The sequence below is a fragment of the Triturus cristatus genome, chromosome 5_1 (assembly GCF_964204655.1).
Source record: "Triturus cristatus chromosome 5_1, aTriCri1.1, whole genome shotgun sequence".
Classification (NCBI taxonomy): Eukaryota; Metazoa; Chordata; class Amphibia; order Caudata; family Salamandridae; genus Triturus; species Triturus cristatus.
The window spans coordinates 62,774,511-63,062,868 of record NC_140587.1 but is presented as its reverse complement, the minus strand read 5'-3'; positions in this window follow the sequence as shown (position 1 = coordinate 63,062,868).

Genomic DNA, 288,358 nt, shown 5'->3' with positions numbered 1-288,358 from the left:
AATATCTGTCTTTCCATGAAAAATCACTGTGGAACAGTGCGAAATGTAGTAGTTCCAAAAGGAAAATGCTTTTTTCTTTAGCAATTGATGAGTTAAGGAGTCTCCATTCTACAGCCTCGAGACCTTCTTCGTGGGCAATAGATGTATAAAGGGCCACAACATCGATGGTACATAGGAGATAGTTAGTGTCGAGATGTTCTTTAATCGATTCTAACTTAAGAAGACAATCGGTGGTGTCTTTGATGTATGTTTCCCAAGATTGAACCAAAGGTTGCAAATGGTAGTCCAAATATTGGCCTGTTGCCTCATGTATCGATCCGCAGCCTGCTACTATAGGTCTAAACGGAGGGTTCATTTTGTTTTTGTGTATCTTTGGCAGCATGTATATATGCGGAACCTTTGGTGTGGATTGGAAAAGAAATTTGCGTGTGTTTGCATCAATGATACCATCTTCCTCACCTTTCTGTAAGATGGTGTTAAGAATAGTCAAAAAATCCTTAGTGGGGTCTAGATCCATGGCAATGTATGTGTTGAGATCATTTACATGCTCATCAACTTTTTTTGCGTAGAACTCGGTGTCCATTACCACCAGGGCTCCACCTTTGTCGGCTGGTTGAAATGTAATAGACATATCTTGTCGTAGGGCATTTAGGATACGTGCTTCCTTTTGTGAAAGATTCGAGTGCTTTGGTTTGGTGTACTTTATACTCTCCAGGTCCTTTTTGACCAAAATCTCAAAGGTGTCAAGAGTTTTGTGTGTCAACGGGGACATGAATCTACTTTTTGGACGAAATGAATGCTTGGTGGTTGTCTCATCTTCGGTTCTAGGATTGATCGTGAAGAACCATTTCAGGCGTAGTTTACGCATGAACTTGAAGAATGCGATCTCTGTTTCCAAGCTATTTGATGTATAGGTTGGTACGAACGAAATCCCTCTGTTCAATACTTGAAGTTGATCAGTATTCAGTTGTTTGTTGGAGATGTTTACCACTAGGGATTTGTCTTCTTGGTACTCCGCTGGGGTCTGCCCGTTTCGGTGGTTTTTTTGGATTTTTACCCTGCGGGTGCGTTGTCTCCTGGTATGGTGGTTTTGTCCGGAGGAGATTTCGATGATTGGCCCTCGGCTAAAAAAGACGGCTTGGCAGTGGAGGTAGTTGCTTGTTCTTCCATTGGGTCAAACCATCAAAACCATCATTCATAAACGATGGGATATAATTTCGCAAGAAGCTGATTTCCAGGAGTTGTTTACGGACCCCCCCTTGTTTGCGCACACCAGATCGATGAACTTGAGGGATCTCCTCAAAAACAAGATCAAACCGCAAGCTGTGAAACACAGCGGGATGAAAAAATGTTACAACTGTGGCCAATGCGGCAACGTCATAGTAGGCAAAGTTTTCACTCATCCACATACAGGCAAAAACATTACATTACAACACACATCTGATTGCAACACTGAATGGGTTATTTATGCCATTAAATGCCCTTGTGGCTTGGTATATGTCGGGAGAACTAGTCGCAAAATTAAGACTAGAATCATCGAACACAAAAGTAGAATTCGTAACAGGAACATGACTTCCTCCCTTGTAACACACTGGATCAACACACCACACACCATTCCTCAACTTCGGTTTACTATTCTGGAACATCTCACCTTAATGTCAGACAGAGACATGAATACAGTTTTAGCACGTAGAGAAACACATTGGATCAAATTTTTAGGAACAGTGATCCCAGGTGGCCTCAATGACCACTACGAAATGTTATGTTTTATCTGAAATCGCCAGATTATGCACTTTATTGTAAAGGATTTTGCACTCGCACTCCGCCCCTATTTTTTGATACACTCTTTTCTTTTTCTTTTTCGGCAAACACACACGCGGTGATCTGGTTTTTATTTTCTTAATCCAGGGCATTGTGGTTATATGAGTTCTCTTCATGACCAGACAATCCTCTTTTCCTTTTGATTACTCGCATGGGATGTTGGTCCTTCGTTTATGTCTTTTACTTACTCCAGTTCCCGTTATAACTAACACGGCTTTCACACACACGCATGCGCTTGCAGGAGGCTTGCTGTTTGTTAAAACTTCGCGGAAAGACAGGAACTCTTCTCGAGTACGGTAAGCCTCGCTCACGGTCACGGCACTCAAAGACTGTTTTACAACCACTTGGTTGTTTTGTTAACCCCAGCCCTCGCTTATTTCAGATATTCTTCGACCGGCTGACACCCTGTTTCTGATTCGAACACCCCTGGCGTTCTAGCTGGGTGAGTCGTGGTTAGACAGTTCCTTCGTTACAATACTGGTGGCGGTTTAGCTCCAATACGCACGCCTTTCACGTTTTTTAAACGCATGACTTCACTTGGTTGGTTGCGAATCCCGCGGCTACAGTATAGTTTATTTTACACACGTCTTGAAGAGACTTCACGTTCTTTGCTGCTCTCGTTTCTTTGAATACAGTCACTTTTTAATTTTTGGTCTCGGTACTTTATCCTTTGATCTATTGTCGAGTGCAAATCCTATTGTAGCAATGTACATGCGATTTCCTTAATTGGATTTATGTGGCTTTTGTTGCAGCTCCGGTGCGAGACTGAAAAGAAGTTTAAAAGAATTACAACATTTACTATGATGGTTTTGTGAATGTATACATCCCTGACGAAGGGTTAGAGTTTAACCCGAAATGCATTGGGACCTCATCTTTGTAATTGTTGAATGAAATCATCTATTGTGAATTGAAATACGTATTTTTTACTGAATGTATTGTGATGATAACAATACCCATTGAACTTGTTTTTCAATACAAAAAAACGGCAAAATAGAACTTGTTTGCTGTCCTTTATATTTTACCATTTGCATCTAGCTTTACTGTAAATTCTTTGCACAGTTTGTATATGTTTTGGGTTTACTTTTTTTGAGACCTGAGGGTCCGAGCTGTGATTCACGTAGGTCCTGGTCAATCCAGAACCTCCCCCACTCATTGTTACTGATAGGGACGTTGACTCACATCCCTTCACGTGAAAGCACGCTTAAAACACAGGAAAGCATTTTTTACATTAATATACTTAAGTACACTTAATAGGTGTGCAGGCCCACTCAACCACATATTAACCGATTCTAAGGAAGGCATAGTTGTCATGTTTATGTGGTTGTCAGAAACTAATTTGTTCTTGTTTATTCGAGAAGTTTCTAGTGACCTCTGAGTTAGCTGGCACACACAGGTAATTAAGTTTAATGTACTCGATAGGAGCATACTGACCTCAGTCCTATGCTAAAACTATAGTGTACATTATTCCAATGCGCAGAGCCTATCAGGAATATAGGAACTACCCTACATGGCGCCCAACGGTTTGGTAAGGCACTAATTTAATGCTAGATACTGAAGTAACTCAGTCGTGCTTTTCTCAGAGACCTCTACTCATAATACTCCATAAGACGTCTGGAGTGGGTAGGGATAATATACGCCATGGCTGAGTAGGACAAAAATCCTATGTATTAGCTGTTTGGTTTGTTCAACGTTGAAGGATACAGTGTTCCAAAATATAATGCACCTTATCTTTGTTTTCCTTGAAACTAGTTATGCATTTTCAAACAATGTCCGACTACAAAGTCGTAGACAATGGTACAGCCATGGCTGACCTTACAGGTTTAAATGATACCGATGAGGGTGTTATACACATCCCACTAAATTTAAGAAGAGACATCACTCTAAAACTTATAAAACATGGCTTAACACCAAGAGGTGGTAGAGCAGTTTTTGTGATAGAGGCACATGAATCTCACCAGACAGAGGTATTCTATTGAGGGATAGTATTCCCAGATTCAAATCCAGTAACTAAAACGTTTCACTTCTACAAAGAAGATGAACCACCAGAGGAATATATTCCTTTCGAGGATATTGAAATTCCGCTCACATACCAAGAGCATGATCTCTGGTTTAAAGGCACACAAAAACATCACAATCACATGACCAGGCTTGGTCCGCTAGGTAGACCTGGAGCAACATGGCCAATTTTAGCCGGCTACACACCTAATCCTGACATTGAAGTTATGTCAAACATAGATTTACTCACTCAACTCAAGGTGTTTATTAAAATTTAAAGACAATTGGTTCAATATGTCATGCAGACTTTCACAGTCCAACCACCATTAACCATTCAAACTCATACCCCTCACCAGGGGAAAGCATTAAAAATTAGTCCACAGACTTTACACGCTGTCATGGGTAAAATGACCACAAAACGTGAACAAATTCCATTCTGGAAAGCTCAAAAAATGACTCAAATCAAAGCGGTATTTCCTAATACCAGCCCTTATGAGAATCATAGGATTCTAACAATCTGTTTACCAATGGGGATAACACCACATCTGGAAGACTGCACCACCTGGGGCATAGTCTTTGCTGTTATCTACACTAAAACACATGGTGTTCCGTCTATGGCGGTAATACCTGATGTCCTGAAACAGATTCAAAATGAATACAGGGCAGAGACTGCTAAAAATGTAGGTATGAAGTTACTTAACAATAATATTATCTAATATTAAAGGAGAAGCAGCATCAGTGGCAATCCACCAGAAATTAAGGGAATTTGATGTAACAGATCAACCACAAGAACTAGCCAGAATAATTGAAAAATCCTAAGAAGAATTAGGCAGCCAGTTTGGGAGGGAAACCAGTTAAACCACAACTGTCTGAAAATGCCTTTACTAAAAACAATCATATTTCTTCTAAAAAGAAGTGGGAAAACAAAAAACAATTTTCGAAAGACAAAGATTCTCAATCCAGAGGTAGGTCTCCTCAAAAGGAGCCCTCTGAAAGGAGGTATAACCTCAGGAATAGGGATAATTTGAGAAAACCTAACAGATATCAAGATACTGATACACGTTCCTCTCGTACCTTTCAGATATCGTCACAGACATCCGAAAGAAGAGGACGGTCAGATCAAAGAGAAGAACGCGTGAAGTCCAAAGACGATCAACACGTTCCGAAAAACAAACCAAAACCTTAATTCTCCAAGAAGACGGTAGCAGGTCTGAAGATCAGACATGCCGAGGATTCTGAGAACACAACTCAAGAACGGAGAATGGGCTCAGACAATGCTGGCCAGTGCAGCAGAAGTAACAATAGCTCACCAGAACCTGAAGGGACTTCTGGAGACAGTGGGCTTGAATGTGGACAAGGCTGCAGACACCAGGGTTAGCTCTCCACATAGGTTATATGAAATAACACTCCAGATGGAGGGAGACATACCAAGAAAAGTGAAAGGACTCTTTTGGGAGCATCTTTCAAAGGGTTATGATATACTTCTAGCAGAACAGGACTGGCCACCAGAATTTGTCAGAGAGTGCCCACATGGCGAAGACATCATTATGCCAGCCTTCTCCAACCATGTTCCAGTACATTTAAAATACACTTATGCCAGGAAATGGGTAGTGGCCCAAGCCCCAGCATTATACAAAAATCATGTAGGATGGGATGAGGACTCACCTCACCATAAGATTCAGTTAAAAAATCAATCAACTGCACAAAGGCAGTATCCAATTAAGCAAGAAGCTAAAAACATGTCAGGGAGATCTTAGATCAACTTGAATACCAAGGTGTGATTGAAACATGCACCTCGTCAATGAACAATCCCTAGTTTCCTGTTTCCAAACCAGACAATACATATCGTCTAGTTTTGGATCACAGACACCTAAATACTTGTTGTAAAACATTTGCAGTGCAAAACGCACACAGCACAGCATTAATGAATAACATTGTGCGTAAAAAATACAACACCACATTAGATATTTCTAACGGTTTCTTTCGTCAAAATATAGCGCCTGAAAGTAGGTATTTGACAGCTTTCTCAATAATGGGGACCCAGAGTCAATTCTGTCGACTCCCACAAGGATTCAAGATTAGTCCGGGATTATTCTCAGCAAGAGTAACAGAGTTACTACAAATTTATGATGACGAGGCACTGAAATATGTTGATGATATCTATCTAACAGACAATTACCTGAATAGGCACTTGAACAGGGTGAACACCATTATACTGGGCTTCGCCTCTGAGGGCTACAAATTTAATTTAAAAAAATCAAGAATTGCCCATCTCAATGTCCTTTTCCTAGGACATGAACTTTCAAGTGAAGGCAAAAGCCTGTCAGTGAATTGTTTATAAAAATGTGCGCTGCTCCAACCTCCAAAAACGCAGAAAAATTAATTTACGATACTAGGTTTCCTGAATTTTGGAAGAACTTACATTCTAAATTACGCAGAAAGGGTTAAACCTCTCTACGAACTAATCAAACCTGATTTTAAAATCACACATTGGACACAGGAACACACAGATATCCTGCGTTCACTTCAAGCTGACATCTTAGCAACAAAACACTTACAAACACGTGTAAACGTACGCAACTTAGTGATCCGAATGATTCCGGGTCAATGCGGATTCACCTACTTAACTTTTAACGAGGGTGAAAAAGTACCAATTGCATACAAATCACATTTGTATACACAAGCAGAAATGAAATTTACATCGACAGAAAAAATTCTGACAGCAGTTCAAACCACTGTAGCAAAAGAAAGAGCCCTAGCACAGGGGAAACGCATTATGGTCGTAACTCCTGTACCAGCCTTAGAGGCAGTTACAAAAGCGAGTATTCCAAATGCAAAAGCTTTACATCTAAGATGGATACAATGGGTTAATTCTCTTGCTGCAACTGATGTTGAATATGTTTTTGATTCTTATTTGAAAACAAAAGCATCCTGCAATACGAACAAGAAATTCCTCTGCCTCCTGAAAGTCTCCCTCTTGACCAGTACGAATTTATAATTTATATTGACGAATCTGCACAACCCACTACGGAGGGTAAGCAAGCTTATAGTGCAGCATGTGCGATCGTTAAAGGTCGAATGCGCAATGGCAAATTCAGACCAATGGTCAAAAAACTCAATCTCTAGGGGATTGTACAGCTCAGCGAGCTGAACTACAAGCATTCAAAATGGGATTTGAAAATACAGATAGCGAATTCCCCACCCTCATAGCGTGCGATTCCTTTTATTGTGTTCAATCTTACAATGAATATTTACAGAATTGGCTTCATAACGGGTTCAAAGATGCAAAAGGTGGCACAATCAAGCATAAAACGCTTTGGGAAAAAGTAGTTTAGTTGCGAAACGGATTACAAAACACTCCCGTGATACACACGCTGAGTCATCAACGTGATGACATTCACGTTGAAGGGAATTCATTGGCTGATAAAGCCACGAAAGGGGCTGTGCAAACGGCTTCCGTAGCTGCAATCACTCGTTCAAAAACAAAAATAGACAGTGAAATAATACTGGCTGTCAATGCTTCATGCAAAGGCAGCAGTGCAGCATTACCTAAAAGGTTTCCACTCAAATACTCATATATAATTGATGCGAACAATGTTCCGTTTGCTTGAATCCCTGGAGTGGGGGATAGGGTAATACCAAACATGGGACATAGATTAGGACTAATCCGAGCAGCACATGAAGGGATTGCCTCTGCCCAAGCAGGAGTTTCCGCCACAGTATTATTATTAAAACAGAGATACTTTTGGCCAGGCATTAGGAAACAGACCAGGAATTATGTTTTGGACTGCAAAATATGCCAGAAGATGAAAGTCTCTACTGTGAAACGTCCCGCGCAGACGCCTCTGTTAATGTCAGATAAACCATTAGCATGTGTTTACCTGGACCACTGCGGTCCCTTACAAAGGGATGGGAACTAGAAATAAATCATGGTCGCAGTGGATTCGTGTTTAAGGTTCCTTTGGATGTGGCCTCAGCGCTCGGCTGACGCTCAAACTGTTATAAAAGATTTGCGAGTCTTTATCGGCACATACACAATTGGCATACTACATTCTGACCAGGGTCCTGTGTTTAGCTCTCGAGCTTACAAAGAAGCCATTGCCAGTTTGGGCGTAGCATTGCGGTATTCTTCTCCTTTCCATCCTGGGGGAAATTCTGTTGTGGAAAGAAAAAAACGGGACATAAAGCAGTCTATAACAGTTAAGGAATTAGGTTCGGGTGATGGGTGGGTCAAACATCTTTATGGGGTCCAACACTCATTAAACAATTTGCCAAGAAGTTCTCTAGGGCGTGTCACTCCCTATGCATTCCTATTTGGTACTAAAATGTTGATTCCGGACCTTGACATAAAAGGCACACTGGTGGAAAATAAAAAGTTTGATATCAATGATTGTTTGGCTTTTTTACAGGACTTAAATGAACTAAGATCGAAACAAAGCAACGTGTTCCTGAAGCCAACTGTAGGAAGGTGGATATCTGACTATGGTTACCCCCAAATTTTTGCCTAGTGTCTAGCTGGTTTTTCGACTTAGTTGGCCTGAGATCCTGCCATTCAGGATCTCAGCCTGGCTGTTCTCTCTTTTAAATGGGCTCCATGTACCCTAGGTACATACCCAATTGGTTGGATCACCCTGTGAGCCCCTGTACCAGTGTACACTAGGTACCCAGGGCATTGGTGTATCTAAGGCCTGCCAGGGGCTGAAGCATGTATTATGCCACCCCAGGCTTGGCCTAACAAATTTGACACAACTGGCTGATCACTCAGCTGGGGTAAGTTGGTGTAACCACCTCTTACTTAGGTGTAGTATACCTATGCCTAACCTTAAATGGGACACATGTTAACCTATAAGTCACTCCTATGGCAGGCCTTAACAAACCTGAAGGCAGAGTGCTTGGTTCCATGTGAGATGGTGCTCTGGCATGAGCTGAGCCTGTCTGCAGTGGTCGGAACAACTTCCTTCTACTGTTTCCAGATATCGTCATACCATATACTCTTAAGTGCATTATGAACCTCGCGGTTAAATGCTAACTTTGGTTTGGCTTTATCAAAACATGTCGAGTAAGGTGTCATACGAATTGGAATACTAACCCCTCGCCAATTCTGGCGACGGGGTTAGCATTCCACCCTTCTAGAGGGACACGACATGTACAGTACCTGAAACTCGGGTAAAATCAGACATAGCCTCAGCTCCACAAAATGGATGCTGCCACCACAGACACAAGTCTGCCCTCCTGCTGCTGGGAGTCCTTCCAGCTTGGGAGGTGTGGACAAAGGGTTTCCTGCCAGGGGAGGTGCGTGCACCACCCCAGACAGGATTTTGTGTATTGGTCAGGTAGGGCTTGAAAGAAACCAGACATGCCTGAGGCTCACAAGGAGCCTCGGTGCATATGCCAGTTCAATCCGGTCCTGGGGCACACCAGTCCCGGGCCTGGGGCGAGCTGGACAAAGGATTGGGGGTGTAACCACCCCCCTTCCTGGTCCCACCCTTAGGGAGGGACCTAGCAGGTAGTCCGGCCCCTAGAATCCGCTTAAAGGTAGGAGCTGTGTCCTAAGACTTCAGACATCCTGGAATCAACTTAACTACAAGAAGAAGACGGGAACTTCGACACTCTGCCGCACAGAGGACTGAAGCCAATCTCCCCTGTGGTCAGGGAGTGACCACCTTGCTAACGCAAGCACCATCCAGCGAATCAATGTCTGCTTTGCCGCCGCCTCCCGCTGGAGCCCGAGCCCAGAGACTGACAAGACCTGGACCTCCAGACCTCTCACCGCCCGATCCACAGTCCCTGAAAAGAAGGAACCCGTGGAGGCACCGAGACACGTGGAGCCAGCCATCTTGAAAAGACCACGACAAGCTGCAAGCACAACAACCGAGGCTCCCTCCAAGTTGTGCTTTGAAATCTGAGAAGCCCAACACCCGAGCAGCATCTGCACCAAAGGTGAGCCCTCCAGAATCTCCACGATCTGCGTGGGGCCCTTCTGCATTTTGCCACTCGACGCGCCTAACCGGTTGCTGGCCTGCTGGCTAGTGGCCATCTTGGCGACGAACTTCAAGAACTACACTGCTGGTCTGGTTGCTCCAGACTGGCCCTTGCTCCCCTCCAAAGGAGCAGTCCCTCTGACCTTGCTGGTCAGAACCATCAGCTTATTTTGTTTTCCACAACAATTGCTTTTGCCAAGGCTTGTTTGCTTCGATCAAGTCGCCGACACCGCCGACAGCGAGAACCTGCGTGGGACAGCTCGTGAACCGACTCCTGGACGTCGTCGACCTTCAGGGACCACGTGGCTGCAGAGACAAGCTACACCTTCCTTCCTGTTTGCACCCGACATCGCCTGGTACCCACCAGGTGCCACGCTGGTCACTGGCTAGTGACTGTGAACACTGTCCCCTCTGCTTACAGGTCTTCTACAACTCCGATCCACTCTTGGATCCACCGCATCTCTTCCGGACCGATCGCCTGCAGCATCTTTGTCTTCAGGCTCCATTGAACAGATAGAAGAAACCCGACGCACTTCGAGACCTATGCACCCGCTTCCTGTGGGTGAGGTAAAGCTGGCACTCCGGTGCCCAAGTGTAGAGTATCATCTCTAGTGTCTGTGTTTCCAATCTTGAGTTCATAGTCCATCCGGAAGATCCTTTTTGCAGTAACTTTGTAACTTTTACGCACCCATTGAAAACCTATGGGAGCTCGCGTGTGACTATTTGCTCTGCACACGCAACCCGTGGACCTCCTGGTCACTAACTAAAGTTAGCTCCTTGTAGGCCCAGCGATTCTAGAGGCCCTAGGCCTTTTCCCTTTTCTGTTCGTGGTACTTATACCACTATTTTAGTATATGGTTTGAGTGGCCACCAGGGCCTATCCATATAAAGTGCAACTTCTGTGTATTTTAACGTATTCTTGTTTAACGATTTGTGCTCCTGTGCTCATAAAGAGTCTAGGGGATACTTTGAGAAATAAATACATATATATTTTCAATATATATCTGTGTGGCGTCCTTTCATTGGTATAAAAGGGGGTTGCATTTGGTAAAACAGCCTGCTTAACACGCTTCACAAGTTTAGCCTCAAAGACTGCTTAGCCTACGCTACCACTAGGGCAGCTAGTCCGAAAAGGTTGACTTACAACCACACCATAAGGGTTGCTTGGCATGGTACAAGGTGGTCACTTTAACTAGTGAACATCATATACCAGGCCAACTTCTCACACCAACCACCACTGGGGAAAAACCAACCTTCTCAGCAAGGCCTGTCTGGATCCCAAAGCTTGGTGATCTAGTCAGAGGAAAGATCGCGGACAAGAAGGAATTTGACCCTTCTTACAGACAACCAGTACCTGTCCTAGCAATCCACGGATCAAGAACAGTACTACTGCCGCCCCTTGCTGGTAAAAAGGAGAAAAGACTTGTGTCCATCGACCTGATCAAACCACACTATGTGGCCGATACTAAGCAGTAGGCCAAGTGGACTCCAACAGTGTAGCAGACGTACTCCGCTAGCTACAATACAAGAGGTTCAAACTGAGAGACTCATCACCTTTGAAGATTCTGCAGTGAGAATTGAAGGACTAAGCAACAAAGCTATGAAACTCGTCCCTCTTGAGACCCAAGTAGCAGTTCTTCCTGATACACCTGTCTACAATGAAGTAACAAGTGATCAACTGGTTCCAGCGATTTCAACGAATCCTGATGCAATTCCGAACATTGACAGAACTGCCTCTGGCTATTTCATGAACTTTGATACCTTTTCTGAGGATCCCAGCGAACCTGAAACGTCGCCAGCACAAAGAACTGTCAAAGAAAAAGCAACATACTTTATTCATCTCCTGAAAAAGACTTATCTGGTTTCACCATGGATTGAACTATGGATTGTTTTGGGAATATTCTACTTTTTTACTTTGGTTAGCTCTGGTAATAACTCTGGGTATGCTGATAAATGGAAGATACATTCAAATGGACACAGCAAGTAAAAGAGTGAATTTACTTCTCCAGCCACACAAATCATCCCATCGTGAAGCAAGAGACTTGTCAGCAGTGAACGTCACAGCCGTTCCTATATCAGATGGTATAGTTTGGGACAGAACTGAATATGACATTTTTAGCCCGTCGGAACATTTGAAGATTCCACACCTTTTAAAATTTCATTAAGTGACTTTTTTGCCTCTAGTATTGGGACTTCAAGACTGTTGATAACATGATGTCTGATCTAGAAATGTCTGCAGTATTCACAAAACATGAATATTTAGAGGGTTCATCGGACTATGAACAAATGTATTGTTATGACCACTATGGTCATCATTTCTTGCATAATACTGCATCACCTAGAAATGTATTTATGTATAACCAACGGGAACATTGTCCTACACTTCCAAAGGGTAGCTCAAAAACTTTTGCAATGAAATTTCCATATTTCTCAGGGTTCAACTTATCATATTATATTCTGCAGCCTTTATTGCCCAACTTTCTAGACAGGGTTTCGACTTTTGGAAAGACAATATTGAGACAAAATCTGTCTGGGGTACAAAAGATTGGCAAGTGTAGGGGGTAGAAGCTTTGTTTAGAGCCTGTATCATCCCTGAGCAAATTATGATTTTGAATGACACTGTCCAACAAACGTCTTGCCTTGGGTTAGCCAAGCTCAAAGACATGAGCGCACAGACCATACCTATACCTGCAAGTAATAGCACTACACGGGGGGCGGTCAACATATATAACATTTTGCATCAGATCAGATCCAGAATGGAAAAAATTGTTGCTCTGGCCCACAGATGCAAACAACTGTCAAGATCGATTCCTGAACAAAACACAGGGTTTCACTATCAATAGGCCGGTCTCACGCTATTTTCAAAGACAGCATCCAGGGGTAGTAACAACATATAGTGTAGGGAAACTATGCCTTGATTGGCTACAAAAAGCTACACTGCAGGATGTAAAACAACACTTATCTTTACTTAAAGAAGGCGCAGACCTTAGGGATATCTTGCTAGGACCAAGAAAACCGCGTCAAAAATGTTTCATATATGCCGGTATCTATGCTGCTTATAATGAAATATGGAAGATTAGCCAAGCAGAGACTGCAGAACGAATACAAGAAATTGAGCTATTAATTTAGAGAAATCTCTCTCTGTAGTAGACAATGGGTTAACAACTCTATCGTCCAGGATATATTCATTGGACAGCATTGTGTCTTCTGCCATAGAAATCATGGAACAAGACTTGGTCATGTTGCAACATGGTCAGTCTCAATTACGTTCTATCATGCTATTAGGCTGGGCGCTACAAAACTTGTATTCAGGCTATGTGTCTTAGCGTGTAATCAACACTACGTCACTATTTTCAGAATTTAATCTCACTGATAAACAGATCAAACTGGCACAAAGGAGAGCAGACTATACGGTGCTGAGCATTGAAAAACTGGAAAAATTACCATTCACAGTGGCAGAAAAAACAGCTACAGATACATGGTAAAATTACTCTGCCTGTTACAACTTTCCATTTTCTGTATTGTCTAAAACGTATACCAGCAGGCAAATATGAAAGGTTTGGTAAAGAATACATCAAGACATCTTGGGATTTACCTTACACACATAGATGTTGGAGTGGGGGGTGTGAAGTGTTTCTTAGTGGTACAAACTGTGAAAACGCATTAATCGGTTCTCTCCTTTGTCAGAGTATTAATTTACACGGGGCCTGCGATGGTTCCACTACAAACTTATCCTGTCACCTGCAAGGCTCACCAGCTGCAGTGACGAATCCAATTTTTGGACTACTTTCGAATGGAAGTTACCTCATGTTGAATGATCAAAGCTTCTGTGGCATGTTGCCAGGTATCCCATATCTAGTAACGGTTACATCCAGGGTCACTTGCTGTATGCAGGTCTTGTTTCCACAAATACAGACAGTCAGGGAGTCGCTTCTATGGCCTTTACTGAACATCTCTTCTATACGAATTGATACTCTAAGCAGAATGAAAGCCATTCTTTTGCAAAAAACTGTGCCACTGACCTCGGCCAAAGAGACCTATGATCTACAAGTCGCAAAGACTTCTGCCGAGATACATGCCCTTTCGAATACAAACTGCCCTATACATTTCTCATAAATGTTAGACCGTTTCTTAAACATGTCTGATACGAGCGGTATTGTACATGTATTTAAGACCGTGTGTTCAGGACTGTCAGCACCTTTTCAAGCAGTCCTCAGAATAATTCCCAACTTCGTGCACTCTGTGTTTGGCGGACTGCCTCTACATTTTGGACTCGTTGCAGGGATCCTATTTCTGCTCCTACTGCTCCGATATGGCAAGCCACATCACCGATGTCACTTCAAGCACCATAGAGAGAGTTCTATTGGAGATGAGGTGTCGTGAGCGAATCGTCCAAATTTTGGGTTTACCTCATGTACGAGAATTAAATACCCCATGGTTTCTGTCATTCAGACCAATCTGGCAAGATTGCATCTTACCTGTTCTACGCTGCCTGCTTTGCGGTGAAGAATGCGTGCTAGACATCTGTCTAACACTCCCATCAGTCATGCCTACGGATATCGATACTCTGCTGGACCCGATAATGGCCCATGCTGTGTGTTGTCCCCATCGGCTACCAATTCTGATGACAGCATTCATTGAGATCTCACAGATGCAAATTGCTACTGCTGAGGTATTAGAGGAAACAACAGGCACGCAGGTAACATCCGATACGAACATTGCTGATGCCACCAATGCGGACAGCGATGCTTCTCATCTATGTGCGGTTAGTCTTCTAAACAAGGTAATCCAACTTTCACCCACAATGGTGGATGACTTTTTGTCTACAGGATTAGAAGATTTCATGTTTTCTCCATCCTCATACACTGACTTTTGATTCAGCACACGGTGTACTTGGAAGACTCTGAATTTGGCCTTCATTTTTCAAAACAATGACTAAACTTTTTCCTATGATTATTTTTTTTTTCCCCGAATTTGATTTTATTTCCTTCTTTTTATGGCACAGTAATCTTCTTTTAGTAGAACTATTCATAGAGAACAGAATTCTGTGATACAATATGTCAACAACCATTGATTTATGTAAATTGACGTGAATTGGTTTCGGCTTTTTTCTTCTGTATTTCCGAGCCATTTCATACTGTGTATATATGTAGGTTTATTTCTTTAGCATTCGATGTAAACATATGCTTGGAATGAAACATTGCTTTTATACGTACAACACCAATGCACTTTTATGCTTAGCAGCTTTTTGAAATGTGTTATTAGATATGTTCTTAGTCATCCATATGCAGCTATATTTTAGATATGTTTCGCATGTTTAGGATTCAGTAATGCCGTTCATACGAAAGTGGAGTGGGTGTTGTGTGTCGATTTAGATACCGTATGTAGGTTTCCCAATTTATGTCCTTATATAGGCACATTTCACATTGCCCATATTTAGGCATAGAAATCCTACCCTTATTTAGTCATTATTTATGCGAACCAAATACAGGCATGGCCACCTACATCCGTTCATTTACATCATAACGAGTTCTTGGAAAGCCAGACTCTTAAGCCTTTAGGACTTCCCCTTGCTTGGATATTGATTTCTCCAAGAATTCATTTTATTATGTATGAACATCTACTCCTTAGGGGTTCATTCTGGCCGACTTTTACGTCAATACTGGCATTCCTAAACACCTTCAAGGTATAAATATACCTTCACTTACCATGGCAAACCACAGTTCGGCTATCTACTTGCATCACGCGGCTCACCACGACAAGTTCGGAAGGAAGTCAAGTCCCTGCCTGACGCACTGACCAGACGCTGTCATCCTCCTTGCAGAGAATCCAGCTCCAGTGCTTCTGACTACCCTTGTGGGGTGTTAGAGATCGAGACTCGGAAACAGAATCTAACCTCACTCATTCTAAAGGTATGGAGCAGACTAGAACCTAGAGGGACTTTTGGCAAATCTTGGCAAATCTTGGCAACTATAGCTAACCTAGACTTTGGACAAACAGCACCCACTTCTTACCTCGTACTACACTTAGGTTAGGTACACTGGGGTAGAACTAGCTAGAAGCATCAGATGAGTATTAACATTTTAGCCTGTGTTATTCATGTATGTATTTTTATGAATAACTATCATAGCTATAAACCATGCTATTGCAGTATTATTTTATCTTACTGCTAACGCTGTACGTCTTATACTTCGCATTCTGTCTTACAATTGTAGCAGTTCATATCTCTTGCACAAGAAATAAGACTGTTCAATAAACCTTTTTATTGAAACGCCCGTCTATATATTTCTGTGTAACTCTGTAGGAACGAAGCATGCACGATTGAGTGAAACTGCAATCTACTGTTTCCACGATTCTGAGTATTGTTCCGATTCTAAGGGAAACAAAGTTGTCATGTTTATGAGGTTGTCAGAAACTAATTCCTTCTTGTTTATTCGAGAAGTTTCTAGTGACCTCTGAGTTAGCTGGCACACACAAGTAATTAAGTTTAATGTACTCGATTGGAGCATACAGACCTCAGTCTTATGCTAAAACTATAGTGTATATTATTCCAATGCGCAGAGCCTCTCAGTAATATAGGAACTACACTACAGCATAGTGTTTCATACATGAACTAAATCTGAACAAGGGAAAAGGCAGCGTTATTAATTCATGGATCAGCCAAACAGCAGAATTTGATTCTGCGACAGAATAAGGTAAAGGTTCTAATTTTTCAACATGCAAAAGTGAGAATGTTGCATCCTTCATGGACATAAACTGTTGTTTTACAGTCAAATTAAATGGTAAAAACAGAGATGACGTATTCATGTAGTCCCAAGGAACTTTCCCAGACTTCAATGTTTGTAAAGTCCAAGCAAACTGCATAATAGAACGTAATTGAATTTGACCATGGTACAAAAAAGATACTTCATCTTGCACAATATCCACAACAGAAGAAACAATATTGTCTAAGGTGTAAATCCTGGAAGAAAGAGTATTAATGCTATTATCAACAACTGCAAGCACTTTTTCTAAAGTTGCTTGATCAATAGCCCTTAATCTAGAAGCAGCTTCAATTTGAGACAATTTCCAAACCTCGTTGTAAATAGCATATACCCATCTTTTGGACCTGCCACCCACAGGGCCTTTAACAAAATCATTCAAATCAACATCGTCAGTTAATTGTGATAAGTGTTGCTTAACTGATTCTAAGGTGGAATGTTTAAGCCAATTGTGACACAATTTGCCTACAGAATAGGTAGTAACAGAATGAGAGTTGTCAAAACGGGTGTCCACCCTAACCTGCGTGTAGCCCGAGGCCAGACTCAGAAAACAATGTTGGCAGGAATCTGACATTTTTTGCCATAGCAACCATCCTTGGTAATCCAAGCCAGAAATGTTAAAGGAGGTATTAGTAACTAGTGACTGAAATTCATCAATGGACATGTCTTTGTGATAATCCCATGTAGGCTATGCACCCAGATCAGGAATAATAGGGGCCTTCATTTTTTTAGAAACAGCCAATCCAAAACAAGTGATTTTAAAGATAGTAAAATTAAAAAATAACACGTGGTTCGGTATGAGGCACGCGCGATGTAAAGCTTCCGTGCCTTGAACCTGCCAGGGTTTAGAACCCCAAACAGATTTAAGATCAATGGTATCCTTCCATAGCTCATAGCCGCCTATAGCTAATTGATCCATAAAGGACTTTGAGTACAATAATTTAGTGTGTGTGAGTCTAACTTTGGAATTGGACCCGTAGCCATTCTGAAATAAAAGGACTCAGGATTGGATTGACTAAAATCAGTAAAATATTTAAATTTTCTCAACAGTGTTTTCGAACTGCTTTCAATGGGAGCTGGGCAATGTTCCCATTGTGTATAATTTACCGCTTTCCTAAATGTATTTGCTTTATGGAGGAAGTGATTGACACAGTGCTGATAACAAAAAAAACTCTGCGTAATTGGCAGAGTCTAAGCAAACATCCTCAGCATCAAATGTTGCATAATATTTTAAATCAGAAAAAAGAACCTAAACGGCATGGACATCCCAATCGTCAGAGCGTATGTTCTGTTTCACAACGTCCCCCATAGAAACACGAAGTACATTGGGCACATTTATGACCTCAGTAAGTCCATGAACTTGAAATATTACAGCAACCCATACTATCCCATCTAAAACAGGCCAGGCAGTTATGTAAACAAAAGTCTGGTCTTTCTTCATGATGTGTGATGAGGAGTGGGGGACCAAAGTTCTATCAATTAACCTAATTGTAGATCTTTCAGAAAGGTAATGTCCATTAATTAAACGAAAATAGACAACCACAAATCCAATTGACCTGAACAGAAAAATAGAGATGAGCGTCAACCAGATGTAAGTCCAAGGAGGGATTAAAAAATTTCCTTTAAACCAAACAGCAAAAGTAGATATTTTTGATGGGGCGTTTGATGTTGTACAGTTAGTGTCAAATAAAAAACATGATTGATCGACTGTACTTGTTTGCACACCAGGCAATGACACATCAGTGGCATAGGTATACGCAGTATCTTCATTGGGATCAACAGCCGGTGGATTCAATAATGGATTAGTAACTGAATGCATCTCAATGGCAATGTCAGGCCTGTTCGTATTTGCGGAGGCCAAAACAGAATTTCTCAGCATTGCTGGACAAGAGACCACTGGAGTCATACTAAGAAGAATCAGCCACTCGTTGTAGTTTGACATTGTCAATGGAGATGTACCTGTTATCCTTGCGACCAGGAAGAGGTGGTAAAATGACTGTTCTTGTACCCTGCACGCCAAGCACTGGAACCGGTGCACGATAAGAGGGTCCGAATTCCATCTTGTTCTCCACCTTCTTCCGGACCAGGTCACCGACTCGTGGTAGCCAGCCAACTACCGGGATCTGCAGTGCAGCATCAGTTGTGGAGGGCAAATGTTCCCTTGCAAGACTGTCTCGTGTCTCTTGTAGATTCTGTAACACAGCAGAATGATTATCTACGTCAAAGGGTATGGCTGACGTCGCTATGTCTAGACCATCAAGGTCCGAGACAAACCTTTTTATGCCAAAGAGCATCTCGTATGGGGTCCGCCCACCCAGAGACCTTCTAGGGGGATTATTAAGTGCACGATGTACGCTATACAAATGGGCGAACCAGTTCCGGCCAGTGCCTAGAACCCTAGCTGTCAAGGATTGCTTTAAGTCATGGTTCATTCGCTCCACAACAGAATTGCTCTCAGGACGGTATGGAGACAACAATTTCAATTGGACCCCCAAAGACCTCATGGCTTCTTTGTACGCCTTAGAGGCGAAAGCAGGACCTTGGTCAGAATGGAAGGTGGAACATGCAAAAATTCCCACAAAGACACGCAAATCCCTGATGACAGTTCGAGCATCAGCACTGCGTTGTTGCCAAACCCATAGAAAGAGTGTGTACGAATCAACTGCAACTAAGATGAACTTATACTCAGTATCAGAGGAGAAAGGACCGCAGTGATCTAAACAAACACACCCAAGTGGTTTATTAGATATATACAACTATGTTTGTGGTGGACGCGCAGCAGTTGAAGGTTTAATCTGCTGGCATATGTCACAAGAGAGGACATGATCATGAGTTTGTCTGTACAATCCGCACCACCAGTAACGCTGCTGTAAGATAGTGACAGTCTCTGAAACTCCGGCATGCACCGAGGCCATGCCTTCGTGAGCGGCTGTTATTAAGGACAGCCTGCGGGTCGCGCTGGGAATCAATCTGTCACCAACGGCGTTAATTTTCACATAGGGAACTTTATCAGGATTTAAATGATAAGAGTATTTAGAAGGGAAATCGCTAGGGTAATTATCACCCTTGTCTGTAGCAGCGATAGCTGCCAAGTTGTCATCATCAATCCTACTTTTGGATCTTGTAACTGCTGCTAACATGTATGTCGCCACTGCTGTTTTCGCTGCTTCATCAGCAAAACTGTTAACAACAGCGTGTACTCCTACGCGCTGGTGACCAAGAGTATGAATTACATTCACAAGAGGCAGACGCTCTTTAAGTTCTTCAACACGAACCCAAAGCATTTTATGCTTGATTGTGCTACCTTTGGAATCACGATAGTCATTTTGAGTCCAAAAGAATAAATTGTCGTTGAAAAGACTGAGCATAGTAATAGGAGTCGCTTACAATTAGTGTTGTCACAGGAGATCAGAAAACTCTAGTGCAAGCACCAGAGCACGTAACTCTACCAACTCTGCGGTACTGTCCCCTAATGCCTGCATATGCACGACATTGGACTTGAATTCACCATTCACCATGGTACCACCCACTATTCCGCAGGCCGCTGAAAAAGAAGGCTTAGATTCCGTCACCGGTTGCGTCAAACCGTCACTATAAATGATACAATGGTAATCCTCAAGCGAGCGCATGGACAGAGGAGCAATCTGAACAAACTCATACTGTAAAAACTCCTGCGTTTGCAAAGAGGGGACAAAGATAAATGTGACATCCCAAGATGTCAGTGAAGTGGACCATTGTATCCAACGAGGATGTAAAGCTTTAGGGCCCGATTCACAGAACTAATTTAAGATAAAATCCTAAACTTACTACCATTTTGGTATTCACAGAATGCACTTACTGCTTTTGGTATTCACAGAATGCACTTACTACTTTTGGTATTCACAGAATGGATTTACGACTACTAACTTTACGTCCGCACTCGGGCCGGAAATTCCGGCCCGGAGGCGGAGCTTCCGGCCCAGAGGTGGGGCTTCTGGGCTGGAGGCGGAGCTTCCGGCCCAGAGGTGGAGATTTTGGCCATGGCTTTCCTTCAGAATCGCCATCTGCACAGCTGTCAAAACCTTTTCGACAGAAGAAAATCGCATTTCAGCCGAAGTGTACAAGTGTGAATTGTAAGCAATAGGAACTGTGTCTCCTTCATTAAACGTCAAGTATGTGAAACCCACCACGCCTGGCACAATTCTCATCACCAGGTTTGTGTGGTTATCAAGTGTCAGTAAGTATTTAGATTCAAGAAGATCAGACTGCAAAGACTGCAGTATAGCAGAATGTTCAGGAAGCCAGCATGATTTGGTAAAAGTAGGTTGTATCAAGGCATATAGCGGTTTGATATGCTGGGCATATTCGGGAATGTATGTAAGCCCAAAATTCAAAAAACCCAGTAAAGATTGTAATTTCTTTAGTGTTGTTGGAGCGCGCAAACGTGTGCATTTCTCCAGGAAGTGAGGTGCTAAACCTCGACCTTCATTGTTGAGCTCGTAACCCAGGAACAACACTGTGTACTCTGCAACGTGTGATTTGCAAAGTTAAATTTAGAACCGAAGTCCGCAAACATTACAATGATGCGGTCAACGCGACAGAGATGCGTCCATAATTCGTCGTCCTTGAGATAAATATCATCAACGTACGAGTACGCATCAGGGTCAATGCAATCTAACAAGGAGACGACATTTGCGGCAAAGACGTCAGGACTGTCTTTATATCCCATGGCTAATCTTTTGAACTGTATTTGTTTGCAGCCTGAAGTAAAAGCAGTCCATTGACTACTAAGAAGGGACAGATTCTGACTATAAAAGCCATTGGAAATGTCAAGTGTGGTTTTCAACCTTTTACGCACAAGACTATCCACCTGTGCAGAACTGTGGGTGTTCTGCACCTAACATGTGTGACAATGACAAGTCAAATGTTTATAATCCAAAACCAGATGGTACGATCCATCAGGTTTGGTAACAGTGAATAGAGGGTTATTAATGGGCGACACACGTGTCTCTATCACACCTTGATATTCCAATTGTTCAAGGAATTCCGCAACGGGGACTTTTGCTTCATCCCTCAATAGATATTGGGGCTGTGGCATAGACCGTAATGGAATTTCATGTCTGGGCGAAAGTTTATCCCAGCCCACCTGATTAAGGTACAACGCAGGTGCAAGCACCTGAGCCCACTGTTCTGCAAAATTCTGCGCCTGGTCTTTGGGCACAGTATGCGAAAAACTGGGGAGGATTACCTCCTCCCCTCTCAGAGCTGCCAAAACGAAAGGCGGGGGCCAGTTTGCCTCAGCTAACAAAATGTCATATGTAGAGGTCAGACTTTCCCAAAAATCCCTTTAATTACACATTGTATGTCACCTTCAATTAAAATCACTATATCATATAGTCTGTCAGGGGGAGCCACTCTAGTGCCAGCAGTTTCCATTGTAATAAAAGTGTCAGCTGCTGTCGCCTTCAGAAATGGACGCAGTGCTTGCCGCACTATTGTAACGTCCGATGCGCTGTCTAGCAGCGTTAGTGCCCATGTCAGGTTCCGAAGCTGTGTTCTCACTATCTGTGGCTTATCTCACTGTTAACGCAGCAACAATCTTTTTCTGAAACTGAGGGCGTTGACGTTGAAAGTCATCCTGCTTGCCTTTACCATCAGCTTGGTGGGGCTGCTCGCAGCCCTGTGGGGCACCCCGACCTTTGCCACGTTCTCCTCCACCGGTTTGTGTCCCCGATGTTTCCTGTGAAGAACGAGGAGAACGTTGATCAGGAATCTGAAATCTATCAGGAGACCCTAGTATAGGAGAAGCAGGACGCGACCCTTGTTTCTGTTGCTGCTTCCTCAGCTTTTTATTTTCCCAATTTTCTTTCAGGAAATTTGGACGGTCGTCTTTAGTAGACTTCACCGTCTGAGTTTGCGGTTGAGCTGCTGTTTTAGCAAAAGGCTTAACACCCAAACTATTGTGGCCAATGGTCTTATAAGCCTCCGCAATAATTTTCGGTAACGCTCGGGGTTTCTCGGCGTCGGCGACAAGGCGCAAAGCATTAGACACCTGAAAGTTTACCGCATCTCCCTTGACTTTTGCAAGGATGAGATCAGCAACTACTTTAAACACTCCGACAAGCCTCATTTCCAACTCGACAGCCGCCTCCGGACCGTGCTTGATCACGGAGGGCAGAACAGTCATAGACGGTGTGCCGAAGCCCTTTATATAGACTGCTGCAAACACTTTACCTCAATATTCACAATCCGTTACCTCTGGCACTAAGTCTTTCTGCAAACTAATTGTGAGGATCCTGTGTTTTTCCACAGGTGCTGTATTAGGAAATACTGCTTCCAGTTGGTCAAATTTCTCAGCAAGCCAATAAGGCATGTCGTCCTTATTTTGGGGAAGCTTGCCCATTACTGAATTTACCATGACGGGACTAATAGACATCCCGGCTGGTCCAACTGGTTGCGCTGCAACCCCACGTGCCCCCACCTGGAGGTTGCGCATAATGTATTGTACCAATTCCCTATACACCCCCACCAAGGAGGTATATAGCTGGTGTAACTCGTCAGCCGTTACCTGTAGATAACGGGGGTGTGGTGTGAACCCAGCCAAGACTGGCCAAGTGGCCCCAGGAATAGATAAAGGGCCTAACCGGACCGGAGTCACGGAGTGGGGGAGGGTGCCATTAAACCAAATATGATGTTGCCAAGCCAAAATCGGAATCTCTAGTGTCCTATATGGAGTGTAATTCGCAGGTATCGCAGTGTGAGTGTAGGAATGGAACGTAGCATCGTCCTCATACATGGCAGGAAACGTAACCCAAGTGTATTAAAGCTCAAAGGGGAATACCGCATCAGCACTCACCACAAAGATTCCTGACATACCATCGTCAGGCACCTGAAACTGCATCAGATGACACCAGGAGCACTGTGCGAATATGCGGTGCTATTGCAATATCACCCATATGGACACAGAGAAGAAACACAATTTATATGAATTGTAGCACAACAAGGGTTTGTAATTCAATAATAAAACCTTGTTAAATCTTAAGCTTGAAAGAACCTATAACAAATCTATATAGGTAGGCTAGTCCTTCACAACTGCTATCCGGAATCAGGAGTGAGGGTATTGTGGACTAGTATAAGCACTACTAAAGCTTCTCGAATATAAGACCAAACGTTTGGTGCGCCATGTTGCGGGGATTCTGCTCATGCACAGAACTATGCACAGGAAACCAGGAGCTCAGTGAATTGTGGTGTACCAAAAAACTCACCTTAGTACCTAGAACTCCTATCCGACTAGCATCAGTGTCACATTCGTTCTCCGTACTACAGCGGAGCTACCAATGATTAGACAACCCAGAACAAACGACTTAGAATACTCTCAGGAATGGTGGGAATCAAGAACTCTCTTTCGTTTTTATTCTCATACAAGTCCACAACGTGAGTAATCAGAGACACAGAAAAGTTTAAAATGTTTATTTTAACGACGTGCTTTAAGATGCAGTATTTTGGCTAACATAAGCAGGCCTATGATCAGAAATTAAACAGTCAGCATTGTTACAATTCCTTAAAACACAAAGGGAGAAATCATATTATAATGACAGTAGAAACAGGTCTTATAGTACCTTGTGAACCACCCTCCCCTTGCTAGGAGGTAGTTTTATAATAATAGAGGGTCTCTAGGCTTAAACGGGGAACCCCATACCTCCAAGATCAGCTGAAGTGTATCACATCAAAGGATCTGCAATGCTCTCTGTACATGGAAAGGTTTTCTCCAAGTGCCTGAAAACATGCATGCATTGCAATATTAAAGGCACCCGAATTTTAGCTATTTGCAGCTGTGTGCGTGTTGTGTCCAGAGCGTGGGCTGATCAACCTGAATCAACAGCATACATTGTTATTTGACCTTGAACAATTCTGCACAAAGTGTACAGACTGAGGACACGGCGTAAGTCATGGGATGTAGAAAACAGACCGTTCTCATGTGAATAAAGCAAGCAGTTTAACTTACAACAACAGATACATGTAGTGTTGTGTGCAAAAGCGGCAAAGTGGCAAAATGGCGTTTAAACTTCTAATAAGCTTATGCTAACATAGCAATGTGTGCAGGCAGAGCCCTGCCTTCACTACAAATGTATGTCCAGTCAAGGAGATGGAAGGGATGGAATTGAATTGCATATGTCCGGCCTGTAAGACCAGCCTTCTCACACTTATCTGGCAAGGTGTGAAGCAGCTAGTAGGACCTAAAGATGGGGTATTAAAGCATAGGAAAGGAACAAGGGATCTATGCTGCACTTTGTTTCATGCAAGATCACTAGTCAAACATAGTTTGCAATGCGCTGAGTTCATTGAGAGTCAAAGTTGTGATATAATATTCATCACCGAGACGTGGACCGATGCAGCGTCCGGACACATCCTGGTGAAGCCACACCGTTAGTTTATGGGATTTTTAGGCAGGACAGGAAAGAGAGAAGAGGGGGAGTTCTGGCTATTCTCTACCAAGAGTCGCTTTCTGTAACCTTCGCTTCTTCATCCCTGCTGGTCTGCGAAGCTTTGTGTTAGACTTGGGGGTCTCTAGTTGGCACAGGTATGCACTTGTGACAAATAGGGACCCTCGCCTCTAGTCAGGGTAAGGGGGTACACTCCTAAAATAACCCCTGTTCACCCCCTTGGTAGCTTGGCACGAGCAGACAGGCTTATCTCAGAGGCAGTGTGTAAAGCATTTGTGAACACATACAGTAATCAAGTGACACACTACAGATCGACACCACACAGGTTTTATATAAAAAATAAGTATTCTTTATATAGATTTACCACAAGACCATTAACCGACAAAAATACACAATACTGTTACTTTAGATGGTATAATTTTGCTTAGTTCTCTTTAGTTCTTAAATGCAACACTTTAAGTCAATGTACCTTTTGGATGCGACAAGCAGGGCAACAAAAGTGTTGCAACGATGTTGATGCGTTGAAGATTTTGGTGAAAAGAAATAAAGACATGAAGATCGTCCAGATGCGGCACGCTTCTCCGATGTTGCGAGAAGACTCGATTTGATGTTTCAGCTGCAGCGGCGACACACTTTACATGATGCGACGACTGTGGCCTTGGCAGTGGCACTCTTCTCCCACATCGCGAGATGCTTCCGCTCGATGCGATGCTGCAGCGGCGACACACTTTACACGATGCGACGACAACAGCTCCGATGGCGGCATGCTTCTCCGTGGATGAGAGGTGCTTTTCTTGATGCAGTGCAATGCGACAACTACGATGGCTGCGATGGCAACACGCTTCTTCCGTGAGACGATACTCTTCTCTTGATGCGGTGCAATGCGTCAGCTATGATGGCTGCGATGGCGACACGCTTCTTCGGCATTGCGAAACACTTACTGGATGATGGGAGATGCTTCCGCTCGATGCAACAGCTGCATTGGCGACAAACTTTAGGCGACGGCGGCACGCTTCTCCTTCTTGAGTCGCACGTCCAGCTCCTTGCGACACCCAGTCCCTCAGAAGGCCCAAAACAGCAGCAGGCACTTCCAAAGAACTCTGGGGAGCTGGGGGTTGAAGTCTGTTGTTCCTGAGACTTCAGCAGGAGTCAAGCTCTTTTCCAAGCCCTTGGAGATCCTTCACAAGTTGAGCAAAAGTTCACACAAAGTTCCTTTCTCCTCTCTTTGGCAGTAGACAACCCCTGCAGGCCAATCCCTCAGATTCAGGGATAGTCTCACCTCAGTTTCTACTTGGTTCCTCTCCTCAGCAGAGTTTCTTCTCGTTTCCCAAAGTGATCTAAATTCTTGGGATCAGGGTCCCAATACTTATTCCCCAAAATCCTTTGTCCTCTGAAGTCAGAGGGGCCTTTGCCTTGTTCAACCCGGTTCTGGTCAGTCCTGGAGCACTTTGTTTACCTGACTTCCTCTTTCCTTTCAGAGTGCAGGGCAGAGACATCAGACGCACCACAGGGGGTGGAGCCAGCATTCTGGAGGGAAAGCACAGCCCTATTCAGGTCCCAGGTGCAACTCCTCGCAGCCATCTACATGGAGATCTCTCTATTCAGCTCTATGCTGACTCATCCTGTCTCCGGGAATTCCCCAGCCCCTGGAATTCCCCAGCAGCTGTCACTCAAACTCCAGACAAGGAATACACAGCCTAGCAGAGGCAGGTTTGGATGGTTAGACAAGAAAATACCTACTTTCTAAAAGTGGTATTTTCAAACACAGAATGTTAAAACCAACTTCACTAAAAGATGTATTTTATCATTCTTAGTTCAGGCATACTAAACTCGGATTTCTACCATGTTCCCTGAGTCAGTTAGGATTATAAGGTGTAATAATCAAACTACCCATTCTGGCCTATGGAGGACAGGTAGCCTTGCAATAGTGAAAAATTAAAATGGCTGTAATTCACTATTAGAACATGCCACACTCACCAGGGCATATCCTACCTTATACTTACAATGCACCCTGCCCTTGGGCCTACCATAGGGTGTCTGATATGAAGAAAAGGGAAGGTTTAGGGACTGGCAAGTGGGTGCACTTGCCCAGTCAGCATGACAGTACCAGACTGCACGCAGGCTCTGCAATGGCAGGCCTTAGACACACTTTTACAGGCTGCTTCTTTGGGTGGCACAACCAGTGCTGCAAGCCCACCAGCAGCATTTGGATTTACAAGCCCTGGGCACTCCTGTTGCACTGTACTAGGGTCTGACAGGTAAACCAAACCAACCAATCATGGAATCACTAATTCATACATCAATTTACCATAGGGAGAGCATATGCACTTTAGCACTGATCAGCAGTGGCAAAGTGCCCAGAGTCATAAAACAGCCAACAACAGGTCAGACAAATATAGGAGGAAGGCAAAAAGTTCAGGGATGACCCTGCAAAAAGGGCCAAGTCCAACACTTTTGGCCATATGTAGGTAAATTACATTTACCGATTCTTAAATACCGAATTTTACCGATTCGGTATTTATGAATCGGTAAATGTAATGTAGGTAAATTATTACCGATTCGGTAAATATCGGTATTTAAGAATCGGTATTTACCGATTCGGTAATGGCAACTGGCTTCCCATTCATTCCTATGGGCCTGGAGGCCCATAGGAATGAATGGGAAGCCAGTTGCCATTACCGATTCGGTAAATACCGAGGGGCTCATTTATGAGCCCCTGCGTCACTTTTGCGCCGCCGGTGCGTCACTTTTTGTGACGCACCAGTGGCATAAAACATGCGCCATGTTGCGCCATATTTACAAAGTGACGCATCTAGGCAGATGCGTCACTTTGTAAACCCCTGCGCCACATTATACCTGCGCCAGGTATAATGTATGCAAGGGGGGCGTTTTGACGCAACAAAGGGTCGTAGAAGTGACGCAGTGAAATCTACGAGATTTCACTGCGCCACTTTTAGTGTGCAAATGCGTCAATTTCTTGCGCCTGCCTCACAGCAGGCGTAAGACTGACGCAGGCCCTTTCACATGGGGCTTGCCCCATGTGAAAGGACACATTGCTGGAGTTGCGTCACTTTTGTGACACACTCCAGCGATGCGTCACTTTTGCGCCTACAGATACGTCAGAAATACTGACGTATCTGTGACTCCTTGCGACATGATGCGTCATACTGTAAATATGACGCATCATTGGAGTCGCAGGGAGGGCGCAGTGAAAAGTGACGCATCACTGTTTTCACGCAGTGATGCGTCATTTTTCATAAATGAGGCCCCGAATCGGTAATAGGGGAGGCATTATCATGGGTGGCAGGGTGTCACATTGACACCCTGTTGCACCCCTGATTCGTGCATGTGTGCACATGTGGCGCACATACATGCCCTAAGGGCATGTATGTCTGCCACATTGCACACTTCAACTGGCACAATAATGCTTTTCTACAGGTATTTGTCATTTACCATCAACTTTTAGTTGGTGGTAAATAACGAATCCACACACCGACGACACACTCCCCCTTCATATCATTTCAGGATTCGGTATTTACCGAATCGGTAATTTTACCGATTCGGTAAATTACCGAATCCTGAAATATGCCCCCTACATAGCAAAAGCCTAAATACCGGTCGGTAACGGGATATTTACCGAAAATCGGCCGTTACCGACCGGTATTTGGCTTCCTACATATGGCCCTTTGTCTTTTTGTTTTCATTTAAATGCACAAAATAATTTAAAAGGCATTCTAGTTTACCAACCGCCATGTCCAAGGGGTCCACTTATTAACAATATCAACAGTGTCTTGGAAGATGGGTTAGCCGCATCCAATCCAACAGTATTGAGGGACTTTGACTTTCATTTGGAGGCTAATTTAGATGCCGAAACAGTTAGCCTTCTTCATCTAATGAAGAGCCTGGGCTGAACACAACAGGTGAAGGGTCCCACGTATTTGGCAGGCCATACGCTTGATGGGATTTTTTCAAATAATCCTCACCTCTCAGTAAAGGATATTCTGGCACTTAATTGGTCCGATCATTCGGTCATTTTGTTTAAGATCATACTCACTGGAAGCACCTCACAAACAGGTGGTGTTATCAGAAATATATCAGTGAGGACATGGGACAAAATTAATCAGCAGGAATTTAAATCATACCTATCTAGTTCCCACCAAGTAGATGCAGAGGATGTAGACCAAAACACTAGAAATTTTAACCACTGGTTAGAGGCAAATGTCTCACTTTTAGCTTCGGTGGCCCTATCACGTTCTCGGCACAGCTGTCCTACCCTGGTACTCAGATATTTTAAAAGAGTGCAAATTAGGACCTCTGGAGGTCAGCCTACGATCCCATAGAGAGGGTAAATATAAACCTAGTTTTAACAACTACAAAGAAATGATAGCTAGGGAAAAAACTAAATATTTCACCCAAAAAATTGAAAGCGACAAAAACTCTTTTAAGGAACTTTTTAATACAGTTTTGTTCCTTACCTTGCTACACACCTGTGAGGTTGTGCCAACTCAGTATTTGTGTGACAAGATTGTTTCGGATTTTGTGCATAAAGTTGAAAGTATCTTTGATGATGTGGGCAGACATAGGAACAAGGATGTTGAGCCTACTCTGCCCAATGGTCCTACCTCACATATGCTTCTAGGCTTCCACAGCTTTGAAAAGTTTGCTGACCTAGATAATGTGCAAGTTGAAGACCTTATCACTAAGACCAAATCAGGATCCTTGCCCAGTGGCAGTGGTAAAAATGGTGCAAGAGATTATAGATTATATTAAAAGGAAATTATTTGATTTTTCAAGCAGGGTGCCTTCCCAAGCTCTGGAAAACGGCATTGATTCTGCCTATTCTAAAGAACCCGAATTTAGATCCAGACTAAGCCTAGGTGGAAAACTACGCTATGCTCGCATAGTTTGCGCTGCTACGCGCTACGCGAATTGCACGTAGCACAGTGCAAAAAAGCATACCGTAGCGTAGTTGGCATTTTTTGATCACTCGCTGCACTCAACTTCAAGACTACTCGCGATGAGAAACTACCAGTCCGCGTTGAGAAAGCTGCCGCTCGAGTAAAAATCTACTTGAGCGGTAGAAAACGACAGCTTACACTGTGCAAGTTGCCATTTGCAATGATTGCACAGTGCGGACAAGCATCCGGCATTTGCAATCATTGTGAACAGGATTTCCCTACCGCACTACGCAGTTCACGTAGTGCTACGCATAGCGCGTAGCTCGCGTAGTGCGAAGTGCACTTCGCGTAGCTATGGGTAGCGCTACTATGCGAACTACGCCCAGGGTTAATCCAGACAACACTAATAATAAAAACTGTCCCATATCGTGGCTGAATTCTATTAAGACGGAGGTGGTGCTTTTCGGCAAAAATCCCTCATTCTGGTCCCCGAGCTGGTGGACAGCAGGTTTGTGCGCCAAAGCCGGTCGAAAAAGCAAAAAATTTAGGTGTCATTATTGATAGCAAGCTTTCTTTTGCCAAACAGATCAATGCTATGACATCCTCTACATTTTGTATCATAAAAAAAATCAAAAAGCATTTATCCCGGAAATCTCCCAGAAGATGGTCATATCAGCCTTGGTGTTGGCAAGATTAGATTATTGTTATTCTCTATACTCGAATCTTCGGCTACAACACTTAAAAAACTACAGGTACTACAAAACACAGCACCAAGTGTTCTCTCACGTACCCCCAAACATGTCTCGCTGAGCAAAATCATCAAGGAGCTGCATTGGTTGCCAGTAAAAGAAAGGATAACATTTAAGGCTCTGGGCTTTGCGAATAAAGGCTTGCACAATCAGGGACCACAATATCTCAGCCAGAAATGTAGATGGGACACGCACAATAGACCACTTAGATCCTCTAATTCCAGAACTTTGGTGGTACCAAAATTTAAGAGAATGAACTGGAGCAGAAGAAGTTTTTACCTAGGAACCGTAGCAATCTGGTCAAGCTTCCATTATCGATCCGTTCAGCTACCTCTCTGCAAAAATCTAGAGGGTTTGTAGAAAACATGGCTTTTCAGCAACTCAGATCTCTGATAAGACATCTGCCTTTTCAACTGGCCAGACTAAGCTAGTGCCAGGATACCTAAGGGTAACAGTCCACTTTATAAATCTATTACATTAACATTACTCTTTTTTTCTTCATGTCCCATTTTTCTGAGTGCTTCCTCCTGCTTTCCCTAGTTTTTCACTGCTTCTTCTTGTTTTTTCCTCATTTGCCGCTTCCGTCTGCCACCTGATTTCCCACCTCCTGCCTAGCCCCGCATGCCGCCTCCCAGCACCCCTACCTTCTCCCAGGCCTTAATGGAGACCACAGCGGGACCCAATTGAGCAGCCCTCAGGCCCAGCTCTCCCGTGCTGCTGCACCACTCTGCTCCCTCCCCATTTTTTGGAGTGCTTTCACTTGCTTTTCCCTCATTTGTTATTGCTTTCACCTTCCTTTCTCCTGTTTTTCTGATAGATTTCTCTCACATTTAACTCATTTTCTACTTCTTTCTCCTTCTTTTCCCCCTTTTTTTCTGAGTGCTTTCTCCCACTTTTGGCTTGTTTTTTTTTTACCACGATTTTTGCTGCTTTCTCCTCCCTTTCCCAAATTTTTCTTAGTGCATTCTCCATCCATTCCCACTATTTGTGTGAGTGCTTTTTCATGCTTTTGCCTAATTTTACACTGCTTTGTCCTTACTCTCCCACATTTTCCTAATTTCTTACTGCTGCTTTTGCCTCATTTTTCACTACTTTCTCCACAGATTGCAACTCCAGCACCTTAAGATCCTCATGGGGAATTTGCTTTGCTTTATAAATCCTGATTGATTGATTGACTAATTCACTCGTGTTCTACTCCTGACAGTACCCCTCATGCAAGGCTTCATAAAGTACAGACATTAGAAAATACAAACCGAGCAAGGAGCACGAACCTGAGAAACTGATTCCTATGAACATGCCACTGGTCCATAACCCTTTCAACAAATTAAATACTGTAATGCATCACAAACTTTACGAGAATCCAAAATAGCTCTGATTTCATACTGTGATTCCTAATAAAGGATAATCGGGCCTGGTGTGGGGCTCAGTCTAGTGCCTGTATATTCAACTTTCAATAAAGAAACATGAAAGACTGGGTGAATGGATTAATAAATGTGAGTACTTTAAATGGCCCAATAAATCTTGGCATATGGTTTCTTTTACCACATGGGTACAGATATTTAGTGGATCATCAGGGCCTTGATCCTTGAATAAAGACTTGTGATTCTCTTTTCTTGGAATCAGTAGAATGATGATAGCCATTTGCATGAGCTGTATGTACTTTTAACCTCTTTTCAATATTCTGTAAACACTGCATTCTGTCAATAGCAAAATGATTATTAATGGTTGTAGATACTGTACTGAGAGCCGTTCTTAGTTGTGACCCGGCATACTCTAAAAGGAAGATTGTCCAGTGGAATAGTTTCGAGTGTTAGTAATTCTTCTAACCAGACATGCTGCACCCACTGTCTTTCATCAGTCAAATAACAGCTTAAATATTTCTCTGATTCATCCTCATAGTCAAACCAGCAGACTGAGGGTGATGAGCGGAAGATCATTTTGTTTCAATACCCAAAGTGAAGTAAAATGAGGACTAACATTTGGAAGCAAACCGTGCCTCTCAATCTAAAACAATGGTATGAGAAAATCCATGAAGTAGTACTATGTTTTGTAAAAAAAAGTTGACTGGTGGTTCTTTCATTAGGAATCCCTTTAGTAGGCATAGAGTGTGTCATTGTTATGAATAGGTCCATGATTATTGTTATCATACCCCTAATCAACTGGCATATCTGTAATAATGTCCATGGAAATTGGGTGTCAAGGAGAAGGTTTAGTTGGAAGAGGCAATAGATGTTCTTATGTTATGACACTTTCAGTCTTTGCTCCAGCACATTTTGCCCATGTCTTTCAGTATTGAGCTACATCTTCAGTCATCTTTTCCCACCATTACAGAGTTTGCAACATATTCAAGGTTTTAGACTTTACATAAGGCCCAACTAGGCACTTATTATGAACTTTCTGTAAAGCTTTTTTGTGGGTAAATACACTTGTTTGTGAAAGTATTTTAATCTGTTCATACTGGATTCTTTCCTCTTGAAATCCATACTTGGACATCTTTCAATACCATGATTATTCTAATTGTTATTTAATATTTCAATGCTACAAACTCAGGGGAATATTTAGTAGGAAGTGGCGCGGCACAGCGTTTTTCAAACTCTTTACTGCTGCATTGTGTCGACCGCTCATTTCTACAAACTAAGTGTATGTGTTATATTTAAGGTAGAAAAATACATTGTTAAAAATGTGTTTGGGTAATTAAAAACAAATAAGCATATAAGAAGTGACTTACCTGCTTTCAAAAAGAGAAATCTCCTCTAGAGTTCTTGTTTTCCTAAATTCCTGAAATTAAAGAGAGACTCTGGGCCCGATTCACAGAACTAACTTAAGACAAAATCCTAAACTTACTAACATTTTGGTATTCACAGAAGGCACTTACTCATTTTGGTATTCACAGAAGGCACTTACTCATTTCGGTATTCACAGAAGTTAGGAGTCCTAACTTTAGGATTCCTACATGCCTTCTGTGAATACCGAAAGTCTTAAATTTAGGATTTTTCTCAGTTTAGTAGTAGTAGTAACGTTAGGACTCCTAACTTTAGGACTCCTAAATGCCTTCTGTGAATACCGAAAGTCTTAAAATTAGGATTTTTCTCAGTTTAGTAGTAGTATAGTTACGACTCCTAACTTTAGGACTCCTAAATGCCTTCTGTGAATACCGAAAGGCTTAAAATTAGGATTTTTCACTTTAGTAGTAGTAAAGTTAGGACTCTTAACTTTAGGACTCCTAAATGCCTTCTGTGAATACCGAAAGGCTTAAAATTAGGATTTTTCTCAGTTTAGTAGTAGGAAAGTTAGGAGTCCTAACTTTAGGACTCCTAAACTGAGAAAAATCCTAATTTTAAGACTTTTGGTATTCACAGAAGGCATTTAGGAGTCCTAAAGTTAGGACTCCTAACTTCTGTGAATACCGAAGTGAGTAAGTGTCTTCTGTGAATACCAAAATGAGTAAGTGCCTTCTGTGAATACGAAAATGGTAGTAAGTTTAGGATTTTGTCTTAAGTTAGTTCTGTGAATCGGGCCCAGAAAGAGAAGATGTTATCTACTAGCTGGCACAGATTTGAGAGAGACATATACTACCACAGAAGAGGGGTGCTATCCTGATCCACTCTTGGTACGTAAACTTGGGTTAAGTTAAATAAATAGTGAGAAAAATCTGAATATATGTGTGTTACGTTTTAGTCTACTTATCGCAACAACAAAAGAGTGCATAGAAACTACATAAGCCAGCCAGAAGAGTGGGAGTAAACAGCCTGAAGGGAGGAGACCAGAGAGCACCAGGCAGTCTGTTCTTATCCCCATCCCCTTTTCCCCCTTGGTACTCTCCAGCCAAAACAAGCAATCAATTTGGCGGAGCATATTGAGAGGTACATTAGGAACTGTTGTCATTCTGCTCCTGGGAAGGATTTTCAACTGACTCCTCTCTCTCAGCCAGTACCAGATCTGGTATAAGCTTAAAAATGTATCTTCCAATCAAACCCGAGGAATGGATTTTTTTTCTTTCTAGTGTGAAACAAGGCCCCCCTCTTGCACTAAGATACATTTGAAATGCATTAAACCATTGTTTCCAGGAAAAAGTATGTTTGCCTGGTGATTGATGGTATGAATATGTACACAACGCTAACTACCTCAAATAAAATATGTACAATACCTAAAATGGGTCATATCCTGGAAATAGACACCAGAAATAAAAACAGGATGTGTCTCCGATGGTCCCTATGAACAATATAATGAATAAACTATATAATATTCCAAACAAAGATGAGAGAGAGAGGAGGGAACAAAGGGGCTCGTTCTTCACCTAAACATTTATTGAATAAATACTATGAGCGAGCTAGTGATCGTCTAGAAATACCAATCCCTCACTGGTCATAGAAGTAGTCTCCCTTGCAGAAATCCCATTATGTTTTTGAAAGAACCCTCACCGGCAAACCTAGTTGGTGGCATGCTTCATCATTGTGTTCCCACATAGAGGGTTGAGTGCCTCCTAGGTGTGCTTCTACACCTGATTACAGCAGAGCAGGCTTTTCTTGGGGTTAGTAGGTGAGCGTAGTGAGTGTTAAACCTTAAAACTACCTCCAGGATACTAAATGGAGTGGTGCAAACCAATTTTATTAGGACGTTCCTGGGGCAGGGTTAAAATCAAAGAGGTAAGAGTGCTTCACTCTGGAGGTGAAGCAGCCATGATTCTCTTAGACTACTCATAACACACACTATCGCACAACCTGTCCATGAATGGCACTGGGTTTTTGGGTGTAGATTAATCCCACGATATATCCTACTAATTAACATTACCAAGTGCCTGATACAAGTTACAATCATGTATGTGTTTTTTATTATGTGTTTCCATTTCTTTTTCAGAAGTTTCCATTGTTGGTGGATATTGCAAGTTATGAAACCACTTTGCACTTATGCACGCCTTAGTGTGTGTTTGTACACAACACAAGCTCAGGGAACATTTGAACCTGAGCTTCACTGGTCATGAAGAAAGCCAAAAGAAATTCATTTTTGGCTGAAACATGGAGATCACTTCACTTCTTTGGGATGTGCAAGATCATTTCTTCTCTTTCACACTCAACTTTGATGAAGCATGCTTCCAACTAAGTTGGTGGGTACGGGTTCTTTTAAAAACCTAAGCGGTAACCTGCAAGGGAGACTGCTTCTATGACATGTTAGAAATTGGTCTTTCTAGACTACCATTAGCTGGTTGATAGTGTTTAAACTATACAGTAAACACAATGAATAATGAACATTGTGAAACTGGATCTTAAAATAAAAGAGAATTGGTCAAGGTAGCTGAAGAGAGTGTATTATCGATGAGATCCATTGCAAGTGACACACTCTTGTAAAAGGAAGCAAGCATACCTAACAAAAAAAATGTAAATATCAATGCTGAGCAAGTCACCAATACAAAGTCTTGAATTAAGGCTGGGTTGATGCAGAAAAGACAAATTTGATGAGCGCATTGTCTGATGAGGAAATGCCAACCGGTGTGTGTGTTACCGCAGAATTCTGAAATAATAGTGCACACCAGCTATACAAAGTTGTGGGGGAGGTATGCATGCCGCTGATATGCATTGTGTCCACTGTGAGAATGAGTTGAATTGGTGAGCATGCCACAGTTGAATGCAAGAAAACACACTGACAAACTTTGACACATTACTCAAAGTCGTTCGTTTGAAAACTTTATTTGATTCTTGTGAATCATAAAAGTACATAGTTACAGTAATAAAACATTGCTTAAAATCTTCCATATTACATTTTGCACATACTAAATATAACCAAAACAACATAGAAAATTTCATAGCAGGGTTTTCTATAAGCTACCATTTTCTTTATATCAATCCAAGGGTGTAAAAATAAATAAGTAATAAAAATTGCATAAGACCCTATTTTCCAATTTCCCTATGACAATTCATATCTTTTTCTGATTCGCAAGACAGTTCTAATAAAATTTAACACAGCACAACATGTGACGGCATTGTACAAAGAACGTAAATAATTTAAACCATCCTGATGTGAACAAGGGACAATTTCTCTCAGGATGGGCCCAGTAAAACGAGCCCTTATATCTTTATACATAGTGCAAAACAGCATAAGGTGCATTGTGCTCTGTTCGGCTAGGTCATCACAAGGACAGGGAGTCAGTCTCTCACACCAACTCACCTGATTCGGAAAAGCCACAAGAAAGTGCAATGTGCAGAGACGAAACCTTGTCAAAAGGAAGCGGGAATGTGTGTGAGTACTAAAAGATAGATAAAATTGATGAAGATTTGGCGACCCATGGGATGGTGTCTCATCGTCCAGGTTAGATGCAACTGGCTCATTATAATAAGCATTTTTAATCATTTTTTTTATGTTGGTTGGTATGCCATCAGGATTTTCAAAATAATTGCCTACACCAATCTTACTTAGGGCATTTTTGACATAACAGTGCCAGGGAATAGACAATGCATTTTCTAAACTTAGACAGTCCCTTATAATTGCTCTAGTAAATGATAGCTCTTTCGATGACCACACTTTCCCCCACAGAATCATGGGCGCAATTTTAATTCTATCTTCAACATAATCCAATCCCAGCTCAGAATGACAAAATTTGGTAGGAGAGCTAATGGGAACCATCAACAATCTTTTAATAAATTTGCTTTCCAAAATTTGCAATTGGCTGGTTTTTGACTTCCCCATATTCCCGCCCCATAAGTTGTGACTGACCGGCATTTTGATTTATATAAAATAAGTATTTCTGCCACTGGCTTATGTCCTAATTTGCACGCAAAACTAAACAGGCCCTCTATTGTTCTACTGGTCTGTTGGGCCCTAGTCACAATCGTGTTGTCCCATTTTAAATTATTATTAAAAACATTCCCTAAATATGTAATAGAAGAGACCTTTTCAATTGTTCTACCATTTACCACAAAAGTTCTTGTTTTTGTATTTTTAGGACTACAGACCATAATAAAAGACTTATTAAAATTAACCTTAAGATCCAAATCCGTCATAAAATCAGTAAAAGCCATCAAGGCTTTTTGAAGGCTATTAGCCGTTAAAGTCAGCAGTATGGTGTCATCCGCATATGATAAGAAGGGTACCGCATTACCTCCTACAGTCGGATAATCCAAGTGCTGCTCTATTAAGAATTCCTCCACCCCGTTTGTGTATAAAAGAAATAAAAAGGGGGCCCAAATGCATCCCTGTCGTACGCCCTCTGTGGATGCAATGGATCTAGATTTTTCTCCTCCCGATCCATAACGTATAGAAACGGAGGTAGAGGAATGCATCCTACGTAAAGGGTAATGAGTGACTCCTCAAAGCCCATCTTTTCCATAAGTAGCCACAGCTTCCCCCTATTAACTGTGTCAAATGCACTAGGTAAGTCCATGAAGGCCAGGTGAATCGATCCTTTCTTGGCCTTCATGTATTTACCCATAACTAAGGACAGATTGAGGCATTGTTCGTTCATACCCATACCCTTTCTAAAGCCGTATTGTGAGTTGGATATCAGGCCAGACTCATTAGTCCAGAGCTCAAGACGGGCAAGAGTCCCCCTCCCCATGACTTTGCATGTTGCGTCAATTAGGGAGATAGGCCTATAGCAGATTGGATCATTCCTATTGCCCTTCTTGTATATTGGGACCACCACAGCTTCTTTCCATGAATCAGGTATGCGGCCCACTATTACAGATTTAAAAACATTCACCAACAATGGTGCCCATATTGGGGGATTACTTTTAAACATGTCTAACGGGACACCATCGGGCCCTACTCACAGTCATTTACTTTACTTTACAAAGATGGCAGCCATGTGTGACTAGAACACCAACCTCCACTTGTAAGATGGTGGATCAAAATGGCATCCTTACAAAATGCTGGACTGCAAGAACAATGCAGTTGAGGATGCACCTGGTTGCTAGAGAACAAGTGTTGTGATTTGATTGGTGCGTGGCACCACTCACAGCATATCGTTGCCACAGAACAAGTCCAGTGCCTGACTATTGTGCGGCACAACTCGTGCAATGCTGGTATAGCTTAGCTCACGCAACTCCGCACATGGAACAGATTGAGAAACAGCACAAGCCATAACCTGGCTACCCTCAGAATCACCAAAATAACTACTAGCAGTCGGGTTACAGCAGACAAAAAAGCAAAAGATAGCCGACCTGAAGTAGCATAGAGGTGCCTGATGGTTTGTGTAAGCAATCCCAAATGGTTCACCATAATGCAGCAGATGAGGTATTGCAAATTATGTGTTGTTTCCCATCGTCATACAAGAGTGTCAGGCACCCTTGGTTCTGTATAGTGGCTCCTGCTCATCATCAAATTATGGTATATCGAAGGATACACCAAGCATGTAGGAGTGTGGCTTGACTAGTCTTTATTTCCTTAAAAGACAGATGTCGTCAAGGTGCCACTACTGTACTCTCATCTAGAAGCACTCCAACTGACAACTAGTGAAACACACCATTGACCATAATGGAACCCAGAAATAACATTCTAAATCAACACTCTAAATTCTTCCCAAACATATTCAGAGCATAACAAAAGTGTTGACTGCACCCTGGGTCAGCACTCCGGCTGGGACAGGAGTGCAAGCCCTGGGATCCGTTATCCAGCCTGAAGCATTGCAGTTTGCTCAGGACAGGGTCCCACAAATCCTGGATGGGCTCTGCTGCTTATTCGCTTTGAGAGGGTCTGACAGGACTTGGGTCAGAGCTCCAGCTTGGCTGGAAGTGCAAGCCCCAGGGCCAGGGCTCCATTTCTGGGCCTGCTATGTCACGAAGTGCCTAGGACAAAGTCCCCCAGGCCAGAGAGGCCTTCCCTGTTTCACCCCCATCAGAAGCTCTGTCCAAGGTAAATGTCGGAGCTCTGGCTGGTCAGGAGTACTAGATCCTGGCCCTGTCCTCCATTCTTTGGCCCACCATGCCACAAAGTGCCCAAAACAGTGCCCCGTAGGCACAGTAAGATTCCTCAGCTTTGCTGGGATATGTAGACTTGATGTGGCCTAATGTAAGTGCTTTGATTCGTCAAGGCTGAAAGCCCCTAGCTTTGGACACCATTCCTCAGCTTTCCATGTTGCAAAATGCCCAGCCCAGAGTCCAAGAAAACCTCCCCTGCTTACCTTTTTAAGGAGCCCTGACCAACCCTGGGTGAGAGCTCTGACATGGCCTGAGTGAGGGCCCCCAGGACCCGGGTCCATGCGTGCTGCTGCCGTGTTTCAGAGTGCTTGATTGATTGCAGATTTCTTAAAAACAATGCCAACCAAATAGTTTTACTACAACCAAATCTTTGAAATGTATGAGTCACTCCAGAATCAATTATTGCCATATCTCATACAGCTCACCCTTTTCACTTTTCAAGAATATAGTGGTGGATATATATGAAGTATTTGCTGTATTTATGTTTACAACCTTTGGAACATTCTGAGATATCAACTACATATCGCTCAATACTGGGATCCCATTTAACACTCAGTGGACGTTTCCTGGCCAAGATCTCAGTGACGTTTTTGGACAATGGTCACAAAATGATGATTTGACCACAATATAAGTATTCTCCTCTTTTCATTTTCCTTTTGTCAGATAAATGAGGGTGAATGCCGCAATATGCATAGGTTCTGGACATGGGGCCCTAGTCCTATGTTCTAACATTCCATAGGTCCTAAATACCATTCATGGTTCTGTAATTCATTCTATCCCCCTTTCTCCTTGTGACCCTATTATCCACTTCTAAGATAAGGTCAACAAAATTCTCATTGCTAGTCGATCTATTTGGAGTCTGTAACACTAAGTCCCGGATTCTCAAAGGTGTCGAGGGGCAAAGCCCAGCAGTCAAAAATGCTGTGCCGCGTTGCGTGACAGGGAGGGAGCAGGTGAGTGCTATATTATTCACAGAGAGATGGTTCTCTCCTACCATCTCCCTAGCTCCAGTGCTGACTTCAGCTGCTGTGCGCCAGGCACACACCTTAGTGCCATAGTGCTAGGGTGCGTACATGAGTCTACCATAGGTTTTGTACAGGAAGGGTACTGTTCCTGTACAGAATACTATAGCTAGACTGATTAAAAACCTTTTCCTACTTCATATGTGTGCTGCACAGTACAGCACACGTGCAATGTTGGAAAAGAAAGGAGAAATGAAAAAAATTCTCCTTTTAATGGCTGCTTTTCAGTGGCATTAATGTTTGATGCTAAACCGTGTCTACTAATGTTAGTAGACAGGATTTAGCATCAAAAAGCATGGGTAGTTGCATGTGAACACCCATGTACCACCCATGTAACTTCACCTTGAAACAAAGTAATGCAAAGCAGCGTTTTGCGCCGCTTGACTTTACTTTTAGGTACTTTCCAGTGCAAATCAAGTTTTTCACTGGAAAGTGAACCAGGAAAAAAGGCTTTGCTCTGGTTAACATCACTTTTGTGATGGTAACCCAGAGCAAAATGTTTGATAATCTCCCCTAGATCTTTTAAATTATCAGTTAATCTCCTATAAAAGAAGGCAAACCTTTTCTCTTCAGACCAATCTACTTCAATTAATAGCCTATTAAAGTGTATAAAATATCTAAATATGTCTCAAATAAATTCTTTGTCTTAATTTCAAATGTACACTATCCACTGATTGTATTAAAGTACTACGACCATAGATTCATCTCAGTTCTTTCTTGAACTTTTCAAATTCATACAGTAAAGGGCTGTTTTGTACTACCAAACCCTAGACCCCTAGACCAAGAGGTAGCATCCCCAGAAAGAAAAGACAACATTAAAGCTACCTTGGATATATTTCAAGGAAACACATTGAGCCTACATTAAAAATTAAGTGAGCACAGGGTTAAACAATGGATTACATTTTTGAGAGTTTCCATCCTATTATTTAGCAGTAGTTGAAGGAATAGCAAAGGCATTAATATAATATGACTCCCACTGGCTCCACTCCTAGGGTCACTAACCCTTGATGCCACATGTATAGCCCTTTCAGGTCCTAAACTACTCCTAAGTAGTGGTTTTTCTGAAGTATTCAATCTACTAAACTATCTTCAACTTGTTGCCTTAAGTGCTGGTTCTCATTTTTTCAGTTTCAGTAAAATCTTTCTGTATATTTTGTAGTATTCTGCCCACATCACCGAAAGTGAAATTCCCTACATCTATGGTAACCAAACAGCAAGTACATGAAGGCTTAGTGCCAATCTGTGTCACAGGACCACAATGGAGGAGGCAGATTATCAAACTCCTCCTCCCAAACCGCTACCCCAGTTCAGTCTGGGCATGGAGAGTGCTCCAGGTGAAGAGGGTAATGGGAAGAGAATGAGTGACAGAAAGCCCCAGAGAACTTCCGTAAGACTTCTTTCCCCAAAAAAGTACAAAAACATTATATACCATCTCTGCATTGATATATGAAATCAAAGCCACGCAGTGACACTGTTTTAGCACTTTGTAATATCCAGAGCTTATACTGCTGCCTCATCCTCAATTAACATGCTCATGTTATATTCTAGAAAAAAAATAGACACATAGATAATACTATTTTAATCCACACATAGAAGATACTCAAAGAATTGTGTTATACATAAATACTACACACAACATGAATGCAAATATATCTAGCCCTGAATATATTTGTACTCACTTAAATCCTTAATTTGCCACAGCATACAAAATTCAAATATCTCCCAGGAAATCAAACAAACAAAAACAAATATCTGAAGAAAGTCTTATGAAACATCACCAGTAGAGGACACCAATGTTCCCAATAAATCAGGACTGGACAGAGTTTGTATTTCCCCGGGCATATCCCCAGTGGGTTGGAGCCTTTGGATGCCAGTTTTTAAATCCCAGGGTCGCCTCTTGTGACTCCTTTACTTTCTCCAACTCCTCAAGGTCGAATGCAGCAGGTACGGTGAGGCTTCAAGAGAGAAAGAAAGAGAAGGAGGGAGGAGGAAGGTAGAAATTAAGCAATCAGAAAGTGACAAGAGAGAGGAGAGAAAGAATGAATGGATGGATGAAAAGAGAGAGATTGCACAAAAACATGAATTGAGCAGAGCTGGGTTGGGTGTTTTCCCCAGAGCTTCTTTTTGATCCCCAGTCTGTCCCCAAAAATAACATAACTCCAATCAAATTGTCACAATAAAATAAAACAAGTCACAGCTCCTTGACTTCCAATGCAGTCATCAAAGGACATGTTTCTTTTCTTGGTACTCTACCCTCTCAGCCAATAATTCACTAAGAGAGGACAATTAAAGCAAGGCAACATCCAAGAGCACTGTATACAGGAGCAATAGTAGTTCAAACTGCAACAAGGGCTGTAGGCGAGCCAGGTTGCCACACCTCCTATAAAACAGGAGCAAGAACACTGCCATAATATGCATACTTTTTTTCTCTTTCAATAATGCAGTTACACACCAGGAATTGTATCATCATGTTCTATTTGGTGGTACTGCGTAAACCCCAGTCATGCTAGAGCTGGGAGGATTTGTTAAGAACCATAGCTTGTTAATGGTGATATTTTGTTAACCACTATCAGTATATCATTTGTGCTCTCATTCATCACTTTCTGCTTTACCATTCTGAGGGTCACAGATTTACGTGGATTACGTGGAAAGGTTATCCAAATTATGTGTAAGGTTATGTACAAATCATGTGGCTAAATGCCATATTATTCAGGACATTCTTAATCCATTTGAGCTAGAAACCTGCAAATTATAAAAATGATGTGGCACATGTATTACAGTAAATGCCAAAGAATAACTCTTATCTTTTGTAGAAACTAGTGGTTCCTCAGCAGGCAGAATGTGTTTGTCTCTGTTAGTGATGACATCCAAATGAGCGGCCCCCATCCCCTAGGTACAGGCCACTTCATTGGGGACCATGGGGGGAGCCTGAAGGGTCCCGCTGTCCCAGTTGGCTCCCTGCCTCCTGCGGGAGCCAGCCTTGCTTTTACACACAGGGAGCTGCTGAAATCTAACTTAGTCAAAGCAGAGCATTGCCCCCACCATGCCATAGCAAACTGCAATGACCACCCTGGGACATTCCTGGAGTCGGCCTTGGGGGTGGTAGGCCTCAGAGCCCTCTAGGGCTCCAAGAGGGAGGCTACACGGCCTCCCTCCCTTCTTCAAATTTGCCCCAGGGAGGTTGTGGTTCCCAGTACCAGGGGTCCACAACGGACCCCCTTCATTGTTGTCTTCTTTTGTCCCAGGTAAGTGGCAGTCCCTGGGGCAGCAGGGGGGGACGCTCGGGCCCCCACATGCCTAATGTAATGTCCCCTGGGGAGGTGGCGGTCCACGAGGCAGCGAGGAAGGCCTCCCTGCATTGGTTCCCGGGGCAGTGGGGGAGCTGCAAGTTTCCCCACCTATATTTATATGAATGCCCCGGGGAGGTGGCAGTCCCCGGGGCTTTGAACAGCTCGAGGTAGGAGGCCCGTGTCCCCTTCCTATATTTTCATAATACCCCAGAACCCTGCCCACCCCGGGATCACAAATAAAACGAAGCGCAAAGCCTGCACTTTTTTAATTATCTGCAGTGGGAGTTGAAAATCCAACACAACACCAGGCAATTTTTTTTTTTCTTTTTAAATGCATTTTTGCTCACAGGAGGTGACCCCCTCCTCAAGGAGGCCTAGAGGGATCAAGGTGTTTCTACCCTGCCCCATTTCTTCTTTTTGTAATCTTTTTCCTTGTGACTCGGTTCAACCGAGTCACAAGATGGCTGCCGACACTTCCTGGTTTGAAGGGTTGGCAGTCAATTAGATACCAGCACGAGGCCACGAAGGGTCATAGGGTCATGGATCCACTGCATCCCTATAATTAAAACCTGGAATTTCTTCAAATTTTCAGCAACTGCTGAACTGATTTATACTGCCTGGGTGATTTATACCAGTTAACAAAACCAGTCCTTTCTGGAGCTACCTTTCTGCCAAATTTGGTGGGATTCCATTCAGCAGCTTGGGTTGTAGCCGTGCCTAAAGTTTCCTATGGAAATTAACAATGGAGAAAAAGAGTTTGGGACCCCCCCTTTTTCTTGTCCCCTCACTTGATTGATCGCCCCTACATTTTTAAGACAGCAGCTGAAGTGAGTGTCAAACTAGTTTTGAAACTTTTTCAAAAATGCATCAAAACTTATTGGCAAATAAAAAAAACGCTCTCCCAATGGAAACTACATCCTACCCGCAACCGTCAGTAGGTAATACATATATATATATATATATATTATCTGCTGGCGGTCGCCAGTAGATAGTTATAGTTACAACCTAGTTTCCATAGGAAATCTCAAAATTCTATTTTGAATAACTTTGGCGCAGGTTGACGAATCCTCGTGAAATTTTCAAAACAAATGGGGCACTCCGCCCAGCTCCTACCCTGAAAGTCTCGGGGTGATTGGTCAAGCGGGGGCTGAGAAAAAAGGGGGGTCCCAAAACGCGTTTTCCCCATGCATTTTCCCATAGGACCTTTAGTCGAAGGTACAGCCCGAACGGCTGAACAGAATTACTTAAAATTTGGCAAAGAGGTAGTCCTGAGGTCAGGCATGTGCCTTTTGCATATATGGTGTCAATCTGTTCTGTAGTTCCTGAAAAAATTGCAGTTAAAAGTACATAAATATCTATATGCGCGCACCGTGCGCACACGGTGCGTGCACCAAATGCCCGCGAGCGTAATTCTGATTGGTGGTTAGATGTCAGTCAACATTCCAATCGGTCAAAATCAGGAAGTGTCGGACGCCATTTTGTGTGTGACAGTGAAAAAGAAATGTCGAGAACGTGAAAAGGGGGCAGGGTAGAGAGTTCCTGACCCCCTAGCCTTTGTCAGGGGGTCCCTGAAGGACCCCGAAGAGTGAAAAAAACATTTGATTTCTTTTCAAAAAATCGCGGGGTGCGCGCACCGTGAAAAACCCTTAAAAAAAAAAAAAAAATTTAAACTGTTTATAAGTTTATAGAAGATATTAACTATGCTGTTCAACTTTATCCAAACTAAAAAAAAAAAGAGCTGAGCCATTCCATATTACAGGATACAGTCAATCTATAACTATATACATAGGTAGTTTATTGTAAAATAAATATATAAAAAATATAATAATACATACATAAATTAGCATTTAAAAAACCTTACAAATTCACTAAAAAAACCATAGTTTTCACACACGTTATAGTTAGAAATTAGCATTTAAAAAACCTTGCAAATTCACTTAAAAAACCATAGGTTTCAACACTTTATAGTTAGGAATTAGCATTTAAAAAGCCTTGCAAATTCACTGAAAAAACCATAGGTTTCACACATGTTATAGTCAGCTGGACATTTCGATCGTAAAAAACCATTGAAATTCCCCCGTTATAGTTAGCTCAGCTAACTATAACTCGTGCGACCACAATCCACTGCTGATGACGTCACATATTACATCACTCATGACATGGTCAGTGACATCACTCATGACATCACTGATGACATCTCAAATGACATCACTGATGACATCACTGATGACATCATCCAGCGTTTGGTGCACGGATCCTCTCGCGTTGGGTGCGCGGATCCAAGGAAATTTTTTTTGAAAAAAGACAAGAAATCATTGGTTGTATGACAACTCTCTACACTGAAAGGTAGGGTGTATATTTCTGTTTTTTAAACGCATGATTCTTATTGGTTAACAAAAACTGATTGTAAGGAACATTATATATGATAAGCTGATATGTTGAAAAGTCAAGCACACTTGCTGTCTTGTTTAGCAACATTGTGGTGCCGATTCTGATCCTGGAAAAATGTTCCCCGTACGACTCGTATCCGGTCTTTTTACCGTACGAATCGTACAAGTTGCGTACAAACTGCCAAGTACGATTCGTATGGGAAAAAGTCCATACGAATCGCATTCGGAAAATTTCCCCACACGTCCTCGGTTCGGAAAAAGTGTCCGACACATCCCCGGACGATTTTACGTACAAATGTGAAAAGTGAAGTCCGAGCGCGCAAGTACGATCCGTCCCGTGCGTCCGATGTTACAACCGTATGGAAAATGCACCGTACGGACCGAACTCCCATAGCAACCATGGAGACATGTGCCCGCATACGCGCTGACCCCCCCCCAGCCCCCGTGAGTACGAGCCGAACCCCCCCCGCCCCCGTGAGTACGTGCCAAACCCCCCCGTGTATGTACACCCGTGTACGTGCGGACCGTACCCCCACCCGTGTATGTACACCCATGTACGTACGAGTCGTACACCCACCTGAGTATGTACACCTGTGTACGTACGAGTCGTACCCCCACCTGAGTATGTACGGTGCGTACCCCCAGCGCGGTACGCACCGTACATACACGGGTGGGGGTACGACTCGTACGTACACAGGTGTACATACACGGGTGGGGGTACTGTCCGCACGTACACGGGTGTACATACTTGGGTGGGGGTACGACTCGTACGTACATGGGTCTACATACACGGGTGGGGGTACGGTCCGCACGTACACGGGTGTACATACTCAGGTGGGGGTAAGGTCCGCACGTACACGGGTGTACATGCACGGGGGGGGGTCGGCGCGTACTCCCGGGGGCTGGGGGGGGTTCGGCGCGTACTCACGGGGGCTGGGGGGGTTCGGCACGTACTCACGGGGGCTGGGGGGGGTTCGGCGCATACTCACAGGGGCTGTGGGGGGGTCCGGCGCGTACCGGGCCCCCTAATCTGGTCGTTTCGCGGCGTACTTCACTTTTCCGGCACTTTTTGGGTGCCGTAAAAATATTGCCGTCCGGACTGCTGTCGGTTCGAATCGTACTTCCTGGTTCGTGAAACGCTGCCTGAAAGCGTCCCGACGTCACGTCAGCGCTTTCCCCGGATCACATTTGTATGTATATTTTCGTCGGTCGGTGTTTTGTACGACTCGTACGGAAATGGTGTTTCCGTGCGAATCGTACTTCCATGTTTGTAATGTTTTTTTTCTGGGTACGAGTCGGACGGAGAAAACGCTCCGACCGACGGTTCGTACCCGGTTTTTCCAGGATCAGAATCGACACCTAAGTGTTGAACTTGTGACCTGTGTGCTCAGTACAGTGTTCCAAGACCTGTTTCTATGGTAACAGGCAGAAGGCAGATTGGGGGAAGGGTTGAAATGTATTTCATTTGGAAAGGGTTGACATTTTTAACTAATAGAAATGTGTGTTTGCTTTTGAATTTATGTGTGAAGGATTGTGATTTGATGTTTACATGTATATGTGTGGAAAATGAAAGGGAAACTTTGCCATTCTTTGTTTTTGCTGAGAGGTGCACAGTGCAGAGATTCTGTATAAGAAAATCTCGTGTGTGACTGATATCTGGTGTGTGACTGATATACTTCTTAATCTACAAAACAACTTGAAATGTGAGTTATTTAATTGTGAGGGGATGTATGTAGACTATTTTGATTTTAATCAGACTAATGTATTTCTCCTGCTAAAGTGTAGGGAGTACTTTTTTTCTCTACAATCTTATTGACAGTGTGTGTGCATGTAGAAACCATTCTGTGATAAGCATTTGTGTTTTTCATGTGTTTGCAGACAGATAACTGTGCTGTTTTTATATTGTGGTAGAATTAGAAACCAGTCATTGTTTATGAATTAGTGAAATGAGTTATGTTTCTATACTAAAATGTAGTACTCCTTCTAGATGAAGAAATGTGTTTTTTGTATAGTGCAAGGGGTAGTGTTGTTTGTCTAGAATCACACAGTGAGTATGTGTGCATTTGGGAACCACTGTGAGAGAAGCATTTGGTAACATTGTGTATTTGCTGACAGATAACTGCTTTAAAACCTGTCATGTTGTCAAGTTTTAGTAGCATTAGAAGCCAGTCTTTGCTTATGCATTGATCAAATAAGTCTTGCTTTGACACTAATGTGCTGTACTTTAATATGTAGATTGTGTGTAGTCTCCTTCCCCTTTTACAGTAGCGAATGAGTTTTTGTAAGCTGCTAGGGATAGTGTTGCTTGTCTAGAATCACACTGTGAGTCTGTGTGCATTTGGGAACCACTGTGAGAGAAGTATTTGGTAACATCGTGTATTTGCTGACAGATAACTGTTTTAAAACCTGTCTTGTTGTCAAGTTTTAGTAGCATTAGAAGGCAGTTTTTGCTTATGCTTTGATTAAATGAGTTAGGCTTTGACACAAAAGTGCAGTCCTGAAATATGTAGATTGTGTGCAGTTCCCTTACCACTTCCTCAGTAGTGAATGATTTTTGGTAAACTCCTAGGGATAGTGGTTGTTGTCTAGAATCACACTGTGAGTCTGTGTGCATTTGGGAACCACTATGAGAGAAGCATTTGGTAACATTGTGTATTTTCTGGCAGATAACTCTTTTAAAACCTGTCATGTTGTCAAGTTTATGTAGAATTAGAAGCCAGTCTTTGCTTATGCGTTGATTAAATGAGTCATGCTTTGACACTAATGTGCTGTACTTAAATATGTAGATTGTGTGCAGTACCCTTACCTCTTCTAGACTAGTGAATGAGTTTTGGTAAACTCATAGGATAGTGTTGCTTGTCTAAAATCACACTGTGAGTCTGTGTGCTTTTGGGTAAGGATTGTGATAGAAGCATTTGGTAACATTGTGCATTTGCTGACAGATAACTGTTTTAAAACCGGTCATGTTGTCAAGTTTTAGTGGCTTTAGAAGCTATTCTTTGCTTATGCATTGATAAAATGAGTCAGGGTTTTTCACTAAAGTGCAGTATCATGTACTATTCTATTCACTGTGCCACAACTGAAAATTTAAAAGTTTTACCCAGGCACTGTCCTAGCAGTAGTCTGATGATTTAGTCAGTTTCCAAGTACTCATGTTGTGAACCATACATTACCACATAGACTGCTTCAAATGTCTATGCAGTATGCATGCAGTCTTCTCACATACTATACACTTGTCTTTCACACCTTCAATTCCCTAGTCAGTATCCATACAGTCCAGCAAACATCCTGTCACTCCCTTTGCACTCCTCTAGTGACCCATTCAGTACCAAGTACTAATCCATTCACTGTGTTAAAAGCCAACCACTTATAAATTCACCCAGGCACTCTCCTTGCTGTACTCTAATCATTCCGTCAGTATCCAAGTAATCATGCAGTGAGCCAGGCCTTCGCACATAGACTGTTTCAAATGCCTATTCACTATGGATGCAGTACTCTAATCACCTACACAGTTGTCTTTCACACCTTCAATTCCCCAATCAGTATTCATACACTTCTAGCAAACACCCTGTCACTCACCCAGTGTGTCTCCTTATAGTACTGTAATCATTCAGTCAGTTAGCATGTAGTCTTTTAGTGAGGTAGGCTTTAGGGCATGAACTGCTTCAAAGTAGTATGCACTATGCATGTAGAGTTTTAACCATTGTCACACTTGTGGTTCAGGGCTATAGTTTCTTAGTCAGTTTTTATATAAAATGCGTTTGTACAGTAATGGAATAGTATACATTTGAAAGTTATTAATATACATTTATTTGTGATTCTTTTTTACAGATACTGTTTTCAAACGTAAAAATAGAGAAATCATGCCAGAAAAAAAAAGAAAAAGAAAAGAAACTCAGAAAGGCGCAGCAGCAGGAGTGTTTCTCATCCGTTTGCACTCTTCTCGTGCAAGATTGTTCGGATGAAGGGTCCTTAGGTGTTTCATCATACTTGCCATGCCGTACGAGTATTTCTTGTTAGGATCCCCTCGTGACAGAACTCTTTTGCAAATCTTGCACGTGACCAAGGTGGCATTGGTCTTTGTTTGCCCCTCGGGAAAAGTAAAAAATGTCCACACCACTGCACTGAAGAAAACCATTGTGGGCTTGGTGCCTTCTCCAAAAATGTATCCTCAGATTCGGTGAATATTTTAAAGCGGCAACATTTACAGTTTTTGTAAGTTAAACTTATAAAAATTTTGTTAGCCGTAAGCATTTTATATATCTGTGATTTGTATCTTGTGGTATTTTGCTGAGAATAGCATGTTGACTTTTTTTTAACAATCTTTCTGATTGTGTTTTTTTTTGCCCGCTGTTAAGTGATGAGTACTATTGAAATCACTATTTTTAGTGAAATTCAATATATTCTGAGAACAGCAAAAAAGGCAAACAAATTACTTTGTGGAAGTTATGCTGTGTTGTAAAAAATGTATTGTTACATGTTATACTTTTTTTTTCCTTTTCTTTCACAGATCCAAATTTTAAAATAAGCAAATAATATGAATTTAGATTGCAATGAAAATCTGAAAAAAATGTATACCATTTTTTATTCCTATTACTGTGAAGGTAAGTTTGACTAAGTCTCAATATGCAGAATAAGGAGGTCTGCAAGAAGCTACAAAGTTGAAACACGTTTCTAAAAACACTCTGTTTATACCTATGTAGTTTTGAAATCTGACCATAATCAGATATCATGTGACCTGCAAAAAAAGAGATTTGAGGGGTTCATAATATTTCCCATTGTACTTATTGAAGGACCACAATCATTTCAATCATTCTTCTTTGAACATCTTTGCAGACAAAACTCTGTGCTTACCTTCTATCATTCTCAAGGAATTTTAAAACTGGAAATATGTCACTTTTTGTAACATAGTTATTGTGCAAGACACTCTTTCATATTTACAAAGAGAGGAAAAGGCACTTTTTATACTCCATGTAAATACAACCTCATTATGCACAACACTTTGCGTTGAAAGGGTGTTCTATAAGTGTTGTTGTGCATGATTGCACTGAACAAGACACATGTCTAGATTTATCATAAATCATAAATCTCGATATGTGTGTGAATGCTGTACCATTCTAAAATTGGTGTAGGAAAGCACAACAAGGAGAATTGTTTTCATTTCTCCACATTTTTATATCTTCAATGCATGCTACAATGCTCAGCATACATTGAAGGAGACAAATGCCTTTACTGATTGTTTTTGTGCAGGAAGGTGTGTCTTCCTGCACAAAAACAAACAGCACATGACACAGATATCCTTGCACTATGGTGCAAGGGTGCCTGTGTCACCACATGGCTGCAGATTAAGCCGCCATGCAGAGAGAAGCATAGATTTGCAACATATTTATGTACATATGTTGCATCCCTGTGCTTTGGAAGTACTACAGCACACTGCAGTTAAAGAGGTTACTGTGTGATGCTGCAGCACTTCCTCATAGTTCTGCACTTATACATTCACCATACGCTACTAATGCATTCATTCAGTCAATTACATACTACACATACATTCATCTAAACTTTCACACACTAACAAAGAAATTTAGCTCTTTTTTTAAACCAGGAAAGTAAGGGGCATATCAACAACAACCGGCGATAATTATCTCTAAGCGCACTTAGCGCTCGGATAATTATCGCCGGCTAGCGTGAATTTTTATCGCGTGAATTTTTATCGCTGAGATAGCGTGCTATTAGCAACACTTATCTCAATAGCGATAAAAATCCTCACGCTAACAGGCTAACGTGAGATTATCACTGGAAACCCAGCGATAATCTCACGTTACCTTGTTGATAGGGACAGGCAAACTTAGCCATGATATCCTCCTTCCATAGGATATCATGGCTAAGTCTGAAAAATACCAGACGTAAAAAAGAAGCGTTAACCGCGGTTAGCGCTGCTTTTTTTGTCTCTAACAGGGTTAGCGACATTCTTGATAATAGGAGAAATGTCGCTTAGCGACATTTCTTCTATTAATTTACTCTGGAAGGCCCCCTTTGCATCTCATTAGAGATGCAAGGGGAAGCGTAGAGTAAAAGGGTGCTAACATGCAAATTTGCATGTTAGCACCCTGTTGTTGATACAATTGAAACAATGAACTTCAGGGAACAAAAAAAAACAACAAAAAAAAACAGCAAATGTGACTTTCTTGCCGGCGGCATATCAGATCGATCGACTGCTCACCGTAGCACAAAGTCGCATTGCACTTAGTGCAGAGCACTTTTAAATATTGAAATTGAGGACGGATGTCCAAGTTTTTGGCTGATGGATGCACTCTTGAAGTGCTCGGCTGCGATGAGGTGGAAGGCGCAGGAGCAGGAGTGTTTCTCATCCGTTTTCACTCTTCTCGTGCAAGATTGTTCGGATGAAGGCTCTTTAGGTGCTTCATCATAGTAGCCGTGCCGCATAAGTATTTCTTGTTAGGATCCCCTCGCGACAGCACTCTTTTGCAAATCTTGCATGTGACCAAGGTGGCATTGGTCTTATTCTGCCCCTCAGGAAAAGTAAAAAATTTCCACACCACTGAAGAAAAACGTGGTGTGGGTGGTGCCTCCTCCAAAAATTCATCCTCAGATGTATGAGGAGATGCAGGTGACGCCTGCTGCCCTGAAGCCATTGTTAGGACAAAAAAGTTAGAGCTAAGTGTTATCTTACTCCCAAAAATCTTCTTGTCTGCAAAGAGATGCTCCTCTAAAGAAGGTGAAAGAAGAATGATTGAATTGGGTGGGGTCTTTCAATAGTTAGAACAGGAAGTGTAATGAACCAATCAAATCTCTTTTTTTGCAGGGCACATGGGATCCGTGCACCCTCTGCTTACGCATCACGCACCCAGCACGCATCCGCGAAATTGAATTAAAAAGAAATATAGGATTAGATGTAAAAATATATTACTTTTAAGACTAATTTAGAGTTTGTCTTCAATTAATATTCACATGAAATACATATATATGTTTTTTTAAATGTTAAATATTTCGCGGGATCCGCGCACCAACCGCGTCATAGACGCAGATGACGCATCGCGGAAGCGCGTAAACGTCGCGTTACGTACATCGAACGTGTCACGTATAGGCTGGGAGTCACGTACTGGTCGCATTGCGATCGCGCACTAAACACGTACCCAACGCATACCATGCGCGGATGCTATCTCGTAGGAATCGAGAACGGTGCGCATAGGGTGCGCGGATCCAAAAACATGAAAAAACATATATAAAATAAAGTTTTGAACATATAGTTAAAAAAAATCTTTAAAATTATAAAAAAATATATTTGAAAAACTCAATAAAAACAAATAATATTTTTTAATTTTGAAAAGATTTAAATGAAAAAATAGGTAAAAAAATAGTGTTAAAAAAGAATTTCAAAAAAACATAATTAATGAAATTGACACACTGAATTTGAAAAATATAGAAAGCCAATGAAAATCATTAAACATGATATCTTTAGAGATAAGTTATAGTTAGGAATTGGCATTTAAAAAACCTTTGAAATTCACTGAAAAAACCAAAGGTTTCAGGGACGTTATAGTTAGGAATTGCCATTTAAAAAACCTTAGAAATTCACTGAAAAAACCATAGGTTTCAGGGGCGTTATAGTTAGCTGTATATTTCCCTCGTACAAAACCCTAGAAATTCCCCTGTTATAATTAGTTCAGCTAACTATAACTCGCGCCCCCGCAATGCACTGCTGATGACGTCACATATTACATCACTCATGACATGGTCAGTGACATCACTGATGACATCACTGATGACATCTCAAATGAAATCACTAATGACATCACTGATGACATCATCCAGTGAGTATGTGTTTCTGTAAATTTTAAATATGTTTAATATATATATAGGGAAAAACCTATGGAAGAATGAGTGGGTGTATAAGTGTGTGAATGGATGATTTAGTAGGTGTGTGACTGACTCTATAAGTGAGTCATTAAATGTATCTTACTGCAGACTAGTGACTAAACTGTGTGAATGTCTGTATCTGTCTGTTGGTGTATAAGTGGCTGCATGGTTTTGTGAATAGCTATATGAGTGTCTCTATGGGTTATTGATTGGTTGTCTGAGTATCTGTATGGGTGCCTGAGTGTTTGTGTGGGTAGGGTAGGTGTGACTCTGTGCATAGATGTGTGAGTGGGTGAGGCTATGGGCGCATGGTTTTAAGAGTGCAACTGTGATGGACTGTATGGTTGGGTGACTGTATGTAAGGGTGTGTTAGTGATTAATTGTATATCTCAGTTGTACATGTGTCAGTAATTACATATGTGAAACGCAGTGTAAATGTGTGTAAGAGTCTATAACTATCTATATGTGAGAGTGTGTGATTGCGGGAGTGGCTGTATGGATGAGTGTGTGCTTGTATCAGTAATTGTATAAGAGTGTCAGAATTTGTTAGTATTTTTAAGAGTAAGTGAACTTGAGTGTGTTTAACTGTATAGGTCAGTAAATTGGACTGTGATTAATTATTTGCATGACTGACTAGGTGTGTCAGTACCTCAATGGATGATTGGCGGTGGGTGAGTGTCTATATAGGTGTATAAATGCATATGATAGTCCTGTATGGAGTGACTGAAAGCATGAGTGACTGTACAGGTGAGTGAGTGGAGATATATGTAGACCTAAGAGTCAATGAGTGGGTGTATAGTTATTGGTATTGGAGTATCTATTGAAGAACCAGAACCTTTTGGGCCTGGCGGTGCAGGGTACGCCCAAAGTCTCCGGAGTTCTCCTGCTTCGCTACACAGAGACACGGGACACTCTGTCGGCGTTAGAAGATCAAATTTATTTAGCTGCAGCTAGTACAGTTATCCTAGAAGTACACAGAGTAGGTTCTCAGGAGACTGCCACTTCACTCTGTGGCGCACAGCGTTAAATACTATACAAGGTTCAGTCATATTGACCCAAAACCCTCCCAGAACATACAAGAAAGAACCAATCAGGAAAGTTAGAAAACAGGATGGAACCAATGGGAAAAGTTGGAAAACAAAAGTGTCAGATGACTCGAAGAGACCTCTCCTCCAACTATGTTTGTCACCCCTCCCTCAAGCTAATTCATTAACAGATTCATAACTAACTTGCTGGTGGCGAGATACGTTTGTGTGTGTTGAAGGACAGTTGTGAAACGAGAGAATGCTAGCAGGAGACAGTGAAGGCCAGTCGATAAGATAAGGTCAGGAAAGAATAGTGTGAATCAACAGATAGTTGAGACGGGGATTAGAAAAGCCAGACAGGGATTAGTGTACTCGGCTAGTTCTAACACCAGCTTTTCAAATAGAGGCAGAAGGCGTATTTTGACACCAGGCTACAGAAAAAGCAGAATAGACTTTGTTCGCCGTGCTGCCTGAGTGATGGCAACACAAAATGGCGGCGGGCCACAAAATGGCGGGTCGATTCGATCGCGATCGAAAATCGAAGTTCCTCAGACCCTCCTTTTGCCAGAACTCAGGCAAGATAGGCTCATGCTAATCTGAGTCCACGTCAATAGCCATGAGGTCATCGAGTTGTTGCTGTAACATCATTCTTATGTTTTCTGTTACTTGTGGTTTGGGTTTTGGGATGCACATAGTAGCACAAAGATCACAGATAGCGGGACCACAGTGCATACAAAGGCAACAGGAGAAAATAATGGTCAAGATTATACCAAGAAACGTCAATGCTTTCCAACCCCATTTAGACAGTAGTCCCCAAAACCATTCCGTTAAAGACCAATCTCCTTCGTCCTGATGAATAGACTCAGAGATTATGTGCAACTTGGAGATAGCTTGGTATACTGTCGGAGCGTCATTAGGTATGAAAATACAGCAACTTGACCCGATCAATTTGCATACTCCACCACGATTGGCAAGAACAAAGTCTAAGGCAACTCGATTTTGTAATGTCATAAGACGATCCACCTGTAGTTCTGCTGTGATGTTACTTAAGGCTCCTACAGTGATGTCTATTGTAGTCTCTACGACACGGACCAATTGCCTTATATTTCTGCTGTTAGCCATTGGACCTCAGAAGGGAAGAAATCCCTTAAGGAAATCTCCTCCCTCTTGTCCTGCTGTGTCCTTTGAATCAATAATCCCTCTGCCGTATCGGGTTCGGTGATGATTTGCGGAAGCGGTGTAAGTAGGGGGAAGAAGAAAGGCTATATAACAAGTACCAGAGAAACCCATTGGTAACCAAGTATAAGCTCTATTATAGCACATTAAATAGGTGCCTTGAGACGGCACTAGAGGAGGCGAGTTCTGAGAGGAATAAACGTACGTGTAGGAGCAGTTATTCCTTTGTGTAGTGTCAGAAGAGTGATCATTTATCTGTAAGCAGAAGTTACCCTGATGTGGTATAGTCCAAATCGGCGCGTACTTTCCTTTTCCAACTTTACTACTAAGACTAGACATATATTGGGTGACGTTCCAATTAGTGTACGCTTTTCTTTCATCAATGGAGATTTTACTATTTTCCATGATTTTAGCCATAGCTACCATACCCTTTATCAAAGAACTATGACTAAAATCTGGATAATTAATATGTGAACTAACAGATCGTCTGAATTTGCTTTGATAAGCATTGGAGAAAATGACAAAGTAAGCCCAAGCAGAACCCTATTAAGAAAAAGGGAGAACTAGATATGGCATTCCTTTCTCTGTGGTATGTGGCATAAGACCACACACCCAACAATCAGTTGTATTAACCACTAATTGGTGCTGATGTAATAGCTGGATAAAGGAATTGTTATAATATTCGGTTCTTCTGACAAGTTCATGTGAAGGAAGAGTATGAAAGAGGTGTGGAGAGATAGTAGAAGAAGGCAACGAGGAAGAAGGGGAGGCATCTTTTGACTGCAAAGCATAAATTATCCACCTAATAAACGCCAAAACAATACACAATGATATAATAACACATAAAGTTATGCTGAAACGACTGTACATTATTTTACAGGATGCTTTCTTCATTTAATCTTTTCCCTCTCTATTACTTAGTGTAGTTTCCATCTTTCTAATGGATGCTCACGGCAATCTTCCTCAATCGCTAAGTCACGATGGTCTACCGTCCTATGACACTGAAGATCCTCCAGGCCTATTGCCACTACTCAGGTCGTGACTTAGACTCCTACCGTGACCCTACAACCGGGACAGAATACTACACAAGGGAGAAGAGTCTTAAATGTTCTTTGGTCTAGGTCTTAAATTATATCGTTCCTTCCCCGGAACATTCTGGTCTTGGAACAATGTTCGTGGTTTAGTCGTATCCAAGCGACGATGTGATGGAATTGCTTCCTGTAAAATGTCGTCGTCCTCTTTCTCAGACAGTGTCCCATTCAGGTGTGCATCGCTGAAGGGTACGAATCATGGAACTCTTTCACTTTCACAGTCACCAACACCTCTGAGTACCCATTGATCGTATGGCAAAGGTAAAGGCACTTTCTTACAATGCACACCGTGAATCCAATTTTTCTTTCCTTCGACTTTAACTGCTGTCCTCATAGTGAGAAGGACCATTCGAGGCTCCCGCCATCTGGGTTCCAAATTGCTGGTCTTCTGGAAATTCTTCACACATACCCAGTCACCTGGTCGAATGGAGTGACCTGGGTCTGTGGAAGCCTTCGGCAGAGCATTCTGAACCTGTTGATGTAGAACACGCAATTTAGTCGTAAGGTCATGCAGATAGTCAATCAACATTGGATATGGCAAGTCTGAGTATTTCTTAGGGCGAGGGATTGCCCATACGTTAGCCGGACGGCCAAACACCACTTCGTATGGGCTAAGTCCCAAACGAGAGTGTACTGCAGTTCTGGTGGATAGCAGAGCTAACGGCAAAGCATCGGGCCAATTGAGTCCTGTACTTGCTTGAACCTTTGCTAACTTTAACTTCAAGGTTCCGTTATAACATTCTACTAAACCCGCTGACTGTGGATGATTTGCCGCGTGGAACTTTTGCTTGATACCAAGACCTGCACAAACTTTCTGCATGACTTGGCCATCAAATTCGCTCCCATTGTCACTCCAGACAATGCGCGGCAAACCAAACCTGGGGAATAATTCTTTTAGAAGGATTTTAGCTGTGGATAGGGCTGTATTATCCTTTAGAGGGTATGCTTCTATCCATCTTGAAAAGGCGCATACTACCACCAGAACATATTTGAGGTTGTTGCACCGCTCCATATGAATGTAATCGATTTGCAACACCTCAAATGGATGTGTTGGAGGAGCAAAGTGACCCGCTGGAGTTGGGGTTCCCTTTCCCGGGTTGTACATTAAACAAACAATACAGTGCTTCACTACATTGTCTGCACATTTTGGGATACTTTCATTCTGCCACACTGGAGCCAGAAGTTTACAAATACCTTTTGCACTTAAGTGGGATGGACCATGTGCCATAGTAACCACTGGGAGAACATAGGCATCTGGTAACAGCCGACGTTGATGTTCAGATAATTACACCCAACAACCCATCTAATCTAACATTCCCGTACTTTCTTTCCACTTGCTTATCTCCCTCTCTGAAGCCTCTTTCTGAATCGCTTTTACACTTTCCACTGTATTCTCATACATTCCTCTCTCTCTGACCCAATTCGCAGGACCTGCCACATACATTCGACTTGTTGAATCTCTCGCTGTCTTCTTTGCTATTTCGTCTGCAAACGCATTTCCCCGACCAACATCATCCGTAATCTTTTTGTGTGCACTACATTTTACTATCGCTATTTGGGTGGGTAAGGCAAGTGATTCGAGGAGATCAGTCACCAACTGACCATGTTGTATTTTGGTGCCATTTGAAGTGAGAAAACCCCTTTCCTTCCAGAGACGCCCAAAGTTGAACGCTACACCAAAAGCGTATTGGCTGTCAGTGTGTACGTTCACTCTTTTCCCTTTCGATAATACACAAGCTCTTGTTAATGCTACCAATTCTGCTGCTTGCGCTGAATTATGTCTAATGCGTGCAGTTTCCACAATCGTATGTAAAGTAGTTACAGCATAGGCTGAAACTGTATCTCCATTAGGCATTTTAAAGCAGGAACCGTCTACCCATAGAGTTCCATCCGGATTCTCTAGCGGTGTGTCTCTCAGGTCAATTCTTCCTTTTGTCTCTTCCTCAGTACGGAAGAAACAATCATGATGATCCTCAACATTTTCCTCATTTGGAAGGGGCAACAGAGTAGCTGGGTTTAGGGTATTACATCGTTTGATGTGTATGTGACTAGTCAATAGCGTCAGCTCGTATCCAGTTAGACGAGCACTTGTAAGATGTTGAGTTTTCGTTCTGTTTAGTAAGGTATCCACTGCATGTGGTACCATGACAATGAGAGTATTATCCAACACCACTCCAGCAGACTGTCGAATAGAAATTGCTGCTGCTGCTGTCGCTTGGAGACAACTGGGCAATACTTTAGATACGGGATCTAACGTAGCCGAAAAATAGGCACATGGGCGCTGTTTGTCTCCAAATTGCTGCGCTAAACCCTGACAATGCACAACCTTCTCTCTCATGAACATAAAGCGTAAAAGGCTTAGTGTAATCTGGAGTGCCTAGTACAGGAGCAGAATACAGAGCGGTACGTAAGTCAGTGAAACTCTTTTGGCACTCATCAGTCCATGGAAGGGGGTGAGGCGTATCTTTTAAAGTGAGTGGCAACAAAGGTTTGGCAATTAGAGAGAAGTTAGGGATCCACTGTCTACAATAAGAATTAATACCCAGAAAGGCACATACCTCCCTTTGTGTGGATGGTGCAGACATTCGCGTAATCGCCTGAATTCGTTCTGGTGTCAATCGTCGTCCCTCCTTTGATAGGAGATGACCCAAATAGGTAACCTCTCGACAAACATATTGTAGTTTGGAAGGTGAAACCTTGTGATTCAGTTTAAACAAGTGGCGTAACAATGCAACAGTGACATCTTTGCAGATATCTTCTGAATCAGCGGCGACTAATAAGTCATCCATATACTGGATAAGAGCAGCACCAGATGGCAAATGAAAAGTATCAAGATGACATTTTAAAGCTTGGCTGTAAATAGAGGGACTTTCATAATAGCCTTGGGGTGCGCGCTTAAACCGGAATCTTCGGCCTCCAAGAGAGAAACCAAAAATGTCCCTACTCTCTTCTGCAATGGGAATACTGAAGAAGGCATTCTTTAGATCGATAACAGAAAACCAAGTCACTGTGAAAGGTATCATTGTCAACAAACAGTGATATCTGGAACAACAGGAAATTGTGGGATCACAATTTTGTTTACTTCTCGCAGATCAATTACGAAATGGTACACAGGAGGCTGAGAAGGATCAGTGCGTGTAAGAACAGGAAGAATAGGACTATTGCATGTATTACCTCTTGTTTCTTCAACCACACCCTTCTGAATCAAGTCATGAATGATTTCCAAAAGCGCTTTCTCACCTTCAGCAGAAATTCTATATTGTGGGATAAGCGGTAATTCAACATTGGGCTTGAGAGTGACAACATAAGGTGGAATCTCAAGACAACCCACATCGTTCGGACCCGTGGCCCAAAGTGCTGTTGAAAGAGAAAGTAATTCAGGTGGAAACTGATCTTTGGACAAATACATTGGGGAGACCAATTTCTGTCCTAAAGTAAGATGTACGCCAGAAGGAGAACAATATATTGTAGCATGCATTCTTTTCAATAGGTCTAGACCCAACAGATTCTCACCGCAACCATTCGTTAACAGAAGTGGAGCTTCCAAATCATAAGGACCAACTGAAATAGGCAAAGGGCAAGAAACTGGATTACGAACAGGGGCGCCAGAAAATCTTACGGAAACATTCATTAAGCCAGACAAAGGTGCCCCAGGGAGTTTAGAATGAATGATAGAACTTCTCATTGCTCCAGTATCCAGAAGAAATGGCTCTGAAACACCCATTGTAGTGACGTTAATATAAGGTCCATTTTGATCTACTGGGATTGGCACAACTCCCTTACTTTGTCCATGGCTTTCCTAGTTATCATGAAGACTCTCATTCTCGCCTTCGACATAATGGTCTTCATTGTAATACTGTGCAGACCTGACATTTTGCTGATAAAAATAGTTCATGGAATTGGGAGAAGGTAGGGCACGCCGTTCTTGAGTCAACATATCCCGACCTCTACCTCTGTTTGCTGACTGGAGGCCAGCACGACCTCGTGGAGCAGGTAACGCTCCATTGCGCTGCAATAAAACCGGACAACTATTCTTAAAATGACCTTCCTCTCTACAATAGGCACATTGATTAGGACCTAACAAAGGTCGCGGATTGTATGGCTCAGGTTTTTGATACAACCTCTGAAACTGCGGGGGCTGCTGAATTTGAGGCTGAGCATAACGTGGCGGATAGGCTTGTTGCAAGAGAACCTTCGTTTTTAATTCTTTCGTCTTTTTCTCTTGCTTTTCTTTTACTTCCTTATCTCTATTCTCATAATATTGCGCAGTAGCCAATATCTGAGCAGAAGAAGAAACAGCCCATGAACTTTCTGAATCTTTTAATTTGTGTGACAGCTAGGGAAGCAAATTGAATACAAATTTGTCCACGAATAATCGCTGTCCACCCTCTGTAGCCATGTCTTGACCACTGTGGTCGATAAATGTCTCCTCGAAATGAGTAAAGAAGTCAGAGACACTTTCATCTTTCTTTTGTTTGCATGCGGCTAGTTTATCCCAATTAACTCTCAATGCAGGCATCATAGTTTTCATTAACGTAATGATTCTACCAGGAAGTTCCGAAATCAGAGCGTCAGGCTTTGCGCCACCCACTTGGTCTCTATCTGTATTAGTTATAACATCCCAAGTAGCACCTAGTTCCTGCGCGTGATCCTCTCTACGAATTTTAGCCCATATTGTCTGTGGGACTACATTTCCCATTAGCATGTCAATATCTGCTAGGTTCATAATGCAGGCGTCAACTGTCTGCGATAATTCTTTGTAGTAACCTGCAGGGTTCTTACGAGGATCCGGTAGAGTCTGCTTAAGGGCCAAAACTTCAGATCTCTTCCAAGGGACATGTACCCATATACGTTGGAAATGAGCAGGGATAAGAGGATTAGCACCTGCTGCTGGAACCTCTTCCTTCCATACTGGAGGAACCTCTCTCATAGGATAATTTTTCGACGTCAGTCTAACCGACTGATCGGAATCATGGAAAATCTGAGAAAACAATAAGTATCTATAAGAGATAAGCGTCCTTACAGCTTCCTCAACCTTAGAACCCACAGTAAGTCCTTTTTCAAAATCAGTCTGAATATTTAACAGATCCTGTGGGATCGGGCTCGAAGTCACATCTTCCCATTCTTTAATGAGAGTGTCGCACATTACATTGAAAACGTATCTTTGCGTAGGCGCATTCCATTGCAAAAAGGTAGGCATAATATCTAGCACACTGTATTGTGGACCCTTCTTGATCCATTTTCGTGCAAGAGAGTCTAACCTCTCTCGTTCCTCAATATCTGGGAACTGACTACGAGATTGTCTTCGAACAAAAGCCGGAGACACATTTAAAGCTTCAAAGAAAGGAGATAGAATACTAGTGACAGAGTCTGTGAGACGCTTACGCACAGACGGAGAATTAGACATAAGAATTGGAGACAGAGTATTAGGGGAACTGACAGGAGAAGAATGGATAACTGCAGGAGGAGCAGAAGGCAAAGGGTAAAGAAGTTGAGACTAACGGTAAAACCGGCAAGGGCGGTAATACTGGAGGAGGCAAATGCAGAAGAGCCGGAACAGGCGGAAGTACCACTGGTGGCTGAACAGGCTGTAACGGCTGAGGTACATTGGCACTTTGCGCATAGGGCGGAGCCAACCTTAATAAATGGGACATTAGGGGATCTTCTTCTATATCTTTCTTATTATCAGAAGGAGAAACAGGCAACACCGGATAGCATTTATCTATCGCCATACGATGTTGTCTTTCTGAAATTTCAGTCGCATTATCAATTTCATCGTCTTTGAACTGTTGGGCAGCCTGTATAATTGGCATACCCTGTGCTTTCCTATCTCGTTTTGCTTGTTTCATTTCTTTCTGTTTGGCTTCCTTACGCCAAAGGCGGAAAGAGTCAAACATTGCCGGCCGGGCTTTTCTTTTAAATAAAACTGCTTCCAAATTATCTAGCACATCAGGATCAAAACTACCATTTTCTGGCCATTTGAGAACACCATCTTTCTTCGTGTATCGGGTCCATGTCTCGTTAAAGGCAATGGGCCCGATACCATGTTTTGAATAGAGCTCATATGTGGGAGTTCCAACCGAAGGAATCGGACAAGAGTCCTCAAGTCGGGAATCCCTATTACAACCAAGACAACAAATCCTTCCAAACTTAGTCAGACCAGGCATCTTGCGATTTTCCTGTCTGTTCACAAACTTCAAGGGAGTAAAACTCAGTTTACGCAGCACAAATGCACTTACCCTCAGCTTTATCTATTGCAATTTGTGGGCGCGACCCACGAAAATACTAAACTAAGGATGTCTTCTTCCACCAACAGAGGCCCGTCTATCGTCTCGCCTTACCATACATCATCAAAGGAAGGGCCAAAGCAGGGCGGCAGTCAGGGCAGCGGTCGTCAGTAGCCGTCAGGAAGGAGTAACCGCGCTGCAAAAGACCTTCGGACGACTTTCGACATACAGGGGTCGCTTAGTGTGGCTCGCGAACCCTCCGGAATTTTCTTGCGGGGTTCCTCACGACCTTCGAGCAGAACCGGTACCACTGAAGCCACCCCACGTGGGTACCAGTTGAAGAACCAGAACCTTTTGGGCCTGGCGGCGCAGGGTACGCCCAAAGTCTCCGGAGTTCTCCTGCTTCGCTACACAGAGACACGGGACACTCTGTCGGCGTTAGAAGATCAGATTTATTTAGCTGCAGCTAGTACAGTTATCCTAGAAGTACACAGAGTAGGTTCTCAGGAGACTGACACTTCACTCTGTGGCGCACAGCGTTAAATACTATACAATGTTCAGTCATATTGACCCAAAACCCTCCCAGAACATACAAGAAAGAACCAATAAGGAAAGTTAGAAAACAGGATGGAACCAATGGGAAAAGTTGGAAAACAAAAGTGTCAGATGACTCGAAGAGACCTCTCCTCCAACTATATTTGTCACCCCTCCCTCAAGCTAATTCATTAACAGATTCATAACTAACTTGCAGGTGGCGAGACACGTTTGTGTGTGTTGGAGGACAGTTGTGAAACGAGAGAATGCTAGCAGGAGACAGTGAAGGCCAGTCGATAAGATAAGGTCAGGAAAGAATAGTGTGAATCAACAGATAGTTGAGACGGGGATTAGAAAAGCCAGACAGGGATTAGTGTACTCGGCTAGTTCTAACACCAGCTTTTCAAATAGAGGCAGAAGGCGTATTTTGACACCAGGCTACAGAAAAAGCAGAATAGACTTTTTACGCCGTGCTGCCTGAGTGATGGCAACACAAAATGGCGGCGGGCCACAAAATGGGGGGTCGATTCGATCGCGATCGAAAATCGAAGTTCCTAAATGGCCGTCTGAAATTTTGACTCGGTGTATCAAAGGTTATATTAGGGTGTGAGAAGATGTACTAATTTATCACATGGATGACGTCATCAGTGATGTCATGAGTGATGTCATTTGAGATGTCATGAGTGATGTCATCGACCATGTCATGAGTGATGTAATATGTGACGTCATCTGCAGTGCATTGCGGGGGCGCCAGTTATAGTTAGCTGAACTAACTACAACAGGGGAATTTCTAGGGTTTTGTACGAGAGAAATGTCCAGCTAAGTATAACGCCCATGAAACCTATGGTTTTTTCAGTGAATTTCTAAGGTTTTTTAAATGCCATTTCCTAACTATAACGCCCCTGAAACCTTTGGTTTTTTCAGTGAATATATATATATATATATATATATATTCAATGAAAAAAACACAGGTTTCAGGGACATTATAGTTAGTTGGACATTTCACTCATACAAAACATGAGAAATTCATCTGTTATAGTTAGTTGAGCTAACTATAACTTGCGTCCTCGCAATGCACTGCTGATGACATCACATATTGCATGACTCATGACATGGATCAGTGACGTCACTGATGACGTCACTGATGACATCTCAAATGACATCACTGAAGACATCACTAATTACATCATCCCGTGACTGAGGGTTTCTAAAAGGATTAAATATCATATATATATATATTCACAGAAAAAAAACATAGGTTTCAGGGGTGTTATAGTTAGCTGGCCATTTCACTCGCACAAAACCATAGAAATTCCTCTGTTATAGTTAGTTCTGCTAACTATAACTCCCGCACCTGCAACGCACTGCTGATGATATCACATATTGCATCATTCAAGACATGGTCAGTGACATCACTGATGACGTCACTGATGACATCTCAAATGACATCACTGATGACATCATCCAGTGTATGTGGTTTAGTTTGAAATTTAAATATGTATTATATATATACCAATCTGTATTGAAGATTGAGTGGATATATAACTGTCTGGATGAAGGATTTAGTAGCTGTCTGACTGTCTGTTTAAGTGAGTAATTAAAAGTGTCTCACTGAATACATGGATTAGTAACTAAACTATGTGAATGTGTGTATCACTGTCTCTGCTGTTGTATAACATGCTGAATCACTTGGTCACTAACTACATGAGTAGTTATTGATTAGTTGGGTGAGTATTTGTATGGGACACTGAGTTTGTGTGTGGTTGGATGGGGTGTGTGTAACTCTATGCATAAATGTGTGAATGGTTGATTGACTAGGTGTATAGGTTTAAGAGTGCATGTGGAAAGAGTTGTTTGGGTGACTGAGTGTATTTATTTGTGTGTTGTTGAACGAATGTATGTTTTAGTTGAAATCTTCAACAAAGTAAAACAATAAAAGGCATTGTACGTGAGAGTTAGTGTATATAAATGAGTATGTGCAAGGGTCAGTGATTGTGAGAATAACTATATGAATGAGTGTATAATTGTAATGGTGATTTTTTAACATATTAACTATGAGTTACTATGTAATTGAATGAATGAGGTGTTGTTGGATAATTGTGTAAGTGAGTAAATTTAAGTGTGATTAATTTTTTTCATGAGTGAGTAGGATTACTGCATAACCAACCAAGATGACTGCTGATGTGTCAATGTCTATATATGTGTATAAGTGCATTTGATAGTGTTCTATTAATTAGTGACTGCATGTATAAATGATTCTGTTGTTGAATGGGGAGTTATGTGTGTTGACGTAGGAATCAGTGAGTGGGTATGAAGTAACTGGTATTGGTGTCAATGGTTTAAAATATGGTACTCTGTATTTTACAGTGAGTGATGAAAGGTTATCCTAGTGTATGATGAGGTGTATCAGATTGTCACATGGATGATGTCATCAGTGATGTCATCAGTGATGTCATTTGAGATGCCATCAGTGATGTCATCAGTGATGTCACTGACCATGTCATGAATGATGCAATATGTGACATCATCAGCAGTGCATTGCGGGCGTGTGAGTTATAGTTAGCATAACTAACTATAACGGAGGAATTTCTATGGTTATGTGCGAGTGAAATGGCCAGCTAACTATAACACCCATGAAACCTATGTTTTTTTCTGTGAATTTTTAAGGTTTTTTAAATGCTAATTTCTAACAATAACGTCTCTGAAAACCTATGTTTTTTCAGTGAATTTGAAAGCTTTTCTAAATGCTAATTTCTAACTATAACTTCTCTGAAACCTATGGTTTTTTTCAGTGAATTCCAAAGGTTTTTTAAATGCACATTTTTAAGTGTGATAGTTGTTATACCTATATTTTGTACTGATTTTCTACAGTTTTTTAACTGTTTATTGATAAATATTTTATTCATTAAATAACATTATATATTTTTCTGAAAATTGCAAAAAAAATATTTTTTTTAATTCTAACAGAAATATTGATTATTTTTTTGTTTTCATTTAAAAAAAAATATATTTATATTATTATTATTATTTTTTTTTAATTCAATTTTTTTTCGGAGTCGTGCACTCAAAGCGTACACATCTCGATGGGTGCGCGGATTCTAGCCCCCATTTTAGAAAAGTCGTGAAGGATCCGCGTATGGTGTGCGACGGCTGCGTGTTTTTCAGTTACATCAAACGATATGTATGTGTCTACATGTGTCCACATATTAGGGCAAGAGATTATCTAAGATATTCATAAAAATAATATATTTGTACTTATAGTAAACTTATATTATTTTTAAATATATTTTCACGAAGTCGGGTGTGTGCATCGTGAGCGCAGAGAACCAGGTCAGCAGAGCTGCTGTAGAGCCAGAGAAACCCGGTCAGCAGAGCTGTTGTAGAGCCAGAGAACCAGGTCAGCAGAGCTGCTCTAGAGCCAGAGAAACCAGGTCAGCAGAGTTGCTTTAGAGGGAGAGAACCAGGTCAGCAGAACTGCTTTAGAGCCAGAGAACCAGGTCAGCAGAGCTGCTCTAGAGCCAGAGACCCAGGTCAGCAGAGCTGCTTTAGAGCCATAGAACCAGGTCAGCAGAGCTGCTCTAGAGGCAGAGAACCAGGTCAGCAGAACTGCTTTAGAGCCAGAGAACCAGGTCAGCAGAGCTCTTTAGAGGGAGAGAACCAGGTCAGCAGAGCTGCTTTAGAGCCAGAGTACCAGGTCAGCAGAGCTGCTCTAGAGCCAGAGAACCAGGTCAGCAGAGCTGCTTTAGAGCCATAGAACCAGGTCAGCAGAGCTGCTTTAGAGCCAGAGAACCAGGTCAGCAGAGCTGCTCTAGAGGCAGAGAACCAGGTCAGCAGGGCTGTTTTAGAGGGAGAGAACCAGGTCAGCAGAGCTGCTTTAGAGCCAGAGAACCATGTCAGCAGAGCTGCTCTAGAGCCATAGAAACCAGGTCAGCAGAGCTGCTTTAGAGCCAGAGTACCAGGTCAGCAGAGCTGCTCTAGAGCCAGAGAACCAGGTCAGCAGAGCTGCTTTAGAGCCAGAGAAACCAGGTCAGTAGAGCTGCTTTAGAGTGAGAGAACCAGGTCAGCAGAGCTGCTCTAGAGGCAGAGAACCAGGTCAGCAGAGCTGCTGTGGAGCCAGAGAAACCAGGTCAGCAGAGCTGCTTTAGAGCCAGAGAACCAGGTCAGCAGAGCTGCTCTAGAGCCTAAGAACCAGGTCAGCAGAGCTGCTCTAGAGCCAGAGAACCAGGTCAGCAGAGTTGCTGTAGAGCCAGAGAAACCAGGTCAGTAGAGCTGCTTTAGAGTGAGAGAACCAGGTCAGCAGAACTGCTTTAGAGGGAGAGAACCAAGTCAGCAGAGCTGCTTTAGAGCCAAGGGACCAGGTCAGCAGAGCTGCTCTAGAACCATAGACCCAGGTCAGCAGAACTGCTTTAGAGCCATAGAAACGGGTCAGCAGATCTGCTTTAGAGCCAGAGAACCAGGTCAGCAAGCAGAGCTGTTGTAGAGCCAGAGAACCAGGTGAGCTGAGCTGCTATAGAGCCTAAGAACTATGTCAGCAGAGCTGCTCTAGAGCCAGAGAACCAGTTCAGCAGAGCTGCTGTAGAGCCAGAGAAACCAGGTCAGCAGAGCTGCTTTAGAGGGAGAGAACCAAGTCAGCAGAGCTGCTTCAGAGCCAGAGAACCAGGCCAGCAGAGCTGCTTTAGAGCCAGAGAACCAGGTCAGCAGAACTGCTTTAGAGCCAGAGAACCAGCTCAGCAGAGCTGCTCAACAGCCAGAGAACCAAGTCATCAGAGCTGCTTTAGAGCCAGAGAACCAGGTCAGCAGAGCTGCTCTAGAGCCTAAGAACCAGGTCAGCAGAGCTGCTCTAGAGCCAGAGAAACCAGGTCAGTAGAGATGCTTTTTGAGGGAGACAACCAGGTCAGCAGAGCTGCTCTAGAGCCAGAGAACCATGTCAGCCAAACTGCTTTAGTGCCATAGAATCGGGTCAGCAGAGCTGCTTTAGAGCCAGAGAACAAGGTCAGCAGAGCTGTTATAGAGCCAGAGAACCAGATCAGCAGAGCTGCTCTGTAGCCTAAGAACTAGGTCAGCAGAGCTGCTCTAGAGCCAGAGAACCAGGTCAGCAGACCTGCTGTAGAGCCAGAGAAACCAGGTCAGCAGAACTGCTTTAGAGGCAGAGAACCAGGTCAGCAGAGCTGCTTTAGAGCCAGAGAACCAGGTCAGCAGAGCTGCTGTAGCTGACACTGACTGACTGACACTGACTGACTGACACTGACACTCACTGACACTGATTGACTGGCACTGACTGACTGACACTGATTGACTGACACTGACTGACTGACTGACACTGACTGACACTGACTGACTGACACTGACTGACACTGACTGACTGACACTGACTGACACTGACTGACTACTCTCTACTACTCTGCTACTCACTCTCTACTTCTCTTTACTACTCTCTCTCTACTTCTCACTCTCTACTACTCACTCTCTACTACTCTCTACTACTCACTCTCTACTATTCTACTACTCTCTACTACTCAATCTCTACTACTCACTCTCTACTTCTCTCTACTACTCACTCTCTACTACTCACTCTCTACTTCTCTCTCTCTACTACTCACTCTCTGCTACTCACTCGCTACTGCTCTCTACAACTCACTCTCTACTTCTCACTCTCTACTACTCTCTACTACTCTCTACTACTACTCTCTACTACTCACTCTCTACTACTCACTACTACTCTCTACCACTCACTCTCTACTACTCTACAACTCACTCTCTAATACTCTCTACTACTCTCTCTCTACTACTCACTCTCTACTACTCACTCTCTACTACTCACTCTACTACTCTCTACTACTCACTCTCTACTACTCTCTCTCTACTACCCACTCTCTACTATTAACTCTCTGATACTCACTCTCCACTACTCACTCTCTACTACTCACTCTCTACTACTCTCTACTACTCACTCTCTACTATTCTACTACTCTCTACTACTCAATCTCTACTACTCACTCTCTACTACTCTCTACTACTCACTCTCTACTAATCTCTACTTCTCTCTCTCTACTACTCACTCTCTGCTACTCACTCGCTACTGCTCTCTACTACTCACTCTCTACTTCTCACTCTGTACTACTCTCTACTACTCTCTACTACTCTCTACTACTACTCTCTACTACTCACTCTCTACTACTCACTACTACTCTCTACCGCTCAGTCTCTACTACTCTACAACTCAATCTCTACTACTCTGTACTACTCTCTCTCTAGTACTCACTCTCTACTACTCACTCTACTACTCTCTACTACTCACTCTCTACTACTCTCTCTCTACTACTCACTCTCTACTATTCACTCTCTGATACTCACTCTCTACTACTCACTCTCTACTACTCGCTCTCTACTACTCTCTACTACTCACTCTCCACTACTCACTCTCTACTACTCGCTCTCTACTACTCTCTGCTGCTCACTTTCTACTACTCACTCTCTACTACTCTATTACTGTCTACTACTCTCTCTACTTCTCACTCTCTACTACTCACTCTCTACTACTCACTCTCTACTACTTTACTACTCTCTACTACTCTCTCCACTACTCACTCTCTACTACTCTCTACTACTCACTCTACTACTCTCTACTTCTCTCTACCACTCACTCTCTACTACTCTACTACTCACTCTCTACTACTCTCTCTCTACTACTCAATCTCTACTACTCACTCTACTACTCTCTACTACTGACTCTCTACTACTGACTCTCTACTACTCGCACTCTACTACTCTCTAGAACTTACTCTCCACTACTCACTCTCTACTGCTCGCTCTCTACTACTCTCTACTACTCACTTTACTACTCACTGTTGGAGCCGGCCTCGTGGCGTGGTCCTGTTCCCCCTCGCCAAGCCGCACGAGGTCCCCTGCACCTCGGGGCTCCTCCATTTTGGATTGTACGTGACTCTGCGCACCAGCCTACGTGACCCCGCTCAACCCGGCCTCGGCCCCAGCAAGCCCCGACATCAAGGCGCCAACAACTGGCCAGGGGGTACCACGTGAACACTTCACCACTCCCGGAGGAGGAGAGTTTCGATGGGACCCCCACCGTCCCTCAACACCTAGGTGCGATCGTCCTCCGGCCTCCCCGGGCCTGGCGCCTCTCCCGCTGGGCGTCTGGCCTCTCCCAGCCCGGCCTCTCCGCCCCCCCAGGCGCAAGGGTCCGGACATCAAAGGGCTCCAGACCTATATCTGGGGCAACCCCGCAATAGGACAGTAGTTGTATCCCGGAGTCAAGAGCCCTGCTGATCGGATCGCGGCTGACCCTACAGAGAAAGACTCATCCTGGAACCACGCTCTGAGCCCTGCTGACTACGTCGCGGCTCCACCGTGCTTAAAGACCTTCACGAACCTTTGGGGCCCTGCTGACGCTGTCGCGGCCCGACCTTGTTGAACTTGCCATCAGAGCCCTGCTGACCTCGTCGCGGCTCGACCGAAGCGGACCTACCACCGGAGCCCTGCTGACTGTGTCGCGGCTCGACCCAAGCGGAACTACCACCCGAGCCCTGCAGACACCGTCGCGGCTCTCCACGTCCGAGCTGCTTTGAGACCAGCACCTGCCGCTCCGATCCCCGGAGCCACCTTCGGCCTAACGCAAGGTCTGGCGCAGAGCTTCCCCGTACCAGGCTGGTACTAAGACTGTCCCGCTACCCTGTCCCTACAAAGACATTGAGACTCTTTCTGGATCTCTCGATCCCCCTGTAAATATTTTGAATGTGCTACTATTGATAAAGTACCTAGATAAGCAACTGATACGGAGTCCTGTGTGGTGGTGTTACTGGGCCTAGTACGATCATAGGAGAAAGACCTCTCCTAGGAGGCTTCTCAGTGGCGCTCGGCTATAACTTTGTGGTAGGAAGGTGCCCCGGAGTGGTCCCCCTGACTCCCCGGAGGTCCTCCCTCCAACAGGACTGTTAGCGCTCTAGTTGTTCTTTAGAACACTCTGGGAAGCTGCAGTAGAACACAAAGGGATCAAATGACAATCTCTGCCCTTGTTGGATGTACATGTTTTAATGAGAATGTCAGACTTCATTCTCACATGACTGAGAAAGATAATGTGAATGTACAGAAAATATGCTCTCAGTTTAGCTTATAGATCACCTTCCAAACCTCTGTGGGAAAAGCATGAGAAAACAGTTTTCTCTCAAACATGATTCATGATATCCCAGCAGAAGGCTTTTTCAGATGGTAAAATCACCTTAGAACACACCACAATTCCTAAAATGAGTATGGTACCAACAACAAATGATTTATAACGTAACTAAAGTCTTCAAACCTTCTATTAACTGCAATGCTTGTTGAGGTGCTATCATATAGATTGTTCCCAAGATGGCTGCCAACACTTCTTGGATGAAGTGCTGACAACCAATCAGATCTCACGATGAGATGTGTGGTTAGGCTCTGCCCAGATATATATGTGTTTTTACTTTTGATTTTCTCAGGAACTACTGAATGGTTTTACACCATTTAACCAAAAGGCACGACTCTGAACCAAGGGCTACCTTTTTGCCAAATTTGGTTTAATTCCGTTCAGCAGTTTGGACTGTAGCTGTGACTAAAGGTTCCTATGGAAAATTGCATGGGGAAAACATGTTTTGGGACCCCCTTTTTTCTCGGCCCCACTTGACAAATCACCACGAGACTTTCAGGATAGGAGCGGACCAGAGTGGGCCACGAGTTTTGAAACTTTTGCGAAGATTCGTCAACCGGCGCCAAAGTTATTCCAAATAGAATATTGCAGATTTCCTATGGATAATAGGTCCTAACTATAACTACCTACTGGCGACCGCATTGATGTCACTGACCATGTCGTGAGTGATGTAATATATGATGTCATCAGCAGTGCATTGCAGGGGCACGGGTTATAGTTAGCTCATCTAACTATAACGTCCAGATTTCTCTGGTTTTGTACGAGTGACATGTCCAACTAACTATAACGTCCCTGACACATGTGGTTTTTACAGTGAATTTTAAGGTTTTTTAAATGCTAATTTCTAACTATAAAGTAGCTGAAAACTTTGTTTTTTCAGTGAATTTCAAAGGCTTTTTAAATTCTAATTTCTAACTATAACGTCCCTGAAACCTATGGGTTTTTTCAGTGAATTTCTAAGGTTTTTTAGATGCTAATTACTAACTATAACGACCCTGAAACCTATGGATTTTTCAGTGAATTTCAAAGGTTTTTTGAATGCTAATTTTTAACTATAATGTCCCAAAAATGCCTTTTCTAAATAATACAACTTTCATAAAAATAATGTGATGTTTTCTCCTTTCTAAAATATGCATTTACATTTTGATTTTTTTTAAAGTAGATTTGCGTACCGATCGTGCACCAGTCATGGTGGGTGTTTGAATATATTTTGTCCGATCCACGTGAGAGGACCTTTAGATGAAGATGAGTTGGAAGATCCTGTCAAGCAAAGGTATGAACGCATTTTATGAGTCTTTTTCTCTATTCCTGCTGGGGAGAAGAAAGTGAATGCATGTAAGGTCACGTGCACAATTTGCGAGAATGTCCTCTCACGTGGATCGGACAAAATATATTCGTGCAGTACCTCTTCGATGCTGAAACACCTTCAAACTATGCATCCAATGCATCTTGCGAGAGAACAACAGCTTCGAGGCCAAGAAAGACAGGCAACTAAGGATGAAGTTGCAGCGCCAAGCACATCATCTGGTTCTTCCACTCCTGCCAGACCTCATATTATTTCTGAATTTGCTGGAGTGGAGCAACGTTGTGTAAAGTGCTATAAAGTAGGTCTTTGCTGTGGTGAATAATCAGTGGATACCATCGTGGTTGCTATTAAAAACCACCAGTGTTATTTTTTTTTTATTTCTTATTTTTGCAATGACTTTCTAATTGCATAATGTTTCCAAAGTTAAACACCCAAAAACTACAAAAAAGATTTGAAAAATACAAAAAAATTATAAAAGAAAAAAATGTGGTTCTTATTAGAACTGCCTATTTTGTTAAAAATAGGCAAATTTGTATGTGTTGTATGAATTGCGGCAAGTGTAATATATGGAGAAGTGTATAGGTAGTACACGTGTGATTGAATGAGTGCATGTGTAGTGCCTGATTGATTGGAGAATTTCATGTTTACTACCTGAGTGATTGCATGAGTACATGGGTAATGCCTGGGTGATTGCAAGAGTGCATGGGTACTGGCTGGGTGAGTGCATGAGTGCAGGAGTAGTGCCTGCGTCATTAGAGGAGTGCATAGATAGTGCCTGGGTGATTTAAGGAGTGCATGGGTAATGCCTGAGTGATTGCAGGTGTGTATGGGTAGTGCCTGTGTGATTGGAGGAGTGTATGGGTAGTGTCTGGGTTATTCAATTAGTGCATTGGTACTGGCTGGGTGATTGGAGGAATACATGGATAGTGCATGGGTGATTGGAGGAGTGCAACGCTAGTGCCTGGGTGATTGCAGGTGTGCATGGATAGTGGTTGGGTGATTGGAGGAGTGCATGGATAGTGCCTGGGTGATTGGAGAAGTGCATGGATAGTGTCTGGGTGATTGGAGGAGTACATGAGTAATGCCTGGGTACATGGAGGAGTGCAGCAGTAGTGCCTGGTTGATTGCATGGGTGCATACGTAGTGCCTGGGTAATTTTATAAGTGCATGGGTACTGCCTGGGTGATAGGAGGACTGCATGGATAGTGATTGGGTGATTGGAGGGGTGCAAGGATAGTGCTTGGATTCTTGCATGAGTGGATAGGTATTACCTGGGTGATTGCATGAGTGCAGGGGTACTGCCTGGGTGATTGTATGAGTGCATAGGTACTGTCTGGGTGATTTTATAAGTATGTGGGTACTGGCTGGATGACTCGGGAATGCATAGGTAATACCTGGGTGATTGCATGAGTGGAGGGGTGGTTCCTGGGCAATTAGAGGAGTACCTAGTGCCTGGGTGATTTTATAATTACATGGGTACTGCCTGAATGATTGAAGGAGTGCATGGGTTATGCCTATGTGCATGGAGGAGTGCATCAGTAGTGCCTGGGTGATTGCATGAGTGCATAGGTAGTACCTGGGTGATTTTATAAGTACATGGGTACTGCCTGGGTGATTGGAGGACTGCATGGATACTGCCTGGGTGATTGAAGGAGTGCATAGCTAATGCATGGGTAATTGCATGAGTGCAAGGGTAATGTCTGGGGGATTGTAGGAGTGTATCCCTAATGCATGGGTGATTACATGACTGCAGGTGAAATGTCTGGGTGATTGGAGGAACACATGGGTAGTGCTTGGGTTATTGCATGATTGCATAGGTAGTGCCTGGGTGATTGAATGAGTACAAGCGTAGTGCCTGGGTGATTTGAGGAGTGCAAGGGTAGTGCCTGGTTGATTATATAAGTGCAGAGGTAGTGCCTGGGTGATTAGAGGCGTGCATAGGTAGTGCCTGGGTGATTGCATGAGTGCAGGGGTAATGTCTGGGTAATTGGAGGAGTGCATCAGTAATGTCTGGGTGATTGCATGAGTGCAGAAGTAATGTCTGGGTAGTTGCATTAGTGACGTGGTAGTGCCTGGGTGATTGGAGAAGTGCATAGGTAGTGCCTGGGTGATTTTATAAGTACATGGGTACTGGCTGAGTGATTGAGGAGTGCATAGATACTGTCTGAGCGATTGGAGGATTGCAAGGGTAGTGACTGGGTGATTGGAGCAGTGCATAGCTAATGCATTGGTGATTGCACGAGTGCAGGGGTAATGTCTAGCTGATTGCATGAGTATACGAGTATTTATTTATTTATTTATTTTGGCATTTATAGAGCGCGAACGAATACCCGTGGGCGTCTCGGCGCTAGACTAAACGACTGAAGCTCCTCATAATTGGAAGGACGAGTGGTTTATTACTGGTTAAACAACCATGTTTTCAGGCTCTTACGAAACTGAAGTAATGATTTGCTGGATCTGATGTGCTGAGGCAGCATATTCCAGATCTTGGGTGCTGCTACCGTAAAGCGGCGGTCACCCCAGGATACAGTTTTGGAGCGTGGGACAACTAGATGATTAAGAGTCATGGATCTGAGTTGTCTGGTTGGTCTGTAACATTTAAGTTGGTCCTTAAGAGGGCGTGGACCTTGGTTGTGTATGGTTTTGTAAATTATACAAAGAGATTTGAAAATGATCCTGTTCTTGATAGTTAACCAGTGGAGTGTCCTGATGGTGTCCGAGATGGGAGCAAACTTGGGTGTTCTTGTCAGGAGGCGTGCTGCCGCATTCTGTATAGTTTGTAGTTTTTTTGTAACTCTGGTTTTGACTATTAAGAAAAAGCGAGTTACAATAGTCCAAGGAAGGTAGGACCAAGGAGGTTACCAGGGTTTTGGCAGCGGCATCTGGAAGAACTGGCATGATTTTTCTTATCATCTTTAATTTGTGGTGGGCTGTAGCTGCTACTTTATTGGCGTGTGCCATAAAGTTGAGACGATCATCAAAGATAATTCCCAAGTTCCTAACCTTAGAGGTCGGATTGGGTGGAGTACCGAACTCGGGGGGCCACCAGAGAGTAGGCCAAGTCGGAGAGAGGGGTCCAAAGATGATCAGCTCCATTTTGTCGGAGTTAAGCTTTAGGCAGTTGCCAGCCATCCACTCTCCTATCAGGCCCATGGTGTTTTGAAAGCGTTCTGCAACTTCCGTCCCTTTGTCCTTAATGGCATGTACCAATTGTGTATCATCAGCGTAGGAAGTTAGGCTCATCCCAGATGCCTTAATTATACTTGCAAGGTCCGACACATAGATATTAAATAGCGTCGGACTCAGGGATGAGCCTTGGGGAACCCCGCATGGGAGCGACAACTTAGCTGACTGATGTGGTCCCATGGTGACCACCTGAGTTCTATCTGCTAGAAAAGATGAGAGCAACTCTCTAGCCAAGTGGTCAATTCCCTTCTTCCCGACACGGTCGACCAGGATCTTGTGGTCGACCGTGTCAAAGGCTGCCGAGAGATCTAGTAGTACAAGCAACGCTGTCATGCCCTGATCACGAGTGGTTCTAATATCATCGGCTGCTTTGAGGAGGGCAGTTTCTGTGCCGTGATATTTACGGAAACCATACTGTGTGTCATCCAGGAGCAAATTTGTCTATAGGTGTTCTGAGAGCTGCTGATTCATCGCCTTTTCTGCCACCTTAGCTAGGAAGGGAAGACTAGCTATGGGCCTATAGTTCTTGAGCTCTTTCATGTCAAGACTGGGTTTTTTCAATAGAGGTTTAATCAGCGTGTTTTTAAGACAATCGGGGTAGATCCCAGAGGTCAATATGGTATTACAGACATGGGTAATGACAGGGGCGGTAGTGTCCATCGCCATGGAAAATACTGCGGAAGGGCAGGGGTCCAGGGCCGAACCTGATTTAATAGACTTCATAATAGTAATTATCTGGTCAGTGGAAAGAGTCCTAAAGCTGGACAAGGAATTACAAGGGCTGGTAAAAGCAGAAGAAACTTTGCTGATATTTTTTGAGGAAAAGGCTTGGTATATGTTATTCACCTTGGAGTAGAAAAAATCTGATAACGCGTCACAAAGTGGTTGGGACGGGGGTGGATGTAAATCTGGCACATTACCAGTCAGGGTTTTTGTTATGGTGAACAATTGTCTACTAGAGTTTTTGGATGTTTCAATTTGCTCCGAGTAGTATGTTTTTTTGGTGGCCACAATCGTGGATTTATAAATAGCCAGTGATTCTTTGTAGATAATCTTACTTTTGGGGTCATAGCTTCTGCGCCAGTGCCTTTCCTTGTTCCTGCCTATTTGTTTTAAAGCTCTTAGTTCAGTAGGAGTACTTCTATTCATGGAATAACGTTTAGTGGGTACCAGATGGTTTGAAGCCTTGCTGAACCAATCATGAAATTGGTTCGTAGCGGTGGTAGGATCGTCAGATAGGATAGGGCGGGATTCATCTAGGAATGCCACGAGTTTATCCTGGTCTAAACTCTTCCAAACTTTAAAGGGGAGTATTATAGGAGATACAGCTTTGTTCTTCACTGCTTCCTTGATTTTTAAACCGCTGAAAATGGCATAATGATCCGTCCAAGGCATGGGCGAGATGTGTGATTTTATAAGTGTATGGGTACTGGCTGGGTAATTGCATAAGTACAGGGGTAGTGCCTGGGTGATTGGAGGAGTGCAAGGGTAGTTCCTGCGTGATTATATAAGTGTATGGGTAGTGGCTGGGTGATTTAAGGAGTGCATGGGTAATGCCTGGTGATTGGAGGTGTGCATTGTGAGAAGGTGGCCTGATATATGCTGTCCACCAGTTCTAGTGGGCACCTTGTATCAGTCCAAACAACCCCTTATGGTGAATTGGTTAAAAACAACCTTTACTGAAAGCTATCCTAGTAGTAGCTATGGAGAGCAGCCTTCAGGCTAAGTCTTGAAGGAATGTAAAGCAGCTTGTTTTACCAGTCCATAATCTCTTGAATGATCAAATGAAAGGACAACCACGCCAGGTATATATTAAAAATATATGTATTTAGGTTAAAACACACCCCTCGAGTCTCTTTATGAGACTTCAGTTCGAAGTACTTCATTTACAAGTTAGCAATCAACAGTAATAGCACAAATACACGTTTGGGCCCTAGGGGCGTACCAAACCATATATCAAAAAAGTGGTATAAGAACCATGACTGGAATAGACACAGGGCCTAGAGCCTGTAGAATCGCTGGGACCCCAAGGAACCACCCAAGTTAGTGACACAGGGGACCCATGGGGACTGTATGCAGTGTGTAAACACAACCGCGGGTTCCCGTTGGCTTCTATGGGCAATGTCGTGATTGGAAATGTAAAGATTAGGGACACTTAGAATCGAGTCAGGGCCAAACCCTTTTGAGTAGTTCTAGGGCTAGCACCCACAGGGGCAGCAGAGTACTCAAGTTACCTCACCCAGGTGCATAGGTGTCTTTTGGTGTCGGGTCGCGTCGTCGATTGCAATAGAAGCTGGCAAAGAACTGCTGCTGCCGTGAAGAGGAGAAGTGTCCGAAGAGATCCAAGCCTGGATGTAGGAAGGAAGGACCCTGAAAGCAGACGGGACAGAGTCTGGGTCACTAGCCAGTGACCAAGGGCGGGATGGACCAATGCCCACAGATGTCCGGTGCTTCAGGTGAGTTAATGGGTGTCTTGACTCTTCAGCCACGAGGTCCAGGAGGCGTTGATGAAGTCCATGAGCCGCATTCCAGCTGTCCCATGAAGTCTGTTGAGTGCTGCTGTGTCGGCGACCACAATTGACCCAACAACACTTGGCAACAGCAAGTCACTGGAATTCAGAGAAAGGACTGCGGTGCAGACCAGCAAGTTCTGAGGGATTCACCCAGCAAAGGTAAGTCAGGGCACGTCTGGAGCAACCAGGAAAGTCCAAGTAGAAGAGGAGTTGCCTTCGTGTGGACCTGCTAGCCAATGGGCTAGTGATCGCAAAGGAGCCTTGAGCGGTCACACTTGAAACTGGCCCATGGGTCACTCGTGGAGTGGAGGCCAGAAATCCTTGGTGCAGGAGGTGCTCAATTCTGGAGCTACTCAGAACCCAAAGCACAACTTCGAGGAGGATCAGGAAGATAGTGTTACTGCAAAAGTTCACGGTGTCCATGGGTCACGGTTCCACATCACCCACGATAGCCACGGGCATCAGCTTTGCTGTGGCTTCAGGGTAGCCTCGGGGAAGTCTGGAAATCCACCTCTGGTGATGCAAAGACTTCGGCGTCCGGCGGGAGCTTCAGCGATGCAGACCAGTCAGTTGCTTCTTTGGTGCCTGCCAAGCAGGGGAGTCACTCCTTGACCCCAAGGGAGATTTCTTCAGGCTTTTAGTCAGGATAGAACGTCGAAGGTCCAGGATATATGATGCAGAGTTTCGTCCAGGGTAATCCAAAGTCACAAGGACTGGGTTCCCATACTTATACTAAGTTTGGGGGTTGGACATACTGTAGGGACCCACCTTGGGGAGGGTTGGAAAGAGGGGTGGTTACACCCATTTCCTTCGTCCAGTTTCGTACCAGAGCAGGGGCCGGTAGCCCCTGCAACTGGTTTGAACTGGACTGTTCACAGGGACACCAAGTGTGCCCCCAGTACAGGACTTCAAAGCACCAGAGAGTGCTCCCGCCCAGCCCCAATACACATCTGCCTGTCATGAGAGGTGGTTACACCTCCCTGGGACAGGAAACCTATTGCCCAGGCCTCCCCTGCCGGAGTTTTGGTCAGCAGCAGGATGCCAGAACTGTGTCTTTGGAATCCATTTTGTGATGCCAGGGCTCAGGAAAGTCCTACCGGGTTAGACCAGTCTGAACATGTCTCTCCCTCGAGAAGGGTGGAATGCTACCCCTGCTGCCAGAACTGGCAGGAGGTAGTATTCCAAAGCGCTTGACACCAAACACAACATGTTTCCGTGCAGCCATCCAAAAGCTAGCATTTAGGGGAGGTTTAAATGCACTTAAGAGTATATGGTCAGGGTGCACCACAAACAGCATCAGAGGAGATACTCCAAACGCTGCAGAAGGGCTCTGCTCATACAGGGGCACCCTCTCACATAAACACCAAGCACTCTGCCTTTTTGTTAAGGCCTGCCATAGGAGTGACTTATAGGTTTTATATGTGTGTGCAATGATAGTGAAATAGAAAGCCTATACCACAGTAAGGGGTGCAAGCACACCCTTACCCAGGCTGCAGTAGCAGACCTGTGGTGCCATTTTGGAGTGCTTCCCAGGGGTGGCATAATACATGCTTCAGCCCCTGGTAGGCCTCTGAGGTACCTATGCCCTATGTACATACTATACCATATACTAAGGGCGTAGAAGGCATTCCAGAATCCAAATAGATTTGCACCCAATGTACATGCAAACCATTTTACAGAGAAAGCAGATAGACTGGGGCCCTGAATAGCAGGGTCCTAGTCCAACTAAGTCATAAACCAGCAAAACACCAGGAAAAAGTGGGAGCAACCATATAGTCAGAGTCCACCTTCCTACATAACCCCCCCCCGAACGAAAGGAGATAAGCCTAACCTTGGTCAGTTGAGTCTTTATTGACTAAATGGCCATATAAGGAAGCACCTGCCCTAGCATGGTTGCCCCCTGACTTATGGTCCACTAACCAATTCGTCCCCCTAAGGGCATTTGAGGATCTCCACCATGGGGAATTACTAGGGGCTGGGCAGGTTTGGAACCTTTGGGTCCCATGTTTGCCCTTGCCCAACAGAGTCCTACTGGGGGAGGTCCCTACACAATGGTAATAGGGATCCCTCAGTGTGTTGAGGAATTCTCACCTGGCTAGGGCTACTAGACTGGGTGCCCCTAATCTGCTGATGGGGGGTTCCTCTGGACAGGGGGCCCTGTGGGGTCCAGTGACCTTCCTGACCTCTGCAGCTCTGGGTTGACTGAGGCAAGGTAGAGAGGGGCAGGTTACCTGCTCCAGACTGGATACCACCTTGGAAGGTTCCACTGCCTTCAGGGGGGCTGCCAGGCCAGGCCTGACTACCTCTGGGGTAGTTCCTTCACAAGGGGTAGGATCAGTTCCCTGAGGAGGCTGACCCTTACCTACTGTCTGGGGGGAAGACGACTTATCTTCAACCCTTGTGCTCTCTTGTGGAGGACAATGGGCCAATATTTCAGGCTCCATCACTCCAAACATTTTCTGGGTTTGGGCTGTGGCCATCACAGCCCCACTAACTCTTTCAGGGATGCCCAGGATTCTTAGATGAGTTTGGTGTTCAACTTCAGCCCAGGCTGAAATTTCCAGATCATTGCCCATTAGGCAATCTGCAGGCACGTTTGGGGACATTGCCACTCTTTTTGGGCCTTTGACCCCTCCCCAGCTGAGATTAACTATGGCCATGGGGTGATCTGTTCTGACACCATCAATGTTGGTCACCTGGTATTTAAAATCAGGTAAAAGCTGATGAGGGGGGACTAGTTTCCCTGTCACCATGGTGACACTAGCCCCTGTGTCCCTGAAGGCTACAGCTTTCTGACCATTAATCAGAGGCTCCAATCTGTACCTGCCCAATACATTGGGACCTATGGTAAAAGTGGCAAATCCCATGCCCCCATCAGAGTCAGAGGAGTCAGGTGAGAGGGCGGATAAGAGTCCACCAGGTACTGGTGTAAAAGCTGGTTTTGACAATTACTAAGGATCTGCTCCCTCATAATCAAATTGTACAATCCTGAAAAGTCATACACTTTTCTGCCATGTATCCAACCTTCCAGAGCCTTAGTAGCACAATCAACAAAGTCTACCCAGTCTTGAGTCTGAGCTTTTTGGGTGTCTCTGAACTTCAACCTATACTGTTCAGTGGTTAGGCCAAATCCATCAATTAGAGCACTCTTCAAGACATTGTAATCATCAGCACCCTCTTCTCTTACAGTGAGGAGCTTATCTCTACCTTTGTCTGCGAGCAAAGGAGAGCCATAAGATGGTGCCCTCTGACCTTAAGGGACCTTCTGCACTTTACAGGCCCTCTCCAAGGTAGTTATCCATTTGTGGATGTCATCCCCACTCTGGTAGGGAGGGACAATCTTACTTAGGTTTCTGTGGTCATTAGACCTCTCCCTAGCTCTAGGGAAATTGCTGCCACCAAGGGACTCTAGTCCCTCCTTTTTACTAGCTCTGTAGAGCTCTAGAGATTCCCTATCTAAGGCCATCTGCTGCTTTCTGAGGTTGAACTTGTCTTGCTCATACTTCAGCAATCTCTCTCTCCTCTCCTGGGAGGTTTCCCTCCCTCTGTGAGAAGAGACAGAGGTCCCAATAGAGGAGTGTTAGAATGGGGAACCTCCGGTTGGCACAGGTGGTTACTTGTGACAAGCAGCGGTCCCTTCTTCCATTCAGGGCAAGAGAATTATCCCTTCAGCACAACCCCTGCTCACCCTATAGGTAGTGTGGCGCGAGCAGTCAGGGCTAAACTTCAGGGCGCTAAGTCAGTTAAGCATTTATGATGACACACAGTAAATCACAAGATCCCCCACAAATGGACGCCAGGCGTAAGTTGTATCAAAAATACGTATACTTTATCTAAAAGCTTCTTTGTTATGCAGGCTTAGTACAAGACCATAAATAACGTTTGCGGAATGGGGGCCACAAGATGATGATTGGGCACTGTTCTCTTCTTTAGTAGGTTTCTTCTGTTACTGGTGCTTCGTAGCGCTCTTTCGAGTTTGTCCAGTCACGGTGACGCGCAGCGCACCCGAGGTACAGTGATGCGGGGAAATCAGAGCGTTGGGGACCCCGAGTCCGAGAGAGAGTTCACTGTACCTGGGAGCGTGCGGTGTGTTGGACGAGTCTTCGGTGGGGGGTTCAGGTTCTGCACCTCGTGGGATTCCGGATCTAGAACCAGCGGGCGGCTTTCGGTAGACAGGCGCGGCCCAGGGCCTCTGACACGGACAGTGCGAGAGGTCACTTCAGGGGGCGGCGCGGTCTGAATCTTTCTTGGAGGCGAAGCGGGCGGCCGGATACGTTGCGACGTATGGGCGGCGGTCCGGGGCTTGAACTCGTGTTCCGAGTAGAAATCCGGCGGGAGGGCGAGGGGGCACCAGGCACGCTTCAGTAGCAGGCAGCCGACAGGGAAGCGGGGCGGCCAGACCCGATGGATCAAGAGCGACTCAGGTAGAGCGGGGCTCTCGGCGGGTGGAGGCGGCCAGGCTTCTGGGTGTCACGGCCATTGGAGGGGGTGAAGGTGCGCAGAGCACTCCGGCGGGAGAAAGCACACGGCTGGATTCTCAGACGAGCGGAGACACGGTGCACCCACTGGTCCTGGGGTCCAATTCAGGGGGCAAGCTCAACCAAGCCCTTGGAGATTGCTGTGAGCACAAGTCTTTGAGTAGATAAATAAAGCAGGTCTTTGTAAGTTTCTTCTCTCCCTTGGCAGCGAGGCAACCACTGCAGGCCAGTCCTTCATACTTAGGGACAGCTTCCCTCCTTCAGCTTCAGGTTCCTCCTCCTCAGGCAGAGCGTTCTTCTTGGTCACGAGCAGGATCTGATTTCTTAGGAGCAGGGCTCCTACATTTATACTCATTTTCTTTTGTCTTTACAGGCCAGGGGGGCCTTTGCATAATCCCAGTCCAGTTCTTTTCAGTGAGGAGTACTTTGTTGTTGAGACTCTGGCTTCTTCTTTCAGTAGGCAGGTCAGAGACATCAGACGCTCCCCAGGGGGTGGAGCCAGCATTGTGGAGGCAGAGCACTGTCCTATTCAGAGTCAAGGTGCACTCCTCCCACCCATCCTGGTGTAATCTTTCTATTCACCACCTGGCAGCCCCAGCCTGTCTGCTGGAACTTCCCAGCCCTGTCACTCAAGCTACACACAAAGAAGATAGCCCTCCCCTCCAGAGGCGGACTGAAATGGTTACGCACGCAAAGGCTAACTTTCTAAAAGTAGCATTTGCAAACCCAGGATATTTAACCTTTACTAAAAGATGTATTTTATTATTCTGAGTTCAGGCATACTAAACATGAATTTCTACCATGCTTCCTGAGCCTGCTAGGATTATAGAGTGTTATAATCTAGCAGCCCATTCTGGCCTATGGAGAGCAGGTAGCCTTACAATAGTGAAAAACGAAAATTGCTGTAATTCACTATTAGGACATGCCACACACTTCAGGGCATGTCCTACCTTATCCTTACAATGCACCCTGCCCTAGGGCCTACCATAGGGGTGACTAATATGAAGGTAAGGGAAGGATTAGGGACTGGCAAGTGGGGACACTTGCCCAGTCAGCATGACAGTACCAGACTGCATGCAGGTTCTGCAGTGGCAGACCTTAGACACATTTTACCAGGCTGCTTCTGTGGGTGGCACAACCAGTGCTGCAAGCCCACTAGCAGCATTTGGATATACAAGCCCTTGGCACCCCCGGTGCACTCTACTAGGGACTGATAGTAAACCAAATAAGCCAAACATGGAAGCCAATTCACATAATACACTTTACCATAGGGAGCACTTGCCCTGTGGCACTGGATGGCAGTGTCACAGGGCCCTGAGCAGCTAACACCAGCACAAAAATACATTGAGGCACAAACAAAAATGGAAGGGTGACCCACGCCAACGGTGCCAGGTCTAACAAGGAGTTAGACTGGACAGATCCCCTTGACAGAGATCTATCCCTTCTAGCCCTACTTTCAACTCTACCTGAAGGAATAAAGGAAGGAGCATTGTTGTCATCCTCCTCATCCTCATCCAGGAGAGCTGGATTCACCAGAGTATGGTCATTGTCACCAGTCTGGTCAGCATTAGAGGTAGGGTCAGGGGAGTTTCCATCCCTAGGCCTACCCTTAACTGCTGCCCCACCCACACTGCCCACCCCATCAGACCCACTAGGCCCTGAGATATCACCCAGCTTAAGTATTTTTATGAGATGCTTGGTGGTTGGGCTTGTGCCTGTCTTCAGCTTCCTAATGGAACATAAGGCCCTAAGCTGAGCAAAGGTGAGATCCTCATATTTATAGGGAAGGAGCTCACTGGCTCCTGGCAGGGACCCACTGGTTCCTGGCTGGTTAGACATTACTAATGTGGTGTGGTGTATTGCACTACCTACACTAGTGTGGCCTACTAAACTCTCTTGAGTTGTAGAAATGGTGTGCTATCCCTTAACACCTAAATCTAAGTTCAGTAGAACTTACTGTAGCTAAACTTGATATTATATGTACCTTAGGTACCTTTGGTGGTTTTCAGTTGATCAATTCAATTGAGATTATCTGGTAAAACAATAGCAAGCTGGAATCCCATACGCTGCACACCAATGTGAGAAGGTGGCGTGATATATGCTGTCCACTAGTTCTGGTGGGCACATTGCATCATTCCAAACAACCCCTTATGGTGAATTGGTTAAAGACAACATTTATTGAAAGCTATCCTAGTGGTAGCTATGGAGAGCAGCCTTGTTGTTATGTTATGTTATTTATTTTGTAAAGCGCTCAAATCACCCTGGGGCATCTCGGCGCTGCATAATAGACTAACAGTCCCAAAGAGCAGAGAACCGACGAGAAGGACTAAAAAGGATCAAAATAAGAAGGCTTTCAGTTTTTTTTTTAAATAGCTCGAAACTGGGAATGGATCGTAGCGCTGAGGGCAACTGATTCCAATATTTAGGAGCCAGATGTGAGAAGGATCTACCTCCTGTTCGTGAGAGGCGGAAACGGGGAACTGACAGTAGACCCTGAGAGCTCGATCTGAGATTCCTTGAAGGGAAATATTTAAACCATTTTTTTTGTAGGTAGAGGGGCCCCCTATTGTTATTAGCATTGTAGTAGGTGAAGCAACAGATCTTGAAAAAGCACCTCTTTTTCACCGTAAGCCAATGAAGTTCTCTAAGCAGCGGTAGAGATGGAGTTCCTGCAGGGCGATTTAAAATCATCCTTGCAGCGGTGTTCTGAACGACCTGCAGCTTGGCTAGGAGGGTCTCACCTACTTCTGCCATCAAGGCGTTACCATAGTCCAAACGGCTCGTAACCAAAGCCTGTACTAGGGTCCTACGATGGTTAGTAGGCATAAACGGGAGAATTTTCCTCAAAAGCCGTAAACTATAGTAACATGAGGCGGATGTGTTGATGATATGTTCTTTCATTGACAGAGCCCTGTCGATTCTTATTCCCAGGTCATTGACTGAGTTCTTAGGGGTGGGGGCAACACCCAGTTGGGTGGGCCACCAGTCACTGGTCCAGACCTCTGCTGCTCTGCTGAGTAGCATGATGTCAGATTTGTCTGGATTTAGTTGAAGATAGTTGGTCGTCATCCAGTCATAGATCACCTTTAGGCCACTGGCAAAACTGATTTTTTCCATCTCTAAATTATCTCCAATAGAGAACATGAGCAGCGTATCATCTGCATATGAGATGATATCAAAGACCAGCGGTTCAACTATCTTCGCCAAAGGAGACATATAGATATTAAAGAGGGTCGGGCTTAAACAGGAGCATTGCGGAACACCTCTCATCAAGGGCATTTTCGGCGAGGAGTAAGGCCCCACCGTAACTGTTTGAGATCTTTCAGACAGGAAGTGCTTTACCCACTTCAGGGCCATTCCCTTAATGTTCCCCGCGACTAATCTCTCCGCCAGCTTTTTATGCGAGATGGTATCGAAAGCCACGGAGATATCTAGGAGAATCAGTATTACTGAACCCCCTGCGTCAACTGTTTGTCTAAGTGAGTCAGTTACTGCTAGTACCGCTGTTTCTGTGCTGAAGCCTTTCCGAAGGCCCGATTGTGAAGGGTCTAAAATACCGTTCCTTTCAAGATAGGTGCAGAGTTGTTTATTTACAATACCTTCTAATTGTTTCCCCAGTAATGGTAATAGGGAGATGGGGCGGTAATTAGAAAGAACGGACGGGTCAGCTGAAGGTTTCTTTATGATAGGCCGGACAATTGCCTCTTTCCAAGCCGTAGGGATGATGCCCGTGGTTAAGGAGGAATTGAAAATATCTGTAACAGCTGGAGCACAGCTAGTGGCTAAGAGTGCCATAGTTTTTGGGGGGCACAAGTCATTGGGGGAGCCTGATTTGCTTTTGATAGGCCATTTGTAACCTCTTCAATAGTGGCCAATTCAAACTGCTCCAAGCAGGCCTCCTTAACTGTTGATACTTCACCCTTGGGTTCAGACAACAGATCTGGGACTGAAGAGATCTCTGGTGGAAAGTTGTTATAGATTGAGGATATCTTATCCCTAAAAAATAATGCTAGCGGGTCACAGAGATCTTGGGATTCAATAGGAGGTTGCGCGCATACTCTAGGAGATGTAAAGTCTTTGACTATAGCGAACAATACTTTCTAAGAGTTACTGGCTTGTTCTATTTGGTTTATAATTGAGGCACGTCTCGCTTCTTTCATATTTAAATGGTAGGTAGCCAGGGTTTGTCTAAATAAAAGTCTAGATTGACATTCCTTATTGCAGTTAGCTTTTTCCTTTTTAAGCTCCTCTGTGTACCAGGGACTGGAGGTTCGCCTTATACCTACGCTTTGTTTGGATGAGATAACTTTATCAAATGCACTATGGAGGGCAGTATTCAGATCTTCCAATTTTTTGGAGGGGTCACCAGAGTTAATTTCCCCAGGAGGCGAGAAGGCGTTGTTAAAAGCCTCTATAGATAGATTATATATTGTCCCGGGCGTACCCTTTTCTGAAAGTTCCCTTTTTTTCCCCAAATCTTATTGGAGGAAAAAGAGATCAGAGAGTGGACCGACCAGGTCAAGGAGAGGGGGGGGGGGGTACATTTCAGGTGGTCATCGTTAGAAAATACTAGATCCAAAAGGTGACCGGCTTGATGAGTAGGGCCCACCACCCGCTGAGTTAGACCAATTGAGTTCAATGCCGAGATCAGTTTATCAACTTCAGGATTAGAAAGATCTTCAGCGTATAAATTAAAATCTCCAAGAAGGAGGAAGGTATTAGAAGCCACTACATGCAGAGCTATGAGTTCAACCAAGAGATTTGCAAAGTTGGCTTTCGTACCAGGAGGTCGATACAGTAAGGCGCCCTGCCAAGTGCTGGTAGAGGATTCAATAACCTTAAAAATTCCTAATTCCAGCCATTCATTTTGAGTCGAAAACACCCAACTCACTTTGAGATGTTTCTGGAAGGCAATGGCAATGCCACCTCCTATTTTTCCCTCCCTATTAAGGTTCAGGCTAAGTCTTGAAGGAATGCAAAGCAGCTTCTTTTACCAGTCTATAATCTCTTGAATGATCGAATGAAAGGACAACCACACCAGGTATATATTCAAAATATATGTATTTAGGTTAAAACACACCCCTCTAGTCTCTTTATGAGACTGGAGTTCGAAGTACTTAATTTACAAGTTAGCAATCAACAGTAATAGCACAGATACACGTTTGGGCCCTAGGGGCGTACCAAACCATATACCAAAAAAGTGGTATAAGAACCACGACTGGAATAGACACAGGGTCTAGAGCCTGTAGAATCACTGGGACCCCAAGGAACCACCCAAGGTAGTGAAACAGGGGACCCACAGGAATGTATGCAGTGTGTAAACACAACCGCGGGTTCCCGTTAGCTTCTAGGGGCAATGTCGCGGTTGGAAATTTAAAGATTAGGAACACTTAGATTCGAATCAGGACCAAACCCTTTTGGACTTAAGAAATTCTAGAGCTAGCACCCACAGGGGCACTGGAGTACTCGAGTTACCTCACCCAGGGAAGCCGGGTGCATAGGTGTCTTTTGGTGTGGGGTCGCGTCGCCGATTGCATTGGAAGCTGGCAAGGAACTGCTGCTGCCGTGAAGAGGAGAAGTGTCCGAAGAGATCCAAGCCTAGATCTAGGAAGGAAGGACCCTGAAAGCAGAGATGACAGAGTCTGGGTCACTAGCCAGTGACCGAGGGCAGGCTGGACCAATGCCCACAGATGTTGGGTGCTTCAGGTGAGTTGATGGGTGTCTTGACTCTTCGGCCACGAAGTCCACAAGCTGGATTCAAGCTATTACATGAAGTCTGTCGAGTGCTGCGGTGTCGGTGACCAGAATGGACCCAACAAGCCTTGGCAAAGGCAAGTCGCTGGAATTAAGAGAAAGGACTGCGGTGCAGACCAACAAGGTCTGAGGGACTCACCCAGTGAGGGTAAGTCAGGGCACATCGGGCGCAACCAGGAAAGCCCAAGTAGAAGAGGAGTTGTCATTGTGGGGACCTGCTCGCCAACGAGCTAGTGATCGCAAAGGTGCCTCAAGCGGTCGCACTTGAAACTGGCCCACGGGTCACTCGTGGAGGCCAGCAATCTTCGGTGCAGGAGATGCTCAAGTCTGGGGCTACTCAGAGCCCAAAGCACAACTTCGAGGAGGACCAGGAAGATAGTGTTGCTGCAAAAGTTCACGGTGTCCAGGGGTCATGGTTCTACGTCAGCCACGGGCCTCAGCTTTGCTGTGGACTCAGGGTAGCCTCGGGGAAGTCTGGCAATCCACCTCTGGTGATGCAAAGACTTCGGCGTCCGGCGGGAGCTTCAGCGATGCAGACCGGTCAGTTGCTTCTTTGGTGCCTGCCAAGCAGGGAAGTCACTCCTTGACCCCAAGGGATATTTCTTCAGTCTTCTAGTCAAGATAGAACGTCAAAGGTCCAGGATATATGATGCAGACTTTCTTCCAGGGTAATCCAAAGTCACAAGGACTGGGTTCCCATAATTATACTAAGTTTGGGGGTTGGACATACTCTAGGGACCCACCTATGGGAGGGTTGGGAAAGAGGGGTGGTTACACCCATTTCCTTTGTCCAGTTTCGTACCAGAGCAGGGGCAGGTAGCCCCTGCAACCGGTTTGAACTGGACTATGCACAGGGACACCAAGTGTGCCCCCAGTGCAGGACTTCAAAGCACCAGAGAGTGCTCCCGCCAAGCCCCAATACACATCTACCTGTCTGGGGAGGTGGTTACACCTCCCTGGGACAGGAAACCTATTGTCCAGGCCTCCCCTGCCGGAGTTTTGGTCAGCAGCAGGAGGCCAGACCCGTGTCTGTGGCAGAGGCATCCATTTTGTGATGCCAGGGCTCAGGAAAGTCCTACCGGGTTAGACCAGTGTGAACATGTCTCTCCCTCTAGAAGGGTGGAATGCTACCCCCACCACCAGAATTGGTGGGGGGTAGTATTCCAAAGCGTTTGACACCAAACACAACATGTTTCCATGCAGCCATCCCAAAGCTGGCATTTACCACGAGTATATGGTCAGGCTGCACCACAAACAGCATCAGAGGAGATACTTCGAACACTGCAGAGGGGCTCTGCTCATGCAGGGGCACCCTCTCACATAAAAACCAAACACTCTGTCTTCAGGATTGTTAAGGCCTGCCATAGGAGTGATTATAGGTTTTATATGTGTGTGCAATGATAGTGATATAGGTAGCCTATACCACAGTAAGGGGTGCAAGCACACCCTTACCCAGGCTGCAGTAGCAGACATGTGGTGCCATTTTGGAGTGCTTCCCAGGGGTGGCATAATACATGCTTCAGCCCCTGGTAGGCCTCTGAGGTACCTATGACCTAGGTACATAGTATACCATATACTAGGGGCGTATAATGCACTCCAGAACCCAATTAGATATGTACCTAAAGTACATCCAAACCATTTTACAAGGAAAGCAGATAGACTGGGGCCCTGAATAGCAGGGTCCCAGTCCAACTAAGTCATAAACTAGCAAAACAACAGGAAAAAAGTGGGGGCAACCATATAGTCAGATTCCACCTTCCTACATGCATAGCTAATGCATTGGTGATTGCATGAGTGCAGGGATAATGTCTGGGGATTAGAGGAATGCATAGGTAATACCTGGGTGATTGCATGAGTGTAGGGGTAATGTCTACCTGATTGCATGAGTGTACGGGTAGTGCCTGGGTGATTTCATAAGTACATGGGTACTGGCTGGGTAATTGCATGAGTACAGCGGTAGTGCCTGAGTGATTAGAGGAGTGCAAGGGCAGTGCCTGGGTGATTATATAAGTGTACGGGTAGTGGCTAGGTGATTGAAGGAGTGCTTGGGTAATGTCTGGGTGATTGCATGAGTGTCAGGATAATGTGTGAGTGTTTGGAGGAGTGCAGGAATAATGTCTGGGTGATTGCATGAGTGCAAGGGTAATGTCTGGGGGATTAGAGGAGTGCATAGGTAATGTCTGGGTGATTGCATTAGTGCAAGGGTAATGTCTGGGTGATTGGAGGAGTACATGAGTATTATCTGTGTGATTGCTTGATTGCAGGGGTAATGTCTGGGTGGTTGCACGACTGTAGTGGTAGTGATTGGGTACAAGGTGAGTGATTAAAGGAGCATATAGATACTACCTGGGTGATTGGAAGAGTGCAAGGGTAGTGCCTGGGTGATTGGAGCAGTGCATAGCTAAATCATTAGGGATTGCACTAGTGCAGGGATAATGTCTGTGGGATTAAAGGAGTGAATTTGTAATGCATGTGTGATTGCATGAGTGTGGGGGTAATGTTTAGCTGATTGCATGAGTGTAGGGGTAGTGCCTGGGTGATTGGAGGAATCCATATATAACGCCAAGGTGATTGCATGAGTACACGAGAAATGGTTGGGTGATTGGAGGAGTGCAAGGGTAGTACCTGGGAGATTATATAAGAGAGTGGGTAGTGACTGGGTGATTTAAGGAGTGCTTGGGTAATGGCTAGGTGATTGCATGAGCCAGGGGTAATGTATGAGTGTATGGAGAAGTGCATGAGTAATGTCAGGGTGATTGCATGAGTGCAGGGGTAATGCCTGGTTGAGTGCATGAGTGCAGGGGTAGTGCCTGAGTGATTGGAGTAGTGCAAGGGTAGTGCATGGGTGATTCAATAAGTGCATGGGTAATGCTTGGGTGATTGCATGAGTGCAGGGGTAATGTCTGGGTGATTGGAGGAGTGCATGGATACTGCCTGGGTGATTGAAGGAGTGCAAGGTTAGTGCCTTGGTGATTGGAGGAGTGCATAGCTAATGCATGGGTGATTGCATTAGTGCAGGGGTAATATCTGGGTGATTGGAGGAGTGCATTGCTAATGCATTGGTGATTGTATGAGTGCAGGGGTAATGTCTGGTGGATTAGAGGAGTACATAGGTAATACCGGGGTGATTGCATGAGTGTAGGGATAATGTCTAGCTGATTACATGAGTGTACAGGTAGTGCCTGGGTGATTTTATAAGTGCATGGGTACTGGCTGGGTAATTGCATGAGTGCAGGGGCGGTGCCTGGGTGATTAGAGGAGTGCAAGGGTATTGCCTGGTGATTATATAAGTGTATGGGTAGTGGCTAGGTGATGGAAGGAGTGCTTGGGTAATGCCTGGTTGATTGCATGAGTGCATGAGTGCAGGGATAATGTGTGAGTGTTTGGAGGAGTGCATGAGTAATGCCTCCTCCAAACGCAAATGCAAGAGTAATGTCTGGGTGATTGCATGAGTGCAAGGTTAATGTCTGAGGGATTAAAGGGGTGATTAGGTAATGTCTGGGTGATTGCATGAGTGCAGGGGTAATGTCTGGTTAGTTGCATGAGTGTAATGGTAGTGCTTGGGTGATTGGGGGAGGGCATAAATAGTGCCTGCGAGATTTTATAAGTGCATGGGTACTGGCTGATGATTAGAGGAGCGTATAGATACAGCCTGGGTGATTGGAGGAGTGCAGAGCTAATGCATTGGTGATTGCATGAGTTCAGGGATAATGTCTGGGGGATTAGAGGAGTGAATATGTAATGCCTTTGTGATTGCATGAGTGTAGGGGGAATGGCTAGCTGATTGCATGAGTGTAGGGGTAGTGCATGGGTGATTGGAGGAATCCATAGGTAACACCTAGGTAATTGCATGAGTACAAGAGTAGTGCCTGGGTGATTGTAGGAGTGCAAGGGTAGTGCCTGGGTGATAAAATAAGTGAGTCGGTAGTGGCAGGGTGATTGAAGGAGTGATTTGGTAATGGCTGGGTGATTGCATGAGCCAGGGATAATGTATGAGTGTTTGGAGAAGTGCATGAGTAATGTCTGAATGATTGCTTCAGTGCAGGGGTAATGCCTGGGTGAGTACATGAGGGCAGGGGTAGTGCCTGGGTGATTGCATGAGTACAAGGGTAGTGCCTGAGTGATCGGAGGAGTGCAAGGGTAGGGCCTGGTTCGTTTTATGAGTACATGGGTAGTGGCTGGGTGATTAAAGAAGTGCATGGGTAATGCCTGGGTGATTGCATGAGTGCAGGGATAATGTGTGGGTGATTGGACAAGTGCATGAGTAGTGCTTGTGTTTGAAGGAGTGAACGAGTAATCCTTGTTGATTGCATGTGTTCCAGGGTTAATGTCTGGGTGATTGGAGGAGTGCATGGATACTGCCCCAATTATTAAAGGAGTGCAAGGATAGTGCCTTGGTGATTGGATGAGTGCATACTAATGCATTGGTGATTGTATTAGTGCAGTGGTAATGTCTGGGTGATTGGAGGAGTGCATACCTAATGCATGGTGATTACATGACTTCAGGTGTAATGTCTGGGTGATTGGAGGAACAAATGGATAGTGCTTGGGTTATTGCATGACTGCATAGGTAGTGCCTGGGTGATTGCATGAGTACAAGGGTAGTGCCTGGGTGATTAAAGGAGTGATTAGGTAATGCCTGGGTGATTGCATTAGTGCAGGGGTAATTTCTGGGTGATTGGAGGAGTGCATGAGTAATATCTGTGTGATTGCATGAGTGCAGGGGTAATGTCTGGTTAGTTGCATGAGTGTAATGGTAGTGCTTGGGTGATTGGGGGAGGGCATAAATAGTGCCTGCGTGATTTTATAAGTGCATGGGTCCTGGCTGATGATTAGAGGAACGTATAGATACAGCCTGGGTGATTGGAGGAGTGCATAGCTAATGCATTGGTGATTGCATGAGTGCAGGGAAAATGTCTGGGGGATTAGAGGAGTGAATATGTAATGCCTTTGGGATTGCATGAGTGTAGGGGGAATAGCTAGCTGATTGCATGAGTGTAGGGGTAGTGCCTGGGTGATTGGAGGAATCCATAGGTAACACCTAGGTGATTGCATGAGTACAAGAGTAGTGCCTGGGTGATTGGAGGAGTGCAAGGGTAGTGCCTGGGTGATAAAATAAGTGAGTCGGTAGTGGCAGGGTGATTGAAGGAGTGCTTTGGCAATGGCTATGGGATAATGTATGAGTGTTTGGAGAAGTGCATGAGTAATGTCTGAATGATTGCATCAGTGTAGGGGTAATGCCTGGGTGAGTGCATGAGGGCAGGGGTAGTGCCTGGGTGATTGCATGAGTACAAGGGTAGTGCCTGAGTGATCGGAGGAGTGCAAGGGTAGTGCCTGGTTCCTTATATGAGTACATGGGTAGTGGCTGGGTGATTAAAGAAGTGCATGGGTAATGCCTGGGTGATTGCATGAGTGCAGGGATAATGTGTGGGTGATTGGACAAGTGCATGAGTAGTGCTTGTGTTTGAAGGAGTGAACGAGTAATCCTTGTTGATTGCATGTGTTCCAGGGTTAATGTCTGGGTGATTGGAGGAGTGCATGGATACTGCCCCGATTATTAAAGGAGTGCAAGGATAGTGCCTTGGTGATTGGATGAGTGCATAACTAATGCATTGGTGATTGCATTAGTGCAATGGTAATGTCTGGGTGATTGGAGGAGTGCATACCTAATGCATGGGTGATTACATGACTTCAGGTGTGATTGGAGGAACAAATGGATAGTGCTTGGGTTATTGTATGACTGCATAGGTAGTGCCTGGGTGATTGCATTAGTACAAGGGTAGTGCCTGGGTGATTTGAGGAGTGCAAGGGTAGTGCCTGGTCAATTATATAAGTGCAGAATTAGTGCCTTAGTGATTAGAGGAGTGCATAGGTAGTGCCTGGGAGATTGCATGAGTGCAGGGGTAATGTCTGGGTAATTGGAGGAGTGAATAGGTAGTGCCTGGGTGATTGCATGAGTGCAGGGGTAATGTCTGGGTAATTGGAGGAGTGCATGAGTAATGTCTGGGTGATTGCATTAGTGAAGTGGTAGTGCCTGGGTAATTGGAGAAGTGCATAGGTTGTGCCTGGGGGACTTTATAAGTGCATGGATACTGGCTGAGTGATTGAGGAGTGCATAGATACAGCCTGAGTGATTGGAGGAGTCCAAGGGTAGTGCCTGGGTGATTGGAGCAGTGCATAGCTAATACATTGATGATTGCATGAGTGCAGGGGTAATGTCTAGCTGATTTCATGAGTATACGAGTAGTGCCTGGGTGATTTTATAAGTGCATGGGTACTGGCTGGATAATTGTATGAGAACAGGGGTAGTCCCTGGGTGATTGGAGGAGTGCAAGGGTAGTGCCTGGGTGAAATATTTAAGTATATGGGTAATGGCTGGGTGATTGAAGAAGTGCTTGGGTAATGTCAGGTTGATTGCATGAGTGCAGGAGTAATGTCTGGGTGATTGGAGAAGTGCATGAGTAATGTTCGGGTGATTGCATGCATGCAGGGGTAACGTCTAGGTGGTTACATGAGTTTAGTGGTAGTGCCTAGGTGATTGTAGGAGTGCATAGGTAGTGTCTGGGTGATTTTATAAGTGCAGGGGTAGTGCCTGGGTGACTAGAGGAGTGCATTGGTACTGCATCAGTGATTAAAGGAGTACATGAGTAATGTCTTGGTGATTGCATGAGTACATGAGTAATGTCTGGGTGGTTGCATTAGTATAGGGGTAGTGTCTGGGTGATTGGAGGAGTGCATAGGTAATGCCTGGGTGATTTTATAAGTGCATGGGTACTGGCTGATTGATTGGAAGGGTGCATGTACACTGCCTGGGTGAATGGAGGAGTGCAAGGGTAGTGCCTGATGTGATTGAAGAAGTGCAAGGGTAATGTCTGGGGGATTAGAGGAGTGCATAGGTAATGACTGGGTGATTGCATGAGTGTAGGGGTAATGTCCTGCTGATTGCATGAGTGTAGGGGTAATGTCTAGTGGATTGCATGAGTGTACAGGTAGTGCCTGGGAGATGTTATAAGTGCATGGGTACTGGCTGGGTAATTACATGATTACAGGGTTAATGCTTGGGTGATTGGAGAAGTGCAAAGGTTGTGCCTGGGTTAAATATATAAGTGTATGGGTAGTGGCTGTGTGATTGAAAGAGTACTTGGGTAATGCCTGGGTGATTGCATGAATGCAGGGATAATGTGTGAGTGTTTGGAGGTGTGCATGAGTTATATCTGGGGATCAGAGGAGTGCATAGGTAATGCCTGGGTGATTGCATGAGTGTAGGGATCATTTCTAGCTGATTGCATGAGTGTACAGGTAGTGCCTGGGTGATTAGAAGAGTGCATAGGTGGTGCCTGGTGATTTTATAGGTGCATGGGTGCTGCCTGTGTGATTGAAGGAGTGTTTGGGTAATGTCTGGTGAGTTCAAGATTGCAGTGGTAATGTCTGGGTGATTGGAGGAGTGCATAGATTCTGCCTGGGTGAATGGAGGAGTGCAAGGGTAGTGCCTGGGTGATTGGAGCAGTGCATAGCTAATGCATTTGTGATAGCATGAGTGCAGGGGTAATGTCTGGGGGATTAGAGGAGTGCATAGATAATGCCTGGGTGATTGCATGAGTGTAGGGGTAATGTTTAGCTGATTGTATGAGTGTATGGGTAGTGCATGGGAGATTTTAAAAGTGCATGGGTATTGGCAGGGTAATTGCATGAGTACAGGGTAATGCGTGGGTGATTGGAGGAGTGCAAAGGTAGTGCCTGGGTGAAATACATAAGTGTATGGGTAGTGGCTGGGTGATTGAAGGAGTGCTTGGGTAATGCCTTGGTGATTGCATGAGTGATTGTACAAGTGCAAGCGTAATGTCTGGGCGATTAGAGGAGTGCATAGTTAATGCCTGGGTGATTGCATGAGTGTAGGGATAAAGTTTAGCTGGTTGTCTGAGTGTAGGAGTAGTTTCTGGGTGATTGGAGGAATGCATAAGTAATGCCTGGATAATGCATGAGTGTAGGGGTAGTGCCTGGGGGATTAGAGGAGTGCATAGGTAGTGCCTGGATGATTTTATAGGTGCATGGGTACTGCCTGAGTGTTGGAGGGAGGACCACCGGGGAGTCGGGGGGACCACTCCGGGGCACCTTCCTACCGCAAAGTTATAGCCGAGCGCCACTGAGAGGCCTCCTAGGGGAGGTCCTTCTCCTGTGATCGTACTAGGCCCAGTAACACCACCACACCGGACTCCGTATCAGTTGCTTATCTCGGTACTTTATCAATGGTAGCACATTCAATATATTTACAGTGGGATCGAGTGATCCAGAAAGAGTCTCAATGTCTTTGTAGGGACAGGGTAGCGGGACAGTCTTAGTACCAGCCTGGTACGGGGAGGCTCTGCGCCAGACCTTGCGTGCCGGTCTCAAAGCAGCTCGGACGTGGAGAGCCGCGACGGTGTCTGCAGGGCTCGGGTGGTAGTTCCGCTTGGGTCGAGCCGCGACACAGTCAGCAGGGCTCCGGTGGTAGGTCTGCTTCGGTCGAGCCGCGACGAGGTCAGCTGGGCTCTGATGGTAAGTTCAACAAGGTCGGGCCGCGACAGCGTCAGCAGGGCCCCAAAGGTTCGTGAAGGTCTTTAAGCACGGTGGAGCCGCAACGTAGTCAGCAGGGCTCAGAGCGTGGTTCCAGGATGAGTCTTTCTCCATAGGGTCAGCCGCGATCCGATCAGCAGGGCTCTTGACTCCGGGATACAACTGCTGTCTTGTTGCCGGGTCGCCCCAGATATAGGTCTGGAGCCCTTTGATGTCCGGACCCTTGTGCCCGGGGGGTGGAGAGGCCGGTTTGGGAGCGGCCAGACACCCAGCAGGAGAGGCGCCAGGCCCCCGAGAGCTGTGGGGCGATCGCACCTAGGTGTGGTAGGGCGGTTGGGGGTCCCATCGATACTGCCCTCCGCCGGGAGTGGGGAAGTGTTCACGTGGTATCCCCCTGGCCAGGGGTTGGCGCCTCGATGTCGGGCCTCGCTGGGACCGAGGCCGGGTGGAGCAGGGTCACGTAGGCGGGTGCGTAGAGTCACGTACAATCCAAAATGGAGAAGCCCTGAGGTGCAGGGGACCTCGTGCGGCTTAGCGAGGGGGAACAGGACCACGCCACGAGGCCGGCTCCAACACTGAGTTATTGAATGAGTGCATGGGTAATTCGTAGGTGATTGCATGAGTGCAGGGTTAATGTCTGGGTGATTGGAGGAATGCATAGGTAACACCTGAGTTATTACATGAGTACAAGGGTAATGTCTGGGTGATTGGAGGTGTGCATGAGTAATGTCTTGGTGATTGGATGAGTGCAGGGGTAATGTATGGGCAGGTGCATGAGTGTAGTGGTAGTGCCTGGGTGATTGGAGGAGTGCATAAGTAGTGCCTGGTTGATTTTAGAAGTGCATGGGCTCTGGCTTGGTTATTGGAGGAGTACAGTGGTAGTGCCTTGGTGAACAGAGGAGTGCAAAGATAGTGCCTAGGTGATTTTATAAGTGCATGGATACTGCCCGAGAGATTGAAGGAGTGCATGGGTGATGCCTAGGTAATTGCATGTGTGCAGGATTAATGTCTGGGTGATTGGAGCAGTGCATGAGTAATGTCTGGTTGATTGCGTGAGTGCAAGGGTAATGTCTGGGTGGTTCTAGGAGTGTAGTTTATTTATTTATTTTATTTATGGGCTTGTAACGCGCCGGCATCACACCCGAAGGTGTATCTCCGCGCGGTGCTGTGAAGAAACAGGTAGGGCAGCGCTCCAACTAGAACAGGGTTGTCTTTAGGCGTTTCCTGAAAGCTAGATAGCTCGGGCAATCTCTGAGGGAAAGGGGAAGACTGTTCCACAGACGCGGGCCCATAATGGAAAGGGCGCGACCTCCCTGTCTGGTCTTGTTATGTCTAGGAACCTGGAGTAATAGCTGATTGCTGGACCTAAGAATGCGGGAAGGGCGGTGGTATACAAATTTCTCGGCCAGGTAGTGTGGACCGAGGTTGTGAAGACTCCTGTGCACCACACAGCAAATCTTGAATTCCACCCGTTTCCGGATGGGAAGCCAATGGAGGGCCTTGAGGAGGGGCAAGGATGGAGTTCTAGGGGGGCATTGGTCACCAGGCGGGCCGCAGTGTTCTGAACCACCTGAAGTTTATTAAGCACTCCTTCATTGGCTGCTAAGAATAGGCCATTGCAATAGTCCAGGCGGCTCAAAACGAGGGCCTGGACCAAGGTCTTTCTTGTATAGTCTGGTAGAAGGGGGAACACCTTCCGAAGGAGGCTAATGATGTGGAAGCAGGATCCCGCCGTGGTGCTGGCATGATGGGCAAGGGTGAGATCATGATCTAGACGGACCCCCAGGTTTTTCACCACCTGTTTAGGGGAAGGGGCCTGACCCAGACTGGAGGGCCACCAGTCAGGGGTCCACAGGATTTTTGCCTCTCCGAATAGCATGACCTCAGACTTTCCCACATTACACTGGAGAAAGTTCTGGGCCATCCAGCTGGCGATCGCAGTCATGCCGTTGGAGAAAGCTTGTCTTATCTCCGGGGTAAAGTTTTTAAAAGTGAACAGCAGCTGCGTATCGTCAGCGTAAGAGATGGGCATAAACCCGAAAGACCTCATAATGTTAGCCAAAGAGGAGACATATACGTTAAACAACGTAGGGCTGAGACAGGAGCCCTGCGGGACTCCTCTGGTGATGATGGCCGAGGGGGAGCTGAAGGAGCCCATATTCACCTTCTGGGTACGTTCGGAGAGAAAGCTGGTGAACCACGCCAAGGCGGATCTATCAATACCAATCTCCTTTAATCTGGTAAGGAGAATGGCGTGGGATATGGTGTCGAATGCTGCGGACAAGTCCAGCAGCACCAACACCACTGACATCCCTCTGTCCAGGGACAAGCGTATAGCATCCGTGACGGAAAGAAGAGCCGTCTCGGTGCTATACCTAGGCCTGAACCCCGACTGAGAGTGGTCCAGACTGCCGGTCTGCTCAATGAAGCTTGAAAGGTGGTGATTCACATGCTTCTCCATCAATTTGCTGATGAACGGCAAGAGGGAGATTGGCCTCAGATTAGTCATATCTGACCAGGGGATGGAGGTGTTTTTCCTGATAGGCTTGACCATGGCCTCTTTCCACTCCCGGGGGACCAGTCCCTCGGAGAGGGAGCGATTGATCACCGTCTGAATGGAGGGACTGAGGACACTCCCAATGAGGTGCATGACACGGGCAGGTACAGGGTCCACTGGGCTGCCTGATTTAATAGTCCCGATCAGGGAGTTGACTTGGTCCAAGCTAATCTCGGGGATAGAGGACAGCGCAGCGGAAACAGCGCTGACTATTCCGGGCTGGGGGCTAGAAGAGGGGACCATTTCCTCAATAGGTGGGCTTGCTTGGGAGATGTTTCGATAAATGGAATCAATTTTATTGGCAAAAAACCCAGCGGTATCCTCACACAGTTTTTGGGTCAGCATTTCTGGACTGTCACAGGCGACGGGCTTGGTAAATGTGCAGAGAACCTGGTACAGTAGTTTAGAGTCATTGCCAGCCTCAGACAGTTGGGAGACAATGTGGGATTTACGGGCAGCTCTGATGTTTTTATGATAGAGTCTCATGGCTGAGCCATAGCGGTCTTTATCGGTCATACTGCGTGAGATTCTCCAGGATTTCTCCAACTTCCTGCAGGCCTTTTTCTCCGCACGCAGTAGGTCCGAGTACCATGGTTCCTGCCTGCGGTCAGAACGCCGATTACAGCGTCTTAAAGGGGCAATTAGGTTGACCGCCGTGATCAAGGCATCATTGTATTTAGACAGAGCCGAACTGGTGGAGTCAGAGGGGAGAAAGTCGGGAGGTACGAAAGTAGTTTTGAAAGTGTCAGCGGACACCTTGTACCACTGCCTGCGCCATAACGGGAGGGGAGCAGGTTGGGAGCGTTCTTTGATGAGGGTGGGGAGGGAGAAGTTAATTACAAAGTGATCGGTCCATTCCACCTGCGTTGGAGGATAACAAGTCAGGGAGTGCGAGTTGGACAGGATTAAGTCGAGGGTGTGACCGGCCCGATGGGTCGGACCTTGGTTGCACTGTTTAAGACCTAGGGCAGATAGATCAGCCAGCAGGTTGCGCGCTTCTGCATTGTCAACCAGTTCACTGTGGACATTGAAGTCTCCAAGGAGTACAAAACTAGTCCCTATGCTGATATGAGGAGCTAGTGTCTCCAAAAGGAGGGTCGAAGCCTCGCCACAAGGGCCAGGGGGACGGTACACCAGTGCTCCCTTCCAGCAAGCTTGTGAAAAGGAACCAATTTTGAAAACAAGGATTTCAATGTCCCTAGTACAGCATTGGTCGAGAAAGGTGACAGTGAGAGTGTCTTTATAGATTACAGCGACCCCGCCGCCGGTTTTGACAGGGTGGTCGAGCCTAAGAATCTTATACCCCAAAGGGATCCCCAAGGTGATGGCAGGGACCAGATGGGGTTTGAGCCAGGTCTCCGTACAGAAGCAGAAATCAGGGCGGGTCGAGTGGATTAGGTCCCAAACCTCCGAGTGATGCTTCGGGAGGGATCTTATATTACATAGTATGCTGTTGCCCCTAAGGGACCTGGGGCTCGAGTCCTCAGGGGTCAATGTGCCTGAAAGGGGAGGGCATGAGTATGACTGGTAGCGGCAATGCCTACATGAGAACGGGCCCCCTGGACATAAGCCAGGGTCCTGAGCGCAACCTTTCGGCAGCGGGTGCCACAAATTACGTAGGTCATTGGAGGAGTACCTGAGTCTGTCAGAACCGCTAGCGGGAGGTGCCGCGGTAACAGGGGTCATGGCCCCTGGCCCCGTGCGGTCACGGACGGGCACAGACGGGCTCCTCTCTGGCTCGTCTCAGGCGCGACTAAGGCGCCCCCTGCGCGCAATCGCTGCGCGCTTGGGCGACGAGAGGGCTTAAATGCCCTGCCTGATGCAATCAGCTAGAGCGCTAGCAGCGCGATAGTCTGGGTGGGGTCACTGGCTCTTCCTGTCCCGCCCTCCGCTCAATCGGCACTGGTTGCCGTGTCGGACCGGGGCGGGGCAGGGGAAGAATCGAGCACAAGCCCTCTGAGAGTCAGGAAGTCAGCACATTCTCACAATATTAGCAGTAAGTATCACAAAAGGTATTTAAAATGTCGTAATCACAAATTAAAAGCTAAACTGTGCAGGAGCACACAAACAGGTACCGGCTAGTGGGGAGCGCCGAGCGCTGTTGCAATCACAGCAGATAGTAAAGCGGGTCGGGGAGACTCTGCCACCGTCCTCCCTTCCGCAAGCTCCCGCTGCTCCTCTCCGCCTTAAATGCCCTGCCTGATGCAATCAGCTAGAGCGCTAGCAGCGCGATAGTCTGGGTGGGGTCACTGGCTCTTCCTGTCCCGCCCTCCGCTCAATCGGCACTGGTTGCCGTGTCGGACCGGGGCGGGGCAGGGGAAGAATCGAGCACAAGCCCTCTGAGAGTCAGGAAGTCAGCACATTCTCACAATATTAGCAGTAAGTATCACAAAAGGTATTTAAAATGTCGTAATCACAAATTAAAAGCTAAACTGTGCAGGAGCATACAAACAGGTACCGGCTAGTGGGGAGCGCCGAGCGCTGTTGCAATCACAGCAGATAGTAAAGCGGGTCGGGGAGACTCTGCCACCGTCCTCCCTTCCGCAAGCTCCCGCTGCTCCTCGCCGCCTTAAATGCCCTGCCTGATGCAATCAGCTAGAGCGCTAGCAGCGCGATAGTCTGGGTGGGGTCACTGGCTCTTCCTGTCCCGCCCTCCGCTCAATCGGCACTGGTTGCCGTGTCGGACCGGGGCGGGGCAGGGGAAGAATCGAGCACAAGCCCTCTGAGAGTCAGGAAGTCAGCACATTCTCACAATATTAGCAGTAAGTATCACAAAAGGTATTTAAAATGTCGTAATCAAAAATTAAAAGCTAAACTGTGCAGGAGCACACAAACAGGTACCGGCTAGTGGGGAGCGCCGAGCGCTGTTGCAATCACAGCAGATAGTAAAGCGGGTCGGGGAGACTCTGCCACCGTCCTCCCTTCCGCCTGGGTGATTGGTGGAGTGCATACTTAGTGCCTGGGTGATATTATAAGTGTGTGGGTTTTGGCTGGGTGATTGGATGAGTATGGGGTAGTGCCTGGGTGATTAGAGAATGTATGGGTAATGCCTAGGCGATTGCATGAGTGCATGAGTAATGTCTGGGTGATTGCATGAGTGTAGGGGTAATGTCTGGGTGGTTGCATGAGTGTACTGGTAGTGCCTGGGTGATTGTAGGTGTACATATGTAGTTCCTGGGTGATTATATAAGTGCATGGGTTCTGGCTGGGTGATTGGAGGAGTACAGGGGTAGTGCCTGGGTGATTAGAGGAGTGCATAGGTTGTGCAAGGCGGATTTTATAAGTGCATGTGTACTGCCTGAGTGATTGAAGGAGTGCATGGGTAATGCCTAGGTGATTGCATGAGTGCAGGGGTAATGTCTGGGTGATTCCATGAGTGCATGGGTAATGTCTATGTGGTTACATGAGTTTAGTGGTAGTGCCTGGAAGATTGGAGGATTGCATAGGTAGTGCCAAGGTGATTTTATAAGTTCATGGGTACTGCCTCAGTGATTGAAGGAGTGCACGGGTAATGTCTTGGTGATTGCATGAGTGCATGAGTAATGTCTGGGTGGTTGCATTAGTGTAGGGGTAGTGCCTTGGTGATTGGAGGAGTGCATAGGTAGTGCCTGGGTGAATGGAGGAGGTCAAGGGTAGTGTAGGAGAGTAGGATCTGTGGGGACACTCGATTCATTCTTATCCAGAGCGACCGCCATCCTTGAACATGAGATTGCAATCACAGGGCGTCGCCTATCTCTCAAACCCCTACTGTCTAAACGATCGTCACGGGGTGGCCTGGCATCTGCTGAAACTCCCGACCACTGTCCTATTACTGATAGAGCGAGTGACCTTTTACAGACTTTAAATGGGACCTTGGAAGCACCAATCACACAGATATCTGGTGAGACCGAGCCAGAACCTGTTGTAACTTGCACAACTCAACGAATCTCCACAAGGTCTATGCCTCTAATAAAAACCACACGCCCTGAAACGATTCCAGACCCCCCTTTAAAGAGGAAGAGGGGAGGGGGCCCACAGAGACCAAAAAGTGCAAAATCAGCCAGGACAAACAAAAGTGGCGGAGGTGTTACAATAGATTTACCTACTACAGTAGATAGAGCCTTTCTTAATGCTGGAGCTCTGAATTTTGATCCAACAGGTGCTTCGTGCCCTGAAGTAGATGAGGCCATGTGGATGAGAATGGAAAACCTTCTCCTCACATCCCTAAATCCTATTACTTATAGACTGAGCCAGATCAAAGAATGACTAAATAACTTTGAACTACAGGTGAAGTCTAATTTTTGTGTTCTTGAGGGGCTAATAGTTCAAATTAAGTCGTCGCCAATGCCATCATTCATCAGAAAAACTCAGCCCTTGCTTGAGTCAAGCAATCTCGCCGCTGTTAAATCCATCAAAATACCTGCAAAGAAACCACTACCCTCAAGGAAGAATTCCATTACAGTTACCAATCCAGTTGTTACTATGGTTGAGAATATCGCCGAGACAGTGAGTATGTCGAGTAAATTCGCACAATCCAACGCGAGTTCATTGCGCGATGAACACTCCATCCCAGCGACAGTTGCAAATAATGCTCTAATGGCCAACTCTAACAGTAATTGTGCCCCAGCAAGACAGGACAGTTTGTTGCCAGGGATGCATGGCCCAGAACCCTTGACGAAGTCTGGAAGATTGGAACACAATACTTATATAGAAGGTTCTCAAACTCTTCATCTTCCGCCGGCAGCTGCTCCGCTGGTGGTGGTCCTGAGGAATGTCCCAATACTGCAGGAAAGTCAAACCGAAACAACAGAACAATTATTATTCAAAGTTATGCACTGGCTGAACCTACTTTTGAAGGGTGTAGGGATTTGGAACGGGGATATGCATAACCAAATGATCATGGCTAGACGATCTGCCTGGATAGGGCCCTCTAGGAAGGAAGCAGGGGGAGATTGTGTAGTTGTTAACTTTAATAATGTGTATGCTTGTTAGACCCGGCCCTCGTAACATAACCAGACCTGACCCCTGCACCTCACACCAGCCCCGAGCCCACGGCCTAGCCAATCCTTCCCACCAGAACACACACACCCGACCCGGACTTCCCCGTCCGTGGCCTTCCTCCTTTCGGCCACACCGGGCCCGCGTGCCCACTTCATGCACCAAGATGGCCGCCCGGCCCCAGCGCGACCCTGGCCTAGAGGCGCCACTCCGGCTGGAGGACATCGCGCTCCCCTTGGGATGAGAAAGGGAGGAGCAGTTTCCATCACACCTCTGCGCTTCCCTGGGAAGGTGGGTTTCGATCGACCCGCCGGCCACCCCGAGAGCTGGCTCCACACCTGCTGGGTGTCTGGGACTCCTCCCGACCCGGCCCTGGAAGGATCAAAAGACAATGGCAGGAAACTCCCAACAAGCGACCCCCAGGTGACAAGACCCCTGCCTGCACAGACTCCGGACATCAAAGAGGAGTCGCCCTATAACAAGGGGTGCTCTGGGACTGTCCGGGAGATTCGCCTTGGAAACATCTGAGCCCTGCTGAGTGACTCGCGGCTCTCTGAAGATCGTAAGACCTCCGAACTGGTGCTTGAGCCCTGCTGAGTGACTCGCGGCTCCCTGAAGATCGTAAGACCTCCGAACTTGTGCTTGAGCCCTGCTGAGTGACTCGCGGCTCCCCGAAGATCGTAAGACCTCTGAACTTGTACCTGAGCCCTGCTGAGTGACTCGCGGCTCCCACAGACTCTCTTGGTCCCGCCGGACCCCACGACGACCAGCGTATCCCCCAGCTCGAGGATTGTGAGCTGTGCACCGGGTACGGTCCTGCATCTGATCCATATCCCGAAGACTGTCCCGCTACCTCCTAACCCCCCTCCGAGACTTTGGGAGCCCACGCTCCACTTGTATATATTTGCCTTGCTGATCATAAAGATCCTACAACTCCGATCTGATAAAGATTGATTCTTAAGAACTCTCGGTGTGGTGTCTCTTTGTCGTGTGGTGCCGAGTGTACGATCCTAGATACGAGGTTCCTCCCCTGAGGAGTCTCCCGCCAGTGCCCGGCTACGATACTTTGAGGGTGGGTCTCAGGACAGTCAGGGCCCCCTCCGGGCCCCTCTGAGGTCGCCTTCTAACATTGGTGGCAAGCGACGGGATTCGGGCCCATAAATCTAGAGATCGTACCGTGAATGGCTGATGCACTACCGACAAAGATGGCAGAAGCAAACGCCGTGGTTCTCACAGAAAACGACACCAGTACCGTGTTCCAGGTGGAACAGCTGGAAGAGTACACACACAAAGAACTGAAGCAATTCTGTAAGGAACTCAAAATCGCTACCACTGGTCTCAACACCAAAGAAGATATGCAAAAGGCACTAAAAGCTTGGGTGGATTCTGGAGCCTCCCGCCCAGAAGGAGCGGCGGAGCCCCACGACGAAGCTGGACCTTCCCAAGGAGAACGCAGCAGCAACCAGGTGCGAGGCTTCGTACCAGACGGGGGCCTATCCCCGGAGGAACTCGCAGACAGAGAAAGAAGTCGCCATCACGAACTCGAATTAGCCAAACTCAAAATTGAGGGCGAGTTGAAATTAGCTGAGAAAAAGCTAGCGGTGGAACAGCTGCGAGTGCAGGGAGAACTAGAAGAGAAGAAACTCCAACGGGAACACGAAGGAAGGAGACTTCAACTGGAACATGAACGCAGCTTGAAGGAAATGGAGCTGAAAGCAAAAAGCGAAGAAGCGCGGCCCCCGGGGAACCGAGAGGCGGCTTCCCCGGCGGAGCAGAAGGTCCACATCCCCAAGGATGTGGTCAAAGAATATTACAAAAACGATGACATTCAACAGTGGTTCCGGGCCTACGAGGTCGCCATGACCTCCCATCGGGTCCCGCAGAAGGATTGGGGGGCTGGGTTGTGGGGACGATTCCTGAGCGAAGGGAGAGACACCCTGCTCGACCTACCAACCTCCATGCAGACCTCCTATGACCACATGAAAGCGGCCCTCCTCACAAGGTACGGCCTCACCCCGGAGATGTACCGCCAACGGTTCCGGGACTGCAGGAAGATTCCGGGTACCACCTGGGTGGAGTATGTGAATTTATTCAGCCACGCCTTCGATGGGTGGATCAAGGGCAGAAAGGTAACCACCCTGGAAGAACTAATAGACCTTATGTTGTGGGAACACCTGGCTGCGAACTGCTTTGTGGAACTGCGCCAGCATCTGCTCGACAGCAAGCTCACGGATCCGAGAAAGCTGGCCGTCGAGGCGGATCGCTGGACCAACACCCGGGTCTCCCGGGGCCCTGTAGGAGAGTACCCCCGAGCCAGTCAGGGACCACCCCGCCAGAGAGGGGGGGGAAACCAGGGAGGGCAGAGAGAGTCCCAGTCTAGTCCCCCGATGTCACAACCTCCGCCTTTCCCGGCACCCCCACCAGCTGTATCCGGCCCCCCCTGAGACGGGGGCACCGGGTGACCATCACTTGTTTCCGTTGTCAGAAGCCCGGGCATTACGCCAACGACCCTGAATGCCCCATGGCCCCACACACCACCCAGGCAGCACCCCCCGCTAGACAGATAGCCAATGTAGCACTGGGGGAGGAGGTGGAGGAGACCGAAGAGTGGGAACCCGCAGCCATGGCCCTAGTATCCTTAGGAGATAGAGAAATGGTCCCTGGAAGCCTCCTGCCCTCCAACACGAAGAAATATGGGCAGCTCGTAACGATCAATGGCCACCAAGTAGAAGCCCTCCGTGACACCGGGGCCAGCATCACCGGGGTCCTCAGTCATTTAGTCCACGAAGACCAGGTCCTCCCCAACGTCTTTTGCCCGGTCATTTCCGCCGACAACACGGAAAGCCTATGTAAGGTAGCCCTGGTGCCTTTTGAGTGGGGAGGGGTGGTCGGTAAACTGAAAGTCGCCGTGAGAACCTCCCAGCCAGTCGACTGTCTCCTGGGGAACGACCTGGAAAGTTCCCCCTGGAAACAAGTTGAGCGCAAGACCCACCTAGGGATGATGGGCCTCCCTGAGTGGGTGTGCGTCACCACCGGATCCATGGCGGCCCGACTGACCCCCCTGAGGGAAGTCGACGACGCCCCGACCACTGAAGATAGGATGGTCCCCGCCGAGGGTCCCCACATCCCCCCACAAGAAGGGTCGGTCGCCAGTGACGAACCCCCGCCTTCCGACTCCGCCCAGGTCACCGAGTTAGGCGATCTGCCCGAATTGGCCCAGTGGCGCCACAAGGGGGGCCCCTCCCGAGAGGAGTTCTGCCGAGAGCAGGCTACCTGTCCTTCCCTGGTCGGGCCCCGGCAACAGGCAGAGGCCCAGGCCGCAGGCGACCAGACTGGGACGCACCGGGTGTATTGGGAGAATGACCTTTTGTACAGCGAGCAGAAGTCGGTGGAGCTAGGGTCCGGCCGGGTGCTGGTGGTACCGCTACGCTTCCGAAACCTCCTCCTGGGCTTGGCCCACGACGTTCCCCTCGCAGGCCACTTGGGCCAGGACAAAACCTACAGTCGCCTCGTGACTCACTTCTACTGGCCCAGAATGAAAGCAGATGTAGAAGCCCACTGCAAGTCCTGTCCCACGTACCAGGCCAGTGGTAAGAGCGGAGGAAAGCGCAAGGCTCCCCTCCAACCCTTCCCTGTCGTCAGTACCCCTTTTGAGCGGGTCGGGATCGACATCGTGGGGCCTCTGGACCCCCCAACCTCCCAAGGGCACCATTTTATCCTCGTCCTGGTGGATCATGCCACCCGATACCCTGAAGCCATCCCCCTGCGCACCGTCACAGCCCCTGTGGTGGGCCGGGCGTTGATGGGAATCTTCTCCCGCATGGGTTTTCCCCGCGAGGTCGTGAGCGATCGCGGGACCAACTTCATCTCCCGATACATGAAGTCCTTATGGCAACAATGCGGGGTGTCCTATAAATTCACCACCCCGTACCACCCCCAAGGAAACGGCCTGGTAGAGCGGTTTAACCGGACTCTGAAGGGGATGATCGCGGGCTTGGAAGAGCCCCTCCGGCGTAAGTGGGACGTCCTGCTCCCCTGCCTCCTATTCGCCTACCGAGAAGTTCCCCAGAAATCCTTGGGGTTCAGCACCTTTGAGTTACTCTACGGACACCCCGTCAGGGGGCCCCTCAGCCTGGTCAAGGAAGGGTGGGAGGCGGCGCCCCGAGGCCCCCCCCGAGATGTGTTCCGTTACGTCCTGACCCTCCGAAACCAGACTAGGAGGTTCCGAGAGATGGCCGAGGCCAACCTGGAGGCGAGCCAGGAGGAGATGAAGCGCTGGTACGACCAGAACGCCACTCTGGTCGAGTTTCAGCCGGGCCAGCAGGTATGGGTCATGGCCCCCGTGAAACCCTGCGCCCTCCAGGATAAATGGACCGGGCCCTTCAAAGTGGTTGAGCGGAAGAGCCAGGTCACGTACTTGGTGGACGTCCAGTCACCCCGGGACCCCCTCCGGGTCCTCCACGTGAACCGCCTCAAGCCCCACTTTGTGCGGACGGAGCTGAGCCTCCTACTGGCCACTGATGACGGGTCCGAGGAGGAGTCGGATCCTCTCCCTGATCTCCTGTGCACCAAAGAGAAGGACGGCTCCGTAGAGGGAGTGAACCTCTCCCCATCCCTCACTCCCCAGCAACGTGAGGATTGCCGCCAGCTCCTAGGGCAGTTTTCCGACCTCTTCTCCCTGGTCCCCGAAATCACCGACTGGTGTGTCCATGACGTGGATACCGGGGACAGCCCACCGGTGAGACACCGAGCCTACCGAGTCCCTGATCGGGTCCGGTCCTGTATTCAAGCCGAGGTCTCGAAGATGTTGGCCCTAGGAGTGATCGAACCCTCAGACAGCCCCTGGGCCAGCCCCGTGGTCCTGGTCCCAAAAGCAGCTGCCCCCGGTGTCGCCACAGAACTCCGCTTCTGCGTGGACTACCGGGGACTCAATGAAGTCACCCGAGCCGATGCCCACCCCATTCCCCGAGCCGACGAGCTCATTGACCGGCTCGGGCTGCTCGGTTCCTCAGCACCTTCGATCTCACCTGCGGCTACTGGCAAATTGTGCTCACAGAAGGAGCCAAGGAGCGGTCCGCCTTCTCCACCCCGGATGGGCACTATCGCTTTCGCGTGATGCCCTTCGGGATGAAAAATGCCCCGGCCACCTTCCAGCGACTGGTAAATAGAGTCCTGGCCGGGCTGGAAAAATTCAGTGCTGCATATCTCGACGATATCGCAGTTTTTAGCTCTGAATGGAGTGAGCACCTCCAGCACCTCCGGAGGGTGCTGACCGCCCTGCACCAGGCAGGCCTCACCGTGAAAGCCAGCAAGTGCCAGATTGGGCAAGGTTCGGTAACCTACCTGGGGCACCAGGTCGAAGCGGGCAGGTCGCCCCTCTACAGCCCAAAATCGACGCCATCCTAGCCTGGGAACCCCCCACTACCCAAACGGCTGTCCGAGCCTTCCTGGGCCTCACGGGCTACTACCGGAGATTCATCCGGAATTACGGCAGCCTGGTCGGTCCCCTCACGGGACTCACGTCCAAGAAACAGCCCAAGAAAGTGCAGTGGTCTCCTGCCTGCCAAGAGGCGTTCGATGCCCTGAAAACGGCCATGTGCACTGCCCCCGTCCTCCAGGCTCCCGACTACTCCAAGGAGTTTGTGGTACAAACTGATGCCTCCGAGCATGGCATCAGGGCAGTCCTCTCCCAGGTGAATGACCAAGGCCTAGACCAGCCCGTAGCCTTCCTCAGCCGAAGGCTGTTGCCCAGGGAACAGAGATGGAGCACCATCGAGCGCGAGGCGTTCGCCGTAGTCTGGGTCCTCAAGAAGTTACGCCCTTACCTGTTCGGCACCCATTTCAAGGTCCAAACCGACCATCACCCCTTGCGATGGCTCATGCAGATGCGAGGAGAGAACCCCAAGCTTCTGCGGTGGTCAATCTCCCTCCAGGGGCTGGATTTCACCATGGAACATCGCCCTGGTACGGACCACGCCAACGCCGATGGCCTCTCCCGGTTCTTCCGCCTCAGCGAAGAGAACCCCCAAGAGGATGGGTAGTTCTCCCCGGCTTTCAGCTGGAGGGGACGCGTGTTAGACCCGGCCCTCGTAACATAACCAGACCTGACCCCTGCACCTCACACCAGCCCCGAGCCCACGGCCTAGCCGATCCTTCCCACCAGAACACACACACCCGACCCGGACTTCCCCGTCCGTGGCCTTCCTCCTTTCGGCCACACCGGGCCCGCGTGCCCACTTCATGCACCAAGATGGCCGCCCGGCCCCAGCGCGACCCTGGCCTAGAGGCGCCACTCCGGCTGGAGGACATTGCGCTCCCCTTGGGATGAGAAAGGGAGGAGCAGTTTCCATCACACCTCTGCGCTTCCCTGGGAAGGTGGGTTTCGATCGACCCGCCGGCCTCCCCGAGAGCTGGCTCCACGCCTGCTGGGTGTCTGGGACTCCTCCCGACCCGGCCCTGGAAGGATCAAAAGACAATGGCAGGAAACCCCCAACAAGCGACCCCCAGGTGACAAGACCCCTGCCTGCACAGACTCCAGACATCAAAGAGGAGTCGCCCTATAACAAGGGGTGCTCTGGGACTGTCCGGGAGATTCGCCTTGGAAACATCTGAGCCCTGCTGAGTGACTCGCGGCTCCCTGAAGATCGTAAGACCTCCGAACTGGTGCTTGAGCCCTGCTGAGTGACTCGCGGCTCCCTGAAGATCGTAAGATCTTCGAACTTTTGCTTGAGCCCTGCTGAGTGACTCGCGGCTCCCCGAAGATCGTAAAACCTCCGAACTTGTACCTGAGCCCTGCTGAGTGACTCGCGGCTCCCACAGACTCTCTTGGTCCCGCCGGACCCCACGACGACCAGCGTATCCCCCAGCTCGAGGATTGTGAGCTGTGCGCCGGGTACGGTCCTGCATCTGATCCATATCCCCAGAGACTGTCCCGCTACCTCCTAACCCCCCTCCGAGACTTTGGGAGCCTACGCTCCACTTGTATATATTTGCCTTGCCGATCATAAAGATCCTACAACTCCGATCTGATAAAGATTGATTCTTAAGAACTCTCGGTGTGGTGTCTCTTTGTCGTGTGGTGCCGAGTGTACGATCCTAGATACGAGGTTCCTCCCCTGAGGAGTCTCCCGCCAGTGCCCGGCTACGATACTTTGAGGGTGGGTCTCAGGACAGTCAGGGCCCCCTCCGGGCCCCTCTGAGGTTGCCTTCTAACAATGCTGTTAGACTCCTTTTGGATCTTCTGGGTAATAACTGAGAAAGTCATTCTGACAAAATCTCTGTCCTGCCACTGGGTTACTTTTATAGATCTCACTCTCATCCTACAGAAGGGAGGGGCCCAACTTGTGTAGTTAGACAGCCATGGGCATCCATAAGAAGCTTACCTAGATCCTTAGATTTAAGTCTTGCTAATAGATTTGCCCATATATCTGATTTAGATGCATGTGATTGACTATAACCAGTCACCTTAACTGTGGCAGAGAGTACTGATATTCAGCCCACTCTTTTTCTCGACTTAGATGCGGGACCGCAGATAGTTAGTTCTAATCATTCAGAGAGTACCGAGGTCCCGATACCTTCAACTTCAAGTGGTACCCCGGCACCTTCCTCACTAACTTTTATCTCTTGTAATATTGCCGGCCTACCATCTAAGATTACGTCATCTAATTGGTCACATTTCATAGAGGGGCACAATATCATTGCTTTTCAGGAGGCAAGGTCGGAGAACATGATTTTTCGTCCAGGTTATCTGGCTTTTGATAAATCAGCTATTGCCCGACACAAAGGGGGGCTCATTACCTGGGTCAAACAACACTCCGGCTATCAGGCTGAAGAGTCATTAATCAGTAGCCCCGACATCCTGGCCATAAAAGTTCGATCGAAATATGACCCAGACTTAATATTGATCAATGTGTATGCGAGAGGGATGGCGGGTGGGAAAGCTTCACCAACTGTCTCCCAACTAGATACCTTTATTGAAGCCATCACAGGGAAAAATCATTTGGTAATTGCTGGTGATTTCAACTGCACTTTTGAGCCCCTCCGCTATGACGACTGTGGGCTTAGTCGTGATGAGGACTCCAATTGGGTGGTCCCGCTCCTAATGCTGCCCCCAATTAATAAATGGACTGAGGCAGCGCTACAGCTAAAAAGTCTATGTCTGGAGAGGGGTATAAGGGCTGTAAATGGGAGGTCAATGACTGATAGTGAAGGCCACCATACCTTTAACAATGGGTGAAGAAGTAGCCGAATCGACTACTTATTTATCAATCTAGAACTATGGCCTTGACTTCTGCATATGAAGATCCCATGTAGAATGGAGAGTGATCATGACCCCCTATTGCTAACTCTAGAGTCTAAGGGTTTGGAACTACAAAGGGCACAAACTGAAATAGTGACAGCAGACGTAATTATGTCGCAGGACTGCCGCCAGCTAAAATGGGCAGTGGTATTAGAATATGGTAATATTCTAGATCAGATAATGACAACAGTCGAAAACACACTAACAACTATCTTCAACCTAGATACCCGCGATGAGTCTCTCTCTGCCCTTACGAAGGCACATGAGGATCTTTTTGCCAAGTTGAAAGTTTTTTTAAAGCGCAACGCACGGCAAAGAAGAGTGTCGATGAAAATAGATGTAACGATTTGTTGCTCGCAAGTAATGGGAAAAACTGGCGGAAATTTGGCAAACAGTTAAATGGGGTAGTGGAGATATAGGGCCTGTACCAGTCAATAATGTGGCACCAGAACAATGGGTCTCGCACTACAAGGCCCAATTTGCTGCCACAGTAGGCACCCCCATACAATATCCTGAAATAGTCTCTGACAATGTTTTAATATTTGGTATAGGGGAGATTGAAAGAGCTTGGGACGCCGTTCCTAGAGGCAGGGCCCCCAGCCCGGATTGTATCCCGGACAATATATATTTAAACATGACAGAAAGAATTGGCTTAAATATATCCAAACGTTATGCAATGCCCTGTCCAGAGGTGCCCCCATACCTGAATCCCGGCGTGGCGCAGAAATAATACCAATATATAAAAAAGGGGACCGTGCCAGCCCAAGTAATTACAGGCCAATAAGCCTAATTGACACAATACAAAAAATTGTGGCTAGGCTTGTGTTGAGTAGAGTTAACACATGGATAGATGATTATGAAATTCTATCCACTTTTCAAGTGGGTTTTCGCCCCCAAGTTAGCACTATCGACCAAGCCTTTAGGTTTATGACGATCAACTGGAGCGCTATGATTTTAGCTGGGGGGACTCTTTACGTTGCATTTATAGACCTAAAATCAGCTTTTGATCTGGTCCCCGGGCATAAGCTATGGGACACATTAGAGGAAGCAGGGATGCCCCTCGAGCTCCTACTCATTATTATTAAACTGCATGATTCCAACTATGCCCAGGAACGGTGGGGACAACAGGGCGAATTAACGGATCGCTTTCCAGTAAATAAGGGGGTATGACAAGGATGCGTTTTGGCCCCTACCCTCTTTTCCTAATTCATAAACAAGGTCATCACATACTATACTGCCTATCCAACTGATTCTCCTACTCTTGTCGGTTCGAAGGTACCACTATTAATGTTTGCAGACGATACCTTAATTCTGTCCAAAACTCAATCAGAACTGCAACGTGCCCTCGACAGATTTACCGTTTTTTGCAACGACCATGAGCTAGTAGTAAATGTCAATAAAACAAAGTTCATGGTGTTGCATAAACACAAAAAAGTGAAAGGCAGAGTAGTTATGAACAAGGTTTCTTTGGAGCAAACTGACACCTTCACATATCTGGGTGTAACAATGGGTAGGAGGATGAATTGGAAGCCCCAGATCGATTTACTAGTCCTCAGGCATAACCAGTCAGCAGGTGCCCTACTGATAGAGCATCGACTTTCCCACACTAAACCAGTAGGTCTTGCTCTAGCGATTTACAAAAGAAAAATCAGGGCATCGATAATCTACGTTGCAGACCTTTGGGGTTTTGAAAATCTAACTCCCCTAGTCCTTGCTCAAAATAAGTTTCTGAGATCCCTAACCGGTCTTCCTCAATCGACTCCCCTTAAACCTTTACTATTAGATTTGGCTTGTACCTCATTTGAGGAGGCTGCGGGTTTTAGACCCCTGGCCTACTGGAGACGATTATGGACAACTACGGAGTTATTACCATATGCAAATGCAGTGAGGCATATAAGAGAAGCAGACATGTCATCAAAAATTAAGTGATTGCAAAAGATCAAGGGCACATTATTTGATCTGGGGCTCAGCCATTTGTGGGAGGACCCAGTAGATAACTTGTTACTATCTAAAAAGGATTTTAAAGCATTATATAGGGACATGGTCAATCTCAAGTCCATGTCACTGGTGAGCAGTACTTCCCTAACAGGCATTTTTTTAGAACATAAGTATGCATTCAGGCCTGAAGCATATTAAGACCTTGCGACAGGAAACTATATCATCAATTTAGATTTGGTACCCTCCCTATAAAATCTTTTACCTCAAAATGGCATAATGCCTTAGACACCAAATGCCCTACGTGCTTAATGATGGAAGAGTCCATAGCCCACATACTGTTTGTGTGCCCAGCATACAAGGGCCCTCGACACAAATGGCTCAAAACGATCTGTTTAAATCTTGGCACAAGATCATGCCAAACAGCGCTGCGTATCCTGAAAACAGACACACGTGAAGACGTAGCTATAGCAATGGCTACGTTTCTGAGTTGGATTTGGGCCCTTAGAAGAATTAGCCTGGAGCCTACAGCAGCTACCACTCCGCAATAGTTAGTTGTTATACATATATAGTGTGGTGTCTCCTGTGTGTATTGTATCTCCATGAACAATTTGCTCTCTATACTGGTGCTTTTTTAAATATGATATAACAATCCTAGCGATTACTTGTTTACCATCACTTAATGATATTAACTTTTATATAGAACCTTACATTTTTAAATGGAAAATTCCTTTTTTAATGATATTTTTCTATAAAGGAATTCAATTTTTTAATTTTTAATGCTAATTTATGACATTGCATGTATTGTATTTGTGTCTTTTATGATTGAAAAATATCGAATAAAGACTAATTTGAATTTGAATTTGAATTTGAGTAGGATCTGCTTCCTATGCTTACCCCCACTTTTTGCTGATGTTTCACTGTTTTTCGAGTTTAGTCTGGTAGGGTTGTATGACTCTACACCTCATTCCGTTGTAACGCATACCTTTACCAGGCATGCGTTACAACGCGAATGCCATCACCCCGCATATCCTTTACCACAAAAATGCCTTTTACACACATACTTTTACAACGATTTTCGTTGTTAAAATATGCATGTCAATGGCATTTTCATGTTAAAGGATATCACCCTAAAAATGTAACCTTTAAATTTACCCCTGAGTGACACCACCCCCTCATTCCCCCATACCTCTCCTCTCCTTCATATTCTGAGGTGACGTTGCACGTCGTTAAGAGGAAGCGGAAGTGTCCTTCTGTTTCCTCTAATGACGCCGATTGCCTCCACATCTTTTTGTTCATAGGATGGAAACAGGTGCGTTTTTTTCAATTTAATTTTGGGGGGTGCCCCCCAAACCCCGTTTTTTTAATCACACGCTTTTTTGGGGGGTGGGGAGATCCCCCCTTTTTTTTCTTTTAACTTTAGCACACATGTCATTACTATGTATCTCGTAGTAAAGGTATGCGTTGTAAAGGCTATTCGTTGTAATTACGCATGAGTTGTAATGCATGCGTGGTTATTTTTATGCGTGGAAATGGCCGCGTTGTAGTGGCCGTTTCCCATCTGGTTGGGGTCCTGCTAATCAGACCCCAGCCTAGCTGCTTCCTCTCTAAATTGATTCCATGTACTTTAGGTACACCATAGATTGGATTCTGGAGTGCCCTTATAAGTCCTTATACTATGTACCCAGGACATAGGTACCCCAGAGGCCTACCAGGGGCTGAAGCATGTATTGTGCCACCCCTGGAAAGCCCTCCTAAATGACACCACAGGACTGCTACAGCAGCCTGAGTGAGGTGGTGCATAAACCCCTTACAGAGATATAGGTTCACTAATTCTCACCTATCACTGCACATAGAAACCTATCAGTCACCCCTATGGCAGGCCTTATCAATCCTGAAGGCAGGGTGCTTGGGTATATGTGAGAGGGTGCCCATGCATGTGCAGAGCACCCATGCAGCCTTTGGAATCTATCCTCTGGGGTTGTCAGTGGTGCAGCCTGACCATATACTCTTAAGTGCATTATAAACAAACGGTAAATGCAAACTTTGGACTGAATGCACGGAAACATGTCATGTTTGGTGTCAAACACCTTGGAATCATACCCCCACACCAGTAACTGGTGTGGGAGTATGATCCCACCCTTCTAGAGGGAGAGACATGACAGCACTGGTCTACCCGGTAGAAACCTAACAGAGCCCTGGCATCACAAAATGGATGCTGCAGCCACAGACACAAGTCTGGCCTCCTGCTGCTGACCGAAACTCCGGCAGCGGAAGCCTGGACAATAGGTGTCCTGTCTCAGGGAGGTGTAATCACCTCCCAGACAGGCATTAGTGTATTGGGGCTGGGTGGGAGCACTCCATGAGTGCTTTGAAGTCTGCACGGGGGGCACATTTGGTGTCCCTGTGCATAGTCCAGCTCAAACCGGTTGCAGGGGCTACCAGCTCCTGCTCTGGCACGAAACTGGACAAAGGAAATGGGTGTAGCCACCCCTCTTTCCAAACCCTCCAATAGGTGGGTCCCCTGAGTTAGTCCAACCCCTTCCTTAGGTATAAAAAAGGACCCCCTGTAACCAGACCTTTAGATTTTCCTGGACGGAACTCTGACACTAAATCCTGGACCTTCGATGATCTGTTCAACGCCAGATGACTGAAGAATCTCCCTTGGAGTACAGGAGTTACTCCCCTGCTTTGCAGGCATCAAAGAAGCATCTGTCTGGTCTGTATCTCTGAAGCTCCAGCAGGATGCCGAAGACTTTGCAACACCAGAGGTGGATTTCCAGACTTCCCCGAGGCTGAACCGAGTCCCCAGCAAAGCTGAGATCCGCAACCCTCGTGGGTATCGTGGAACAGGAAACCCTGGACACCGTGCACATTTGCAAGTGCATTAGCTTGTCGATGTCTCCTGAGGCTGTGCAAAGAGTTACTTGTAGCCTTAACCCCAAGCATCGAATCCACTGAAGATTGTTGGCCTGGTCACCCATTTTGTGATTTCGCCCGAGGTCCCTTCAAGATCCCTGGTCCGTCGAATGGTGGCTCCCTGTGAAGGTAACTCTGGCTTTCTTTGGGCTTCCCTAGTTGCTCCAGATGTGCCCTCACTCCTATATTCACCAAAGTTAGTAGCATAAAGTCTTCTTAATCAATTGTACTCTCTTACACAATTTACATCAGCACTAATCTTTTTCTCATCAAAATCAATCAACTACAAACTAGGTAATGTTCTTACTCGAGACAATGCAACATATGCCATGCACTCTTTAAACACTGTACTTCCAATATTTACCAAAGCACTCTCTGCATTTAAACCTTGAGATTTATGAATGGTTACTGCATATACTAAAGAAAGAGGAAACTGTTTTCTACGAACATACAAGTCTTTTACAAGCAAAAAACGAACAGTACAATGTCCAATCTGTTTTACCTCTTCAATCTGATCAAATTTAATCTTCAAAAATTCAATTCCATCTCTGTTCTGAAAATTTACAAAATCATCAGCTTTTCCCATTGCTCCATTTACTAAACCTTCTTCTACATTTAAAATACGCCACAAAATTACCCGACAGTTTACACATACATATAAAGTATTTTCCAAACCTGCAGTCTTAGACACTGACGGGCCTCATTTATGAGGCCCCCTGCGCCTCCGGAACGTCACTTTTTGTGACGTTCCGTGGTGCAGAAGCCTGCATGATATTTATCAGGCAGCACCAAGCCACTTTTTTGGGCTTAATTCTGCCTGATAAATATCAGTCCCCTTAATGCAGTGTTCTGCGTTAAAGGGACATGCAATGGGTGTTGCTGCGATCAATCCTAACAACATCCATGGCCTTTTGACACTGCCCCAGATTTATGGGAAATCGTAAATCTGAGGCAGCACAAAAAGCTTACGCCTCCCCCAGGGGAGGAGTAAGGGAGGCACAACGAGGAGAAATATCTTTATTTCTCCTCGTTTTTCTTTTTTCTATGTGTGCTGTATTCTGCAGCACCCATAGAAAGAGGAAAAGCTTCTTGTGATCATTTTTGTACAGAAATGTTTCCCTTCCTGTAGAAAAATAATCATCCCTGCAACGCAGGCACTCTTGCACCATCGTGCAAAGGTGCCTGCGTTGGCGCACGGCAGCCCATTGTGCGCCGGTGCTGGGGAAAAGGACAGGAATGATCTGTATCTTATAGATACGGCGCATTCCTGCGCTTTTCTTTTGCCGTAGGGAAGCGCAGCAGGTAGTCCTGCTGCACTACCCTACAGCAAAACTTTATAAATCAGGCCCTGACTTTTCCAAAAAATCCCATTTTTACTGTAATTTCTCTGAGAGAAGAATAGTAACTTCTTTTTATTACAGTTTATATATAGCGTCCATTTTCAGTGTTGGTTGTTATTCCAATTTACAAAGTTATTGATTGAATGTAGAACACTCTTGCAGTGTAGGCATTAGATAAACTATAGACATCTTTTCTCCAATTTCTTTGTATATTATTTCAGGTGGTATCTTTTCATTTGGAAATAACTTTGTTGAAAGCCGACTTTTGTAAAGCTTCTTTAACATGTTTTGTCAAAATAGCAATTCCTGTATCTTTAAAAATGTTTCAAAAATATTCAGCACTTGCTTGTCGCATATTCTTAATAAGTTCTTAATATTCAAAATGAGACCAAATGATGACATTTCCATTACTTCCCAAAGATTTCCTAGTGTCTTCATGGACATGTGTTTTATGAACAGGTTGTCCTTTTACAGGAGTAAGTTGTAGTAGATCGCCGAATAGAATTACATGTTTTCCTACAAATAGAACATCATAATCTCTTTTTAAAATCTGTTGCATTCCTAAATGTGCAAAGGCAACCATTAAGTTTGAGACCATGCTCACCTCATCAATTAATAAAAGTTTTATTTCTTCAGTAGTCTTGAAACTTCATAACAAGCTTCTCCAGGTAGCTTGTGATATTCCAACTTTTTTTCATGTTCAACTGGTAGCATGAGTAATCAATGTAACGTAATGCCTTTAATGCTGTGTGCTGCTAATCCAGTTGGAGATGTTACAACACAAGATAAATGTAATTCGTTAGTGTTGTGTAGATGACTGTTAAAACTTTGATTCATTTCCTGTTCCAGTTTGCCCATTGATGTGCATTTGAATAGGTTTAAATGATGTGCATTGGCATTCTTTTTTTTCATGCAGTAAACGACTTGCTGATATATTTGTTTTTGTTCAATATTTAGTTTTTCTTCCAAATTTCCCAACTCAATAATATCCTGTGTTTGTCCCAATACAGTTTCTACTTCATTCATGGATATTGCTGCTTCATTTAGTGGAGCAGAACTTTGACTATCTTGAGAACTGACTCTAGCTATTTCACTCGCAATTGTAGTTTCTTGTTCAATCTTTTCATTTAACATTTGTAGATAAGTTGGGAAAATTCTGCATTAAATGCTATCTTTCCCTGCATTAAAAAAATCTTGATAGCAGTCAAACTCGCCAAATAATTCCATTTCACTATGCCATGGCTTGAAGAGTTGCTGAAAATTCCCTTTTATCTGGAGTTTCCCAAATGAGTTTCCTGTGTTTAATATTCCCTTTGTCATGTTTTACCAAACATCTATCACATCCAATTACTGCATATTTTTCTTCATTTATATTTTATGTAACATTTCTCTTAAAGCTGTAATGTTGCAGTACTTCATAGAGACATGTTTTCCAGATGAGTAATCCTTTTGAGATAATAGGTATCCAACATATTAGTTTTACCAATATCTGTAGAGATTTCAATACTCAATTTCGTTTTGCAGCAAGACCTAGACTTACCCAAATGATTCTTCTTGACTTTGAAAATAAACTGGCAGAGCTCAACTGATCCAAACGTTCATAGGATACAATCTCTTGATGGGAAAGCATTTTCAAACCAAAAACTGTTCAATTTGTTAAGAGTCTTCTCTTGTAAAGGTGCCGATCACGATCCTGTAAAAACCGGGTACGAAGCGTCGGACGGAGCAAATTCTCCGTCCGACGCGTACCCGGTCGTCAAAATGTACAAACATTGAATTACGATTCACACGGAAACACCATTTCCGTACGAATCGTACAAAACCCCGACCGACGAAAATAAACATACAAATGCGATCCGGGAAAGCGCCGACGTGACGTCGGGACGCACGCAGCCTGCCATTCACGAACCAGGAATTACGATTCGCACCGACGTCATCCCGCACGGTGAATATTTTCCGGCTGCCAAAAACTGCCAGGAAATCAGGACGACGCGAACAAGGAGTACCTGTACGCGACGGACAGACATGGACCCGAACCTACGTGTCATCCCGGCCCTCATAGCAGTCGACCTCCTCTACAGGTTCCGACGCAGACGCCACAGAAGGTCAGAAAAACTAAGGGAGGGGGGGAAAGGGGGGGAAAGGGGGGGGCAGGACCAGGGGCAGGCCACAAAACCACCACCAATGTCACACAGCACACATGCCCTGGACATACCTGACCCCCATGCCCTGGTCACCACGAGGGGGTGGGGGCGTGTCCAGCAAAGCCAGCATCCGCCACAAAGGAAGTGCCTGACGACGCGAACCGGCAACACAACTATACAGGTACGTCCCGTACCCACGCCTTAAGAGCGTGGGTATGAGTCGTACCACGCCCACACCTACGTCACCCCAACAATGGCGGGACGGCTGTACCCACGTGACAAAGGCCTGGGTACGGGTCGCACAAGCATCACATAGCGTGGGGACGGATATGTACGGACCGTACCCCCACCACCGTATGCATGGAGCGTACCCCCAACCCCAACAGTGGAAGTACGACCCGTACCCCCACCCGCATACATATGGAGCGTACCTCCACCCCAACAGTGTAAGTACGACCCGTACCCTCACCCGCGTACGTATGGAGCGTACCCCCACCCCAGCAGTGTAAGTACGACCCCTACCCCCACCCGCGTACGTATGGAGCGTACCTCCACCCCAACAGTGTAAGTACGACCCGTACCCTCACCCGCGTACGTATGGAGTGTACCCCCACCCCAACAGTGTAAGTACGACCCGTACCCTCACCCGCGGACGTATGGAGCGTAACCCCCACCCCAACAGTGTAAGTATGACCCGTACCCCCACCCGCGTACGTATGGAGCGTACCCCCACCCCAACAGTGTAAGTACGACCCGTACCCTCACCCGCGGATGTGTGGAGCGTACCCCCCAGCCCAACAGTGCAAGTACGACCCGTACCCCCACCCGCGTACGTATAGAGCATACCCCCACCCCAACAGTGTAAGTACGACCCGTACCCTCACCCGCGGATGTATGTAGCGTACCCCCACCCCAACAGTGTAAGTACGACCCGTACCCCCACCCGCGTACGTATGGAGCGTACCTCCACCCCAACAGTGTAAGTACGACCCGTACCCTCACCCGCGAATGTATGGAGCGTACCCCCACCCAAACAGTGTAAGTACGACCCGTACCCCCACCCGCGTACGTATGGAGCGTACCTCCACCCCAACAGTGTAAGTATGACCCGTACCCTCACCCGCGGACGTATGGAGCGTATCCCCCACCCCAACAGTGTAAGTACGACCCGTACCCTCACCCGTGGACGTCTGGAGCATACCCCCCACCCCAACAGTGTAAGTACGACCCATAACCCCACCCGCATACGTATGGAGCGTACCTCCACCCCAACAGTGTAAGTACGACCCGTACCCTCACCCGCGTACGTATGGAGCGTACCCCCACCCCAACAGTGTAAGTACAACCCGTACCCCCATGGAGCGAACCCACACACGTGTATGGACTAAGCATACATATTGTTAAATAGGAGGGGTGTGTGCCAATCACTCCCAGCAGTGCCCAGAGGCAGGAGGGGTGTGTGCCTATCACTCCCAGCAGTGCCCAGAGGCTGGAGGGGTGTGTGCAGAGTCCTCCCAACAGTGCCCAGAGACAGGAGGGGTGGGTGCAGAGTCCTCCCAGCAGTGCCCAGAGGCAGGAGGGGTGTGTGCAGAGTCCTCCCAGCAGTGCCCAGAGTCAGGAGGGGTGTGTGCAGAGTCCTCCCAGCAGTGCCCAGAGACAGGAGGGGTGTGTGCAGAGGCCTCCCAGCAGTGCCCAGAGTCAGGAGGGGTGTGTGCAGAGTCCTCCCAGCAGTGCCCAGAGACAGGAGGGGTGTGTGCAGAGTCCTCCCACCAGTGCCCAGAGACAGGAGGGGTGTGTGCAGAGTCCTCCCAGCAGTGCCCAGAGACAGGAGGGGTGTGTGCAGAGTCCTCCCAGCAGTGCCCAGAGACAGGAGGGGTGGGTGCCTATCACTCCCAGCAGTGCCCAGAGACAGGAGGGGTGTGTGCAGAGTCCTCCCAGCAGTGCCCAGAGACAGGAGGGGTGTGTGCCTATCACTCCCAGCAGTGCCCAGAGGCAGGAGGGGTGTGTGCAGAGTCCTCCCAGCAGTGCCCAGAGTCAGGAGGGGTGTGTGCCTATCACTCCCAGCAGTGCCCATAGGCAGGAGGGGTGTGTGCAGAGTCCTCCCAGCAGTGCCCAGAGACAGGAGGGGTGTGTGCAGAGTCCTCCCAGCAGTGCCCAGAGACAGGAGGGGTGGGTGCCTATCACTCCCAGCAGTGCCCAGAGACAGGAGGGGTGTGTGCAGAGTCCTCCCAGCAGTGACCAGAGACAGGAGGGGTGGGTGCCTATCACTCCCAGCAGTGCCCAGAGACAGGAGGGGTGTGTGCAGAGTCCTCCCAGCAGTGCCCAGAGACCGGAGGGATGTGTGCAGAGGCCTCCCAGCAGTGCCCAGAGACAGGAGGGGTGGGTGCAGAGTCCTCCCAGCAGTGCCCAGAGGCAGGAGGGGTGTGTGCAGAGTCCTCCCAGCAGTGCCCAGAGTCAGGAGGGGTGTGTGCAGAGTCCTCCCAGCAGTGCCCAGAGACAGGAGGGGTGGGTGCCTATCACTCCCAGCAGTGCCCAGAGACAGGAGGGGGGTGTGCAGAGTCCTCCCAGCAGTGCCCAGAGACAGGAGGGGTGTGTGCAGAGGCCTCCCAGCAGTGCCCAGAGACAGGAGGGGTGGGTGCAGAGTCCTCCCAGCAGTGCCCAGAGTCAGGAGGGGTGTGTGCCTATCACTCCCAGCAGTGCCCAGAGGCAGGAGGGGTGTGTGCAGATTCCTCCCAGCAGTGCCCAGAGTCAGGAGGGGTGTGTGCCTATCACTCCCAGCAGTGCCCAGAGACAGGAGGGGTGTGTGCAGAGTCCTCCCAGTAGTGCCCAGAGATAGGAGGGGTGGGTGCAGAGTCCTCCCAGCAGTGCCCAGACACAGGAGGGGTGGGTGCAGAGTCCCCCCAGCAGTGCCCAGACACAGGAGGGGTGTGTGCAGAGTCCTCCCAGCAGTGCCCAGAGACAGGAGGGGTGTGTGCCTAACACTCACAGCAGTGCCCATGAATCGCAAAGGGTGGAGTAGCCACAGATACCATGCCCACAAATTTCAGTCAGGTGCACAAAGACCCTGCAGTACATGTACCACATGTGTGCGAGGGTGGGAGTATGCGCATGCATAGCGCAGAAAAGAAAACATGTACACATGAAGTCATGTCAATAGTCCACATACACAAGTACAATGACTACCAAGAATGCCACGAATGATGCAGGTGGAGACATCGCTCAGCATGCATGTGCAAAGTAGAAGGAGTCCGTCACACACCCAGCTAATGTACACACAGCTCTGCGCAAAATATTGGGAACACCCTGCAGGGAAGATGTCAGGGTACACAGAGGAAGGAATACACGTTTGGACAATTTCACCATGCAGCAACTGCTTACATGAACACAGAAACCTAGCTAACACCGTGTGATGGCACACAGATCCCAGGGTCCCCCCTATGACCAGCACACTACTACATTTCCCACACAACCAACACATGATCACCACCCAAAATCATGTAGCAGCCCCACCAACAGCAATATCAGAAAAGCAGTAGTGTTCAAAGGAAACAAAAATGGCTTTAATCAGCATGATCCAAAATTGTATGTTCGTAGAAAGTTCAATATTTACAAAGCCCATAGGGCAGTCCAGAAGTCACAGCTGGATGGGGGACACAGTGGGATGCGTGTCCCCTAGCTTGCCTGCACAGTTACATTCCGTCGCCTTCCACAGGGGTGAGGGCATCATGTGGGGGGGAAGAAACAGGCACCGCAGGGACAGGAGGGTGAAGGGTAGGCATCGTGGGTGCAGGGATGGAGGACTCCACCACAGGGGGTGGGGCAGGGCCAAAGGCGGAGGCCAGGATCTCGCTGCACACCTTAGCAAGGTCCTCCAGGGAATCCCCTGCACCCGAAGGAACCACAGGCCCCAAGGAGGGGGGGGGGGTCAGAGGGATCGGTCGCAGCGCCACTGGGGGAGGGTGTAGACAGGGGGGGAATCAACCACCCTGACCGAGGACTTCCTTGACCGCTTGCGTGGTGGCGTCACTATGGGGCTCAGGGACAGAGCGGCCATGAAGGAGTCTTTGGGGGAGATGTGGCCAGGAGAGCTGAGGGGAGGGGATTTGGAGGGAGTGGATTGGGTGGAATGCGGACTCCCACTCTGGCTGCGTGTCACACGTTTGCCCCCCGACCCAGTGGGTGTGCCTACTTCACCCTGTGTGTGCGTGTCAGGAGGTGTGCGGTGGACCTTCCCTGCTGGTGTGGTGCCTTTGTGTGTTGTGGTGGGCGCATGCTGACGTCTGGGTGTACGTGGGACAGGCATGGGAGTGGGAAGTGTGGATGGGGCAGGGGTAGGGGGTGGGACGTAGCGCTGCAGGAGATCCACTGCTGCAGTCAGTGTCGAGTCTATCGACCTCAGCAAGCTGCGTTGGTCAGCCTGCGATGAATGAATGCCCTCCAAGTATGCCTCCATGTTGTGCAGCACTTGGCTGTGGCCATGGAGGACATTAAGGATCGCAGCCTGACCAACCTGCAACTGCCGCTGGATGTCCACAGACTCGGCATTGGCGGCAGCAGTGGAGACAGGGGCAGGGGGTGCGGTGCCTGGCAGGAAGGAGACATGTGGTGACCGGGCACGTTGGGAAGGGACACGAGCAAGTGGGAGGCGGCTGATGGCAATGGAGGGGGCGGGGCGAGATGTAGTGCTGCTGTCAGCTGCTGGTGCAGCCGCCGCCCACTCGGAGAGATCATCCTCGGACCCGTCAGCTTCATATTCTGTTGTGCCAGTCGACAGGTCCCCGGCTTCACTCTCCTCCGCCTCAGTCCCACTTGATGTGCCAGCCCCGATGTCACCGCTGGCACTGGTGCTCGGTCCCTCTGCTCCGTCTGTGCCCATGTCTCCCTCCGTGTCCCCCGACGATGCTGTGGGCAGGGTGAAGAGACAGAAATTAATCATACACCTGTATACATATGTCACATGAGTCCAATCTACATAGGTCACAGTGCATAGCCTGAAACAAAAGAAGAGTTACATCTACAAAACAAGGTACATATGTCGGGCATGCAAGACACAGTTGTTTGACCCACCATGCCACCGAAAAACTATGGAGAGCATGACACAATAGCAAATGAGATGGAATGGAATTTTGACTGAGGAGCAAGGCCCTGGGGACAATCCAGCACTGCATCTGCACCACACAGTGTGGCAGGAAATAGGGATGAGCAGGGACCATATCCAGGAGGCACATGCAGCATAGGTTATACTGAAAACATGCCCACCATGACTGGCCCACTGCACCTTGAGTGCATGTCCAGACAAACATCACACACTGGCCAGTCCTAGCAAGGAGATATCAGGTTGTGACATGAAGGCCATGCCCGCACCACCCACCCCCTACATGAGACTATTATTTGGAGACACAGGAAGCACTTACATCCCTTAGTCTGGGTGAAATACACATGGGATGCAACAAATCAAGGTTGCACACAAAATACCCAAGGTGCGCCTGTCCAACTATTCATGTACAAATGGGCATCATCAGATGATTGTAACAAGACACACAGGCAATGTCCACCGTGAGTATGAACAAGGAAAATCAGGTCAGTCTGTACAGTGGACACTTGTACTACATTTCACGTCAAAATACATTTGGCCAGGGGACAATGGCACAGAGCACAACCTATGCTGTAGACACAGAGATTGTCAACATATTCGGATTACACACATGATACCTAGGAAAATATGCCCCTGGGGACAGTAGTGGCCACACAACTCCATGCTCCTGAATGGGAATGACTGCAACACACGCTATCATCCCCGCACTATGCGTCCCGCACACTCATGCACATCATGTCACAGGCCACCACATAGGACATGCGTGCTGTAAAGCCTCACACTTGAGAGACTAACTCCCATGTCTGGACTCAGCATTAGTGCCAACTGACATGGAACCCACAAGACCAGAACTGGACAGGGCGCAGGCAAGGTCCCCAAACCTGTTACACACCACCCACACACATGATGCTGCAGGCATTGTACACGTGGAGAACGTGCCAGGCTACATAACCTTGTGACGGAGTGACTCCACATAGACCAGGGAACACATTGCAAGGAGGGGAAGGGAGGCAGGAGAGCACTGCAATACTGTGGGTAACAGGATCTGCAGAGCACCATTAAACCCTGGCAGTGCATCCATGGAACAGTGCACTTACAAATGCTGGTGAAACACAACAAACACACATGTACCTACCCCCTTCCTGCTGCTGCATCTCCTGTAAGCGCCTGTCCAAGTCTGGAAAGACCACCGCCAGCACACGCTTGTGGATGTGGGAGAGACAGCGGCGCCCGCGGTTCTTATGGCTCTCAGGTGAGTCCCCCAGCAGGACCCGTGCGATCCTCCGCGTCCAGCACCGGATATCCTGCCAGCGTTTCCTCACCTGGGACAGGCGCCGCTTCCGACCATCCCCACTCCTCACGGCACTGACGGCGGTCAGCCAGATCTGCTCCTTGGCAGAGGCGCCTACCTGTGAGGATGAACAAGTGACACTACATCAATACACCTGCAACATGTCACAGAGACACATATGAGAACAAATTAGCTGGTTACAACAAGGCATGTCATGCAGCCAACGCATTGCACCTTTGCCATAGGGACATACTCCTCTGGGGAAGGGCAAAAGCAGTACGTGCCAGTGAAAGTACACAGGTGGAATGAGGGCAAAGACACAATCAATTATCAAGGCTCACACTGTGCATCACACCCACCCCTCCTGTCTCTGGGCACTGCTGGGAGTGATAGGCACCCACCCCTCCTGCCTCTGGGCACTGCTGGGAGTGATGGGCACACACCCCTCCTGCCTCTGGGCACTGCTGGGAGTGATAGGCACACACTCCTCCTGTCTCTGGGCACTGCTGGGAGTGATAGGCACACACCCCTCCTGACTCTGGGCACTGCTGGGAGGACTCTGCACACACCCCTCCTGCCTCTGGGCACTGCTGGGAGGACTCTGCACACACCCCTCCTGACTCTGGGCACTGCTGGGAGGCCTCTGCACACACCCCTCCTGTCTCTGGGCACTGCTGGGAGTGATAGGCACCCACCCCTCCTGCCTCTGGGCACTGCTGGGAGTGATAGGCACCCACCCCTCCTGCCTCTGGGCACTGCTGGGAGTGATAGGCACCCACCCCTCCTGTCTCTGGGCACTGCTGGGAGGACTCTGCACACACCCCTCCTGTGTCTGGGCACTGCTGGGAGACATCAGGCATTCCCCCCCGGGACCCCCCCTACAGTACATTGCATGTGTGTCACACCTGGACACAATGGCAGAAGTCACAGTCACAAAAAAAGGGACACAGTCTGTGCTAGTAGCTCTGCACTCACCTGATACCCTGGTCGCCCATACAGCAGGGGGTACTGTGGGAGGATCACATCCAGCAATGCCAGGTTCTCCTCCAGGGTGAATGGCTGTGACCTCTCCACAGACCTTGACATGGTTCCAGGGAATCAGGAGCAGCAGCAGAGTGGTAGAATCGAAATATGTGCAGGCAAGTGCTCCCTCATGGGACCTGGCTGCCTTATATCTGCCGTGCTGGCCTGTTTCATGCACAGGAGGACAGAGTGATTGGTCACTCACCTTTGCATCCTATGTTTCCTCCAATCCCTTCAAACCTAGCACAGTCAGCGGGTTCTTATTGTGTTTTTTTCTTCAGCATGATGTCAACCCCACAAACACATTGCAACAAAGTAGATTCCTTCCAACTGACTTCTGCTGTGCACCTTCCAGAACAAATTCAAACTTAAAGCTTGGTCTCCATGACAACCAGCATGCATGTAGGCCTTAATACTTGTCCCTCATGTGTCCCCTATGTAAAATTGAGCTTCACCCACAGGTACGGTGCGTTCCGGGCCCCTAGGGCACCAAAAAATGCATAGCAACGGCCCGTACACACGTGCGTACGTTCACTATCACTATGGGTGTCCTCGCATATGAGTACTCGTAGTGGTACGGCCCGTACACACGCCTGTACGTTCACTATCACTATGGGTGTCCTCGCGTATGCGTACTCGTAGTGATAGTGAACGTACAGGCGTGTGTACGGGCCGTACCACTACGAGTACGCATACGCGAGGACACCCATGGTGATAGTGAGCGTACAGGCGTGTGTACGGTCCGTACAACTATGAGTACGCATACGCGAGGACACCCATGGTGATAGTGAACGTACAGGCGTGTGTACGGGCCGTACCACTATGAGTACGCATACGCGAGGACACCCATGGTGATAGTGAACGTACAGGCGTGTGTACGGTCCCTACCACTATGGGTGTTCTCGCGTATGCGTACTCGTAGTGATAGTGAACGTACAGGCGTGTGTACAGTCCCTACCACTATGGGTGTTCTCGCGTATCCGTACTCGTAGTGATAGTGAACGTACAGGCGTGTGTACGGTCCCTACCACTATGGGTGTTCTCGCGTATGCGTACTCGTAGTGATAGTGAACGTACACACGCGTGTACGGGCCGTACCACTATGGGTGTTCTTGCGTATGCGTACTTACTGACCGTACACATGCCTGTACGCTCACCATCACTATGGGTACACATACGGCAGCACTCCCATAGTGATATGGGAACGTACACAGGCCATCTTAGCAGCAGTACGGTGGTTTTCACACATCACAGTGGTGACAGGCAGCACACAGGAAGGAATAGGGCTGACATACTTGTCCATGGATGGACATCAAGGCATTGTCTGGGCAGTACTACATGTGTGGGGCACAGGTGTGACAGGCTGTGATGTGGCACATTACTCCTGAGTCGAGAAGGCACCACATGTATGATGAGATGTGTAGAGATGTAATGTGTGACGGTGCAATGTGTGCCAGGCATGCCCTTGACTCCTTTGACATGTGTGCATGTCGTACTGCACACTTGGGATGAGCGACACTGGCATGGCACGGACACCAACACACGGAAGTGTCCCCTGATGCCCGGTACAGGGGTTACCACACCTGACTTGTCACTACCCACGGTGCACGATGTGACTATGTCATGTATGTGTGGGGGGTTCCCATTAGGTTGATGTTGGAGCACCCTCAAAATCTGCAGCTGTTGCAGCAACCAACATGTGTCTGTGTGTAGATTGACATTGCACACTGTTCCGCACACCATGCCACATGTGGTATCGGATGTGAAGTGCGTATGTATGCATGGGACACGGAGTAGCGTAACAAGGACATGTCTGCATCCTCTCTATGAATGTGTGGTGAGTCATGACATGTGCACCTTCATGGCAAGGTGTGTGGGCTGTCCTAGTGTAATGTCATGTGACCTGTGGCTCTAGTGTTCCGCTACCAGTCTCTGCAATCGACATCCTACTTCTGCTGATGTGTGGGTGTATGTCACTCCTGTCTTGAGTCTGGCTGTTCACTTGCACTGGGACACAGCTAATCCCATGCCATGGCATGTGGAGGTTTTCAATCTCCGTGTGTAGCTGGGTCTTGGTAGGAGTGTCACCTGCCAGCCATACGTGTCCAGGGCATGTGGCACATACCTGACTCCGTATGTAGCATAGACAGATTAACATGTGCTCAGTACTAATTAATTGTTGTTGTGGTGCACTCACTCTTCCTTGTCACTTCCAAATTACTGCAGAGCGCCGCCTCTTCCCCGACCAATTCCGGACTTGGCTGCCATGCGGGAGAATGACTGTATCCGGTGCTACCGCTTCCCCCAACGGTTGATTCTGGAGTTGACGGCGAGACTGGCACCACACCTGCAACCGCTGCACAGGTATCCTACGGCACTGACACACAAGCTGAAGGTAATGGCAGCCCTACATTTTTTAGCCACGGGTACCTTTCAAAATACCATAGCTCATGTTGGTGGCATGTCGCAGAGCATGTTCTGCCGTGTGCTGCATGATTTCTTAGAGGCCATGTTGATTCACCTGGATGACTTCATCCATTTTCCTACCCCTGAAATGTTGAATGGGGTCAAGCGTGGATTCTATGCCCTGGGAGGGATGCCCCATGTCATTGGGTCCATAGATGGAACACATGTTGCTTTGGTACCACCACAGGCACAGGAGGTAGCGTACCGGAATCGCAAGCACTACCACTCCATCAATGCCCTTGTGGTGTGTCTGTCCAACATGGTGATTTCACATGTCTGTGCTCGTTTTCCAGGATCAGCACACGATGCCTACATAATGAGGCGCAGCAGGGTGCCTGAAATGATGACGCAGCTGCGCAACGAACGAGCATGTGTTGTTGGTGGGTACACTCTGTCTGTCCTGTATTTTGCGTAGACTTCCAGCACGACCGCTTCTCCTGTTCTAACGATGTCCATGCGCTTTCCATGTAGGGGACGCTGGCTATCCCAACATGCCATGGCTGATCACACCTCTCCGCAACCCCATCACGCCGGCCCAGCTCCGCTACAACACCGCCAATGGCCGGACAAGGCGAGTGATAGAGAGGACGTTTGGCCTCCTGAAGGGCCGATTCAGGTGCCTACACAAGACCGGCGGCGCCCTCCCATATGCCCCGGCGAAGGTCTCCAAAATCTTCATGGTCTGCTGCATGCTGCACAACATGGCAGTTGAGAAAGCTGTGCCACTCATCCTGGATCAAGATGACGAGGACCATCCACCCATGGAGGACGAAGGGCTTGGCAATGGGGCTAGTGATGTGGAGGATGTGGAGCCGCAAGAGGACATCCGGACTCGGCTCATACGCGACTTCTTTGCTTAGTGGTGAGTACCAGTGTCTGAGTGTGCACGCATTGGTCCCCGTGTGGCATGTGTTGTGATGTGTGTCTCCACCTGCATGTATGGCACGTGAGTCTGAGGTGTGTGTGGGTGTGTCACTGGAGTGATGGTGCCAGTGATGGTTGTATTTCCCCAGTCATAATTGTGACCTAGCATGTTGTCATCCATACATGTGTCGAGTAAATGCACACGCAAGTGGCTGTGCTTTTTGTGGATGACTTCTTGAGTGTCTCTCTTCCCCAGGTACTTGCGCATGCCGTCTGCTGCTTGCATTGTTGTGGCACTGCTATTCCTCATGGACACGTCATCGTGTGCTGACTCAGCGTTACAGGCACGGACACGTTTGGAAGTCTCCTTAGGGTAAGGGATGCATCAGGGGTGTATTGGGTGTGGCAGTTGTTCACGATGTATGCACACTGCCCCTGTCGATGTTTGGTTCCTCTGCAGACATGTTGCATCACCATGGTACACATGACATGCAGCTGGGTACACCTGAATAGATGGTCAGACTTGTTGACAGTCATCAGTGATGGGATAGTGGATTGTGATGATGGCATCAATGTGTGTAACACTGCCCTCGGACACATACGGTTTGCATTGGCTTGACATGCTGTGGACTTCCACATCAGCGGATCAATGGTGTATGGCAGGCTCTCCGTGAGCAGCTGGGGGTGTTTAGCTGTTAGCCGACACTTGTGTGCCAGTTCCATGGCTATCACGCATTTGTGCTGCAGAAGGGGGGGTGCCAGTGTTGGACCCACATGTTACTCCACATGCACTGTTCATGTGTACTTCAAGTTGCCTCTGCAATCCCGAATACATGACTAATAAAGGTGTCCCTATGCCTCCAAGGTGCCTCTTCTCAGTCAATGCTGGTGTGTTGCCACGGTGCATCCAGCATGTCTGGCATGGTTTTCCCTGATAGTGGCTATGTGTCTATGTGTCGAGTAGCAAGATGCAAGCTGTGTGTGTGGGATGAGACTGTGTATTGTGCATGATGTCCATGACTGTGTGGGTATTGTGACATGTGCCATCCCCATGCATCCAACGTTGGCCAGGCCACCATTATCTGCATCCACCGGACTCAAGCTTGCAGGACATGGTTCTGCCACCTGTCTACACATACCTGGGTGCCCCCCAGGACACTGGACATGATCCCTGACCTCTGCGCATGACTGTTGCTGTACTCAATATGTCTGTCGGTACGGTTGTGCGGCCACCCCCTCAGCTGGTTGGGCCCATCACGGGTGTGTATGGTGCTCCATGTCTGTCTTGCCTAATACACTGTGACCCGTGTGTCCTGTGCCAGACTCAGGCCCCAGGGTGTGGATGGTTGAAGTCAAAAGAGAACTCAGGCATGTTTAGACTTTACAAGACACATGTAAGGTAATAATGCAACCAGCAGGCATCTTCTCTTCATGGTGTGACTTTTTATTTTAGTGGGGGGGGGGGTATGACATGAGGGGCTTTCCGGGTGTTTGGAATCCAAAGTTCAGTAGGGGAGTTGGTGTCCTTGCCATTTGAAATCCTCAGAGTCCATGCCACAGTCTTTGTCAACATTGGTCAGACAGTGACCAGCAAGGCCATGTGGCAGAGAATGTCTTTTGATGCTGTGCTGCTGTTGCTCCAGTGGGCCAGGTGCCAGGCCAGGTGTCCTGGGAGATGGTGCTGTAGCGCCGACCCTCACGGTCTTTTCCGTGGACGACCCGCCCTCCTGCGTGGACCCTCACAAGCAGGCCGTGACGATGTTTGGAATGCTCCATCGGATGTTTCCTCCTCCTCCTCCTGATCCCTCCCTGTGGGTGGTGATGTTCTACGCCTTCTGGCACAGGGAGGGTTGCCCATGTTGTCGGCCATCCGACGGAGTGTGTTGTGAATTCCCGTGTACACCGTCACGAGCTCAGCCTGTCTGTCCTCCATCCTCCGTTGGTGTTGCAGTAGACAGGCATGTATCTCCGCATGTTGCTGGGCCTGCTGGGTCCTGATCCCCTCGAGGACGGACACAACCTGGCTCATGCCCGTGGTGTCCTGCCGGTATGTGTCCAGAATGTTTCGGACATGGGAATATACCGGATCCCCAGCCAACTGGTCAGGCTGGCGCCTCCGCCGTCCTCCACTCCCACCACCCCTGCCCACTTGCACCTGGCCTGCCCTTGTGGGCACATCGGGTCTCCGGGACCCCTGAGGGGTGGCATTGGCGTTGTCGCCTGCCTCCTCCTGGGTGTCCGGGACACCGTGTCCCTCCTGGCCAGCCTGGCTGCTTTGTGGTGGTGGGGCAGGGATCCTGGGTGTCTCCTGGGATGTGGCAGGAGTGGGGGTGGTGGTTGGCCCCGTTGTACCTGACGCAGGTGCTGCAGGTCGTTGGACACCAGAGGGGCCAGGTTGGTCGGGGTCGTCCACAGAGTGGTGAGAGTCGTCGCTGCCGGTGGGATCGGCCTCCCGCAGAGCCGGGTCCTGTGAGTCTTCCCCCCCAGTGTTGGGGGGTGAACCACGAGGTTGACCTGTGTGTGAGAGAGACAATGTTAATTTTGGTCCATGCAACATCCATGTTTCATCAGTTTCAAAGTTGGAACATTTCCTCTGGGAATTTGGATCTGTCTTGCAATCCATTCACAGAGCACTTGTGCATGGGTGTGTCCCTTGGGCACAGCTTTGGCGCCTTTAACTATGTGTGACACAGTCTTACTTGCTGCGTCAAGTGTGACTGCAGTCAGCAGTGGAGTGGGCAGGTGTGGCGAGCCGTGCATTGGCGCCTTCCATGTTGCACTGTACGTGGGCACATGAAGTTGTTCCACACACTTATATGATGCAGGTAGCTGTCGTTGTGCTCGTGCACAGGTTGTGACATGGCCCTGTGTTTTGCCATGGAGGAGAGGGGGGGTGCTGGCACTGGCCACCCTTGTCTACATGCACGCAGTCCACCTGCTGATGAGCAGACATTCCCACACACCACATGGCTGATTTGCTCTCCCTGTGTCTCCCTCCCTCTCTGTCCCCCTCTCCCTCCCTCTGTGTGTCAGCCTCCTCCCTCTGTCCGTCTTCCTGTGTCTCCCTCCCTCTCTGTCCCCCTCTCCTTCCCTCTGTGTGTCAGCCTCCTCCCTCTGTCCGTCTTCCTGTGTCTCCCTCCCTCTCTGTCCCCCTCTCCCTCCCTCTCTGTCCCCCTCTCCCTCCCTCTGTGTGTCAGCCTCCTCCCTCTGTCCGTCTTCCTGTGTCTCCCTCCCTCTCTGTCCCCCTCTCCCTCCCTCTGTGTGTCAGCCTCCTCCCTCTGTCCATCTTCCTGTGTCTCCCTCCCTCTCTGTCCCACTCTCCCTCCCTCTCTGTCCCCCTCTCCCTCCCTCTGTGTGTCAGCCTCCTCCCTCTGTCCGTCTTCCTCTGTCTCCCTCCCTCTCTGTCCCCCTCTCCCACCCTCTCTGTCCCCCTCTCCCTCCCTCTGTGTGTCACCCTCTGTCACCTCAGCCCAGCTTCCTGGGCACACACTGTTAGCAGATATTTGAATGGCCCTTGGCTTGTTGATGTGAGTTTGTTTCTGATCTCCAGGCACCCATTGGGTGTAGTGTGTGTGTCTGCGATGCTGCTGTGGTGGTGTGTGCTGCCACTCTTTCACAGTGTTGGCTGTTCATTAGCTGCTGTCATGTGCAAAACAGTGCCTTCACCCCCATGTGTTAATGCAAGGCGTCCGCCATTTGCTGGCGAGTCTTTCCTGTGTGGGGACACACTGTTTGTCTGGCTGTGACCTAGGCCATATGGGCAGAGGGCATTGGTGTCTGCTTCTGAGTTGCACTATGTGATATTTTGGGCCCACCCTCCCGCCATCCGGGTTACCGTGTCATGTGTTGGTGTCTTCTGTGGCCTGTGACTTGACATTGTCCAGCTGGGTGCATGGGGCATGGTGGCGCCAGTGGCATGTGCGTGTTCATGGAGTGTGGTTGAGTCATGCGATAGCTTGGGGTGGTAGCGTGCCTGTTTGTGAGTTTGGTTGTGGATGACGTTCCCCCCATGTGAGGTGCGTTGTTTCTGTACTCACCCGGGTCTCGGAGTCCTCCTAATCCTTCGACTGCCTCCACCGGCAGTATGGCCATCACCCTCTCCTCCCAGGGATGGTAGTGTTCGGGTCTGCGGGACGGCCCTCCTCCAGTGACGTTGGCCTGGTTGTGTTCATCGGTCATCTTGGCTCGGACCCTCCTCCGCAGATCGTACCACCTGGCTTGGCATTCCTGCTTGTTCCTTCTGGTGTCCGCAACAGCATTCACAGCATCGACGATGGTCTGCCACATGGCTGTTTTTGCTGAAATGCTGGTCTGTCTGACCAATGTTCCAAAGAGGTGTGGCTCGACTCTGAGGATTTCATCGACAAGGACCTCCAACTCTCGGTTACTGAACTTTGGATTCTTGTTAGTGGGCATGGTGAGGGGTGTGAGTGTGGATGGGGGGGTGTGGATGGTTGTGGGTGTGTGGGTGTGGTTGTGCAGGTGTGTGTGTGAATGTGATGAGGGGGTGTTTGTGAAGGTGGTTGTGTGAAGGTGTGCAAGTGTAAGGTGTGGTAAAGCTTCTAGTTTGATGCTGTAGGTTGTCTGTGGGGTCTGGCAGCAGTGAGTCCGTTGCAAAGGCTCATGGTTTGTGTGTGTGGGCCCTTTTTATTGGTCCATTGGTGGGTGTGGCTGTGTTTGAAGTTTGGGTGGGTGTGTTATAAGGAGTGGTGGTGTTTTGGGCCTCTGTTTGTTTTTGGCAGTTGCAGGTCAGTGAATGTGTTGTTTTAGTGGTTGTTGGACATGTTTAGTGGCTTTGTGCCATTCGAATGGTGTATTCTTGTGTTGTTTTGGTTTGTCCTGGTTGTGTACATGCGTTTTTAGCGTGTGTACGGGGTGTACATGGGCCATTTTGTTGTACAGTGCTGTCCTTGTGTGTGGCTTGGTACGACTCGTACATGCGGTTGTGATGTTGGGGCCTGGGGTGCGCTCCGTACTTAGGAGGTTGTGGTGGGGGTACGACTCTGAAGTACATGGGTGTACATACACGGGTGGGGGTACGACTCGTACAGGGGTGTACATACACGGGGGTACGACACGTACACGGGTGCACATACACGGGGGGTACGACACGTTCAGGGGTGTACATACACGGAGGGGTACGACACGTACACAGGTGTACATACACGGGTGGGGGTACGACTCTAATGTACACGGGTGCACATACACGGGTGGGGGTACGACACGTACAGGGGTGAACATACACGGGGGGTTCGACACGTACGTACGGGGGCTGGGGGGGGTCGGCGCGTACGTAAGGGGGCTGGGGGGGGTCGGCGCGTACGTACGGGGGCTGGGGGGGTCGGCGCGTATGCGGGCACATGTCTCCATGGTTGCTATGGGTGTTCGGTGCGGACGGTGTTTTTTCCATACGGTTGTAACTTCTGACGCACGGGATGGATCGTGATTCCGCGGTCGGACTTCACTTTTCACATTTGTACGGTGATTCGTCCGAGGACGTGTCGGACACTTTTTCCGACCCGAGGACGTGTGGGGAATGATTCCCAATGCTATTCGTATGGTCTTTTTCCCATGCGAATCGTAATTGGCAGTTTGTATGGCACTTGTACGATTCGTACGGTAAAAAGACCGGATACGAGTCGTACGGGGAAATTTTTTACCGGATCGTAATTGGCACCAAAATGTCTTCCCACATTTCTTTCAACTCTGTTTTTTCAGAATTGGATATATATATGACGTAACATAGCGAGCAGCAGCAATTTAATTATATGCAACATACTGGAATTCCATGTTTGCATTCCACACTGTCAAAATTACTGGATTGTAGTCATTAATATACTTTAAATCTTCAGTTCTTTTTATGTTGCATGTATTCTTCGGAGATTTTTGAGTTCTAGTATGCCTTACTGCTGACATAAAACTATTGGCTCTTCCTTTTGAAATTATTTTACTTGGGAATCCAAAAATACATTTGTCTCAAATGTTCCCATGTGTGTATTTTCGTCGACAAAATTTTCCACATCATGACTGCAAAAGCGTAAAACTTGTTGTCTCGTGCTGCTTTCTCCTCCTTTTTTGGAATGGCACAGCTAACATAGTCTTCAATGAAAGACAAAACAGTTTAATCAGAATCGGTTCCAAATTTAAGTGCATTCTTAATCCATAATTACATGTGTATATGAGGAGCACCTCTGGCTTGGTACTCCTTTCTCCAAAAGAAATCAATAACTTCTCAAAGAGGTGGATTATTTTTAAAAGATATCATAGCTTGAAACCTATGATTACATTATCTGCACACATTCACAGGATCCAAGGCACACAGTTCTCCAGCTGTCTTTAATTCAATGTTTTTTACATTTGAATTTGCTTGTCGTAGAAATTCAAGTAAATCGTCCCATGCGTATTCAGCACAGCTAAGCATAACAAACCATAGGGGTGCCTAAGTTTCTCATTATACATTTAAATTCTACATTGCGACGATACCAATACTCATTAGTACCACGTTGACACACCATTAAGTTAATTAACTGAGATTCTAAATGATCGTCTCTTTGATAAACTTTGTCAAAGAATTCCTTTGCAGAAACATGTGTAAGATGAACTCCGGTTTTTAATATATGGTTCACTGCATATGAAAGTCCAGATAAATCACTTTCAAACAGAAGATGAAATGTATATGGAATACACTGTCGAAATCTGGGCTCTTCTGAGTACAATGTTGTCGAATGGTATTCAATCTGAAGCTGGAATCTGTAGTGATAGTTCATCATATCATCCACCTTTTCCAGTGGGGAAGAGCTGTGGAAACCAACGAGCTTCTACACTTTTTTCCCATACACTCATAGGAGTGCCCTACACTTTCTTCATGTGAAATTATTCAATAGTGTTTCCTATCACTTCTTTTGAACGTATAGGTTGTATACTGTAATGTTCATAAATTTCTTCACTCCTGGAATGTTGTCCACTTTTTATATTTCGCCAGTTAAAATTTCTATTTCATCTTCTAAACTTATTTCTTGTTCTTCTACATTTACCGTTTTGTAATAAAAATTTTGTTTGTACAAGATATAATGTAGCCTTTTGAAGTTTTGGGACATCTATTAACTCTTGCCATATTTTTCGACTCTTTGTTGGTACACCATTAACTAGAATACCTATAGGTTCACTTTCCTCTCTCTATATACAAACAGTTTCAATATTTTTCTTAAAATCTAAAGGTAAATACACAACTCTTCCTTTCAGACCTCTTAGTAAATCTGTTGGAGATAGCTTACCTGTTTTAGGCTCCATACGAACTATAGCCTGAAACAGGTGCACAGATTGAATAAGAATGGACTCATATGTATTTAAATCTACCAGTTCCGGAGGAATAGCTACCAACTCTAAGTTTTTATGTACAGCTATAGCTAGCATTTTGTTCTCTTCTAATTTGTTGTAACAATATTTACAAATAAGTTGATCAGTACCCAACTCAAAATGACCTTCTACCAACAAATAGGCATCAAATTGCTCCCACTTATCATTGTTTTCCTTATCACTTTTTAAATATAGATCCACATTCCTAAATGGACTTCTATAGTGAGTACGTCGACAACCAATAAAAACATAGGTGCCAATTACGATCCTGTAAAAACCGGGTACGAACCGTCGGACGAAGCATATTCTCCGTCCGACGCGTACCCGGTCGTACAAAAATACAAACATGGAATTACGATTCGCACGGGAACACCATTTCCGTACGAATCGTAAAAAACCCCGACCGAACAAAATAAACCTACAAATGCGATCCGGGAAAGCGCCGACCTGACGTCGGGATGCTCGCAGCCTGCCATTCACGAACCAGGAATTAAGATTCGCACCGACGTCATCCCGCACGGTGAATATTTTCCGGCTGCCAAAAACTGCCGGGAAATCAGGACGACGCGAACAAGGACCACCAGTACGCGACGGACAGACAGGACGACGCGAACAAGGAGGACCAGTACGCGACGGACACACAGGCGAACAAGGAGGACCAGTACGCGACGGACACACAGGACGACGCGAACAAGGAGGACCAGTACGCGACGGACACACAGGACGACGCGAACAAGGAGGACCCGTACGCGACGGACAGACATGGACCCAAACCTACGTGTCATCCCGGCCCTCATAGCAGTCGACCTCCTCTACAGGTTCCGACGCAGACGCCGCAGAAGGTCAGAACAACTAAGGGAGGGGGGAAATGGGGGTGGGGGGGTGGTGGCAGGACCAGGGCAGGCCACAAACCCCCCACCAAAGTCACACAGCACACATGCACTGGACATACCTGACTCCTAGGCCCTGGTCACTACGAGGGGGTGGGGGCGTGTCCAGCTAAGCCAGCGACCGCCACAACGGAAGTCCGTCACGACGTGAACCTGCAACACAACCAGACATGTACGTCCCGTACCCACGCCTGAAGAGCGTGGGTACGAGTCGTACCACGCCCACACCCACGTCACCCCAACAATGGCGGGACGGCTCGTACCCACGTGGCAAAGGCCTGGGTACGGGCCGCACAAGCATCACATAGCGTGGGGACGGACATGTACGGACCGTACCCCCACCCCGTATGCATGGAGCGTACCCCCACCCCAACAGTGTAAGTACGACACGTACCCTCTGCCGCGTACGTATGGAGCATACCCCCACCCCAACAGTGTAAGTACGACCCGTACCCTCACCTCGAATGCATGGAGCGTACCCCCACCCCAACATTGCAAGTACGACCCGTACCCACACCCGCGTACGTATGGAGCGTACCCCCACCCCAACAGTGTAAGTATGACCCATACCCACACCCACGTACGTATGGAGCGTACCCCCACCCCAACAGTGTAAGTACGACCCCTACCCTCACCTCGAATGCATGGAGCGTACCCCCACCCCAACAGTGTAAGTACCACCCATACCCTCACCTCGAATGCATGGAGCGTACCCCCACCCCAACAGTGCAAGTACGACCCGTACCCACACCCGCGTACGTATGGAGCTTACCCCCACCCCAACAGTGTAAGTACGACCCCTACCCTCACCTCGAATGCATGGAGCGTACCCCCACCCCAACAGTGTAAGTACCACCCGTACCCTCACCTCGAATGCATGGAGCGTACCCCCACCCCAACAGTGTAAGTACCACCCGTACCCACACCCATGTACGTATGGCGCGTACCCCCACCCCAACAGTGTAAGTACGACCCGTAGCCTCACCTCGAATGCATGGAGCGTACCCCCACCCCAACAGTGCAAGTACGACCCGTACCCACACCCGCGTACGTATGGAGCGTACCCCCACCCCAACAGTGTAAGTACGACCCGTACCCACACCCGCGTACGTATGGAGCGTACCCCCACCCCAACAGTGTAAGTACGACCCGTACCCACACCCGCGTACGTATGGAGCGTACCCCCACCCCAACAGTGTAAGTACGACCCGTACCCTCACCTCGAATGCATGGAGCGTACCCCCACCCCAACAGTGCAAGTACGACCCGTACCCACACCTGCGTACATATGGAGCGTACCCCCACCCCAACAGTGTAAGTACGACCCCTACCCTCACCTCGAATGCATGGAGCGTACCCCCCACCCCAACAGTGTAAGTACGACCCGTACCCACACCCGCGTACGTATGGAGCGTACCCCCACCCCAACAGTGTAAGTACCACATGTACCCTCAGCCGCGTACGTATGGGGCGTACCCCCACCCCAACAGTGTAAGTACGACCCGTACCCACACCCGCGTATGTATGGAGCGTACCCCCACCCCAACAGTGTAAGTACGACCCCTACCCTCACCTCGAATGCATGGAGCGTACCCCCACCCCAACAGTGTAAGTACGACCCGTACCCTCACCTCGAATGCATGGAGCGTACCCCCACCCCAACAGTGTAAGTACCACACGTACCCTCAGCCGCGTACGTATGGGGCATACCCCCACCCCAACAGTGTAAGTACGACCCGTACCCACACCCGCGTACGTATGGAGCTTACCCCCACCCCAACAGTGTAAGTACGACCCCTACCCTCACCTCGAATGCATGGAGCGTACCCCCACCCCAACAGTGTAAGTACCACCCGTACCCTCACCTCGAATGCATGGAGCGTACCCCCACCCCAACAGTGTAAGTACCACCCGTACCCACACCCATGTACGTATGGCGCGTACCCCCACCCCAACAGTGTAAGTACGACCCGTAGCCTCACCTCGAATGCATGGAGCGTACCCCCACCCCAACAGTGCAAGTACGACCCGTACCCACACCCGCGTACGTATGGAGCGTACCCCCACCCCAACAGTGTAAGTACGACCCGTACCCACACCCGCGTACGTATGGAGCGTACCCCCACCCCAACAGTGTAAGTACGACCCGTACCCACACCCGCGTACGTATGGAGCGTACCCCCACCCCAACAGTGTAAGTACGACCCGTACCCTCACCTCGAATGCATGGAGCGTACCCCCACCCCAACAGTGCAAGTACGACCCGTACCCACACCTGCGTACATATGGAGCGTACCCCCACCCCAACAGTGTAAGTACGACCCCTACCCTCACCTCGAATGCATGGAGCGTACCCCCCACCCCAACAGTGTAAGTACGACCCGTACCCACACCCGCGTACGTATGGAGCGTACCCCCACCCCAACAGTGTAAGTACCACATGTACCCTCAGCCGCGTACGTATGGGGCGTACCCCCACCCCAACAGTGTAAGTACGACCCGTACCCACACCCGCGTATGTATGGAGCGTACCCCCACCCCAACAGTGTAAGTACGACCCCTACCCTCACCTCGAATGCATGGAGCGTACCCCCACCCCAACAGTGTAAGTACGACCCGTACCCTCACCTCGAATGCATGGAGCGTACCCCCACCCCAACAGTGTAAGTACCACACGTACCCTCAGCCGCGTACGTATGGGGCATACCCCCACCCCAACAGTGTAAGTACGACCCGTACCCACACCCGCGTACGTATGGAGCGTACCCCCACCACAACAGTGTAAGTACGACCCCTACCCTCACCTCGAATGCATGGAGCGTACCCCCCACCCCAACAGTGTAAGTACCACCCGTACCCTCACCTCGAATGCATGGAGCGTACCCCCACCCCAACAGTGTAAGTACCACCCGTACACACACCCGCGTACGTATGGAGCGTACCCCACCCCAACAGTGTAAGTACGACCCGTAGCCTCACCTCGAATGCATGGAGCATACCCACATCCGTGCATGTCATGAGCGTACATATCGTGACATTGGAGAGGTGGGTGCAGAGTCCTCCCAGCAGTGCCCTGAGACAGGAGGGGTGGGGGCCTATCACTCCCAGCAGTGCCCTGAGACAGGAGGGGTGGGTGCAGAGTCCTCCCAGCAGTGCCCTGAGACAGGAGGGGTGGGTGCAGAGTCCTCCCAGCAGTGCCCTGAGACAGGAGGGGTGGGGGCCTATCACTCCCAGCAGTGCCCTGAGACAGGAGGGTTGGGTGCAGAGTCCTCCCAGCAGTGCCCTGAGACAGGAGGGGTGGGTGCAGAGTCCTCCCAGCAGTGCCCTGAGACAGGAGGGGTGGGGGCCTATCACTCCCAGCAGTGCCCTGAGACAGGAGGGGTGGGTGCAGAGTCCTCCCAGCAGTGCCCTGAGACAGGAGGGGTGGGTGCAGAGTCCTCCCAGCAGTGCCCTGAGACAGGAGGGGTGGGGGCCTATCACTCCCAGCAGTGCCCTGAGACAGGAGGGGTGGGTGCAGAGTCCTCCCAGCAGTGCCCTGAGACAGGAGGGGTGGGGGCCTATCACTCCCAGCAGTGCCCTGAGACAGGAGGGGTGGGTGCAGAGTCCTCCCAGCAGTGCCCTGAGACAGGAGGGGTGGGGGCCTATCACTCCCAGCAGTGCCCTGAGACAGGAGGGGTGGGTGCAGAGTCCTCCCAGCAGTGCCCTGAGACAGGAGGGGTGGGTGCAGAGTCCTCCCAGCAGTGCCCTGAGACAGGAGGGGTGTGTGCACAGTCCTCCCAGCAGTGCCCTGAGACAGGAGGGGTGGGGGCCTATCACTCCCAGCAGTGCCCTGAGACAGGAGGGGTGGGTGCAGGGTCCTCCCAGCAGTGCCCTGAGACAGGAGGGGTGGGGGCCTATCACTCCCAGCAGTGCCCTGAGACAGGAGGGGTGGGTGCAGAGTCCTCCCAGCAGTGCCCTGAGACAGGAGGGGTGGGTGCAGAGTCCTCCCAGCAGTGCCCTGAGACAGGAGGGGTGTGTGCACAGTCCTCCCAGCAGTGCCCTGAGACAGGAGGGGTGGGGGCCTATCACTCCCAGCAGTGCCCTGAGACAGGAGGGGTGGGTGCAGAGTCCTCCCAGCAGTGCCCTGAGACAGGAGGGGTGGGTGCAGAGTCCTCCCAGCAGTGCCCTGAGACAGGAGGGGTGGGGGCCTATCACTCCCAGCAGTGCCCTGAGACAGGAGGGGTGGGTGCAGAGTCCTCCCAGCAGTGCCCTGAGACAGGAGGGGTGGGTGCAGAGTCCTCCCAGCAGTGCCCTGACACAGGAGGGGTGGGTGGAGAGTCCTCCCAGCAGTTCCCAGACACAGGAGGGGTGTGTGCAGAGTCCTCCCAGCAGTGCCCATGGAACGCAAAGGGTGGAGTAGTCACATATACCATGCCCACAAATGTCAGTCAGGTGCACAAAGACCCTGCAGTACATGTACCACATGTGTGCGAGGATGGAAGTATACGCATGCATAGGGCCAAAAAGAAAACATGTACACATGAAGTCATGTCAATAGTCCACATACACAAGTACAATGACTACCAAGGATGCCACGAATGATGCAGCTGGAGAATGGCTCAGCATGCATGTGCCAAGGTGAAGGAGTCCGTCACACACCCAGTTAATGTACTCACAGCTCTGCACTAAATATTGGGAACACCCTGCAGGGAAGAAGTCAGGGTACACAGAGGAAGGAAAACACCTTGGGACAATTGCAACATGCAGCAACTGCTTACATGAATGGAGAAAGGTCGCTAACACCGTGTGAGGCACACTGATCCCAGGGTCCCCCCTATGAGCAGCACACCACTACATTTCCCACACACCCAACACATGACCAACACCCACAACCATGTAGCAGCCCCACCAACAGCAATGCCAGCAATGCAGGAGTGTTCCAAGGGCAAAAAATAAATTGCTTTATTCAGCATGAGCAAAAAACTAGTATGACGTAAGTCCCATCATAACAAAGGCCATAGGGCAGTCCAGGAGTCCGAGCTGGATGGGGGACACAGTGGGATGCGTGTCCCCTAGCTTGCCTGCACAGTTACGAGTCGTCGTCTTCCACAGGGGTGAGGGCATCATGTGGGGGGGAAGAAACAGGCACCGCAGGGACAGGAGGGTGAAGGGTAGGCATCGTGGGTGCAGGGATGGAGGACTCCACCACAGGGGGTGGGGCAGGGCCAAAGGCGGAGGCCAGGATCTCGCTGCACACCTTAGCAAGGTCCTCCAGGGAATCCCCTGCACCCGAAGGAACCACAGGCCCCAAGGAGGGGGGGGTCAGAGGGATCGGTCGCAGCGCCACTGGGGGAGGGTGTAGACAGGGGGGGAATCAACCACCCTGACCGAGGACTTCCTTGACCGCTTGCGTGGTGGCGTCACTGTGGGGCTCAGGGACAGAGCGGCCATGAAGGAGTCTTTGGGGGAGATGTGGCCAGGAGAGCTGAGGGGAGGGGATTTGGAGGGAGTGGATTGGGTGGAATGCGGACTCCCACTCTGGCTGCGTGTCACACGTTTGCCCCCCGACCCAGTGGGTGTGCCTACTGCACCCTGTGTGTGCGTGTCAGGAGGTGTGCGGCGGACCTTCCCTGCTGGTGTGGTGCCCGTGTCTGTTGTGGTGGGTGCATGCTTATGTCTGGGTGTATGTGGGACAGGCATGGGAGTGGGAATTGTGGAAGGAGCAGGGGTAGGGGGTGGGACGTAGCGCTGCAGGAGACCCACTGCTGCAGTCAGTGTGGAGTCTATGGACCTCAGCAAGTTGCGTTGGTCAGCCTGCGATGAATGAATGCCCTCCAAGTATGCCTCCATGTTGTTGAGGACCTGGCTGTGGCCATGGAGGACATTAAGGATCGCAGTCTGACCAATCTGCAACTGCCGCTGGATGTCCACAGACTCAGCATTGGCGGCAGCAGTGGAGACAGGGGCAGGGGGTGCGGTGCCTGGCAGGAAGGAGACATGTGGGGACCGGGCACGCTGGGAAGGGACACGAGCACGTGGGAGGCGGCTGATGGCAATGGAGGGGGCGGTGCCAGATGTAGGGCTGCTGTCAGATGGTGGTGCAGCCACCGCCCACTCGGAGTGATCCTCCTCGGACCCGTCGGCTTCATACTCTGTTGTGCCAGTCGACAGGTCCCCGGGTTCACTCTCCACCGCCTCAGTCCCACTCGAAGTGCCAGCCCCGATGTCACCACTGGCACTGGTGCTCCGTCCCTCCGCGCCGTCTGTGTCCATGTCTCCCTCCGTGTCCCCCGACGATGCTGTGGGCAGGGTGAAGAGACAGAAAGTAATCATACACCTGTATACATATGTCACATGAGTCAAATCTACGTAGGTTACAGTGCATAGCCTGATACAAAGGAAGAGTTACATCTACAAAACAAGGTACATATGTAGGGCATGCAAGACACAGTTCCTCTACCCACCATGCCATGGAATAACTATGGAGAGCATGACACACTAGCAAATGAGATGATATGGAATTTTGACTGAGGAGCAAGGCCCTGGGGACAATCCAGCACTGCATCAGCACCACACAGCGTGGCAGCAAATAGGGATGAGCAGGGACCATAGGCAGGAACAAGAGGCACATGCAGCATAGGTAATACTGATAACATGCCCACCCTGACTGGCACACTGCACCTTGAGTGTATGTCCAGGCAAACATCACACACTGGCCAGTCCTAGCAAGGAGATGACAGGTCTTGACATGTAGGCCATGCCCGCACCACCCACCCCCTACATGAGACAAATCTATGGAGACACATGAAGCACGTACATCTCTTAGTCTGGGTGAAATACACATGGGATGCAAGAAATCAAGGTTGCACACCAAATACCCAAGGTGAGCCTGTCCAAAGAATCATGTACAAATGGGCATCATCAGATGATTGCTACAAGACACACAGGCAATGGCCACCGTGAGTATGTACTTGGAAAATCAGGTCAGGCTGTACAGTGGACACTTGTAATACATCGCACGTCAATATACATGGTGCCAGGGGACAATGGCACAGAGCACAACCTATGCTGTAGACACAGAGATTGTCGACATATTCGGATTACACACATGATACCTAGGAAAAGATGCCCCTGGGGACAGTAGTGGCCACACAACTCCATGCTCCTGAATGGGAATGACTGCAACACACGCTAACATCCCTGCACTATGCGTAACGCACACTCATGCACATCATGTCACAGGCCACCACATAGGACATGCGTACTGTAAGGCCTCACACTTGAGAGACTAACTCCCATGTCTGGACTCAGCATTAGTGCCAACTGACATGGATCCCACAAGTCCAGAACTGTACAGGGCACAGGTAAGGTCCCAAATCCTGTTACACACCACCCCCACACATTATGCTGCAGGCATTGTACACTTGTAGAAGGTGTCAGGCTACATGACCTTGTGATGGAGCGACTACACACAGACCAGGGAACACATTGCAAGGAGGGGAAGGGAGGCAGGAGAGCACAGCAAGTCTGTGGGGGATAGGATCAGCACAGCACCATAAACCCTGGAAGTGTATCCATGGAACATTGCACTTACAAATGCTGGTGAAACACAACAAACACACACATGTACCTACCCCCTTCCGGCTGCTGCATGTCCTGTAGACGCCTGTCCAAGTCAGGAAAGACCACCGCCAGCACACGTTTCTGGATGTGGGAGAGACGGAGGCGTCCACGGTTCTTGTGGCTCTCAGGTGAGTCCCCCAGCAGGACCCGTGCGATCCTCTGCGTCCAGCACCGGATATCCTGCCAGCGTTTCCTCACCTGGGACATGCGCCGCCTCCGACCTTCCGCACTCCTCACGGCGCTGACGGCGTCCAGCCATATCTGCTCCTTGGCAGAGGCGTCTACCTGTGAGGATGGACAAGTGACACTACATCAATACACCTGGCACATGTCACAGGGACACAGATTAGAACACATTCGCTGTTTACAACAAGGCCTAGTATGCATCCAACGCATTGCACCTTTGTCATAGGCACATGATCCTCTGGGGAAGGGCAACAGCAGTACGTGCCATTGAAAGTACACAGGTGGAATGAGGGCAACGACACAATCAAAGATCCAGGCTCACACTGTGCATCACACCCACCCCTCCTGACTCTGGGCACTGCTGGGAGTGATAGGCCCCCACCCCTCCTGTCTCAGGGCACTGCTGGGAGTGATAGGCCCCCACCCCTCCTGTCTCAGGGCACTGCTGGGAGTGATAGGCCCCCACCCCTCCTGTCTCAGGGCACTGCTGGGAGTGATAGGCCCCCACCTGTCTCAGGGCACTGCTGGGAGTGATAGGCCCCCACCCCTCCTGTCTCAGGGCACTGCTGGGAGTGATAGGCTCCCACCCCACCTGTCTCAGGGCACTGCTGGGAGTGATAGGCCCCCACCCCTCCTGTCTCAGGGCACTGCTGGGAGTGATAGGCCCCCACCCCTCCTGTCTCAGGGCACTGCTGGGAGTGATAGGCCCCCACCCCTCCTGTCTCAGGGCACTGCTGGGAGTGATAGGCCCCCACCCCTCCTGTCTAAGGGCACTGCTGGGAGACATCAGGCATTCCCCCCCCTTGGGACCCCCCCTACAGTACATGGCATGTGTGTCACACCTGGACACAATGGCAGGAATCACAGTCACAAAAAAGGGACACAGTCTGTGGCAGTGGACACTGCACTCACCTGATAACCTGGTCGCCCATACAGCATGGGGTACCGTGGGAGGATCACATCCACCAAAGCCATGTTCTCCTCCAGGGTGAATGGCTGTGACCTCTCCACAGCCCTTGACATGGTTCCAGGGAATCAGTAGCAGCAGCTGGGTCGTGGAATACAGAGATGTGCAGGCAAGTGCTCCTTCATGGGACCTGGCTGCCTTATATCTGCCTTGCTGGCCCATCTCATGCACAGGAGTACAGAGTGATTGGTCACTCACATTTGCATCCTATGTTTCCTCCAATCCCTTCAAACCTAGCAGTCTGTGGGTTCTCTATCGGTTTCATTCTCCTGCATGATGTCAGCCCCACAAACACATTGCAACAAAGTAGAAGTATTCCAACTGACATCTGCTGTGCACCTTCAAGAACAATTTCGAAATTTGAACTTGGTCTCCATAACAACCAGCATGCATGTAGGCCTTAATATTTGTCCCCTATGTAATTTTCTGCGTCACACACAGGTACGGTGCGTTTCGGGGCCCTAGGGCACCCCAAATGCATTGCAACGGCCCCTACACGCGTGCCTACGTTCACTATCATTATGGGTGTCCTCGCGTATGCGTACTCGTAGTGGTACGGGCCGTACACACGCATCTACGCTCACTATCAGTATGGGTCTGCTCGCGTATGCATACTCGTAGTGATAGTGAGCGTAGATGCGAGTGTACGGCCCGTACCACTACGAGCACGCATACGCGTGTACACCCATAGTGATAGTGAGCGTACATGTGTGTGTACGGCCCGTACCACTACGAGTACGCATATGCGTGTACACCCATAGTGATAGTGAGCGTAGATGCATGTGTACGGCCCGTACCACAACGAGTATGCATACGCGAGGACACCCATAGTGATAGTGAGCGTACATGCGTGCGTACGGCCCTATCACTATGGGTGTCCTCGCGTATGCGTACTCGTAGTGGTACGGACCGTACAAATGCCTGTACGCTCGCCATCACGATGGGTACACATACGGCAGCACTCGCATAGTGATTTGGGAACGTACACAGGCCCTCTTAGCAGCAGTACGGCGGTTTTTACACATCACAGTGGTGATAGGCGGCACACAGGTAGGAATAGGGCGGACATACCTGTCCATGGATGGACATCAAGCCATCGTCTGTGCATTACTACATGTGTGGGGCACAGGTGTGACAGGCTGTGATGTGGAACATTACTCCTGAGTGCAGAATGCACCAGATGTATGATGAGATGTGTACAGGTGTACTGTGTGATGGTGCAATGTGTGCCAGGCATGCCCTTGACTCCTTTGACATGTGTGCATGTCGTACTGCACCCTTGGGGTGAGCGTCAATGGCATGGCACGGACACCAACACACGGAAGTGTCCCCTGATGCCCGGTACAGGGGTTACCACACCTGCCTTGTCACTACCCACGGTGCACAATGTGACTATGTCATGTATGTGTGGGGGCTTCCCATCAGGTTGATGTTGGAGCACCCTCAAAAGCAGCAGCTGTTGCAGCAACCAACATGTGTCTGTGTGTAGATTGACATTGCACACTGTTCCGCACACCATGCCACATGTGGTATCGGATGTGAGGTGCACATGTATGCATGGGACACGGAGTAGAGTGACAAGGACATGTCTGCATCCTCACAATGATTGTGTGGTGAGTCATGACATGTGCACCTTCATGGCAAGGTGTGTGGGCTGTCCTAGTGTAATGTCATGTGACCTGTGGCTCTAGTGTTCCGCTGCCAGTCTCTGCAATCGGCATCCTACTTCTGCTGATGTGTGGGCGTATGTCACTCCTGTCTTGCGTCTGGCTGTTCACTTGCACTGGGACACAGCTATTCCCATGGCATGGCATGGGGAGGTTCTCAATCTCCGTGTGTAGCTGGGTCTTGGTAGGAGTGTCACCTGGCAGCCATACGTGTCCTGGGCATGTAGCACATACCTGACTCCCTATGTAGCATATGTGTATTGACAGATTAACATGTGCTCAGTACAAATGATTTGTTGTTGTGGTGCACTCACTCTTCCTTGTCACTTCCAAATTACTGCAGAGCGCCGCCTCTTCCCCGAACAATGCCGGACTTGGCTGACATGCAGGAGAATGATCGGATCCGGTGCTACCGCTTCCCACGACGGTTGATTCTGGAGTTGACGGCGAGACTGGCACCACACCTGCAACCGCAGCACAGGTATCCTACGGCACTGACACCCCAGCTGAAGGTAATGGCAGCCCTACATTTTCTTGCCACGGGTACCTTTCAATATACCATAGCTCATGTTGGTGGCATGTCCCAGAGCATGTTCTGCCGTGTGCTGCATGATTTCTTAGAGGCCATGTTGATTCACCCGGATGACTTCATCAAGTTCCCAACCCCTGAACAGTTGACTGCGGTCAAGCGTGGATTCTATGCCCTGGGAGGGATGCCCCATGTCATTGGGTCCATAGATGGGACACATGTAGCTTTGGTACCACCACACACACGGGAGGTAGCGTACCGCAATCGGAAGCACTACCACTCCATCAATGCCCTTGTGGTGTGTCAGTCCAACATGTTGATTTCACATGTCTGTGCTCGTTTTCCAGGATCAGCACACAATGCCTACATCATGAGGTGTAGCAGGATGCCTGAAATGATGATGCAGCTGCGCAACGAAAGAGCATGTGTTGTTGGTGGGTACAGTCTGTCAGTCCTGTATTTTGCATAGCCTACCAGCACGACCGCTTCACCAGTTCTACCGATGTCCATGTGCTTCCCATGTAGGGGACGCTGGCTATCCCAACATGCCATGGCTGCTCACACCTCTCCGCAACCCCATCACGCCGGCCCAGCTCCGCTACAACACCGCCCATGGCCGGACAAGGCGAGTGATAGAGAGGACGTTTGGCATGCTAAAGAGCCGCTTTCGGTGCCTCCACAAGACCGGCGGCGCCCTCCCATATGCCCCTGCGAAGGTCTGCAAAATCTTCATGGTCTGCTGTATGCTGCACAACATGGCAGTTGAGAAAGCTGTGCCACTCATCCTAGATCAACATGACGAGGACCATCCACCCGTGGAGGACGAAGGCCTTGGCAATGGGGCTAGTGATGTGGAGGATGTGGAGCCGCAGGAGGATATCCGGACTCGGCTCATACGCAACTTCTTTGCTTAGTGGTGAGTACCTGTGTCTGTGTGTGCACGCATTTGTCCCCGTGTGGCATGTGTTGTGATGTGTGTGTCCACCTGCATGTATGGCACGTGAGTCAGAGGTGTGTGTGGGTGTGTCACTGGAGTGATGGTGCCAGTGATGGTTGTATTTCCCCAGTCATAATTGTGACCTAGCATGTTGTCATCCTAACATGTGTCGAGTACATGCACATGCAAGTGGCTGTGCTTTTTGTGGCTGACTTCTTGTGTGTCTCTCTTCCCCAGGTACTTGCGCATGCCGTCTGCTGGTTGCATTGTTGTGGCACTGCTATTCCTCATGGACACGTCATCGTGGGCTGACTCAGCGTTACAGGCACGGACACGTTTTGAAGTCTCCATAGGGTAAGGGATGAATCAGGGGTGTATTGGGTGTGGCAGTTGTTCACGATGTATGCACACTGCCCCTGTCGATGTTTGGTTCCTCTGCAGCCATGTAGCATCAGCATGGGACACGACATGCAGCTGGGTACACCTGAATAGATGGTCTGACTGATTGACAGTCATCAGTGATGGGATAGTGGATTGTGATGATGGCATCAATGTGTGTGACACTGCCCTCGGACACATACGGTTAGCATTGGCTTGACATGGTGTGGGACTTCCACATCAGCGGATCTATGGTGTATTGCAGGCTCTCCGTGAGCAGCTGTGGGTGTTTAGCTGTTAGCCGACGCTTGTGTGCCAGTTCCATGGCTAACACGCATTTGTGCTGCAGAAGGGGGGTGCCAGTGTTGGACCCACATGTTACTCCACAAGATGTGTTCATGTGTACTTCAAGTTGCCTCTGCACTCCCGAAAACATGACTAATAAAGGTGTCCCTATGCCTCCAAGGTGCCTCTTCTCAGTCAATGCTGGTGTGTTGCCACGGTGCATCCAGCATGTCTGGCATGGTATTCCCTGATTGTGGCTATGTGTCAATGTGTCGAGTAGCAAGATGCAAGCTGTGTGTGTGGGCTGAGACTGTGTAGTGGGCATGATGTCCATGACTGTGTGGGTATTGTGACATGTGCCATCCCCATGCATCCAACGTTGGCCAGGCCCCCATTCTCTGCATCCACCGGACTCAAGCTTGCAGGACATGGTTCTGCCACCTGTCTACACATACCTGGGTGCCCCCCAGGACACTCGACATGATCCCTGACCTCTGCGCATGTCTGTTGCTGTACTCAATGTGTCTGTCAGCACGGTTGTGCGGCCACCCCCTCAGCTGGATGGGCCCATCACGGGTGTGTATGGTGCTCCATGTCTGTCTTGCCTAATACACTGTGACCCATGTGTCCTGTGCCAGACTCAGGCCCCAGGCTGTGGATGGTTGAAGACAAAAGATGACTCAGGCATGTTTAGACTTTGCAAGACACATGTTAGGTAATAATGCAACCAGCAGGCATCTTCTCTTCATAGTGTGATTTATTATTGGGGGGGGGGGGGGGGGACAAAGTGAGGGGCTTTCCGGGAGTTTGGAATCCAAAGTTCAGTAGGGGAGTTGGTGTCCTTGCCATTGGAAATCCTCATAGTCCATGCCACAGTCTTTGTCAACATTGGTCAGACAGTGACCAGCAGGGCCATGTGGCAGAGAATGTCTCTTGATGCTGTGATGCTGTTGCTCCAGTGGGCCAGGTGCCAGGCCAGCTGTCCTGGGAGATGGTGATGTTGCGCCGACCCTCACGGTCTTTTCCGTGGACGACCCGCCCTCCTGCGGGGACCCTCAGAAGCAGGCCGTGACGACGTCTGGGATGCTCCATCGGATGTTTCCTCCTCCTCCTCCTGATCCCTCCCTGTGGGTGGTGATGTTCTCCGCCTTCTGGCACAGGGAGGGTCGGCCATGTTGTCGGCCATCCGACGGAGTGTATCGTGAATCCCCTGGAACGCCGTCACTTGCTCAGCCTGTCTGTCCTCCATCCTCCGTTGGTGTCGCAGTAGACAGGCATGTTGCTCCGCATGTTGCTGGGCCTGCTGGGTCTTTATCTCATCGAGGGTCCCCTTGATCTCATTGAGGGTGGACACAACCTGGGTCATGCCCGTGGTGTCCTGCCGGTATGTGTCCATGATGTTTCGGACATGGGCAAATACCGGTTCCCCAGCCAACTGGTCAGGCTCGCGCCTCCGCCGTCCTCCACTCCCACCACCCCTGCCCACTTGCACCTGGCCTGCCCTTGTGGGCACATCGGGTCTCCGGGACCCCTGAGGAATGGCATCGGCGTTGTCGCCTGCCTCCTCCTGGGTGCCCGGGACACCGTGTCCCTCCTGGCCAGCCTGGCTGCATTGTGGTGTTGGGGCAGGGATCCTGTGTGTCTCCTGGGATGTGGCAGGAGTGGGGGTGGTGGTTGGCACAGTTGTACCTGACGCAGGTGCTGCAGGTGGTTGAACACCAGAGGGGCCAGGTCGGTCGGGGTCGTCCACAGAGTGGTGAGAGTGGTCGCTGCCGGTGGGATCGGGCTCCTGCAGATAAGGGTCCTGTGAGTCTTCCCCCCCAGTGTTGGGGGGTGAACCACGACGTTGACCTGTGTGTGAGAGAGACAATGTTAATTTTGGTCCATGCAACATCCATGTTTCATCAGTTTCAAAGTTGGGACATTTCCTCTTGGAATTGGGATCTGTCTTGCATTCCACTCACAGTGCACTTGTGCATGGGTGTGTCCCTTGGGCACCACTTTGGCCCCTTTAACTATGTGTGGCACGGTCTTACTTGCTGCGTCGAGTGTGACTGCAGTCAGCAGTGGAGTGGGCAGGTGTGGCGAGCCATGCATTGGCGCCTTCCGTGTAGCACTGTACATGTGCACATGGAGTGGATCCACACACTTATATGATCCAGGTAGCTGTCGTTGTGCTCGTGAACAGGTTGTGACATGGCCCTGTGTTTTGCCATGGGGAAGAGGGGGGGTTCTGGGACTGGCCACCCTTGTCTACATGCACGCAGTCTACCTGCTGACGAGCAGACATTCGCACACGCCACACGGCTGATTTGCTCTCCCTTTGTCTCGCTCCCTCTCTGTCCCCCTCTCCCTCCCTCTCTGTCCCCCTCTCCCTCCCTCTCTGTCCCCCTCTCCCTCCCTCCGTGTGTCAGCCTCCTCCCTCTGTCCGTCTCCCTCCCTCTCTGTCCCCCTTTCCCTCCCTCCGTGTGTCAGCCTCCTCCCTCTGTCCGTGTCCCTGTGTCTCCCTCCCTCTCTGTCCCCCTCTCCCTCCCTCTGTGTGTCACCCTCTGTCACCTCAGCCCAGCTTCCTGGGCACACACTGTTAGCAGATCTTTGAATGGCCCTTAGCTTGTTGAAGTGAGTTTGTTCCTGATCTCCAGGCACCCATTGGGTGTAGTGTCTGTGTGTGCGCTGCTGCTGTGGTGGTGTGTGCTGCCACTCTTTCACAATGTTGGCTGTTCATCAGCTGCTGTCATGTGCAAAACAGTGCCTTCACCCCCATGTGTTGATGCAAGGCGTCCGCCATTTGCTGGCGAGTCTTTCCTGTGTGGGGACACAGTGTTTGTCTGGCTGTGACCTAGGCCATATGGGCAGAGGGCATTGTTGTCTGCTTCGGAGTTGCACTATGTGATTTTTGGGGCCCAGCCTCCCACCATCCGGGTTACCGTGTCATGTGTTGGTGTCTTCTGTGGCCTGTGACTTGACATTGTCCAGCTGGGTGCATGGGGCATGGTGGCAGCAGTGGCATGTGCGTGTTCATGGAGTGTGGTTGAGTCATGCGATGGCTTGGGGTGGTTGTGTGCCTGTTAGTGATTTTGGTTGTGGATGCCGTTCCCCCCATGTGAGGTGCGTTGTTTGTGTACTCACCCGGGTCTCGGAGTCCTTCTAATCCGTCCACTGCCTCCACCGGCAGTATGGCCATCACCCTCTCCTCCCAGGGCTGGTAGTGTACGGGTCTGCGGGAGGGCCCTCCTCCAGTGGCGTTGGCCTGGTTGTGTTCCTCCTGCATCTTGGCTCGGACCCTCCTCCGCAGATCGTACCACCTGGATTGGCATTCCTGCCTGGTCCTTCTGGTGTCCCCAACAGCATTCACAGCATCGATGATGGTCTGCCACATGGCTGTTTTTGCTGCCATGCTGGTGTTTCTGACCAATGTTCCAAAGAGCTGTGGCTCGACTCTGAGGATTTCATCGACAAGAACCTCCAACTCTCGGTTACTGAACTTTGGATTCTTGGTAGTGGGCATGGTGAGGGGTGTGGGTGTGGATGGTGGGGGGTGTGTGTGGATGGTGGGGGGGTGTGTGGATGGTTGTGGGTGTGTGGGTGTGGTTGTGCAGGTGTGTGTGTGTGTGAATGTGATGAGGGTGTGTTTGTGAAGGTGGTTGTGTGAAGGTGTGCAAGTGTAAGGTGTGGTGAAGCTTGTAGTAAGGTGCTGTAAGTTGTCTGTTGTGTCTGGCAGCAGTGAGTCTGTTGCAAAGGCTCATGGTTTGTGTGTGTGGGCCCTTTTTATTGGTCCATTGGTGGGTGTGGCTGTGTTTGAACTTTGGGTGGGTGTGTTATAAGGAGTGGTGGTGTTTAGGGCCTCTGTTTGTATTTGGCAGTTGCAGGTCAGTGTATGTGTTTTTTTAGTGTTTGTTGGCCATGTTTAGTGGCTTTGTGCTATTCGAATAGTGTATTCTTGTGTTGTTTTGTTTTGTCCTGGTTGTGTACGTGCGTTTTGAGCGTGTGTACGGTGTGTAGATGGGCCATTTGGTTGTACGGTGCTGTCCTTGTGTGTGGCTTGGTACGACTCGTACATGCGGTTGTGATGTTGGGGCATGGGGTGCGCTCCGTACTTAGGAGGTTGTGGTGGGGGTGCGACTGGAACGTACTGGGGTGTACATAGACGGTGGTACGACACGTACAGGGGTGGGGGTAGGACTCGAACGTACTGGGGTGTACTTAGACGGTGGTACGACACGTACAGGGGTGGGGGTACGACTCGAACGTACTGGGGTTTACATTGACGGTGGTACGACACGTACAGGGGTGGGGGTACGACTCGAACGTACTGGGGTGTACATAGACGGTGGTACGACACGTACAGGGGTGGGGGTACGACTCGAACGTACAGGGGTGTGGGTACACGGTGGTACGACACGTACAGGGGTGGGGGTACGACTCGAACGTACTGGGGTGTACATTGGCGGTGGTACGACACGTACAGGGGTGGGGGTACGACTCGAACATGCTGGGGTGTACATTGACGGTGGTACGACACGTACAGGGGTGGGGGTACGACTAGAACGTACTGGGGTGTACATAGACGGTGGTACGACACGTACAGGGGTGGGGGTAGGACTCGAACGTACTGGGGTGTAGGTACACGGGGGTATGACACGTACAGGGGTGGGGGTACGACTCGAACGTACAGGGGTGTGGGTACACGGTGGTACGACATGTACAGGGGTGGGGGTACGACTCGAACGTACAGGGGTGTGGGTACACGGTGGTACGACACGTACAGGGGTGGGGGTAGGACTCGAACGTACTGGGGTGTACATTGACGGTGGTACGACACTTACAGGGGTGGGGGTACGACTCGAACGTACTGGGGTGTACATAGACGGTGGTACGACACGTACAGGGGTGGGGGTAGGACTCGAACGGACTGGGGTGTACTTAGACGGTGGTACGACACGTACAGGGGTGGGGGTAGGACTCGAACGTACTGGGGTGTACATACACGGGTGGGGGTTCGACACGTACACGGGTGTACATACAGGGGGGGGTGTACATTAACGGGAGTACGACTCGAACGTATGGGTGCTGGGGGGAGTGTTTGGCGCGTATGCGGGCACATATCTCCATGGTTGCAATGGGAGTTCGGTGCGGACGGTGTTTTTACCATACGGTTGTGAGTTCGGACGCACGGGTGGGATCGTGATTCCTCGGTCGGACTTGACTTTTCACGTTTGTACGGTAAATCGTCCGAGGACGTGTCGGACACATTTTCCGACCCAAGGACGTGTGGGAAATCATTCCCGATGCGGTTCGTATGGACTTTTTACCATGCGAATCGTGATTGCCAGTTCGTACCCCCTCCTGACTCTGGGCACTGCTGGGAGGCCTCTGCACACACCCCTCCTGTGTCTGGGCACTGCTGGGAGGACTCTGCACACACCCCTCCTGACTCTGGGCACTGCTGGGAGGACTCTGCACACACCCCTCCTGTCTCTGGGCACTGCTGGGAGGACTCTGCACACACCCCTCCTGTCTCTGGGCACTGCTGGGAGTGATAGGCACCCACCCCTCCTGTGTCTGGGCACTGCTGGGAGGACTCTGCACACACCCCTCCTGCCTCTGGGCACTGCTGGGAGTGATAGGCACACACCCCTCCTGACTCTGAGCACTGCTGGGAGGACTCTGCACAAACCCCTCCTGCCTCTGGGCACTGCTGGGAGGACTCTGCACACACCCCTCCTGTCTCTAGGCACTGCTGGGAGTGATAGGCACCCACCCCTCCTGTGTCTGGGCACTGCTGGGAGGACTCTGCACACACCCCTCCTGCCTCTGGGCACTGCTGGGAAGACTCTGCACACACCCCTCCTGCCTCTGGGCACTGCTTGGAGTGATAGGCACACACCCATCCTGCCTCTGGGCACTGCTGGGAGTGATTGGCACACACCCCTCCTATTTCACAATATGTACGCTTAGTCCATACACGTGTGTGGGTTCGCTCCATGGGGGTACGGGTCGTACTTACACTGTTGGGGTGGGGGTACGCTCCATACGTATGCGGGTGAGGGTACGGGTCGTACTTACACTGTTGGGGTGGGGGTTACGCTCCATACGTCCGTGGGTGAGGGTACGGGTCGTACTTACACTGTTGGGGTGGGGGTACGCTCCATACATCCGCGGGTGAGGGTACGGGTCGTACTTACACTGTTGGGGTGGAGGTACGCTCCATACGTACGCGGGTGGGGGTACGGGTCGTACTTACACTGTTGGGGTGGGGTTACGCTCCATACGTACGCGGGTGGGGGTACAGGTCGTACTTACACTGTTGGGGTGGGGGTACGCTCCATACGTCCGCGGGTGAGGGTACGGGTCGTACTTACACTGTTGGGGTGGAGGTACGCTCCATAAGTACGCGGGTGGGGGTACGGGTCGTACTTACACTGTTGGGGTGGGGGTACGCTCCATACGTCCGCGGGTGAGGGTACGGGTCGTACTTACACTGTTGGGCTGGAGGTACGCTCCATACGTACGCGGGTGGGGGTACGGGTCGTACTTACACTGTTGGGGTGGGGATACGCTCCATACGTCCGCGGGTGAGGGTACGGGTCGTACTTACACTGTTGGGGTGGAGGTACGCTCCATACGTACGCGGGTGGGGGTACGGGTCATACTTACACTGTTGGGGTGGGGGTACGCTCCATACGTCTGCGGGTGAGGGTACGGGTCGTACTTACACTGTTGGGCTGGAGGTACGCTCCATACGTACGCGGGTGGGGGTACGGGTCGTACTTACACTGTTGGGGTGGGGGTACGCTCCATGCATACGGTGGTGGTGGTACGGTCCGTACATACCCGTCCCCACGCTATGTGATGCTTGTGCGACCCGTACCCAGGCCTTTGCCACGTGGGTACAGCCGTCCCGCCATTGTTGGGGTGATGTAGGTGTGGGCGTGGTACGACTCGTACCCACGCTCTTAAGGCGTGGGTACGGGACGTACCTGTATAGTTGTGTTGCCGGTTCGCGTCGTCAGGCACTTCCTTTGTGGCGGACGCTGGCTTTGCTGGACACGCCCCCACCCCCTCGTGGTGACCAGGGCATGGGGGTCAGGTATGTCCAGGGCATGTGTGCTGTGTGACATTGGTGGTGGTTTTGTGGCCTGCCCCTGGTCCTGCCCCCCCCCCTTTCCCCCCCTTTCCCCCCCTCCCTTAGTTGTTCTGACCTTCTGCGGCGTCTGCGTCGGAACCTGTAGAGGAGGTCGACTGCTATGAGGGCCGGGATGACACGTAGATTCGGGTTCATGTCTGTCCGTCGCGTACAGGTACTCCTTGTTCGCGTCGTCCTGATTTCCCGGCAGTTTTTGGCAGCCGGAAAATATTCACCGTGCGGGATGACATCGGTGCGAATCGTAATTCCTGGTTCGTGAATGGCAGGCTGCGTGCGTCCCGACGTCACGTCAGCGCTTTCCCGGATCGCATTTGTATGTTTATTTTGGTCGGTCGATGTTTTGTACGATTCGTACGGAAATGGTGTTTCCGTGCGAATCGTAATTCCATGTTTGTACATTTTGACGACCGGGTACGCGTCGGACGGAGAATTTGCTCCGTCCGACGCTTCGTACCCGGTTTTTACAGGATCGTGATCGGCACCTAAGTGAAGATTTTTGTAAATGTCTCCATATACATTGGTTTAGATGGAAGTAACATCCTTGGATAGCTGTATGGGGGTACAGTTTTAGAATGCAATTTATCATGGCTTGCTCAAAGTCTATGATAATTCTTTCAGGGAAATAATCATTTGATTCTTGTTTTAGTTTTCCTAGCATTTCATTATATGTTGTGTTTTGTTTGTTAGGTAATAGTGCATAGATTAAAGGTATGGAAGTGTTGTGATATTGACCGTGTATTGTGTAAAGCTGGTAGAATGGTTTTGGGCATATTGTAAAGGTGCCATCCATCATCCATGTTTGGCATTGTTGGAGTTTAGTTATATTGTTTGCTGTAGCAAACATTATGATTCTTTTTTCTGTACTTTTGTTATAAAAAAAAATAAAAGGTTCATTATTGTGGGTGATAGTTAATTCTGGTGGAATGATGATATCTTGAAAAGTTTTAGGGGATGGTATTGTTGTTGTGGTTGATCTTTTGGTCCTAGCAATTGTTCTTTTTATAGAAGCAATTGATGGTAATTGGCCTCTTGCTTCTTTGGGCACTCTAGGTAATAGTTCTTTTAGAATTACACTTGTAGCAGTTTGTGAACCAGTGCTTAATTCTTTGATATTTTCAAGGGTTGATCTGACTTCTATTTCAGAGAGATTGGGTGGATGGTTATGCTCTCTTGTATATAGTACAGTTGTTTCTCTTGTTGTTGCTCGTCCGTAGCATTTGTTAGAATAATATTTAGAACACTTCCAGTTCACTTTTCGTTCCGTCTGCTTTTCTTGGGTGTATGTGTAACCCATGTAACACAATAGGAATTTTCCTTTCTGCGATGTTATAAATTGGGCTTCTTCTGTCATTGTGATGTGTTAGAAATCTGGAAAAAATGTATATGAAAATATATGCAATAGTACTTTATATATTTCTATGAAAATAGGAAACACAAAAACTTTTTTATATATACTTACCAAGTGTTTTTGGTTGTATTTGAATGAAGATGTTCTTTGTAGACAAAATGCTGTTTAGTTGATGTAGTCTCTGAAAGTTAAAGAAGATATATTGTTTTGGATGTTTTAGTTTTTTTAAGTGGGGTGGTATTGCTGTTTGGTATAGACTATATTTTTTTTGTTGAAACGTTTTTTATTGTTTTGCAAATCAACAACTCAACAAACATCCCCCCGCCTCCACCCGTCCAGGAAGTACCACACATGTATCATCAAGACCAATTATCCAGGAGAAGGAACAACCTTCCCACCCAGTCCCCTACCCCCCCTCCTCCCCCACCCCATGTCAGTGTGCCCCCGTCCCCTACCCCTCTTCCGATGTGCCCCTCCTCCCTAATAAATAAGATACAGGAGCCCAACCTCTCCCTAAGCAAATGGAGCCTTCCCTCATGCCGAGTGGTATAGACTATAGGTGTTAATTTATACAGGTTTTTAAAAACTTAAAAAAGAGAACATGGATTTGTTTAGGGGTTTAGGATATTTTGGGGTTTGAGTAGGATTTAATTAATATTTTAGAAAGTATTTTGATAGTATACTTACTTTTTTAGTGAGTCCTTTCTGGCAATGTTCAATCTTTTCTTTAGCTGTTTTAAGTAATATCTGTAGTGGAAACATAAAGAGATGGAATATATAAGTTAGTTATTTATTTGAGTAAAGATAAATTAGTGTTTTAGTTTAATTTGGCAATTTAGTTAGAAAAGATAATTTACTTACGTTTTTAGAATAGTAGTAGGATGTAGGTTTCTTCTTCGTTCAATGCTTTGGTTTAAGGCACAGTAGAAGACTTGTTTTAATTGGTTTATATAGTGGTTTTAAATTGTTTCTTGAATGTTATTGGTTGTTTTCTGTATGTGGCCTTTCTATTGGATGTTTTGATTTTTTTTTATTTAATTGGTTTCCTTTTATGGAAAATGCTAAGTAAGAGTATATTTAGTTTTAAAGGAGGAGAGTTTTAAATAATTATATAGAAAAAGATTGTATATAATGTGCTTTAATTTTTTTGAATGTGTTCGAAATGCCTATGTGATAATTATTTCAGTGTTTTTTTATTATGTTGTTAAATATTTATATAGTTATAAATGTTATGTTTATGTTTAAGTAGAATATAATTGGAAAATGTATGTTTTAGGAAAATATTGTATTTATGTTGTTTAAAGTATTGGTTTTATTAGTATTAGAATCGTCGATATATTAAAAAAAACGATAATATTGATGTCTATATTTTGGTTATCGATATTTGTTACATGTGTTATATTTATTTATTTATGTCGATATTTTGTATTGCGATATTGATGTGTGCGATTTTTATGTGATCGATATAATTGTATTTCGATATTGTAGTGTCGATATTAGTGTAGTTTTTTAATTAAGTATACAATGTCGATAATTTTGATGTCAATATTTTTGTTGCGATATTTGTGTAGTTCGATAATGTGTCTTTCGATAATATGTCAGAGATCCGTTCATAAAAACAAACCCAAACCTCAATTCTCCAAGAATAAAGTAGCAGGTCTGAAGATTAGACATGCTGAGGATTCTGAGAACACAACTCAAGAACGGAGAATGGGCTCAGACAATGTTGGAGAGCGCAGCAGAAGTGTCAATAGCTCGCCAGAACCTGAAGGGACTTCTGGAGACAGTGGACCTAAATAAAGACATTCAAGTTGAGACTGCAGACATAAGGGTTAGTTATCCACAAAGGTTATATGAAAAAAACACTCCAGATGGAGGGAGACATACCAAGAAAATTGAAGGCACTCTTTTGGGAGCGACTTTCAAAGGGTTATGATATACTTCTAGCAGAACGGGACTGGCCACCAGAATTTGTCAGAGAGTGCCCACATGGCGAAGACATCATTATGCCAGCCTTCTCTAACCACGTTTCAGTACATTTAAAATATACATATGCCAGGAAATGGGCAGTGGCCCAAGCCCCAGCATTATACAAAAATAATGTAGGATGGGATGAGGACTCACCATAAGATCCAGTTAAAAAATTAACCAACTGAACAAAGGCCGTATCCAAATAAGCAAGAAGCTAAAAAACAAGTCAGGGAGATCTTAGATCAACTTGAATACCAAGGGGGGATTGAAACAAGCACCTCATCAATGAACAACCCTTTGTTTCCTGTTTCCAAACCAGACAATACATATTGTCTAGTTTTGGATTACAGACACTTAAACTCTTGTTGCAAATCATTTGCAGTGCAAAATGCACATAGTACAGCATTAATGAATAGCATTGTGCGTAAAAAATATAAAACCGCATTAGATATTTCTAACTGTTTCTTTTGTCAAAACATAGCACCTGAAAGTAGGTATTTGACAGCGTTTTGAATAACGGGGAGCCAGCATCAATTCTGTCGTCTCCCTCAGGGATTCAAGAATAGTTTAGGGTAATTCTCAGCAAGGGTAACAGAGTTACTACAAATTTATGATGATGAGGCATTGTCATATGTCGATGATATCTATCTGACAGACGATGACCTGAACAGGCACTTGAACAGGGTGAATGCCATTATACTGGGCTTCACCTCTGAAGGTTACAAATTCAATTTAAAAAAATCAAGAATTGCCCATCTCAACATCCTTTTTCTAGGATATGAACTATCAAGTGAAGGCAAAAGCCTGGCAGCCAACTTTTTAGAAAAGTGTGCGCTGCTGCAACCTCCAAAAACAATGAAAACTTACAGTTGATTCTAGGTTTTCTAAAATTTTGGATGAACATACATTCTAAATTATGCAGAAAGGGTTAAACCTCTCTACGAATTAATCAAACCTGATTTTAAAATCACACTGAAATTCTCCCTCTTAACCACTACGAATTTATAATTTATACTGACGGATCTGCACAAACCGCTATGGAGAGTAAGCAAGCTTATAGTGCAGCATGCGCGATCGTTAAAGGTTGTATGCTCGATGGCAAATTTAGACCAATGGTCACAAAAACGCGATCTCTAGGAGATTGTACATCTCAGCGAGCTGAACTACAAGCATTTAAATTGGCACTTGAAAATACGGATTGTGAATTCTCCACACTCATAGTGTGCGATTCTTTTTATTGTGTGCAATCATACAATGAATATTTACAGAATTGGCTTCAAAATGGTTTCAAAGATGCAAAAGGTGGCACAATCAAGCAAAAAACGCTTTGGGAACAAATAGTTCAGTTGCGAAACGGACTACAAACCACTCAAGTGATACACATGCCGAGTCATCAACGTGATGGCGTTCACGTTGAAGGCCATTCATTGGCTGATAAAGTCACGAAAGGGGCTGTGCAAACGGCTTCCGTAGCTTCAATCACTCATTCAAAAACAAAAATAGACAGTGAAATAATACTGGCTGTCAATGCTTCAAGCAAAGGCAGCAGTGCAGAGTTACCTAAAAGGTTTCCACTCAAATACTCATATAATTGATACGAACAATGTTCCTGTGGTAAATAAAATATTACGCTGTCAGACTTTTAAAATATAAATAAGATCATGCATAAAGCAAGAGGCTGAGTCTGTGGTATCAGATTCATAAAGGGATTTATTCCATTAACTCGAGTCAAAGGGAGAATATTTCCATCACCAAAATTGGATCTGGAAAGGGGCTCAAAAGTATTCTCAATATTCTCAAAACATTATTCACAGAGTACAGTATATATACATTTCTCAATTGTACGTAAGCAAGAGAGCAAGAGAGAATGAGATAAGAGCATGTGGGCGTGTAAGTAGGCGTGAAGGTGGGCGTCCATGTGGGCGTCCACTTGATGATAATGGGTAATTTGTCATGTGTGGGTGGATACCTGGAGAATCCTGCAATGTCAGCAGAAATATTTGGCAGAGATGCGTGCGCAGTCGCATGACGTGTGATAGACGTGCAACTAGAGGGAGAAAGGGACTTGACATTTAGCTCTACATGTGGAGACAAAAGTCTGGGGTTATGTCGACCTAATCCCAAATCATATCTAATATCCTATGTTTAAAGAACTGTGTTATCCAAAAAGAAAGGTCTCTCGAACAAAATCTATTCTATACTGACTGTGAGTGCGTGTACAAGCGTCTAAGTGTCTACACTAAATGCGAGGGGGTAGGAATATTCCATGGTAACAGGGCTATGAATTACTTGCATGAGGACAGAGAAGCCGGGCCTTTTGCTCGGTAGCTGGAAGAATGTTTACTTAAACTACTAGACAGGAATGCATTGGGCAGGGAACGGAGCAGATAATTTCGAAGGTGAAATACAGTTTTTGGCAGAGAATAGGCTGATGTCAGGCTTCGTGAGCCGCGCAGAGAATGAGACAAAGTTCATGGTCACAGATGCAGGCTCAGACTGGAGCTTTCAGAGGCAGAAGGCAAGAAGAGTTTGATGACAGAATCAGGGCCTACTTGCCTGGACTGTAAAATGGCATAAGTGAACCATATAAAGCCGGTAGCCTTTCATACTTAGGAATGGAATATCCGGCCTAATTATGGCGGATCTGACAGAGGACATGTTGACGGTGGACGCACATGTGTTTGCGTCTTCATAACTGGAACTGGAGGGAACATACATGTACTTGTGATTCATACATGAAACCGTTGGGGTCCAAGATAGGGGACATAACTGATCAGAAAAATCCATATTTCCACATTCCCTCCTTGTCCCCTACTTGCCCGTCAAGAGATATCAATCTTCATTAATCCATTGATCTGTTCATATAGCATCATTTGTTCTTCTTTCTTCTTCCGGGATCTTGAATGAAAATCTTGATGTGGAATGCACGATGTGGCACACAGACCACAAATCGCTGGTCCACATTGCAGGCATAAGCAGCAACTGAATAGTATGAGAAAGCCAATACCTAGGAAGGATAGGACCCTCCATCCAAAGGTAGATAATACACTCCAAAACCAACCGGACCAAGTCCAGGTGCCTGGATTCTGGTGTATCTGGCTTACAATCTTATGAAGGCGAGTTATGGCTTTATATACAGATGGCGAATTTTCTGGTATGAAAAATGCAACAGCTTGATTTGATGACCCTACAAGCTCCGCCCCTATCGGCCAGGATAACGTCAAGGACAAGACTATTTTGAAGCACAACAATCCGCATAGCAGACTGCTCTTCTGTTAAATTGCCTAAGGCGGAAATAGTTTCGTTCACTACTGCTTCAAGGGTTCTGGTTAATCTACGTATCAGCTTACTATTGGTAACTGTACCTATATAGGGAAAGAAACCTTTATTGAAATCTGTGTATTTTTCCCATGCTGTTTCAGTGTAATCGACAATTGGGAGATTTCTCTGCTGTCTATTGTGTACTAAATGAGTATTTCTATGAGAATCAGGAGGAGCTAGGAAAACAGGTGGTAGGAGGAATGCTATGTAACAGGTACCGTCCCAATCTAGAGGTAGGCGTATATATGCGGTCTGGCCACATATAAAGTAGGAATGACGAGAAGCTCTAAATGTAGACTTGCCTTGATCACTGAATTTTATTACAGTGGTGCATTTACTATGGCCCATGTGTATGGAGCCATTCTTTCTTATACATAATTCCCCTTTTACTGGGAATACGGACATGGCGGGCAAGATTGGTGTAGCTTCAGATTCAACGTTCAGGATCATGAGGTTAAGTGTAAAATTACCTAATCCATATACTTCATGTTCTAGATCAGGTCCTGTTCTTTTGGGAAGTCCCTCCTTGTTAGGGTAGCAGACTTTAAGCAAAACTAAGTTCAGGTTTCCCCATACCCAGTTGTCTTGATAAACTGCGGAATTCGAATCTAGGGAATTAATCAAACTAAACCATGCTCCACAGGAGCCATTGTGTGTGAACGGATAGAGAAAGAGGGGCAAAACTCCCTTATAGTTCTGATAGGGGGGGAGTCGGCCACAGACCCAGCAGTCTGTAGCATTGCTAGTCTGATGTGAATGGTGCAGCATCTGAATAAAGGTATTGTTGCGTAAGGCAAGTCGATATGATAGCTCATAGGATGGCAGATCACTAAATGTGTGCTTTATGGTATCATTAGTGGAGGAGTATAAGAGTGAGGCAATAGGAGGAAAAATAGCATGTAGTATTAAGCTGATACATATTATCGTGATGCACATCTTGCTCTTTTTTTATCAATATTATTGTCCAAGATCTTATGCAAGCCAGAATACATGTTCAACCGCTTCACCACCTAGTGGACTTAATTGATCAAACGGGTTCTGACTTCTTAGATCTTCTAGAAAATGGTGTTCAAAATCCAAAATCCAAGTTTAAAGTCTTTTTCCTTTGTAAAAGAGTGGTGAAGGTGCACTTTGACTTTAACGGCCGTCCCCGTGGTCCAGAGCACTGACTTTGGCGCCTTCCATCCAGGAGCGATGGAGTATTCTTTGACCTGGGTGTTGTCAGGGAAGGCGGCAGCAACCTGCGAACAACAAGAGAGTAGTGCAGACATCAAGGAAGCCAGGTAATCTGTCAGCATGTTATTATCAACATCAATAATCTTTTAGGCATTGGAGTGCCCCACATATTTGGTGGTCTACCAAAGACCACTTCATAGGGAGATAAGCCTGTTCTAGAATGAGCTACCATTCGCATGAAAAAGAGGGCAACCGGCAGGGCTACCATCCAATATACACCTTTGTCTGCGCAAATTTTAATATCCGATTATGTCTTTCTACAAGGCCTGCTGCTTCAGGATGTCGCACACAATGGAATTTCCAGGTATACCCTAACAGAAGGGACACCTGCTTCATTAGTACCAGGACATATTTGTAACCTCTACATCTGTTTATTTGGATATAATCCATTTGGAGCACTTCAAAAGGGTGGTCAGGTGGATGGAATCCACCTTGTTCCATCGGAATGCCTTTACCTGGATTGAATTGGCAACAGATCATACATGTTCTGACCTTTTGTTTCGCTGCTGCACGCAGGTGCTTGTTGAACCATATATTCTGTAAGCTATCTATCATTGCTTTCTCTCCTAAGTGTGCAGGACCATGTGCGGTATTTATAATCACTTGTACCATCGAATCAGGAAGAAACCCTGATCAGTCAGTACCCCTCCTTGTTCCGACCATTTCTTTAATTCGTCCATAGTAGCATGTGTCTGTATGTCTTGTACATCCTTGGAAGGATCCCTAACTGTCATGGCTTTGGACACTTATTGAACCTGTAACTTTGTCATGTCTAGTGGGGTCTGAGCTGTCTGTTTAGCTGTTCGGTCTGCCAGATCATTGCCTTGGGAAATGGTATCTGTGGCTCTAGTATGTGCTTTACATTTTAGGATAGCTATGGCTGTTGGTAAATGTATTGCTTCCAGTAGGGCTTGAATATGGGGCCATGCTGTATCTTGACCCCATGAGAGGTCAAGAAACCTCTTTCTCGCCAGAGAATCGGTGTAAATGTTTACTCTCAGGTGCTTAGCTCTTATGCACGCTTGTGTCAGGGCGATGAGCTCTGCTGTTTGTGCTGACAATATGTCTATTCTTTTAGTCTCTATTATTACAGTATCAGTAGTCACTGCATATGCTGCCACTAATTCTCCCGCCCCTGTCCTCATGCATGAGCCGTCAACTTATAGTGTTAGGTCGGGGTCTGGGAGTGCAACGTCTGTCAAGTCTTGTCTTGGTTTAGTCACGGTATGTATTACTTCAACACAGTCGTGTGGTGAAACGCTTTCTGTACTGGAGGGCAAAAGGGTAGCAGGATTCAGTATGTTGCATCGTCTGATCTCTATGTGTGGTTGAAATAACGTTGGCTCATAGCCTGTCAGTCTAGCTACAGTCAGGTGTTGTGTTTGTGTCCGGTTCAAGAGAACCTCTACTGCGTGTGGTACTTGTACTGTCAGAGGGTGGCCCAGCACTATCAAGTCACTTTGTCTTATGGCTAAGGCCGTTGCTGCAACTGATTTTAGGCACGCAGGCAAAGCCTGTGCTACTGGGTCTAATGTACTAGAAAAATAAGCACAGGGCTCGTGTTTTCCTGCATGATCTTGTGTTAGGACAGATAGTGCTGTTCCATCCCGCTCTGTCACAAAAAGCATAAACGATTTGTTGTAATCAGGGTTTGCTAAAACTGGTGCTTGACATAAAGCTCTCTTTAATTCTTCAAATGCCACTGTGTGTTCTTGTGTCCAAGGGAGGACTTTAGTAGAAGCTGTATTAGGGGCTTGGACTAATTCCCCTGAAAGATCACAATAAAACATGAGAAAAAGGGGAAAGCACCATACCTATTTCCTCGACTTAATTTCTAAGGGGGCTAATTTCTAAGGGGCTTAATTTCTTAAGGGGCTAGCGGGAAGCGAACCTCCTCAGGGGCCAGCAGAAAGCCAATATTCTCCTCCTTCCCCCCCTTTTTGACAGGAGGAAATCTGAAACAGATTTCACTGCTGTCAAACACTATCAAACCCTGTGTCTTGTCAACACTATTAATCCCTGTGTGTAGCTACTGGGCGTAAGCAAAATTATAGGAGATACACAGCGTATTTGAAACGGCGAGAAATCCTTCAAATTAATGTACAAACCTCATTGTGTTAGCTCATAAGCTGGCCAAATGACATCTCACATGCAAATGTCCCTATTACATGAACCTACACCAACCTGAAGTCAATATTAATGCTAGTAGGCCCTAATAGGAATGCTAAATTACCTAAATATTCGGAAAACCAAGTTTAAGAACAGTTGTTAATGTTGATAATTAATAATTTATCTGCTAAAGAAATCAGTCATTTTGCAATAATTTCCACCTATACAATAAATAGCCTAATTTAAAAACAAGTCAACTTTTGGGGCCACCACTTACAAGAATGAGCTTACTAAAGCAAACATTAAAAAGGAAATCCTGTCAGATATTTTCTCATTACCCTAAATACCGAGCCTCATTTGTCACTCTGTGGTGGCAGTCCTTATTTAAAACAGGCCTTTCAAGAGTTAAGATGCGAGTGTACAGATCATAATTGTTCCTCAATGTCCAATCTGGAAACATATGACCGAGGCTGCCTGTCTATAAGAGAAAGGCAGTCATGTGAAAAATATTTTAGTCTTGCATAATTTTTCCATTTATTTCATTCATCTCCAACACCAATTAGACATACACGGATAACGTGTTGTCTGCTATTTTGACAGCATGATAAAGGTAATATCACGTCTGTGAAATTTAGTAATTGTGAACAAGTTCCAGCCAAGCGCTGTGCAAAGATCGCCGTCGTCACGACTATCTCTGTACTTGCACAGGAGAACTTGGTATTAAACGCTAAACAGACTGGTCAATACAACACAAAAACAAAACACATATAAAATACATATGCCAAGCCATCAGTATACCAAGCACAGAAAGCATAGACAGTTGCACTAACATATATAAATGAGCAGCGATGCGCAATTACAGTACCTACAGCTCAGAGGCGAACATTCTGGCCTGCTTAATTTGTCAGGCTTTTAATCAATAATTGATTTACCTGCCCTATACACCCCCATCTGAAATCACCGTGTCAAGTCTGACACACAGAATCAGCAAGAATAATCAAAAACGAAGAACACACGAACCTGTTTGTTTTCTTTTATAAAAACAGAATCAGCAATAATAATCAAAAACGAAGAACACACGAACTTGTTTGTTATCTTTTATAAAAATGAGCTATGCATCTTCGTCAACACAATGTACCCTAATGTCCCAGACGAAGACGCACCTCTCATCTCTCCTCACAGACTTTTAACCACTGGATCATTTATCCAATGCAACTGGTGGCAGCTTGTGGCCACAATTCAAAAATGTCTGAATTTGAAAATCGTTTTTATATAGGCACATAGCCCTTAAAATTCCAAGCAAGAGCAACATTTTACTTTCTGGCCAGAAGCAATATAACATTTGCTAAAAAATAAAACAAATCTTCTCCATAGACATTTCCTCGGGGCACTTGTTTAGCACAGAATAGACCAAGGGAATCTTTCTCGACTTACATTTCTCAGCTGCCCTGTCGTATCAGAGAAGTTAAAAATAGCCCCTCAGCGCGGCCTGAGCCTGGGCTGCCAGCCAACTTTTTTTCGTTGTTCCGGCTGCAGGCATTACACAGATGCGATGTCAGAGAAGCTGTCTAAGCAGTGCCTCTGTTCTGCTCCTCTCACCGACCCCCACCTACACTGGCTACAAGGTCAGAATCTGTCTCCGATTTCTGTATCACATACTGCTCTACACAGCCCCCACCTTCTCCTCACTCTGAAGCTGTCAAAGACAAAAAGACTACTCAATTCCATAAAAACTGCAATAATTCGCTCAATTGAAAAATTATTTTTACATACAATTTGCACTCAGGGGGTCATAATCTCACCGACTTGACCCAGCACATTGGCTCACTGGACCACCAAGAACACAAACCTGTATTCTTGAACAATTTGCAAATTCGAAATACCCACAATTCTTTTTTTTTTTTTTTTTTTTTTTTTTTCAAGCTAAACTTTTCAAAAATTACTTTTTCGTTAGCACTTTGTACATTAGGGGTGTCATCAAATCACAGGTGTTGCTCCTTCTCTAGCTACACCCCTCTCAATTTCCTATTGACAACGTAGTCAAATGTTGGACCATGTAAACACCAGCTATGCGCTGTTCAATTGGTGGGTGGTTCAAGAACCTTCGGGCTACTATACCTACTCCAATTACTCCTGTAACATCTGTTCCTTGGCTTTTCCAGACTCCAGTCTACTCCTCTCTGCTTCGTGAAACACTTACTCTGACCTACTATGTGACTCCTTGCGCCAAAACTCAATGGCATCCTTCCAAGCTGGTCTACATTTTCTCTTTCATAAGAGTGTTTCGTTGTCCATCTACTTGTTCTGCTTTTACTCGGATACCTTCCTCAACTAACACATTTTCTCGAACTTTATTTGAATTCTCCTTACTCTTCTCTTCCTGTCTACGTGCTTTTTCCGTACGTCTATACGATTCTTTTCGCCATAATTCAATGGCATCTGTCTGTTACTGTCTGGCTATCTTTTTCCATAATTCTTCTTCCACTCTCATGATGCAATCTGCATCCCATGTCCCAACAGCGGGCCACCTCTGACTTTCTGGTAAATCCCTGGTGCAGTCCACCCATAAATCAAGAAATAATACGGCATCTAGGCCATGCTTATGATACATAAAGTACCCTGGAGTGTCCCTAGGTGGAATGGGAACAGCTTCTTCGAGTACCCCTTTTCTAGTTTTGATCTGTCTTAATTTTGAAAATAGCGGCATTTTTAGACCTTATTACTTGAACACACTTAATACAATGAACACAATAATGAACAGTCATTCACACCACAATATGCAGAACGTATTTAAAACATTTAACATCTAACATTTAACATTTTAACAAACAACGAACAATAATGATGGCCATTAGGAAACTAGTTACTTGGCATACTTGACATACTAGATATACTGCTAAACAGTACAGATACACTGCTGAAACAGTGCAGACCGGATTTGTGTACCCAAACCCGTCTTGACCGGCACAACCTATGTGCACGTCAGAAACGCCTCCCCGGTAATGGTACTCACCGGGTAGCTCGGAACAGAAGGCCTCGGAACGGAACTTGAACTTGAACTGGACCGGACTACCGGACTGGACTCGACTTGAAACTTCGGACTCGACTTGAAACTTCGGGACTTGGGACTTCGGAATCTGGTGGGCCTCTGTATACCTCGGACACAGCTCTCTCGCAGGTGGGCTCTGGGTAGGACAATCTGCATTCCTCACCGCCTCGTATGGATGCCTGGTCGCAGTCTGTCCCCTTCGTTGGCCTGAGGGAGTTGGCGGGAAGACCCGCGACGTGCGCGCTTGAAGTCCATCACGGCTATGGAAGGGGGCATAACTGGACCTTCATCTCCGGCGTGTGGGGAAAGAGATTAAACTGTTCGGGCGCCATTATGTGGTAAATAAAATATTACGCTGTCAGACTTTTAAAATATAAATAAGATCATGCATAAAGCAAGAGGCTGAGTCTGTGGTATCAGATTCATAAAGGGATTTATTCCATTAACTCGAGTCAAAGGGAGAATATTTCCATCACCAAAATTGGATCTGGAAAGGGGCTCAAAAGTATTCTCAATATTCTCAAAACATTATTCACAGAGTACAGTATATATACATTTCTCAATTGTACGTAAGCAAGAGAGCAAGAGAGAATGAGATAAGAGCATGTGGGCGTGTAAGTAGGCGTGAAGGTGGGCGTCCATGTGGGCGTCCACTTGATGATAATGGGTAATTTGTCATGTGTGGGTGGATACCTGGAGAATCCTGCAATGTCAGCAGAAATATTTGGCAGAGATGCGTGCGCAGTCGCATGACGTGTGATAGACGTGCAACTAGAGGGAGAAAGGGACTTGACATTTAGCTCTACATGTGGAGACAAAAGTCTGGGGTTATGTCGACCTAATCCCAAATCATATCTAATATCCTATGTTTAAAGAACTGTGTTATCCAAAAAGAAAGGTCTCTCGAACAAAATCTATTCTATACTGACTGTGAGTGCGTGTACAAGCGTCTAAGTGTCTACACTAAATGCGAGGGGGTAGGAATATTCCATGGTAACAGGGCTATGAATTACTTGCATGAGGACAGAGAAGCCGGGCCTTTTGCTCGGTAGCTGGAAGAATGTTTACTTAAACTACTAGACAGGAATGCATTGGGCAGGGAACGGAGCAGATAATTTCGAAGGTGAAATACAGTTTTTGGCAGAGAATAGGCTGATGTCAGGCTTCGTGAGCCGCGCAGAGAATGAGACAAAGTTCATGGTCACAGATGCAGGCTCAGACTGGAGCTTTCAGAGGCAGAAGGCAAGAAGAGTTTGATGACAGAATCAGGGCCTACTTGCCTGGACTGTAAAATGGCATAAGTGAACCATATAAAGCCGGTAGCCTTTCATACTTAGGAATGGAATATCCGGCCTAATTATGGCGGATCTGACAGAGGACATGTTGACGGTGGACGCACATGTGTTTGCGTCTTCATAACTGGAACTGGAGGGAACATACATGTACTTGTGATTCATACATGAAACCGTTGGGGTCCAAGATAGGGGACATAACTGATCAGAAAAATCCATATTTCCACATTCCGTTTGCTCGAATCCCTGGAGTGGGGGATAGGGTAATACCAAACATGGAACATAGATTAGGACCACTCCTAGCAGCACATGAAGGGGTCTCCTCTGCCCATACAGGTGTTTCCGCCACAGTATCATTATTAAAACAGAGATACTGGTGGCCAGGCATTAGGAAACAGACCAGGAATTATGTTTTGGACTGCGAAATATGCCAGAAGATGAAAGTGTCTACTGTTTAACGTCCCGCGCAAACGCCCCTGTTAATTTCAGATAAACCATTTGCATGTGTTTACCTGGACTACTGCGGTCCCTTACAAAGGGATGGTAACTATAAATATATCATGGTCGCAGTGGATTTGTGTTCTTGGTTCCTTTGGATGTGGCCTCAGCGCTCGGCTGACGCTCAAACTGTTATAAAGGATTTGCGAGTCTTTATCGGCACATACACAATTGGCACACTACATTCTGACCAGGGTCCTGCATTTAGCTCTCGAGCTTACAAAGAAGCCATGGCCAGTTTGGGAGTAGCATTGTGGTATTCTTTTCCATTCCATACTGAGGGAAAATTCTGTTTTGAAAAGAAAAAACCGGGACATAAAGCAGTCTATAACAGTGAGGGTATTAGGTTCGGGTGATTGGTGGGTCAAATATCTTTATGGGGTCCAACGCTCATTAAACAATATGCCAAGAAGTTCTCTAGGGGGTGTCACTCCATATGAAGTCCTATTTGGAACTAGAATGTTGATTCTGGACCTTGACATGAAAGGCACAGTGGTGGAAAATAAAAAGTTTGATATCAAAGATCGTTTGGCTGTTTTACAGGACTTAAATAAACTATGATCGAAACAAAGCAACGTGTTCCTGAAGCCAAGCACCACTGGGGAGAAACCAACCGTCCCAGCAAGGCCTATCTGGATCCCAAAGCTTGGTGATCTAGTCAGAGAAAAGATCGCTTACAAGAAGGAATTTGGGCCTTCTTACAGACAACCAGTACCTGTCCTAGCAATCCACGGATCGAGAACAATACTAGTGCCGCCCCTTGCTGGTGAAAAGGAGAAAAGATTTGTGTCCATCGACCTGATCAAACCACGCTATGTGGCCGATACTAAGCAGAAGGCCAAGTGGACTCCGACAATGTAGCAGACGTACTCCGCTAGCTACAATCCAAGAAGTTCAAACTGAGAGACTCATCACCTTTGAAGATTCTACAGTGAGAAATGAAGGATTAACCAACAAAGCTATGGAACTCGTCCCTCTTGAGACCCAAATAACAGTTTGTCCTGATACACCTGTCTACAACGAAGTGACAAGTGATCAACTGGTTCCAGCGATTTCAACGAATCCTGATGCAATTCCAAACAATGACAGAACTGCCTCTGGCTATTTCGTTAATTTTGATACGTTTTCTGAGGATCTCAGCGAACCTGAAACGACATCAGCACAAAGAAGTTTCAAAGAACAAGCAACAGACTTTTTTCATCTCCTGAAAAAGACTTATCTGGTTTCACCATGGATTGAACTATGGATTGTTTTGAGAATATTCTTCTTTCTACTTTGGTTAGCTCTGGTAATAACTCTGGGTATGCTGATAAATGGAAGATATATTCAAATGGACACAGCAAGTAAAAGAGTGAATTTACTTCTCCAGCCACACAAATCATCCCATCGTGAAGCAAGAGACTTGTCAGCAGTGAACATCACAGCCGTTCCTATACCAGATGGTTTAGTTTGGGACAGAACTGATTATGGCATTTTTGGCCCGTCGGAACATTTGAAGATTCCACACTTATTTAAAATCTCATTAAGTGACTTTATTGCCTCTAGTACCTTTTCTGATGATTGGGACTTCGAGACTGTTAATAACATGATGTCTGATCTAGAAATGTCTGCAGTATTCACAAATCATGAATATTTAGAGGGTTGATCAAACTATGAACAAATGTATTGTTATAACCACTATGGTCATCATTTCTTGCACAATACTGCATCACCTAGAAATGTATTTATGTATAACCAATGGGAACATTGCCCTACACCTCCAAAGGGTAGCTCAAACACTTTTGCAATGAAATTTCCATCTTTTTCAGAGTTCAACTTATCAAATCCAGAATCGTTTTATTTTAAGAATATGAGTAAGACAGGAACGAAAAATATGTTAACCAATACGAAACAGATTTATTCAGCAGCCTTTATTGCCCAACTGTCTAGACAGGGTTTCTACTTTTGGAAAGACAACATTGAGACAAAATCTGTCTGGGGTATAAAAGATTGGCAATTGCAGGGGGTAGAAGTTTTGTTTAGAGCCTGCATCATCCCTGAGCAAATTATGTTTTTGAGTGACACTGTCCAACAAAAGTCTTGCCTTGGGTTAGCCAAGATCAAAGACATGAACCCACCGACCATACCTATACCTGCAAGTAATAGCACTACACGGGGGAGGTCGACATACATAATATTTTGCATCACAACAGATCAGATCCAGAATGGAAAAAATTGTTGCTCTGGCCCACAGACGCAAACAACTGTCAAAATTGATTCCTGAACAAAACACAGGGTTTCACTATCAATAGGCCAGACCCACGCTATGTTCAAAGACAGCATCCAGGAGTAGTAACAACATACAGTGTAGGGAAACTCTGCCTTGATTGGCTACAGAAAGCTACACTGCAGTATGTAAAACAACACTTATCTTATCTTCTCTTAAAGAAGGCGCAGACCTTAGGGAATTCTTGCTAGGACCAAGAAAACCGTGTCAAAAACGTTCCATATATGCCGGTATCTACGCTGCTTATAATGAAACATGGAAGAGTACCCAAGCAGAGACTGAATACGAGAAATTGATCATATTAATTTAGAGAAATCTCTCTCTGTAGTAGACAATGGGTTAACGACTCTGTCGTCCAGGATATATTCATTGGACAGCATTGTATCTTTAGCCATAGACATCATGGAACAAGACTTGGTCATGCTACAACATGGTCAGTCTCAGTTACATTCTATAATGCTCTTAGGCTGGACGCTCCAAAACTTGCGTTCAGGCTATGTGCCATGGCGTTTAATCAACACTACGTCACTGTTTTCAGAATTCAATCTCACTGATAAACAGATCAAACAGGCGCAAAGGGATGTAGACTATACGGTGCTGAGCATTGAAAAACTGGAGAAATTACCATTCACAGTGGCAGAAAATACAGATACTGAGTGGATCATACATGGTAAAATTACTCTGCCTGTTAAAACTTTCCATTTTCAGTATTGCCTAAAACATATACCAGCAGGCAAATATGAAAGGTTGGGTAAAGAATACATCAAGACATCTTGGGATTTACCTTACACACATAGATGTTGGAGTGGGGGGCGTGAAGTGTTTCTTAGCGGGACAAATTGTGAAAATGCACTAAGCGGTTCCCTCCTTTGTCAGGGTATTAATTTACATGGGGCCTGCGATGGTTCCACTACAAACTTATCCTGTCACCTGCAAGGCTCACCAGCTGCAGTGATTAATCCAATTTTTGGACTACTTTCAAATGGAAGTTACCTCATGTTGAATGATCACAGCTGCTGTAAATATATTGATGTTGCCAGGTATCCCTTATCTAGTAACGGTTACCAGCATCACATATAAAAGAAATATACAGATAGATTATACCTGTGTTTTATACATCTAACATCTTCAGACGCATACCACGTAACATAATACATGTGCAAGTAGAGACATACCTCAGTCACAACACCATCCACAGCTTAAAACTTCACAGACTACACTTCAAATATCAAACAGACACTGAAAATTATGTGGTATATTTGAAGTGTAGCTTTCTACACACTCATACAAATTAGTCCAATAACATAATCTCTCTTTAAACTTGTCTTAAACCTCACTTTTGTGCTGCAGCTTTACCATTCAACAACTACATGGAAAGTTACACCTTGCCAAATATAAAAGCAGGAACCATTCACATGTCTCTGTTGTAAGTCTCACCATATTCCTTAAAGCATGCATGCAAATGTCTGTACCGTCTGCTAGCAGTATCATATATAAAATAAATATAAAAATAGATGTATACATGTGTGTTATATATCTAGTATCTTCAGATACACAACACTAAACATTCTGTGCAATATTCCAACTGTACCTCTCTAGAGACTTATAAAAAGTAGCCTAATTACTAATACCTTATATCAACATCTTTTAAACCACACTTTTGTGCTGCATCTTCATCATTCTACTATTACTCACAGTCTTGAGCCTACCATGTACAAAGAAACAACACCTCTTTGTTATACATCATGCACCTTCAAATGTATAAGACATATGAAAATACATATACAAGTAGAGACATACTTCAGTCACAAGTCCATGCACACCTTAAAACTTGACAAACTGCACTTCCAATTTGAAAGCAACACCTAAAATGATGCGGTATACTTCAATTGTACATTTCCACACACTAAAACAAACTACAATAACCACTAATCCATCTTCCAATAGACCCATATTACTATGCAGAATCTATTTCAAACAACATTCAAGCACAAATAAACAAACTACAATAGACATCTCTACATTTAATAATATATTTCCAACATCACAGTTCTTCAATAATGTTTAAAGTTTAAATATAAAGCTAATACATAATACACCTCACAAATGTATAACTCACCTTCCAAACAGATTTGAAGAATATAAAATATCAGAAACTCATAAAAGATTTTCTTATGCACACAATCAATGTAATGCACCACTCTAAACAAGGTAAAACCAGTAATAGCAAACTTTCCCTCTCTTTCTCCATACAAATAAATGTAAGTAACAAATCACATTACTTCCTACATAATTTCAAATTCTAAAACACATTTCTATTGGTTAGACATATTAACCCTAACCAACTGACTTCTAAAAGTGCTTAAATTGGTTCTGGAATTTTCTAGAGTCGCGACTCCACCGTGCACCAACGCGATGGAGCCGCAAATCCAGAGTTCAAAAATATATTACTAATAATACTAGCACTACTTTTTTAAGAACACACCACTTACTTGGGAAATCTTATTTTAATAACATATCACTTATATATAAATTACAATTCCATATTTTAAAACACCAGTTAAGAGTCAACCCTTCCCCATTGTGCTTAATCCCAGTTTCCATAGTAACAGTTTCTGCAACATTCAACTGAACAGGCAGGTCACAAGTTCACCATATCTTCAAGTTCAACACACAAGGTTACAAATGCAAACAGCGGGTGTGGTTGACTTTGAAAAAATATTACCTTATCCTATTTACTATACCTTTGAAACATTTTTTAATAACCAATAAGAAACATGCTTTTTAAAGAAAGGAACATGCACCCTATATTTGAGTATACAATGTTCATAAACAGCCAATCAATTATCTACTTTTTAAAAAGCAGCATCTGGTCCACCATTTTAGATACCTCTCATTCTACCAACTGACAGACTCAGCTACAGACATCTTTTCCTTACTTACAGACATCCCTTCAAGATGCTCACAGTATGGGTTGTTGGTAGGCCTGGGCTAAATTTCCGTTCCGCTTGCGGAAATTGCGATAATTTGACATTTTCGCGTTCCGCGGAGAGCATGAAAATGTAAAAATTTCCGCATTCCGCAGCTTAGCGATAATTTGTTTCTTGCTCGCGTTGTAAAATAATACATTCTCGCGCGCGATCGCCTTACCTGAATCCCCGCGTTCGCCGACAAGTTTTCCCGATCCGGTCACGTTCTCCACTAGTTGTTGGGCACAGCTATGTTTTCTGGGGCAAAAGGTATGCTCAACGCAGAGGTATCTTTGCAAAATGTGGATATTAACCCATTTACCGCGGCCAAAAATCCGCCGCGGTGCGGCGCCTTTGAAGAGTGGGCGGGGCTGCGTAGGCCAACAAATGTGCGCAGCACTATGGAGGTAGTGCTCATGACGGCCGTTGGCCGACAGAAGCAGCGAATGGGTTAAATGAATTGCACAGAGAGGATTACAGTGGCATCAATTGATTCCTTTGGTTAAAACCTTTTTGCATCTCCAAACCCCTGACATCATGATTGGGCATTGTGGTGGCAATGACCTAGGCACATTGACTGGGGTAGGTCTGGAAATGCTAATGAAGGACACCTTTGCACAACTGATGTTGCTTTTGCCTCAAACTGTCTTTGTATACTGTAATATATGCCAAAAATTGAAATAAAAGAGGTCAAATCAACTCTGTCCACAGATTGAGAAAGCTAAATAGAATGTCAATAAAGCTGTTTCTGCTTACCTTAGAGACCATAGGATGGGCTCCATCCATAGCAACAATCTACGTTTTGATATGGATGATATCTACAGAAGTGATGGAGTACACTTCACTGATCAAGGAAACAGAGTCTTTCTTAGCAACCTAAAGCTGTGCATCCACACTTAAATGTAGCTACAATAAACTCATAAGAAGAATAAGGGCTCTTTTTAGAGCCACCCTATAACACAATTGTAAATCTATATTTTTTAACACATACATACTCTTTTTTATTTTTTTGTGGATTTGCGCACCCGTCGCGAATCTGAAAAAGCATGACTTAACCCCTTGTATGCGCACGACGGCTCCCGGCCGTCATGCATCACGGTGGGCGTGTGCGCACGACGGCCGGGAGCCATCGTAATCCCGCCCACTGTTTATTTCTCCCGCACAGCGGGGGAAATAAACCCGCACCCAAGGGGTTAAATGTACTACAACAATATACACTTTTTAAGTTTAACTATAAATTGTACTACAACAATATACACTTTTTAAGTTTAACTATACGTTTTTAATTTTACATATTTTTACTATCAATGTTAATCTTATCATTCACTTCAATCACACTACCACTTTAAAACAACTTCACGAATGCAACACTACCTTCTAAATTACATACTACTAAATTATTTATTTGAGGAGCATCTGAGAATCCAACACAACACTACATGGGGGGGCTGCGTTGAGAGCCACGTTGGGGTCGCGACTCCAAAATATAAAGAATATAAAGAAAAAAAAAACTGCCCACTTCCATTATTCAGTATTCGTCCGGGGACCACATCCACTGGGGCATTTTTTCAAATAATTCTAAAACATTTTTTTTTAAATACGGGCGGGGTTTGCGTAGCCCCTTTACCTGGGCCACTATTGACCCGGGGGACCCCAGGCCCGGGGCCTGGCCAGCATTTGTTTTTTCTTATTTTGGAGGGGGGGCGTGTGGTCCTCCTCCTGAGGCCAATATGGGATCAGGGTGTTTCTACCCTGCCCCCATTTTTTTTTTCAAATCTTTTTCTGGTGACTCAGTTCAGCCAAGTCACAAGATGGCTGCTGACACTTCCTGGTCTGAAGTGTTGGCAGTCAATTAGATACCAGCACGCGACCAGGAGGGGTCGCAGATCCACTGCGTCCCTATATATAAAACTGAGAATTTCTTTACATTTTCAGCAACTACTGAAATGATTGATACCAGTTAACAAAAACAGTTCTTTCTGAACCAAGAGCTACCTTTCTGCCAAATTTGGTGTAATTCCATTCAGCAGTTCGGGCTGTAGTCGTGTCTAAAGTTCCCTATGGAAATTAACATGGAGAAAAAGAGTTTTGCCCTCCCCCCTTTTTCTTGTTTCCCCCCCCCGCTTGACTGATCACCATAAATGTTTTAAGACAGCAGCTGAAGTGAGTGTCAAACTAGTTTTGAAACTTTTGCGAAGATTCATCAAATAATGCCAAACTTATTGGCAAATAAAAAAAATGCTCTACCTATGGAGACTACATTCTACCTATAACTACTTACTGGCGACCGCCAGTAGGTACTACATTTATATATATATATACACAATATAGCATAGGAGAGGCATTTTCTATTTTGTTATGATCTTTGATGCCTTTTCGAAATTCTCAATGTAACTCTCCAAACAAATGTTCATCTGCTTTGGGTCTTTCATGGAAAGTTTCCACCGATCTATCACCAGGGGGTGAGGGAGGTACAGAAAAAGGGGGAAGAGCCTAACTTGCAATTTCCCATTTTAATTGCCTTAGGAATGATTGCTAACCGGCACAGACAAAAAACAGCTGAATGTTTGCAGATGAGGCCAGACATCTGCAAAGGGTGTTGGGTATATCCAGCCATTGTTTATTAGGCTCTTCAGCCTTAAGTTTTTGCCTTACACCTCCATGTTTTTTGATCTTGTTCTTGATAGCTTTAGGACTCTGTGCACTTTGCCACTACTCTACCAGGTCTAAAGTGCATGTGCTCACTCCCTAAAACATGGTAACTTTGGTTTGTCTCTAATTGTCACAGTTAATTCACTTATGACTTCCTAGTAAACTGGCAATGCATGTACATGAGTTCCTAGTAAATTGGCAATGCATGTACACAGGGCCTGTAAATTAAATGCTACTAGTGGGTCCTGCAGCAATTGTTGTGCCACCCTGGCCAGCCTTGAAAACCTGTCTCAGGCCAGCCTTTGCAACCACAATTCACTTTGACCTGGCAAATTAAACCTTTTGCTAGGCTCAAACCTGCCAGCTTTTGTCTTTGGACACTAAATGATCCACTTTTTCCTGCGTTCACCCGGCTGGTTCCTTTAAGTGCAATCAATGACCTTTTCAAATACAAATAGATGGGTCAGTTTGTTGAGTTTAAGTTTTTAAGCCTCAATTGCCGGTCGCTGGCTAAGCACCACGTTGAGGTCTTCGACTTACTAATAGATGAGTCTCCAGATGTGTTATTCTTAACGGAGACCTGGCTTAAGCAGGACTCCATTGCAGAATCTTGGTTGGTTCTCCCTCAAGGTTATATCATGAATCAAGTTAACAGATCAGGAAATAGAAGGGATGGCATTGCAGTAATCCACAAGGAGTCTTCTCACTGCAGTTTTATAAAGCGCCCTTTTCAAAATAACTTTAAACCACAATCTCACTGTCACTGGTCTTCTTATTTATCGACCTCCACGGCCATCTAAAGTGTTTAGGGAAGAACTGCTGAATAACGTTATCTTCTTCGCCAGCAAAGCGGCGACTTTTACTATTTTAGGTGACCTCAATTTACATCTTGAAAACAATGGCAAGTCAGAGATTGCCAGTTTTATGGCAGATTTAGAGGCCTGTCAGTTGGCTCAATGTGTTTCTAATAGCACACATGTAGTAGGCTATCCGTTGGACCCTATATTTTCCAACTTAGGTTCCTTAAAGATTCTGTCGCCGATCCCTGTGGTCTGGACAGATCACTTTCTCATCGCTTTTTCCCTGCGGTGGCAAGGAAAGCCTGCTTTGAACTGCTCCTTAGCAGTCTTAAAACGTCCTTGGCACAAGTTAGACATAAACCATTTCTTGGATCTACTGTTACGCCATAAGCCTCAGCTCCCACCTAATATTGATGAGGCAAATACTCTTTTTCAGGATTGGCTGACGCAAGTTTTGGACAGTTGCATCCCTGCCAAATTGAGTGTTAAAAAAAGAGGGCAGTCTAATCCCTGGTTTTATGAAGCACTGATTAAAGCTAAAAAACACTGCAAACAACTTGTGCACGCCTGGAGGTGCACTTATGATGTTGAAGCAAAAAATAAATACTGAGCGTCTATTAAGCTCTATCATAAACTGGCCCAGAGAGCCAGAGCAGAGTTTATAGCTGGTAAAATCTCAGTGAGCAATAACCCCTCTAAAACAATCTTCATCCTGCTCAAGGTTATGAAGAGTTCTGGGTTGAAGGTTGACTCACCTGTCACCTCAAATTGCCAGTGTGACGATCTGGCCAGGTACTTTTTGTATAAGGTGGAAAAGATATATAAGAGTCTCCCACCACCCACTGGCATCACTGACCTTGTGGAAAGGCATGGGGATATTGGATCCACTGTGGTCAGAGCACTTTCCCCCTGTTGTCTCTCACTGATTTTGAGTCCCTCTGTCTGCAAATTAAATCAGGCTCCCCAGACGACCCTTTCGAACCCAATCACTTTCGGCAGTTTCATACCCTTATTACACCAGTGAGTAGGGACTCAGTCAATCTATCTTTAACCGCAGCATCCGTACCATCTGCATGGAAGCACGCTAAAGTAGTACCTCTCCTGAAGAAACTGTCACTGGATCCATCTGAGCCGGGTTATTACCATCCTATATCCCAGCTTCCATTCCTGGCAAAGATGGTAGAATCGCATGTAAATACTATTCTTACAGAGTTTATCGAGCAAAATGAATTCTTAGATCCCTCGCAAAACTGTTTCAGATCTCGCCACACCACCGAATCTGCTTTGTTGGCAGTGACAGAAGAAATCCATGGTAGCCTTGATGTCGGAAATTCTGTGGCCTTTGTTCTTTTAGATTTAAGTGACGCCTTCGACACTCTCTACCACATGATACTTTTAAATCGTCTTCAGGAGATAGGAATTAGGGGTCGGCCCTGGCCTGGCTTCGATCTTTCTTGGAGGGTAGATCCTTCCAGGTAATGGTGCCACCATTCTACTCTCAGGAGTATGCTCTGCAACAAGGGGTGCCACAAAGCTCAATATTGAGCCCCTCACTTTTCAACATTTATGTTCAACCCTTAGCTGCAGTGGCTAAAAGTAGAGGGTTGTCATTGGTGTCGTACGCTGACGACACCCAATTGGTTATTGCCTTTTCTATGAAATGTAACCACAACCTTGTGAAATTCAAGGAGGACTTGTTGATGATCGCGGACTGGATGGTCTCAAATTGCTTGCAGTTGAATGCTAGTAAGTCAGAAATTCTGTTGTTTGGGAGAAACCGTGACTTGTGGTCAGAGCAATATTGGCCAGACCAACTAAAACCAGCACCCCTGCCTAAAGAGGCAGTTAAAAATCTAGGCGTTTGGATTGATAGTGGTCTCTCCTTTGATATTCAATCCAAGGCAGCAACAGGGACCTGCTTTGGGCTCCTGCGAGGATTAAAACCTCTACTTGGTTTCTTTGATCCAAAAATACGTCAGACCATTATTCAGGCCATGATTTTATCTAGACTAGACTATGGCAACTCTCTCCACTTAGATGCCAATAAGTCTAGTATCCGGCGTCTGCAGAGAATACAGAATGCAGCAGCCCGTACTCTTCTGGGGCTCCCGAAATCTTGCTCAGTGTCCAAGCTTCTAACTAAACTACATTGGCTACCAGTAGAAAACAGAATCCAGTTTAAAACATTGTGTGTTGCTCATGAAATTCTGACTCAACAAACCCCGCCGGGGTTGGCAGATCTGCTAGCTTTCTATGTTCCGAGGCGCACCCTACGTTCAGCTGACCAAGGGTTGGCTTGTAGTCCCCGAGTCTTAAGAGCCAGAGCTGTAGGCCGCTCCTTTAGAACTCTTGCGTCCAGACTCCGGAACTCTCTCCCATTAGAGGGATCCAGAATTACTTTGCTTTCCGCAAAGCTATAAAGACCTGGCTGTTTCCAGCGTAATTCCTCTTCAGCTTCTATAGTCACATGTCCTTGGGTTGCGCTGGGACGCCCCGTAGCTGGGGCAGCCATGCGCATTACAAATCTAGAAAATAAAATTGTAAGATATATAAATCACCCCTAGGGAAGGCCCTAAACTGCCGATGGGTCAGGGTGCAATGTTTATCTTAATCATCATAACTTAATTTTTGATTACAAGCATTTTCAAAAGTGTGCCGAAACCTGATACAGTAACACATACATTTGCCATTGTGCAATATATATAAAAAGCAGGATATATCATTTTAAGTTTAAAATGTCCTGGTAGTGAAAACAAAATGTCACTACTACAAAGCCTGCTCAGCAATACAAAGCCTGCTTCTCCCATTGGATAATATTGGAGTTACAGTATTACAGTTAAAAAGTCAGAACCTCCAAATGGGAAAAGGTAAACAGTTCATGTTTGATGTCTTTGAAATTATAATTAAAACTCCGAATTTTATGGAGAAGTAGGAGTTTTTTTATTACAATTTAGAGGATGCCACTTTTAGAAAGTTAGCATTTTCCTGCCTTAGCCATTTAATACTGCTGAGTCACATGACTGGGTGTAATTGTCAGCTGGTCTTTATGTATTACTCCTAGACAGTCGCACACAACAGAGAGCTTAGGTGTCCCTGGATGGGCCATCGCTGGCAGGATGGGAGGGCGTAGTTAGGCACAGCCCCACTTACACCTGAATAGGCTGTGGCCTGCCTTCACACAAAGAACTGAATACCTAGTGTAGTTAGTTTGTAGACAGGGCACGAAATAGCAGGAAACCTGAGCACTTCAAAGGAAATCCTCTAGAAGTGTCTCCCACTTCAAAGAAGGCACCAGGTATAACAATAGGACCGCAGACATCAACTCTTCAGTACAGCCCTGGACCTGTGGATACTGCAGAAGAAGAAGAAGGACTGCTGTGCTGCTTTGCTGTTAGAGAGAAGAACTGCCACTCTGCTGTCCTCCTATTATGCTGCTTTGCTGCCTGCTGCCCTATTTGCTGAGAAGGAGGATTGGACCTGAACTCTTTATCTCTGGCTGACGTGACTCCAAGGGTCAGCCAGCTGACCTGAGCTAGAGGGAAATAATAAGCTTCAGACGCTCACTCAACTGCCCAGCTGACCTGCTGCCTGGACCTGCCTAAGCCCAGCTAGCCTCTGCTGGAGTTATTTCCTGACCCAGAAGTAGTGCTCCTCAGGTCCTGAACTCTTGGTGTGGCCTCTGTTGAGCTCCCCAGAAGTTTTTGGCAAATGCAAAGTTCTTGCAAACCACCTGTTTGTGCTAGAGCATCATCCGCCACAGTGACCACCAATGCGAAGCTCCAGCCATGACCGTCTGCGATGCCAACAAGATCTCTGTGCAACAGCTGTCCGCAACCCCACCAGCCCATCTTGCTACTTTGACTGCCATCTGAGACTCTTTACCTGCTCCTTATGGCCCCTTTCACTGTGAATGGAACACTTCCCACTGGAATGAGAAGATATCTCTGTCAGTGGACTAACCTGGTCCCTCCAATGGGTCAGCCTGAACTTGTGACTTTCTCCCGGTTTCACACAACCAGATAGCTGTGAGTGGCGCTTTGTGCTTTTAGGCTTTATTTTCATGTAAATATTTAAAATGGCATATCTCCGATTCCACTGATTGGGTTTTTGTATTTTTGGTGTCAAATTATTTATAAACTTTTACCCATTTTTCTCAAATTGGTGTGGGATTTTTCTTGTGATGTGCTTTCACTTTATTACTATTTGAAGTGTTACAGAAATACTTTCTGCCTTGCCTCTAAGTTAAGCCTGACTGCTTTGTGCCAAGCTACCAAAGGGTTGAGCACAGGTTAATTTGGGGATTGCTTGTGACTTCACCCTGACAAGGATTGAGGTTGCTTCTTAAGTAAGGTTTCACACCCCACAACCAGTAACCCAATTTTTTACATTAGCCATAAACAGGCATGAGGTCCAAAAAAAGTCCATTTAGAACATGATAACAAAAACAGAAATTCACTGAAAAAAGCAAAGGTTAAAGTAATGTTATAGTTAGGTTTGGTAATTTCATCTTAACATATGTAAAAGAAACTCAGAGGTTTACTTAAGAGACCACAGTTAAAATATAGTTAAGGTTGCAAAACAAAAACTACAGACCTCTCAAATTCACCAGTATTACTTTGGTGAACTAATTATAATGTGTGCCTCCATCGTGCAATGCTCACATATTACATCAATCATGACATGTTAAATGACATCATTAATGACTTCACTGATGACATCCTAAGTGTACTGGGACCGTTGTGAGCTACCGCCATAGCAATATTTTTAGCTCATCTCACCCTAGGGCAAATCAGTGGGGGTGAAGGGAAATGTCCTGCTTGCCCTCAAAACCAAAAATAAAAACACAGGGGCAGTTAAAAAGTGAACATAAAGTTGAAAAATGAGAGAAGTGGACAAGTGTGGGGTGGATGGTGGTAGATATGACTGAGAATCAGGGAAACATGAGGTATAGAGAGGCAGGAGTAGGCTGGAGCAAACAAAATAGCCCTGCGCTTGTGAAATTTAACTTACCTTTTGCACTATTTTGTGAATGCAAAATGCATCTCCAAAGACATTTTTTAACCCAAGATGTTGCAGATACAGTTTACATAAGATTTTTTTAGTTTTAAAAAAACGTTTGCACTCCCCTAGTCCGGATGGATACAGGGATGCATAGATGGAAATGGGCAGCTACCTTATTTTTTGATTTTTTACCCTTCAAAGGCCCTCATTACAAAGTGATCGGAAAAGGGTGGTGTATTTACCAAATGAGCTAAATACCATTACAACATACTGATAAATCTCATCAGCATTGATCAGCTGAAATGTACCCAGGGAACTGGAAGGGTGCGATAATTATCACACAACTCCTTATTCTAATAGCTGTAAAAACTTTTGTTTGCACTGGGTTTGGAGTTTAACCCTGAACTTGTAATGAGGGCATTAGTCTGTAGTCTGATAGTGTTGTGGCTGCAAGTGTGCCAAGAACTACCAGAGATGGTAAGTTTATCTGATAGATAAGCGTTATTGACGTCGTGATGGCTTTATAAATCATGCATTTGGTTTTGAAGATGGGAAAGACTTGCAAGGGAGCCAAAAGAGTTCCATCAGGATGGAGGTGATGTGATCATAGTTCTTCACGGTCTGGATGAGATGTGCTGCACCATGAATATTGTTACTCAAATATTCAATATCTAAGGATTTTTACAATGTAGTGCATTTCCCTAAACTTTACCATACTGTGAATGATGTACTATAAAAATAAACTAAAGGACTATACCTACCAATAGTCCCAATACCATTACCAAATAATCAGTCAGTTGGCAGTGAAGAATGTTCAATCGTTTATTAAATAAAATACTCTATAGAGGAGCCTCTCCGAATCTCACCCATCAGGTGCGCCAAGAAGACTGTTGGCTCGTATTCAAACATGAGGTTATATACTTTTCGGTTCAACACATACAATCACTGTAAAAGGAAAAACACCAGTTGGCCCTCGAGCTCCAGGAAAGGACCATATATGGCACACATCAGACCAGTACAAAGGCTTGACTATCTATTACTGATGAGGTCAGGAGGGGTGACTCCCTTTCGCCTTGGTGCCTGGGAGTGTAGACACGGCGCCTCCAGGAATGCACTTATCACCCCCAAAGCCAGATGCGACATTGAGTCTTAGAACAGTCGAGTAAACAGCCTACCTTCAGCTGCTACCAGTAACTCAGATTGAACTGGGGCCTGACAACTGCACGTGATCAGCGCGTGATCACGGCCCGTGCTCGAGCATATGTTCAGAAGATGGCGTCTGTATGGTTCTCGGCCTACTCTTTTAGCAATAGATATACAGGGAGGAAATAAACGAGTTTCCTCCAAGCAAAAGCATATATATCAAACAGGGAGTGTATGTATAGATGCATCATGCTAACATAATGTAGGTCCGATACTCCTTATATATGAGAAATCTACCTTTTTATCCCTCATGATCTCCCCCACTGGAGCAGAGATCTTCCGATAGTAAAGAATATGGTACATTCCATTTTTTTATTGAACTGTAAAAAATAATCGAAAAAATATGTTTATGCTAAATATTCATATAAAATAATTGTATGTATTTCAAATGTAGAACACAAAATAAACAAATCTACAATGCTAACCTAGTAAATATTTAATTAATTTAAATATATTACATTAATTAACATTATTCTTTGAAAGATTTTTTTTTTTTTTAAATCCCAACAAAAGTCAAATATTTATATTTGTTTATTGTGTATTAAAAGTTACAAAAATGTGTATTTAGCATTAATTCAAATACTTTCAATTATTTATCATTTCTTTTTAATAGAAAGGAGTATTGAAATATTTAGTCAAAAAACATATTTCTTTTTAATTGACGAGCCCTAGGCACACACTACATATGCAAACCGTTAATTACTGTACAGTAATTGTTTTCAACCACGTAGCCAACGCGTGTTTCGCTGGTTTAGCTACTTTGTCAGGGCTGTTTATAATGGTGCAAGATCTGGTAAACGACACGCTAGATTGGAGGTCAGTAAGTCCCAAGGGGAGTATTCCTGCCATACCAATCAGGAAGGAGGTAAAGAACAATCAGATTGTAATAATCGCAATTTTATCCATTGGAGTCATCATAGTGTATATTTAATTGAAAAAGATCAATCCGAGCGTTGGGTAATAAAGTTTCAGTAGTGTAAGGCTCAAATAATTACTGGTGTACACGATCCTGACGAGTAAAGTAACATCGTGGTTCCCCAAAACAAGAAATAATCGAGCACAGGGGTCCGAGTACGGTCCCTCTAGGCGTTGTTTCATAGTTCGGTACGGTATATTTATTTTTAATTATGTTTACATTTTGTTATATTAAGTGCCAAATTATGATGTCGGGCGGACAACACCATAGCAGTCCCGGGACCAACTGACCTCCGGTCGGCGGTCCCGACACCACGATTATACTGCGACCGATAGTGCGGTCGCATACCCCCATTTGTCTATGGGAGCTTGTGCTGTGGCCGACAGGCTTTACATGTCAGAAAGCCGGACATGGAAAGCCTGTCGGAAACCGACATTGTCCTCCCTACGGGGGAAATGCCATCCATAGGGATTACTGGCTGATGGCTCCGTGAGTCCTCCGGAATCCAGCCGGAATGCCAGCCGGTTTCACTTTCAGTGCATCGTAATGCGACGGTCAAAACTGAAACTACGATGAGGCTCAGAAAGCCTCTGACCGCAATGAGAACTTAGTTGTATATATATTTAAAAAGTTAAAAAAGACAATTTGATTTCAAATAATTTCCAAAGTCCCTGCCTTCATTATTTTCAATGGGATGGTGTTGCAGTATCACTAGTTGGTCATATGTAGGTCTGGACTTAATACTGCTTCTTTTGATCTCTTGTAACTTACACTTGTAAAAGGTGAATAGCAAGATGTAAAGTTACTCAAAAGTGTAAGATTAAACTCACGCACATAATTTACTCACAGGTGTAAATTACCTTTGTGAATTATCCCAAATGTTTTCAATTATTTTCTCACAAAGACTTTCCTCCCTGCACATGGTAAGCTCCCGAAGGTGAGCCAAGCGTGTGGTCAATGAAACCTGTTTCTGTCTAAGGATCCCCTAGCCTAATCATTATGGGAGGAAAGTCACTGCTTACATTGAGACCATTACTTCTCTCCCTCACTGCCTGGGGGGTGCCACAGCTCATACTGTGCCACTGATACTGCTGTGCAACAGGTAACATTGAGCCATCCTTTGAGCCTGTGCTACTTTCAGCTTGAGCCATGCTATTCAAATACCACATACATGCCCATATCTACATACGCACACACATATATACAGACGTTGGACTTTGTTCTTAGTGATATTACATTATGGATGACACTTAGCCACTAAGTAAGCACCAGCTGGGCGGTGTTCTGAGATGCTAATGACCAATATCCAATTGTACTCTGTACATTAGTTTATGGGGATAAAAAATGCTCTTTGGCAGCAAGAGAGGATTATGACAGTTATGGATTTATGACAGTTATGGAGGTAATTCCATATTTTAGCTAAGCCATCCACCTATGAAGTGTTTTATGTAAACATAATTTTACGGTTTCACTTCCCACTATAAACATTAAAAGGCATACTTCCAACATTTGGTATCTTTTCGATTGGTACTCCTAATCGTAAAACTACATGTACCACATATAATCTAATCACTGCTAAAAAAGACTTGCATGTTTTCAGCTTTTTTTTAATCATTTTAATTAAAATCAGATTTATCCTATTTATGTTTGAGAGTTTTGAATATTTAATGAACATTGTGGTCATCTAACATCTAACGTAACCTAATGAACAATGGGTGGGAGCAAGGGGTCTAACATGTACCAAACACAAAGGGGCATATTATCAACAGGCAGCGATTATTATCGCTAAGCGCGCTTAGTGCGATTTAAAAATCGCCGACTATTGCTGGATTACATCGCCAAGGGGCATATTATCAAGACAGGCGATAAAATTATCGCCTCTTTAGCGGCAGAAAACTGCCGCTAAAACGGCGATAATGGGCTTGATAATATGCTCTATGGAATTCCAATTGAAGCCCAGGTTAACATGGGCTTCAATTGGAATTCCATAGAGCATATTATCAAGCCCATTATCTCCGCTTTAGCGGCAGTTTTCTGCCGCTAAAGCGGCGATAATGTTATCGCCTGTCTTGATATGATGCCCCCAAGTTAGCACGTTATCATCAACGCTTAACTTCACAGCGATAAAAAATCCAGCGATAGCGGTGAAATGCCTGAATATCGCTGGAAATCCAGCGATAAAAAAGCAGTGATAAGGACATCGTTGATAATAAGCCATGGTGGACTTATCCTGACAATCCACCTCCCATTGACAAGATGGCTAAGTCAGGTTTCAATCAGGCGTTCACATATCAGCGATAATCGCGGTTAGCGCTACTTTTATTATCTCAATGCGGGTCCGGGGCCGGATTGATAATGGAGGGAAGTTGTGTTAGCGACAGTATTCATGTTATTTTAGTGAGGAACGCCTACTTTGAATATCATTAGCGATAAATATTGCTGACATGCAAAGCGGCAGGATAAACGGCAGCTATCACAAGGATACTAGCGCTAACGCATGTTAGCGAGTCCTTGGTGATAGTACGATAGGAAAATCGCCACTTTCCCGGCGAAATGTGCTGGAAAAGCGGTGAAACTTTCCTTGATAATATGCCCCAAAGTTTTAGAATTATTATCTTTAATCCACTTCAGAATAAAAATAAAAGCCTGCCTTTCATCACACATCCTAATTGTGCCCTTTGATACTTTGTTGCAGCTTATGCAATGATGTCGATGACAGGTGAGCCCCTCGGCGGGTTCGCACGGTACCCTCGCCTTGAATTCAGGAGGAATGGCGCCACTAACCTCCCTCTGCTCCTCATTAAAGCTCCCTGGCTTGGGAAACCCCAAGGGTGCTGCCCGACTCCCAGGGCCCATCAGCTTAATTACACAAAGACGTTTGCAACATCCGCCCCTCTGAGACGAGACAGGGCCCGGTAATGATCCATGAAAAGATTCTAAAGTTTGGTTCCCAGAGGGGCAGACACTGTTGCTAGACAAACACTAACCAATGCTAATTAACCCTTCAGCGCCCGGCTCCCAGAGCGCCCTCCATCGGCCAACTAACCCGAAGACGTAAACAATGTCGCCGAGGATGGCGGGAGGAGAGGCGCGGTTCCCAGAGAGCCAAGATGCCTGTTGTCGGTTTTGATTTGTACCGTAATTGAGCATATTTTAGGTAAAATGTGGTGCTCAGAAAGCGGTCAAACGTCCACATAACGTACCCGATGGCTCGTCCTAACTGCTAGGTGCGACTGTTTCCGCACCGTGTCATCAAGTAATAAAGACTGCCCATAACACCGCTCCGAGTGAGTCCGCATATTGTTTAATATGCTCTGACCTTTGAACTCAGGGACGGCTTTAGGGCGGTGCGACCGGTGCCACTGCACCAGGTGCTGGCTTCCTGGGGGCGCCGTGCTTAAAAGTTTATTAAGCTGTTGAAGCACCTGCTGCAGCGTTTCTTTCCGCCTGCAGTTACCAGGCCTCACATAAATGTCAAGAAAACTCGGGTGATTAATTATCTTCCTGGAGAGAGATCAGCGTTTTGTATAGTTGAGGTTTTGACTTAGGTGAAGTTAGTGCAGAGGGTTAATATGCCTGCTGCAAAGAACTTGTATCAAGTAGATTACAGAGTGCGTATGATGTAAACAGATCAGCAGGTTACTGCTTTGAAAAGAGACATCCTTTTGTTACTTGCAATTTATATCTTAAAGTCCTAATATTCAACAGTGAGCTATTAACTTTCATCCCAGAACTGCATACACACTACAAAGTATACATTATTAGAACATTGATTAATGTTGCAAAAAGGGTTAATTTGGCTAGAAATCGATTCTTATGATTAAAGAAAACTCCCGACTATGCTGTTTCTTTTTCGACTCTGCGTTTGTGCTTCTCCACACCAAGCCCTCTTAAACTATACTGCCTACCAGTATGGGTGACATGTTACTCCTACACTTTCAGTCCTTTGGCTTAAGTAACATTTCCTATACACTGCTTTACACACGTATGATTGATTGTCTCTGTGTAATGTGTGTGTGATGCAAAGTGCTCGGACACCCTACACTGGTATGAGTGCCGCTATATAACGAATTCAATGCATCTGAGAGAGTGTGGTTATGGTGACTTGGTCACTGTTAAAGGGTGCTAGTGAGAGAATCCGTGGTGGAGGTGGTCATTGGGGGGGGGGGGGCGCCAGCAAACATTGTCGCACAGGGCGCCACCAGCACTAAAGCCGGCCCTGTTTGAACTGCTTTGGATTGAGATTTGTATACTGTTTCCTGTTGGGAAATCTCACTTCTGAGGCCTACCACTGGAGAACACAAACAGCATAGCTGGCAGGTTCCCATATGTGTAGTGTGCTTGTGTGTGACAATGCAATTCCATATGTTCCACACAAGGTGAAGAAAGTATCTCTGTGCATATGGTGTGAAAGTTTCTGAATGACCGGAGTGCAGAGCTCTCGGTGTCCCTAGGGTCCAGTCCAGGTGTTTCCTTTGCATCTTGGGAATGTGGCCCCGTTCCCCCAGCTGTACCATCTGATGCATGCGCTTAGAATGCAAAGAAAAATCTGGAATTGATGAGATAGTCATGCGCGGACCTAGGAAACCTCAGATCTCCATATGACTTGTCACTAACCCACTGCATTTGTCTTAACCACCTCATCCCGGAAACGCCTCTGGCACCTTAACAAAGAATATACCAGTCGTTTAAGGGCCGTACTCTAGTTTAATAAACTTGTAGGTTATTGTAGGAGAGTAGGGTCTGCTATCCTATGGTCACCCCAAATTTTTGCTTTTTGCTTCACTGGTTTTTGACATATTGAGGCTGTGGGCCTGCCAATCAGACCCCCAGCCTGCTGTTCTCTCTACTAAATTAAAACTATGCACCCTAGGTGCATAACCAATTGGAAGTGGATCACCCTGTCAGCCCCTGTACCAGTGTACACTAGGTACCCAGGGCATTGGTGTACCCAAGGCCTGCCAAGGGCTGCAGCATGTATTATGCCACCCCAGGCTTGGCCTAACAATTTGACACAACTGGCTGATCACTCAGCTGGGGTAAGTTGGTGTAATCACCTCTTACTTAGGTGTAGTATACCTATACCTAACCTTAAATGGGACACCTGGTAACCTATAAGTCACTCCTATGGCAGGCCTTAACAATCCTGAAGGCAGAGTGCTTGGTTCCATGTGAGATGGTGCTCTGGCATGAGCTGAGCCTGTCTGCAGTGGTCGGAACAACTTCCTTCTACTGTTTCCAGATATCGTCATACCATATACTCTTAAGTGCATTATGAACCTCGCGGTTAAATGCTATCTTTGGTTTGGCTTTATCAAAACATGTCGAGTAAGGTGTCATACGAATTGGAATACTAACCCCTCGCCAATTCTGGCGACGGGGTTAGCATTCCACCCTTCTAGAGGGACACGACATGTACAGTACCTGAAACCCGGGTAAAATCAGACATAGCCTCAGCTCCACAAAATGGATGCTGCCACCACAGACACAAGTCTGCCCTCCTGCTGCTGGGAGTCCTTCCAGCTTGGGAGGTGTGGACAAAGGGTTTCCTGCCAGGGGAGGTGCGTGCACCACCCCAGACAGGATTTTGTGTATTGGTCAGGTAGGGCTTGAAAGAAACCAGACATGCCTGTGGCTCACAAGGAGCCTCGGTGCATATGCCAGTTCGAACCGGTCCTGGGGCACACCAGTCCCGGGCCTGGGGCGAGCTGGACAAAGGATTGGGGGTGTAACCACCCCCCTTCCTGGTCCCACCCATAGGGAGGGACCTAGCAGGTAGTCCGGCCCCTAGAATCCGCTTAAAGGTAGGAGCTGTGTCCTAAGACTTCAGACATCCTGGAATCAACTTAAAACTAAGAAGAAGACGGGAACTTCGACGCTCTGCTGCACAGAGGACTGAAGCCAATCTCCCCTGTGGTCAGGGAGTGACCACCTTGCTAACGCAAGCACCATCCAGCGAATCAACGTCTGCTTTGCCGCCGCCTCCCGCCGGAGCCCGAGCCCAGAGACTGACAAGACCTGGACCTCCAGACCTCTCACCGCCCGATCCACAGTCCCTGCAAAGAGGAGACCCGTGGAGGCACCGAGACACGTGGAGCCAGCCATCTTGGAACGACTACGATAAGCTGACCAGTGCAACAACCGAGGCTCCCTCCAAGTTGTGCTTTGGGTCCTGAGAAGCCCAACCCTCGAGCAGCATCTGCACCAAAGGTGAGCCCTCCAGCATCTCCACGATCTGCGTGGGGCCCTTCTGCATTTTGCCACTCGACGCGCCTAACCGGTTGCTGGCCCGCTGGCTAGTGGCCATCTTGGCGACGAAATCTACGACAAACACTGCTGGTCTGGTTGCTCCAGACTGGCCCTTGCTCCCCTCCAAAGGAGCAGTTCCTCTGACCTTGCTGGTCAGAACCAACAGCTGATTTCCGAATCCTCCTACAATTGCTTTTGCCAAGGCTTGTTTGCTTCGATCAAGTCGCCGACACCGCCGACAGCGAGAGCCTGCGTGGGACAGCTCGTGAGCCAACTCCTGGACGTCGTCGACCTTCAGGGACCACGTGGCTGCGGAGACAAGCTACCCCTCACCACCTGTTTGCACCCGACATCGCCTGGTACCCACCTGGTGCCACGCTGGTCACTGGCTAGTGACTGTGAACACTGTCCCCTCTGCTTACAGGTCTTCAACATCTCCGATCCACTCTTGGATCCACTGCATCTCTTCCCGACCGACCGCCTGCAGCACTCTTGTCTACAGGCCCCACGGAACCGATAGAAGAAACCCGACGCACTTCGAGGCCTATGCACCCGCTTCCTGTGGGTGAGGTAAAGCTGGCACTCCTGTGCCCAAGTGTAGTATTACATATCTAGTGCCTGTGTTCCAAATCTTAAGTTCCTAGGTCCTCCGGAAGATTCCTTTTGCAGTAACTTTGTACTTTTTACGCACCCATTGAAACCTATGGGAGCACGCGTGTGACTATTTGCTCTGCACACGCCACCCGTGGACCTCCTGGTCACTAACTGACGTTAGCTCCTTGTAGGCCCAGCGATTCTAGAGGCCCTAGGCCTTTTCCCTTTTCTGTTCGTGGTACTTATACCACTATTTTAGTATATGGTTCGAGTGGCCACCAGGGCCTATCCATATAAAGTGCAACTTCTGTGTATTCTGTGATAATCTTGTTTGACGATTTGTGCTCCTGTGCTCATAAAGAGACTAGGGGTTACTTTGAGAAATAAATACATATATATTTTGAATATATATCTGTGTGGTGTCCTTTCATTGGTATAAAAGGGGGTTACTATTGGTAAAACAGCTTGCTTAACACGCATCACGAGTTTAGCCTCAAAGACTGCTTAGCCTACGCTACCACTAGGGCAGCTAGTCCAAAAAGGTTGACTTACAACCACACCATAAGGGTTGCTTGGCATGGTACAAGGTGGTCACTAGAACTAGTGAACAGCATATACCAGGCCAACTTCTCACATTGGTGAGCAGCGGTTGGATTTGAGCTTGCTGTGTTTTACCATTGTAATCTCTTGGTTACCAATTGAAAGATCACATAGGTACCTGTAGGTACATATAAAACAAGATTAGATATACTTAAGTTCTACTGAACTTAGTTGTTGTAGAGCAAAGGGAGTAGCACACCCTGACTACAACTACTAGATAGGTTTAGTAGGTAAACCCAAGTGTAGGTAGATTGCAACACATCCACCCACACTTAAGAGCAATGGCTGGGGCAGAGGGGTCCACTGTACCCATCTCTGTTGAGAGTGACCCCCCGAGGGCACCATCCATCTTTGCTACCCTTAATCAGAATGAGCTCAGGCAGTTGGCAACTCTTAGAGGCCTTAAACAGCCCAAGAACCCTACCTCTGCTGTGCTCAGAGCACTCTTGCAAGATGATGAGAATCAAAGAGAGCTCAAGAGAGCTTCCCAGTTAGCCCCCTTAGGGACAGGAACAGGAGGCCCCCCTTCTGAAGATGCCACTGAGGTACCCCTTTCCAATGCCATCCCTTAGATGAAAACCATACTACAGAGGAGGAAAGTGAGGGGGATACAGACAGTGGTGAGGATGAAGGGAGAACTAGCCCAGTGCCAAGTGTTATACTTGGCCCAGCTAAACCAAGGCTATTGGGGACTGACAGTGGGTTCACCCCACTGGATCTCCCCAGTGGACTTAACACAGGGCTTGGAAGGCAAAGGAATCGCTCAGGTGACTCCAATGCTTCCCATGGCTCTAGAGGCTCTCAAGGTCACTCCAGGAGAAGAATGACCACCCCTCAGAGGAGGGAACATGAGGCCAAGATGCAAGAAGCCCAGCTGAGGATCAGGAAGCAGGAGCTAGAAGTAGCCCTGATGGAAGAGAAACTGAGCAAGGCTAGACAGCATAAAGAGAGTGGGTCTATACCCACTGGTGGCAGCATTGTCCCTAAGGACAAAGATAGGGTTTTCGATAATAGAAACCTGTCTAAGGTTGTGCCCCCCTACAAAAGTGGGGATGACATCCACAAGTGGATAACTGCTCTTGAGAGAGCCTGCAAAGTACAGCAGGTTCCTGAAGACCAGTGGGCAGCAATCCTCTGGCTCTCATTTGAGGGAAGAGGCAGAGACAGACTCCTCACTGTTAGAGAAGAGGATGTCAGAAACTACAGAGTCCTGAAGAGTGTTCTAGTTGATGGGTTAGGCTTAACCACTGAGCAGTACAGGTTAATGTTCAGAGACACCCAAAAGACACAGACTCAGGACTGGTCTGAATACATTGAATGTGGCACTAAGGCTTTGGAGGGTTGGTTGCTGGGAAGTAAGGTATCTGATTTTACAGGATTGTATAATTTGATGATGAGAGAACAGATTTTAAATAACTGTCAAAACCAGCAACTGCATCAACACTTGGTTGACTCTGATCTGACCTCTCCCCAAGAATTGGGAAAGAAGGCAGACAAATGGGTCAGAACCAGGGTTAAGCAAAAGAACCAGAACCAGGGCCAAGGGGGTGATCAGAAGAAAACAGACCAAAAGGGTGGAGATCAGAAATCTAAAGACCAGAAGTCTTCAACAGGGCCCCAAACTACTGCTAAGGAGGGTGGGTCCCAACAACAGTCCTAAAAGAAGAAAGAAGGTCAAAAGAAACCCTGGTGCAATCATTGCAAAAATACAACTCACTGGACTAGTGATTGCAAAAAGGGTGGAGCCCCCAACACTGTTGCCCTTAAGGCACCTGCTCCCAGTACTACTGTTAGCAGTGTTGGTCCCCAGACAAAGGGTGTAGTGGGAATCACTATGGGAACTGAAGGAGATTCTGACTTAGACAGAACCCTGACACAGGCAGTCTTGATCTGTGATGGGGACATTGATTTGTCCCTGACTGTGAGCCCCAGTAACCTGGGCAAGTACAGACAGACTCCTTTAATTAATGACAAGGTGGCTCAAGCCTACAGGGACACATGTGCCAGTGTCACTATGGTGACACCAGGCTTTGTGGACCCTGGACAGTACATACCAGGTGAGAACTACCTGGTGACCAATGCCAGCAATGCCACTACTTCACATAGTGTGGCAGTTGTTAACTTCTCATGGGGAGGGGTAACTGGCCTCAAAAGGGTTGTGGTTAGTGCAGACCTCCCAGTAGAATGTTTGTTGGGCAATGACCTAGAGAGTTCTCTATGGTCAGAAGTGGAGTACAGGACTCATGCAGAGATGTTAGGTATATCATCACATGTCCTTGCTGTGACCAGGTCACAGGCCAAAAAGTGCCTCACTGAACCACAGGTCTTGGATCCTGGAACAATGGACCAAGCACCTACCAAGAAGAAGAACAGGAGGGTCAAGGCTGTGCCTTCCCCCCTGCCTCAGAGTGATGATCAGCCTTCCCAGGAAGCTGATCTAGAGGACCCTGAAGGAACTGTCCCTGAAGAGCTTGAACCTGACCAGGTTGAGTTTCTGGGGACAGGGGGACCTTCAAGGGCTGACTTGAGGCAGGCTCAGTTATCCTGTCCCTCTCTTGAACCCCTCAGACAGCTGGCTGCTGCTGAGGCTGCTGGGAATGCTCAAGGTACCCATAAAGTGTATTGGGATGAAGGGCTCCTTTATTCAGAGGCTAGAGACCCCAAGCCTGGTGCAACCAGGAGGTTGGTTATACCTCTGCAATTTAGGGGCTTCCTTCTTACCTTGGCCCATGACATTCCTTTAGCCGGACACTTAGGCCAGAACAAGACTTGGGACAGACTTGTCCCTCACTTTCACTGGCCTCACATGAATGAAGATACAAAGGAGTTTTGTCGCTCCTGTGTTACCTGCCAAGCCAGTGGCAAATCAGGTGGCACAACAAAGGCCCCCCTAATACCACTACCTGTGGTGGGGGTCCCCTTTGAAAGAGTGGGAATAGACATAGTGGGTCCCATGGATCCTCCCACTGCATCTGGGCACAGATTTATACTGGTGGTAGTGGATCATGCCACCAGGTACCCAGAGGCAATTCCCCTTAGGACCACTACAGCACCTGTTGTGGCCAGGGCCCTGCTGGGAGTATTCTCCAGAGTGGGGTTTCCTAAGGAGGTAGTATCTGACAGAGGTACCAACTTTATGTCAGGATACTTAACAGCTATGTGGAAGGAATGTGGTGTCAACTACAAGTTCACCACCCCTTATCACCCACAATGCAATGGGCTTGTTGAGAGATTCAACAAGACCCTAAAGGGTATGATCAAAGGATTACCTGAAAAGCTCAGGCGAAGATGGGACATCCTTCTACCCTGCCTTCTGTTTGCTTACAGAGAGGTCCCACAAAAAGGAGTTGGCTACAGCCCCTTTGAATTGTTGTTTGGGCACCCTGTGAGAGGCCCACTGTGTTTGGTGAAGGAAGGCTGGGAGTTACCTCTCAAAAAGCCTAAGCTAGACATAGTGGACTATGTACTTGGTCTCCGCTCCCGGATGGCTGAGTATATGGAGAAGGCATCCAAAAACCTTGAGGCAAGCCAGGCCTTACAGAAAGCTTGGCATGACCAAAAGGCTGTCTTGGTTGAGTTTCAGCCAGGACAGAAGGTATGGGTGTTGGAGCCAGTGGCCCCAGCAGCACTCCAAGACAAATGGTCTGGACCCCATACAATCCTGGAAAAGAAGGGAGAGGTCACCTACTTGGTCGACCTAGGAACTCCCAGGAGTCCCCACAGGGTACTCCATGTTAACAGGCTTAAAGCATATGTTGACAGGGCAGACATGGGCTTGCTCATGGCTACAGATGAGGGACAGGAGGAAGAGAGTGACCCTCTCCCAGACCTGTTGTCTCAGAACCCTGAAGATGGCTCAGTTGAAGGAGTGACCCTTGGAGGCAACCTCACTGCCCATCAGCAGACTGAATGTAGACAGGTTCTACAATCATTTTCACATATGTTTTCCTTGATACCTAGTCAAACTGACTGGTGTACCCATGTGGTGGACACTGGTGACAGTCTGCCTGTAAAGAACAAACTTTACAGACAACCTGACCACGTCAGGAACTGTATAAAGGCTGAGGTACATAAAATGCTGGAATTAGGTGTCATTGAACCCTCAGAGAGCCCCTGGGCTAGCCCAGTGGTTCTGGTCCCCAAACCTCACACCAAAGATGGCAAGAGAGAGATGAGGTTCTGTGTGGATTACAGAGGACTCAATGCTGTCACCAGGACAGATGCACACCCTATTCCAAGGGCAGATGAGCTCATAGACAAACTAGCTTCTGCAAAGTTTTTGAGCACATTTGACTTAACAGCTGGCTATTGGCAAATCAGATTAGCTGAGGAGTCTAAGGCCAAAACAGCATTCTCAACCCCAGGTGGGCATTATCAGTTTGTGGTGATGCCCTTTGGTCTGAAGAATGCACCTGCCACCTTCCAAAGGCTGGTGAACCAAGTCCTTACTGGGTTGGATGACTTTTGCGCAGCATATCTTGATGACATTGCTGTCTTTAGCTCCACCTGGGAGGATCACCTGATCCACCTGAAGAAGGCTCTTGAGGCTCTGCAAAGGGCAGGCCTCACTATCAAGGCTACAAAGTGCCAGATAGGGCAGAGTAAGGTTGTATATTTGGGCCACCTTGTAGGTGGAGGCCAAGTTCAACCACTGGAGAGTAAGATACAATCCATCAAGGACTGGTCCCCTCCAACCACCCAGACTCAAGTTCGAGCTTTCTTGGGCTTGACTGGGTACTACAGGAAGTTTGTTAAGAACTATGGGTCCATTGTGACTCCTCTTAATGATCTGACATCCAAGAAGATGCCCAAAAAGGTTCAGTGGACAGTAAGCTGTCAAAAGGCATTTGATGACCTGAAGGAGGCCATGTGCTCTGCACCTATCCTGAAAAGTCCTGACTACTCCAAAGAGTTTATTGTCCAAACAGATGCTTCTGAGTTGGGTGTGGGAGCTGTGCTGTCACAACTTAATGTAGATGGTCAAGACCAACCCATTGCTTTTATTAGCAGAAGGTTGACCCCCAGAGAGAAGAATTGGTCAGCTATTGAGAGGGAGGCCTTTGCTGTGGTGTGGGCCCTGAAGAAGCTGAGGCCATACTTGTTTGGCACTCACTTCAAGATTCAGACCGACCATAAGCCCCTCTTGTGGCTAAATCAGATGAAGGGTGAAAATCCCAAACTGCTTAGGTGGTCCATTTCCCTACAGGGGATGGACTTTACAGTGGAGCACCGGCCAGGTACTGACCATGGGAATGCAGATGGTCTCTCCAGGTACTTCCACTTAGGACATGAAGACGAGACTGGTCAAGGCTAGTTTAATGTCCCAGCGTTTGGGGGGGGGGTTGTGTAGGAGAGTAGGGTCTGCTATCCTATGGTCACCCCAAATTTTTGCTTTTTGCTTCACTGGTTTTTGACATATTGAGGCTGTGGGCCTGCCAATCAGACCCCCAGCCTGCTGTTCTCTCTACTAAATTAAAACTATGCACCCTAGGTGCATAACCAATTGGAAGTGGATCACCCTGTCAGCCCCTGTACCAGTGTACACTAGGTACCCAGGGCATTGGTGTACCCAAGGCCTGCCAAGGGCTGCAGCATGTATTATGCCACCCCAGGCTTGGCCTAACAATTTGACACAACTGGCTGATCACTCAGCTGGGGTAAGTTGGTGTAATCACCTCTTACTTAGGTGTAGTATACCTATACCTAACCTTAAATGGGACACCTGGTAACCTATAAGTCACTCCTATGGCAGGCCTTAACAATCCTGAAGGCAGAGTGCTTGGTTCCATGTGAGATGGTGCTCTGGCATGAGCTGAGCCTGTCTGCAGTGGTCGGAACAACTTCCTTCTACTGTTTCCAGATATCGTCATACCATATACTCTTAAGTGCATTATGAACCTCGCGGTTAAATGCTATCTTTGGTTTGGCTTTATCAAAACATGTCGAGTAAGGTGTCATACGAATTGGAATACTAACCCCTCGCCAATTCTGGCGACGGGGTTAGCATTCCACCCTTCTAGAGGGACACGACATGTACAGTACCTGAAACCCGGGTAAAATCAGACATAGCCTCAGCTCCACAAAATGGATGCTGCCACCACAGACACAAGTCTGCCCTCCTGCTGCTGGGAGTCCTTCCAGCTTGGGAGGTGTGGACAAAGGGTTTCCTGCCAGGGGAGGTGCGTGCACCACCCCAGACAGGATTTTGTGTATTGGTCAGGTAGGGCTTGAAAGAAACCAGACATGCCTGTGGCTCACAAGGAGCCTCGGTGCATATGCCAGTTCGAACCGGTCCTGGGGCACACCAGTCCCAGGCCTGGGGCGAGCTGGACAAAGGATTGGGGGTGTAACCACCCCCCTTCCTGGTCCCACCCATAGGGAGGGACCTAGCAGGTAGTCCGGCCCCTAGAATCCGCTTAAAGGTAGGAGCTGTGTCCTAAGACTTCAGACATCCTGGAATCAACTTAAAACTAAGAAGAAGACGGGAACTTCGACGCTCTGCTGCACAGAGGACTGAAGCCAATCTCCCCTGTGGTCAGGGAGTGACCACCTTGCTAACGCAAGCACCATCCAGCGAATCAACGTCTGCTTTGCCGCCGCCTCCCGCCGGAGCCCGAGCCCAGAGACTGACAAGACCTGGACCTCCAGACCTCTCACCGCCCGATCCACAGTCCCTGCAAAGAGGAGACCCGTGGAGGCACCGAGACACGTGGAGCCAGCCATCTTGGAACGACTACGATAAGCTGACCAGTGCAACAACCGAGGCTCCCTCCAAGTTGTGCTTTGGGTCCTGAGAAGCCCAACCCTCGAGCAGCATCTGCACCAAAGGTGAGCCCTCCAGCATCTCCACGATCTGCGTGGGGCCCTTCTGCATTTTGCCACTCGACGCGCCTAACCGGTTGCTGGCCCGCTGGCTAGTGGCCATCTTGGCGACGAAATCTACAACAAACACCGCTGGTCTGGTTGCTCCAGACTGGCCCTTGCTCCCCTCCAAAGGAGCAGTTCCTCTGACCTTGCTGGTCAGAACCAACAGCTGATTTCCGAATCCTCCTACAATTGCTTTTGCCAAGGCTTGTTTGCTTCGATCAAGTCGCCGACACCGCCGACAGCGAGAGCCTGCGTGGGACAGCTCGTGAGCCGACTCCTGGACGTCGTCGACCTTCAGGGACCACGTGGCTGTGGAGACAAGCTACCCCTCACCACCTGTTTGCACCCGACATCGCCTGGTACCCACCTGGTGCCACGCTGGTCACTGGCTAGTGACTGTGAACACTGTCCCCTCTGCTTACAGGTCTTCAACATCTCCGATCCACTCTTGGATCCACTGCATCTCTTCCCGACCGACCGCCTGCAGCACTCTTGTCTACAGGCCCCACGGAACCGATAGAAGAAACCCGACGCACTTCGAGGCCTATGCACCCGCTTCCTGTGGGTGAGGTAAAGCTGGCACTCCTGTGCCCAAGTGTAGTATTACATCTCTAGTGCCTGTGTTCCAAATCTTAAGTTCCTAGGTCCTCCGGAAGATTCCTTTTGCAGTAACTTTGTACTTTTTACGCACCCATTGAAACCTATGGGAGCACGCGTGTGACTATTTGCTCTGCACACGCCACCCGTGGACCTCCTGGTCACTAACTGACGTTAGCTCCTTGTAGGCCCAGCGATTCTAGAGGCCCTAGGCCTTTTCCCTTTTCTGTTCGTGGTACTTATACCACTATTTTAGTATATGGTTCGAGTGGCCACCAGGGCCTATCCATATAAAGTGCAACTTCTGTGTATTCTGTGATAATCTTGTTTGACGATTTGTGCTCCTGTGCTCATAAAGAGACTAGGGGTTACTTTGAGAAATAAATACATATATATTTTGAATATATATCTGTGTGGTGTCCTTTCATTGGTATAAAAGGGGGTTACTATTGGTAAAACAGCTTGCTTAACACGCATCACGAGTTTAGCCTCAAAGACTGCTTAGCCTACGCTACCACTAGGGCAGCTAGTCCAAAAAGGTTGACTTACAACCACACCATAAGGGTTGCTTGGCATGGTACAAGGTGGTCACTAGAACTAGTGAACAGCATATACCAGGCCAACTTCTCACAGTTATGTTCGAAGTACACTTAGGTTAACCTCTTCTGTGCCCATGACGAGATGGTCTCGTCATGGAGCACAGTCGCGCTGTGCCCATGACGAGACTATCTCGTCATGACACCCACCCACTAGGGAATCGCCAGGCACAGGAGGAGGAAAAGGCCTGGCACCCAAAGGGTTAAATGAAAGCGGGTGTTAAACTGTAGCACAGACATCCAATAATGGGCAGCATAATGAGCCTCTGGCCCCACCACCAAGTAAAGCTTCAGAATAGAATAACCATGATCATGGCAACACTGCCCCCACCTTAGGAAGAAACCCCCTGGCATTAAAGTCAGTGGAAATCACATGCACTTTATAATGTCTTTATGGATTCATGAAAGGAGCGTCACCTCAAGCCAGCTGCAAACTTCATTTCAATGGCTTCCTCTGAAATGTGGGAGTCACTCATTCTTTACTGGGCGCAGACGCTACCAGTGCTCCTCGTGAGGGGTGGAAGTGTGTCTAGAAGAGACCCCATACAATAAGGCTGGTAGCTTCATCATGAGAGGCACAGTTAAAGAGTTGCCGAGACACCCTCCTTGTTCACGGAACCTGGACATTTGATGACCACAGCCGTATATACATTATGGCACAGATATGTCAATAGCCCCTGGATTGAAGGGGGTGTCGTTCCCTGGGGTACTTTCACCCAGGAGATGAGATCATCTTCTTAGGGGATGGTCAGGGGGCTTTTGAAGTATGCCCCGGACTGCTCCTTCAAGGCAGCCTTCCGCAGCATCCATCCCTGCAACAGCCGAAACCCTGGAAACACTTCTGACAATAGGAAGGGGCTGTGGGCTGCTGTCACATCTCCACGAGGCTCCGGCAAGAAGACAAGGAGAGGACTTGATGAAAGCACAGTAATAATGGGGTGGGATTTACAGACGTTAACAGATAGGGACTGGGACAAAGCATGCGCATTGTTGCAAGAGGTTTCTAGTAAAATTGCCTTTAAACTTACTCGATTTAACTTTTTGTACCAAACCTACATGAAACGCCAGAAAGTACATACGATTTATCCTGATAGTACCTCCACATGACCTAAATGTAAGGCACCAGACGACAATCATCCATATATGTTGGGCGTCAGGAAGCCCGACGATCTATTGTAGGCAAACCCCAATGAGATAAAGTCAGTTGACTGAATGCATTGCGCAGTAAAGAGTTAGCATGCGCGTGTCATAGATGTGTTGTGAGTTTAGGGGAGTTGAATGACTCACATAACCAGACTTAAAATGTATTTCTATTTAGGAAGGCTTTTCACATTTGTTGGGGGCATATTGACAGGACAAGTCACCAGATATAATTTTGCTTGAAGTTTTAAAATTTGACTTCAAAGAGACAGAGATAATAGCCCATGGTGAAGAAAAAGTGATCATGTCAATCCACTGTTGAGTGTACTGAGAGAAGTACAGATGAGAGGAGGACATTCATACTGGATATGGCATATAATGGAAGATCAGGAGTAGGTGCAGGCATAGACATAGAAATAAAGTAAATTATGCAAAACCATTACATAGAACTTTTAGACGAGAGAGAAGGATGTGAAAAGGATGATGAATTTGGAAGAGAGAAAGAGCAAATGTAGACGTAAATGTAGACGGAATGGGGGAAGTATGAATAGGAGCTGGAAGGTTTATGACAAAGAAGATGCATGTAAGTGTAGGGAGGGGTAAAAGTCAGAATAAGAGTATGCATGTATGCATTTATGTATGTATGTGGTCAGTCTAAACCACAAACCTATCCAAAAAGGCAACAGGGAACTGTACAGTGTCAGAAACAAGTAAACAGTCAACAAGTAATAGGAGAGGTAGCTGGGTTGTTGATGGGCAATTCATTGTGATGTAATGTTCTTTAAAAAGGCAAGTCTTCAATTGGAGCAGCATTGGGGCGGTCCGGATGGTTATGAGGATGTTGTTTTAGGATACTGGGTGCATAGAGGGAAGAAACCTGCTGCCTTGTTAGTCTTCGCTTTGGCGTTGGCCTGGCTGTGGGTGTGCCAAGAGCCACCAGAGATTAGGAGATTGTCTGCAAGATATACAGGGCTGCTAGTCATGATGGCTTTGTAAATGATACAGATGATTTTGAAGATGATGAGGTCCAGCATGGTAAGCAAATGGAGTTCCAACAGAATGTGGGCGGGCATATTTATTTAGGCTCTGGGTGAGATATGCTGCTGCATGTATGATGCCCTTAAGGGGTGCCAGTGTGTACTCTGGAAGCCATGAAGCAGGGTATTACCATCATACAGATGCAGGAGTATGAGAGCTTGAACAGTACTTTTTAAGTCACTATCTCGAAGAAGGTTATTTTACTTGCTTTAGAAGGGAGAGCTGCTAGGAGGCTGTCTTAGTATTTTGGTGGCAAATCCAAGTGACTTGGCTTTCAGCAGAAGAGGACTTATGGAGAACAGAAATACTGTCTTGGCTGGGTTGAGCAAAAAAAAGCAGGGCACTTTGGTACGCTTCCAACATTTAGGTGAGGAGCAGCAACTTAATATGGAACACCCTACAACACCACCAACCCCCGGGATCTGCTCACCTCAAATGTCTGTTTTTCTAGCAGAGTTTGTAAGCACAGGATTAGCACAGTGCCATTCACACCAAGCTAGAAAGTGATTATGCCATTTTTACAGCAAAGTCTTTAAGCATAGGATCAGTAATTGCCATCCAAACCAAGCTAAGAAATGAGAACTGCCTTGCTAAATAGTGTGGTAGACTAACTGATATTGAGGTGAGCAGATCAATGGTGTCAGCGGTGTTCTAGTGTGTTTCATATTAAGAAGATGCTCTCCACCTAAATATTGAGAGCTACCCAGAGTTTGCTACGGTTTTTTGAATAATGCATCCAGCACTATACAGCTAAAAGGGCATTGTATTAACCTATTGTAATGTCCGAGCTGCATGCACGTGGTGAATAATTCTATATTGGATGATTTGCAGGCAGTGTCAGAGGTGTTGGATATCTGAAGTAGAGGAGACTTTCAAACACAATTGTTTATCATCAGCATATTCTTGAGTCTTGATGCTGTGATCTATAAGTAGAGCACCAAGCTGCTAAATTTAGAAATTGATGATGACAAGAGACATTATGGAACCTTGGAGGACTGATCATGTGAAAGGGATCTTTTGGAACCTGAAGAAGTCCATGTGAACAAACAGGTATTGTTTGGAAAGTTATTAGTAAAACCAGTGTAGAACTTTATGGGTGAATCCCATTAGAGACTCCAGGGTGAATATGAGGGTGGGATGGTCAACTATGCTGAAAGCAATTGGGTGGTCCAGCAAATCAGGAGGCAGGGGTCTTCTTCATCTGTGGTCAAGAGGACATCATCTACAATGTAATGGATAACTATATTTGTGCGGCAGTGAGATCCGAAGCCAGAATAGCAGCTGTGCAGGAAATGGTTATCATTCATGTGATCTTGGAATTGTACATATGCTGCTTTTTCAATGATCTTGCAGATGAATGGTAGGTGAGTAACAGGCCCGTAGTGGGCACGGTCATCAGGGTCTAGTGTTGTTTTCTTTAGGATTGGGAGGATCTGTCCTGTTTTATAATCTTTTGGGAAGACACTTTGAGTGAGGAGACAAGGGTGAGTAGGGCAGAAAGAGCAACCTTAGAGAGAGCTTTGATGATGGACAAGGGTAAAACATCCTCTTCATAAGAAGATTCTTTGAGGGAGTTGAGTTTGTCGGTGATATCTTCAAGACATAGGGCTTTCAATGCTGACCATCACCGGATTCCAAGAGTAGGAGTAAGTAGAACTAAGTGTAGGAATAAGAATAGGCATTAAGTAGAAGAATGGGTAGCAACACAATGGAGTAAGTAGAGTAGGTATAAGATCAAGAGGAGTGTAGGATCAGATTTGGAGACAGAGTAAATAGGTCTATCAATAGGAGAGTAATGGTAGGTATGTGTTAGAAATTGGGCTTCTGGTCGGCACAGATATGCTTCCTGTCCAAGTAGGAATCACAATCCTAGTAAGGGTATGTTACAGACACACCTTAAATTATCCTGTGCTCAGCACATAGCACAGAGCAGTCAAGCTTAATGTAAGTGTAAGCATTTGTGCAACACTTCAAACAGTAAAACAGTGAAACACCAAACAAAGGAAATACCCACCAGTTTAGAACAATAGAGCTTAATTTAATAAATAAAGCAAGACCAAAACAACAAGAATACAATATGTAGCACTTGAGATATGAATTTTTAAAGAATAAACAGTAAAATAGCAAACAAAAGCGATAAGCTCCTATTTGGGATATCTGGTCGCACTGGACCAGGGCAAAGTCAACATTTCAGACCAACCGCTATGGAACACATTTCATATACAGGGGACTTGAGCCCACTGAATAAAAGTAAGTTGATCCTGGTTTGTGTCAGCGTCGAGTAAGATGCCGGGTGCAGCTAAGGCGATGCATCAGTTCTGATTCCGCAACAGAGGGAAATGCCTAATCGGCTTTGCCCATGCAAAGGTGTCGAGTTCTGAGTGCAATGTGATGGTATCAAATGCAATGTCGGTTCTGCTCCTGTAGTAAAGGATGCGTCAAGTCCAAGAGCAATACGCTTGTTCCGAAGTCGATACCAGAGATGTTTTAAGGCATGGGCAAAGGAGGCTCTGGCTAAGGGCCCCCGCCTTTCAGGGGGCCCCCTGATAGAGAGAGCTATGTTCCAAGAGAGTCTTGTCCAGATGACCTTGAATAATTCTCTAACAGATTGTTGCAAATAGCATTTTCCTTTCATTTATTTTTAATCTGGGTAATGTGTGAGAGTCTATTACAGACATTTGCAGACAAATGTTGAGTTTTTGTTTCATGCAACTTCCATAAAAAATGTTTCTTTTAGATCCAAACAGGATCTCAAATATGAGAAAAGGGAGGGTGTTACTGTGATTGTTTGCAGTAGTATTAGTAAGCTTCTACTGTATTACAATATTGAAAGCATACATCACTATCACTGAATATGAACTATAAACACATTTAGAATTTGAACCAATGTGTCTGTGCCCTGTTTGTGATCTGGCCAAAGAAGACTCGAGAGAGCTGAAACTGGATCATAAATTCAAAGCTGATCCGCACAGGGGCCCCCAAAATAAATTTGGCCCAGGGCCCCTAAAATCCTTAAGCTGTCCCTGTCGATGTGCTGGGTCAGCTCCACGCAACGTCAAGTTTGCGCCAGTTCTCATCCTTGCGAAGGCGCAGATGCTCTGGTTCTGATCCCCACAATGGTGAAGATGTGCAGGTTCCAATGAAGATGATTGGGTTGGAGAAGAAGCACCTTAGGTCTCACTTTCAAGGGTCCAGGATTGGGATGGCACCACTTGGCAGGGCAGACTCACAGATGGCAGAGTCTAGGTGCAGCTGCAGATGAGTTGAAAGTCTTTTATGTCACTGGGATTTTGATCAGGAGGCAAGCAAGCAAGCCCTTGGAGTCACTCTGGGTTCAAGTGATGCAGGCACAAACATTCTCACCAAGGAAGGGCAACAGCAGGCAGGAGGGAAACACAGCAAGGCAGGAGTCCAGCAAAGCATTAATCCAGCAGAGCAGCAGTCCAGCAGAGTGGCAGTCCATTACTAGCACATCAGTTCTTCTTTCTGGTTGCGCGTTCACAGGTACAGAAAGGCACTAAAGTGGTGGTGTCAAAGGTCCAGTACTTATATCCAGTTGTGCCTTTGAAGTGGGGGAGACTTCAAAGAAATGTCTTTGAAGTGCACACAGTGTGAGAAGTTGGCCAAGTATATGCTGTCCACTAGTTATAGTGGGCACCTTGTACTAGTCCAAACAACCCTTATTGATGATAGGTTAAAGACAACCTTTATTGAAAGCTATCCTAGGGGTAGCTATGGAGAGCAGCATTCAGGCTAAGACTTGAAGGAATGTAAAGCAGCTTGTTTTACCAGTCTATAATCTCTGAAATGACCAAATGAAAAGAGATCCACACCAGGTTTATATATAAAATGTATGTATTTATTCTCAAACACAGCCCCCTAGTCTCTTTATGAGGCTAGGAGTCGGAGTACACAAGTTACAAGTCTAATAGCATAGTAAATAGCACAAATGCACAGGGAGCCCTAGGGGCGTACCGAACCATATACAAAAATAGTGGTATAAGAACCATGACTGAACTAGACACAAGGCCTAGAGCCTCTAGAATCGCTGGGGCCCCAAGGAACCACCCAAGGTAGTAAAGTAGGGGACCCACGGGGGCCGTGTGCAGTGTTGGTGCCTGCCAAGCAGGGGAGTCACTCCTTGCCCCCAAGGGAGATTTCTTCAGTCCTCTAGTCTTGGGTAGAGTGTCGAAGTTCCAGGATTCAGCTTCAGAGTTTCGTTCAGGGATATCTAAATTTCTGTTACAGGGTTTCCTTACTTATACCTAAGAAAGGGGTTGGACTAACTCTGGGGACCCACCTATGGGAGGTTGTGGAAAGAGGGGTGGCTACACCCATTTCCTTTGTCTAGTTTCCCGCCAGAGCAGGGGCTGGAAGCCCCTGAACCGGTTTGAGCTGGACTATGCACAGGGACACCAAATGTGACCCCAGTGCAGGGCTTCAAAGCACTTTGAGAGTGCTCCCACCAAGCCCCAATACACATCAGCCTGTCTGGGAGGTGGATTCACCTCCCTGTGACAGGAGACCTATTGTCCAGGCCTCCCCTGCCGGAGTTTTGGTCAGTAGCAGGAGGCCATACTAGTGTCTGTGGCTGCAGTATCCATTTTGTGATGCCAGGCTCTGTTAAGTTTATACCGGATGTACCAGTACTAACATGTCTCTCCCTCTAGAAGGGTGAGATCATATCCTCACATCCAGAACTGATGGGGGTATGATTCCAAGATGTTTGACACCTCACACGACAAGTTTCCGTGCAGCCAGTCCAAAGTTAGCATTAACCTTTTAAGATATAATGCACTTAAGAGTATATGGTCAGGCTGCACTACTGACAACCCCAGAAGAGATATTCCGAAGGCTGCAGGGTTGTTCTGCTCATGCAGGGGAAACCTTTCACATATAACCTAGCACCTTGCCTTCAGGATTGATAAGACCTGCCGTAGGGGTGACTTATAGGTTTGTATGTGCAGTGATAGGTGAGATATAGTGAACCTATATCTCTGTAAGGGATGCATGCACCACCTTACACAGGCTGCTGCAGCAGACTTGTGGTGTCATGCTTCAGCACCTGGTAGGCCTCTGGGGTAGCCTATGCCCTGGGTAGATAGTATACCATACACTAGGGACATATAAGCGCACTCCAGAATCCAATCTGTGGTGTACCTAAAGTACATGCAATCAATTTAGAGAGGAAGCAGCTAGGCTGGGGCCCTGATTAGCAGGGTCCCAGCCAGACTAAAGTCGAAAAACAGTGAAACATCATCAAAAAGTGGGGGAAACCATAGGAAGCAGACCCTACTGTCCTACATAACCCCTCCAAACGCAGGGACATTAAACTAACCTTGACCAGTTGAGTCTTTATGTTCTAAGTGGACATATCTGGAGAGTCCATCTGCAATGGCATGGTTACTCCCAGGTCTATGTTCCACTGTAAAGTCCATCCCCTGTAGGGAAATGGACCACCTCAGCAGTTTGGGATTTTCACCCTTCATCTGTTTTAGCCATAAGAGGGGCTTATGGTCTGTCTGAACAATGAAATGAGTACCAAACAAGCATGGCCTCAACTTCTTCAGAGCCCAAACAACAGCAAAGGCTGCACTACCCCAACGGGAAGCCTGGCAGCCCCAGGCTGCAGCCCAGATGCCTCTTGCCGCACTACACCAACAGGAAGCCTTGCAGCCCCAGGCTGTAGCCCAGATGCCTCTTGCCGCACTATTGGCACATCAATGTCCTCCTCTAACACTGGCACTTCATCCGCACTAATAGTTGCTTCATCAGCACTGAGAGTAGCTTCATCATCCGATGATGCCATGTGGAGAGAAAACTCACTGCCTGAATCTTCCCCTCTCACCTCTGCCTCAGAATCAGAGTCAGTCTTTGGACCATGGTCAGAGGAAGACTCAAAAAGCATACCAACAACCTGCTGAGCAGTAATCCTGTGGCTAGCCATTATCCTGGTAAACAGACATAATATCGAATTCAAAATATCGACAGGACAGAATATCGAGTTTTTAATATAGAATGGACAGAATATCGAAGTGCCAAAATATAGTGGTGAAGAATATCGAAACTCAGGTAAGAAATAAAATATCGATTTAAATGATATAGAAGTAAGTAATATCGACAGTCATAATATAGTTGTTAAAAATATCTAATTTTTTTATAGTGTTTTAAGTGTTAGTATATGTGTTAAAAGTATGTATAAATTTTGGAATGTATGTTTGAATATTTTTAAAGTAATTAATTTTATGTTATTTAATTCTTGTGTAATTTAATTCCGTAGTGGGTTGTGGGTTTATAGGGGATTAGGGTGGGAAGTAATTTAATTATGGTACATTAAATAATAATTTTTAGGAATTATTAATTATTTTTAATTTAATTTTGCGTTTTACTTCTGTAGCGGGTGGTGGGTTTATAGGGGAATAGGGTGGGAAGTAATTTAATTGTTATTAGGTAATTATTAATTGGTATTGAAAATTAATTGGTTGTTGATTAATTATTAATTGGTAAATAATTTGTATTAATTGGTAATTAATTAGTATTAATTGTTTAATTGATAATTATGTTACTTGTATTAATTTATTTGTAGCGGGTTGTGGGTTTATAGGGGAATATGGTGGGAATTAATGTAATTGTAAATAATTAATTATTGAAATAATTTTTGTATATTGCTAATTAATGTATTCTTAATTAATTATTAATTGGTATTAATTGTATTTATTAATGTTTGGTATTGAAAATTAATTGGTTGTTAATTAATCATTAATAGGTTATTAATAAAAAAAATATTGGTATTTATAATAAAGTAATTATTAAATATTGTTTGATTGGTAATTAATTTGAATATTTTTATTTGGTATTAATAATTTATTTATTTTTAATAAAATATTAAATTATTATTTTCCCCACTATTGCACTCACTGGAGTGGGAATAGTTATTTTTACCCCTACGCTACCCAACGCTTTCCCTACTATTGCACTCACTGTATAATAATTTTTACCCTTACGGTATCCAACGCTTACCCTAGAGTTGCACTCACTGGAGTGGGAATAGTACATTTTACCCTCCCGCTATCCAACGCTTTCTCTACTGTTGCACTCTCTGGAGTGGGAATAGTAATTTTTACCCCTACGCTATCCAACGCTTTCCCTACTGTTGCACTCTTTGGAGTGGGAATAGTAATTTTTACCCCTACGCTATCCAATGCTTTCCCTACTGTTGCACTCTTTGGTGTGGGAATAGTAATTTTTACCCTCCCGCTATCCAACGCTTTCCCTACTGTTGCACTCTCTGGAGTGGGAATAGTAATTTTTACCCCTACGCTATCCAACGCTTACCCTACAGTTGCACTCACTGGAGTGGGAATAGTAATTTTTACCCCTATGCTAGCCAACGCTTTCCCTACTGTTGCACTCTTTGGAGTGGGAATAGTAATTTTTACCCCTACGCTATCCAACACTTTCCCTACTGTTGCACTCTCTGGAGTGGGAATAGTAATTTTTACACCTACGCTATCCAACGCTTTCCCTACTGTTGCACTCTTTGGAGTGGGAATAGTAATTTTTACCCCTACGCCATCCAACGTTTTCCCTACTGTTGCACTCACTGGAGTGGCAATAGTAAATTTTGCCATCCCGCTATCCAACGCTTTCCCTACTGTTGCACTCTCTGAAGTGGGAATAGTAATTTTTACCCCTACGCTATCCAACGCTTTCCCTACTGTTGCACTCTCTGGAGTGGGAATAGTAATTTTTAGCCCTATTCTATCCAACACTTTCCCTACTGTTGCACTCTTTGGAGTGGGAATAGTAATTTTTACCCCTACGCTATCTAATGCTTTCCCTACTGTTGAACTCACTGGAGTTGGAATAGTACATTTTACCCTCCCGCTATCCAACGGTTTCCCTACTGTTGCACTCTCTGGAGTGTGAATATTAATTTTTAGCCCTACGCTATCCAATGCTTTCCCTATTATTGCACTGTCTGGAGTGGGAATACTAATTTTTACCCTCCCGCTATCCAACGCTTTCCCTACTGTTGCACTCTCTGGAGTGGGAATAGTAATTTTTACCCTCCCGCTATCCAACGTTTTCCCTACTATTGCACTTACTGGAGTGGTAATAGTAAATTTTACCCGCCCGCTATCCTACTATTTTTTTTTAGTATTTTTAAGTATGTTTCAGTTAATTACATGTTTTATTTCATTAATTTTACATTAATTTTAAGACATTTACAATAATTCGATATTGTGACTAACTATATTTTTTACAACGATATTTTGGATTCTATATTTTTGTACTTACCTGTTTGGAGATAGGGCTTCGATATTTTGGCATTCTATATTTTTCCTTCGATATTTTGGCAATTCGATATTCTTCTTCTCGATATTTCGTCAGTGATCCCATTATCCTTACTAAAAAAGGAAACTGCACAAACAAGTCAACAACAACCAACACTGTGCAAAATAAGTAAGTAAAAAAAATGCATGCCTTTTTCACAAAGATCAATATACTCAAAAACTATACGATTCACTTGCAAGAGACCGCTACACTCACCAACACCTACTCTGCAGAGAGACAGCAAAAACGATATCCCACTAGAAAGAAAAAAAAAACAAAACCAATTACTCACAAAAGAACAACATACACATTGAGCACAAATGCAAAAAGTTTTTGACACTCAAAAAACTGAGCCAAACATACTGCAATTCTTACATCATTTGCAAAAACACATTCATGCAGAGAAATGAAAAATATATACATTGTACAAAAAAAAGTCTCTTACCAAACACAAGCAACTACACAAGCAGCAGAACCAAAAGTAACGAAACCGCAACCTGGAGCAGTCTAAAGAGCAAAAGCTTTCAACTAGACCAAAAAGGAAAAAAAAGCATTACAATTGAAATTCTCAAAAAATAAAAGAATTAACATTATAACACACTGTCACTACCCAATTGGTCAATCTGCCAGATGGGTGAACTTGCCCAAGGGATCGGGTGAGCTTGTCTTTGGGCGGGGCAGAAAACAGCAGAGAGAAATGAGCCCCCCTAGCAAATAAAAGAATACCTGGTGCCTAGTAGGGCTTTCTGCCCCTCCTCCCGCCTAGGGCAAAAAGGCAACAAAAAAGGGGCAAATCTGTCCACAGGAGGGGCAGAAATAACTAACCAAATGTATAAAATAACAATAACCAAATTTATAAAACAAACCTGCCCCCTGGGAGCGACCCTTGCCCAAGGGGTCGTTTCCATTTTAATTTCAAATACATCCCTGGTGTCTAGTGGGGTATTCTGCCCCCCCGGGGCAGAAGCCAAATACACAGGCTGATCTGCCCACGGGGGTGGGGGGGGGCCAGAATACACATAAAAAAAAAATTAGGCCCCTGGAAGCGAGCCTTCCGCAAGGGGTCGCTTCCATTTAAAAAAAAAAAGATCCCTGGCTCTAGTGGGCTTTTCTGTCCCCCCCGGGGCCAGAAATGACAAAAAGGGGGGGGGGGGGCAGAGAAGACTTTTAAATAAATGTGCCCCCTAAGGAAGCGACCCTTGCCCAAGGGGTCGCTTCCTTTATATAATAACAGGACTCCCTGGTGTCTAGTGGGGCATTCTGTCCCCCCTGGGGGAAGAAAAGCCAAATACACAGGCTGATCTGCCCCCAGGGGGGGGCAGAGTACAGATTAAAAAATAATTAGGGGCCTGGAAGTGACCCTTCCCCAAGGAGTCGCTTCTGTTTGTATAAATAAAAAATCCCTGACTCTAGTGGGCTTTTCTGCCCCCCCCTGGGGCCAGAAACACCAAAAACAGTCCCCAGGGGGGCAGAAAAGACTTTAAACAAATTTGCCCCCTAAGGAAGTGACCCTTGCCCAAGGGGTCACTTCCTATAGCAAAAAAAAGGACTCCCTGATGTCTAGTGGGGTATTCTGCCCCCCCCCCCGGGGGCAGAAAGGCCAAAACTATGAGACAATCTGCCCCCGCAGAATACACATTTTTTAATAATTTGGGGCTGGAAGCGACCCTTCCCCGTAGGGGTTGTTTCCCTTTTTAAAAAATAAACATCCCTGGCTCTAGTGGGCTTTTCTGCCCCCCCCCCCCCCGGGGCCAGAAATGCCAAAAAAAGAGGTGAGGAGGGGGGGCAGAAAAGTCTAAAACTTAAATGCCCCTTTAAGGAAGCGACCCTTGCCCAAGGGGTCGCTTCCTTTTAATAAAAAAGCATCCCTGGTGCCTAGTGGGGGCATTCCTGCAGCCCGATCGCAACGCTGTGCGCGATCGTGCTGCAGGAATGCCCTGTATTGAGACATCAGGGGAGAGGAAATACACTTTCCTCTCCCCCGATGCCTCAATACTTGAAAAAATCCCCCCCCCCCCGCTGCCCCACCACCCAGCAAAACTCCCCTCCTCCTTGCTGGGACGCCTGGAAGCAAATGGCTTCCAGGTGTCCCAGCGCTTCCTGATGACGTCGGCGCGCACTGTGCGCGCTGACGTCATGGGGAAGTGTGTGGGGGGTCGGGGGTGGCAGCGGAAACTCTTCCGCTGCCATCCCCCTCTGTGGGCGTAAGATCGATGCCCCAGGGGGGAAGCGCCAGCGCTTCCCCAGGGGTTGTGCTCATGACGGAGCGGTTCCGTCATGAGCACAGCCCAACCGATGCTCATGACGGAACCGCTCCGTCATAAGCATCAAAGGGGTTAAAGACAGAGCAGCAACATTTGAGGTAAAACTTAAGAGGCAAAGTGATACTAATCTAGTGGCTGAATTTCACAGTGTAAAACTAGAAAACCTGAGATCAATCCCAGGTGCCCCAGTTGACCAAATTATGTGATCCTAGCCAACTGCTTTATTTCACTTTGCCCCCTTTTCTTCTTTACCACTTTTGAGAGCACATTGAAATACATGAGTTCAGGATGGGTGCTGTGCTCAGCCTTCTATTGCCTTTCATTTAATATTATAATGCAATGCTATAGTATTGTTTCAATTATAATTACAAGGCAGACCACACAGTGGGTGCACCTGACAAATTACTTGCCTCCTGGTTCACTAATGGCATTGTTGTCAAGACAGGGTGCCATCAATGTTTATAAGTTCATGTTTGTAAATTACTATAGAATGCAATGATTGTATTTGCTTGTGAGATAGCGCTATATTAGTTACTTTTTTAAGGTCTAGAACCAGGTGAACTGTCTTTACTGCTGCTAGGCTACCAGTAGACAATAGACTACCGCTTCAGGAAGGACAAGCGATTTGCTGAGGGATTGGATGTGTGTTTGATTAATCTAGTGTGACCGGATCTGACAATAGCATTCTCTTTGTGTAATATATTATTTATATATTATTTTTTTCACTTAAAAATCCATAGGTTTCAGGCACGTTATAGTTAGAAATTAGCATTTAAAAAAACCTTTGAAATTCACTGAAAAAACCATAGGTTTCAGGCACGTTATAGTTAGAAATTAGCATTTAAAAAAACTTACAAATTCACTAAAAAACCATAGGTTTTAGGGAAAGTTATAGTTAATTGGACATTTTACTCGTACAAAACCAGAGAAATTCCCCCGTTATAGTTAGTTCAGCTAACTATAACTCGCGCGCCCGCAATCCACTGCTGATGACGTCACATATTACATCACTCATGACATGGTCGGTGACATCACTCATGACATCTCAAATAACATCACTAATGACATCACTAATGACATCATCCAGTGACTGTGTGTTTCTGTAAAGTTTAAATATATTTAATATATATAGGGAAAGGTGTATTGAAGAAAGAGTGGGTGTAGAAGTGTATGAATGGATGATTTAGTAGGTGCATGACTGACTCTATAAGTGAATGATTAAACGTATCTTACCTAATGCATGAGTTAGTGACTAAACTGTGTGAATGTCTGTATCCGTCTGTCTGTTGGTGTGTAAGCGGCTGCATGTGTTTGCGAATAGCTACATGAGTGTCTATATGGGTTATTGATTAGTTGTCAGAGTATCTGTATGGGTGCCTGAGTGCTTGTGTGGGTGGGGTGTGTGTGACTCTGTGCATAGATGTGTGAGTGGGTGATTCACTGGGTGCATGGTTTCAAGAGTGCATCTGTGATGGACTGTATGGGTGGGTGAGTATGTGTATGGGTGTGTTAGTGAGTGAATGTATATCTCAGTGGTACATGTGTGAGTAACTACATATGTGAAAGGCAGTATATATGTGTGTTGGAGTATATATATGGATATAAGTGAGAGTAAGTGATTGTGAGAGTGGCTGTATGGATGAGTGTGTGCTTGTATCAGTGATTGCATAAGAGCATAAGAATATGCTAGTATTTTTATAAGTAATTGAGCTGGTGTGTTTATAACTGTATAGGTGAGTAAATGGCAGTGTGATTAATTATTTGCATGACTGACTAGGTGTGTGAGTACCTCTATGTATGAGTGCCGGTGTGTGAGTGTCTATATAGGTGTATGAGTGCATATGATAGTCCTGTATTGAGTGACAATAAGTATGAGTGACTGTACAGGTGAGTGAGTGGATGTGTGTGTAAACCTAAGAATCAGTGAGTGGGTATGTAGTTATTGGTGTTGGAGTGTCTATGGTTTTGAGAATGGCAGTCTGTAATTTAGAGTGGGTGTATCAAAGGTTATATTAGGGTGTGAGAAGGTGCATCAAATTGTCACATGGATGATGTCATCAGTGATGTCATCAACGATGTCATCAGTGAAGTCATCAGTGATGTCACTGACCATGTCATGAGTGATGTAATATGTGACGTCATCAGCAGTGCATTGTGGGGGCACAAGTTATAGTTAGCTGAACTAACTATAACGGGGGAATTTCTCTGGTTTTGTATGAGTGAAGTGTCCAACAACTAACTATAACGTGCCTGAAACCTATGTTTTTTTCAGTGAATATATATATATGTATATATATATATATATATTCACTGAAAAAACCATGGGTTTCACACACGTTATAGTTAGGAATTAGCATTTAAAAAACCTTAGAAATTCAATGAAAAAAACAAAGGTTTCACACATGTTATAGTTAGCTGGACATTTCACTCGTAAAAAACCAATGAAATTCCCCCGTTATAGTTAGTTCAGCTAACTATAACTCGCGCGCCCGCAATGCACTGCTGATGACATCACATATTACATCACTCATGACATGGTCAGTGACATCACTCATGACATCACTGATGACATCTCAAATGACATCACTGATGACATCATTCAGAGAATGTGTGTTTTTCAGAAAATTACATATGTTTTATATATGTATATCTCAAGGTCGATGGAAGAATAAATGGGTATATAAGTGTCTAAATGGATGAATTGTTTTTGAAAAATTGATTGTATAACTGACTGATTAAGTGTATCTTAGTGAATACATGGCTTAGTGAGTAATGTTTAAATATGTAAATATCTGTATCAGTCTCTCACTTTGTGTATAAGTGGCTGCATGGGTTGGTGAGTAGCTACATGGGTGTCTATATAGGTTATTAGTTGGTTTTTTGAGTATCAGTGTCTGATGTCTGTATGGTTCGGTGGGGGTATTACGTAGTGCATAGGTGCATGAATGAGTGACTCACTCTTTGTATGTGTTGAAGACAGCATGTGTGCAGGACTCTATGGGTGAATGAGTGTGTGCATGGATGTGTTAGTGAGTGAATGACTGTCTCAATAGTGTCTCTATGAGTAACTACATATGTTTTAAACTAGTATATGTGACAATTGGTGTATATAAGCGAGTATATGTGAGAGTGAGAGATTGGAAGAGTTCCTGTATGAATAAGTATGTGTTTCTATAAGTGATTGTTTAAAAGACTAAGTATGTGTAAGTTTCTGTAGAAGTAAGTGTGGCGGTGTGTGTATAACTGTATATGCAAGTAAATGTATGTTTGATTCTTTATTAGCATGAGTGACTATGTGTGTGAGTACCTCTATGGATGAGTGGCATTGTGTAACAGGATGTATACGTGTATGAGTACATATGATGAGTGAGTACATGTATGAGTGACTGTACAGGACTGTTGGTGAATGAGTGGATGTGTATGTGCTATCTTAGAATTACTGAATAGGTTGTTGTAACTGGTATTGGTATGTCCATTGTTTTTAAAATTTTAATTTCTATTTTTGAATGTGTGTATCAAAGGTTATATTAGGGGTTTCACACACGTTATAGTTAGGAATTAGCATTTAAAAAACCTTGCAAATTCACTGAAAAAACCATAGGTTTCACACATGTTATAGTTAGCGGAAATTTTACTGATAAAAAACCAATGAAATTCCCCCGTTATAGTTAGTGCAGGCAACTATAACTCACGCGACCGCAATCTTCTGCTGATGACATATGTGTCTTTATGAAAAAAAAATATTTGTAATATATGTATAGCTAAAAATGTATGGAAGAAGACATGGGCAAATAAGTGTCTAAATACAGTATTAGCATCAGCAGAGGATTGCGGTCGCGTGAGTTATAGTTGCCTGCACTAACTATAACGGGGGAATTTCATTGGTTTTTTATCAGTAAAATTTACGCTAACTATAACATGTGTGAAACCTATGGTTTTTTCAGTGAATATTACCTACTGGCGGTCGCCAGTAGGTAGTTATAGTTAGGACCCTGTTTCCATAGGAAATCCGCAACATTCTATTTTGAATAACTTTGGCGCCGGTCGACGAATCCTCGCGAATTTCTCAAAATAGGTGGGGCGCTACGCTCCGCTCCTACCCTGAAAGTCTAGGGGGGATTCGTCAAGCGGGGGCTGAGATAAAAGGGGGGTCCCAAAACGCGTTTTTCCCATGCATTTTTCCATAGGACCTTTAGACAGGGCTACAGCCCGAACAGCTGAACAGAATTACTAGAAATTTGGCAGAGAGGTAGTCCTCAGGTCAAGGAAGTGCCTTTTGTAGGTTTGGTGTAAATCTGTTTATTAGATTCTGAGAAAATAGCCTTTAAATCAATATATATATCTGAGCCAGCTTACGGTACGCTTACCGTAAGCTTACCGTACGCGTACGGTGGCGTGCGCGAGCGCGATTCTGATTGGCTGTTAGATCTTAGTAAACATTCGAATCGGCCGAAACCAGGAAGCGGCGGCCGCCATTTTGTGTATTTCACTCCGGTAAAAGAGAGTGATATCTTGAAAAGGGGGCAAGGGAGAGAGTTACAGACCCCCTAACATTTGTAAGGGGGTCAAAGAAGGACAGAAAAGTACAAAGAAAACATTTATTGATTTTTTAAAAAATCACGGGGTACGCGTACGGTAAGCTTACGGTAAGCGTACGGTAAAAAAAAAAAAAAAAAAAGAAATGAAATTCAGATTTAAGTGTTTAGATATTAGGGGGCTCTAAAAAGAGCCGTTGTGTTTATTAAGTGATTTTTTAGTGGTACCTACAAGTAAGTACCGATGCAGAGTCTAAGGTTCAAGAGGAAGACTCTGTTCCCTTCATCATTGAAGTGCACACCATCTCCTCTATAAATGTCTTGCATGTCGTAACGCAAGTTGTTGTGGTAAATGGAACCCATACCATAGTCACGGAGGAAAGCAGAAACAGATTTGTTGACGTGCTTTCTTGCTCATTCTGCGGACAGAAATGATTGGACCAGTTCCATTTTTGCCTTTGGCATATGTTAGAAAACACAAAGGCAGTTTTAGGGAAAAGTGAAAACAGTTGTGCAAAGGTGTCCTTCAGAAGCATTTCCAGACCTACCCCAGTCAAAGTGCCTAGGTCATTGCCACCACAGTGCACTATTATGAGGTCAGGGTGTTGGATGTGCATGAAGGATTTCACCAATGGCATCAATTGGTGCCACTTTAACCCTCTCTGACCAATCCATTTAATGTCTACATTTGGCAAAGCAAGGTCTCTCACCATACCTGTTTTCTCTGCAAACTTTTCACTCCAGAAGACATAGCTGTGCCCTACAATCCACACTGTGAACATCTTCAAAGGAGAACTGGATGCACTCAGGAGGTGTCTTTCAGTAGAATGGCAATATGAAAAGAAAGACAGTTTGGAAATGGAGGCATACATATTTTTTTCACAAAAAAAAGAACTGATTGGCTGTTTCATACCATTCTAGAATAAAAACTAGGCTGTATGTGTAAATTAATAGAAGCATGTTTTGTATTGGTACAGAAAAATGTGTTACCAAAGAACAGTACTATGGATTTGCTGTTAGGTTTGAAAAGTCAAGCACTCTTGCTCTGTGGAATTGAAACATTGTTTGGCGAACTTCTGACCTTACTCCACACAGCAGTGTTCCATGAGCTGTTGCTATGGTAGCAGGCAGAAGTCAAGTTGGGGGAAGGGTACTAGGCAGAAGTCAAGTTGGGGGAAGGGTACTTTTGGAAAAGGGTTGGTTTTCAACCAATAGAAATGTGTGATTACATTTGAAAAAAAGGGGGAAGCACTGAGATTTGAAACTTACATGTACATGTGTGGAAAAATAGAGGGAAACTTTGCCATTATCTGGTTCTGCTGAGAGGAGAGAGGTGTAGAGAACAGAGATCCTGGCTCTGATAATCTGCTGTTTGAGTGCCACATTTCTTTCACAACTAACTAATTTTAAAGGTGAGGTTAGAGTTTGAGAGGAGATGTATATGGTAAATTAAGAAATGAATAATAGAAATGTAATTCTTTTTGTTGAAGTTGCGTTTATTATTTTCTGTTTTGGGAGAAATTTAAATGTGAGGAACATGTAAAATAATATGGACTATGTTTTCACGATAAATTAAGGTGTATTGGTATAAAAAATGAATAGTTTAAGGGTTTGAGGTTGGACTCAGTAATGCAAATACATTCAGCATCACTAAGGCTGGTTGCCCTTGGTGGAATGTAGGCAGTCACCCAGGTTACACATGTTGGGAAATATAGGCAGAGATTTATTGTGTACAACTCTGGTAATTTTATATTTGCATTAGTAGGAAAAAGGGGGAGCGATTTTTTGGTGCAGAAGCAGACTCTTAGCACACACCCAGCTCCTTTCCATGTATAATCATGCACAGTATTTACAAGCGAGTGGGGTTTGAGGTTTCAGTCTGTAATGCAAATACATTCAGCATCACTAAGGCTGGTTGCCCTTGCTGGAGTGTAGGCAGTCACCCAGGATATACATGGTGGTGGTCTGAAAAAGCAGTTTGGACATGTGCATTTAAAAAAATCTGAAAAGTGGATTCATAATGTGTCAGTCTGTAAAAGTGATTATCACTTGCCAAAAAAAAAGAGCAGTAAGTGTGCATTCAAATTGGCAAAGAAATTTCGTTTTGTGACTAATGTGAAAACACTGTAAAATGATGAATGCAATTGATTTCACAATTTATAGTGAAATGCAATATATTCTGAAAACAGCAAAAATAAGGCAAAAATATTTTTTGATAAATATGTAAATATGTGTACTGTATTATAAAATGTTTTTAAAATATTATTACTTTTTTCTTTTTTTTCAGATTGATATAGAAAATTTTCGAAAACTTGAACCATTTTTAAAGCAATTTTTTAAAAAAACAAATGAATAAATATTTTTTTGAGTGGGTATGGTAAGTCAATAATAATAATTGTAGTCTCTCAAAGACCTTGTAATGTGATAATTGATTTTTAGTGTTTTTAAAAAAAAAAAAATACGCGCACCGTAAAAAGTTTTTAAAAACATATATAAAAAAAAGATGAAAGATAAGGTTGGCTCTTAAAAGACCGTTGTGTTCATGCAGGGACAGAGGAAAGAAAGATTGGGAAAATTAGTCTCTGCGACAAGTGTGCTGATCTATTTTGAGGTTCACTAGGGAAACACTGGTCTCCCTATGACAAATTAGATCATGACAAGAGGCGCATCGAATATCAACCCTCAGAAATCGAGGGTTAATTTCCAGAGGGCCAGCAAAAGGAGATGCTCCCCCCACAGATGAAGGGCTCACCTGACCTGCAGAAGAAGGACTCAGCCCTGCAGATGATGGTCCAGGCTGAGCTGCTGTAGATGTGCTTGGTTGACTTACTGAAGGGTTACCTCCAGTAAGTCGAGCATGTGTCCTTTTGTGTACATCCTTGAGGTGCCTCATCATGGTATGATTCCCAAAGGAATACTTCCTGTCAGGATTACCTCTTGAAAGTACACGCTGACACAGCTTGCAAGTCACTAAGGGTGCATTTACCTTTTGCTGGCCTTCAGGAAAAGTAAAATATTCCCATACATAAGAGGTCTTTTGTTTCCTCGCTCTCTGCCTCAAGGTAGTGCTGCTAGTGCTAGCCTCACTCTCAGAAGGGCTCTGCTGTTCTGCCATCGTATCACAAAGACAACCCAGCTCCTTCTCCTAAGGGATCACAAGCAGAAATGAGGGGAATGGGTGTGGTGTAGGAGAGTTCTAGAACTGAAAGTAGTTTCAACCAATCAAAAGTTGTGTTTCATGATCACATGACCTACCGTACGCTTACGGTACGCTTACGGTACGCTTACGGCAAAAGTACGCATGCGCGTAAAAAAGACACACGCTTGCGCGCATGCGCATAACAGTCACTACCCGACACTTCCGCATAACGTGCGCGTGTAGCGTACACGCGTACGCGTCTCACGCGGAGTACGCGCGGCTACGCAAATTGCGTAACTATACGCAAACAGCGTAGATAAATTACGGACATTGCGTAAACCATACGCTTACCGTAAGCTTACGGTACGCGTACTAAAATAAAAATTAAAAAAAAAGGAAAAAATGTATTGCTAATAAATTTTACCTGTTTATTTTATAAAATATTTTAAAAAAAACATATTATAGAATTTTAAAAATTTAACCATAGTCTTAAAAAAAGGATAGAAATTTAAAAAAAAATATGTTTAAAAAATAAAAGAAAATAAAACAATTAGCATTTAAAATACCTTGCAAATTCACTGAAAAAACCATGGGTTTCACACACGTTATAGTTAGGAATTAGCATTTAAAAAACCTTGCAAATTCACTGAAAAAACCATGGGTTTCACACACGTTATAGTTAGGAATTAGCATTTAAAAAACCTTAGAAATTCAATGAAAAAACCAAAGGTTTCACACATGTTATAGTTAGCTGGACATTTCACTCATAAAAAACCAATGAAATTCCCCCGTTATAGTTAGTTCAGCTAACTATAACTCGCGCGCCCGCAATGCACTGCTGATGACGTCACATCACTCATGACATGGTCAGTGACATCACTCATGACATCACTCATGACATCTCAAATGACATCACTGATGACATCACTGATGACATCATCCTTGTGATAGAATGGCAGACCACCTCTGCCCCTAATATAACCTTTGATACACACATTCAAAAATAGAAATTAAAATTTTAAAAACAATGGACATACCAATACCAGTTACAACAACCTATTCAGTAATTCTAAGATCCACATACACATCCACTCATTCACCAACAGTCCTGTACAGTCACTCATACATGTACTCACTCATCATATGTACTCATACACCTATACATCCTGTTACACAATGCCACTCATCCATAGAGGTACTCACACACATAGTCACTCATGCTAATAAAGAATCAAACATACATTTACTTGCATATACAGTTATACACACACCGCCACACTTACTTCTACAGAAACTTACACATACTTAGTCTTTTAAACAATCACTTATAGAAACACATACTTATTCATACAGGAACTCTTCCAATCTCTCACTCTCACATATACTCGCTTATATACACCAATTGTCACATATACTAGTTTAAAACATATGTAGTTACTCATAGAGACACTATTGAGACAGTCATTCACTCACTAACACACCCATGCACACACTCATTCACCCATAGAGTCCTGCACACATGCTGTCTTCAACACATACAAAGAGTGAGTCACTCATTCATGCACCTATGCACTACGTAATACCCCCCACCGAACCATACAGACATCAGACACTGATACTCAAAAAACCAACTAATAACCTATATAGACACCCATGTAGCTACTCACCAACCCATGCAGCCACTTATACACAAAGTGAGAGACTGATACAGATATTTACATATTTAAACATTACTCACTAAGCCATGTATTCACTAAGATACACTTAATCAGTCAGTTATACAATCAATTTTTCAAAAACAATTCATCCATTTAGACACTTATATACCCATTTATTCTTCCATCGACCTTGAGATATACATATATAAAACATATGTAATTTTCTGAAAAACACACATTCTCTGAATGATGTCATCAGTGATGCCATTTGAGATGTCATCAGTGATGTCATGAGTGATGTCACTGACCATGTCATGAGTGATGTAATATGTGACGTCATCAGCAGTGCATTGCGGGCGCGCGAGTTATAGTTAGCTGAACTAACTATAACGGGGGAATTTCATTGGTTTTTTACGAGTGAAATGTCCAGCTAACTATAACATGTGTGAAACCTTTGGTTTTTTCATTGAATTTCTAAGGTTTTTTAAATGCTAATTCCTAACTATAACGTGTGTGAAACCCATGGTTTTTTCAGTGAATATATATATATATATATACATATATATATATTCACTGAAAAAAACATAGGTTTCAGGCACGTTATAGTTAGTTGTTGGACACTTCACTCATACAAAACCAGAGAAATTCCCCCGTTATAGTTAGTTCAGCTAACTATAACTTGTGCCCCCACAATGCACTGCTGATGACGTCACATATTACATCACTCATGACATGGTCAGTGACATCACTGATGACTTCACTGATGACATCGTTGATGACATCACTGATGACATCATCCATGTGACAATTTGATGCACCTTCTCACACCCTAATATAACCTTTGATACACCCACTCTAAATTACAGACTGCCATTCTCAAAACCATAGACACTCCAACACCAATAACTACATACCCACTCACTGATTCTTAGGTTTACACACACATCCACTCACTCACCTGTACAGTCACTCATACTTATTGTCACTCAATACAGGACTATCATATGCACTCATACACCTATATAGACACTCACACACCGGCACTCATACATAGAGGTACTCACACACCTAGTCAGTCATGCAAATAATTAATCACACTGCCATTTACTCACCTATACAGTTATAAACACACCAGCTCAATTACTTATAAAAATACTAGCATATTCTTATGCTCTTATGCAATCACTGATACAAGCACACACTCATCCATACAGCCACTCTCACAATCACTTACTCTCACTTATATCCATATATATACTCCAACACACATATATACTGCCTTTCACATATGTAGTTACTCACACATGTACCACTGAGATATACATTCACTCACTAACACACCCATACACATACTCACCCACCCATACAGTCCATCACAGATGCACTCTTGAAACCATGCACCCAGTGAATCACCCACTCACACATCTATGCACAGAGTCACACACACCCCACCCACACAAGCACTCAGGCACCCATACAGATACTCTGACAACTAATCAATAACCCATATAGACACTCATGTAGCTATTCGCAAACACATGCAGCCGCTTACACACCAACAGACAGACGGATACAGACATTCACACAGTTTAGTCACTAACTCATGCATTCAGTAAGATACGTTTAATCATTCACTTATAGAGTCAGTCATGCACCTACTAAATCATCCATTCATACACTTCTACACCCACTCTTTCTTCAATACACCTTTCCCTATATATATTAAATATATTTAAACTTTACAGAAACACACAGTCACTGGATGATGTCATTAGTGATGTCATTAGTGATGTTATTTGAGATGTCATGAGTGATGTCACCGACCATGTCATGAGTGATGTAATATGTGACGTCATCAGCAGTGGATTGCGGGCGCGCGAGTTATAGTTAGCTGAACTAACTATAACGGGGGAATTTCTCTGGTTTTGTACGAGTGAAATGTCCAATTAACTATAACTTTCCCTAAAACCTATGGTTTTTTAGTGAATATATATATATATATATATGTTGTATAATTCGTCACCAGCTTCCACGTTGCTCAGGAAAAGACGAACACAGACCCAGGTATCAGTGCAAGAATTTTCGATTCATTTTCACCCAGCACTGCCGCCATTACGCGTTTCGGCCTACCAAAGGCCTTCATCACATATATATATATTACCTACTGGCGGTCTCCAGTCGGTAGTTATAGTTAGGACCAAGTTTCCATAGGAAGAGCATTTTTTGTTTTGCTTATAACTTTTTTTCGTCCTTTGATGAACCTTCATGAACTTTTCCAAACTAATTCTTTGTTCATATCAGCTCCTATGTTGAAAGTTTAGGGGTGATTCGTGAAGGGGGGGCCGAGAAAAAAGGGGGGTCCCAAAACATGTTTTCTCCATGTTAATTTTCATAGGAAACTTTAGACAAGGCTACAGGTGTCAGCATGTAGTTATACCTACTCGGAGGAACTTTTGTTTTGAATATTGTAACTTGTGTATGGTGCTTAGGGGGTGTTATACAGGGAGTGTGAAGGTAAATTTGCGCGTATCAAATCAATACGGTATTTGTAAAGCGCAAACTACTCACCCCTATGGGTCTGAAGGCCCTCGAGGTCGGCGTGGAAATTATGTGAGCTATTGCCCAGAATCACATGGTGCTGAGCTGAGGTGTCCAAAGGTGTCCTTCATAAGCATTTCCAAACCTACACCAGTCAATGTGCCTAGGTCATTTCCATCACAATGCACAATCATGAGGTCAGGGTGTGGAAGATGCAAAGAGGTTTTAACCAAAGGTAGCAATTGGTGCCATTTCAATCTTCTCTGTGCAAACCATTTGATGTCCACATTTTATAAACCTAGGTCTAAGTCAATACGCCTGTGTTCTGCATACCTCTTGCACCAGAACATATAGCTATGTCCTACGATCCATACTAGCATTTTGAAGGTATGGCTAGAAGGTATGGAAAGATGTCTGTAGCTCATGCCGTTCCTTGGTAGAATGAGAGATATGCTTAAAGATGGGGAACTACTTTTTTTTGCCATACAAAACGATACGTAATTGGGAGATGAAAAGCATTCTTTTTTAAAAGTAGGGTGCACATTAGTTTTGTGGAAAAGCATCTTTGCAATTGGTTAAGAAAAAGCAGTTTCAATGTGGAGTACATATCATAGGATAAAATTAGCTCAACTCAACCACACCTGCTACTTGCATTTGGAAGGCACTGTTCGAACTTAAAACAATCGTGAACTTTTAACCTGCACGTGCCGTTAAATGTTCGAGAAAATGTTGCAAAGAAATATCGTTTAGTTTTAAAACAAATTATGAACTTTTAACCTGCACGTGTTGTAGAATGTTCTAGAAAGTGTGTTGATAGAATACGTTGCACTTCTGACTTCTATGGGGCCGATTCTGATCCGGGTTGGATAGCCGTAGCCTTACCGTGCGACCGACACGTACCCGCAGCCGGTCTGTTCTGTAGATGAAGTACGATGCGCATAACTGTCAAAAATACGACCACCACGTAGGCTGGGATTCAAGCTTCATTCTCCATCCGAGTCGTAACTCCGAACGCCGAACCGAGTCGCCCGGAAGCAGTATCCATAGCAGTTTCCGCCCTGGCAAGTACGATGCGTACTTCCTACGCTCGGACTGGCCGCCATGTACGGCACGTCACAGCATCCTGAAAACAAGCATATAAGCTACGATTCACAACACAACTCAATCCACGGCTACGGGTACGAGACGGAGCAACAAGCAGCGTGTACGACACGAACACATCATGAATCCCATCGCGCAGGTCATACCAGTACTCTACATCTATGAGCGGATCAGGAACCGTTGCGGACGGCGCAGACGGTAAGTCAGACACCTACCCCACAAACAAATGACATGTACCCGCAAAATGGCACACATACACAGGGGATCCACATCCTGGCCACTAACAGGCCACCATAGGGGTTGTATGGCCAGCACCACTACCACCCCCACTCATAAGGCTTATGTTGCCCATCCCCCCTGCCCGCCCCCACTCATAGGGGACCTGTTGCCCAGCTGTACTGCCACCCCCACCCATAGGGGACCTGTTGCCCATCACCCCTGCCACCCCCACTCATAGGGTTTATGTTGCCCATCACTATTGCCACCCCCACCCATAGGGCTTATGTTCCCCAGCACTACTGCAACCCCCACCCATAGGGCTAATTTTGCCCATCACTATGGCCACCCCCACACATAGGGGACCTGTTGCCCATCACTACTGCCACCCCCACTCATAGGCGACCTGTTGCCTATCACTACTGCCACCGCCACTCATTTGGGACCTGTTGCCCATCACCCCTGCAACCCCCACCCATAGGGCTTATGTTGCCCATCACCCCTGCCACCCCCCCTCATAGGGGACCTGTTGCCCAGCACTACTGCAAGCCCCACCCATTGGGGACCTGTTGCCCATCACCCCTACCACCCCCACTCATAGGGCTTATGTTGCCCAGCACTACTGCCACCCCCACCCATAGGGCTTATGTTCCCCAGCACTACTGCCACCCCTACCCATAGGGCTCATGTTGCCTATCACTACGGCCACCCCCACACATAGGCGACCTGTTTCCCATCACTACTGCCACCCCCACCCATAGGGCTCATGTTTCCCATCACTACTGCCACCCCCACACATAGGGGACCTGTTGCCCAGCATTACTGCCACCCCCACTCATAGGGGACCTGTTGCCCAGCACTACTGCCACCCCCACTCACAGGGGACCTGTTGCCCAGCACTACTGCCAACCCCACTCATAGGGCTTATGTTGCACATCACCCCTGCCACCCCCACCCATAGGGCTTATGTTACTCATCACCTCTGCCACCCGCACCCATAGGATGGGTGATGCGCCACACATCCATCATACTCAAACATTAGGTATGTCAGCAAAATTCATCCCCCCTAACATCATGACAACAGTGTGTAGTCTGTGATAAATGCCCACAACAATGATTATGACTTCGAACATACAATGTAACTAACAGCACATGTGTGATCAACAAATGAGTGTGCCCTACTCAAGGCAAGCATCACTATAGCACTGTGTCAATGTAAAACTAACACCCCCTCACTGTGTAGAACAACAGTTAAGTGTGGGGTTCCAAACTGCAGCAAATATCGAGCATTGTGGTGATGGGGTCTAAACCCCCCCCCTAATCACAGTGACCAAAAGGTAAGTGTCATCATGGTCAAAGCTGCAAATGCCAAACAGCATGTATGATCCCTGCTCCCAACACATTAAACACTTCTGGGGCAAACTAGTGGTTGTGTCCCATACCCACAGAGATGTGGTGAGGCTAACAGTTAAGTGAAAACAAAACATACTCTCGGCCATGTGCAGACAAGCACCACACATGGGGGCTGACCATGCATACAGTGTACAATGACACAATAGCAGAAGTGACCATCACACAGCATACACACATCTCAAAAATAGACACACTAATCAAAACAACCTGTGTAGACTGCAGGTATCAGCTCACAAACTCCCATTCCATGCCAGCAATGGCACCTAACAACCAGGATGAATGTGCACAATGATGTGATATGACTCACAGGGACAGCAGGAAAAATCACAGAAAAAACATCCAGACAATGGCCCACAACAGCAATACCAATGCACTGATGCAGATGTAGGCAACCTCACACTGAACATCTGACACAACATGTGTGTGTGTGTGTGTCTCTCAATATCCCCAGGCAACTACACAACACATGAGGGGGGCTGAACCACAGTGACACAACAGTGCCATACAAAAGTAAACCATCATTGGGACACCCTTAGTGGGCAATCAGGCATTGTGAGATGAGAGGGAGCACAATAGACACATGTGACACAAGCTGGAATGAACACCAACTAACACAGCAAGAGATTGACACACAACAGCACTACCCCCAGGGACCAGACATTGAGTGACACAAGCATGCATGACACCTCCACTGTGATGAAAAAGGTAGATGTCGTACAAACTGGGAAACCCAGACATGTGTCCTGTGCCACAAACGTACATCACACCTATACAAATCACTCGGCATGGCCCGTCATCCATGGACAAATGGGAGCTAGGGGCCCATCCATGCAAACATTTACATCAGTCCACCCTCAACACCACACACCCTGAATTGCAACAATGTGCATCTGTGAAGCCCACATGGACAGGTGAAATTGCACATGCACCCATGACAAACACAGGAATGTTGGGAGAAACTAAGGTGCACAGACTCATCACACAAGGACAGTTTACACCCCTGCTGAATGACAGACATACTGCACAGTATGCTGTACATGGCCATGACGTCAAAGCTCACGTAACCTTCCGAATACCTGCCACAGTCCCAGGGCAATGCAGAACCCAAGCAGAACCACAAGGCACACACGCTGACACCTGCAAACATTGCAGCCCTGAACCCGACAAGTGGGAGCAGTCACACACACATACACATGTATCAATCACTGAAAGGTACCACCTAGGGACAACTACATGATATTGCGAACAAATAAGTGCCTTGGGGACCCCTGACTGTGTCCCATCTGCGTCTGACCACGTTATCACCACTCAGAACAGACAAATCCCAATGATGAAACACCAATTAACAGTAGTGTGTCATGCACCCACACATCTGGTAGCCCATGGCAAAGTTGTGGGATGAAAACAGTACCACTCAGCAAGCATCAACTACAGGAACATATCAAGGGAACACTGCCTGTGTATGAAAAGGGATGTGGACACACACACATATACTCATACAACACACACCATGGGCCCAGGCTATGTCACGGGACAACACATCCATGACATAACCTGAGGGGACCCAACTCCTGTGTAAGTCCAGCTGTGCCAAACATAGTCACAGCACGTCCCACTCATGTCAGCAGAACACTTGGTCAGTCAGCCATACGTTACCACACAATGAAGTCTCTGGTCACAACAGCCTGGGTACGTGAGTCTCCCTTAAGTCATCTGCACATACTTAACACATATGTACAGCAATTTGCACAGAGGACCCAGTTGCTCCTATACCAATGATGCCCACACCTGTAGGTCCAGTGGAGATGCACCCAAAGTCAGGGAAATAGACAAATTGGACAATGGGAAGCACATCATATGTGCATGGGTGCAAGCCACAGATGTCACCATGCAAATTAAATGTTCACAGAGATGTCAACAAATTGTTGATCATGACACACACAGTTAGCTGCAGAGGATGACATGGATACCGACCAGAATAGGATACATATCTCCTGGACCACATGGAGTACCTCACATCAACACCTCAGTATTCAACATTGGAAACCAAGCATTACAGGTGCAAGGGCATGCTAAACATCATCAACCTAATGTACAGCTAAATCAACTTCACGAGGATAAAGAAAAAAGCTTTATTCAGCATATGAAAATTGAAATGTCCGTTCAAACAAAATGCCAATGGCCATCCATCATCAAATTACAAGGAGTGAACTTGAGTGACAACTGTAACAGGTTGCTTGCCTGCACTGGAAGGACAGGGGATATCACCTCGGAGGGGCATACATGAGGGCAGGCCAGGCACCGCAGGGACAGGATCAGGGCGCAGCAGAAGGAGGCAGTGAAGGGGTGGTGGATGAAGGAGAGTCACTTGCAACTGCAGTGGAGCTGACTGAAGTGTTGGGTGCAGTCACAACTGTAGAGCACAAGTTAGATGGGGTGGGTGCCAGCACAACTTCAGTGGGCAGGTCAGAGGGAGTGGATTGGGTCCCCACTACAGTGCCCAAGTCAGACGGGGTGGTCGTGGACTCCACTGTAGTGTCTAAATCCATGTGAGCGGAATGGGGTGCAGGTGAGGTCGGCAGGACAGAGGGGGTGACACGGTCCCCACATCAGTGGCACTAACCGTCTGACCGGGTGTGGAGGAGCAAGTGGTAGGGGGGAGGGCCTCAGCATTTTGGGGATGGTGTATCTGTGGGTGGGGGAACCCGGGCCAGAGTGTGGTGGGGGAACCTCTGGAGTGGTGGCCTGGGGGATGGAGGACAGAGACTTTGCCTTGGAGCTGCGTGGCGGCAGTAGGGTCTTGCTCTTCCGGCTCCGGGGGGACTTGCAGGTGGGGGCCTCAGTCCGACTGCGCCTAGAGGAGGCTGTCAGGGTGTGAGGGGCACTCCCCTCTGTGTGTGGAGACTTCCTCTTCCCCTTGTAATCTGGATCTGCTGGGTCGGTGGGAAAGAGGCCAAGGTTACAGAGGAAGAGCTTCTGTGGAGATGGGGTTGCAGGTGAGGCAAGGGAAGGGGGCTGGGAGGGAGAGGTTTCGGAGGACTGCGGAGAATTTGTGGATGACTGTGTGTGTGTCTGCAAACCATCCCCTGTGAGTGTGGTATCAGTCCCCTGCGCTTGCTTGTGTGCACGTCTAGCCCTTGGTTTGGGTGTTTGTGTGATGCCCGTCTCTGTGGCTTTGTCAGAATGTGCAGATGTGTGTGTGCTTGGTACAGGTAAGGTGCTAGGAATCATGGGTGGTGCAGGGGTAGGAGGGGTGCAGCACTGTTGGAGGAGGGACACTACTGCCATCAGGGAGGGAGGCCACGGACTGATTGGTCCTCTGTAGGGCAGACATGCCAGATGAAATGCCCTCCATGAACGACACCAGTTGCGTCAACAGAGTGGTGTGTGCATGGAGGACACTCAGCATCGATGTCTGCCCTACATGGATCTGTCTAAGTAAGTCCTCAGACTCCTCACTCAGGGCAGCAGGGGACACAGGGGCAGAGGGTGTGGTGCCTGGCACAAAGGAGACATGCTTCCAAACACGGGAGCCTCCACAGACCTCTGGGATGGGATCCGATGGGAGGGTGGTGATGTTGGTGGTGGGGGCAGTGGCGGGGACAGCCTCACTAGCTGGGGTTTGGTGGCTGCTGACACCCGCCTCCACAAGGGAGTCATCCTCAGAGCTGCTGTGACCCTCAGCTGGGGGGGATGGTGCTGACGACTCCTTGGTGTGGCTCCACTCACCCTCCGTGCCACTGGGTCCCCCGACTCCTCTCCTTCTGTCCCTGTCAGGCCTCCTGGTCCGTGGAGCTGTCCCCTCCTGTGGCCATGGATGTATCTGGATAGGAATAGGAGGAAAGAGAACAACATCAGTCACCTGCACTGACTACACACACCACAGTGAGTACATCACATCACAGGGCAAGCCCTGGCATCATCAGCTGAACGCTGCTCAAAGTGCCAACACTGTTTATAATAAGCCAATTGTCATTCTCAACATCAACCATGGCACACATTTTCCTCCTTGACTTGCACCCATATGTCTGTTGCATGTTGGATGCTAATACCCCAATGTCCTGACATGCATCACCCACACATCAGTTGGACATGCAAGTGAACATGTAGGAGTATGTCACTATACACACAGCACATCTCTTGCCACTGACTCAGTACAGGTGTCCGGTTGGAGGGATTGGTAGAGACTCATTTCACATGCTTGTGATGCATGCCAGCAACACACACTATGATGTTCTCATGTCCTGATAGTCAATGCCACAATGGGGTGCATGGTGCACACTTGAACACAATGCAGGATCACTCATAGCAAAATAAATGCCATGGCACTGGCATGCCTGGAAGGTAAGTCAACACTGTCTCCTGTCACAGGGGCAGGGCATCCAGACAACAACAGTATGCACTGTGTCACAATCATAGCTCAGGGGTAAAGCAAACTCTGCAGCTGACAAGTGCACTTGCCCATCCCCTGCAAACAACATATCCAGGACCCAGAAGACCCCACATCATGTAAATCAGACATATGAGTCTCTGCAAACACAACTCCCTGTACATTAGCACATCACAGTCTACCGTGCATGTAACCCAGCTGCCTGAAGTACACAGTTGCATACACCATTGTGCGCTGTCAGATGATCACACACCTATATGTCACACAGGTATTTTCTCTCACAGTCACATCTCAGATGTCCTGCTGACCCTCAAAATCATGGACACCCAGTTGTACGTAACAGGAAGCCACACCATAATGACACAGAGGCAGACACCTGAAGGCACATGTCACAAAGCACAACCTGTAAGTTGATACACAGGAGTGGGATTACAGAGTGTTTCTAAATGCCCTTGAGGAGGCATGCCTGCCCAGGTCTACGTGAAACAGTGTTTGGCCCTGGACAGTAGTCGGGTGGCTAAGCAAGTGTGACACACTTGATATACATACTCCTGAGGCCCCCAAATTGGAGTCCCCTGCTGCATGTGTTTGTTTGAAATACCCCAGTCACATGTGGCGAGTCAGACCAGCAATTGGAACACATATCAGGGGCACACACAGATCACATGTCAGATAACAGGCATTGGGCAAACAATTGAACCACCCATGAAACACACAACAGAGTCACGGGAACAGATGCTGTCCAGTAGCTGAAGCATAGCTGACTGCAGGGACACAGTGCCCTAGTGACACAAGCAACAGACTGTAGAGGCCACACCTGTGGAACAGATGAGTAGGGTGCATCACACAATTGAGGGACCTGAGTATTGGACTACAAGACCTACGTAATGTGGAAGTGTGACCAGGCCAAAAGACTGCAAGTAGCATGTCAGACATAGTACACAGATTAGGCATGGACTTACCCCCTTCTTGCTGCTGTCTGGCCTGCAGCTGCCATTTCCAGGTCCGGGAAGACCACCGCCAGGATACAGAGCATGTGGGGGGTCAGGGTCCGGTGTCTGCCCCTCCTGCGTGGACGTGACAGCTTCAGCTGGACTCTAGCTATCCTCCGGGGCCAGCCCCAACGGTCCTGCCACCTCTTCTGGCAGTTGCGGATCCAGGGCTTGTAGACCCCCACCGAACGAACTGCCCAGGCTATGGTCAGCCATATCTCCTGCTTCTGGTGGGCATCAACCTGTGAGGATGAGAAAATTAAAAGTACATTAACACACATGCCCCATATTTTTGCTGCACACATTTGGATATACAAGTCATCATCACAAAGGGAAATGAGTTACACAGGTAGTGCAACCATGGGGAAGGACAAATCACCTGCATGTCTGACATATTAACAATGCCTGGGAAGTTTAAGCTTGCACTAATGCACGTTAGCAGCAGAACACCTGTTCATTACATGTACCTACACACTTTGGGTGATGAAAGTAGTCAGTGAGAATGCTTGCCACTGGTGTGCACACTGCTAGTACTGCTAGTCAGACAACATGCACAATTAAGAAGGCAGTGGACTGCACACTCACCTGCTCCCCTGGTTTCCCATACAGCTTGCTGTACTGTGGAAGGAGCCCATCCAGCAGGACCTGGTTCTCCTCCTCAGTGAAGGCTGGGGCCCTCTCCAGAGTACGTGCCCTAGCAGGAGCCAGAGGATGCAGAGACAGCAGCAGTGGTAGCAGGGATGTGGTCCAGGAGCATGTAGTGTAGGCAAGTGAGCTCCCTGGGGGCCAGCCAGCCTTATATCTGTGCTGCAGAGGCAGAATATGTGCCATGTGTCCCAAGTGATAGGTCCAACACGGTTGCATTCTATGAATCTGGCCAATCCATAGAAATGTACGACTCGTACACGCCTTCCGCATCGTTCAAATCTTCACCTTCATGAAACAATAGTAATTGCAACATTGTTGTAGGCATCCAACTGAATTTCCCGCGCACAACTCGTACAAGTTTTGAATCCGCATCCGTCTCCATGACCTGTTCAGCGCCAATGGGTGCGTCCGGCTCTGTCAACTGACTGTACAACGCTTATTTTGAAAATACACATGCACCTGTCTCCATACGATTCAATGGACAAGGCGTACGCCTGTCTCGGACCATGCCTGCCCGACGTGTATGCATGATAGTCACCCACGTCAGACCTCATTGCAGTCAATGGCAAAGCGTACACACGTCTCGGTCATGAACCGTGCAAAGCGTACGCATTGTCACCCGCGTTGGACCTCATTGCAGTCAATGGCAAAGCATACGCACGGCTTGGTCATGAACCGTGCAATGCGTACGCATTGTCACCCGCGTCGGACCTCATTGGTGTGGCTATTCGACAGATTCAACACACAATTACTTGCCAGGGACACCTGTGCACACCTACCACACTACAGCATTGGCCACACAGTGTCCCATGGCATGTAAGGCTGCATTCCTTGTGTGTTGGGGGGCCACATTTGGTTTGTTGGGTGGCACTTTTGTTCAGCCACTCCCAGATTGTGCACTTGTACATGGGGACAGAATCCTTTCTGTGTCGTGCACATTACCACTGTGATGTGCAAATGTACAGTAATGGGCATGAGTCACGGACACAGTTTCATGTTGGATATGTTTAGGACATGCCACATATACCCTGAGTCCTGGGGGTGATGGCATGTACGTCACAGTGAGACCTGTAGCCACAATTCTGATGTGCACCCACAGTATCTGCATGGCAAAGATCTGTGATGCCTGGGAGACATCAGGCCTCACTTGTCACTGTGGTGTGCATTTGTAACATCACAGCAGTACATAGGTCGAGTGACACAGCCAGATGATTGGCCATTGCACTACATGGGACTCATGTGGACATGTGGAATTGAGATGTGAGGTGATGGTCATGTAGGTGACATATGTGTCCATGTCCAACAGCACACACCTCAGTACATTGTGTAATGTCATGATCTATCATGTGATATTGGGCCTGGTCATGGCCACATGGGTGGATGAACCGACAATCTTCCTTTGTTCATCTCTGTACTGCAGGGCACCAGCTGTCCATCGACCGTTCCCAGACCTTGCAACCATGCAGGAACACAACTCCATCCCACGGTACCGCTTCACCAGGCCACTGATTGAGGAGTTTGCAGTGCAGTTGGCGCCATATCTGCTACCTGGCCTGACATACCCTACAGCACTAACCCCAAAGGTGAAGGTGATGACAGCCCTGCACTTCTTTGCTACTGGTACCTTCCAGTACACTGTGGCTACAGCAGGTGGTATGTCACAAACTATGTTTAGTCATGTGCTATGCGATGTCTTGGAGGGGATGTTGCATTTCCTTGACCTGTACATCAAGTTCTCTAGCCCAGCTGAACTCCCTGAAATAAAGGATGCCTTTTATACACTGGGGAGGATGCCGAACGTCATTGGATCTATTGATGGGACACATGTGGCCCTGATACCACCACAGGCACATGAGCAGGCATACCATAACAGGAAACATTTCCACTCGATCAATGCTCTGGTGGTATGTCTTGCAGACATGTGTATCACACAAGTGTGTGCACGGTTCCCTGGTTCTGCGCACGATGTCTACATAATGAGGAGTAGTTGCATTGCAACGCTGATGTCACAGATGCCAGCTCAGCATGCCTAGCTTGTCGGTGTGTACTGACTGTTTATCATTGTGTGTGTTTGTCAATGTTGTATTCCGCACTCCTACAAAACTTAGCTACTTGTTCATTTTTGTGTGTGTAGGTGACTCTTGATACCCCAACATGCTGTGGTTGCTGACACCCCTCAGGAACCCTGTGACACCAGCCGAGATGCGCTACAATGAGGCACATGGTCGGAGTAGGAGGGTGTTTGAGCGGACATTCGGCCTCCTGAAAAGCAGCTTTCGCTGCCTGGACTAGACCAGAGGGGCCCTCCTATATGAACCTGCAAAGGTGTGCAAAACAATCCTTGTATGCTGCATGCTACACAACATGGCAGTGCGGAAGAAGGTGCCTCTCATCCAAGATGACGATGACCAACCTCCGGCACCTGCGGAGGATCCCGGCCAGGGCCAAGATGCCAGTGATGATGAGGATGAGGGTGACGTCCGCTCACAGCTCATCAACAACTTCTTCACCTGAATGTGAGTTTCCAGGGTTGTTATGTCAATGTATGGAGTTAGCCTGGAATGTGTTGTGGCTGCTCTGTTGCTGCATGAGTGTGTGTGGGTGCCACTTGACTGGATGCGTGCAGTGATGTGTCCATTCAGGAGGTGTGTACTCCACAATAGGGTAGGACTGCTAACTTGTTTTTGTGTAGGTTTCTTGTGACATGTTTTGTGCATGTGTATTGCATTTCTCTCCTGTTCTGCTGTGCTTTTGACTGTGTCTTGTGTCTGTCCTTCACAGGGTAATTTGCCTTTTGTTTGTTCAACACTGACCCCCAACAAACAGAATCCGACACCAGTGTGATAGTAGTCAATTGACATCAAGTGATGTGCCACACACCCCTGGACTACAATTCTCAGACACTCTGTGACCGTGTGTCCACCGTAACGTACAATTGCCTTGCAACTATTTTTGAATAAACATGTTGCTGATGTGTAATGAACCTGTGCTGTGCTTTGTTAGGTGTGTTGTCGGTCTTCCCACATCTGAGTGACATTTGCTTACCTCACCTGTGGACTTGTTACCACTGACTGTGGACAGGTGTTGTTGTGCATACCTATGTGTTTCAGGTCAACATCATTGTGTGGGATGAGTAACATGGCCATGGTGAGTATGTGTTGTGTTGCCATAGTGGTGTGTCTCCCTCACATGTGTCACATCACCATGACTCATCTAACGTTGGTCACATTGTTTCAGTATTTGGCATGCACTGTGTTGTGCAGCAGATCGACATCTCCATGACACATGACAATTTGGAATCACAACAGAGGCAAGTATGGTGTCATGGTGAGTTTATTTTCGAACATGTGTGAGGAAAGTGCACAGGATGGTGGGTGCTGTACATTGGTTTTGGAATCCAAAGTTCACATTAGAGTTGGAAAGTGCTGGTAGATGAAATGTCCAGCGTAAAGTCCACAGTCATCTGCTACATTGGCCCAACATGAACCCTCCAGGTCATGTGGGCAAGTTATGTGCGATTGAACAAGGTGAACCAGTTGCACACAAAGAACATTGTCCAGAACAGGTTTAGAGGCCCTGGGGGATGTGCGTGGACATCTGCCTCTCACATGTCCTTTTCTTTCTGGGGGGGACCCTCAGGTGCAGGGGACTCTCCGCCAGAGTCCTCCTCCCTCCGTGTGGCACTGGCAGATGGTGTTGCAACAGATGTTGTGGCCACACAGGGAGGTGTGAACAGGTTTGTGTTGATCTGGCGGAGGCATTGGAGTATGTCCTGATGCACTGCAGTAAGGGCATCCCACTTGGCCTCCATGCGGGCATGGTGGGCAGCCTGCTCCTGTTGCATGTCCTTGAGGATCCCCACTACCTGGCCAAATCCTCCGGTGCTATCCAGGTACGCATCTATGATGCGTGCCAGTTGGGGGTCATCATGCAGTCCAGACCCCTCTGCAAGGCATCCCCTCTGCCTCCCACCCTTCCCAGCACCCCTATCCACACAGACAGGACCAGCGGTGGGACACACAGGTGACACTGGGACCCCTTGGGTGGTGTTGCAGGTGGTGTTTGCTGTAGCTTCCTGGCGGTCCTGTGGCCCTGTGCTGTCGGTGTTCAGTGGCCTTGGCTGTCCGTGTTGGCGGGGGTGCCCTGTCGGTTTCCAGATGCTGGAGGCGTGGGTACAGGGGGTGCAGATGTTGATGCTGCTGGTGCTGCATGATGACTCACACCGGAGGGGCCAGATTGGTCGTCGTCATCCGAAGAGGACAAAGACAGAGTCAAACCAGAGAGCTCAGTGTCCACCAGAGTCTGGGCCTGGGAATCCTCTTCATTTGGTGCTGGGTCCCCAGCACCACCTGTGTTTGGAAGAGACACACAGGGGCCGATTCCGATCCTGGAAAAAGGCTGTACGAATCATTGTACGGAGCTTTTTCTCCGTACGACTCATACCCGGTAAACTTTTCTTACAACCTAGCAAGTACTATTCGTACAGAAAGCCTTTTTCCGTACGAATCGTACAAAAGACCATATGGTTAAAAAAGAACAACGATTCTGATCCGGAACAGCTTGTACGCGACGTCCGGTCGTATTTAAGCAGCGGTTTCTGGCCCAGCAAGTACGATTCGTCCCTACGGCACTCCGTACGGCTCTTTTCTTACGGGAGCCAAACACAGCCGGAAAAGCAGAGTCCTACGTGAACTGCTACGTAACGGAGCCCCGGTACGCGACGTACATGCCATGAACCCCATTGTACGTGTCATCCCGGTCCTCTTGGCCTACGACCTGGTGCACCGGACCCGACGCACACACTGCAGAAGGTGAGAACAACACCCAGGGGCCAGGGTGGGGGTGAGGGGCAGGAAACATACCCCATACCCAAAGCCAAACCTATAATATGGAGCCCATACATTACCACCAGGGTCTGGTCACTTGGGGGGGTGTGTCCAGCAACCCCTGCGTACCGCAACAACTGAAGTGGACGTGTACGGTGGGTTGTACACGTACCCCTATGGCACCATGAGAATAGTGATACGGACCGTACACACGCAATGAATGCGTGGGTACGGTGCGTTGCACACGTACTCCTACGGCACCAGTAGAACAGCGATACGGACCGTACACACGCAATGAATGCGTGGGTACGGTGCGTTGCACACGTACTCCTACGGCACCAGTAGAACAGCGATATGGACCGTACACATGCAATGAATGCGTGGGTACGGTGCGTTGCACACGTACTCCTACGGCACAAGTAGAACAGCGATACGGACCGTACACACGCAATGAATGCATGGGTATGGTGCGTTGCACACGTACCCCGTTACGGCACCAGTACATTTGGGCTACGCCAGGAATGTGGGCTTACGGACTGGCCCTGCATGTTACCTTCATATTGGTGTGTGTGTAGGACCAGGCCAGCAGTGTACTGCTCCAAGGGGGTGGGTGGGTGGGTGCAGAGGATTCCCAGCAGTGGCCAGCCATATGGGGGTGGCTGCAGATCAATACCAGCAGTGACCACACATATTGGGGTGGGTGCAGAGGACTCCCAGCAGTGTACAGAGACATGGGAGTGGGTGCAGAGGACTCCCAGCAGTGGACAGAGACATGGGGGTGGGTGCAGAGGACTCCCAGCAGTGGACAGAGGCATGGGGGTGGGTGCAGAGGACTCCCAGCTGTGGACAGAGATATGGGAGTGGGCGCAGAGGACTCCCAGCAGTGGACAGAGATATGCGGGTGGATGCATATGACTACCAGCAGTGGCCTGCAATATGAGGGGTGGGTGCAGAGGACTCCCAGCAGTGGACAGAGACATGGGGGTGGGTGCAGAGGACTCCCAGCAGTGGACAGAGACATGGGGGTGGGTGCAGAGAACTCCCAGCAGTGGACAGAGATATGGGGGTAGGTGTAGAGGACTCCTAGCAGTGGAAAGAGATATGGGGGTGGGTGCAGAGGACTCCCAGCAGTGGACAGAGATATGGGGGTGGGTGCAGAGGACTCCCAGCAGTGGACAGAGATATGGGGGTGGGTGCAGAGGACTCCCAGCAGTGGACAGAGACATGGGGGTGGGTGCAGAGGACTCCCAGCAGTGAACAGAGATATGGGGGTGGGTGCAGAGGACTCCCAGCAGTGGACAGAGATATGGGGGTGGGTGCAGAGGACTCCAAGCAGTGGACAGAGACATGGGGGTGGGTGCAGAGGACTCCCAGCAGTGGACAGAGATATGGGGGAGGGTGCAGAGGACTCCCAGCAGTGGACAGAGATATGGGGGTGGATGCATATGACTTACAGTAGTGGCTTGCAATATGAGGGGTGGGTGCAGAGGACTCCCAGCAGTGGACAGAGACATGGGGGTGGGTGCAGAGGACTCCCAGCAGTGGACAGAGGTATGGGGGTCGATGCAGAGGACTGCCAGCAGTGCACAGAGACATGGGGGTGGGTGCAGAGGACTCCCAGCAGTGGACAGAGATTTGGGGGGGGTGTACATCATTATCAGATGACCACACCTACATGGTGGTATGGACGCATCCCTAACTTTGGACTATGATGATAGTGCTATAACAACACATCACTGACAGCAGTGTCCCACTCCCAGGAGGATGGATGTCTTTCACACACTGCATGACACACCACATGTGGGTGTGAGGACATATAACACATGCATACCCACCCATGGCGGATGCAGCACAATACACACCCTGGTATCATGCCACAAGACTGTATAGTCATGTAACTGCCTACAAAACTAAGATAGCCCAAGGGAACACACACTGTCACGCACATCCCATTAGTGATAGGAATGTCCAGGTGCTGGTCCAGCCACCAAGATGTTGTCTCTCATGGAAGGAATAGAGTGGAATTCCCCTAGATACAATGCCCACAATTGTGAGTCAGGTGCACAAATACCGTGCATATTAAGTACCATTTGTGTGGTAGGCCGTGATTACACACATGCATAGTGCTGAAAAGGGGGAATTTGTCCCTGAAGGCATTCCTACATACTCAAAACACAAGTACAGTGACTAGCAAGGATGGCACAGACGATTCAGCAGGAGACATAGGTGAGCAGGCATGGCTATTGTTGAAGGGATCCGTCACCAACAAAGGAAATGTTAACACAGGTCAGCACAACAATAGTGCAACTGTTTGCAGGGAAGATGTCAGGTGCCACAGAGGAAGGAACACCCCTTGGGACAATGTCTCAAAACAAAATGAACACACACTACCAATGATTCTTTGCAGACACATTGTGATGGCACACAGATACCATGGTCCACCTCATGACCATCATACAAAAACATTTCTTAGAACCCTAACACATTACCAGAACACCAGCTCCAGGAGCCACATCACCAACATCAAGTACCTGAAATGCAATAGTGTTGAAAGTAAAACAAAAGGCTTTATTTAGCACAAATAAAAAATTGTAAAAATTCGAATATTTACAAAGGCCAATGGCCAGTCCATATTTCAAGTCCAAGGGTGGACGTAGGGGACCCCATCTACCCCTAGCTGGCCTGCACAAAGGAACCTCAAGGTTTGTTGACCGGGGGGGGGCATCATCTGTGGCAGGACCAGGCACCGCAGGGACAGGAGGGGGAAGGGTAGGTGTGGTGGGTGCAGGGGTGGACGTCTCCACCACAAGGGGTGGGGCCAGCGCCGAAGGTGGAGGCGAGCTTGGAGCTGCACACTGCTGCCAGGACGTCCATCCTAACCCCTGCACCTGAGGATTCCCCAGTGTCAATGGAGGGTGTGGTGGGTGAGGGATAGGGTGCAACGCTCTTGGGGGAGGGGGTGGACATGGTGGGGGACTCAACTCCCGTGCCCGGTGTTGGACTTGGCCCTTTTGGCAGGGTCATCCCTAAACTTTTTGCCTTCCTCCTGTATTTTTTCTGACCTGTTGTTGGCTGTTTTATTACTCTGGGCACCTTACCACTGCTGACCAGTGCTAAGGTGCATATGCTCTCCCTATGGTAAAATGTATACATTGATTGGTGTCCATGTTTGGCTTATTCGGTTTACTATCAGCCCCTAGTAAAGTGCACCAGGAGTGCCAGGGCTTGTAAATGCGAATGCTGCTGGTGGGCCTGCAGCACTGGTTGTGCCACCCACAGAAGCGGCCTAGTAAAATGTGTCTAGGGTCTGCCACTGCAGAACCTGCGTGCAGTCTGGTACTGTCATGCTGGCTGGGCAAGTGCACACACTTGCCAGCCTCCAAACCTTCCCTTTGCCTCATGTTAGTCACCCCTATGGTAGGCCCACGGACAGGGTGCATTGTAGGTGTAAGGTAGGACAAGCCCTGAGTGTGTGGCATGTCCTAATAGTGAATTACAGCCATTTTCGTTTTTCACTATTGAAGGCTACCTGCTCTCCATAGGCCAGAATGGGCTGCTGGAGTCATTACACGCTGTGACCCCAGTGGACTCATAGAGCATGGTAGAATGTCAAGTTTAGTATGCCTGAACTCAGAATAATAAAATACTTCTTGTAGTCAAGTTTATTTTAATATCCTGGGTTTGTAAATACTACTTTTAGTAAGTTAGTATTTATAGCCATTTCAGTCCGCCTCTGCTGTGTGTGTGTGTTCTGCCTAGCAACAGTAAGGAGCAGGGTTGGGGAATCCCCAGAGACAGGTTGGCTGCCAGGTGGTGGGTAGAGAGATTACCCCAGGATGGGTGGGAGGAGTACACCTTGACTCTTGAATAGACCTGTGCTCTGCCACCACAAAGCCGGCTCCGCCCCCTGTGGAGCGGCTGATGTCTCTGCCCTGCTGCTGAAAGGAAAGAGCAGAGTCACCATAACAAAGTGCTCCAGAACTGGACTGAGCCAGGCCCAGGCCCCCTGGCGCTAAAGAACAAAAGAATCACGGTATAAAAGTAGGAGCCTGGCTCCTAAGAAATCAGAATCCTGTTTTACCACAAAGAACCTCTGCCCGACTAGAAGGAGAAGAAGACGCTGGAGGAGCTGGCCTGCTGCTTGCCTTGCTGAGAAAGGAGAGGAAGAGACTACTGAAAAGACTTTGCTGCTTTGTGCTTTAAACATTCTCCAAGGGCTTGATCTGAGCTTGCCCCCTGAACTGAACCCCAGGACCAGTGGGTTCTCTGTGCTTTTGCTCGTCCTCCGATTCGAGCCGTGTGTGCATCCCGCTGGAAAGAGACTGCGCCCCTCAACGCCCCTCCTAGGGCCGTGACACTCAGGAGCTCGCCTGCCGCAACCCCGTGAGAGCCCCGCTCCGTCCGGAGCCGCTCTCTGTCCCCGGGCTAGGCCGCCTGCGCCCCTGTCACCGCCTGCCACTGGAGCGCGCTGAACGCGCCATCACCCCTCCCGCCGGAAACTGTCCGACGACTGTGATCTACGCCGGGTCATCCAGCTGCACTGACCGTGCCCTGTGACCCCGCTTCGCTATCCCCGGACATCTCAGGCCGCGCCGCCCCCGCTGTGGAGACCCCCCTGCACCGCCGTGCTGAGGGTCGCTGGCCGCGCCTGCCTACCTGCCCACACCCGCTGATCGAGGACCCAAGACACTTCCCAAGCTGAGAGTCGCACCGACCTGTGCCGACTCTCCACATCACGAAAGAAGTTCCAGTATCGGGCTCGGGGCCCGCAACGCCTTATTTCCCCGTTCGCAGGAGCCGATCTCTGTAAGTACTGGAACCACAAGTAACATTTGCAAGAGACTACAAAGTATCCATTTGAAACTACGAACAAAGAACATTTGCCTGCTGTACAACCTGGTGGCATAGCGAAAACGTTATTGGTCTTGTGATAAGTCTGCTGAGATATATATACCTATTTTTACATAAAGAAGCGTATTTTTCTACATATCCAAGTCTGGTGTCCGTTTCTGGGGGGATTGATGTATTTACTGTGTGTGTGATTGTAAGTGCTTAACCAACAACGCCTGAGGAATCGCCTTGGCTGCTCACGCCACGCACCTAGAGGGTGAGCAAGGGTCATTCACAAGGGGTTATCCTGCACCCTGACGTAGAGGAGAGGGTTCCTGCTTGACACAAGGGCAACCTTGCGCCAACCAGAGATCCCCGACTCTAACATTGGTGGCAGCGGTGGGATTTCGGATTTGCATTTGTAATTTGCATACAGTGAATTATTAATCACCAGATAGTGAGAGCAGACCAAGTAACGCAGCCACAGGTTTACATTTTCGGAACTTTGTTGAGACATCGACCATTGCGTCAGTCATGCCTGGCTCACTCCCTGCTGGAAGAGCACTCTCTGTGATTTCTGGAATAGATGAGGTGGATTGGGAGGAACTGGAGGGATACACAGTAGAGGAATTGAAAGGCTACAGTGTAAAACTCCGAGTTCCCCATGCTGGATTCAAGAGGAAGGGCCAGTACACCAAGGCGTTGAGAGCCTGGAAGGAGTCAAGAGACCCACAGAATGCGGGGGACATCGTTCCACCCGACAACCTTGGGGAGCCCAGCAGAGTCCTGTCGCCAGAGGAGCTGGCAGACAGGGCAGCAGACAGAGCGCATGCAATGGAGATGGCAAAGTTGGCAGGACAAATGGAAATGGAAAAGAAGAAGTTGGCCTCGGAGGCACAACAACGCCAAATGGATCATGATCTAAAAATGAGGGAGTTGGATCGCAAGATCAAGAGTTTAGACCGCTCTCCCTCTGGTGGCAGCAATATTGAGTTTTACAGTGCTGAGAGAGTAGTACGCACACCCAGAGATGTGGCGCCTGACTTGAAGGAGGGGGTTAACATACACCAGGAGGTTCAAGGGCATGAGGTAGCTCCAGTAGTGCGCAGTATCCCTGAAGGGAATAGGGTAACTGGTGCAGGGGTTCATAGTCCTAGTGGAGGGAGGGACACTCTACTGACTCTAGCTGAGAGGTACAGGGAGAGGGGTTCCCCCAAAATTGAAGTCCTGGTGGGTGAGTGTGAAGACCGCCCAGAAGAGTGTGGGTTGTGGGACAGAGACAGTCAGATACTGTCTTGCCAGTCTCAGGAGAGTGGTGTGGAGTACGTGTGCGAGGCACTGGATGGTAAGGTGAAGGATAGTTTGGTTAACCCTGCTAGGGGGCTGTGTGATCCAATTGTGGGAGAGCATATTTTAAGTCCCTGTTTTCCAGAGCTATGTCAACACCTGTTGGAGAGTAAGTTTTCTGACCGCAGAGAACTCACATTGGAGGCAGACCTTTTGGTGGATTCCAGAGGGTCTGGAGAGGCATTGGGGAGTGACCCTGTGGGGAGTGGCTCAGGTATCTTCCAACCCAGAGTGGTGGAAGTGGTGCAGAGTAGCCCAGCTAGGTCCCATGATAGTGGGAGGGGAGTAGGGGCTCACGTCCTGTCTCAGTGGAGAAGGAGTGAGTTCGGGGCTGCGTGCCCCCAGGTGCCCGAGACCCAGTCTCAGAGCCTGGATGGTTCTTTAAGGGAACACCAGGCGGGGAGCCTAGGCTGTCCTGATGGGCCGCCCATTGAGGAGGATCCCCTAGTGTCTGGTGAGCTGGGAGTGTCTGTAAGCAGGCCTCCATCAGTTCTGGTGTCTGGCAGTACCGCTCCAGTTGGGAGGGTGCAGAGGTCCAGATTGAGGGGTGAGAGGGGGAAAGAGTCCCCAGTGGAAGAACCAGTGGGTCAGGGGCCAGCCAGAAGGGCTGCGTCCCCCGTGAGTGACCATGGTGACACCACTTCTGTCCTGGGGGATCTTCAGGCACTGTCAGATGGACAGGGGTCGGGAGGTCAGCGCCAGGCAGACTGTCACGCGACACATGAGTTATGTGTTACCCTCAGGGGGGGCATGCGTGCTCCCCGGGAAGTCCTGGTGCGCCAGGCGAGCGTTCAAAAGCATGGGTTGGTCCCAGGGTTGGGAAGCCAGGTTCAGGTGTTGTCTAACCTGGAGGGTGGGACTACTGTAATCAGTGTCCTGACCCATGTTGCTTCTGGGGGTACCACGCCAGTTGGGAGTGGGCAGTACTCTGGAAGGGGGTGCAGAGGGAGGGAGTCCTCGCCTCTGACCCCGGCTCAACTGACGGGTTTAGACCCTAGGTTGGAGGGCCAGGTTCAGGGTGTCCCCCCGGACCTGGACGTCCAGTTGCAGGATAGAACACCTGAACTGGTGGGCGAATTGCGCAGGACACCTGCCCCAGGTGCCCTGGCAATTCTGGAAGGGGGTACCACTCCAGGTGGGAGGGTACAGAGCCCCAAGGAGAAGGACCGGGTGTGGGAGAGGCCACCCCAGTCTTGGGTCCAGCCACCGGGTACAGTCCTGGGGCTGGTGGTCAGTGCCAGGATGTCATACCTGACCTGACAAGGGGGAGAATGGACAAAGGGTGCCAAGCACCTGGGGCTACTGCCCCCCGCTCCCTGGCGCCACAGAGCATTGAGAGCCCTGAGAGGCATACGGCCTGGGTCTCATCCCTGACTACTGTCAGTGGCCACTGTAGCATTTTGCTGTCTGTCTGTTGGGACACACCTGTGGGCCAGTTGAGGTTAGGTGCTGCACAGGTGGTGTCCACGGGTGAGGAGAAGGGTTCCCCATGGATTGGCTTGGTGGGCCCTGAGAGTATGGACAGAGGGAGTCCGATAGGTTCAGATTGGCGTAGAAATGGAGTCTGCCCCTGCAGTTGCGGGCCAGGTCCTTGTTCTATCGCCCCAAGCAGGGAAGACCATCACGGTGGTGATTGGTCTACCCTGCGTTTTGGCTGGAAGGGGGTTGTGTTGGACTTGGCCCTTTTTGCAGGGTCATCCCTAAACTTTTTGCCTTCCTCCTGTATTTTTTCTGACCTGTTGTTGGCTGTTTTATGACTCTGGGCACCTTACCACTGCTGACCAGTGCTAAGGTGCATATGCTCTCCCTATGGTAAAATGTATACATTGATTGGTGTCCATGTTTGGCTTATTCGGTTTACTATCAGCCCCTAGTAAAGTGCACCAGGAGTGCCAGGGCTTGTAAATGCGAATGCTGCTGGTGGGCCTGCAGCACTGGTTGTGCCACCCACAGAAGCGGCCTAGTAAAATGTGTCTAGGGTCTGCCACTGCAGAACCTGCGTGCAGTCTGGTACTGTCATGCTGGCTGGGCAAGTGCACACACTTGCCAGCCTCCAAACCTTCCCTTTGCCTCATGTTAGTCACCCCTATGGTAGGCCCACGGACAGGGTGCATTGTAAGTGTAAGGTAGGACAAGCCCTGAGTGTGTGGCATGTCCTAATAGTGAATTACAGCCATTTTCGTTTTTCACTATTGAAGGCTACCTGCTCTCCATAGGCCAGAATGGACTGCTGGAGTCACTACACGCTGTGACCCCAGTGGACTCATAGAGCATGGTAGAATGTCAAGTTTAGTATGCCTGAACTCAGAATAATAAAATACTTCTTGTAGTCAAGTTTATTTTAATATCCTGGGTTTGTAAATACTACTTTTAGTAAGTTAGTATTTATAGCCATTTCAGTCCGCCTCTGCTGTGTGTGTGTGTTCTGCCTAGCAACAGTAAGGAGCAGGGTTGGGGAATCCCCAGAGACAGGTTGGCTGCCAGGTGGTGGGTAGAGAGATTACCCCAGGATGGGTGGGAGGAGTACACCTTGACTCTTGAATAGACCTGTGCTCTGCCACCACAAAGCCGGCTCCGCCCCCTGTGGAGCGGCTGATGTCTCTGCCCTGCTGCTGAAAGGAAAGAGCAGAGTCACCATAACAAAGTGCTCCAGAACTGGACTGAGCCAGGCCCAGGCCCCCTGGCGCTAAAGAACAAAAGAATCACGGTATAAAAGTAGGAGCCTGGCTCCTAAGAAATCAGAATCCTGTTTTACCACAAAGAACCTCTGCCCGACTAGAAGGAGAAGAAGACGCTGGAGGAGCTGGCCTGCTGCTTGCCTTGCTGAGAAAGGAGAGGAAGAGACTACTGAAAAGACTTTGCTGCTTTGTGCTTTAAACATTCTCCAAGGGCTTGATCTGAGCTTGCCCCCTGAACTGAACCCCAGGACCAGTGGGTTCTCTGTGCTTTTGCTCGTCCTCCGATTCGAGCCGTGTGTGCATCCCGCTGGAAAGAGACTGCGCCCCTCAACGCCCCTCCTAGGGCCGTGACACTCAGGAGCTCGCCTGCCGCAACCCCGTGAGAGCCCCGCTCCGTCCGGAGCCGCTCTCTGTCCCCGGGCTAGGCCGCCTGCGCCCCTGTCACCGCCTGCCACTGGAGCGCGCTGAACGCGCCATCACCCCTCCCGCCGGAAACTGTCCGACGACTGTGATCTACGCCGGGTCATCCAGCTGCACTGACCGTGCCCTGTGACCCCGCTTCGCTATCCCCGGACATCTCAGGCCGCGCCGCCCCCGCTGTGGAGACCCCCCTGCACCGCCGTGCTGAGGGTCGCTGGCCGCGCCTGCCTACCTGCCCACACCCGCTGATCGAGGACCCAAGACACTTCCCAAGCTGAGAGTCGCACCGACCTGTGCCGACTCTCCACATCACGAAAGAAGTTCCAGTATCGGGCTCGGGGCCCGCAACGCCTTATTTCCCCGTTCGCAGGAGCCGATCTCTGTAAGTACTGGAACCACAAGCAACATTTGCAAGAGACTACAAAGTATCCATTTGAAACTACGAACAAAGAACATTTGCCTGCTGTACAACCTGGTGGCATAGCGAAAACGTTATTGGTCTTGTGATAAGTCTGCTGAGATATATACCTATTTTTACATAAAGAAGCGTATTTTTCTACATATCCAAGTCTGGTGTCCGTTTCTGGGGGGATTGATGTATTTACTGTGTGTGTGATTGTAAGTGCTTAACCAACAACGCCTGAGGAATCGCCTTGGCTGCTCACGCCACGCACCTAGAGGGTGAGCAAGGGTCATTCACAAGGGGTTATCCTGCACCCTGACGTAGAGGAGAGGGTTCCTGCTTGACACAAGGGCAACCTTGCGCCAACCAGAGATCCCCGACTCTAACATTGGTGGCAGCGGTGGGATTTCGGATTTGCATTTGTAATTTGCATACAGTGAATTATTAATCACCAGATAGTGAGAGCAGACCAAGTAACGCAGCCACAGGTTTTCATTTTCGGAACTTTGTTGAGACATCGACCATTGCGTCAGTCATGCCTGGCTCACTCCCTGCTGGAAGAGCACTCTCTGTGATTTCTGGAATAGATGAGGTGGATTGGGAGGAACTGGAGGGATACACAGTAGAGGAATTGAAAGGCTACAGTGTAAAACTCCGAGTTCCCCATGCTGGATTCAAGAGGAAGGGCCAGTACACCAAGGCGTTGAGAGCCTGGAAGGAGTCAAGAGACCCACAGAATGCGGGGGACATCGTTCCACCCGACAACCTTGGGGAGCCCAGCAGAGTCCTGTCGCCAGAGGAGCTGGCAGACAGGGCAGCAGACAGAGCGCATGCAATGGAGATGGCAAAGTTGGCAGGACAAATGGAAATGGAAAAGAAGAAGTTGGCCTCGGAGGCACAACAACGCCAAATGGATCATGATCTAAAAATGAGGGAGTTGGATCGCAAGATCAAGAGTTTAGACCGCTCTCCCTCTGGTGGCAGCAATATTGAGTTTTACAGTGCTGAGAGAGTAGTACGCACACCCAGAGATGTGGCGCCTGACTTGAAGGAGGGGGTTAACATACACCAGGAGGTTCAAGGGCATGAGGTAGCTCCAGTAGTGCGCAGTATCCCTGAAGGGAATAGGGTAACTGGTGCAGGGGTTCATAGTCCTAGTGGAGGGAGGGACACTCTACTGACTCTAGCTGAGAGGTACAGGGAGAGGGGTTCCCCCAAAATTGAAGTCCTGGTGGGTGAGTGTGAAGACCGCCCAGAAGAGTGTGGGTTGTGGGACAGAGACAGTCAGATACTGTCTTGCCAGTCTCAGGAGAGTGGTGTGGAGTACGTGTGCGAGGCACTGGATGGTAAGGTGAAGGATAGTTTGGTTAACCCTGCTAGGGGGCTGTGTGATCCAATTGTGGGAGAGCATATTTTAAGTCCCTGTTTTCCAGAGCTATGTCAACACCTGTTGGAGAGTAAGTTTTCTGACCGCAGAGAACTCACATTGGAGGCAGACCTTTTGGTGGATTCCAGAGGGTCTGGAGAGGCATTGGGGAGTGACCCTGTGGGGAGTGGCTCAGGTATCTTCCAACCCAGAGTGGTGGAAGTGGTGCAGAGTAGCCCAGCTAGGTCCCATGATAGTGGGAGGGGAGTAGGGGCTCACGTCCTGTCTCAGTGGAGAAGGAGTGAGTGCGGGGCTGCGTGCCCCCAGGTGCCCGAGACCCAGTCTCAGAGCCTGGATGGTTCTTTAAGGGAACACCAGGCGGGGAGCCTAGGCTGTCCTGAAGGGCCGCCCATTGAGGGGGATCCCTTAGTGTCTGGTGAGCTGGGAGTGTCTGTAAGCAGGCCTCCATCAGTTCTGGTGTCTGGCAGTACCGCTCCAGTTGGGAGGGTGCAGAGGTCCAGATTGAGGGGTGAGAGGGGGAAAGAGTCCCCAGTGGAAGAACCAGTGGGTCAGGGGCCAGCCAGAAGGGCTGCGTCCCCCGTGAGTGACCATGGTGACACCACTTCTGTCCTGGGGGATCTTCAGGCACTGTCAGATGGACAGGGGTCGGGAGATCAGCGCCAGGCAGACTGTCACGCGACACATGAGTTATGTGTTACCCTCAGGGGGGGCATGCGTGCTCCCCGGGAAGTCCTGGTGCGCCAGGCGAGCGTTCAACCGCATGGGTTGGTCCCAGGGTTGGGAAGCCAGGTTCAGGTGTTGTCTGACCTGGAGGGTGGGACTACTGTAATCAGTGTCCTGACCCATGTTGCTTCTGGGGGTACCACGCCAGTTGGGAGTGGGCAGTACTCTGGAAGGGGGTGCAGAGGGAGGGAGTCCTCGCCTCTGACCCCGGCTCAACTGACGGGTTTAGACCCTAGGTTGGAGGGCCAGGTTCAGGGTGTCCCCCCGGACCTGGACGTCCAGTTGCAGGATAGAACACCTGAACTGGTGGGCGAATTGCGCAGGACACCTGCCCCAGGTGCCCTGGCAATTCTGGAAGGGGGTACCACTCCAGGTGGGAGGGTACAGAGCCCCAAGGAGAAGGACCGGGTGTGGGAGAGGCCACCCCAGTCTTGGGTCCAGCCACCGGGTACAGTCCTGGGGCTGGTGGGTCAGTGCCAGGATGTCATACCTGACCTGACAAGGGGGAGAATGGACAAAGGGTGCCAAACACCTGGGGCTACTGCCCCCCGCTCCCTGGCGCCACAGAGCATTGAGAGCCCTGAGAGGCATACGGCCTGGGTCTCATCCCTGACTACTGTCAGTGGCCACTGTAGCATTTTGCTGTCTGTCTGTTGGGACACACCTGTGGGCCAGTTGAGGTTAGGTGCTGCACAGGTGGTGTCCACGGGTGAGGAGAAGGGTTCCCCATGGATTGGCTTGGTGGGCCCTGAGAGTATGGACAGAGGGAGTCCGATAGGTTCAGATTGGCGTAGAAATGGAGTCTGCCCCTGCAGTTGCGGGCCAGGTCCTTGTTCTATCGCCCCAAGCAGGGAAGACCATCACGGTGGTGATTGGTCTACCCTGCGTTTTGGCTGGAAGGGGGTTGTGTTGGACTTGGCCCTTTTTGCAGGGTCATCCCTAAACTTTTTGCCTTCCTCCTGTATTTTTTCTGACCTGTTGTTGGCTGTTTTATGACTCTGGGCACCTTACCACTGCTGACCAGTGCTAAGGTGCATATGCTCTCCCTATGGTAAAATGTATACATTGATTGGTGTCCATGTTTGGCTTATTCGGTTTACTATCAGCCCCTAGTAAAGTGCACCAGGAGTGCCAGGGCTTGTAAATGCGAATGCTGCTGGTGGGCCTGCAGCACTGGTTGTGCCACCCACAGAAGCGGCCTAGTAAAATGTGTCTAGGGTCTGCCACTGCAGAACCTGCGTGCAGTCTGGTACTGTCATGCTGGCTGGGCAAGTGCACACACTTGCCAGCCTCCAAACCTTCCCTTTGCCTCATGTTAGTCACCCCTATGGTAGGCCCACGGACAGGGTGCATTGTAGGTGTAAGGTAGGACAAGCCCTGAGTGTGTGGCATGTCCTAATAGTGAATTACAGCCATTTTCGTTTTTCACTATTGAAGGCTACCTGCTCTCCATAGGCCAGAATGGGCTGCTGGAGTCACTACACGCTGTGACCCCAGTGGACTCATAGAGCATGGTAGAATGTCAAGTTTAGTATGCCTGAACTCAGAATAATAAAATACTTCTTGTAGTCAAGTTTATTTTAATATCCTGGGTTTGTAAATACTACTTTTAGTAAGTTAGTATTTATAGCCATTTCAGTCCGCCTCTGCTGTGTGTGTGTGTTCTGCCTAGCAACAGTAAGGAGCAGGGTTGGGGAATCCCCAGAGACAGGTTGGCTGCCAGGTGGTGGGTAGAGAGATTACCCCAGGATGGGTGGGAGGAGTACACCTTGACTCTTGAATAGACCTGTGCTCTGCCACCACAAAGCCGGCTCCGCCCCCTGTGGAGCGGCTGATGTCTCTGCCCTGCTGCTGAAAGGAAAGAGCAGAGTCACCATAACAAAGTGCTCCAGAACTGGACTGAGCCAGGCCCAGGCCCCCTGGCGCTAAAGAACAAAAGAATCACGGTATAAAAGTAGGAGCCTGGCTCCTAAGAAATCAGAATCCTGTTTTACCACAAAGAACCTCTGCCCGACTAGAAGGAGAAGAAGACGCTGGAGGAGCTGGCCTGCTGCTTGCCTTGCTGAGAAAGGAGAGGAAGAGACTACTGAAAAGACTTTGCTGCTTTGTGCTTTAAACATTCTCCAAGGGCTTGATCTGAGCTTGCCCCCTGAACTGAACCCCAGGACCAGTGGGTTCTCTGTGCTTTTGCTCGTCCTCCGATTCGAGCCGTGTGTGCATCCCGCTGGAAAGAGACTGCGCCCCTCAACGCCCCTCCTAGGGCCGTGACACTCAGGAGCTCGCCTGCCGCAGGGTCATTCACAAGGGGTTATCCTGCGCCCTGACGTAGAGGAGAGGGTTCCTGCTTGACACAAGGGCAACCTTGCGCCAACCAGAGATCCCCGACTCTAACACCCGGGGACTTCCTCACCCGCTTGTGGGGTGGTGGATCAGTGGGGGCGAGGTCCAGCTCACCCATAAAGAGCTGCTTGGGTGAGCGTTTGGCAGGGAAGCCAAGGGGAGTGGTTTTGGAGGGACAGGGTTGTGAGGACTGTGGACTGCGACTGTGGCTGCGTGTATGTCGTCTGTCCCCAGACCCTGTGGGTGTGCCTACATCTCCCTGAGTGTGCGTGCCAGGAGGTGTGCGCTTTGCCTTACTTGTGGGTGTGCTGGCTGTGTCTGGTGGGGTGCGTGCCCGTGACTGTCTGGGTGTGTGTTGGGCAGGCATGGGAGAGGGAAGTGTGGATGGGTCTGGGGTAGGGGGGACAGAGTGCTGCAGGAGAGTAACTGCTGCCGTCAGGGAAGAGTCCATGGACCGCAGAATCCTGCGTTGGTCAGACATCGTTGCTGACATGCCCTCCATGAATGACACCATCTGTGTGAGCAGTTTAGTGTGTTCATGGAGGACATTCAGCACCGATGCCTGCCCAACCTGCAAATGCCGCAGGATGTCCACAGACTCTTCACTGAGGGCAGCAGGGGTGACAGGGGCAGGGGGTGCGGTGCCAGGGCCGAAGGAGACATGGTGGGCCTCTGCACGGACAAAAGGGACGGGAGCAACTGGGAGGGCGGAGATGGTAATGGAGGAGGCGGGGACAGATGTGGGGATGCTGCCAGGTGGTGTTGCAGCCTCCGCCTCCTCGAGGAGGTCAGCGTCTGACCCGTCGGCGTCGTAGCTGCTATCGCCTCCAGACAGGTCCTCCGACTGACTCCCCTCGCCCTCCGTGCCACTGGCTCCTTCTGACTCCACAGCACTGGTGGCAAGGTCGCTGGGTCCCTCCTCCAGGTCCATGCAGGTGTCTCCCTCTGTTGCGGATGATGATGCTGTGGGCAAGGAGAAGAAACCGAAATGCATCAGTCACCTGTGTACATCTGACACATGAGCACAAAAACAATTGGTCACAGTGCATATCAGGCAATGCATCATGAGTAACAGCTAGATTACTCCGCACATATGTAAGCCCTGTACTGCCCTGTTGGTAGACCCACTATGCCCATTGGACACCAGGAAAAAAATAACACACCAGGCCACAACTTGAATGAGAAATACACTGAGAAGCTAGTGTCTGTGAACCGGTGAGCACAGCAATACAATGAAGTCATGCCACCTCTTGTTTACCCTGAAAGAAACAGTAGTGGTGCACCCAAGGTAAACTAACACACCTCAATACTCAAGGTGTCACCACACTCAGAGACCTGTAAGTACTTTGGAACACAAAACGAAAAAATGTTGGTACCTTGGGACTCACAATACTTTACACAATCGACATGTTTTGAATGTGCCAATTCGCCATTTCGTGAAAAGAACACTCATGTGCCTGCGTGAAATATGTCTCACAAGGCAGTTCACACAAAACTACATTTACACTGTCATTGAAGAAGCTGGCATCTTTTCGAAGAAGCCACTGTTACAAATAAATGGTGTTGCCGAAAGTACATATACATGGGCCCACGGAGGTATTGATGTCTTGAGACTCGTTAGTTTGTATCACCAACAACAAAGGAGTCTCACAAAATCAAGACCACTGTGGGAACATGTATATGAAGAATCAGCAACACCATTTAATTCTAACAGTGGCTTCTTTGAAAAGGTGCCAGCGTTTTCCATGAAAGTGGAAATGTCGTTTGGTGTGCACTTCCTTGGGAGACATCTTTCATGCAGGCACATCAGTGTTCTTAACACACATCATCAAATCACCACATTTAAAACATGAAGAACTGTTGACAAGTGTGGTGAGTGCCAAGGTACAATTTTTTAAGAGTAACAACTTGAATTATGTCAGTTGTCACATGGCCATCCGTCACCTGATTACACAGTTGGCTACACATATGAACTACTGCCTGTCATCTGGAGTGGCACACATGTCCACACCCAGGACAATGCATAAGCTAATGGGCCTGCAATTGGGTTGTAAAAAAGCATAGCTGTACTGTATATACACCCTCATGGCAAGCCAGAATGTACACACACATGTCAGCACATAAAGTCCAAACTGCGTTGCATCTGAACCACACACAGGTGCCAAAAATGTATGAGCAGGAATCATGTTTTTTAAAAACTGACACAGGCTGAAAAGCACGAACATGAAGCACTGGCCAGCATCACAGGGGCACTGCACGGTGATTCTTTGTACAGCCAATTCTCACACACAGGTCAGACCTGGCAAGGAAAAATCAGGGTTGCCCATGTAGGCCTTTCCCGCACAACCACCCATACCTGAGTCAATGTGATTGATACAGATCAAGAAGTGACACCTCTTATTCAGGGTTACAAAAACTGTGAAGCAAAAATTGCTACATTTACGCAACATCACCGCGTGGGGCTGGCAACACATATTTGTGACAAACAACCATCAACAGATTGTTGTGAATAGCCACACAGGCACTGCCCAGTGTGAGTATGCACAAGCAAAATTGTGTATCCCTGTCCAGTGGACACATGTAGCACACATTTGAAAAATACAAACTAGGCCATGGAACAATGCCACAGAGGCAGACCTATGCTGAACCCACAGAGAAGGTGCACAGTGTTGGATGACACACATGATTAGGAGACCAGGGTGTCTCAGGGGACTGTAGTGGGCACACTGCTCCGTGTTCCTGGAATGAGCTGACTGTACCATGATCAACCGTCATGGCACTATGCATATCTCCCACTCATGCACATCATGTCTGAGGCCACAACATTGGTCATGCATGGTGCAAGGGTGTTCAGTTGAAACCTCACACTCCTATGTTGAGAATCATCATCAGTGCCAACAAATATGGACCCCCAGCATAGTGAACAGGTCATGGCACAGGCAAGGTACCAACACAAGTCACAGATGCAGAAAGCAATGTGCACTTAGATTTACTGGCACTCTAGATGACCATGTGCAAATGTGATTACACACAGACCAGGTGACACATGTCAAGGAGGGGAAGTGATGAAAAAGAGCACCAGGTGACATTGGGAAACAGAAAATGCACTGCACATATAAACTCTGGTAGTGTATCCAGGCTACAGAGCACTTCCAAAAGCTGGTGACACATAACACAACAAACAGCCATGTACCTACCCCCTCCTTGCTGCAGTCTCTCCTGTAACTGCCTATCGAGGTCAGGGAAGACCACCGCCAGGACACGGCTCATGTGGGGGGTCAGGTGTCGGCGGCCGCCGTGGGGGCGAGGAGTGTCGAGCCCCAGCTGGACCCGGGCGATCCGCCGGGTCCAGCACCGGATGACCTGCCACCTTTTGCGTGCCTGTGGCAGCTTCCGACTACGCTCACCCGCAGATCTCATGGCCCTGACGATGTTCCACCAGATCTCCCCCTTCTCGTAGGCAGTTACCTGTCAGGAGGACAAAGTGACACAACATCAATACACCTGCTCCATGTCCCAGAGGCACACAATTGAACATCTTTGAAATGTTGAACAGGGCATAGGATGCAGACATGAATTGCATCATACACAATAAGAAATTGGCCTGTGTGCAAGCCCCAATGCACTACATGGCATTGAAAGTCAACAGGTGGCATGAGGGGTGCGACACACTCACTGATCATGCCACACACTGTGCAGCACATGCAACAGCAGGCTGATGGCCAGCACGTGCTAAGCAGTCACATGTCCCACTCCACTGACACACCCTCAGCAGACTAGACAGACACACCCAGGCACAGATCACTCGTCTGTCATTGACAACAGCGGATACAACCCTCACTCTGCACATGTGCCACTTGCCAGTGGGGTGTCACAGGTGTCGTGCTAGCTCTGCAAGTCAGACACACAGCACGGCTTACTTGTCACATCAGATGGGTAGATCTGTTGCCTCCTCCATGCAGCTGTGGTGCAACACTTCACTTAGACACTCACCCATATGTCAAGGAACATTCACACACATCAATGTCCATGAGGTCATACACATCATTTGGAAACTCTCACCACAGGTCCACTCAACTCATACACATCTGTGGGTACAGTCACCTGTCACACCGGGGAGACCACTGTATCACCTCAGGACAATAGGAAAAAAAGCCACCAAGGAATTGCCAGGCTGAATGTGTCATGCACTATGCAGTGAAAGTCACAGTAAGCACAATGCAAGTGAGGAGTGCACACAGGAACTACATCATGCTCTGCATGAGAGACATCAGCATGTCCCCCCCTGGGACCCACTCTAAACAACATTGCATGTCTGTCACACCTGGGCACAATATTGACAGTCACACAAAAAGTGCATAGGCAAAGGTAGTGGAGTCAGCACTCACCTGCTCCCCTGGTCTCCCATACAGCTTGGTGTACTGTGGGAGGAGGCAGTCCAGCAAGGCCTCATTCTCCTCCATGGTGAATGGCTGGGCCCTCTCCACAGTACGTGACATGGTCCAGAGGAAGCAGAGACAGCAGCAGTGTGGAGTACATAGTGATTGGTCAGACTCATTAGCATCGTACGTTTACTCCAATCCCTTTAAACATACACCAATGACACACATTCGCATCATTAAAATTTTGAGCATCATGTCAAGTCAACAACCACTTTGCAACATTGTATTTTGTGGCCAACTGACTGATCCAGGACACCTGATCGACACATTTCAACTGAAAACTCTGTATCCATGACAACCAGCATGCATTTAGGGCCTAATACTTGTCCCTTATGTGTCCCCTATGTAATTTTGAAATCCACACACAGGTACGGTGCGTTTCACACGTACCCCTACGGCACCAGTACAATGGTGAAATGAAGCGTACACACGCAATGATTGCGGGTGTACGATGCGTTTCACACGTACAGGTACGCACTAGTTGTACAGTGCGTTTCACACGTACAGGTACGCACTAGTTGTACAGTGTGTTTCACACGTACCCCTATGGCACTAGTTGTACGGTGCGTTTCACACGTACAGGTACGCACTAGTTGTACAGTGCGTTTCACACGTACCCCTACGGCACTAGTTGTACAGTGCGTTTCACACGTACAGGTACGCACTAGTTGTACGGTGCGTTTCACACATACAGGTATACTAGTTGTACAGTGCGTTTCACATGTACAGGTACGCACTAGTTGTACGGTGCGTTTCACACGTACAGGTACGCACTAGTTGTATGGTGCGTTTCACACATACAGGTACGCACTAGTTGTACAGTGCGTTTCACACGTACAGGTACGCACTAGTTGTACGGTGCGTTTCACACATACAGGTACGCACTAGGTGTATGGTGCATTTCACACATACAGGTACGCACTAGTTGTACAGTGCGTTTCACACGTACCCCTAAGGCACTAGTTGTACAGTGCGTTTCACACATACAGGTACGAACTAGTTGTACAGTGCGTTTCACACGCTTACAATGGTAATACAGGCGTACACATGCCAGGAATGGAGGGCTACGAGTCGCACAAGGATGTCCATCAAGTACTTGTCATTGCATACTTTCATGTGCAGGCCCTAGGTGTGGCAGCCAGTGATATTGCACAGGTCATCTCATCTAGTTGCACAATTGATGTGTGATGACCTGTGGACACATGTCATGTGTGATGGGGCACTATGTGGCACACATCACCTTGACACTTGCCACATGTGTGTCTGTAGTCCAACTGTGTCATGCACAGCAGCAGTGGGATGGCACAGTCATCAACACCCGCACCTGTCTCCTGATGACACTCTACCAACTGACATGTCACAATCAGCGTGCCCCTTTGTGACTATATCAGGTGTGTGTCATGTGTTCCCAAGAGCTTGCTGTCAGTGTTCCGTCAACTGCATCTGTTGTTGGTGCAGTGCATCCAACATGGGTCTGTGTGGAGATGTCCATGGCACACATCAACGCACACCATGCCACATGTGGATTCCCACGGCTGTAGGGTCTGTGTGCATCGGACATCATATTTTCCCAGGCATACATGTCTGCGTCGTCTCAATGGCAGTGTTTTTCTGTTGTCACGTGTACCCCTTCATCGCAATGTGTTTGATATGTACATTTGACATTCCATGTGACCTGTGCGTGTGCCTTGCAGTCAGCTGTCTGGATGAGATGACATCATTCCAATGCAGCTATGTGGATGTGTGTCACTCCGGTGATATCTCTGGCTGTTCACTCAGACTGGCCCCCAGCTCATTTCAGGGCATGTCATGTAGACTTGACAATCAACAGGTGTATCTGGCTTTTCGTAAGAGTGCCAGCAAGCTGGCATCTGTGTCCTGGATGTATTACACACACCCGACTCCATAGTTACCTGATGTGTAATAGCAGTTTAGCATGTGCTATGTTCATTGACATTGATGTTGGCCGACTCTCAACCTTCATTCTTCCAAACAATGTCTTGCAGGGCACCGCCTGTCCCAAGAACAATGCCAGACTTGGCTGCCATGAGGGAACGTGCCTGCATCCGCTGTTACAGATTCACTCGTCAGTTGATTGAGGACTTGACAAACAAGCTGGCACCACACCTCCAACCGCGACACAGGTATCCTACTGCGCTGACCCCCAAGATGAAGGTGATTGCAGCCCTCCATTTTTTTGCCACAGGTACGTTTCAATTGACCATAGCTGATGTTGGTGGGATGTCACAGACAATGTTCAGCCGTGTCCTGCGTGATGTTTTGGCAGCCATGTTGGAGCACCTTGATGAATTCATCAAATTTCCTACACCTGAGGAGTAGACAGATGTCAAGAGGGATTTCTATGCCCTGGAAGGGATGCCCCATGTCATTGGGTCCATTGATGGGACGCATGTGGCTTTGGTACCACCACAGGCACAGGAGCAAGCCTATCGCAACAGAAAACATTACCACTCAATAAATTCCCTTGTGGTGTGTCTTGCTAACATGCTGATTTCCCATGTCTGTGCACGTTTTCCAGGATCAGCAAACGATGCCTACACCCTGAGGCGTAGCAGGGTGCCACAAATGATGCTGCGGCTGCACAACGAACGAGCATGTCTTGTTGGTTGGTATACTCTGTTTGTCCTGTGTGTTGCAGTATCTTTGGCTCTTACGGCATCTCCTGACCCACTTATTTACATGATGTTTCCATGTAGGGGACTCTGGATATCCCAAGATGCCATGGCTGCTGACACCTCTCCGCAAACCAAGAACAGCTTCAGATCACCGGTACAACAATGCACACGGGCAGACCAGGCGAGTGATTGAGAGGACGTTTGGACTCCTGAAGAGCCGATTCCGGTGCCTTGACAAGACAGGCGGGTCCCTCAAATATGCACCGGAGAAGGTCTGCCAAATCTTCCTCGTGTGCTGCATGCTGCACAACATGGCAGTTCAGAACGCAGTGCCACTCATCCTGGATCCGGATGAGCAGGAACATCCACCCGTGGAGGATCAAGGGCTTGGTCACGAGGCTAGTGATGAGGAGGAGGAGGATGATCTCAGGAGTCAGCTTATACGCAACTTCTTCTCATAATGGTGAGTCACTAGGTATGAGTGTGCAAGCTTGTAGCATTGAGTGGCATGTGTTGCAATGTGTGTGTCCAGCTGACTGAATGCAAAGTGACTTTGATGTGTGTTCTGATGTGTCACTCGAGTGATGATGTCATGCCACACAGTTTTGCGGAGAGACTTTTTTAAAAATTTGCATGTGTCCAACATTGTTCATGTTTCGTAAATGACCATGTGTGTGGGTAGAATTGTTTTAGGTGACTTTTTGTGTGTCTGTCATACCCAGGTTTTTGCGCCTGTTGTCTGCTCGTGTCATCGTTGTCCTCCTGCTATTCCTCATGAGTATTGCAACGTGTGCAGAATCAGCGTTCCGTGCATGGACATGTGGAAATGTCAGTTTGGGTAAGGATTGCAGCAAGGCTTTTTGGTGGTGGTACGGGTTGGGAATGTGTGGGGACTGCTTCTGTGCATGTTGTGGTTCCATGCATACATGTCTTCTCACCATGGAGCATATCACATGTAGCATCACTCCCATGACATGATAGTCACCCTTCTTGTCAGTCACCTGTAGTGGAGTGTGGAGTCTGATGAAGGCATCAATGTGTGTAAACCTTGCCTCTGAAACATTGCGGATGGTACGGGTGGACCTAGTTTGGGACATCACAACAACAGGCTCTATGGGGAATTGCAGCCTCTCCGTGTGCAGCAGGATGTGTTTGGCTCATCCCCTTAACTTGTGTGCCAGTTCATTAGGATTTACATCATCCGTGATGTGAAGGGGGGGTCCAGCGTATGTCCCACATGTTATGTCAACTGACCTGTGAGTCTGTTCATATGGATGCATTTCCCTTTGTGTGAGTTTGTGGAATAAAGGTGTTCAGCACAATGCAAAGTGCCTCATCTCTGTCACTGCAGATCTCTTGCCAGTTTGCATGCGTCATCTATGGCATAATTGTCAAAGATTGAGCATATGGGTGTATGTGTACTTCGGCAACATGCATGCAGTTCTTCATGGCTAATAATATCTATTGTGCATGAAGTACCTGGTTGTGTATGTATTTGTGCAGGTTGCTCCCCACAAAGGGACGTGAAAACCTGCTGATGGTGTGTCTCCTGTGCGCAGCTCCGCATTTTGTTGCCTGATCCTGTGGCCATCATTTTTGGTGATTATTCATACATTTTCTCGGAGTGACCCATGAGTAACCTGACACTCCTTCCTTTACATACACCTGTTGCACTGTGCCTTTCTGACCTCCTTGTCTTTGTGTGCTACTTTTTGCCTAGTTTCTCACCCCTTCCGCCTGCTGCTGCCTCACCTGCGGCACTGCCCCACCGAGTGCCCTGATTCTGCAACCCACACGCCTCCAAAATGCTCCTCCCTTCCCCCTCCACCCATTCTAAATGCAGCCAGCAGCTTGTCTGTGCCACTGTTGTGCCAACGTCATGCCAAAGGCAGGACCGTCTGCGCCTGCAACGTGCACAGAGCACGACCCTCTGGTCTTTTCATGACCCACATCACACAACAGGCTCATGCTGCAGCCATCCTCCAAGCAATGTACTCCAGACAATCAACCGCCTGCTATCAGGCAACCCCTAAGCGCACACACGACACATTTGCATGCTGAGTGTGCAACTCCAACTGCCTACACAGCGCTGCCCCGCCTACCAGACCCTGTCAGAACAACCAGGTCATGTGCCTCCTACTCCACACCCGCTCCGTCCACCAGCACGCCATTGGACTCTGTTACCTCCTCAACACAACAGCCCCACACATCACCTTCATGACAGTAACCTGGACAAAAGCATCCTCAGCACACAACTTCTTCATTGCCATCTCAGACGGATACAAGATCACCCGCAGGGACGGCACCAACAATCACGGAGGATGAATTGCAATTTATTCACAGGTACACCCTCAGAGTCACAAATCCGGTTTAGCACCAACCCCCTGGCAACCCTCAGAGTAACACACATCTACAGATCTCCAGGCCTACATCCACAATTCCGCTAAGCTATCAACACGTACATATGCACGCACGCCCTCACCTCCACAGGCTACATGTGGCTGGGGGCCAGTAACTTCTTGCTGGAGAAGAACCACACCACCATCCATCATTGGTCCATCAAAATTTGCATCCATGTCTCCAACAAGCAACACACTGCCACACACCCCGCTACCGATCCCCCAAAGATGCTTAATGTGAGTCACCACAGACAAGCTGTGTGGGACACTCAAAACAACACCACCGCCACACCCTGCAACCTCACACACTGGATCAGCAACTGATCCAACAATCTTGCCACATTGACGGACTTTCCTGTGAAGCACAACAACAGTTAAGCCACCTGGGACAAGGCAGACCTACTGGACTCATACAGATCTAGCCGGACTCTTGTGCAAACCTTGCAACACAAAGAACCATCATTTACCTCACAGCCCTGGAAAACGCCACACACAGCCATCACCATATCATCAGCAAGGACAAGTGTAGATCCTTCAGATAGGGCCGAGGCACCAAAACACACGACATCAAGGAGCTCATCAGCAGAAGGCAGATCACATCCCTTTCTACCACTACAAGCTCATGGCCATACACGACAGCCTTGGCACACAGAGGCAGACAGCACTATTATCCGCAGGACAAAGCCCCCTCAGGTTCTGGACTCCCGTCAGCAGCAAATACACCACCTGCCTCATGTGCACCATCAACTCTGGCTCTCCATCAGGCCCCTTCCCACACAACATCTCAACCATATCATTCCCCATCCTTGAAGCCCACGTCCAGCGCGTCATGAATGTCTCCTTTGAGTTTGCCACACTCCATGGGAGCTGTGATCATGCAGAGACCCAGACCCTTCTTAAACAATGGACGGCAGTACCACAGGATCTCCTGGAACATCACCCTGCTTCCCTACCCAGCAAATGTCATCAGGAAGACACTCAACGAGCAACTGACAAACTTCGTCCACGCAAACAGCTCAAGGCAACCGGCACCAGACCATCTTCCACAGTAATCACACCACTGCAACCGTCATCATTGCCACCACCAACGACAACTTTGCCCTGCTCAACAATGGTGAGACCACCCCCCTTGACCTCTCAATGGCATTCTACACCATGTGCTACCACACTGTCAGCTTACACATCTCCAACACTGGTATCCAGAGGAGGGCCCAGGATTAAATCAACAAGTAGCTCATCAGCAAGGCCCAGGGAGTCGGCCTCCACCCTGCAGCATGTAGTACACTGGGGTCATCTGGTCCACGCCCCACGGCTCATCTCTCAGCGTGACGATCTTCAATGTCTCCATGACCCCCCTCTCCACCATCACATGCGCACACGCATCATCATCATCTCGTATGCCATTGATAGCCAGCTGCTCCTCAACCTCACCAAAGACCCAGCCATTGCCAGATCCAACGTTCAAGAAGGCATGAGATCCGTTGACAAATGGCTGAACATCAGCCACCTGAGGCTGGACTTGGACAGGACTGAGATCATCATCTGAGGATTGTCCCCTTACGGCTGGGTAAACTCCTTGTGTCCCACCGGCCCGGGCACCGCACCAGCACCCAGTGGCCATGCACGCAAGCTGGTGTTCATCATGGTCTCATCGCTCACAATTACCATGCAACTCACCACTATCTGAACCTCATGCTGCAACACCCTCCGCATGCTGCAAATGATCCACAGATAGATCCACTCCAAGGCAAGACAGACCGCCCCCCAGGTCCACGACACCAGCTGGGTCAACTAGAGCACCGCCCTCTATGGAGAACAACAGCAAAACTGCAGGAGAACTTGTCCACATCCAGGGTGCATCCGCACACCTCATCTTCAACATCCCCCGCCACAGCCACATCACCATCCACCTGAGATAGCTACAATGGCTCACTGTCTGCTGCAGGATCACCTTCAGACTCCTCAACCACACTCAGGGGGCAGTCCACAACCCCAGACCCAAAACCGACCTTGGACATCTGTCATCCAACACCCCGTTGGCCCAACTCCGTGCAGCCCACCTTGCCCTGGCCACCATTCACCACATCCAGAGAAAAACTGCATGCAGGAGATTGTTCTCCCACCTCGCCTAACAGACCTGGGACTTTCTCCCCGGGCACCTCAACATGACCCATGACCTCTACACCTTCATGATACTCTTCCAAATTGGTCTGTCTGAGCAGTATTGCAAGCCCCCCTCAGCAGCTTGAGGCCATCACGGGTGAGTATTGGGCTCCATGTCTGTATTTAGTGATACATTGTGACCCATGTGTGTCCTCGACCGGACTCAGATCCAAGTGTATGGATGGCTGGAGTTAGTTCCACACTCAGGCATACTTTGACATATCCCCACACGTATGTTGTGCACTCATGCTAAATGACTGCAACATAAAATTTCAATTATTATGTTTTTTTATTATAAGTCTTGGGCGTGATTTTTGCACAGAAAAAGGTGCAATACAGGGACCATAGAATCCAAAGTTCACAGGGGGAGATGGGATCCTTGGCATTTGAAGTCCAGACCACAGTGTTTGGCATCATTGGTCAGACTGTGACCAGCAAGTCCATGTGGCAGAAGATGTCAGTCAATGAGGTGATGCTGTCGCACATGAAGGCCAGGTGCCAGGCCAGGTGACCTGGGAGATGTGGATGAGCCGCTGCCTCTCACGGTCTTTTCCGTGGACGACCCACCTTCCTTGGGGGACCCTCAGATGCAGGCCTTGACGATGCTTGGGACGCTCCGTCAGACGAATCCTCCTCCTCCTCCCTCCCTGTGGCTAGTGGTGGTCTTCGCCTGGCGGCACAGGGAGGGCTGCCCATGTTGTCGGCGATCCTACGGAGTGAATGGCTTATGTCCCTTTGCACCGCCAGGAGCTTAACCTGTCTTGCCTCCATCCGTACTTGGTGTTCTTGTTGACTGGCGTGTTGCTCGGCCTGCTGGTTCTTCATCTCTGTGATGGTCCCCTTTATCTCTGTGAGGGTCCCCGCTACCTGGCTGAACTCCCTGGTGTCACGCCGGTATGCGTCCATGATGTTGTGTATGTGTGACATACTGGTCCCTTCAACTGGCTGGCCAGGTTCTCGCCTCCGCCTGCCTACATTCCCACCACCCCTGCCCACACGAACCTGGGCTGCCGTTGTGGGCACATCGGGTCTACGGGACCCCTGAGGGATGGCAGTGGCGGTGTTGTCTGCCTCCTCCTGGGTTCCCGGCGCACCTTGTCCCTCCTGGTTGTTCACTGCGGGCAGGGCTCCTCGGTGTCTCCTGGGATGTGGCAGGAATGGGGGTGGTGGTTGGCACAGATGTTCCTGAGCCATGTGCTGCAAGGGCTTGGACACCAGAGGGTCCAGGTTGGTCGGGGTCATCCGCGGAGTGTTGAAAGGCGTCGCTGCCGGTGGCATCAGGTTCCTCCTGAGCCTGGGACTGTGATTCTTCACCCCCATTGTTGGGGGGAGATTCATCACGTTGCCCTGTGTGTGAGAGACAGACAATGTTAATGCTGTTTCATGCAACATCCATGTTTCATACATATTCAAGTTGGCACTGTTCCTCCAGGTAGTTGTATGTGCCTAGCATTCTCCTCAATGTTCACTTGTGGATGGGTATGTTGCGGGGGACAGATTGATATGTTCTCCTGAGACTTTGACATGTAGATTTTTGGCTTGGATGCTTCTTCGGCTATGTATTGGTCTTGTTGTGTTACATGTCCATTGTGACAGTGGGTAAATCCATTGCCTGTCCCGGGGGTGTCTGCTTGTGTAAGGGGTGTGTGTGGCAGAGCCTGCTGGTGTGTGTAGTGTGATTTAGCACTGGGGCTCCCAGGTGTCGTAGCTGTCCCCCCATGGAGCATGCTGCCATGACAGTGAGTGCGAGTTCCTTTCCTAGATATCTGACCTTGTTGTCTTGGTGTTTGTGTTTGCACTGGTCACAGGAGGGCCTTGTGCTGCCTACACCCGGGCCAAGTGTGTGCTACCTTGTCAGTACTTTCCCAATCCCTGTGCATTGCACATGGTGCATGGGTATGTACCAGGGCCATATGGGATGAGGGCAATTGTATCTGATTTGGAGTTCAACAATGCGTTTTGTGACACCCACCCTCCCAGCATACCGGACATCCATTCTTGGGTTGGTGCTTCGTGTAGCATGGGACATAGCTTTGCCTTGCTTTCTCAATGGGGCATACACATGTTATTGGCATTAGCGTTGTTTTTGACTGTGGTTCTGGCCGGTGAGGGCTTGGGGGTAGTTGCGAGCATTTTGTGTAGTTGGGGTGTGGATGCCATTGCCCCCATGTACTCCCACCGGCGGAAGCAGGGCCATCACCTTCTCCTCCCAGGGATGGAAATGTACTGGTCTGCGGGGCCCACCACATCCAGTGATGTTGCTCTGGGCGTAGTCGTCATTCATTTTTCACTTTACCGCCCTCCGCAGATCGTACCACCTGGCTTGGCATTCAGTCCTGGTCCTTCTGATGGGTGCAACAGCATTCACCCTATCGATGATCCTCTGCCACAGGCGTGATTTTTCGGCTATGCTGGTCTGTCTGACCAATGTTCCAAACAGCTGTGGCTCGACTCTGATGACTTCATTGACAAGGATCTCCAGCTCCTCCCTTGTGAACTTTGGATTCTTGTCTGTGGGCATGGTGTGGGGTGAGGGTGTGGATGGTTGTGGGTGTGTGGGTCTGAATGTGAAGGTGTGGGTCTGAATGTGAAGGGGGGTATGTGTGAAGGAGGTTGTGTGAAGGTGTATATGTTAAGGTGGATGGGTGCAGTTGTTGGTGTGTGCTCTCTAGCTGCAGTGAGTCTGTTGCAAAGGCTCATGGTTTGTGTGTGTGAGCCCTTTTTATTGGTCCATTTGTGGGTGGGCCTCAGTTTGAGTTTTTGGTGGGTGTTTTATAAGGGGTAGTTACGAGTTTGCCCCTCTGTTTGCCTGTTTGGATGTGGCCAGGTCAGTCATTTACGTTTTTTGTGCACTGTAGACGTGTTTTGTGGTCTTGTGCGAGTCGAATAGACCTTCCTTGTGCTGTTTTACAGTGTCCGTGGTTCAGTACGGTACAGGGGTATGAATCGTACAGGCACAAACACCCCCATGCGTTGTGTATGTGCGGTGCGTACACCGACATTGCTATGTACGGTGCGTACACCGACATTGCGTATGTACGGTGCGTACAACATTGGTGTGTACAACAACATTGCTTATGTACGATGCATACACCGACATTGCATATGTACGGTGCGTACACCGACGTTGCGTATGTACGGTGCGTACAACAACATTGGTGCGTACATCAACATTGCGTATGTACGATGCGTACACCGACATTGCGTATGTACGGTGCGTGCACCGCCATTGCGTATGTACAGTGCGTACACCGACATTGCTATCTACGGTGCACACACCAACATTGCGTATGTACGGTGCGTACAACAACATTGGTGCGTACACCGACATTGCGTATGTATGGTGCGTACACCGCCATTGCGTATGTACAGTGCGTACAACGACATTGCGTATGTACAAGTCATTCCCCGTGTACGGGATGTTTTCCGTACAATTCGTAAATCGGAAAGCCGGTCCGGATCGTACTTGTACGGTCGGACTGTATTTTTAGGCTTCGTACGGAAAAGTGTCCGGGTCCGTCTCGTACAACTTTTCCCGATCTGATTCGTACAAATAGGGCAGATCAGTATGTATTTTTCACACACAAATCGTACTTCATGGGTCGGACGGGACTTGTACGATTGGTACGGAAAAATTTATGGATACAGGTCGTACGGTGACAAATAATACAGGATCGGAATCGGCCCCACAATGTGAGTTATGTTCCTACAGGCATCAATGGTTCACATCAATATATATCTCCCCGGAAGGAAGAAAGAGGGTCTAAGGGAACAGTTTACCGACCAAACTACAGTTAAAATCCCCAATGCAATTGAACGAAACTCACAGAGGAACTGGTGGTCAAGAAAAGGACTTACGAGAAATAACAAGAACCAATGCTTTGCCACACAAAGATCCTACTCCTTCTAAAACATATGCTAAAGTGTTAGGGGCCGATTCACAGAACAAACTTAAGACAAAATCCTAAACTTAGTACCATTTTGGTATTCACAGAATGCACTTACTACTTCTGGTATTCACAGAATGAACTTACTACTTTTGCGATTCACAGAATAAACTTACTACTTTTGCGATTCACAGAATGGATTTTCGACTACTAAACTTACGTCCGCACTCGGGCCGGAAATTCCGGCCCGGAGGCGGAGCTTCCGGCCCGGAGGCGGGGTTTCCGGGCCGGAGGCGGAGCTTCCGGCCCGAAGGTGGAGATTTTGGCCATGGCTAAATCTCCGCCACTGGCCGGAATCCCCACCTTCGGGCCGGAAGCTCCGCCTCCGGCCCGGAAACCCCACCTCTGGGCCGGAAGCTCCGCCTCCGGGCCGGAAGCTCCGCCTCCGGGCCGGAAGCTCCGCCTCCGGGCCGGAATTTCCGGCCCGAGTGCGGACGTAAGTTTAGTAGTCGTAAATCCATTCTGTGAATAGCAAAAGTAGTAAGTTTATTCTGTGAATCGAAAAAGTAGTAAGTTCATTCTGTGAATACCAGAAGTAGTAAGTGCATTCTGTGAATACCAAAATGGTACTAAGTTTAGGATTTTGTCTTAAGTTTGTTCTGTGAATCGGGCCCTTAGGATGTAGACAAGAAGAAGAAAGTATGAGAGAAGATTGATAGGATTTCCATCAACTGCCAAGAGAGGCCAGTGTCATCACGTGGTCATCCTTAGATCTTGCTACTACTCCTCTAAGCCTAGAGGCAAACTGGGTAGCAAAGATAACAGCTGGACAGTAAAGATAGAGCCAGATAGAGAAATCGACCAAGGTCGGCCATTCATGTCTCGTGTGATGAAATTTATAACGCAGTGCAAGTATGTGAAGGTTAAAAAGGGAGTTGGGAGGGAGAAACAAAGACTTTAATGCACATCTCTCTACCAATCCAGTTAAAAACGTGTAGCGGCAACTTTTAACAAATAGGTTGCGTCTCAAGTTGGTCGACTAGTTTCAGCCTGAAGGGATTTTCTTTCCGGCTTTCTTCAGGACCAGAGGTTTTAGTAGCTTCTGCAAAAGTGTAACAAGTAAGACAAAACAAAATTTGTAAAACAAGTTGTCAAACAGTGCAACCTGGTATGATGAGATCTCTAGACAAGCAGGGTGCACTTCACTCCTGTCAAAAAATAGAGCGATACAGACAGATGTAATCTTAGTGTGTAGACAAAGGTGCCGATTACGATCCTGTAAAAACCGGGTACGAACCGTCGGACGGAGCATATTCTCCGTCCGACGCGTACCCGGTCGCAACAATATACAAACATGGAAGTACGATTCGCACGGAAACACTATTTCCGTACGAATCGTACAAAACCCCGACCGACGAAAATAAACATACAAATGTGATCCGGGAAAGCGCCGACGTGACGTCGGGACGCACGCAGCCTGCCATTCACGAACCAGGAAGGACAATTCGCACTGACGTCATCCCGCAGGGCGAATATTTTCCGGCAGCCAAAAACTGCCGGGAAATCAGGACGACGCGAACAAGGAGTACCTGCACGCGACGGACAGACATGGACCCGAACCTACGTGTCATACCGGCCCTCATAGCAGTCGACCTCCTCTACAGGTTACGACGCAGACGCCGCAGAAGGTCAGAACAAAAAAGGGAGGGGGGAAAGGGGGGGGGCAGGAGCAGGGGCAGGCCACAAAACCCCCACCCAAGTCACACAGCCCACATGCCCTGGACATACCTGACCTCCAGGCCCTGGTCACTACGAGGGGGTGGGGGCGTGTCCAGCAAAGCCAGCGTCCGCCACAACGGAAGTGGTTGACGACGCGAACCGGCAACACAACAATACAGGTACGTCCCGTACCCACGCCTTAAAAGCGTGGGTACGAGTCGTACCACGCCCACACCTACGTCACCCCAACAATGGCGGAACGGCTCTACCCACGTGGCAAAGGCCTGGGTACGGGCCGCACAAGCATGCAACAGCGTGGGTACGGATATGTACGGACCGTACCCCCACCCCCGTATGCATGGAGCGTACCCCCACCCCAACCGTGTATGCACGACCCGTACCCTCACCCGCGTATGCATGGAGCGTACCCCCACCCCAACCGTGTATGTACGACCCGTACCCTCACCCGCGTATGTATGGAGCGTACCCCCACCCCAACCGTGTATGTATGACCCGTACCCTCACCCGCGTATGTATGGAGCGTACCCCCACCCCAACCGTGTCTGTACGACCCGTACCCTCACCCGCGTATGTATGGAGCGTACCCCCACCCCAACCTTGTATGTACGACCCCTACTCTCACCCTCGTACGTATGGAGCGTACCCCCCATGCCAACAGTGTACGTACGGACCGTACCCCCACCCCGTATGCATGGAGCGTACCCCCCACCCCAACAGTGTAAGTACGACCCGTACCCCCACCCCGTATGCATGGAGCGTACCCCCACCCCAACCGTGTATGTACGACCCGTACCCTCACCCGCGTACGTATGGAGCGTACCCCCCACCCCAACAGTGTAAGTACGACCTCACCCGCGTATGTATGGAGCGTACCCCCACCCCAACCTTGTATGTACGACCCCTACCCTCACCAGCGTACGTATGGAGCGTACCCCCATTCCAACAGTGTACATACGGACCGTACCCCCACCCCGTATGCATGGAGCGTACCCCCCACCCCAACAGTGTAAGTACGACCCGTACCCCCACCCCGTTTGCATGGAGCGTACCCCCACCCCAACCGTGTATGTACGACCCGTACCCTCACCCGCGTACGTATGGAGCGTACCCCCCACCCCAACAGTGTAAGTACGACCCCTACCCTCACCCGCGTATGCATGGAGCGAACCCACACCCGTGTATGTCCTAAGCGTACATATCCTGAAAAAGGAGGGGTGGGTGCAGAGTCCTCCCAGCAGTGCCCAGACACAGGAGGGGTGGGTGCCTAACACTCCCAGCAGTGCCCAGACACAGGAGGGGTGGGTGCAGAGTCCTCCCAGCAGTGCCCAGACACAGGAGGGGTGGGTGCCTAACACTCCCAGCAGTGCCCAGACACAGGAGGGGTGTGTGCAGAGTCCTCCCAGCAGTGCCCAGACACAGGAGGGGTGTGTGCAGAGTCCTCCCAGCAGTGCCCAGACACAGGAGGGGTGGGTGCAGAGTCCTCCCAGCAGTGCCCACACACAGGAGGGGTGGGTCCCTAACACTCCCAGCAGTGCCCAGACACAGGAGGGGTGTGTGCAGAGTCCTCCCAGCAGTGCCCAGACACAGGAGGGGTGTGTGCAGAGTCCTCCCAGCAGTGCCCAGACACAGGAGGGGTGTGTGCAGAGTCCTCCCAGCAGTGCCCGGACACAGGAGGGGTGGGTGCAGAGTCCTCCCAGCAGTGCCCAGACACAGGAGGGGTGGGTGCCTAACACTCCCAGCAGTGCCCAGACACAGGAGGGGTGGGTGCAGAGTCCTCCCAGCAGTGCCCAGACACAGGAGGGGTGGGTGCCTAACACTCCCAGCAGTGCCCAGACACAGGAGGGGTGGGTGCAGAGTCCTCCCAGCAGTGCCCAGACACAGGAGGGGTGTGTGCAGAGTCCTCCCAGCAGTGCCCAGACACAGGAGGGGTGTGTGCAGAGTCCTCCCAGCAGTGCCCGGACACAGGAGGGGTGGGTGCAGAGTCCTCCCAGCAGTGCCCAGACACAGGAGGGGTGGGTGCCTAACACTCCCAGCAGTGCCCAGACACAGGAGGGGTGGGTGCAGAGTCCTCCCAGCAGTGCCCAGACACAGGAGGGGTGGGTGCCTAACACTCCCAGCAGTGCCCAGACACAGGAGGGGTGGGTGCAGAGTCCTCCCAGCAGTGCCCAGACACAGGAGGGGTGTGTGCAGAGTCCTCCCAGCAGTGCCCAGACACAGGAGGGGTGGGTGCCTAACACTCACAGCAGTGCCCCTGCAAAGAAAAGGGTGGAGTACCCACAGATCCAATGCCCACAAATGTCAGTCAGGTGCACAAAGATCCTGCAGTACATGTACCACATGTGTGCGAGGCTGGGAGTATACACATGCATAGCGCCAAAAAGAAAACATGTCCACATGAAGTCATGACAACAGTCTACATACACAAGTACAGTGACCACCAAGGACGCCACGAATGATGCAGGTGGAGACATCGCTCAGCATGCATGGCCCAAGTCCAACGAGTCCGTCACACACCCAGCCAATGTAGACACAGCTCAGCACCACATATTGGAAAGACCCTGCAGGGAAGATGTCAGGTTACACAGAGGAAGGAACACACCTTGGGACGATGTCACCATGCAGTAACTGCTTACATGAACAAAGTTATGTAGCCAACAGCTTGTGATGGCACACAGATACCAGGATCCACCCTATGACCAGCACAAGACTACAATTCCCACACACCCAACACATTATCACCACCCAAAATAATAGGGCCGGTCCACCAACAGCAATACCAGACAGACAGTAGTGTACTAAGGAAAAATAAATTGCTTTAATCAGCATCCAAAAAACTGTTTTTCCCTTGAAAGTTCAAAATGTACAATGCCCATAGGGCAATCCAAAGTTCAAATCCAGGTGGGGGACACAGTGGGACGCGTGTCCCCTGGCTTGCCTGCACAGTCAGACTCCTTCGTCTTCCAGAGCGGGGAGGGCATCATGTGGGGGGGAAGGACCAGGCACCGCAGGGACATGAGGGCGAAGGGTAGGCGTCGTGGGTGCAGGGATGGAGGACTCCACCACAGGGGGTTGGGCAGGGCCAAAGGCGGAGGCCAGGATGTGGCTTCACACCTTAGCAAGGTCCTCCAGCGACTCCCCTGCACCCGAAGGAACCACAGGCCCCAAGGAGGGGGGGGGGGCAGAGGGATGGGTGGCAGCGCCACTGGGGGAGGGTGTGGACAGGGGGGGGACTCAACCACCCTGACCGGGGACTCCCTTGACCGCTTGCGGGGTGGTGTCACTGTGGGGCTCAGGGAAAGAGCGCCCATGAATGAGTCTTTGCCGGATATGTGGCCAGGAGAGCTGAGGGGAGGGGATTTGGAGGGAGTGGATTGGGTGGAATGCGGACTCCCATTCTGGCTGCGTGTCTTACGTTTGCCCCCCGACCCAGTGGGTGTGCCTACTTCACCCTGTGTGTGCGTGCCAGGAGGTGTGCGTTTGACGTTCCCTGCTGGTGTGGTGCCTGTGTCTGTTGTGGTGGGTGCACCTGGTCGCCCCCACGCTCCTCACCTCTCCTGATCCTGAGCCTCCTGCTGCCTGAGCACATCGCCGCTGCGAGCCGACGCCGATTGCAACGCCCCAGCCGCCGCTGGGCCGCCCGCTTAGCCTGCACCCGTTTTTTCCCGCCGCTGCCTGCCTGCGGCCCCGCCCCCACCCCAGACGATTGGCTACCACGATCCCGCCTCCCAGCTGACCCGCCCTCCCGGCTCCCTTCTTATGACGCCCCCTCAGCGACCGCGCAGCGGACACGCGCAGCGGGAGCACCGACTGAGCGCCAAAGGTGCGCCAAAGGTAAGCCCGTCTGCGCCCGTCCGCGCCTGGACCGCGCCCAGTGCCAGGACCCCTGGCCCCTGCAGACTCCAGCCCTCCCGCCGGACCTACGACGCCACCGAACTCTACGCACTCAACGCCGGCCGAACCCCGGGTTGCTACCGAGCCACCCCGAGACGCACCCACGGACCCTTCTGCTGCCACTCCTGCAAGTTCACCTGCATCCGGACCTGCACTACTCCTGCACCGACCAAGACCAAGACGAGCAACAGCAGCAGCCACCTAAAGTGCATCCTACTCAACACCCGCTCCGTCCACAGACACGCCATCGAGCTCTGGAACCTGCTCGACACTACTTCACCAGACGTCGCCTTCCTCACGGAAACCTGGATGAACGCCTCTTCAGCGCCCGACATCGCCATCGCCATCCCAGACGGCTATAAGATCATCCAAAGGGACCGCATCAACCAGACCGGAGGAGGCATCGCCATCATCCACAGGAACACCATCCGCATCACGACCAACACCGACGACACCCTCGCACCCGCCGAGCACCTGCACTTCCAGGTCCACATCAACCCCAAGACCACCCTCAGAGGCACCCTCATCTACAGACCCCCGGGACCACGCACACAATTCAGCGAAGGCATCGCCGACTTCATCAGCCCGCACGCCCTCCCCTCCACTGACTACATCCTCCTCGGGGACCTCAACTTCCACCTGGAGAACAACAACGACCGCAACACCACCACCCTGCTGGACAACCTCGCAAACCTCGGACTCAAGCAGCTGGTGACCACCCCCACCCACTACGCCGGACACACACTCGACCCAGTCTTCTCATCCAGCAAGAACATCGCCTTCAGCCACGCCACCGGACTCCACTGGACGGACCACAGCTGCGTCCACTTCAGCTTCAAAAGGACCACGATCCACTACCAACAGCAACAGGTTGCACGCAGAAGCTGGAACAAGATCACAGCCGACCAGCTCGCGACTTCCCTGAGCAAGAACCCACCCACCAGCGCAACGAACCCCAGCCAAGCGGCCACCAACCTCACGAAATGGATCAGCGACTGCGCAGACGACCTGGCCCCCCTGAGGACCCCGCCTAGCAGACCCGGCAGCAAGAAAGCCCCATGGTTCACCGACGAACTCAAGAGCTCCAAGAAGGACTGCCGAGCCCTCGAGAGAACCTGGCGCAGAGACCCAACACCGGACAACATGACTGCTCTCAAGCTCGCCACCCGAAAACACCACCAACTCATCCACGCAACCAAGAAAACTGCATTCAAGGAACGACTGGACAAAAACGCACACAACAGCAAGGAACTCTTCAACATCGTCAAAGAGCTCTCCAACCCCAACGCCAGAAACAATGACATCACCCCTTCGCAAGACCTCTGCAACTCCCTCGCCTCCTACTTCCACAACAAGATCGTGGACATACACAACAGCTTCAGCACTCAACCGACGCACGCCACGACCGAACCACCACCCCCCACCACCACCCTCTGCGCCTGGACCCCGATCAGCGCCGAAGATACCGTCCGCACGATGAACTCCATCCACTCCGGATCTCCGACCGACCCCTGCCCTCACCACGTCTTCAACAAGGCCGACGCTGTCATCGCACCCCACCTGCGGGACATCATCAACACCTCCTTCGACACCGCGACCTTCCCGGAGAGCTGGAAGCACGCCAAACTCAGCGCTCTACTAAAGCAGCCATCAGCCGACCCCACCGACCTCAAGAACTACAGCCCCATCTCGCTGCTCCCGTTCCCTGCAAAAGTCATCGAGAAGACCGTCAACAAGCAGCTGGCTGCCTTCCTCGAGACATCTGGCAGTCTGGCTTCCGAGCCAACCACAGCACCGAGACCGCCCTGATCGCAGCCACCGATGACATCCGAGCACTGCTTGACAATGGAGAAACAGCGGCCCTCATCCTCCTAGACCTCTCCGCGGCCTTTGACACTGTCTGCCACCGTACACTAGTGCAGCGACTCAGCAACGTCGGAATCCAGGAGAAGGCACTGAAATGGATCATCTCCACCCATAGTGATAGTGAGCGTACAGGCGTGTGTACGGTCCGTATCACTATGGGTGTGCTCGCGTATGCGTACCCATACTGATAGTGAGCGACAGGCGTGTGTACGGTCCGTATCACTATGGGTGTGCTCGCGTATGCGTACCCATAGTGATAGTGAGCATACAGCCGTGTGTACGGTCCGTATCACTATGGGTGTGCTCGCGTATGCGTACCCATAGTGATAGTGAGCGTACAGGCATGTGTACGGTCCGTATCACTATGGGTACGCGAGCACACCCATAGTGATACGGACCGTACACACGCCTGTACGCTCACTATCACTATGGGTACGCATACGCGAGCACACCCATAGTGATACGGACCGTACACACGCCTGTACGCTCACTATCACTATGGGTACGCACACGCGAGCACACCCATAGTGATACGGACCGTACACACGCCTGTACGCTCACTATCACTATGGGTACGTATACGCGAGCACACCCATAGTGATACGGACCGTACACGCGGCTGTACGCTCACTATCACTATGGGTACGCATACGCGAGCACACCCATAGTGATACGGACCGCACACACGGCTGTACGCTCACTATCACTATGGGTACGCATACACAAGCACACCCATAGTGATACGGACCGCACACACGCCTGTACGCTCACTATCACTATGGGTACGCATACGCAAGCACACCCATAGTGATACGGACCGTACACACGCCTGTACGCTCACTATCACTATGGGTACATATACGCGAGCACACCCATAGTGATACAGACCGTACACATGGCTGTACGCTCACTATCACTATGGGTACGCATACGCGAGCACACCCAGAGTGATACGGACCGCACACACGGCTGTACGCTCACTATCACTATGGGTACGCATACACGAGCACACCCATAGTGATATGGACCGCACACACGCCTGTACGCTCAATATCACTATGGGTACGCATACGCGAGCACACCCATAGTGATACGGACCGTACACACGCCTGTACGCTCACTATCACTATGGGTACATATACGCGAGCACACCCATAGTGATACAGACCGTACACACGGCTGTACGCTCACTATCACTATGGGTACTCATGCGCGAGCACACCCATAGTGATACGGACCGCACACACGGCTGTACACTTACTATCACTATGGGTACGCATACGCGAGCACACCCATAGTGATAGGGAACGTACACAGGCCCCCTGAGCGAATGTACGGTGCCTTTTACACATCGCAGTGGTGACAGGCAGCACACAGGAAGGAATAGAGCTGACATACTTGTCCATGGATGGACATCAAGGCATTGTCTGGGCATTACTACATGTGTGGGGCACAAGTGTGAAACTCTGTGATGTGGCACATTACTCCTGAGTCGAGAAGGCAACAGATGTATGATGAGATGTGTACAGATGTTATGTGTGACGGTGCAATGTGTGCCAGGCATGCCCTTAACTCCTTTGACATGTGTGCATGTCGTACTGCACACTTGGGATGAGCGTCACTGCCATGGCACAGTCAACAACACACGCAAGTGTCCCCTGATGCCTGCTACAGGGGTTACCACACCAGACATGTGACTACCCACGGTGCACGATGTGTCTATGTCATGTATGTGTGGGGTGTTCCCATTAGCTTGATGTTGGTGCTCCCTCAAAACCATCAGCTGTTGCAGCAATCAACATGTGTCTGTGTGTAGAAGGACATGGCACACTGTTACGCACACCAGGCCACATGTGGTATCGGATGTGAGGTGCGTATGTATGCATGGGACACGGAGTAGCGTAACAAGGACATGTCTGCATCCTCTCAATGAATGTGTGGTGAGTCATTACATGTACACCTTATTGGCAAGGTGTGTGGGCTGTCCTAGTGTAATGTCATGTGACCTGTGGCTCTAGTGTTCCGCTACCAGTCTCTGAAATCGACATCCTACTTCTGCTGATGTGTTGATGTATGTCACTCCTGTGTTGCGTCTGGCTGTTCACTTACACTGGGACACAGCTAATCCCATGCCATGGCATGTGGAGGTTCACAATCTCCGTGTGTAGCTGGGTCTTGGTAGGAGTGTCACCTGGCAGCCATACGTGTCCAGGGCATGTGGCACATACCTGACTCCATATGTCGCATATGTGTATTGACAGATTAACATGTGCTCAGTACAAATAAATTGTTGTTGTAGTGCACTCACTCTTCCTTGTCACTTCCAAATTACTGCAGAGCGCCGCCTCCTCCCCGACCAATTCCGGACTTGGCTGACATGCGGGAGAATGACTGTATCCGGTGCTACCGCTTCCCCCAACCGTTGATTGAGGAGTTGACGGCGAGGCTGGCACCATACCTGCAACCGCTGCACAGGTATCCTACGGCACTAACACCCAAGCTGAAGGTAATGGCAGCCCTACATTTTCTTGCCACGGGTACCTTTCAATATACCATAGCTCATGTTGGTGGCATGTCCCAGAGCATGTTCAGCCGTGTGCTGCATGATTTCTTAGAGGCCATGTTGCTTCACCTGGATGAGTTCATCGATTTCCCAACTCCTGAACTGTTGACTGGGGTCAAGCGTGGATTCTATGCCCTGGGAGGGATGCCCCATGTCATTGGGTCCATAGATGGGACACATGTGGCTTTGGTACCACCACAGGCACAGGAGGTAGCGTACAGGAATCGCAAGCACTACCACTCCATCAATGCCCGTGTGGTGTGTCTGTCCAACATGGTGATTTCACATGTCTGTGCTCGTTTTCCAGGATCAGCACACGATGCCTACATCATGAGGCGTAGCAGGGTGCCTGAAATGATGACGCAGCTGCGCAACGAACGAGCATGTGTTGTTGGTGGGTACACTCTGTCTGTCCTGTATTTTGCGTAGACTTCCAGCACGACCGCTTCTCCTGTCCTACTTATGTCCATGTGGTTTCCATGTAGGGGATGCTGGCTATCCCAACATGCCATGGCTGATCACACCTCTCCGCAACCCCATCACGCCAGCCCAGCTCCGCTACAACACCGCCCATGGCCGGACAAGGCGAGTGATAGAGAGGACATTCGGCCTCCTGAAGAGCCGATTCAGATACCTCCACAAGACCGGCGGCGCCCCCCCATATGCCCCGGCGAAGGTCTGCAAAATCTTCATGGTCTGCTGCATGCTGCACAACATGGCAGTTGAGAAAGCTGTGCCACTCATCCTGGATCAAGATGATCAGGACCATCCACCCGTGGAGTACGAAGGTCTCGGCAATGGGGCTAGTGATGTGGAGGATGTGGTTCCGCAAGAGGACATCCGGAGTCGGCTCATACGCAACTTCTTTGCTCAGTGGTGAGTACCAGTGTCTGTGTGTGCACGCATTGGTCCCCGTGTGGCATGTGTTGCGATGTGTGTGTCCATCTGCATGTATACCACGTGAGTCAGAGGTGTGTGTGGATGTGTCACTGGAGTGATGGTGCCAGTGATGAGTGTATTTCCCCAGTCATAATTGTGACCTAGCATGTTGTCATCCTTACATGTGTCGAGTACATGCACATGCAAGTGGCTGTGCTTTTTGTGGCTGACTTCTTGTGTGTCTCTCATCCCCAGGTACTTGCGCATGCCGTCTGCTGGTTGCATTGTTGTGGCACTGCTATTCCTCATGGACACGTCATCGTGTGCTGACTCAGCGTTACACGCACTGACAAGTTTGGAAGTCTCCTTAGGGTAAGGGATGCATCAGGGGTATATTGGGTGTGGCAGTTGTTTACGATGTGTGCACACTGCCCCTGTCGATGTTTGGTTCCTCTGCTGACATGTCGCATCACCATGGGACACATTACATGCAGCTGGGTACACCTGAATAGATGGTCAGACTTGTTGACAGTCATCTGTGATGGGATTGTGAATTGTGATGTTGGCATCAATGTGTGTAACACTGCCCTCGGACACATACGGTTTGCATTGGCTTGACATGGTGTGGGACTTCCACATCAGAGGATCAATGGTGTATGGCAGCCTCTCCGTGAGCAGCAGGGGGTGTTTAGCTGTTAGCCGACACTTGTGTGCCAGTTCCATGGCTATCACGCATTTGTGCTGCAGAAGGGGGGTTCCAGTGTTTGACCCACATGTTACTCCACATGACCTGTTTATGTGTACTCCGAGTTGACTCTGCATTCCCGAATACATGAATAATAAAGGTGTCCCTATGCCTCCAAGGTGCCTATTCTCAGTCAATGCTGGTGTGTTGCCACGGTGCATCCGGCATGTCTGGCATGGTTTTCCGTGATAGTGGCTATGTGTCTATGTGTCGAGTAGCAAGATGCAAGCTGTTTGTGTGGAATTAGACTGTGTATTGTGCATGATGTCCATGACTGTGTGGGTATTGTGACATGTGCCATCCCCATGCATCCAACGTTGGCCAGGCGACCATTCTCTGCATCCACCTAACTCAAGCTTGCAGGACATGGTTCTGCCACCTGTCCACACATACCTGGGTGCCCCACAGGACACTCCACATGATCCCTGACCTCTGCGCATGACTGTCGCTGTACTCAATATGTCTGTCGGCACGGTTGTGCGGCCACCCCCTCAGCTGGTTGGGCCCATCACGGGTGTGTATGGTGCTCCATGTCTGTCTTGCCTAATACAATGTGACCCATGTGTGTCTTGTGCCAGACTCAGGCCCCAGGGTGTGGATGGTTGAAGTCAAATGAGAACTCAGACATGGTTAGACTTTACAAGACACATGTAAGGTAATAATGCAAAATGTAGGCATCATCTCTTTATCGTGTAACTTTTTATTTTGGTTGGGGTACGTGGGGGGGGGTATGACATGAGGGGCTTTCCGGGTGTGTGGAATCCAAAGTTCACTAGGGGAGTTGGTGTCCTTGCCATTGGAAATCCTCAGAGTCCATGCCACAGTCTTTGTCACCATTGGTCAGACAGTGACCAGCAAGTCCATGTGGCAGAGAATGTCTTTTGCTGCTGTGCTGCTGTTGGTCCAGTGGGCCAGGTGCCACGCCAGGTGTCCTGGGAGATGGTGCTGTTGCGCTGACCCTCACGGTCTTTTCCGTGGACGACCCGCCCTCCTGCGGGGACCCTCAGAAGCAGGCCGTGACGATGTTTGGGATGCTCCGTCGGATGTCTCCTCCTCATCCCTCCCTGTGGGTGGTGATGTTCTACGTCTGGTGGCACAGGGAGGGTTGCCCATGTTGTCGGCTATCCGACGGAGTGAATGGTTAATTCGCGTGAGCACCGTCACAAGCTCAGCCTGTCTGTCCTCCATCCGCCCTTGGTGTCGCAGTAGACAGGCATGTTGCGCCGCATGTTGCTGGGCCTGCTGGGTCTTGATCTCCTCGAGGATGGACACAACCTGGGCCATGCCCGTGGTGTCCTGCCGGTATGTGTCCAGGATGTTTCTGAAATGGCAATATACCGGTTCCGCAGCCAACTGGTCAGGCTCGCGCCTCCGCCGTCCTCCACTCCCACCACCCCTGCCCACTTGCACCTGGCCTGCCCTTGTGGGCACATCGGGTCTCCGGGACCCCTGAGGGGTGGCATTGGCGTTGTCGCCTGCCTCCTCCTGGGTGCCCGGTACACCGTGTCCCTCCTGGCCAGCCTGGCTGCATTGTGGTGGTGGGGCAGGGATCCTGGGTGTCTCCTGGGATGTGGTAGGAGTGGGGGAGGTGGTTGGCCCAGTTGTACCTGACGCAGGTGCTGCAGGTGGTTGGACACCAGAGGGGCCA